This window comes from Lacerta agilis, chromosome 7 (genome assembly GCF_009819535.1).
Source record: "Lacerta agilis isolate rLacAgi1 chromosome 7, rLacAgi1.pri, whole genome shotgun sequence".
NCBI lineage: Eukaryota > Metazoa > Chordata > Lepidosauria > Squamata > Lacertidae > Lacerta > Lacerta agilis.
Window position 1 is genome coordinate 2,526,694 of NC_046318.1, and position 246,116 is coordinate 2,772,809.

General features: G+C 43.9%; 2 protein-coding genes across 4 annotated transcripts; both read right to left on the minus strand.

Annotated features, from left to right (window-relative positions):
• Positions 1 to 14,448: 14,448 nt before the first annotated feature.
• On the minus strand, positions 14,449 to 168,480 carry SLC24A3 (solute carrier family 24 member 3). Of its 3 annotated transcripts, none has more exons than XM_033154133.1 (17): positions 168,416 to 168,480; positions 137,078 to 137,215; positions 67,959 to 68,035; positions 60,356 to 60,430; positions 58,862 to 58,946; positions 56,424 to 56,527; positions 51,449 to 51,523; positions 46,989 to 47,014; positions 43,278 to 43,331; positions 38,857 to 38,990; positions 35,607 to 35,767; positions 33,836 to 34,112; positions 33,215 to 33,381; positions 31,107 to 31,221; positions 30,411 to 30,523; positions 16,960 to 17,025; positions 14,449 to 16,495 (listed from the first exon to the last, which is right to left on the minus strand). In XM_033154133.1, exons 4-17 carry the CDS (start codon positions 60,419 to 60,421, stop codon positions 16,346 to 16,348), a joined length of 1,593 nt encoding a protein of 530 aa, XP_033010024.1. In that variant the 5' UTR covers positions 60,422 to 60,430; positions 67,959 to 68,035; positions 137,078 to 137,215; positions 168,416 to 168,480; the 3' UTR covers positions 14,449 to 16,345. The 3 variants fall into 3 exon arrangements, with proteins under 3 accessions (XP_033010024.1, XP_033010023.1, XP_033010022.1); XM_033154132.1 differs by having other exon boundaries at positions 38,845 to 38,990; XM_033154131.1 differs by lacking the exons at positions 56,424 to 56,527; positions 58,862 to 58,946; positions 60,356 to 60,430; ... (1 more) ...; positions 137,078 to 137,215; positions 168,416 to 168,480 and adding an exon at positions 51,665 to 51,709 and having other exon boundaries at positions 38,845 to 38,990.
• Positions 168,481 to 223,947: 55,467 nt separating this feature from the next.
• Positions 223,948 to 238,288, minus strand: DTD1 (D-aminoacyl-tRNA deacylase 1). Its single transcript, XM_033154134.1, has 5 exons — positions 238,196 to 238,288; positions 235,672 to 235,762; positions 233,956 to 234,191; positions 229,593 to 229,690; positions 223,948 to 224,123 (listed from the first exon to the last, which is right to left on the minus strand). Exons 1-5 carry the CDS (start codon positions 238,236 to 238,238, stop codon positions 223,968 to 223,970), a joined length of 624 nt encoding a protein of 207 aa, XP_033010025.1. The 5' UTR covers positions 238,239 to 238,288; the 3' UTR covers positions 223,948 to 223,967.
• Positions 238,289 to 246,116: the final 7,828 nt, after the last annotated feature.

The following is a 246,116-nucleotide window of genomic DNA, read 5'->3' on the forward strand; positions in this document are numbered from 1 at the left end:
CCAGTATTTTTTCAGTACTGGTGGAAATAATCCAGCAAAACATGCTTTCTATTTTGAGAACATAAGAACTGATCTGCTGTATAAGATCAAGGTCCACCTAGTCCAAAATTCCATTCTGAGCATTAACCAGCCAGATGCTCTGTACATGCATTCAGCTCATGGGTCATGTTGATGGATTTATCCTCCACAAATCTGTCTAATCCACTTTTAAAGCCATGTATGCTAATGGCCACCACGCATAGTGTGACGGGAATTCAAATTTTGTGGAATGGAAATGGAAAGTGAAACCATACATAATGCAATCCTAAGCATGTCAGATGTAGGACCCACTGAGCTCAGTGGGACTTATTTCCTAGTAAGTGTGCTCAAGATTCACATGAATAGCTTTGGGAAGCACTAAAAGCAACAATTATTAGCAACGTAATTCTAACTTTGTTGTGAACCACACTGAGAGCTTTGAGTGAAGGGGGGTATAATAATAATAATAATAATAATAATAATAATAATAATAATAATAATAATAATACTTTGCTCATGAAACTCAACCTTGTTAATGGGCCATGCTCATGTGCCAATATCTCTTTATATTGCTCTGTGACTAGACTTCCAAACTAAATGCAACTGCCATTTACAGACTCTTTATGTTGTCTTCCTAGGACAATTATTGTGTCGGTGCAAGCTAGGGCCAAAGAAGCCCTTCATTTTACTGATATATGTGCACACTTTGTAATGTTTGGGATAAAATTATATACTCTCAAAAAGTGAAACAAAAAAATTGGCCACAATCCATGGTGAGGTTCTCCTGTCCGAGTCCCACTCAAAAGAATGAGATCTGTGCAAGAACACACAGTATTGTTCCAGTACAGCTCCCATTAATTTCCATTAAGCTTCTGCAGGAGAACTTACTAGTGGAGTTTACATCTTATTTTTAATAATTCGCCCATCCCATCTCCCGCAATTGAATAAAAACCATAATTTACAACTGATGTGGATTACAAAATACTATAAAGAGCCAATATTACTTCAGAGAAAATCACTACAAAACTACAATTTATAGAACAAATTGCTGACATCCATCACAAACCATCCTTTCAATGAAGATGTTTAAACCATTCTCACTTGCTTTCCGCTTGTGTTGTGCAAAACATACATTTTTCTGTCCCTTTGATACATCAAAACTCACGTTGAAAAGCCCATTTGTATTCCGAAGCACAGGCACAACACAGAAACTTCCCCATCATGCTTGCTTACAGAATGTTCCTGGCTCTGCCCCTTCCATTGAAGTGAATGGAAAGTCATTGTCAGGAATCTGCATACCAGGAACACAAATGGGGGGGGGGGAGGTAAATTCTTAATTTTCTCAATAGTTCAGCACTGCAGCACACAAGTACACATAGTTATGGGATAGTAGCAATAGTCAATGCTGGGGAGGAGCATGGGAAACTTACACCCTTTTCTCTGTTGGTGTCCAGGCTGTTGTATGGAAGAGTTAGAGGGTGGCAAAGAACTGTTCTCAATGCCCTATTACTCTCTCTACTCCTAAATCACATAACAGTTGCAGAAGGTGACAGCAGACATTGTGCACCTGTACATTATAAAGAGCCTTCAACTTTTTTAAAAAATAGCATACTAGCACAAATTTGCAAGTGATGATGAAGTACTGTGGAATGGGTTGAAGGATACTTAAAATGGATGGGTGTCATCTTCTGATTTCTGATATGTACAACCCTCACCTCCTCCACCCAAACTTCCAGAGTCTTCCAACACAGTTAAAATTATCCTAAGGAATATTTCCTCCTACAAATGCTTTACTTTTATTAGAATTAATTTCAGCAAGCATTAGAAAATAATTGGTCCGAAAACACTCTATTGTTTATTGTATTTTCCCACTTTTATTGAAACACTAGAGATCATAAGAAATAGTTATGAAGTTGGAATGGGATAACCCTTTGGTGTCTTCTACAGGGTAAGTCCTTTAAAAGAGGCTCCGTGGACACAGAGTACACATGTTCCACGGGGCTTCTTTTAAAAGACTCACTCTGTATAAACACACACGCACACACAAATGTACTGCAAAACCTGAGCCATTACTACTTATATTTTTTAAAGTGTACTGTATATTCAGTATGCACCTTAGAGAAGCGTGCCAGCTCTAACTGTATATATGTTCATTGTTTAGTACAGTATATAAGAATGACTGCAGCAGCAATATAATAGATGGCCAGCTCAGAGGTTGACACAATTAATGCTAAAGGGCACAATCCAGCAGAAATCCTATGCAATGACCACTGAAATAAGCTCTTGCTTATTCCTTTCAGCGGTGCTCGTGCCAGATAACTTCTAGACAGATTGTGCTCAAAATATTTAAATTGCTCCAATTTTAGGCTTTGGTACAGGAAAGCACAAAAGCAGATGGCTCACTTGGAGTACTATGCTTGAAGAACTAAAATGTGATCAGATTTAAATAACAGATTTACATAACCTTCCAGTATAAGGATTGCTTCCCTGGTACATAACCTACATTCTCAATGAAAAATAAATAAAATAAATATGTGGATAATTTCCCAGGCCACTGCATGCAAATCAAAAACTTTCCCTATATGCAAAGATGGAAACCAGTTCAGCAATAACACTAATGATAAATGCTACAAAAGTTACAAAGATATACCCAGTTACACCTAATACATTATACTGTACACACAACTGAAGTGCTATGTTATTGTTCAGATTTTCATTCATAAATATGCAAAACTAGCAATCATATTTTATGCTTAGAAATATGAGCCTTTTAAACTGCCGACAATAATCAGCTCAGCAGCAAACAACAACTAATTTCTATTCAAATGGCAGCCAGCTACCACAGACTGGGGGATCTTAATATAATATAAAGTATGTTAAGATACAAACCTGAATATAAATCTATGCTCCTTAATTTAAAAAAAGGACAGAAATGTTCATGAAAACTGCATTCATCCTACTGGAACAGCAATAGTCAGTGCACAGGCTACCATCACATCATTAAAAAAAGGCAGGAGACCCTCTTTTCACATAGCAAACAGGTAGGCTAAGAATTATACATAAGAGTAATTTTATCTGTGCCCAGTGCCAACTCCACTTTGAAACTGCTACTTTCTCCGCTGAATAACTTGATAATTATTGACATCTCAGTGGATATGTAATCTATTAGTAGAACGGGAACAAATTGAGTAATTCCGCTTGCCCTGCATTTTTCTGTGCAAACGAAAAGCTGTATCACTGCATGCATTTTTAGTGTGTGTGGAAACATGTTTGTAGATATGTAGGAAGACTCAAATAAAAGGAACAGATTGTGTCAGCAAATGCTTGTGTTTATACTACAGCACCTCCTTCATGGATCACTGCCTTGTCGTAACTAATATAATTTGCATTATATACAAGTTGGGACCGACAAGCATTGGGGGAGAGGTGAAATAAGGCCCCCCTCTCCCTTCGCACTGCAATACTTCATTGCATTCCTCCCAAAGGGTGGCTCAGTAGGAGCCCTCCTCCTCTCTGGCCTTTTCTTTGCATTCTCTACCTCAGCTGACCACCACCACAAAACCAATAGGTAAATTATGCCACATATAATGTTAAACCCATTAATTAAACCCTAGTAGAAAGCAAGCTACAGAGCAGTAGGGATTTGGGCCTCATCTCCATACACGCACAGTGGTAAATGGCCATTGCCACTTCATTGGGCTCCTCCAACATGGCTGCCTCTGACCCCCAGAGAGAGCCACAAAGCTTTCCTAAGTTTGCTTCTTTCCTTTCAAGGTCCCCAAGAGTAGAAATCTAGCACAGCAGTAAGTGGTCAAAACATAGAGCATTTCTCCGCTGGCACGATAGGTTTCTCCCCTGGCACAGTGTTTTGTATGCGAAAGAACATCCACATGCAGTCCCCACCAGCAATATAAAGTGGTCCTACCACTGCAGGGTTCTTCTGCCATATTCTGCTACATGCTCAGACCAGGCCCCAGTTATGTCTACCTTTTTCTGGATTGCACTCCAGTGCAACTATATATAGCTTTTTATATACTGTATTATATATTATTCTGAGGCCTACATGGAGCTCCTGTAAATGTGGTCTTTCCCATTCACTTCTGTGATGGGGGGAGGTGTGCATGCATTCCTGTGCATGTGTGATGTTGCATGGAAATGAGCAAAGAACCCTGTGTAGATCAAGGATAGGAACCCTGTGGACCTCCAGGTATGATGGGGCTGCATTGGCCAAGATGGCGGAGGCTGGTGGGAGCAGGTGTCCAACAACAACACCTGGGTGGTCTCAGATTCCCCATCCCTGTTTAAGAGCTCTCTGTATTCAAGATCTCCAAGAGGATAAAATTATTGCTTTTATATCAAATGGGTTACTATTATTTATCAAATGATAAATAGATAAATCAGAAAATTCTTCCATCTCAGTTGGTGGAAGGAGATGGCTCCCCTGGCAAGAAGTTTGAATTCTGCTTATTTGCTGTAACTCTGACAAAGTTGCTTGAAGTGGCATCATGCCAACCACGTTTTGGCCCTTCTGGCCCTACTGCCACCGTCTTGGGGGGGGGGAAAGGATCAACCCACACACAAAGACTGGAGGGTTTATTCAGGGGCAAAACTAGGCTTCATTTCAACTGGGTCAAAGACCCAGTTTGGCACGTGCGCGCGCGCGCACACACACACACACACACACACACACACACACACACACACAGGATGGGAGCCTCAATGGGGCCCTCTGGAGGCTTCACCTTGGGCAAAAAGCCTCACTAGCCCCCCCCCCCCCCAGCTACAACTCTGGGTTTATCCCCACTGATTCAGGGATGGGGAACCTATGGCTCTCCAGATGTTGCTGGACTACAGCTCCTGTCGTCACTCCTGGTCCCTGGCCATGCTGGCTGGGGCTGATGTCCAACAACATCTGAAAAGGCCACAGATTCCCATTTGCACTCTAGTTCTTGAGACTGGCATAACCAAATGCCTTTGGTGAAAGCTTTCATACTAAGAATTTAGGATTGTACAGTATATTGCATTGCTTCAAAGTACAGGGGAATTCTGGGGAATTGTGCCATGAAGTTGGTGTGCGTAAGTGGAATCTATAATTTAGAATTTTAAATGTATGCTCAAAACACCATAGGTACCCTAAAAACATACTGAGGAGGCCCTAAGAAACAAAGAAAGACTTCATTTTCAGCCTACAGCCTTGCAATGCCAATTAAATCTCTCTATATCATATGTATCTCTCACAGAGAAAGACGGCCTTGCAACATGCTGTAACATTCACTCATATTCATAAGCAATTTGTAAGATGGCATGGTGGCTCCTTCTGGTATCAGGCTGTTGGAAGAAACCGAGCACAGTGCAGCAAGGCAGGACAGAGAGAATGCACTTTTCCCCCTGTAAACATTATCGCTCTATGCATGAATTTGACAGGCAGATGAATAAACAGATGTGGCTTCTTACACCACATCAGAGTTGGTAATGATTGTTAGATTGTTCTCTGCATCTTGTGCAGTATTTGCTTGCCCATTAGGGTGAATGCCCTAACTTGAACTAGACTCCACATGCCTGCCTACATACTAATATCCAGTCCATGAGGTGGTTCTGGCTGTTAGTTTCCTGCTTCTTAGTTTCTGTGTTGCCTTTGTAGCACTTGGCAGAGAGGAGGATGGGGACAAAACTAGAATTAGTTGGCTGTGCCTGTGGCCTCTCTGTCTTCTGTCCAGTCTCAATGGGCACCAGCCACCCCTGGAGACTATTCTGAATCTCTTCTTCCTGCCTACTGTTCAGTCGGGGGACTATGATTTTTTTGCTGCTCTGTTTAAAAACAGAAATAGATCAACCTGATTTTGTGCATGCCCACCTATTCAGCAATTTCCCCAGGAGGCACCTTATTGCTTCCTTCAAGGGGAAGTGCAATTGTCCTTTTTTAAAAAAAAAAAACAATAAACAAACAAACAAAAAACCTTGCACATCTTAACCCTATGCCAACATTCCTAAGTCTGTTCCTTGTTTTCTATTACATAGCAAAATCAGGTGTTGGGGTGGAAAGACATATGTGTGCATAATCAGCATTCATTGAAAGGAGGAGGGTGGAAAAAACTCATAGTCTTAATAGGAGGAATTCTGTTTCCACTGCTCCTTGCAGGAAAAGGCAGGCTACAAATGAACTTAATAAATGATCATGAAAGACAGCATGGATGCATTCTGAGCCTATGTCTCCAGGATTTTTCTTTAATCATCCAAAGAAAATGGCCATTTCATATGCCCCAAATAGAAGGTGCTAATATGCAGACAAGGCTGTATATTGTCTCCCTGCTTATTTAACTTATATGCACAATTCATAATGCGAAAGGCTGGACTGGATGAATCCCAAACCGGAATTAAGATTGCTGGAAAAAATATCAACAACCTCAGATATGCTGATGATACTACCTTGATGGCAGAGAGCGAGGAGGAATTAAAGAACCTTTTAATGAGGGTGAAAGAGGAGAGCGCAAAATATGGTCTGAAGCTCAACATCAAAAAAACTAAGATCATGGCCACTGGTCCCATCACCTCCTGGCAAATAGAAGGGGAAGAAATGGAGGCAGTGAGAGATTTCACTTTCTTGGGTTCCATGATCACTGCAGATGGTGACAGCAGTCCCGAAATTAGAAGACGCCTGCTTCTTGGGAGAAAAGCAATGACAAACCTAGACAGCATCTTAAAAAGCAAAGACATCACCTTGCCGACAAAGGTCCGTATAGTTAAAGCTATGGTTTTCCCAGTAGTAATGTATGGAAGTGAGAGCTGGACCATAAAGAAGGCTGATCGCCGAAGAATTGATGCTTTTGAATTACGGTGCTGGAGGAGACTCTTGAGAGTCCCATGGACTGCAAGAAGATCAAACCTATCCATTCTCAAAGAAATCAGCCCTGAGTGCTCACTAGAAGGACAGATCCTGAAGTTGAGGCTCCAGTACTTTGGCCACCTCATGAGAAGAGAGGACTCCCTAGAAAAGACCCTGATGTTGGGAAAGATGGAGGGCAGAAGGAGAAGGGGACGACAGAGGATGAGATGGTTGGACAGTGTTCTCGAAGTGACTGGCATGAGTTTGGCCAAACTGCGGGAGGCAGTGAAGGATAGGCGTGCCTGGCGTGCTCTGGTCCATGGGGTCACGAAGAGTCGGACACGACTGAACGACTGAACAACAACAAAAATATGCAGCAATTAGCCTAGGACCAGCATGTAGCTTGTCATATTTGGGAAACCAGATATGAAGCCACTAGTTGTCAAGGACTCTGGGGTCCTCACTGGGCCTAGTGTCAGATTGTGGCATTCTAGAGCAGTTGCCAGGACCCAAACTCTCCCTGCCCTTTAAACAGTAGCTGTTGATGGGTAAAAGCATAGCACTGAGACCATGGAGACACAGGTTCAAATTCCTACTCAGGCATGAAGTTCATTGATCTTCACCTAACTTACCACTCATTGGGGTGTTATGAGGATAACATTGGAACAGTCATGTTGACCTCACTGGATTAAAAGTGGGATGTAAATGTACCTGGCCACGTCAGGGACAATTTGCTGTAAATAAAAAAGGCATATCTCAAAACCAACCGGCCAGCACTCCCCATGGCTTAAGGCTGGGATCTCATTTATGAGTTACCTGGGACCTAGGACCCAGTTACTTGAAGGAGCAGCTCCTGCCATATTGCCCTGCCTGGATTTTGAGATCAGCTGGGTGGAAAGACCCTCCTGGTAACACCGCCTTTGAATGATGTCGGAGGAGCTGTGACACAATGGAGGGTTATGTTAGTAATAGTCCTGCAGCTTTGTGAGGCTGTATTGACTGACACAGGTGGTGCTGTGGTCTAAACCACAGAGCCTAGGGCTTGCTGATCAGAAGGTCGGCGGTTCTAATTCCCGTGACGGGGTGAGCTCCCGTTGCTCGGTCCCTGCTCCTGCCAACCTAGCAGTTGGAAAGCACGTCAAAGTGCAAGTAGATAAATAGGTACCGCCCCGGTGGGAAGGTAAACGGTGTTTCCGTGCACTGCTCTGGTTCACCAGAAGCAGCTTAGTCATGCTGGCCACATGACCCAGAAGCTGTCTGCGGACATATACTGGCTCCCTCGGCCTATAGAGCGAGATGAGCTCTGCAACCCCAGAGTCGTCTGTGACTGGACTTAACAGTCAGGGGTCCCTTTACCTTTACCTTTCATTGACTGATTTGTATCTATGGGAGTGATTAAGGGCATACTGGAACTTTAGGTTTGGGCAGTTGAAGTGAATCCAAGGGCTCTGTTTGGACTTTTTTGCAGTTTGGAAACTGATAGGAAAATGCATTGAAAAGTGTGGGGTGAATAGACGACAAATGGAAATATGTAGAAACACCCCACAAGCAGCTCAGGATAGATGTTCAATAAATACTGTAAATCAGGATGAATACTCTGCAAACAGGTCATCTGGAGGGCCCCCCACTCTCATTTGTTAGTGGGTAGAGGCTGGAAGACCCCCTTTCAGGGATGCTGTAATTGGCAATGGCAGGAGAGTTGGGCAAGAGATTGGCCTTTAATGCACCTTCCAACTCTAAAGCTCTGATCAAAACACAGTTTGAACAGCAGTTAACTACAGACCAATCTGCCAAATTTGCAATGGAAACAGAGGATTGGTGGTATAGGCAGAAGCCACATTTTAAGACACAGTGACATCTTGAGACACATACATACCACACACACACACGGACAAACTATATAATTTCAGGCTACAGCTGAAATTTCAGGCTGTCAGTTTTTAACATTTCCACGCATTTAAAAAGACCCTCCTTGAAAGTAGAAAGCTAGAACACCAGGAAGGCAAACATCCTAACCCAGCCCTCCCTGCTGAGTTAGTTTCCTACTTGCAGAGAGGCTTTTTTAACTGAGAGGGAGCAGGGGAGCTCAGTTGGTTAGAGCATGCTGCTGATAATGCCAAGGATTCAGGTTTGATCCCTGCATGGGACACCTTAATATTCTTGCATTTCAGGGGGGTTGGATAGATGATGATGATGATGATCCTCAGGGTCCCTTCCAGCTCTACAATTCTATGGATCTATGAAAATTTTTTATCCTGCACCCTGCAGTTGGAGATGGTCTAGCCCTGAACAACTTGCTTCTTGGGTGAAGACACTGCCTGACCAAAGGGGAGCAAATCCTGCTCGGTAGGGAAAGAGTGCATGAGGGCATCCCAAGGTCATGCTGCATGGAGCCCCCTCATGGCTGAGTGTGCTTTGCTCCTTCCCATCGCACTGCCAACCATGGATTTGACAGTCATGTGAAGGGGCTCTCTGTGCAGGTCCTCCATGTGAAAAAGCACCCTTTGTGTGTGGGGAGCTGTACATGAAAGCATATGGTGGGGTGTGTGGGCAAGGCAGTGCAATCCTGGTGCCAAATCACATTCAGCACATGAGGAGGTCCAAGTGAATCCTCTTACATTCCTACTTCCTTCTCTTGACTGATGCTCTAGAGCACAATCCCTGTGCCTGTTTTGGACCATCCACCTGCTTCTGTCCAATCAGACTGATGGTCAGTTTCTCTCTCCAAGTCACGAAACCTGGCGGTTTGCAGCATACGTGTGTTGAGGCCTGGCAGTTCATTCCTGCCTCCCCAGGATACTTCCTAATTTCTATCTCCATCTGCAGCTGAAGTAATTTGATACAAATCACCAAAAACATTTTCTGTATTATGGTCATCTGTCTATTGAGAACAAAGTAAAAGACACTGTATTCATTAGCATGCTTTTCGGTAAGGAAAATCTGCTGAGTCAAACGTTTCTTTTTCATCTCCAGAGTTATTATTTTCTGTAGCTAAACTGAACAATCAGAACGTTCCGGAGAACCATCTAAAAGCAGTTAGCCTGACTAAATCTACTAGTAACAGTTTGGCTAATCTAGTAATCCTACAAATTGCACTGAATTGCACAGTACTTATTTTGATCATGTACAGGATCAGGCTGCAAGGGATTTGAAACAATACTCTCTACCCAAAACAGAGGGGAGCCTTTTTTTGCGGAGTGAAGGTCTCGAAGGGAAGCATTTTCTCATGGGAATCTGCCAGGAGCTGCATGATGGCTGTAGGTGGGACCCAGGTCAGTAGGTCACCTCTTTTCTTCCTGCCATGCCTCCCCCCCCCAATCTCTCTCATTTCTTCCCCGCCCAGTGGAGACATATTGCACTTTCCTGAGGTCTGAACTGACTGCTTGCACAGGGGTTTGGACTTAGGCTGAAAGCTGTATATCTCTATGGCAAATTGCAACCTACTCCTGCCCTAGAGCATGGCAGCAGCTGGTGTCATTGCCCAGGGCCAGGGAAATGTCTTGTAAGCAACTCTGATTAAGTCCAGAGGATGCCCAGGAAATAAAACATCAACTCTGTATTATTTCTGGATTGGGTTAGGATGTATGTATTCTACGCCGGGGTGGGGGAAACCTCTCCCTGCTGCTCGACTACAATTCCCACCCTCCCTGACAACTGGTTTTGCTGCTTAGGACAGATGGCAATTGCAGTCCAAATGCATCTGAAGGGCCACAGGCTCCCCACTTCTGCCTTATGTCATGCATTGCATTTGATAACGCTTTCTGTGTCTGGCACAGTACTTCTCACCCACATGATTCCTGCAGTGCAATGGTTTGGCCCAGCTCATGATATACACATGTCATATACACAGCCTGTACTTGTGAAGCTTTCTCAATGCCTAGCTCATTCAACTGGTTTTGCAGATAATCTTTAATCCTATTTTTTCTCCTGAGAAGTCTGTATATCTGAAATTGGCATTTCCTGTTTCACACATCAAAGAAAAATGCAAAGCATGTTGACTGACCCAACCAATATGAATCCTTGGCGATACAGTTATAAGGGATACTTTTTAAAGAAACCAACTTCCAACACTAGTGCATTTTCTGTTAGAAAAATCCATGCTTACTTACATACATTTTTCAAGAACCCCACCCCACCCCCATCCCACCACCCCAAACACTACAAGAACAACATTCTCTTTGGTAGTAGCCAACTCACTGAGTTCTTGCAAGTACACTCAAGGCTAACAGAGCTGACCCTGCTGCTCAGTCTACATGAAAATTCCCCAGAACTCTTTGAAACAACAGCCAAGATAAAAACTATGAAAACATTTTTTTATATATTCCTGGGGATTTCTGTTCTGTGTTTGCTTTTATATATGCAGTGATTCCATGACTGTAGCTACTTAAAACACACACACACACATTATTATTATACAAAAAATGTTCACATCTTAGTACAAAAGCTTGTGTTATTTATTTTATATTGGAAACAAAGGAAACTTGCTCACCAAAGGAACGTCTCCAATCCATTTTGAACCTATTATGCTGGGTTTATTTGTGGGGGGTGGGGGTGGGGGGAGGCTATCAAATACATTCTACTCATTTCAGCAGGACTTATGGGTGCTCCAGAATGTACTCTACATGGTACAATCCACTATATGCCAAGTGGTAACTCACTATAAATGTGCATGTGACCTCAGTTAGTAATCTGTACAATCCTACTAAGTAATGAGAATTTTGCCCCAGGTCAGCCCCTAATTATACGTTGAAGCAGAAAGGACAGTAAAATTATCTTCACAACTAGGCAATACACCTGATCAGCTTATTAAATTGTTGCCTACACATCACAGTAAGCTATCACATATTGTTAAGATGCAATAGGCATGGAAGTCTTCCTAAAACCTATCTGTACCAGCAACAGGGGCCAATTCAGACAACTAAATTGATATGTTCAAAATGTGGGTTGAATGGATCGCTCTAGAATGATCCATTTGTCTTGCATTAATACGTCAGCATGCATCTAGCCAGCATTTCAAAGTTACATAGACTTTACTTCTGTAAATGAGCCAAAAGTGAGTGATTCAAGGTGAATCAATCTCTCATTCAGATACAAACACATCACCAAGCACTGAATTATGGCTGGATACACATGGTCATCAGAAGCTGGGGCTAGGACTCAGTCTAGAATGCTATTTAGGGTTGTGTGTGTTCCAGCCTTAAGAGTCCTAGTCATGCAGAACAGAGAACACTGCTATGCAACACCAGACCCTGTAATTAGCACACAATGTGAAGCCTCTGGATTGACCAAGACTGTATGTAAAATACTAGGAGTCTGACCTTCGCCAATTCCAGTTTCAGCAACTGACCTCGGAGAGGCAGGGCTGGGGGGCACACACTTCAGGTCTGAATTTAGGAACAATCAGTGGTCTTACTCTGGACCTGACATGCAAAACAAATCCTCATTCCGCAACTTGAATCAAACTGGCTCAGATTCCTGACCCGCTTTCATAATGTCCATCTGCTGTGCTAGAAAAGCACATTCAATGCTACAGAACTCCTACAATATATGATTCCCTCCCACATGAAAGGTCTCTTTGATGCAGATAATACTATGCTGTATCACAAGATATATAAAGGCTATTTCATAGAAATAAATCCAACTGGCTCCATTGGAGCTGCCCTCCAAATAGTTGAAAGATATTCTGCTTAAAAAGGTCTTCCAAATACAAGCTATGGGCTTATCCACACTTACCTTTTGTCTTGCTCTTTCCAGTTGCATGTTCACACTTAAAAGCTTTGTATCCCAGCATGTTCTTCTTCTTCTCTTTTTCTGCAGAGCTTTCCCCATGAAAACCTGTTCTTTAGTGCTCAGAGCAAGTGTCAAGTCTAAGCAGATTGCTGTTTGCTCCAACTGAACTTTAAAGAATGGCTTTTTGCAGGGAAAGCTCTGGAGCAAGGGGGGGGGGGAAGGTGCTCAGAAACAGAGCTTTAAAGTGTGGACCATGCCTGGAAAGAGTGGAGGTAACGTAAGTGTTGCTAAGCCCTATTGTACAATCAAGTAAGCAGTAAGCAACAAACTTTACAAAATCCTGATGTATTTCTGGGTACTAAAATTTTGATTAAAGGAAGTATGGTCACTATTACTGTTTCCTATAAAGGAAGAATGGTAACTATTACTGATTTAATAAAAAAATAAAAAACACCACTAAGAAGGAATGGCACAAATGTCCAAAGCAAACGTTTTCAAACTGTGTTCTGGGAATCCTGGAGTTCCTCTGATGCTTATCAAGAGGTCAAGTTCCATCTCCATTACTTAACTTTCCCTGCAATCAACAGCTGTAGAAAAGTGTTGGGTCTGTTCTAGACTGCACTGCCATTTGAAGGCTAGACTAGTTCCTTCTTTGAAGAGTGTTTGTAATTTAGAATATGTCCCAGAATCCTCTGCAGCACACATGTGTCCCATGAGAGATGCTTGGGGTTTCTCCACAGACAAGCTGATGTGGAATCACCCTTCCCTTAAAGAAAGAAATCAGAAAACCACTGGTCTAGAGAAATGGGATTATCTCATGACAGACATTAGAACATGGGTCGGCAAACTAAGGCCTGCGGGCCGGATCAGGCCCAATTGCCTTCTGGATCCGGCCTGCAGACGGTCTGGGAATTGCCGCATGGATCGCCAGCATGCACATTCTTTCCCTCTCCCTCTCTCTCCCTCCCACGTCGGCAGTGGCGCCTCTTCCCTCCCTCCCTCCGCCTGGCTTCTCCCCACCCTGCCTAGAGGAGGAAGGGGGCTGGGCTTTGTTGCTGCCAGCAGCAGCAGTGCTCAAGTGGCCACCATTTTAAGCAGCCCCTCTCCGGAGCCCTTTTGTGTGCCGCTCATCGTCCCGCCACCAGCTCCTGCCGCTCGCAAGACACAGATAAGCAGCCACTGGGGCTCGTGGTACTCTTGCATCATCATTATTTTTTCCAAAATATAGTCCGGCCCCCCACAAGGTCTGAGGGACACTGGACCGGCTGCCTGCTGAAAAAGTTTGCTGACCCCTGCATTAGAACATTATTCATAAACTAGTAGAAAACTGTACAATAAACCCATAATTTGCATGCATTTAGTTTGTGCGCATTCACCTTTACGCACGTGAATTTTTTTTAAGGGAGTGGAAGGTGGGCAGGGTTCCAGGAAAAATGACTTTGGCAACCCCACCCACAACTGAACCCAACAGGTTTTTGACTCTATCTAATTATGGCTTTATATGGGCTCCCTGGAACCTAACCCCCACGTAAGTTGTGGACCTACTGTACAACTTGAACAAATGTTACTGAAGTTGTTTGACACAGAAATGCAAACATCAAAAAGTATTCCTTCCAGTAGCACCTTAGAGACCAACTAAGTTTGTTATTGGTATGAGCTTTCGTGTGCATGCACACTTCTTCATGTGTGTGTTTGTGAGAGTGGTGGGGATGGAGGGGAAATGAACCACCTCCTCCATTCTCCATTGAACTATGGGACTCACTCTCCCAGGCTGGCCATTGATCAGCTGTGTGTGTGGCTACAAGAAACAAGGAAAACTCCAACAACTACTAGGTGCTCACTGTGGATATTGTAAGAGAAAGCAAGGTGCTAGGATGAAGGGAGTTTGCAGATTAGAAAATTTTATTTCACACCATTTGTCCCAAGGAAATTCATTTTAAAATAATCAAGTGTAAAAGTGCAAACCGGTGGGTAGATAGGTTTCTTACTCTGGAGCATGCTTTTAACCCCAAACACTTCAGGCTTGCTGCTTCTTTGTTAATAATGACCTTTGTTTGTACCATAGACAAAATATACCTCAAACATTTGCCTAGCAGGACAACTATGAAGCTGTGACAGTGATGGGTGGCTCTACCAAGGTGTAATGCCTTTGTCATGTGGACAAATGCAGTACTGCACCAAAGACAGCAGGGCCAATGTAATGCTGAATGGCAAATCTTTCCCAACCACATCAGCTACTAAATACTCAGTTTTCAAAGTGTCATCGTCATTCCCCCCTGTTCCTGTCCCCTGCCCTACCTCCAAGAGGACACAGGATGAATTCTAAGCAGTTTTGTATTAGACAGATGACACAATTCACTTGGAAGTGCTCCAGAAATGGAGCTCACACAGGACAAATTCCCAGTGTGTTGTGCCAGATGCATCTGTAAGAGAGAGAAAAAACCCTACCCAGGTCCAGTGTATCCTTTGCAGAGTGGCAAATGATAACATCAGCAATAATATATGTGCAAAATATGCCTTTCAGAAACCAGTGTCTATAACTAACTTTTTAAAAAAATGTGTGCCATGTGCTTATGTTCTCCTCTCAGTTAAAAAGATAGCTTTACATGCCTTCCCCCCACTTCCCAGTCTCCAATACATTGAGAGCTAGTCTGATAATCCAGTAGCCTGAGGTCTGAGTTGAACCCAGACTACTTTGGTTCAAGCCTTAGCTTAGCCCTAAATGGACTCATCGGCTTTTGGCACATCGTTCTCTCTCAGCCTCAGCTCCACCATTCGAAAAAAAAAAAATCCCTGTGGGAATATGAGTGACTTACCTTGCAGGACTGTTGTCAGGACAAAGAAGGTAAGGATTGCAAAGCACTTTTCAATCTAAAAGTGCTACAGAAACTAGAAATATTGAGAAATCACAAAAAGGTCAGTCCAGGCTTTGCTTCTGACCTTGCATTTCAGATTACTGACAGTTAAAAACCAGAACTCCACCTTGTTAGCCTTCCAGAGTTGGTAGGCCTAAAACTATTGCTTGGAAATATAACAAACAATTTAGCAATCAAATTCTGATGATAAGAATAAAATGGTAGCAACATTCAGTTCTATAGTCTGCATTCAGTTAGGGTTCCTCTCAAATAGCTTTGAGCAATACAGGACTTCCTGTGAGGAAACCATATTGTACTACCTCCAATGCTTTCTTTCAAAAAGTATGAAGTCCATTCCTACTAACAAGTACCTGGAACTCAGCTCCCTGAGTGCCATTTGTGACTTTTGGATCTTCCAAATGAAACTGAAAACTCAGAAACGTAAGGAAGTTGCAAGAGAGCTTTTCTTGGAGGGGAGGGAGGAAATAAAATAGGTCCCTTCTATTTTCCTCAGAAAGGACCCAACACAATGTACCTCTTCTTTGTATCCTAGCTATAGTCGCAATTCATAAATTAGATTAGTCTTCAAATAAGTTAAAAAGAAGAAACTGTGGCAGTTCAGTTTCTCTGGCTCAGTGCCAGGTAGAAGATAGTTCATATAGACTGCAAGTCACTGTTTAGAGTATCTGAGTTTGTAAATCTTCACATCGATTCAGGAGGTTTCCAGGTGTGTGTGTCTATATGCGTGAAGGAGTGGCTTAGAAAGAGGCTAAGCCCAAACAGGAAGAGGACCCAATGAACACTGAGGAGGTGTACTTCATGGCCTTCATGAGACACCCCCACTGCTTGGAGATGCCAACCATGTTTCATATTGCACAGGTACAGAAGAAAATTGCCTCTCAGCAGTCCATCCACATGATCAGTGATCTCTGCACATTGGCAAATTCACAAAAGTGAAGACATTAAATTCTGTCAGGATGGAGAAACACAAGAAGATGCCGTAGAGGAGAAGGCACACGCACCCCAACTTCTTGTCCAGCTTCCATTTGTTCAAGTGAACACCAAACACCTACAAATAGACAATAAGAAATGTTTTCCTTGAGGCACATAAAACAATTTCACACAGACATAGCGCTGACCTAGATCAGAGGTAGATTTAAGACAGCGTGACCGGTTTGGTTGCACTGGGCATGGAGCCTCAAGGGCATCACAACTAGGATGCAGAATCAAAGGAGAGAGGCAGGGGGCATCAAATTTTGGCGTCACTGAAATTTGAGACCCAAAGTCCACCACAACGTAGATCTACCAACCTGCTCCTAGAAATCTCTCATCACTTCCATAGCTACCATTTGGTTCAAGCAGACCCTCTGGGCACTAGAAGTCTTTGGAAGATGCTGCTCATGAATCACCCATTACATTTATCATAACACACATTCCACAACTGCACCACATTTCATACATGCCTCATCAAAATGGGGTTAAGCTTTTATTTCACTATCTTAAAAGTTCAGAATAAAATTGTGGTCTACTTACAGTAACAAAAACTGATGCCAGCAGCAAGCCCACAGAATAGATAAGTCCTCGGCTGTTTAAATGAATCTGAAAAGTTAATGCAACTGTTTAAGAATTCTGTCTCCACTTTGATTATAATGAACCAGTTATGATCGCTACACAGCAGAAAACTGTAATCTCATAGATATAAATGAGATAAGACCATTATGTCACATTCTTTTACACCAAAGGGAATATGTTATTCAAAGCAACACTGCTGCTGCCCTTTGATCCACGGAATTGGGCAGGGATGGCTGTTTTTGATTTCTGAATGTGTATTTATTTATTTATTCTTCGCATTTTAACCTCACCTTTCCATAAAAATAATCATCGCACCTCACATTCCTTAAAATAATAGGATAATAATCAGACCAAGAGCAAATTACAGCAGATATTCTAAAGGCAGCCACAGCCGCCACCAAAACCTTATTAAGGGCAGTATTTGGCAAAAGCCCACAGGAATAAAGTAGTCTTTGTTTCGCAATAAAAGTGAGCAGCAATGAGGCCAGGTATCCCTCTCTTAGGAGGCCATTCCAGATTATGGGTGTTACAACCAAAAAGGTTCTGTCTCTAATGCCCACCAGCCAATGACTAGGCCGACACTGAAGAGGCTGGAAGGAATGACTTGAGTAGGGGGAGGTTGAATTGAGCCTAGAAATAAACCATAACCAGTGAAGTTGCCAAAAGATTGGTGTAATGTGATTTGATCTATTGGCACAATGTTGTTGTTGTTGTTGTTGTTGTTGTTGTTGTTGTTGTTGTTTGTTTAGTCGTGTCTGACACCAGTGTGGTATAGTGGTTAAGAGCGGTAGTCCCGTAATCTGGGGAACTGGGTTCGTGTCTCCGCTCCTCCACATGCAGCTGCTGGGTGACCTTGGGCTAGTCACACTTCTCTGAAGTCTTTCAGCCCCACTCACCTCACAGAGTGTTTGTTGTGGGGGAGGAAGGGAAAGGAGAATGTGAGCCGCTTTGAGACTCCTTCGGGTAGTGATAAAGCGGGGTATCAAATCCAAACTCTTCTTCTTCTTCTTCATGACCCCATGGACCAGAGCACGCCAGGCACTCCTGTCTTCCACTGCCTCCCGCAGTTTGGTCAAACTCATGTTGGTAGCTTGGCACAATTTAGAACCCTGCAAACTATTTTCTGAATCAAAAGAAGCTTCCAGACTATCTTGAAGGTGATACCCACAAAAACGTATACAACCTATCCAACCTACTGGTGACTACAGGCCTTAGTCATTGAGGTCAGTCCTATTTTTGCGGGAAAGGGTGCAACTGGATCAATAAATAAACCAGTCACTCATCCCTGGACACGACCTCCATGTGGACATTCAGGAACAATCGCAACACTCAGCAGTAGTCTAACCTGTAAACCTGCTGCTTCAGTTTTATCCTGCTGGGTCCCACCAAAGGCCCTTATCTAATTTGTCTAGTTTATTACAGCAGCACCCAAATGCCTCTTGGAAAGTTCAGAAGCAGGACATGAAGGCAAAAGCCTGTCTCCCACTCTCTTTTAGCCTAGGAAAACCATGCTTGCCACCTCCCACTCCTTGGAGGAAGCTTGGGGCCACATATATAGTAGTACTACCTCTGTATTATTGTCTCCATAATGCAGATGGGAGGCTTTGACTTGAAAAAAGAGACACTTAGGAATACCCTACGGTCACGGCAGGGACACACATAGTAGAACAGTCTCATACCAAGCAGTCCTAAGGAAGGGGACCCCATCCAAAGTCCTGCCACCTCACACCAGCCAGGACAAGCTTTTTCCCTTTCTCATTGTACCAGCTTCAGCTTGGGTCCCTTGGAGGATCCACAGGGCTTTGGATCCAGGAGGTTCAAGGAATGACACTCCACCCTGAAACACCCCACTTCAGGGCCTGCTATTACTGCCTGGACAACCGCCAGCTTTCTGTCCCCTAGGGTGCAGCTAGGGCATCCATCACAGCAGCAGCAGCAGCAGCAGCAGCAGCAGCAGCAGCAGCAGCAGCGCTCCTCTCCACCAGTGCAGCTCATCCGAGAGACTTCTGTGCACCCATCCTAGCCCCATCCCCAGCCATCAACATCATTGTTGTACTCTTCGTAAAGGGGTTTCTCCTTCATGGAGAGCACGTGTTGCTGTGGGGGCAGCCAGGACACCCCCGTTACTGGGCGAGTTAGTTTGGATGCTCACAAAGCTCATTGGGCACCTCTTGGTTGTTGGGGAGAATTTGATGTTGCAATTATGACTGACAGGCCAAGGGGCTATTATTCCCTGCGTGCAGCGTTGAGCTTCCTTTTTTCGCTGTGCGCATCGGATCACCCTCCCTATATTTAGGTTTGTTTGCTTGACCTTGCTATGCCTGTCATGGGGTCGTCTGCTTTGGGGCAGGGGCCTGGTAGGAATTTTACCATTTGGCTGATTGGCTGGTGCCATTTGGTTTTGCTTACTACGTAGCAAATCGTCACAACTTGTAAGTTTGCGGATAGGCATTGGTTAAATTTGGTTGGTGGAGGGGTATGGATTGGCTGTGCCTGCCCCTCCAATGATGCTGCTGCAAGGGTATTCCGTTAAAGGAATCCAGGAGCTCGCCATGCTCTTGTCCGAACCCCTGGCAAGGGGCTAGGGCCACGCAAGAGCCCCTGGGAGCATTTGTGGAGAGGTGACTTACTGACTTTCGCAGGCTTGTGGGTGTCAGATCTGTTCCTACCTCAAAGTGGGAACAGATAGTTGCTAACCAATGCCTAAGCAACCACTCACATGCTGTAATCAATAAAGTTGTGGCCAAAATTATGCCAAAAACCAAAACTAAATTTTTTTGTGGACTGTGTCTTTATTTGGGGGTGTTTTGGGGGTCCTCGACACGCAACTATGCTACACCAGCTAGTATCTGCTAGACACATCATGATTATGGTACAATATTCAAAACAAAATAAAATAAAATAATTCATTCCAGTAGCACCTTAGAGACCAACTAAGTTTGTTCTTGGTATGAGCTTTCGTGTGTATGCACACTTCTTCAGAAAACGAAAGCTCATACCAAGAACAAACTTAGTTGGTCTCTAAGGTGCTACTGGAATGAATTTTTTATTTTATTTTGTTTTGACTATGGCAGACCAACACGGCTACCTACCTGTAAATGGTACAATATTGTCTACTTTTGTGGCTGCAGGATCCCTGTAATTTTTGAAAGTACGGAATCTGGAAAGGCAGCTAGCTGTGCTAGTCTGGACAGTCATTAAAGGTTACAGGAGCCCCATTCACCTTGGCATTTAGTCACCGCAGAAGCACCGTATTTTTGCACTGGGTATCTACATAGACATATTGTCTAAAGCTATTAGTAACTGGGGATGAAGTGAGTTCAAAATGTGCAGTTAGAATAAAGGCAGTTGCAAAGGCACATTGAGGCTAGAGATATGTAAGTTTTTCGAACAACTGAAGGTAGCTTGAAAGGGATCCAAAATTGGCCTACTTTTGCCTCAGGTTCGTAAAGTTGTTTAAAAAACAAAACAAAAACAAAACTTGCCAAACTGATCAGAGGTGACAGGGCAACCAAATAAATCTGTGTGTGGTATGCTAAATGGCAAGCAAAGACTTCCTTGAACTGGTTTCAATCCTCTGAGAAATTATTGCCTGTCTCCAGACCTTACATTGCATTGTTCTGTTGGCTGGATTCCTATCAGAGTTGTGTATTTATTTAGTAACTCAGTTTATATTAAACATGAGTGGGGGTTTTCCCCCCAGAGTCATTTTGATAAAATACATTATCTAATATTGGTTTGCTTGTTTCTGTTTTGGTTAGAGTACAAGAATATTTTTAATGGCAAACTGCCATTTGAGGGCTCAGGGCAGAACTAGTGTTCTTCCTCTAAAGGTGATGGGATGAGTTCCAGATCTCTGTTACTCAGCTGGGCTGACACATGTACAGAAAGAGGGGAGAAAAAGCATCCGTCTGTCACCACAAAATAACTTGGAGGATAAAAGCTCATGTACCACTAACAATGTGTCTCTTGTTTGTTCAACAGCTGGGCTTTCCCCCTGTTTCGTAAAGTTGTTTTCAACCTAATGAGCAATTCAAATCAATTTTTTTCGGCATTAAAGTAATTTACTGTGTTGCCAGTTGAATAAATAATTTTCCACACTGCATGAGCAGCAGTTTTTTACCCATTTCTTAGTTAGCAAGTGTTATAATAAGCACACAAAAGATTCTAAAATTATCAAGCACCATAACATGGATCTTCAGCTAGTAGGCTTCCCACCAGCATCACTATTTAAAAACAAAACAAAACAAAACTTAAGAGAAGGCCACAGCTATGTAAATGTCTCAGGGAGGTAATTTTCCAGGAGGTGCTCAGAGACAACTTAGCACCTTGTCACTCACAGTCCAGGAAACATGATAAAGAGCCTTCTGATTTCTAGACACCTTTGTAAAATAGAGGAAGTAAAGAAAGACTTGTAGCTCAGTCCTTTTTTGCAGCACATCTATTGCATGCAGAAGATCCCAGGTTCAGCCTCTTATACCTCTAGTTAAAAGAATATCGTGGAAGGGAAAGGGGAAAAGGCCTCTGTCTCAGCCCTTGGAGAGCCACGGCCAGACTGAGTAGGCCTGCTATTACTGAGACAGATGGACAAATAATCTGACCTGGTAGGAGGCAAGTTCCTAAGGGACAAAGCATTAAATTATATCCTGATCTCTTCCTTGTCGTTTAATGTGCTGATGTTATGGTGCTTATAAGAGATGAAATCGGGTTGGGGCAGCATTTTAATTTGTAGTAAAATCTGAATCACTGCGTTTCTCTGTGCTCTCCATTTGATGTCAGATCTAAAAGTATTTCAAGTAAATAAAAGAGGCTAATTTTCCTAGGGAAGATTGATTGGCGTGTGTGTGGAAATTCCCAGGGACAGTTGGCAAGATGGCTTTATGGCTCTGGAATGCACTTTGTCAGGAAGTTCAGCTGCCCACACTAGACATCACAGCTGCATTTCCTGGAACAAAGGCTAGATTTCACTGTTGATGTTGTTGTTGTTTTTTTGCTGGCACATAAAGCGTAAATTCCCCTTGGGTTCAGGTGTCAGTAAGGTGAACTTGACATGCCACGTTGCAGGTAGAGGCAGAAGAATTAAACAGAGCAGCTCAAACTGCAGTTGAAAAACCCACTAGGGACCAGGAATATGCATACGCTGAATGGCAAAACAGGACTAAAACAACACAGTAGTAACTCCCCCTGCTGGATGTAACATTACTGCCTAGTCAAAACAAAATAAAAAATAAAAAATCCTTCCAGTAGCACCTTAGAGACCAACTAAGTTTTTTCTTGGTATGAGCTTTCTCAACTGCCAGTAGGCATCACTTAATTTCTTCCTATTCTGTATACTACTGAGAGACAATGAGAATTTGACTGGGCTGGAATTGCAGAAAAGCAACCAATTCCACATTTCCTGACTGTGCCTTCTTAGAGTTTGATCAGGAAGTTTCATACCAAGAATGAGGGGGAAGCTCTCTTCTGTTTTGTAGTAGGGAAGGGGAGCTCTTTTAGGTTTCTCTTCCCAGAAGACCACCAGCCTTCTCAGATTACAAAGATTATCATCAGGATGGTGAGCTGTGGCTCAGCTCTATCTACTGAGAACTCAGCACATGGTGGATGAAAGAGCATGCACTCTACACAAGAATGCCTAACTGGACAACATTTCTTCTCTTTTTTGAGTAGGATGTTTGTACTCTCAGCTTACACATGACATTATGTGCATACTGATGGGGAGGAAGAAGGGCGTCGTCACTCGTCTACCAGATAAAGAGTGACATCATCCCAGTGAGCATACGAGCCAGAACTATGATGTATCTTCCATTTATTAAAATAATATTACTCCCAGTGCTTTTCTTCTAGAAAAATAGGTGACGGTACTGCATACCCTTGAGTATCCCCAGAAAAAAGCAGTACACATACCTACACATTTCAGTATTCCTGTGGCTCTCAAGAGTCTCCCCTGGTGTCCTACTTACAGAGAATATCAGTGGAATAACAAGTTTCTGCAATGGAAAAACCAGAAAGTAGGAACAAGGGCACACTCCATTTTTTACTTCTACTCTGGCATTTGGTTCAGGAGAAAGTGAGGTAGTGCTGCTGAAGCCAAAAGCAATTTTGATACAGATTCCATGCAAGTAAAAGCATTCCTTATTGCCACTAATATATTTTTATTTCTGATCATCTCTAGTGGCAAATACCTTGATTCAATGGTTATGACAGTGCACAGTGGGAAACAACAGTCTTGTATGTGAGGAGGGAATATTAGACTGCAAATGTTTGTCATTTCCTCAAGCACAACAGCTTCCTGGATATTCTGTGTCACACTTAACACCAGGCAGATATAAATCTATACTTTGATGCAAATTGCACACATCACCCAGTCCCTCAGTCAACATATGCTGGTGCCAAACCTTGTTCCTGCCAACTCAAGGGGAAAGGCCTCAGGGCCAGGGTGGGGTGGAGCATGGTCGGATTCAATGAGCCAAAGGAGAAGTAGGGCAAAGTTGGTCAAAATATGTCAGTGTTGAATCTGGTTCTTGTGCAATGCTGAAAGGTAACTTGTAGCTCAACAGGTCTCTTACTTGCTTAGGTCAGCAAGACAAACAAACCAGGTCCAGAAACTTTAATGAGAGTCAGGGATTGGCACCAGACCTCCTTGGCTTAATGCTGAAAGGAGGCTTCCTTGGCTGGTATAACTAGTCTTCCTGGAACTTCCTCCATTAGACAGAATCAGGTGGTGGTGCTGACATCTCCCAGCTTAGGTCATCAGTTCAGGAGCCACTCTGGGCTCAGGTTCCAGCCTGACTGATATGGGGCAGAGTTGAAAGAGAAGGCAGGTCTGTGACAAGGACCATATGGGCTCACAGACCACAGCCATTATTCCAGTGTTTCCCAAATTAATGATCTAATGACACCTGATGGAGAAATGCATCAGAACTGAGAACCCTCAGAACCGTGACAGAATCCTTTAATTTTTGTGGTGGAATGGTGTGTTCCATTTTGGAGTTACCGAGAATAGAGTTGTTGGGACATATCCCTACCACACTGAGGCTCCGAGATAAAGGAATAACACTGGATTAAGGGCGGTGCGGGCGGTTCCCTCACAGAGGGCATGAGACTCAGAAGATCCATAATGGAGAAGATCCATTTGGGGGGTGCAAAATTTTGGCCGCACACAAAGAGACAGAAACTATGCCGCTAAGAAAAAAACCTATGCCAATGCTAAGGTTCAAAGAAGAACCAGAGAACTAAAGAACACCTGGTGGATAAAAAAGCTCAAGAGATCCAGCACTGAGCCAACACTCATGATGCACAGAGCTTCTTTAATGCTCAATGGACGGTACCACGCTTCTAAAAGATACAGAAGCTATTGCATTGCGCTGGAAAGAACATTAGTTGCCGAGGTCCTCTCACAAATCCCACAAAAACAACTTAGATATGAGCCTGCAGTATCTCCAAATCTGGGAGAGTTGTGTACAGCTATTAACCAAATGGAAAAGAACAAAATCAGCAGACCTGATGGGATACCTGCCGAAGTCCTCAAAGCGGGCGGAATTGAACTTACACAACAACTTCACAAGCTCATCGAAAAAATCTGGGAGAGAGAGCGAGATTCCAGCAGACTTCAGGGATGCCAAAATTAGCAGTCTTTTTTTTTTTAAAGGTGATAGAACAGATTGTAGAAATTATCAAGTCATTTCTTTATTAGCTGCAACTGGCAAAATACTTGCAAGGATCTTAGCAAACCGTCTCCTAACTATATTTGAGGATACCCTTCCTGAATCCCAAAATGGTTTTCAACCTTCTAGGGCAGGGGTCTGCAACCTTTAAGACAAAAAGAGCCACTTGGACCCATTTCCAAAGGGGGAAAAAAACCTGGGAGCCGCAAAACCATTGCGACATTTAAAACAAATATAACACTGCATATATTGTTTCTTATCTTAATGCTATATATACAGGATCGTGCAGTCAGCTGCTATAGCTGCTATATCAATGAAAAATATGAGCATGTCTGATCTGTGACTTTTGATGGCTAGTCCCAGTTATTATTCTCTAATGAGGGGAGAGAGATGCACCCCATATGGTCCCAAATGCATGTATGCTTTGCTGCTTTTGATGCCCCAAATACAAAACCCTCTCGTATTCTGAGCAAGCTTGGGCTTGCTCTCCTGGGTGTTGAATGAAGTCAAGGTGTGCATGTAGGGGTGTGTGTGTGTGTTTGTTTTGAATCAAATAAAGGGGGTGTTGAATAAACTCAGGGGGTGTGTATGTGTGTTGAATCAAGTCAAGGTGTGTGCGTGTGTGTACGGGGGTGTTGAATCAAAGGGGCGGGGGTGTTGAATAAACTCAAGAGCTGTGCTGTGTGTGTATGTTCAATCAAGTCAAGGGCTGTGTGTGTGTGTGTGTGTGTTGAATCAAGCCAGAGGCTGTTTTTTGTGTGTGTGTGGGCCAGTAAAGGGATGTTGAAGAGAAGCTCAAGGGCTCTGCCTGCGTATTGGGGTTGGGGCAGCCCTCTGCCCCTCGCCGACGCCCTGTTCTGCTCTTTGCTCTCCCCCCCCCCACGGAAAAGCAGAGCGCTCTGGCTGCAGCTTCAGAGGAGAAAGAGCAGCCCGGGCTGCTCTTTCCTCTTCCTCCCTCCCCCGATGGAAAAGCGGAGCGCTCTGGCTGCAGCTTCGGAGGAGAAGCCATGCACCCCTTCAGAACAGCTCATCCCCGCTTGCTGTGAAGGGAGCTGGGGGCAAGGGGTGAACGCTCACCCCTTCTCCCAGGCTCCCTTTAAAAAAACGGGGATAAGCCGCTCTGAAGGGGCACCATGCACCCCTTCACAACGGCTCATCCCCGCTTGCTTTGAATGGAGCTGGGGAGGAGGGGTGAGCTTTCACCCCTGTCCCCAGCTCCCTTCAAAGCAAGCGGGATGAGCACAGGGCGTGGGGTGGTGGAGAAAGCAGCATCCCGGCTGCTTTCTCCACCACCCCGCGCCCAGCCGCCGATCCCAAAAGCCTGCTTTTGAGATCGGCGGGAGGGCGCGGGGTGGAGAAAGCAGCCGGGATGCAGGCTGCTCTCTCCACCCTGTGCCCATTTTGGGATTGGCACACAGGGCGAGGGGTGGAGAAAGGTGCATCCCCACTGCTTTCTCCACCCTGCGCCCTGCTGCCGATCCCAAAAGCCTGCTTTTGAGATCGGCGGGAGGGCGCAGAGTGGAGAAAGCAGCCGGGATGCAGCTCTCTCCACCCTGCGCCCAGCCGCGGATCCCATTTTGGGATCGGCACACAGGGCGAGTCGTGGAGAAAACAGCATCCCGGCTGCTTTCTCCACCCCGCGCCCTGCTGCCGATCCCAAAAGCCTGCTTTTGAGATCGGCGGCTGGGCGCAGGGTGGAGAGAGTTGCATCCCGGCTGCTTTCTCCACTCTGCGCCCTCCCGCCGATCTCAAAAGCAGGCTTTTGGGATCGGCAGCAGGGCGCGGGGTGGAGAAAGCAGCCGGGATGCTGCTTTCTCCACCACTCCGCGCCCTGCTGCCGATCCCAAAAGCCAGGCAGGGGGGCGCAGGCGGGCCACAGGCGCAGCGCCCCCCACCATTTCCCCGCCCCGGAGCCGCGGCAAAGCTCTAAAAGAGCCACATGCGGCTCCGGAGCCGCGGGTTCCCGACCCCCGTTCTAGGGAGACAGTGGATATGATTTTCACTGCCCGACAGCTTCAAGAAAAATGCAGGGAAAGAAACCAACCCCTGTATGTGGCCTTTATTGACCTGACTAAGGCCTTCGGCAGTATAAATTGCACTGCCTTGTGGACTGTCCTTCTGAAAGTTAGCTGCTTTGTGAACATATTTCAGCTCCTCCACAATAACATGACAGCAACAATCATGGATTACAATGGTTCTCAAAGTGGGACTAGGCATTAAATAGGGATGCGTTATCACCCCAACTCTATTTATTATCTTACTTGCCATGATCCTACACATTGTCCAAGGGAAACTCCCCACTGCGGTAGAAATCATATATCGAACAGATGGAAAGCTCTTTAATCTGAGTAGGCCAAAAGCAAAGAGTAAGGTTACCATAACTTACGACATAGAGCTTCAGTATGCTGATGAAAATGTAGTGTGTGCACACTCAGAGGATGACCTCAAAACCAACCTAAATATCTTAACAGAAGTTTACAGAAAACTTTTGCTCAATATCCAAAAAAAGCCAAAGTGCTGCACCAACAAGCACAAAACAACCCCTCTGCAGCACCACAAATCCAACCTGATGGTGCAATCCTGGAATGTGTTGCTCACTTCTCCTACCTGGGCAGTTATCTTTCCACAAGGGCTTACATTGATGCTGAAATCCAGCATCGCCTGAGCTCTGCAAGTGCAGCCTTCTCCCGATTGAAGCGCAGAGTGTTTGAGGACTGGGACATTTGCAGGGAAACCAAAATGCTTGTTTACAAAGCTATTGTACTACCAACTTTACTGTATGCTTGTGAAACATGGAACACTTATAAACGCCATCTCCAACACCTCAAAAGATTCCATCAACGGTGTCTCTGAAAATTTTTACATATCACTTGGGAAGACAGGCAAACCAATGCCAGTGTACTGGAAGAAGCAAAGATCACCAGTGTCAAAGCAATGATTCTTCAACATCAACTTTGTTGGTCTGGTCATGGTGTTTGGATGCCTGATTATGGTCTTCCAAAGCAACTACTGTATTCCCATCTTAATAATGGAAAGGGAAATACTGGTGGACAACAAAAGAGGTTTAAAGACAGTCTCAAGGCAAATCTTAATTTTATTTTATTTTGTATATGCACTGATAACTGGGAAGCACTGGCCTGCGAGCGCTTCAATTGGAGAACAGCCTTTACCAAAGCTGTCATGGACTTTGAAGAAGCATGAACTCAAGGTGAACTCAGGACGAAAGGGAGAAACGTGCTAGGAGGAAGACACGTTTGGCAAACCCTCACCGTGATCAATTCCCACCCGGAAACCTATGTCCCCACTGTTGAAGAATGTGTGGATCCAGAATTGGCCTCCACAATCTCTTACGGACTCACTGTTAGCACCGTGTTCATGGAAGACAATCTTACTCGGCTACAAGTGATCACCAAAGAAGAAGAAGAAGCCATATTACAAAAGATTACAGTACGAACGGGATCTGTTCCGGAGCCCCGTTCAAAACATGAGCAGAACACATGAAGTGCCGCATCTGCGCATGTGCACGGCGCGATTCGGCGTTTCTGTGCATGTGCAAAACGTGATTTGGTGCTTCTGCACATGCACGAAGCACCGAACCCATAAGTAACCTGTTCCGGTACTTCCGGGTTTGGTGCGTTCGTATCCTGTGATGAACGCAACCCGCAGCTAACGTATCCAGAGGTATGACTGTACTGGAGTTCAGCCCTGCATAGGAATGGGGTCCATGCAAGGCAAATAATCACAGAGGGAGCAACAGGTGCTGTCTGTGGAAGTGGTGAGGGGCTGTGTCCTCTCAGCAGCCAATTTGGGAGGAGAGATGCGCAATGGAATGTGACCTGAAACACTCCTTCAGTCAGGAGCAGAAGCCACAGTCTGCTCAGAAACAAGGCCTACTGGCACAGATGACAATTGGGACAGAAAATTTATGCAACTTAGAGAGCTGCCCATAAGAGGGAGAAGAGTGGTAAGTAGCAGCAGCAGCAGCCAATCCACCGGCTTCCCTTTCCCAGAGGCTGCTAGTTGGGGTGGTCAGAAGGAGAGTCTCAGCCAGGATCCTTACAGTGGGTGGAGGTCAGCACAGACTACATTACTGCTAACAATCTTTCCTGTCATTTTAAACTTTCTGTGGTCATGTGGTTTCATGAAATTACCACGGAACACTAACAGTCACTCCGAGCTTCTAAGTCGTGAGCATGTTCACCATGTTGTGGTTTTAATAACACTGTATAAATTTCTAGGAATTATATATATAAAGGCTTCACTATTAATTATTTTGTCTTTGTTGAATAAGTTACATTAGATGTGGAATGAATTAACAATTCAGGGAGATTCTGAGTCATAGGAGTCATTGGAGACACCCCCCCTTATTTCTAAAATGTATATCCTGTCCATCTTAAAATGATCTCTGGGTGGGTAACAACTGTCATACCCTGACTTCTAAGCCTAAGATGTTTAATCAGAAAGTCTGGTGAAGAGAAATGTTTTCAACTGGCCCTAATAACTAGCCAATGTCAGTGCCAGTCTAAGCTCAGGTGAGAGCGTTCCGAAGCCTCAGTGCCACCACCAAAAATACCCTAATGCAAGTCCCAGAAGTCCAGACCTTGATAGGTGATGGTACAACCCAGCCTTTCTCAACCTTGGGTCCCCAGATATTGTTGGACTACAGCTCCCATCATCCCTCACCACTGGTCCTGCTAGCTAGGGATGATGGGAGTTGTAATCCAACAACACCTGGGGACCAAAGGTTGAGAAAGTCTGGTCTAACCTGTAGTATAGATTGATGCCCAACGACACCTAATTATCTCTATATTTGGTGCTGTCTGGAAATCTTTTCAAGATAGGAGATTTCTTCCCCTCCTAAAGCAAGTTTTATGGCTGAACAACACTTGTAGTTGCTTATTTACTTACTGGCCACTTGCTTTCTATGAAACTAAGTACTCATAGCAATTTATAGGTTAAAATATTGCTTACAATCTAAGACAAGATGCAGAAGCAAAAAAAAAAAGAGGGCGAAGGAAAGGAAATTTAGGTACCAGCTACTTTCACAATGAAGTTACATAATAACCAGGTGGAATAGCCATTGCAGGAGATAATTTGGAGAGAGGAGAAACCAAATGGCAGTTGGTCCCAGGAGGGCCAACAGAGGAGATGTCATCATCTCATCTCATCTCTTCTGTTGCTACTAAAACATCTCAATGCCTTAAATCAGGATGTTACATTGCTACTGCCTAAGGACATTGTGGTGTACAGCTAATGAGTTGGATGCAGAACCAAGCTGGGTGCGACATTGTTCACAGTGTTTGGTCTGGTGCGGGTTTTGTATAGACAGTATATACTCTAGAAACAACAGCAACAGCAAGTAGCTGACACAGGGAAGACGAGCTAGACTGCTGACCATGATGTGTAAAGGAAAGGACTTTGCACCTGCCCTAACCCTGAACTGAATGGGATATTTCCATCCCATCAATGGGATATTTCACCCTAGACCAAACAGCAGGGGCAAGGATGTTCAATTCCAACTGGGTCTGTGGCCAGGAAAAAGAGTTGAAGTCAACCTCTCACCACACCACAGACCCCTGATCATGTTTGAGTCCAGCACTCCCCCTGTTTGTTGGCTATTTGTTAAACAGGAAATAAGCCACAATATCCTGGGAATCTCCATGTATGCATCACACAAAAGCAGATGTAGCAATTTGTAAACATAAAAAGTGACTTAAAGGAAAAAGCGACTAAAAACATAGTACTTACATAGGAACCATAGTTTACTGCTAGAGTCTGTAGAGACCATGGAAGCCCCAAGCCAATCAGAATGTCAAAAACATTGCTTCCAATGGAGTTGGACACAGCCATGTCACCCATTCCTGAGGAAACAAGAGTGGTTTTTGCTTTTTTAGAAAATAAGAATTATTATAGACCTATTTTATGCAAGTATGTTTATGTCTGAGTTGCCAGTATTATTTCCTTTGCAAAGTTCTCTCTTATTCTGCTTGCCCCATTTCCCCTGCTTTAGTAGTTCTCCATACAATAGTTGCAGAAATTTCAACAGTTATCCACATAATAATGACGAGAATTTTGGTTCTTCATTCACACTAGCTGTTTCGGACGAGCCACCACTAAACATTCCACACTGCCTCAGATTTACTCAGTGGAATAAATGGTGTAGACACCCTCAATTTCAGTAGAAGTATATGAAAGGCTTGTGCTGAGGTTGGTGCATCACTTTCATTTACTTATACTGAAACTAATCTGAAACTTTTTTGTCAATTCACTCAGTTAAGTTAGTTTTCTACCAAGTAGCATCTGAATAGCCTCCCATCTCCAAGTGCCTGTTTTATGTTTCAGTATTTGTTGTGTATTTACCTTTAAGCACAGGCAATGGTTCTGTTTTAAAAACCTTCAACAGCTTCTTCGATAGCCATGTTTTAACAAACTACACAAACCTACCTTGTCTTGCTACAATTAAGCTTGCCATACAATCCGGTACGCTGGTTCCAGCTGCCAGAAATGTGATCCCCATGATCACATCTGGAATACCCAAAGTATAACCAATAATTGTTACCTAGAGAAATTAAATGGACTGTTAGGATGCTTAAGCTCATTCAGAGCATATACAGATGTACCAATCTATAGGAGGGTTTTTCTGTTCCAGGAAGAACTCAGTTTCCCCTGCTCTCAACATACCAAGCTCATTATACTGTGTCAGACCACTGGGCCATCTAATACAGTACTGTCTACTCTGACTGGCAGCAGCTCTCTGCAGTCCCAGGCAGGAATCTTTCCCAGCCTTGCCTGGTAATGTTGTGGATTTAATCTGAGCTGTGCCCCTTCCAAATTCACCAATTCAGCTCCAGATCCAGTGCTGATTCCCTCCCTTTTTTAAAAGGAAAGGAAAGGAAAGGAAAAAGAAATTTAGATATCTGGCATGTTCATCCCATTAAATTTATCTAATGGTGTGAAGCCAGTATTTTGTTTAAAGAAACAATGCAGGAGGTTGGGTAGGGCTTTGTGATTGTCATAAGAGCTAGCCAATCAGTACTTTGCACAGCCAGTCTTTGCTTATTTTCATGATTGTAAGTTGTTTTAAACCGTTTTTAAAGTTGTTTTAATACTGTAACCTGCTAACCTAACCTTAGGGTGAAGGGCAGATAAATATGAGTCTAGAACAGATATTTAAATGGTTGGTCACTGAGGACTTGTGATTACTAAGACCCAGAGTAGTTTCTCAAAAACAAGTTATGGAAAATGAATCTAATTTCTTTCTTTCTTTTTTTTGATAGAGTTACAAGCTTGGTGGATCAGGGGAATGAGATGGATGTACTGTATCTTGAGGTATACCCAGCCAGATGGGCGGGGTATAAATAATAACTTATTATTATTATTATTATTATTATTATTATTATTATTATTACTTCAGTAAGGCTTTTGACAAAATGCCCCATGATATTCTTGCGGAGAGGCTGGTAAAATTTGGGCTGAATTAGGTACCGGTAAGTGTTAGGTGGATTTGTAGCTGTTTGACTGACCAAACCTAAAGTGTGCTCACTAATGGTTTCTCATCATCCTGGATGTTAAGTCATGCTACAGGGTTCTGTCCTGGGCCCATCAATGTTCAATGTCTTTATAAACAACTTGGATGAAGGAACTGAGGAGATGCTCATCAAATGTGAAGTTGACACCAAAATGGGAGGGGTAGAAGACAGAATCAGGATTCAAGATGACTTTAACATATTGGAGAACTGGGTCCAAACAAACAAAATGAATTTCAATAGGGACAAATGTAAGGTTTTACAGTACTCTCAAAACAGGACCACAAATTTAACATGACACAACAGTGTGACACAGCAGCAGAAAAGGACAATGCTATTCTAGGCTGCATCAACAGAAATATAGTGTCCAGATTAAGGGAAGTAATAGTACCACTCTATTCTGCCTTGGTCAGACCACACCTGGAATACTGCGTCCATTCTGAATGCCACAATTTAAGGAGGATATTGACCAGCTGCAATATGCACAGAGGATGACCAAGATGATCAAGGATCTAGAAACCAAGCCTTATGAAGAATAGTTGAGGGAGTTGGGTATGCTTAGCCTGGGAAAGAGGAGACTGAGAGGAGATATAATAGTCATCTTCAAATATCTTAAGGGCTGTCAGTCACATGGAAGGTGCAGCAAGCTTGTTTTCTTGTGCTCTAGAGGGTAGGACCCGAACCCATGGCTTCAAGTTACAGGAAAAGATACTCCAACTAAACATCAGAAGAACTTTCTGACAGTAAGAACTGTTTGACAATGGAACAGATTCTCTCGGAAGCTAGTGGACTCTCCTTCCTTGCAGGGGGTTGGACTAGATGGCCCCAAGGTCCCTTCCAACTCTGCCTTTATGATACCAAAATTGTACTTAGCAAGCTGGCTGCACCTGGCTTGCCACTTTTGGAAACAGGATGCCAGATCAGATGACTCTTTGATCTGACCCACCATGTGCTCAGGCACTGTCAGGTGAAGGGGATACTTCCAGCAATCAAAGCACTCCAGCATTCCTCAGGCCCAATACGTACCATCCATACCATCACGTAGGAAAAAGCTGCAATCCAGAGGGTGGAAGAAGCAAAAGTGACCAAGAACCACTTCTCCCAGCGGGGTTTATTACAGTTGGGCACCGTGAAGTACAAGAGCAAGGACAGAGGCCAGGTGAACAACCATTTGGCAATTTCTATTACGCCAGCTGCAAAAAAACCAAACCCCAACATTAGAAGGTGATTCCATCTTGTATGCCTTATGACCTCCTTTTTTTAAAATGACAAAAATTCTACTTAAGTACAGAGCTAAGATAAATGCATACGAAAAAGAATATAGCCTATCAAAATGAAGAACTGAGCAATTGAGGCCAGCACAAGCACCTCATTTCGCCTACAAACCACAGCGGATGTTTCAACTGAGGTCTAAATTTTCTGCCATTTAGGTTGGATGATCATTTGTGCTCCAAAGTCTCCATGCAGCATCTAATGGCAAGGATGATTTTTTGCTCAGTATCTTGCCTTACACTGAAGTAGATCTCTCCCAATTGTCTAGATGTCTAAATATTTTTTTTTAAAAGCAGACTTTGAAATATTAAAGTTAAATGAGTATGTTTAATATTAAACAAGCAAACAGATTTGTGAAACCTAGGAATTTCTTACATGGTAGATCAAAGGGAGTGTAAGGGTCTCCACTCCCATCCTCTTCCTCCTCCTCCTCCTCCTCTTCATCATTCTCATTGTTTTCATTGTCGTCGTTTTCATTCTCTGTTTCATTCCCAGCCTCTGCAGCTTCCTCGTCTCTTCTCGCTCCACTTGCACCTCTCTCTGCAGAATTGCTGGGTCCTGACCCATTCTCTACTGTACGCTTGGCAGGGACTTTGATGGCCACCTCTGATTCTCCGTTGGTGTATACTCTGCTGTTGATTAGTCTTTGTCTCTGTTGGAAGAAGTGGTGGTAAATGCATTAGTAGCTTTTAAAAAGCAAAGAGCCTAAAATAGGGAGGAGGGAGAAGAGATTTGTATGATCAAATCTCAATATCAACTGCTGAAAACAAATGGTAATATAGTAGTATCAACTCAGGTTATTTCAGAGCTCTTACAAGTTGTGCTGATGTACAAAACCGCTGCATACCTCAATTAATGAGAATCTCAATATACACTGATAAAAGCTGAATTTGCTAGCTTTTAAAGATGGCAAGGAATATATGCCGTATTTTCCCGTGTATAAGACGCCCCCATGTATTTTTGGGGACTCCAATTTTAGAAAATGGGGGGAGATGACCCAGAGTTGTTGAGCTTTTATGGGGGGAAGGGGTGCGCAGAGTTACACGTATTGAGCTTTTTTGGGAGGGGGAATGCTGAAAATCACTCAACAGACTGACAAACGCTGACAATCGCATGTGTAACAAAAGCCACAAAGCGTCTGCCCGATCACCAACAGCAGCCGGCAAGCGCACACACAACTGCCGCTTACAACCTCCTGCTCCCCACTCTGCACTATCCATGTATAAGACAAGCCCACATTTAGAACATTACTTTAGAGTTAAATACCCTCGTCTTGTACACTGAAAAGTACGGTATATATTTAAATTATCAAAAAACCATTATTGTTTTGTAATAGAATTTAGACAAATTTCTCACTCCATGTTAGACAGAACGGCCATCTTAAATAGTCACTTGTGTCGTATTATAAAACTACAACAGCATCAAGAAATGAACAATTTCATCCTTAGTTCCAAGCCCCACTGATTATAATTGAACATACTGATTAATCAGCTAAAGCTTTAGTTGATTAACCTGCTAAGTAAACTTATTAAAGACTGCAACCTTACTTTTAAAGGCTCTTAAGTAGCAGTACAAATAACAATGTATTCATGTACTTTATTTTGAAAAATCATATATAATTTCATCAATACAATGCTTTATTACATGAATACTTAGGACCCTTTAAGGAGGTGTATTTTTTGTTCAGTCCTATGCAGAAATGGCCTGAACTAAGGGCAGAGATTTGTGTTTGAGAAACACATGAGGAGCAAAAAGGACCAATCTCATACATTGTCTTGAAAACAAAGCAGCATTATATTTTTGGACTGTGTTTCCAAGTTCTTGCCATGACTGGGCTGTGTTCCATTCTTGGGGACCTGCTTCCCTCCTCTTTTCTCCTCAGACAACAGAGGTCTTCCTTGACCCTGCCAGTGCAGCTCATGTTCCTCTACTCTCATGCTCCAGACCCCAATATGGCTCATTCTACCATGTTGGGGAAACATGCAGAGCAGCCCTGCTGTGATAAAGATTCTGGCCATCCAGTATGAGGTGAGAGGAATCACTCATAGCAGCCCACCAAGATGCCCCATAAAAAGAGTCCAGATTAGCTTCCATTTTACAGATGACTGCTGAAGTAAGCACTGTTTACACAAAACATAAAATATACCTCATTGATCAACATGCGGCTGGCCATGGAGAGCCGGGTTCTGGGGGGGAAGTGACTGGTTATCATAATCCGCAGCCCAGCCTCTGAAAAGGAAAGTTGGTGTGGATATGCACACAACAGTTCATCCACCATGATCACAGAGGCTTTGCGATGGAAGTTTCCTAGAGACAATTAAGGGCAATTAACAGGAGAGAAAAAGTCTTTTGCATCATCAGATATTTATCCAATTTGAAGTCACCATATGACAGTCAGCTGTTCCTTAACATTGATTCTCTTTAATAAGCAGCGCTAAGAATCTCTCCTTAAATTTTTTAGAAACACTAAAAGAATGCCTAGTTCGGAAAAACCTGACACTTCAGCAGCAGATGTAATTAGTCCATCTGCTGTTACTCTTTCTGTTCACATTGACTGGCACTGGTTCTTCAGGGTTTCAGGCAGAGGGTATCTCCCACCCCTACCTGGAGATGCTGGGGAAAGATGTGGAGATGTGGTGACCTGCTGGTGCTCTACCACTGAAGCTGAAGACCTTCAGACCACATCATGGGGAAAGTTCTTATTTCTGTAGTTGAGCCAATATGGTGTTTCCTGCTTGGCAGGGGGTTGGACTGGATGGCCCTTGTGGTCTCTTCCAACTCTATGATTCTATGATTCTATGTATCCCTCCCACTTTACTTTCCCATTTTGCAAGTGGCAAAAATGAGGGGAGGGCATTTTGACTGCCTTCCAGAAGAGTGAAAGTAGAGTGCACAAAATTCACTGGCATCAGCAGCAGCAGTGTTCTGCTGGTGTGGTCATCATCTGGGTTTTGTTTCCCCCCATGATCCTCCCTCCTACCAGACCGATGTCAATGATGCAGATCGGTTCCATGGGGGAATCTGGGGGTGGGGGTTACAGCTCCCAGGCTTAGTTCTTAATTATCACTGCCTTTATACTCGGGGGAACTTTGACCACATCCTCCCCTCTTACTTCAATGCACTAGGTCTGTTGGTGGCTCCACATTGTCATAGCCACATCTACTCTGCTATTCCCTGTGGCAAACATGTAAACAAGACAACCTACTCATGTACTCTCATCAGGGAACCATGACCGGCCCAGTTTTATTTGTTTTTTTTTAAATAAAGACATTTCTATCCTACCCTTCAGATAAAACCTCTCGAGCAGCTAACATAACAATGACTAAATCAAGAAATACATACAAAGAGCATAAAATCATAGCAACAGAAAAACTGGCCTGTTGGATTAAAACATTACTGTATATAAGAACACCTCATCTCTGAGATGTGGAAGGTGGTGGTCCATTAAGTACCCAGGTCTCGAGATATTTAGGGCTTCAAAGGTTAAAACTATCTCCACGAAAGGCTTGCATTGAACAAGGACCCAGTGCAGTCCAAAGTGAATGCATGTTGTATACACTTCCAGTTGCACCCAAATATGAGACATGTAAAATACATTATAAAGGGCAATTTATCTTGGTCAGCTTGAATAAGACTTTTATATAGTTTGTAGAAGAAATTATAGACCAGGTTCTCAGACAGCAAAAGTAAAGTCCTGACAACTAAATAGATTTTTAAAGTTTAAATCTGCTGAAAAAGGTAGACTCTGCACTCACATTAATGAACACTAATTAAACAATTCAGTCTAGCAGAGAGCATGGTTGGGTTTACCTGACATCACCCTTACAGGCAGCTGGAATCATCTTCTTGCTATTTTGCTTCTGCATAAGCTCACTGATTGCCTGTAATCATGGAATTTTCTGCCTGCATACTCACTGTCTTCTTGCTGAATGTCAGTATCCAGGCTGTCCTAATAGATGGTTCAGATTACAATCCTATTCCATTTACCAGGGAGTAAATGTCATTGAAATCAATGGGAACCATCTCTGAGTTGGATGCATTGGATGTTGGGTACAGCTTTTGAACAGCATGCTGGAAAACTTAGGCCAGAGACAGAAAATACTACATTTCCGAGCACAATTCAAAGTGTTGGTGCTGACCTTTAAAGCCCTAAACGGCCTCGGTCCTGTATACCTGAAGGAGCGTCTCCACCCCCATCATTCAGCCGGGACACTGAGATCCAGCGCCGAGGGCCTTCTGTCGGTTCCCTCACTGCGAGAAGCAAAGCTACCGGGAACTAGGTAGAGGGCCTTCTCGGTAGTGGCGCCTGCCCTGTGGAACACCCTCCCATCAGAAGTCAAGGGAATAAACAACTACCTGACATTTAATATTTGATGGAAGCCGCCCAGAGTGGCTAGGGAGACCCAGCCAGATGGGCGGGATACAAATTATTATTATTATTATTATTATTATTATTATTATTATTATTATTAGAACTGACAATGACTCAAAAGAGGTTTTGCATCCCATGGTGTACACACACAATTCTTTTACCACCACCACCACCCCGTTTCCTTCTGCCATTCAAGTTTGGCAGATTATTTTTAACAATCCCCAAACCTACAGACTTTGATTGTTGGAGGCAAAAGTGGGATGGATGTACATACAAGCAGCAATTCCTCCTTCAAGCTGTCAACAACTCTCTAAAAATGATATAATTTCTTGTGAGCCAAAGCTCTCACCTCCCCAGCTGAAACACATAACTGTGTTTGGTCATGCCCAGTTCACCTTACCTCTCCTCTTCCATTAGCTCCTCCACTGTTTAAATTTAGATTTTAAGCTCTTTGGGTCAGGTGGTCTTTCTTTGACCCCCTGTTCTTTAAATGTGACTCCGTAAAGTGCCATGTATATTATAAAGTTTTATAAACAATGGGCGATAAAGCAAAATGATCATGAAAATCTGTTATAATGCTGTAATATGCTCCTACACTGAGGTCTCTTTTGCAAAGATGGCATTTCACCATTTCACTCTTTAACTTCTCCAGTTGTTGACATGTCTCACAAAGATCGGGGCCAAACTAAATGCTACTTCACATCTTTGAATCCCATGCTTGGAATTGCTGTTATTGTTTTCAAAAGCAGCTACAGGAAGCTGTGAACAATGGATCAGGACTACGGCCATGGTTTAACCCTTTCCCCTGTGCTTCTACCCCCCTGGCTGCATATTGCCCCAGGAAGCAAATAGCAGCTTTATAAGGGAGAAAACAACATTTAGACTGGGACTCCACTACTGCTTTGGTTAAAAGATGACATGGGAATTCCCAAGTATGGGATTCAAAGTGGCATCTAGCCTGGCGCACCAGAACATCAAGAAGGATTCTGCAAACAAGCAGTGTGTGACTTACTGGAACAGTTACCTTTCTTTAATAATACTACTGTAGCATCACAATTGCTGTTGTCATCCATCTCTGTGTTATTTGCCAGTCCATTCACCATATTTGTTGCATTCTTTGTCCTCCTTTCAAAGATATGTTGTAGATTGGAATTAAACCTATACAAAGAACAAAGAGATGTCTTCTCAATGGCTTTCTCGTGGGTTTTCCTGACAGACCTGTGTGTCAATTTGTAGGTTTTGGCAATCACTATATTTTAGTGTCTAAGAAGCCTTTTAATAAATAAATGTTACATTTTTAAAATAGAAGAAATAAGGACTGAAATATGGCTATATGTGAAGTGACCACACTTTCTACCAGCAATTCTTCCATTACAGAAGATCTAAAAGAGAAACTTCAGAATGTGAGTCCACAGAAAATAAGACTAGGAGCGATGCCTACAAAGCTATGGTGTGTGGAGCAGCAGAGCAAAGGCTTTTGGTTGGGTGAACGAAGGTGCCAGCCTTCAGTACCTTATCTTTTGCAATGGAAGACCCCATTACCGACTTGACAGCTAATCAGGAAACCAAGGAAGCCGCATTGGTTCACCTGACTGGTCATATAAAGCTTCGGGAGCCACCCTTCTTTCTAACCAATTTTCTCATAATGAGAAAGATTGATGTTACTTCTATCAAATGCACAAGTGATTGTAAAGAAAAAGACTACGTCTATATTTGTCTGCTTGTCTATACTACTTATTTTGGAGCACTTGTCCTTGGTGATATATTTTTCTGTGACTTTGTATTATGCTAATAACTTCCCTGGTTTGTTAGCAAACTCAAATTGTTTTTGTTTTAGGGATTTTATATTCTGTTCAGTTTCATGTTGCATTAACAAGGAGAATTGTACTTGTTGTGTTTTCAACTTTTTAAAATGGCTTTGTCTCCTGGCTTTTCACCAAGGTTTTTCCAAAACACATTATGCACCAACACTGTATGCCAACATATCAGAGACACCGAAGGCTGGGTGATTTTAACGCAAGAGTTGGGCGAGATTTCTATCTGTGGCCCCGGACTATTGGAAAAGAAGGTACTGGCAACAGCAACCAGAACAGAATATTATTTTTGACTGCATGTGCAGCACACAACCTTGTTATTACCAATATACTCTTTTGAAAAATAATCAAACAAACAAATAAATAAAAACTTCATGGAAGCACTCTTGGTCGAACCACGGACACCTCTTAGACTATGTACCGTATATACCCGAATATAAGCCGACCCGAATATAAACCGAGGCACCTAATTTTCCCACAAAAACATGGGAAAGCTTATTGACTCGAGTATAAGCCGGTTCACCTTTGCCGCTGTGGAGGAGGAGGAGGAACGAGCAGCCCGAAAGCAGCCCTTTGGGCTGCTCCTTCCTCTTCCTCCTTTGGCAAGTTTGCATTTATGCGAGCAGTTCAGGAATGGAACAAGCTGCCTGGGGAGAGTAAAGAACCGCTGTTCTTGTATGCTTCTTAAGGAATGGTTGACTGGGGAGAGCGGGTGGCAGCACGAGCGGAGAGAAAGGGCTTCTTTCTCGCCGCCCCCACCGCCCGCCTCACTCAAGTATAAGCCGAGGGCAGCTTTTTCAGCACAAAAAATGTGCTGAAAAACTAGGCTTATACTCAAGTATATATGGTAATTGTCCAAGCTAAAGATCGCTATGATGTACTCCTTACCAGAACTATAACGAGTGTTGATGACTGTTGGACAGATCAAAATTAATATGTTCCATGATGGCTATTAAGATTATACCTCAACACAGGCTTCAACAAAGGAAACCAAGGCATAAAATGAACACTCAAGCCCTTCAAGGTCCATTTCATCGGATTGCTTCCAAACAACTCTTAAGGACCACCTGCTCTCAGAGTTTCCTTATAACATTGAGGAACACTTCAGCAAGCTAAAACTATCCATTACTGCAGCCTGTGAACAAACTATTGGATACCAAACCAAGAAACATCAGGACTGGTTTGATGAGAATGAAAGTGAGGTGGAACACATCATTGGCAAGAAAAGGAAGGCCTTTCAGATCTGGCAAAGAGTTAGAAACTGTGTCACTAAGATAAATACCTATGCCAACGCTAAGGCTGAGGTTCAAAGAAGAACCAGAGAACTAAAGAACACCTGGTAGATTATTATTTTTTTTTAAAAAAAGCTCAAGAGATCAAGCACTTAGCCAATACTCATGGTGCACAGGGCCTCTTTAATAAACAAAGACCATCTATGGGCCATTAAATTATGGTATAAGCCTCCTACGCTCAACAGACGGTACCACGCTTCTAAAAGATACAGAAGCTATTGCATTGCGCTGGAAAGAACATTACCAACATCTCCTTAACCGCAACTCCCCCATAGCTGCCGAGGTCCTCTCACAAATCCCGCAAAAACAATTTAGAGATGAGCTTGCAGTATCTCCAAATCTGGGAGAGTTGTGTACAGCTATTAACCAAATGAAAAACAACAAAACCAGTGGACCCGATGGGATACCTGCCAAAGTTTTCAAAGAGTGTGGAATTGAACTTACACAACAACTTCACAAGCTCATCAAAAAAATCTGGGAGAGAGTGAAGATCACAGCAAACTTTAGGGATGCCAAAATTATCAATCTTTTTTTTAAGGCGATAGAACAGATTATGGAAACTATCAAGGCATCTTCTTATTAGCTGTGGCAGACAAAATTCTTGTAAAGATCTTAGCAAACTGTCTCCTAACTATTGCTCCTATCGCTCAATATCCAAAAAACCAAAATGCTGCACCAACAAACACAAAACAATCCCCCCCATGCTACAAATCCAACTTAATGATGCAACTCTGGAAAGTGTCAATCACTTTTCCTACTTAAGCAGTTATCCTTCCACAAGGGCTGACATTGATGCCGAAATCCAGCATCGCCTGAGCTCTGCAAGTGCAGCTTTCTCCCAACTGAAGCGCAGTGTTTGAGGACTGGGACATTCACAGGGAAATCAAAATGCTTGTTTACAAAGTTATTGTACTACCAAATTTATTGCATGCTTGTGAAATATGGACCACTTATAAACGCCATCTCCAACTCCTCGAAAGATTCCATCAACGGTGTCTCTGAAAATTTTTACACATCACTTGGGAAGACAGGGAAACTAATGCCAGTGTACAGGAAGAAGCAAAGATCATCAGTGTCAAAGCAATGATTCTTCAAGATCAGCTTCGTGGGACTGGTCATGTTTTTCAGATGCCTGATTATTGTCTTCCAAAGCAACCGCTCTATTCCCATCTTAATAATGGAAAGCGAAATGCCGGTGGACAACAAAAGAGCTTTAAAGACTCTCTCAAGGCATATCTAAAAAAATTCAGTATAAGCACAGATAACTGCGAAACACTGGTTCTGAGCGCTCCAATTGGAGAATAGCCTCTACCAAAAGCATCATGGACTTTGAAGAAGCCAGAACACAGGACAAATTGGAGAAACGAACTAAGAGGAAGGCATGTTTGACAAATCCTGACCATGACCAACTCCCACCCGGAAATCAATGTCCCCAGAATTGGCCTCCACAGTCAACTATGGACACACCGTTAAGACCATATTCATGGAATACAATCTTACACGGCTACAAGTTATTGACAAAAAAAAAGATTTATATATCACTTCACATATTCAGTGTCCCAAAGATATTTCCAATAACAAAATAATAAAATACAAAATATTTTTTAAAAATCAGTAAATATAACAAATATAACATACGAAAAGTGTTCATCCAAAGAAAGACCTGTCTAAAGCAGCACAAAATATCCACTCTGTTAACAAAGGGTGGACACAAGTAGCCACCAAAAGCCTGATCCAAAGTGCTGTCCAAATGCCTAGAAGCAGGGCACCTACTTGTAATTAAAATAACGCAGTCAGGTTTTCATGATTAACCGAGTCCTGAGGCTACTCTTATTCTGATTTAACAGAATAGAAAATTGGTGGCTTTTTTTTAACAGCATCTCTACCTGTAGGTAGTGCTCCTATGCTCCTTGAAAGACAACCATTTAGGTAAGGTAAAGGTAAAGGCCCCCTGGACGGTTAAGTCCAGTCAGATTCGACTATGGAGTGCAGCACTCATCTCCGCTTTCAGACCGAGGGAACCAGCATTTGTTCACAGGCAGCTTTTCCAGGTCATGGTTAAACCACTTCTTGCGCACTGAACACCATGGTGAAGGCCAGAGAACACGGAAACACCATTTACCTTCCCGCCACAGTGGTACCTATTTATCTACTCATGCTGGTATGCTTTCGAACTGCTGGGTTGGCAGGAGTTGGGACAAAGCAATGGGAGCTCACCCCATCACACGGATTCGAACTGCCAACCTTATGATTAGCAAGCCCAAGAGGCTCAATGGTTTAGACCCACATCCATTTAAGATAACCTTAGCAATGTGCAGACAAGAATACATGATACTTACTTCATGATGAGAATATAGACAGCATACATTAGCACTAGAATTAAAGATTCCCACCTGCAACCAAAAGAGGAAGAAAATGAAGAGAAATAAGGAATAGGGTTCCACGTAGCTGAAATGGATCTCTTTCTAGACCATTGATGCCTAGAGTTACCGAGTCTTCTGAAGTTTAGAGCCCATGACTCAGGAAGGTGCAGGCAGTGTCTTAAGTGGTTCAAAGATGGAGCCTACCTAATCTTATCATAAAAGCTGGTCCTTACTCTAACTTCCTATATTATTACTCTTTCTATATGGATCTTTGCCTGGCAACTTCATCAGCCATCATCATCTTCACATTTATACACCACTCTACCTCTCTAAAGGGACCCCAGGGCAGCTTATAATAAATGAAATTACATAGAACAATTTAAAACATTTTAATATATTTCAGACAGCAGTTGAAACTAGCATGGTGAGCCCAGAGCCGTCTCATCCATTGGGGCTGGTGGCGCGCCGCGCCAGGGCGCAATGGCCTGGAGGGCGCCTCCGTCCTCCAGCCCCGCTGGCAGCGTCTGCCGGCAGCGCCCTCTGACTCCCGGCAAGGGAGCTGGCCGGCCACGCCACGCCCTCTGGCTGCCCAGCAGAGCACAGGAGCACAGCTCTGCGCGCCCTTCCAGCGCTTCCGGGACGGGAGGCGAGGGCGGCCGGCTCGCGCTCCCGCGCGCAGCCTGGTGGCGCGGCGCAGCCGGCCAGCTCGCGCTCCGCGCGCAGCCGGCCACCCACCCGATGGAGCACAAGCTGCCAAGCCGCGCCGCCCGGCTGCGCCGCGCCATCCGGATGCGCGCGGGAGCGCGAGCCGGCCGCCCTCGCCTCCCGTCCCGGAAATGCTGGAAGGGCGCGCAGAGCCCCGCGCCGCTCCAGCGCCACGCCCCTCATCCCCCGCTCGCCCACCCCCCTCCCAAGGGGCGGCAAGCGCGGGAGGGAGGCGGCGGAGAGGCGGCATGGCGGGGGCGCCGGAGGGATAGCCGCGCCAGGGCGGCAGATCCCCTTAAGACGGCTCTGGGTGAGCCCATATGCCTAACATGGTATCAGTGAAGAAGGAATCTCAAAAGCTACTGTGAGACTAAACAGGAGTTCCTATGATCAAGTGGCTAAAGCTTGTGTTGTCTTGGTAGACCACCAGATTTTCTTCTTTCAATTGGAACCAGGTCTTCTTATCTGTTACTTCTTTTAATAGTTGTCTGAGCTTTAGTTAGTCAACACAGGGACTTTATGAAACTGCCAGGGACCAATTGTCTGAAACTATATATCTAGCTCAGCCTCTTCTGGAGAGCTATTGCCAGCCAGAGTCTTAGGCACAGGCCCTTTGTAGCTCCAGTAGCTCAGCAACCATCTTGTCCCACCACAGCCTCAACCACCACTGCTCATCTTGTTCATAATGCCTCCCTCACACTGATACCTCCATTTCAGGCTCAGCAGCAGAGATCAAGAAGGAAGGAAGTGGTGGAGGGGGGCAGTGGAGGAGCAGGGGAGCTTCCTGGCCCTCTGCAGTTCACATCCACTGATAAACTGCCCATTTGGTACTGTGAGGCCTTCTCTCCATCTGGCCAGCTTGGGAAAAATAAGTCTCATACATGCTCTACTTCAGAGTGTCAGCTTGCATTTCTTAGTGCAGAAAGTATTGATCTGATGTGTAGAGATCTTTCCTATTCTGCTTAGTTCAAGAGGGTTCTGGGAGCTTCTCTGTGTGAAAGAAGGTTCATGCTGTTTGGGTTATTCCTTCAGAGAAGCTGAGTACAGCTGGTTTAAACTGGTTCTGCTATCTCTTTCAGTCAAGGTCATGCTGACTATAATAATAGGCCAGAAGGAGCCTGGGTTTCACTTACTTTTTTTTCTATCTCTTTTCTGTCTGTCTGTCTGTCTGTCTTTCTATCTCTTTTCTGTCTGGCGTGGTGTTCTGCATGCTTAGTGTTAAGTTTTAGTCTTATTATAAATTACTGTAAGTTTAAGTTAAGTCTGCTGCAACTGGATTTCTTATGGACTGTGCCAATCCTGGATGTATTGGATTTGTGATCATTATGCTCATTTAATAATATTTGCCTTCAGTAGCAGTAAAGCTACTGCTGGATGAAATATAATTGCCTCTGGTCTATTTTTGGGAATCCTGCAATGTGTTCAAGTTTCTACTCTGCTAACTATACATTGGAATCTACTCTGGATCAATATTGAGTAGACTTTAAATGACACTGAGAAGATTCAGAAAGGAGATAACAATCCACTTAAAAAAAACCCACCAGCCCCTAGTTTCTCAGGCTTAGTACAACAACCCTGTGGGAAACCTCATCTACTGTAGTTTGGCAAAATTAGTTCTGGCATCTTGGATTCTGCTGGACAACTTCCCTGCTAGTACAGGACTCCTGCCCAAGACCCTGCTCCTGTTACTTCAATCCTGCTTGACAACTCCAGCCTGGTCTCCTAACTTAGTACTTGCTGTTGCTGATTGTGACCTCAGGGTTTATGGAACTGCCATTTCCTTGTGGCCTTGCCCAAATTGCCTAGTTTATTGTTGTACTGAAAGCTGATGGGGAATAACAGAGCCAACTCCTCCTCCCTATAGGAAGTCAAATAAACCTTCACTCACAGTAGCTGAATGAATCTCACTAGGTGGACAGGGAATAATCCCCCCTCCCTCCCTCCCTTCCAGTTTTCCATATTTCCATATCATAAAATATCAGAATAATTTGCTAAATAACTTTAGCAACAATTATCATGCTCATTTTCAGTTCTCTGTTGTTCTCTTATGGAGTCACTGCCTCCTAGCTCCAGCTGCCACCCAATTCTCTTTCTTCATGCTGCTAACCTCTTTGCTGACATCTCTTTTGTTTCTTTTGCAGTCTCCATGAGTTACACAGGACTTTCTTCTTAATGGTACTATCCCAATAGGCTGTGGTATGCAGGTGTGTGCGCATGTATAGAAGCACTACACCTAGCTGAGTGAGACCCAAAGAAAGGCCTTTCCCAAATAATCAGCATTTCACTGGAAGAAGCAGCACCAATGCATCTAGGGGAGCATACAAATGAGTCTTCGCCTCCTTTCATTCCCCAGCTGCCAATTCTCCCTTTCTGTCCTAGAAACCACTCTCTGCTTCACTTCTTTGTCTTTGCAATATAATAGTCTTATCATTGCCTGCGCATACCCACATTCACTTTGTCACACCCTATTTTCATCTCAGATAGGTTTGCAGGTTGTTGCAGTGCTTGAAAACCCACACACAAGAGAACCCCAGCAGTCACAGGGAGCTCATGGAGCTTCACAATGTGATCGTGACTGTAGATGGCTGGCAGGCAAGGAATAGCTCCCCAAAATGAGGCCATTTCTACAGACATCCCCATGGTACCGGTAGCTATTGCCATGTTGCCAGCCTCTCAGATCAATAGTACTTGCAATACAACTACAGCTTTCTACTTTTGTGACTGTCACCCTGAAAGGAAATTGTTTGGACAGTGTATCCAGCCTGCTTATACAAGCCCTGCATCTTCAGTGGAGATCTGTGTGGGTGGCCCAGAAAGTGCTGGGAAAGAGATGTTTCCTCTTTTAACTCTAAAAAGATTTCCATGAATCACTTTCATATTTAGAACCTCTATAGGAATGGAAATAGGGTCCCCCAGGTTGCTCAGCAGAACTTTTGCCTCCCTTGCTACCATTAGTCAGAAAATGACAGTTGCACTACTTACCAAGCAACTTTTTCATCATAAATAATCTGTGGAAAAATGTTTAAAAAATGTATTACCATGTGAGACTGTCTTTAAGGTATGCCACACTTCTTAAAAGACTTTTAATATCTCTTGACACAAACTTTCTTCTAGTATCCCAAATAATTTCCCAAATTATCCCAAATAATTTCATACAGTTCATTCCTTCCAACATCCACTTTTTATCATCTGTGATGTACAGCTCTACATGTTATAGATGCAGAATTGATTTTATCAAGAAACACAAAATGTAAAATGAAAAGGAGATTTTTCACTTTTCAATCCAATCTCTATGCATTATGTATCTGTTAACTTTTAGATAAAGGTTTCTATATAATCCTCTTCCAATGTACTAAATCAGTATATGAATAAGCAAACAGATGAATATGGCACAGGTTTAACAGAACATTTCCCAGCCCTGCTATCTGAGATCCAGAGACTGAAATTGGGTTATATTGTAAGCAAGGCATACAAGATTTGTGCAGAGGGCTCCACTGCACAACCAGGCCTGGAAATGACATGTTAGTTTTCATGGCACTGACCATGGTACTGTCCTATTTACCAAAGGGTTCCCAGTTTTCTGCAACCAAGCTGTATGCTGTCATGATTTTGAGGCCTAAGGTCAGCAGTCCATATTCCAGAGCCTAAGGTGCTACAGAAAGTAGATGCATGCAGGGCCAAAGTACATGAAACGAAGGCTATCTACAATCAGAACTCAATACATTTTGATTTTTAGCAGCTGTGAAGAAGAAGAGAAACTGTATGGGAGCAGAAGCACTGGGGGAGAAAATTCTGATGAGAGAAAAAAATGGCATGAAGGGAAAATGCTGAACACCCCTGCTCAGACCTAATTTGCATCCTCTTTCTTACACAGCTGCTTTTAAACAAAAAAACAAGATGCCAGGAGAGCCCACCAGGAGCTAATGTGTAGTTTGGCTTCAATATGTTTAGCTGACAAGCATATTATCCACAGCTACAATAAATCTGCATAGGTTTCAGAATTCTGCTCTGTGCAGCCAAAAGGTATCATATGTTTGAATCACCCTTATACAGAGAGGGTGGTACAGGCGATACTCAGATCAGACCCAATGAAATCCTTGGGCTTAAGTTACCATTACTTACCGGTATTTAAGACAATTGATTCAATGGTCCCACCCAGATTATGATTTAGTCAGATACCTTTTTAGGCAAGGCAGAATTCAAGAATGCAAATCCCTCACTTGCAGTCCGAAGAGATAATCCATACTTCTAGCACTTCATTCTACATAAAGTGTAGATCAGTTCAAGCATGGCTACCCTTCAGAAATTCTGATAAAAGAAGAGATTCTCTTCCTCAGTCACCACTAGGTTGCACTCAAATTCTATGTTTCAGCTTGTCTTTCCTTTTCTCCCTCAGCTTTGCCTGGAACGATGGCGGCAAATGAAGTGCCCTGATAAATGTGGGAAGAAATATTCGCAACCCGCCCCCTTCTGCTGCTTTTACCGTCAGTGTGTGTGTGTGTGTGTGAGGGGGAGGAATCCACCGCTTCTTTGCTGTCGGCTCATAGCTGTCACCCACAACCACAGGCCTTATTGTGAGTCAGCTTATAGTCAAGGACACATGTTCATGCTTCAGTAAGGTGTCTGGGCAAAATGTGACAATGCAGAGAGGATGCAGCTCTTCCTCGGGTTTTTGCCCTGCTTCCTGCCATTCCAAATTGACTAAATATTCCCAGAACATGACATTGTAAATTATACGAAACTGGGAAGAGGGGTGACATTTCTGCATTGTCCTCAGCCTGAGAGGGGGCTACTATTATTTGCTGTAAAAATAACTCTGCCCAAAACAGCTAATGTCCAATTCTCTATCTTCTACTTATTTATTTTTTACATTACTCTCCTTCCCCCCCCCATACTCCAGGACATAGATGCAATAAAAGGCTGAAAGATACTTGCACTTTCACACATATTAAGATTTCTCATATGAGGTGTGGAATCAAGAAGCAAAAGGATGGATGCAAAGGAGAGGACACAGAGCTGCTGGTGAGACCAGCAGGGAAGAGAAAGGCTCCTGCTAATTGATCTGCTTATCACGAGGAATCACAAAAACAGCCTCTTCAACTTTTCTTTTCCATGGTGGGTTCTGTATTGACCCTACTCTCCTATGACTGCTCATGGGAAGGGATTAGGGTTGCCACCTTTGGTTTCGGCAAAATAAGGAATGTGTCAGGAGAGAGGAATTGTGGGGGCTAAAAATTACTTTGCCTGCTGCAGTAATGACTTCAAAGCCATCCATTACAATGAGTTGTTTCCAATGCTGGTCCTACTGTACTCATAGGGTAGACCCAAAGAAATTTACGGATCTTAGTTAGTGATGCACATAAATTTAAATGGACTCACATCCTCCCCAGCTGCTGGATTTCTGCCTGTCAGAAGAATAGTAAATGTAGAAACCCAGCCCAAAAAAGAAGGGGGGTGAAGATAGCAACAATTCTGTTTCTCTTCCTCACAGAGCTTTGCCTCCAACATCCCTTTCCATGTAGCTGCTAATGCCACGCACATTCAAGCACATAGTCAGACAAGGTCATCTAACCACTAGGGTTACATATGTGCTTCATTTTTGGCCCAGTCCTTTATACAATATTTTCCATCAATTTATTTAAACAAGTAAAGACAGCAACCATTTTAAGGCTTCAATACTCTGCATACTTAACTGAAAGTAAATTCAACTGAACTAATTGGGACTTATTTCTGTTTTCAAAGGATCAGGTTGAACGTGAATTTAGGATTGTGACCGTTTCCTGCAAGGGAGTTTGAGTCCTCATCAGCAGAACACATTTAAAACACTTTAAAAAGTCATGGGGTTTTTTTTTGGGGGGGGGGGTTCTTTGGTACCCAAAGAATGTGTTTGCAATATCCACCCTACCCCTCTATAAAGGAACAGGGTCAGGGGAGCATGTAAAAGCAACAAGGACCCATGACTACTACCCCCCTTCCCTGGTCAGTAGGAAAAGAACTGCCAGCTTTGATGTGTGTGTGTGTGTGTTACACACACCTTCCTTCCTTCCTTCCTTCCCTCCTCTCCTCCCTCCCTCCCACTTATCCAAAGTCACTCCATTCTTTTTCAGCCTCGCCCCTATGTTCCGTTCCCATCCATTGGGCCGCAGCTGCGTCACTCGTGGATTTAGTGCCGGGGTCAGCAAACTTTTTCAGCAGGGGGCCGGTTCACTGCCCCTCAGACCTTGGGGGGGGGGGGCGGACTATATTTTGGAAAATAAATAAATGAACGAATTCCTGTGCCCCACATATAACCCAGAGATGCATTTTAAATATAAGCACACATTCTACTCATGTAAAAACACGCTGATTCCCGGGCCGGATTGAGAAGGCGATTGGGGCACATCCGGCCCCCGGGCCTTAGTTTGGGGACCCCTGATTTAGTGTAACAGGGCGGGGTGGGATAGGGAAAGAGAGAGGGAGAGACAGATAGAAAGAGAACACAGGCAGAGATGGAAGGGAGGGAGGAACTGAGCTCAGCGCTTGCCTCAGCAGAGGAGAAGGAGCGGGGAGAAGAAAGCGGGGCAGAAATAAGGGGCATCCTTAAGGGATGCAGCATTTTCCCTTGAAATAAGGGACAATCCCTTATTATAAGGGACATGTGGCAAACCTAGAGGGGGTCCCAGCAGTCTCACAACCCAGCTGGCTCTATAAACTGGTGCCTTTCTATGGTTCTGGACATGTGCCTGCCACAATTTTCTCAGTGTTTTGAGCTGCCATGATTCGGCCCCTCATCCCCAGCATGTGTAAAACACAGCTCCACAAATTGAACAGCAGCCCACAGAAAATCACTTGATTGGACTCCAGCAGTAACTGAATCAGACTCTTCATCATGGTCTCAGGTATCACCAGAAAATATACCAGAGACCACTGGTGGTCTTCAGAACTCAATTTAAGAGGCATTGTTACAGAAAATTCTTCATAAATTCCAACAGATGCCCGGAAATGCGCTGTTTCTGATCATAAATAGTAGGAATCATAATGGATTGGGGAGTGAAAGCAAGGGATAACAATGTTTTTGCCAGAAGTGTGAAATAACAATTGCTTATTGTAGAGAAAAATTCTGGTCTCACTATTCAGCTAGTGTCTTGTTGCACATTTTCTAAATGAAACCACCTAGAATGAAATCTCCCCCCTGACTTCACTGGACCAACCCAAAGCTGGTTTTGCCATTTGAAGTTGCAAAACATTATTTCTCAAATCACTGTGGATGAATCTGGTAAAGATGTAGATTGCAATGTAGATTGCAATGAGCAAGGTCCTATATTCATTTAAATGAAACACTCAACAAAAGCAAATTTCTTGTAAAAATAAATCAGCTTAATAAATCCCTATGAAATGGGAGAAATGGCACTTTGGATTGCCAAAGAAAGAATTATTCAGGAAAGCGATCTCTGAGCACTTACCAAGATAAGTGCAACAACAGAGCAGGTATAATACATGGAATCCCTCAGGAGACACCAAGATGACAGTGCAACAATCTGAGAAAACAGACAGGAAGAAAATGAACTGGCCATAAATGATCCCAAGATTCACATTAGTAGCAAGATGCATGGAAGAACTGTTGGTTTTCCCCCCCAAAGACCAGAGAATTCTACAGTCATTGTAACAAGTGTACTAACCTAGTCAGAAGAATCACATTTTTTCCAGGCATAAAATATTTATACCTCAAAAGGTCACATTCCTGCAACAAAAGTGTTACTTTGAAAGTTATCTGTGAAAGAAGATTCCATACAACAAATATGCAATTAACATTTATTGAGAAGGAGAAAAAACACTGTGTGGAAAGTCCATTATCTCCAAGTGTTGGCCAAATTCTCCAACAGAAGTGCTGAGCCTGTTATACTGAAGATACATCATGAGGAGTTCAGACTCCTCATTCTGAGGGGAAGAAGCAATGGTTGCCAGCCATTATCTCTGGTTACCAGCCAGTCCTCCCCCAAATCTTCTGGCATGGACAGAAAACTCAGGACAGGGTCAGTCTCACTTTACGTCAGCCCCTGGAGACAATCTCTCAGTGCTTCCAAGTGCAAAGGGAGATTGTCTCCCATCAGGCATGAAGTGAGATACCCCTTCTTCCTTCCAGCTTCTTTATTGGGTCTCTTAATGAAGACAGCCAAAAAACCAGAAAGAGATATACCACTGTCAGAAACAAATGTGTGGTCGTAGCTGGCAACCTGATGGTCACATTTTGACTTTAATGAAGATTGACTAACTAGAGAATTGATTGCTATACTGTGGTAAGCATGTGTCTTCAACTCTTTAATGGGGGCGTGGTGGTCACTTTTTTTCTCGCAGAAAACTCTTGAGGTCTAATTTGCATCATAAGGTAACAAAATCCTGAGGTGGTAGAGTAAGTTGACAGCATCTCTTCAACGTTCATCTGGGACAAAAAAACACACACAACCTAACACATCACAGAGAAAGTGTCTATGCTACTCATTCCGTCTTATGTGAATTTTCTACTTATGGGGAGAAAATATGGGAGCATTCAAAAATATGAATCCTTGCCTGCAGTCTCAAGTGGTATAGTCCATCCCTTTACTTAATTTCTCCCCTCCTTCTGCTACATGTAGACCAGACCTCAAATTGTAGCTGGTACCAAACAAATTTATTGCCACAGTGTGTATGCTCTCTCTCTCTCTCTCTCTCTCTCTCTCTCTCACACACACACACACACACACACACACACACACACACACGTGCCCATTTATATTTGTATGGTGCCAGGATATTTCAAGTCAGACTCACAGTATTTCATTTTAGCAGAAATCCTGCATTTGGCAAAAATAAGACTTCTAACAGGCTTCATTCAGTGACCTCACTAACTCCAGTGCAATGGAGGTTGTAGCAGATAACCTCTGGAAAGGTGGCGTAATGATACAAGACTACATTTATGTCCCCTTTTTCTGGAGAAAAACAACAACACCCTGCCCCACTAACAGCATCAAGTACATTAAGTGCACCATAGGCTACAAGCTTTTTCAGGGAGTGCCATGTACCAAAATGAACACACCCAAAACCATTTACAGGGGAGGAAGTTCATATAAACAATTATGTTAACAGAGATCAAAGGCTGGGCCAATGTGAATTACTTTTAGTCAGCAAAGTGAATTACTTTGTTGGTAGTAAAATTAAAGCTTAAAACATTAAGATACATGCAAACCAACTGGGCAGGAAAACCATAATGAAGAATATATAACCTCTTCTATGAAAAATAATATTCTATATGTTGTTGCTGCTTTTGCAAGGCCAGCTGGTGGCCATGGGCAGCTCCTCGCTCCAGATGGCTGGCTGAGCCACAGCGGCGGAGGAGGGTGGATCTTGGCAACAGAATTTTCTTTTTGGGTGGTGGCTGCTCCTGTTGCTGCAGCTCCTTCCCTCCACCAGCTAGCCTTAGAACCTTAGAACAGAGCACTTATTTGTCAAACAAGTGAGAATCTGCAAGGGACATTTCCTTCCTACGCAAAAGAAGAAAGATTACTAGGCTTCACTTCTTACTGACTTTGTCCACTGTCAACTTTAGGAGTAATTATGAACAACTGATGGTTAAAGGTAAAGGTAAAGGGACCCCTGACCATTAGGTCCAGTCGTGTCCGACTCTGGGGTTGCGCCGCTCATCTCGCATTACTGGCCGAGGGAGCCGGCGTACAGCATGTGGCCAGCATGACAAAGCTGCTTCTGGCGAACCAGAGCAGCTCACAGAAACGCCGCTTACCTTCCCGCCGGAGCGGTACTTATTTATCTACTTGCACTTTGACGTGCTTTGGAACTGCTAGGTGGGCAGGAGCTGGGACCGAGCAACGGGAGCTCACCCCGTCGCAGGGATTCGAACCTCCGACCTTCCAATCTGCAAGCCCTAGGCTCTGTGGTTTAACCCACAGCGCCACCTGGGTCCCCTGATGGTTACTGATGGTTACTTGGGTGTAATTAACACAATACACTTACCAACTGGTACTTTTGCAACAAGACTGGAGGGTGCCTTCTTATAACAGGCACCACCACAGATACTGTTACTTCATTTTTGGTCTACTAATATTTATTTTAAGAGTGGGAGTATTTCTCTCTCTTAAACCTCATAGCTCTTTCTGATAAAGAAAGTTAAGGTAATGTAATTAACATCCTATTTCTGTGCATATTGGAGATTACTCCTCCATGAGATTATACCACCACAATTGCAAAATTGCTATTGTGTAATTGCTATGATTAACCCTGTTTGGCTGTAGCAACCTTCCTTGAGCTTTCCTTACCCTTTGGCCTGATTGACATTGTTATGAGTTTTATGTAAGCCTTACATTGTAAGGATCCCACTGCTAGTTAAAACTGCTCTATTAGCTGGTTCTGTGATTTTTTTACCTCCCCGCCCCCCACATCAAAACCAAAACATCATTCAGATAGAGCTCTAACCAGAGAGAACTTCACTGGAAGGAAAAACAGTAAATAAGGGTGGAGATAAACATAATATTTGCAGAGACGTTACAATGGTACATCACCTACAGTGTGATCTGAGCTTCCTCCTAACTTTGCCCTTTGCCTCACAGATGTTTGTTCTATTAAGTATTGCCCCTTTCCTGCCAGTGATCTCTCAGCCAGGAGGAAAGTGCTATTGTATACCGGTCTACCCAAAAGTAAGACCCTTTAAGATCAATGAGGTTTACTCCCAGGTAAGTGGGTGTAGGATTATAGCCTAAATCCTGTAGCACTGCCTCTGGAACCTCTCACTGCTATGGGAGGTGGAAAAGCACATGACAATGTTCAAATGCTACTAAATTCCAAGCAGTCATCAAAGCAAATGAAATGTCTAAGCAGTCCAAGTTGATCTCAGAAGCAGATAGACCCCTTTTGCAAACAAACATTCGGCACAGTTCCATAAGACATTAGGTGAGATCCCAGGCTCCAATCTCATGCCAGACCCAAGTGAGATTTCTACCTGTCCCTGATCTGCTCATTATTTGTGAACTTGTAAAATTAAACGATTCTATTTTCTTAATGGTAATCAGAATGTACCTGTAGTGGTTAGGGCCTATAGGAAGAAAACAGTTTCACACTTCCTTTATGGGACCCCTCTACAGATAACAGATTTTAACAGCAAAGTTCAGGCATCCTTTTTTCGACAGATCCTAGGAGTTCCAAAGTGTGGCTCCGATTTGGCTATATGTGCTGAGCTAGGTCAACATCTCTTAGAATCCAGGGGTTGGATCATGACTTTTAAATACTGGTTAAAAATTCATTTTAGTACATACTCAGAAAGCTTATTAACTTATTTATTGAGAGATTCACATATTTTTCATGGCTTTCTGCAATTACCTTTAAACTCAAACAGGGATTGCAATAAACTCTTTCCTCTTACTGAATGAGTCACATACTTTCTCTCTCATTAAGCAAAGGCTGTTAGACCACGGATTTAATTTTTTTTTACCTCACTCAGCCCTCTGTATGCCTATCTGCTTACTTGGGTTTGCAGCCTTGTCATGGAATGATGCCCAAAGATTTTTTTGCGTCACAGAGTTTTTATGTTAGCCAGTTTAAATGTACCCCTCATCTGTACTATCTAGAAGGTTCCAAAAAATACCCTTCCAAAATAGACTTGCCCCTGTGCTATTAACACACCAGATACAATATATCATATAATTTTGGACCGCTCTCTCTTCGTTCAACACTCTTCAGAGAGACTTAACTGGTGACTCTTTTGAAGTTACAAATATCTACTTGCAAAGAATCTGTAATCCAATATCTGACAAAGGATGATATTCCTGAAACTACTGAGGTTGTTTCAGGATACGAAATGGAGAGTCTTAAAGTCAAATTTGAAACTTCTTAATCTTACCTAATGATGACTACTGAGTCTTTTATATGTTTTGTGTGTTTAATATGTCTGGACTATTAATGTTTTATTGGACTATTTTTAATTGTCTAAATTATGCCAATAAAGGCTGAATGAATGATTGAATGAAAAGTATTTGTTGAAATGTATAAAAATGAATTTGTAAGCAGGAAGCTTTTATTAATACTGGGGAAGGGGACTGACTTCTAAAGAAACACAGAAAGGGTCCTGAGATAAAACATAAAGGTATATTAACTACTTTGTGGGACCTACAGTTTAATTTTCCTTCGAACCGATTATGAAAAAGCAATGCTGCAAGCAATGTTTAAGGCCTCTAGGGTGGAAGCAACATTAATGAGTTCATTGTGCTACAGAGATAAATAAAACTGAGCTATCTTACATGTTTGTTACATCAACGGTATAAGAAATGCATTGAACTCTTGTGGAATGTATATAAATAGAGGCAAGCAAGAGATTTCCATACTGATTGTGCACCAGTTTGTAAAATGGTGGCTACTACTCAAGGGGGAGGGGGAGATTTGGTCATATTCTCTTACCTGCCCTGCAAAGAGGCCACAAACCCCAATTATACAGAGTATGTTGAATACAGCAGAGCCCACGATGGTCCCAACACCCACGTCTCCTTTCGTGATAAACACACCTGAGGAAAGAAAAGAATTCCTGTGTCGCTCAGAATGAACAGGCAGTGCCAAGGGCAGGCAAGATTTCCCACTGCAAACCAGAACGAGTGGCACTATTTAAGAAGACTGCTGGGATTAAGGAGAAAACACCAGAGCATATTTTCTAATACTGAGAAAATGTGTGTAATAAAAAGATTACTTAAAGGTGTTTTCAGCACGATCAACCAGCTGAACAGTCAAATTCATTATAGTATGGAAAAGGAAATAAGTGCAAAGGTTCCTCATCATCTGGTTAGCAGTACATGCAGGTCTGATCAACGCATGTTAGAATGAGATGGTAGAATGAGCTGCTCCACTTCAGGTGGAGGAGACACCATTTTTGAATGCTTCACTAAGCAAGTAAGAAGGGGAGAGGGAGAGAGAGATAGACAGAAATACTGCCTGTTTGCAGCTGTGCTGGTTTTCTACTTGCAGGGATATCTCTCTCTCCACCACGGCAGTCTTAAATGGTACAGGCATTCTACCACTTTAGGACTTGCATCACTGTGTAGCACCTCATACAAGACCCATTCTACTTCATGTGAAGACCAAGTCTTACTTGAATGCCCTGAGCTCTTATAATGACCGCTCCCCACATCAAATGGGGGGCGCCTTTTGCGTGATCGCATGCAGCCCCCCCCATCCCAATGTGACTCCTGGTAGTTTGGGCTGGCTTCATCCTCCCCAGGCTGCATACCTGGAGCTTTCCACCTACCTCAGCCAATCGGCCAATCCCGCCTGGAGAGGCGTTGCCAGGGAATTGGCCAGGTAAGGGGAGGGACCGTCATGCCCACACAACAGAAGGTGAATCTTACCTGCAGGCAGTCGGCTCCAGAGCTTCTCCCACCCTCCCCTCCCTCAGTTAAGTCTTCTTTTGCAGGTTAACCTCTTATCCACAGGTACGCGGGCGCTGCTATGTCATGGTCCATTGGGTAGGGTTGATCTCATATCCCATGTCATCCTCCCATTGTTTTTTGATTGCGTCTAGGGGGTTCGTGGGAATTTGGAGTAGTATTTTGGAGTAGTATTATGTATATTGCGGATACCGTCCCTCTGCCGTGTCCCTTTGTTGTTAGGATGAGGTTTTTGAAGGTTGTCAGGGGCCTAGTTGCTGTTGATTTTACTGCTGGATTGTTTAAGAAGGCATGTAGTTTGTGATGTGTTAACCAGGGTATTTGAGTATCTTCTAGTTTGTCTTGTATTTCTTGTGTTGACAAAGGTTTGTTATTTTTATAGAAGTCTATTAGGCAATATACCAGTAAGCCTCTGGTTTGCCAGGTTTTAATCTGGAGGTTTTGTGCTGCGTGGTGGAATAATGGGCGATATGCCAGGGGGATTACCTTGCAGTGTGTTATACAGTGCATACTCTGAGGGGAACTACTGAAAATGACTGTGCTGCTCCCCACTCTCTCCACTTAACCTTTACTACCTCAGATGCAACAAAAGAAAACACTACCATTTGATCTAGTTACAGGTAGGTAGCCGTGTTGGTCTGCCTTAGTCGAAACAAAATAAAAAAAATTCCTTCCAGTAGCACCTTAGAGGCCAACTAAATTTGTTATTGGTATGAACTTTCATTTTCTGAAGAAGTGTGCATGCACACGAATGCTCATACCAATAACAAACTTAGTTGGTCTCTAAGGTGCTACTGGAAGGATTTTTGTTGTTGTTGTTGTTTCGACTACCATTTGAGACTGCCTTACACTAAATCAGCTTCCATCCATCCCAATATTAACTACTGTACTTAAACTGGTAGCGGTTCTCCACCATCTCAGGCTGGGGTCCTTCCTACCTTGCTACCTGAGATCCTTTACGGAAGTGCTAGGATCTTTATGTTTACAAGGCATGTGCACCTGACTGAGTTATGGTCCAATCCATTTTCATTATTTGTGCAGCTTCACATTAAATGTATCATGGTCACATCTAGTTGTAGACCGAGCCATTCTTCACATCCCTTTCTGCATGGCACATGGCAGCAGAGATGCCATTCAGAAGCATATTGTTTTGTACTTACTAAGAACACACAGGTGGGAAAATTCTCAACAAACGTAATATTTTCCTAGGTAGTCATCCCAGGAAGATCATCCTGGGATGTTGTTGTTGGCACTGGGGCAATCTTCCAGCAACATCCATTCCATCCTTCTGCCAATGTTTATTGAACTAAGGTTAACCTTATGGATTTGGTCTTCCACCCAAAACCTGGGTGTGCATATCTATCCCCCATCATCTTTGTGGGAAAGGTAAGGCACAAAACAATTAAAAATCTGCATTTACTTTCACAGTTACAGCAAGAAAGAAGTGGATGATTTAGTTACCTATGACAGATGTAAACAGTTCTGGAGCAGAGCTGCCGGCTGCCATGAATGTTGCCCCTGCCACATCTTCACTGAGGTGCAGGCGCTGTGGAAGAAGAGAAAAGTCTCTTATCAGAAGCAAAATATAACACGTCCCCAGTCTGTTAGTGCTTCAGGACTCAGGATTCATGGTCGTCTCCAACATCCTCCCCAGGCAGAATAGTATCAAAGGATATGCAATGCAGGAGTAGCTGCAGCAAAATCCTTTCCCCAAAGTATTGCCTCCAATGTCATTCTAGCACAGGAGGATGTTGGAGGTGCGCAAGGGGCATGCAGCAGAACTCTTTAGGGGTGCCATTTATCTTTCTGATAGTTTGGGAGCACTGTCACGGCTACTCTGCATGGTTTCATCCTATGCTGCTCTAGAGGCACACAGTTTTTTACGGCTATACTCTTGTCTGTGTTTTTCAAATGGGACATTAGCACATTGTTTCTCTAGCAGCTTTCTACTGATGTTCAAAATAATTAGCTGTCAGCTGCTGCCTGAACTTGAGAAATCATTTATATTATTGTTAAATTCTCACTATCAATTACTTGACTGCTGGTAAGAGGAATTATCAGCCTGTCCCATTTGATTTTCCATGTATAAATGTCACATTATTTTATACAGTGGTAGCTCTGGTTACAAACGGGATCTGTTCCAGAGCCCCGTTTGCAACCTGAAAGGTCTGCCTCCTGAAGTGCCACACCTGCGCATGTGTGTGACGCAATTTGGCATTACTGCGCATGCGCGTGATGTCATTTTTGCATGTCTGCGCATGCGCAAACCGCCAAACCTGGAAGTAACCCGTTCCGGTACTTCCGGATTCGTAACCTGTGATGAACGCAACACGCGGCATTCGTAACACGAGATACGACTGTACTTACAATGTTATAAATGATTTCAGATGTCAAAACTTTACGCACTTAAGTTAATGTTTCTCAGGCTTGGGATTTTAATAACAAGCTTTCCATGTTTCAGTTTTATTTTGTATGATTTTTGCCTTAAATTTGTGATAGCTCAAGCTCAATGAAAACATAAAATAAGAGTAGATTTTTATTTTTATCTCTAACAGGTAAGATCAAGTAGTCCTCCTGCTGAACCACACCATACACTTAAAGCTCATTCAACACCGTTTTAAAGCACATGACTTAGTAGTTGATTCATATGCTACAGGGTTGGCAGTGACCTTAAATCAAGTTGCTACAGTTGTTCATGAAAGCTATACGAATCACAGTGATATTTTTTCTATAAAAAGAGGTGCCACAGCTCACCATGAACTTCTCCCTTGTTCTCTTAGCATGGCAATGGAGCCCACCTAAGAGGTGCTGTAAATGAGCTCCAGCTGAAAAAAAGACCTGGCCATGCCCATAGAAATGCAGTGTGTAAAACTGATGGTATGTAAACAAAGGTTACAATTCTGGTTTGGTAATTTCATTAATAAATATGAGTAAGTAGCATCAGCATAGACTTACTTCGCAAATCTTTTCCAACGAAGGGACAAAGAAATCATCACAGACAATAGCCAAAGCATAGAACATGTAGACAGCCTGCAAGAACAGAAAGCACTGTGTTTACAAGGCACCAGTTAAAACAGGATACTGTCATAATTTAATTATTTTAAAAGAATTAAGAACACATTATGTATACTGGTTTGAAATGACATCAAAGATATACCACAGAATTAAATTGGTGTAATAGTCATTCCTGCTCTCTAGGGAACCCTGGAAACTGCAGTGTGTGTGTGTGGGGGGGGTCTTTAGCAGATAAATCTCAGTACTCAACCTACCCCCTACTCATCCCTAAGACACATCCCTACCCAGAGGTGTAATTTTTATCATATAATATTATTATGCGTATTTGTTTAAAAGTGCTGGTTTTTCTTTTCTTTCTATCAATTTTATGCCAATTTGTTTTTAATGTTTGCTTTTTATCTGTATTTTTAAATGAAAATTTCATCATGTTTAATAAAAACTGCTTAGAGGTTTTTGTTGATTAAGAGGTACAGTATATAAATCTTGTCCAATAAAGAAAATAGACTTATTTGTGGAAATGTGTGATATATGCCCCTGTTCTGTGGAGTTAGCATCCCTGATGAGATTGTACTTTATGCAAACAAATGAATAAATTTCTGTTTCAACAAGCTTTTCCTGCTGTCTCAAAAGGTCTTTGTCGTAGAAGTTTATTCTGTTCCACCCCCCACCTCTCTTTAGTTGTGGGTTTTTGTATTGTTTTTAAAGCTGTTTTAGTTGCTCATGTTTTGAAGCTAATAGTAATACAGTTGTACCTTGGTTTACGAACTTAATCTGTTCCGGAAGTCCGTTCTTAAACGAAACCATTCTTAAACCGAGACACGCTTTCCCTAACGAGGCCTCCCGCCGGCAGTGTGAAATGAATGAATTTGAGATTTTTAAGTCTTAAGATTGGGAAAATATTACTTAGCAGAAGGAGGAACAATTGGATGTCATCCTGGAGTGAATATTTTGAATAATCTTTTTATACAGGTAACTAACAGATGAAGAATCCTAAGTCCTTTTTATTTCCCTTCCTTCCTTCCTTCCTTCCTTCCTTCCTTCCTTCCTTGTATTATTTTTATCTTCTTTTTCTTTTTTCCTTTATTCGCTTTTGTTTGTTTGTTTGTTTGTTTTGGTTTCCTCTACTCTGGGTCAGTATTGGGATTATACACAAGGGTGATGGATGGTTGAAGGAACCTGTGCAAAAGGAAGGGAAAGGAAGATCTCCCAGAATGGGAGGCAGAGAGAAGAAAGGGAAATTCCCAGGTAAGACCTGGCAGGGTCCACCCCTTCCTGTGTGAGACAAGGGTTAAGATCTGCCTTTGAGAGCAGACTATACATTTTATTTTCTCTTTCATTTTATGAAAAAAGGAAAGGAAAGTGTTAAGAATTATAAGGTCCCAAATATAAAATAAGCGTTCATAAATGTACTGTACTAGGCAAACACATACATAAGTATATAAACCACATGTCTGAAATCGTACAGGAGAGCAATCCTGCAAGGAGGAAGGAAATGGGGAAGCCTCTCCACTGTCTATTGCTTACCTGTCTTAAGGGCGTATGTGTGTATGAATAGGGTGAGCCTGTGACCTGGATACAGGAATTAAAGTATTTACCATCACAAAAGAATGGCCAGGCTGCCCAGGTAAAGCAATCAGTGACCATTATCAAGTATCCTGGCAAACAGGATTTCTGCTGGAGACCGCCTCTTTCTGTGATGTATGTATGATGTTTTGGGGGTGGTCTTGAGCTACAGGGTGGGCAATTTCAAAAGTCTATATAAGAGCTTGCACACCAATGTTCTGGGTTCCCCTCCTCCCTCCCTGCGTGGGGTGAGCAGGGGACCCTGTTGCAACAGTTTATTAAAGATCAGGCTTATTAGCTGCTTTGCTTCTCAATATTCTCTGGTTGGCCTCTGTTATTTTCTCCTACTGATAGGGCATCTACTTAAGGACTCTATACGGGCTCTTGGATACCCCATAAGAGAAAAGGAGCAGTTTTTTCTTATAACAAAAGAAAAAAATGGCATTAATCCATGGAAAACGAGCCACAACTCCCTTTCATTTCAATGGTGCTTGTATAGAACTTCCTGGTGGATTATGAGTCACATATTTCTGTTTCTTTGCCTGCTGCCCTTCTTCTTCTTCTTCTGTGGCGATCACTTGTAGCTGAGTAAGATTGTGTTCCATAAACACAGTTTTAACAATGAGTCCGTAAGTGACTGTGGAGGCCAATTCTGGATCCACACGTCCTTCCACAGTGGGGACATAGGTTTCCGGGTGGGAGTTGATCATGGTGTGGATTTGCCAAGCGTGCCTTCCTCTTAGCACGTTTCTCCCTTGCGTTCTGAGTTTGAGTGTCTTCAAAGCCCATGACACCTTTGGTAAAGGCTGTTCTCCAATTGGAGCGCTCGCAGGCCAGTGTCTCCCAGTTGTCAGTGTTTATACTACATTTTTTAAGATTTGCCTTGAGACAGTCTTTAAACCTCTTTTGTTGACCACCAGCATTACGCTTTCCATTTTTAAGTTCGGAATAGAGTAGTTGCTTTGGAAGACGATCATCAGGCATCCGCACAACATGACCAGTCCAAAGAAGTTGATGTTGAAGAATCATTGCTTCAACACTGGTGATCTTTGCTTCTTCCAGTACACTGATATAGCATAAGACTCTTAATCCCAGGGTTGTGGGTTTGAGCCCCATGTTGGACAAAATATTCCTACATTGCAGGAGGTTGGACTTGATGGCCCTCATGGTCTCTTCAAACTCTACATTTCTATGGTTCTTTTTCACTGAACATATGTAGGTTCTAGAAAACTGGAGCCAGTCAAATGTTGCAGTTATTCCTAAACAAATACAGTTTTCATGTGGGAGGTTTGCAAATTTTGGAGCTTGATTTTGATTTTCAGGGGAGGTTTCTATGAAGGTGAATGATCTAGAGTTCCCATGTCTCCTGGCATGGTAGCTTAAGGGTAGTGCCAGGCAGATCAGAAGGTGGCCTGGTGGGATGCAGATGCGTTCTATGATACCACCTGCCAGTTAGGGGAAGAGCCTGATTGCGCCTGCAGGATGGAGCCAGGCAAGCATGTAATAGCAAAAGCTTCCATCAAGTCAGGCAGAAAATAAGTATCTTGAACACTGCCCTCACCCTGGGATTTCACTTACCGGTATTTGTCCTAGACACCTGAGGCTAAAACCCTGAAACTCCAGGTTAAACATGGGAGACCTGGCAACCCCTCCCCCCTTTTTGTTATGTTCAGTCAAGAATCCAGAAGATGTGGTGTCTAAGTAAAACAAACTCTTCATTCAGTTATTTCCTCTTTTACAGGCCAGTAATAGTGCCTGGTTAAAATGTTCCATTACAAAATCTAGCACCTAATAACCAGTGAATTTGATCATGTTCGCAGCCACATTGTGATGACTTTCCAGTTCTCTCGCACCACTAAAAGTCCTGTGATTGGCAGAGGTCCCCACCTAGTCTATTGTCATTGAAATGGTTTGTTACTACAAAAAGATGCTGATCACTAAATACATACAAATAAAGAGCCAAATCAAATAGGCAGAAACATCATACAGTAGAGTCCTTTCTGGGCTGGAACACTTTAAATGGGAGAGCACATATTTCAAAAATGCAACGCTGCACATGGAAAGCTAAACTGCAACTTTTCCATGTGACAAATGGTTATAGCAAGTGACATTGCAGAGTTTTGTCTGCATTTGGTAGATTGCCTCATGCAAGCTGGATATCACAACTGGATTAGAAACGCATGTGGGGAGCCACTGCTAAAAATAAGCAGCAAGGATTAAAATTTCCACGAAAAGGTTAATCACTTCCAGTTAAACAAGGAATTACTGGCTGAAATATTCTTAGTCAAATAACTCTTGCGAGGCCATGCCTGGTTCCCAAGGGGATTGTGGAGGGTATGGCAGATGACAAAAATATCATGTATTGGGCAATGGGGTTGGGGGCCTTAGGCCCCTCCTCGCTTTTCAAGGCAGGCATCCCCACACATAAAAACCCACGAGTTGTGGATTACAGGAAAAATTATGTAATCTTGTACTATGATAGGTTTCTAGTGTTGTTTTGAGTACTTAACAAGTATATCTAGCTAAAAAAAGTACCACACACAAGATCTAGTTAGAAATCCAAGTGCACCACAACCTAGGCTTGGGAGGTCTGAGTGGAAAGCAGGAAGCTGAAATGCAACAATGAGAAAATGTTGATCTGCTGATTGGACAAAGGAAGAATATCAGGCTCTGGAGCAGGGGTGGGAAACTGGTGGTCCGCCCTCCACATGTTGTTGGACCCCATGCCTGACCATTGGTTATCTGGCTGGCTGGGTCTGATAGGAGCTGAAATCATCAACATCTAGAGAACCACAGGTTCCCACCCCTCCTCTGTGTCTGAGAAGGGTGTTGAGGTGGGCCTGAGCCGCTTACAGATCATACTAACTCACCAGGCTCTCCCAACTTAAAGCCACCAAGTTTCCAGTTTAAGCTGTGGAGTGCCTGATAACAAACTCAACATCTGATGTCCTCAAAGTACGTAAAAACAGTGTGCTGTGCTATTAAAGGGCCATGCATGTTGCTTCCAAGCCAATGTGAAGCAGTGCTAGTCCTGACACATAGCTTTCGTATGGAGACACAAATAATGTTAAGAGTAGGTGTTTTAATACAGCACTTCACTGTCACAGAAATACTAGTGTAAGCATCCAAGCACGAAAATGGCAAGCAAGAATACTCTGCAAACAAAACCTTTTACTGTATTCCAGAAAATAAAACATCTCAACACAACACAACCCTATAAAGACACTAGAGATAAGCAAGGAATTAATTAATGATCTATTCGTTAGAACTGAATTCTCATAATTTCAACAGCATAACAGTAGAGAAAACATTCAAATTAGCTGAATAACTCATCCCATAAAAACTCATATCAGTTTCTCTCAGTGACACAAAAGAAAGACTAATGGCAAGAAAACTCATTACTTCTTTCGGCATTTTAAAACTGATTTTAATTTAGATAGAAGGTCAGAACGCATCTTGCACACAAGTCTATTAAGCTCTCTGCCACATGTATAATTCCCCCAATGTTTCACCCAAGGTGAAAGAGGCATTCATATGGTTCTTCATACATTGTGACCACATCAGCTATGTTAAAGGTGGGAAGGGACCACAGTTTATTTAGTTGCAGACAACATGTTTTGTACCCAGTTATATAAACTAAAAAATGATTAATTTAATTAAAGAGAGTTATTCAATTCAAATAATGTATGTTCTGTTTCTGACAACGAGAACATAAATGAATGAATAGCGTTATCAGTTTATATCAGGGGTCAGCAAACTTTTTCAGCAGGGGGTGAGTCCCCTGTCCCTCAGACCATGTGGGGGGCCGGACTATATTTTGGAGGGGGGGAGAACTAATTCCCATGCCCCACAAATAACCCAGATATGCATTTTAAATAAAGGGACATATTCTACTCACGTAAAAACATGATGATTCCCGGACCGTCCGCAGGCCAGATTTAGAAGGCGACTGGGCCGGATCTGGTCCCCGGGCCTTAGTTTGCCTACCCATGGTTTACTTTATAGTGTTATCTGAGATGTCTCTTTAAAGGACGTATGGCAACTGAAGTGTACATCCATATGATCAGAGTTGTGTTGCTTATTGGTATGGTAATTATTTTCTGTAACTACATTAGTTTTAGAAGTTGTTTATAACATCTTAAGTATTGGTAGCCACATCTATGTTAATTATTTGGCTGATTATATGGGGGCTTTGCTTGCCTGGTCTGAAGATAAGCAGCTGTGCTCTCAAGGAGCCGGCTGCTTACCAGAAAGGAAGCTGCTCCTCATGAACAGAAGAGAAATATGCAGAAGAGAAAAAAGACCCATGATATGAGTTGCACCTACACTGAGGAAACAGTGGCCTGCCATTTCAGTGACCAGGCTGTTAATGAGAAGTAGGAGGTTTCATCCTGGCCCAACTGCATTGGCTGCCAGTTAGTTTCTGGGCTCAATGAAAAGTGCAGGTTTTGACCTATAAAGCCTTATGTGACTCATGACCACAAAACCTTAAGCGATAGTGTCTCCCCACGTGAATCTACCCAAATTCACCATCTGGGGCCCTTCTTTGTGAGGGAGGTGTAGAAGATGGTGACACAAGATCAGGCCTTCTCTATCGTGACTCCCTGGCTGGAATGCTCTCCCCAGAGAGATGTGTCTGGTGCCATCACTATCAACTTTCAGATGACAAGTGCAGACCCTCCAAGCGTCCCTATTTTCCAGGGACAGTCCCAATTTGACAGAAGCCCCTGGTTTCTGATTTGATCCCGGAATGTCATGCTTCTCCTTATGACGTCCGTATTTTTATTAGGGAAATATTGGAGGGTATTCAAGTGAAGACGTTTTTACTCAGGCATTTCACTTTACTGATATATTGATTGATTGATTGATTGATTGATTGATTGATTGATTGATTATTTAGCACTCTTCATCTGTAGATCTCAGGATGGTTCACAACATAATCAAGGTAGGGTGTCCCATGTTATTGTCAGTGGAGAACTTTTACTTAATAATGGTTTTTAACCCTTCAATGGTACTTTATGCTTTTTTAAAGAGGCGGAGAGGGGGTTGCAGTCAGTGACAAATAAATATAAGAAATAAAAATAAATAAATAGTGCCTGGATGCACTATTTATTATTTCCTTAGGCTGGTGCCAACATGGTCATGAAAAAGACCACAGGCGCAAAGTGGCTATGAGCTCCTCTCTTGGGAGCCTGTGCATTTGTGCATTTCTGCTAGGCCAAGGTTTGGCTTAGCTTACCATGACATGAAAACTGACTCACTGATTCAGTCAAGTTCTCTTGGGGTCCATTCAAAAAGGATTCAAAGAGAGACAATGATTCTGTAAACTACAAACCCAGAATACATCGGCATAAATGACAAGTGAATCAGTGCAGTGGAAGACAAGAACACCTTCCTACAAGTAATTTCTGGTGAGAAATGACTAAATGGCTATATATATATATTTTTTTTAAAAACCCGTTGTGGTAGCAGGCATGCCAAGGTGGATCCAACATGGAGGGGGGGGGTTGTCAAGTGCGCATGACATCACATGGGCGACACCTCGCCCCCATCAGGCCACGCTTGCAGGGTCACTCTGGCGATCCCAGCGCGTGGCGTGGAGGGCAAAAATCATCCTCCAAGCCTCCCGCCCATCCCATCCTGGCGCTCAGGCAATTGTGGAGGGCGCCGGAGCTTGCCCAGGTGCAGTGGGGGATGGCAGCCACTACAATATTGAGGGGGGCATTGGCCCCTGCTAAAAATGCCCCATATACCCAGCGCCACTGTGTGGTAGCCATAGATCATCACTTGCTGCTGAACATTTAAAGTATTTTAAATATTTATAAGGCCGGTGGTGACAACAGATTGGCATTATTAATAATTGTTCCTGCTGACGTTATCTCTCAATTATAATTTGTATGTTGTAATGTGATTTTTAATGTTGTAAGATTTTTTTAAAAAGATATAAACATAATATGCATATAGGCAAATGGTGACTCACACAGAAGGCGTGCAAAACGACTGCTCCATGCCGCCGGTTCTCATTTGTGAAGATGTCACTAGGGAATTCATTGAGAGCTAGGAAGGAAAAAGCAAAGAATCATGCAAATGGAAACATTCATTTAGTTCATAGTAAAGATACTTTAATTAAACAAGCCAAGTGCTTCTGTAGGCTGACAATGCTTGCATTTTCCTGCCATGGAAACTATCACACTGTGCATGCTACTTTTAAATTACTCCATTGTCCCCTGGCCATTTTAAGCCTTTTTGGGTAAACATTTATTGGGAAATTTGATGCTACATTTATTGTAACAGTGTGTGTCATCAAGTTGCCTTGGGCACAGCCAACCAATTCTAAACACAGTGTTCTGTTCTGTAATCTTCGGAGTTGTACTACTGGACATAATTATAAGAGCACTTTTTCACGCTTATGATTCCTCACATGATTTGAACAATGACTAGACTACACTGTGTTGTTGCTTTAAGTCTGCCCCAATGAGCACAGATACGAGAGCTTGTTTCTAGGAACTCCCAAATAGTGAACATAAGGAGAGAAGGGTTGAATGCACTACTTGGTCATCACTGCCGAGTGGGAACTGAGGATGTGCCTCATGCTTTCACCAAAGGCCGTCGCTTGGTGCCTGTGTGATCAGCACCTAGGGCTAGTTTGGCAATAATGCTTGGACATGATTAGCAGCTCCCAGCCACAACATACTGTAAGCCACTGGTGTTATTAGCTGGCACTTGGCACTGCTGGCCACTATTCAGGAGCAGGACCTGCAATGTACATCTCTGCCTCCTCGCTTATTTTGCCAAATGATGCCTAATCAAGGTGATGCCTACCTACTTTTTAAAATAACTTTTTTATTGGGTTTTATAAACAAGGATCATAGGAATAATAAATGATACAAATAAACAGACCAAGTATTCTCATGTCATTTGTCAATCACAAAAATAGCACAATAAATCTGCAGTAATATGTACAACACATAGTTCAGTATTAGTGCTCAGTGTATAAGTTACTGGTTTGTGAATTGGTTTAAACAAAAAGAAGGGGAAAAGAGGATAGAAAAGAATTAACTAGGGTTGCCACCCGTCTCTAAAAAAAAAAAAAAAGATCATCCTTTTAATTTGGAGGAAAATGCCTCCTGTCATGTACTCAAGCTCCTCCTGCTCCTCCAAACTGTAGAGGCAGATGGTGGGTCTGGTGGGAGGAGGAAATCAAGAGCCTGAGTGGATGGGGTGGGGCCGGGAGGAGGAGGAGTTTGAGAGAGAGAGTTTTGCGCAGTCAGAGGGTGGGTCATGATTTGTAGGGGTGTGGCTTGGTGCAGATTAAATAGTTTTTGCATGGGCAGGGGGGGTGGGAGTGGGTTGGACTCAAAGAGCAAGAGGGGGGGTGTTGAATGGCACTGGTGGAGAGCGAGGGGAAATAAACATTTTGCATGGGCAGAGGCGGGTGGGTCAGAGATGGAGACTGGGAGTCAGAGAGCAAAAGAGAGTAATGGATTGCTTTGAAGTCATTTATGTACCAGATAACGTAATTTTAGCCCCCCGATCCCCCCCGACCTGTTCCGATTTTGCCTGACCTGTCCTTTATTTTGCCAGACCAAAGGTGGCAACCCTAGAGTTAACAGATACCGGTAACATTCAACATCACATAGCTAAATGCCTTATCAGGAGCCCTTGGGGGTGTGCTTAGATTAAGTCTGAGTAATAGTCAGTTAAGAATGAAACAACATAAAGTGTTGGTATATTTGAATGTGGAGTGTGAAGATAATAATAACATATGTTTAAATTTAAATTTTTATCAACCAGACTGAGTCAACTGCTGATGTGGAAGGGGGCGGGTTGTGTTCCTTTTTGTGGAATATTGGCATATGTTAATAAATCAAACCACACCAGGGTACAGCCATACAGGTGAAACTCGAAAAATTAGAATATCGTGGAAAGGTTCATTTCTTTCAGTAATTCAACTTAAAAGGTGAAACTAATATATGAGATAGACTCATGACATACAAAGCGAGATATGTCAAGCCTTTATTTGTTATATTTGTGATGATAATGGCGTACAGCTGATGAGAACCCCAAATTAACAATTTCAACTTTGGGGTTCTCATCAGCTGTATGCCATAATCATCACAATTATAACAAACAAAGGCTTGACATATCTCGTTTTGCATGTCATGAGTCTATCTCATATATTAAACTCCAGTAGCTAATGAAAACAATTGCTTACATAAATGGACTTTTCCACAATATTCTAATTTTTCGAGTTTCACCTGTATTTCTTGATCTGTCCGTGTGTCAGCTATAATTACCGTAATTTGTTAATCTCTCAAGGAGGACTGTTTTCCAAACTATTTTGTACCAATTGTCCATCATTGTGCCAGAAAAGTCTTTCCCATATATGGTTACGTTGCATCCCGCTGCTTGTAATAAATAGCTTATTAATGATTTATTATGCAAAATCAGATTGTTGTCTTGAAATATATTTAATACAGCGGTACCTCCGGTTATGAACTTTATTCATTCCGGAGGTCCGTTCGTAACCGGAAACCGTTCTTAACATGAGGCGCACTTTCGCTAACGGCGCCTCCCGCTGCCGCCACACGACTTCTGCTCACATCCCGGGGCAAAGTTCACAAACAGGAGCAACTACTTCCGGGTTAGCAGAGCTCGTTACCCGAAGCATTCGTAAGGGGGAGGGTACGTAACACGAGGTTCACTGTAAAGTTAATTCTGGCTTGACTTCCAATTGTTGTTTTGTTATTTTATTAATTTTTTGGAATATCAAATTCTTTTCATGCATTTTTCAAAATTTCTCATATACCTCTGACAGTTCTTTTTCAATCATCTCATGTCGTATCTCAATACTTCCCAGTCTATCCCTCCTTGGCATCCTAGCTGATCTTTATTAAGCTCCATATCCTTTTGATCCACCCAATTACATTCTACTTGGATTCCTAGTTGTTGTTTACTGCTGCACATAAGTCAGTCCCTTCTTGGAAGTTTGACTTTTATACCTCTTTATATACTTTCAAAAGTATTCCCACTCCTCCCTTATCAGTGTCTCATCTTGATTTATCTTTGCTGTCATGGTAGCTAACTCCACATACTCTATCAACTTATTTTGCCATTGCTCTTTTGTTGGGATTTCTTTTTCCTTCCATCTCTGCACACAGACTATTCTGGCTGACGTATAGGAAGAGACAGAGCATCTTCTTGAAGATGCCACGATTTATTATACCTAATAAGAAGGCTTCTCTTTTTGGGTGAAATGTAAACCTAAACATCTTTTTTAGTTCTACCATAAATCATTTCCCAAAATTGTAGCCTGTATCAATTGCCCATTGAGTCACTGGTGCCTTTATCATTTCATCTTTTGTCTGCCATTCCAGCAGAAATTTATAAATTTCAGAGATTAATTTTTCATTATTTCCAAATACCACTCTTTTGTATTCTGAACCTCCTTACATAAATCTTTTTTTCCTTGTCTTTTTGGAATATCTCATTTAGTTGATAATATTTAAACAAATCGGTGATCCATTCTTGTATCTCTTCTCTTTTTCATCTTGCTTTCCCTTCTTCAAATTCAATAATTTCTTTATACGTGCCCCAATTCTTTCCCATATTTATCTTTTTAATTGATACAGCTCCAATGGGCGATAACCAGTGTGGACTTTTCCTTTCAAGAAGGTCATATCTCATCCAAACACTATACACACTCCTTCTTATAAAATGATTTTAAAATCCTTTCTGTGCCTTAACTTTATCATAACATAAATAGGCATGCCACCCAGAAAGGCTGGATTTTTGTACATTCCCATCACATTGAGATAGGTTCTGGGTGTGGGGCAGTCCCTCCAGCAACATGGTGAGGCACCAGGATAGATCCTTGCCAGCTTCCTAGGAGCTGGTGCCACAATTATCTTATTCTACCAATATATGAGTTTTAGGGTCAATTCTCTATTTCTTGCTGAAATAGTCTTATAGGGCTTTTTTTCACTGACCTAGTTCAAGTTCATAGCTGAAATCACATTTTCACTGATGTTTAGTTGGGTCAAGTTAACTCACCAATGCACTGAGTAAATTTTATAGATTGCAGGTGTTATACCTGGGCCTCGATCTTCTGTCGCTATTGCAAGTTTTTCTAATGGCTAGAGGTCTTGTGGCTGTAGAGTTTGCTTCTTGCCAGCTGTGTGCAAAAATCCACACTGTTTCTGCTTTGTCAGTTACATTCCAAACTGCAAAACTATTTCTTATATCTGGCAAGTGAGTCTTGCTTTCCCAGCTCCAGGAATATCAACAGACCATCGGTTAGGGTTGCCATATTTTGAAGAGCAAAAAAGAGGACGCAGAGCCCCCTCACCTGCGTACGTGCACACCATACCCTCCAACATTCGATGAAAATAGGAACATCCTATTCCATTAGTAGCAGTACCCAGCCCATCTGACCAGCCACTCTGGGTGGCTTCCAACATACAGAAAAACATAATAAAACGTTAAACATTAAAAAGCTTCCCTATACAGAACTACCTTCAGATATCTTCTAAAAGGTGTATGCTTACTTATCTCCTTCCCCAACACCACTTGATTGGCAGAAGCCCCTGGTTTCTGTTTTGATCCCGGAATGTCACGTTTCTCCGTTGAAAATAGAGATGTCCTAAGGAAAAACGTGACATTCCGGGATCAAAACAGAAACCAGGGGCTTCTGTCAATCAAGTGGTGTTGGGGGAAGAGACAGTGTTTATCTGCTCACTGTGCATCATTCATAATTTTATAAACCACTATCACACCATTTTCCGTCCCCCACCCCACACCAAAATTATAAAAGCCAAAAAAAGCTTTAGCCGTGCTTCAGCTACTGATTTGCTTACATGATTAAAGGATAAATCAGAGGCTTAAGAGAATTGAAACTAAGGGATGTAATCCACTTATTAACTAGGGGCTCCTGGTACGCCTCTATTTCTTCAGCAATAAGAACAGCAGCATCCATTACAAATTGCACCAATTGTCATAGGGATATTTCCCATAGCACACATGTAAAGTGTAAACATAATACATGTGTGAACACACTAGTGATGGTTGAGGATTGGTCTGCAGCTTTACTTGATATAATCTGTTTTGATCTTCCTGAACTAATATGCAGGTCAGAAAACAGTCATTCTTTGATTTGTGTAGTGGTACTTCTCTCAATTCTCAACTTTAAAAACACACCAAGATGCTTATAAGATGTGTATTTTAGGTTGCGCGTGTACAAAAATGCATATTTTAAGATAACATATGTAAAAAACAACAACCTGTAATTTAGTGTACAAAAATCATGTTCAGTGAATCATACATATTTGGTAGAAAAATAATGTGGATTATCATGCGGTTTATTGATTACAGATTGTTGTAGACACAGGACAGGATGGACTTAAGAATGAATGACGTGGACTAGCAACAGACTGAACTCTTCACCCCTGGTATATGTATCTGGGAAATCTGGGTGACCTACTCATATCCAGTCAGCAGCTTCCATTATGATTTGCACCAAACTTGGGATTTTTGAGGACCAGCTGGGTGCAGGCCAGAGAGAGCGGACAGTCACAAGCAACACTTCTGCATGTTAACTTTAGGTGAACGGAAGCAGCAAGCTGCTGCGATGATGCAGATTCCAGTGCAACATCCCGGCTTGCACCCACTAAGATTGTCAACTGAAGCTCCCCCCCTCCCCCAATATGGCAGCAGGTTCCTTTCCCAGTACCTAGGGGACAGATATAGGTCTCAGGCTTAGGGCTTTAACTTTCATCTCAGGGTTTCCACTTCCAGGTGAAAGAGTATAATTTCAGGGTAAGGGGCCAGGATCAGGGAGTTGCTCTGTGCCACATCTGTAGGTACCAGGCACACTCAGGCTCATATATGAGGCATCATCCTTTAACTCCATGGCTCTTCTCCCTACATTCCACGATCTATGATGCTGAAGACTGGGCCGTTCTAGACAGATATATCAGGTACTATAGCAGGATGAGGGAGAAAACCTGACGCAAACAATAAAATTATTGACATGCTCTAAAATAGGATTCCCCTTCAAGGATCACTGCGAAGGGGCTTGAATAACTCCAAGAAGCTATGAGCTATGCCATGCAGGGCCACCCAAGACGGGCAGGTCATAGCCGAGAGATTAGACTAAATGTGATCCACCTGCAGAAGGAACTGGCAAACCACTCCAGTATTTTGCCAAGAAAACTCCATGGACATAAAAAAGGAGAAGCTTTGAGAAGAAAGTGAGAGTTTCCAAGGCATGCTCTGGTTCGTGGGGTCACGGAGAGTCGAACACGACTAAGACGACTAAACAACAACAACAACAACAACAACATAGGATTGCCACACTTTGAAAAGCAAAAAAGAGGACACATAGAATTGTAAAGCTGGAATGGTCTCTGAGGGTCATCTAGTCCAATCCCCTTCAATGCAGGAGTCTCAACTAAAGCATCCCAAATGCCGCTGGTTGCGGTGGGCCTTACTTCTGAGAGAAGTTCTGAGTTGCACAGCAGGGTCAGAGCTCCACCCTGTCCGCCTCCTAAGTCTGCGATTTCTAAGACGTTTTCAGCGTAGGTGTGCAGAATGACAGGAGGTTGTGAAAGGGAGGTGGGGAAGCAGAGAGTGAGCAGCACACAACGCAGGGAAGAGGGAAAGCCAAGTGCTTGGATCTAGCGGGGGGGGGGGTGTGTGGCCAAAGCAAGCCCTATGCACAAGCCAGGACACTTGGATGGGAGGGAGGGAGGGAGAGAGAGGGAGAGAGAGAGAGAGAGAGAGAGAGAGAGAGAGAGAGAGAGAGATTGGTGGCAGGGCTTTGTGTGTCAGCAGGCCACTCACTTGCCTTCTCCAGCCAAAGCGGAATACCCAAGCCCTGTGGCCCTGGGCATGTTTGCTTGGAAGTTAAGCACCACGTAAACACGCCAACCCATATGCCACAGAGCAGGCTGCATGACTGCAAGTCCTGCCTCGAACTTCCTTGTGAGAAAGCACACTCGCCGCCCTCTCCCAAGCGCAATGGGGGGACAACTCCAGACCTCCTTGCTTCAGCGTGGGGCTCGCACTGCTGCCAACCTTCCTAATACTATCGGACATTTTGTCATATTTTTAAAATCCCCCCAGAAATTTTCACCATGGAAAAGAGGGCGGGTCCAGGAAAATCCGGACGTATGGCAACCTTATCTCAAAGGACATGAGCATTTAAAATAATATGACACACATACAACTTGTTAGGAAGCATGGTTTTCCACTTTGAATTCTTGTGAATTCACTTGTTGGCTTTCAATCTGGTGAAATATAATGTCTTGTGTGTTTTCTTGGTCAGAATTCCAGATGATAAATACATAACAGAAATGGATAATGTGGGGACTAGCATGAAATAGTTTTTTATTATATTTTTTTTTAAAAAAATCTATATTATATTTATTATAAAAAATCTAATGACACATTTAATCAAGCACTGTTACTCTGATGTGTTAAGTGGGGTAGAAAGCACATCAAGGTTGACAGCTGTTTATGTTGTGAACATAGCTTGCAGGCATCCCCTGCAAATTGACTGCAAAAATGGCACTTGGGAAGTTGATTCTCCCCAAATAACACCAAGTCTAATCCTACTAAGTTTAGAAACGTGCTATTTTTGATTAGCAAGCACCAGCCCTGCCTATGGATCTCAGCTGCAATATTATTTTATTCTTCTCCTGGCATATTAACTTCATTAATGTCTTCATAAATGATTACAATTTAAATAACAATTCTGAAAAAATAATAATTCTACAACAGGGCTGTATACATCTTAACTCTCTATGTGAACTGGTGAAATGTTATTGTGCCATTATACTAATATGTACGTCACAGTGGCAGGAGGAAATATGAAGGGAGAGCAATATATTTAAGGGATCTCTGTCAGAAGGATGCTTTCTCTGTGGAGTTCAGGCCATCTAGTGTCAAGGATGGTGTCATCAATAAGTGACAAAATGAGCTGTTTTTTTTTTTTAAGGGCCCGCGAAACTTTTTTAGGAGTGACGTGGTGGTTTAGGTGCTTGCAGGTTCCGCGCTGCCTGAAACAGTGGCGTGGGACTTACGTCTGCCTCTCCCTCAGCCGCCCTACAGCTGAGGGGAAGGCGGTGGAGAGGCTCCAAGCATCAGAGAGGCTCGCCCCACACCCATGGGTGACTCACCCCGCCCCTGGCTGCAGGACACGCCCCCGCACCAGGCACCCGAGCAGCTAGCTACGCCGCTGGCAGTCATGCTGTGTATCCATAGCAGTGACCAGAAGAGGAATGACCACTGGGAGGAGTGCAGAGAGAAGAAATGCCATAGTGTATCTCCAGCAGTGGCAGTGGAGTATAAGGGTGCCTGGCGTGCTCTGGTCCATGGGGTCCACGAAGAGTTGGACACGACTGAATGACTGAACAACAACAACAAATCTGCAGCAGTACAACCAGACACCTTCATCTGCCTCAGCTGCAACAAAACATGTCTCTCCCATATTGGTCTCAGCCACAGCAGACACTGTAACCTTCCAGCAGTTTTGCCTTCAACCTCAAAGGTGCACTCCTCCATTGTCTCCTGAGATAGACAGGTGCCAACATTTAAACTGGCAAAAACTGCATTGGCTTCCTATAGTTTGGATGGCTCTGTCATTTGTACACCAGAAGAGATGGTTGCAGTACATGAATTTAGAAAGTACCAGAAGGAAGACACCCTCCTGACCTATTTTGATAGTCACCTTAGCTCTGTTTTTAATTGAATTTAATTAAATTAAGAATGCAATCAGATACTGTACATTATTACCTAAGATTAAGTCACACTGGACGAAGCGTGGCTTACTTCTGAGTATACACATAAAACTGAAGGCTAGACACGTATGCATTTGAGCACTGGATTGCTACAGAGGGCCATGAATCTGACTCATTTCCCAGTCTATTCACCACTCTCAAAAATAACCACAAACTGCAATGGCACTTATTGCTGTAGATTGTTCTACTGAATAGTTATTTTAGTCAGATTTGCTATTACTCCACATGCAACCCTTCAAAATGTAGTCCTTTAATTACAAGGAAACAGGATGGGATTTAAGAAACAATGTATTCATATATATATCACCCTTGAGGTTCTTACCTCACAGGGTGCATTTGGTCTTGTTTTGCAATAAAAGCAACTGCAAGCTCATTCGGCTATTTTAATACATCTGATATCCGGTCAAAATTGACAAAGTCATAGGCATGACGCACTCTAGCTGTATGTAGCTCTCATCAAGTAAATAAAATTCAAGTTGATTGTTTCTATTCCCTTGGCTGGCGACACGTACTGTATTCCGGGGCTTCTTTTTTTTTCATCCAGAGCGCACTCAGGAGGCAGGTGCCATTATGGGCTGGCTTCCTGACACTGCCCCAATCCTTCTTGACAGCCATCTGTCAGGAATGCTTTGATGGTGTTTCCTGCTTGGCAGGGGGTTGGACTGGATGGCCCTTGTGGTCTCTTCCAACTCTAGGATTCTATGATTCTATTCTATGATTCTGCCTCCACTACCACCAGTTGCCAGGGCAGGAAAGCAGATGGGGATGGGATGGGAGGCTGAGGGGGGAGGGAGGTCAGTGCAAGTCCAAGCCTCCAGTACACCAACCCCTGAGTCCAACCGCAGCTCTGCTTCTGCCCAGTTGTGTGTGCATTGCCTTTGACCAGAAACACACCTCTGGGTTGGGCTCAAGCAGCGGCAGTGACGTGTGGGTGGGTGTGCACCATTCTACTTGCTCCCCCCTTCCATCTCCTTTCCCTCATGGAAGGAGATTTGGGGGCTGGTGGGGGACGAAGAGGGATTGAGAGGTCAGCATGGGCAGACGGATGGGCTTGACGTGGGCACCCCTAGGGAGACACCTTTGCCGGGAAAGATTGAGGCTACTAGCCATGGCGGCTCAGTGAAACCTCTAGGTAAGAGGGAGTGAATAAGAGGCACAGCTTCCTATAAGATGGTGTAGCCCAGCATTTTGTGATTATGGTTTCAAGATGGCGGCGGCAGTGTGTGGGTTGGTGACTGGGGACTAATCTACACTGGTGAGTTATGATGTTATAAATGCGTTATAAAAATGTGACACCAGGGGGCACTGTAAAGCAGTCAGTGAAAAGTTACACTGAGAGTTATATAACATTTTTTTTTCTTAGCACTGGATCAGTGTAGATCCAGCCTGAGGATCTGACACTTTTCCAGAAAAAAGTACTGCTGTATTCGCATCTTCAACAGCAGAACACCGCAGCACAGTACTCTCCATTGCTGAGATTTCCATGTAGTGACATGTCCCCAATTCAAAGAGCACAAGGAGAAGTGGCTAAAACAAGGCTGTAATTCTGAGGAGAAATTCTGCCCATGTGGTTGCAGGCACTTAAAAGTAACACGAATGCCAGGAGAACCACCTCACAGAAAGCTACCTCCTATGGTGTAAGTGTAATGTTTAAAGGGCACTTTATTTTATTGTTCAGAAATAGTGAATGACTTCACTCTACTTTCTAGAGACTTATCGGCCATTAATAAAGGCAAGCGAGACCTGTGACAAAATATGGCAACGTACTTTTACCTCCTTATGGGAAAGTGGTGGCCCATCAACGGTGCCCTCCTCCAGCAGGTCTTTCCACCTGTTTCCATTTTTAATCCACCCTCCCCCAACCAATATTCAATATTCCTCTGAACATGCTCAGTTCTAGAGCACCAAGCGTGCATCACTCATCTAACAGTGGCTGGTGGGGTGAATCTGAAGTGGCTGTAAGGAAAGAAAGTTATATGAGGAGAGGAGACTGGCACAGGGATTGCTTCCAGGTGAGAGCTTGGGGGAGAGGCCTGGTGTCAGTGGAAGACCAGCGTCTGAGGCACTGGGGAAGATCACTGTAACCACTAACGCAAGAAACTGTGGAAATGGCAGTGATTCAGTTATTATGTCCCATACACGTCGCTTTATGTTTGTGTTTGTGTATATATACTGTATATGGAAACTACTGCAGCTGCTATGGGAGTGGAGAGAAGAGGGTAATGTACAACGTTGTTTATTTTTGCTTTCTATTATTAGTTGATTATTTTGTTGTATTTGTTTTATTTTTACTACTCTGCTATTAGCTGATAGTTTTGCTACACTTGTTTTATTCTTATTGCCCTGCCATTAAATTGCCGTAGCATTTATTAAGTGTTGCACTTTGAAGTCTCACCTTCACTTGAGACAATATGTGCCTGGACAGTGGAAAGTGGAGGGGAGGGGATATGGGATGCTGTTTTTACAAGGAGACTGTAGATATTTTTATACTGGCCAGGTATTTGTATAATGAGATAAACTATTTTTAGGTGCAGTTTTCTGATATTACTCGTAGCTGAATGTTTGCTGTGATGACTTTGTGGTTTAAATGATGTGTTGCTTTGGTTGCAGCCACACCATACATTTAAAGCACATTTAAAACACACGGCTTTGCCACAGAGTATCCTGGGAACTGCAGTTTACTTTCCTTCAGCTGTGACTTGCTCTTCCATCTTGCGACTGGGTTCATCCCACAGCTCACCTCAGAATGCTGCCCACAGCCCACAGCTCATCCCTAGCTACACTAATAGAAAACACCAAGGCAAAGGGCATTTTGAAAAGTTGGCTGTCCTTCAGTATTAGGAAAAAGCAGAAATCACTTTCCTAAAACCATTCAAGAACCCATTGTAGACTTAAGTTTTCATTGCTAAAAGGTGATGACAATGAGACATGGAGGTTCGTGATAGTTACTTAAGCACTAACAGGCCCTACCTGTTCTCTTCTCACAAATTTGATCTTGCACATACCGAACACATTGGGGCGGGGGGGTCGTGCCTGCTAGCTCACTCCCACCTTCTGTGTTTTCTGCCACAGAGTTGTGAAGGGCCTATGTCTCTACATGCATAGAAGTCCCCTTCAGACCTTTGGCCAAACACACAGAGGTCAGTGGTGGGACCAGCAGGTGCACTGATAATGAATGCCTGATGAAAACAGCAGGCAAGATCTTATATGTGTGGTTTGGAGGCATGAAAAGGTTCATTTTACTATTAGATCAGAGTAAAATGTAACGGCAAAATGATGCTTATCACACCCGACAAGCACAGAAACCCTCTCAGTATTTCTCTGAGCATGATTATCAAAATTATGGCTCACCTGCTCCTATTGTGCTTGGCCGTAAACACATTCAAACAGCAGAATGTTATCATGAATTGTGGTGGTGACCGACCATGGCACCAAACATTCCATGAAGGAAGAGAGACAGATGAGACAAAATTAAAGGAAAGGAACATTCTACCAGGGCTCAGAAAAACTCAATTTCTTCATACTTCTTTTGAACCACTGCTCACTCTCATAATAAACAGTGAAGGATAGTTTACTGCATTTCTATTCAAGGATTACAAGAAGCTCAGTCAGGTAATCAACTGAAGAAACTACCGGTAATGACAATTGTTCCTGGAAGGAGCACTGTTAATCCATGTTCTCTGCAAACACATAGTCACAAAAAGCTGGGACAGGATCATCATGTTATTTCACATAAACTCAATTCTTCCCCAGATACCAATGTACCTGCCCTGTTTATTATCCAAATCCGTAGTTTGGGCACTGCTCTCGAGAGCCTTGAAGCATGTGACAAAAGTTACATATTCCAAACAATCAAGCACGACAAGTCTACGACCACAAAAGACAGCACTTGTTACCTCATGCTCCGAGATCCTGTTCTCTGGAGGCCTTGGGTATCACAACACCCTACAGAACCTGTGCCATATATCTAAAGAACCTACTACTCCCTTCTCATCAGAGCCTTTATGCTCACAAGATTAAATGCCTTTCTCTGTGCAGTGACTAAAGACAGATTCTCACATACTCCGTATCAAGCCCATCTGTGTGCCTACAACCAGGTAAAGAGGCCCCTGACCATTAGGTCCAGTTGTGTCCGACTCTAGGGTTGCGGCGCTCATCTCGCTCTATAGGCCGAGGGAGCCGGCGTTTGTCCGCAGACAACATCCGGGTCATGTGGCCAGCATGACAAAGCCACTTCTGGCGAACCAGAGCAGCGCACGGAAACGCCGTTTACCTTCCCGCCAGAGTGGTCCCTATTTATCTACTTGCACTTTGATGTGCTTTCAAACTGCTAGGTGGGCAGGAGCTGGGACCGAGCAACGGGAGCTCACCCCATCGCAAGGATTCGAACTGCCGACCTTTTGATCAGCAAGCCCTAGACTCTGTGGTTTAACCCACAGAACCAAGGAGTACCTGATTAATTGGACCACATTCTCTTATATTGCTCTTTACACAGCAGACCTCGCCAACTGATGCTGAGCAAAATGTTGGACCTCTGGCCTATAACTCCAAGAAGAAGTAAAACAAGGTTTCTCCTGGCAGATCAGGACAAAGATACCACTGCTCAAGTAGCTTCCTTTTTAGCCACAATTTTACCCGAAAGGGTTCCTAACAAACCATTCTGCTTCACCAACCAAGGGTGAAGCAGAATATCTAAGTGCACACGATCACAGTATGACCTTATGACGTTTGACAGCTTCACCCTTGTCATAGCTGTCAACTTTTCCCTTTTCTTGCGAGGAATCCTATTCGGAATAAGGGAATTTCCCTTTTTAAAAAAAGGGAAAAGTTGACAGCTATGACCCTTGTCCTTTTAATTATCCCAGTGATTTTTAAATGTTTTCTACTGTGATGCCAATAAAGGTATTTGATTTGATTTGATCCAACTATTTCCAACTATGCCTTAAACAATTTATGGTAGTAGGAAAAAGGAAGAGAAAAGCAAAGACTACATATTTGCCTAAGTCACAGAGACAGAAATAAGTGTATGCTTGGATATACAAATCAAAGATCCACTCAAGGGTACAGGATGGTACTGGTTCCTAACTGCATTTTTAATTATACTATTTCCATAGTTAATTTTACACTATATGTAAAACTGACAAGCTCAGGTTGAACAACTTATTCCGCCTACATTAGGCTTGTTATTATCCATAGTTCAAAGAACTCAGAATATTATTATCCAGCTAATTCAGTCTACCCACAACTTCATTTGCCTGCTCATCATGAGCTATTTGTGGAATCAAATGCTTTGCTTGTCTTGGTAACATGCATCAATTCATGTGTAGCAGAAGCAATCCTGATGTTAATATCAACTCACGTAGCAGAAGCAATCCTGATATTATATATCTGTATTTTTGTTTGAATAAAGATTATTTTTTAAAAAAATATGTTAATAAAGTGCAATTGCTGGAAAGGTTGCAAAACCATGAGCTGCAGCTGCAAATAGAATAACATCCCATGCACTGAACTGAACTGTATGGGTGTTCAGATTTTGAGCAAAGCAATACTGTATACAATCAGCTAGTCCAACGGAGACCAGTAGTGACACAGATTAGTTAACTTAGCATATGTTTCAACAAAGTTGTGGAAATATTGTCAAATAACAGATCAATATATTGTCCTACATTTTTCATGTATGATTTTGCACTTGAATTATTATGGTTTTGTTTAGAATATTTTCAAGTAATAACTTGTTTTGTATACAGTATTAAGAATATCCCATAATAACATATTTCACAGAATCATATAATCATAGAGCTGCATACACACACACCCTGCAATCTCAATTTAAGTCTGGCTTCTTTTATAATGAAGGTTACTGTTGATTTTAGACATTGTGCACTTTTGGCATCAAACAGAGGTGTGCTACTGTTCTATTATATGAATGTATGTGTGGACACAATACTGGACACTGAACATGAATAGAGCAGCATGTGGAAAAACAATCACAAGGAACTTCCTAAAGTCATCCCACTGCTTCGTCATTCGAAAGAGTACTTTGAATTTTGACAAATATGCCTTGTGGTATCTGCACCTCAGGCAGAAGTATCACAAGAACAAATGGATATTTGCTAAAACTGCCTCTAAAAGTAAAAGACAGGTGAACTGCACCTACACATACCTACAAGACTGGCCATAAAACAACACATCAGATCAGGCGCGCCGACTGCCCCCCACGGTGGGCCGTAATGATGTCGCAACGTGACGTGATGATGTCATGTCACGTCATCACAGATTGGCTCTGGCGCCGCAACAGCGACTGGACCGGGGCCTCTTCCTCCACGCACCACAGCCACCAAGTGCTGCTTGCTGCCTTACCTCTGGTGCTCAGGTCCTGGTTCAGTAGCTGCTGCAGCAGGCAATGCTTGGCTGGCACAGTGGATGGCACACAAGAGGCGGTGGGTGGCTGCGCGCAAACACGGGGGTGTGCAGAGGCAGTGGGCACAGCAGTGGAGGGCAGCATCCAGCCACACCCACGAGCACCCACAGCAAAAATTCTGTGGGTGCCCAGGCTCCCAGGGCACCCTGGAGTTGGCGCCAGTGCATCAGAGCCTTGGCCAGCACCTTCATCCCACAGACGAACATCCCCCACAGCAAACACTAATATTTTTTTTAAATGATCTTAAAGAGTACTGAGGACTGTTACTTTGGGAGCTCATGGACAACAAAGATGGTCTGTGCTACAGGGGTTAGTGGCATTTGAATATTTTGTTCCATATTGCATTGTTAAAAGTAACCCAATCATTAAGAAGGCTCCAATGAAACAGGATTGGCATCCCACTTACCCGGTATTCCGTTTCTGGCCCACTGGCTGGTAGAAAATATTCTGAAACCAAATGGGAAGCACCCAGAAATGGATTCTTGAGGGGAACATCAGTGGTTGCATGCTGCTGGCCCTTGTGTCAATCTCAGACTCCCCTCCCCTTTTAAGAATAAATAGATTGGCTATACAAGCACCGTGTATCTTAAACACAGAGTGCGTGTGCGCAGTAACACAGGGAGCATGACTTGGTTAGGAATTCTACACCTGATAATTATGAAATAGGATCACAAAGTTCTTTTTTTTTTAATAACCCTGCTATGCTGCCATTCTGGAGAGACTTATACTGAAGAGAACCTATTTTGATACCCTGAGAACGCATAGATAGCCATGAATACTTCAACATACAGTCGCAGCAGGAATCGGGTGGCCACCCGGACTCTGATAATGGCTCTCGGCAGTCCGGCAGGGTTTCCAAGTGCCCATCTTATTTAAAAGACTATGTTCACCGGGCAAACTGCACATGTAATGTTGCATTGTAAATAGAACTCATGTAAATATGTGATGGTGAGTCTTACGGACAAATATTGTTGATAGTGAAACTGTTATGCTTGCGAACTTGTAAAATTGAAACTGATATGCTTATGTGCCTTACGGAAACCAGTAAGAGTATTGCTATATGTAATGGAACCACTATGATTGTAACTAATACCTTATCTCGGTGCCTGCCCCCTCCCCCAATTATTTTTTAGATATATTTTTGCACATCTTGGGATCCTGGCCCTCTGGTCTGGCCAATTCCTTCCACTTGTGCTTGGATAGTGCAGTTTTGCCTATATAGTGGTGCCTCTGGTTACGAACTTAATTTGTTCTGGAGGTCCATTCGTAACCTGAAACCATTCTTAACCCGAGGTACCACTTTAGCTAATGGGCCACCCACTGCCGCTGCTGCGCAATTTATGTTCTCATCCTGAGGTAAAGTTCTTAACCCAAGGTACTACTTCCGGGTTAGCAGAGTCTGTAACGCGAAGTGTTTGTAACCCAAGGTACCATGTTATATGGATCACCATTTAAAGACTGAGTTTGCTATTACCTCATAGGGTTTAAATTGGCCTTTATATGCTATGTACAAAAGTTCCAAAGGCAGGAGAGCAGATGCAAGAATTGAGCTGGGATAATATTTACAATTCAAACAGCACATCACAGGCTTGAAAACACGTCATCAACAATATATTGTGGTGCTGCTTACAACAAGGCACACACGGGCAAGCAGTGGGCCACATGCGGCCCTCGCAGCCAACTCCTGTGCAGCCCACTGGCCCCTTGCCTGCCCCCAAGCTGATTCCCCCTCCAAGCTGTCCAAATGATTAGTGCCCGGAAAAGCTAAGGAGTAGGCCAACACTCCTCGGTTGTTCCCAGCACCAAACATTAGGGAGAGGGGAGGGGTAAGGTTTAGATCTTCCCATCCCTCTATGTTGAGATGAAAGGGAAGAAAGTGTGGGTTCAAGAGATAAAGAGAGAGGGAAATAAACTCAGCGAGGGGAGAAGGCGTGAGGGAGAGAGACTGCGGAATGAGCATATGTGGCTAAAAAAGCCAAGAGAGCCCCACCAACACCCACCAGCAGCTCTGGCAACTGACCCATTGCCCACTGTTCCATTCAGTTCCTGGGAGCAAAAAATGTGCCCAACTTGGATGTGAGTTACTATCCCCATGTGAGGCTGAAAGAGTGGCTTGGTAGAGGCGAGTTTGAAACTGGACTTTCTCTGTTTTTCAGCCATAACAGAAAATACACAAAGCAGGGGAACAGTGTAGTCCTGTCCATGTCTGCTCGAAAGTAACTCTCGTTATGTTCAATGGGACTTACTCCCAAGTAACTGTGAACAGGAATGCAGCCCTGGCAATTAAGAGAGTACCGGTAATGAAAAGAGTTTAGCAAAGGAAAAATGGTTTGCAAGAATTACAGGTCAAGCTTCATAGATAATGTTATTGTTCGTCTGTCAGGTTACAATTTCCTTTCAAGGCTGGAATACTGTGCACATTTACTTGGGAACAAGCCTCACTGAACTTTATAGGACTTACATCTGAGTAAACATGCATAGGATTGTACCACACGTAACTTAAACCCAATACATTTCAACTAAAAGAATGAATTGTCAGAGTAAATACTGCAATTCGTTCCAACATGCCTACAGTATATATCCACTTGCATTTATGTTGGCTAGATACAAGCCTAGAATTGGAACGCTGGCTCTGGGACAAGGAAGAGAATCCAGAAACATGATCCAAGGTTTCCATGTGCCCTGCCAACCAATCAGAATTTAGGGTATGAAACAGACATGTCTGAACAGAAAGAGCTGAATAAATATTACCTCTCCACCATTGCAACTGATCAAAGTGTGACATTCTTCTTTGCTGCTAAGGAGGTCATATAGGACACAATGTATAGCATAAATCTGGAATCACTTTATGCCTTTGAAACAGATTACTTCATAATAAAGAAACATCTGTTATAGTTCACAACTACAATTGGAGCTGATAGGATTCTGAAAATAAAAGGCACCCTTTCACACAAGTTATACAATGAAAACAAGTACATTTAAAAACATTGTATGGATCATCACAGTGCCTATAAAGTTCAATTAGACACATGGGTGAAAGGTTACTCTTTCTCATCAGAAAGCTACACACCTCCACGTGCTGCCAGGTGAGATGTTCCCAATCAGGCAGGCTAACCGCCCCCCCCAATCATTGCCAACAAAGGGGTATAACAGGGTTGCGTCTTAGTCCCGTATTTATTCAACCTTTTCTTAAATGACCTTGCACCGTTTACATGGGGTGGGTGGCCATTGTCCAAAGCTCAGCTCCATCCACGTTCCCATCTTACTATATGTCGACGACACAGTCATCTTGTGTCGCACAAGGGTTGGCTTGAAGTGGCTTTTGTGCTGCTGCCAGGAATATTGTGTAGCCAACAGACTGGAACTGAACTTCACAAAATCTTAAGTGCTTGTTTTCTCAAGATCTTGGAAGCCTCATAGGTGGGAGATCAGTGGAAACCCGTTGGAACAGGTTAATTTTTTTAAATACCTAGGCATCCACTTCCAATATAATGCCTTCTGGCAACACCTTTGTAAACTCACACTTAATGGGAAAGATACTCCAGCTCTGGCTATCACCCATTTCTGCTTTAACAGAGGGAATCAGTTTGTCCCAGGTGCACTAAAGGTCTTTAATGTCAAAGTAGGCAAAAAACTCCATTAAGGGTTGGTGCAGTTAACCAATCCGTCCTCTTTAGCTTTCCATATGCTGGTGGAATCCCACCACTCCAAACAGTTGGCTCACAATGAGAGCAAATTCAGAACCTGTGGTCTGTCACTCAAGTCACTGCTCATGCTCCCACAATTGGAAGCATTCCAGACAATCAAGTGCAGAATCCTAGAGACTGAATTCCAAACCCTTAGTAGCACAGCCAATAAAACCTGTTCCCCCTTGGGGTTGGGAATTCCAACCTTGTTAGGCCAGGACACTCCATATTTACATCACTTTTATGATCCCCAACTACACAGAGCTCTTTCTCTCACAGAATTTAATGTCTTGCTGTCTGCAGTTTTGCAAGTAGATTCTCGAAAACTCCATATTCTGTAAGATACTGTCCTTGTGGCACAAAGCAGGTCAAATTCATCACACATGTCTTATTTTATTGCCTATTTTATGCAAAAGTATATGATAAGTATTTGGCCTCCTTATTGAAAGAGGGGATTTATCACACTGACTCTTCTAGGGTGTCTTATCTGCTGAGCAATTGTAGTAAAAATGTTGTGGAGAATGTGGAAAGGTTTTTGAGTGACGCAAAGAATCAGTCCTAAGAGCCATTTTCATACCTCACAATGTCTGGACAGTGGTGCAGTGGAGGGGGCAAGGGAGACCATGGCCCCAGGCGCAGAATTTTGAGGGGGCACAACCCGGTACCCCCACCACAGGCTCCCTTGGTGAGGCTGCGTGGCTGCCACCTTCTGAAACCATGGGGAGGGGAGTCGCGCCTGAGCCGGGCCTTCAGGGCTGCAGCAGTGCCTCCTCCTCCTCAGAGCTGGCGAAGGGAAGCCTGCCCCTGGGCAGAACTCCCACCGGCCTGAGCCTGGACTTTCCTCTGCCCATGCTGGTCCTTTCTTGGGGCCTCCCTCCTGGCATGTGTCCTTGGGCGAGGCGCATGACCAATGGCAGGAGCACATTGCTCGCCCGGGACTGGTCAGTGCCCACCCTCATGCTGCACAGCCAAAGAGAGGAAGCCAAGGAAGGGCTGCACTTGGCACATCTGTTGTAGCATGGGGATAGTGATTCAGCAAGTGATTTCAGCTCTGACAGAGCAGGCAGTAGACAGCTTCTTCATGTAACACTCTTTATTCAGACAAACAAGACTGGGGAACTGAGGAGAGGGACGCTACATTTATAGGAACAGAAGACTGGCTAGAAAGGATACATTTTGGAGGGAACAATCTCAAGCAATCACAAAGCTGCCTTTTGGTGGGAACCAATAAGACTGAGGATCCAAATACAGCAACTTGAATGAACCAATAGTAGCTGTTCCTTCTGGAACAGGAAGGCAGTTACTTTCCCCTAATGTGAATACAGACAATAGTAATACAGATATGATAACCCTTGAATCAATACACAACAGCATCAGCCTGCTCTCTGCTGCCATCCTCCTAGACCTGTTGCAGCTATGGCTCCGGTGCTGCTGGGACGGAGCCAAGCCTGCCAAGGAGCACCAGCCGCTGCTCCCATAGGTAGCTCAACAAGCTGAGAGGGGAAACACAAACTAGTAGGCGGCCTCTATGAGGAACAGCCGCTACAGGGGTGCAGCAAGTGAAGTCCACCTGTTGCCTCCCACACAACACTCAGAATGAGGTTAGGGGGCACAATCCTTGCCTTGCCCCAGGCGCTGGCAGCGCACACTACGCCACAAGGGGCACTCTGTGGGCCTGCTGCCCTGTAGGGCCTGTGGGTGTGGTCCTGCTCCCCCTGTGTTCACTGAAGCACAGAGAGGAAGAAGTCAAAGGGTATAGCAAATTGTGCATTTACACTGGCAGTTTACACATGGTTTAGTGTTGGCTCCCTTTCTACCAACCACTGTATGACTGGTATGGTTAACTGCAGTTCAGTGTTAAATTTGCCAGCTGTTTGCTAACCATGGTTTCCTAACTATGGTGCAGCATAATGTTTGAACTGAGCCAGTAAGAAGGGTTCAGGAATAGAGGGAAACTTCTGTCGTCGCTGCGCAAACATGTCCTTTTAAAAATCAGAATTCTCTATACTCTCTTACATATTTCAAGGAACTATATTTATTTCAAGATAGCTATTGTTTTTTCTTCTTAGCTTGGAGATAAATTAGGGAAGAACAGCAGTAGTTTAATCTCCACAGTGCAAATTGTACAGAAGTGGTGCACTTTACTGCTGAAGTTACTAGTGAAGTAAATTATGGTTCTTTGAAAATGCACTCTAGGAAACAGAATGCAGGTCATAAAAAGGGACTGACTCAGTTCTCGGTTTCTCCCACTTAGTTATATGGCACTAAGCACACTGGCTGGAATCTATTGAACAGCAGGCGGAGGGCCAAACCTGACCCAGACTCCTGCCACTTAAGACCACAAGAGAAGCCCCAACCCTGTTATGTCCCTGCAACGTAACTCCCACCCCCTATTTACAAATGAATGGCTGCCATAAATTACAATTGTTCATGTTTCCAGTTTGAATAGTTAAGAAGTAAAGAAAACCCTTTAAGAGTTTAAAGGACTACACAGGGGTTCTATCATCTGCTCCATATAGTTTCTCCCTCCCTCTCTCTCTCTCTCTCTCTCTCTCTCTCTCTCTCTCTCCAAATGAAGTCATAGCAAGCACAAATCCAATACACAAGAGCACAGGCTGCTTTGTGGTCAGTACACCTCTAGGTAATATTTATACAATGCAAAGCTTTGAGCATCATTTTTAAATATTCCATTTATTTTCTCAAAGTCACCACACTAAAGTGGGGTGGGAAATTAAGGGCTAGGTAGAGTTGGCAAATAGCTAAACTTGAGTTCATTAACAGTTCTGACACAATTTCATAAAGTCTTGGTTATCATTATCACATTACAAACTATGGGCGAAGTCATGGGGGGATGGGGAGGGGATGGGGAGGCAGCTGCCTCTCCTAGATCAAGTAAAACATTAGAAATATTTAACTAACTGACCAATCACTTCGGTTCTGCTCCCCTGAACAAAAGTCCTGCCCCCACCCCCAATCCTGGCTCCGTCCATGCTGCAAACTGTAATGCTCTCATACAGTACATGGCATCATTGAAATTGTCCCTCAGCCTGCAGTAAAATCATTGTTTGTATCTATTTAGCAGCATATGGACTATTTATTATTATGAGTTAATCCTGTTTATTTCAGCAGAGTAATTCATGTCTTGTAGGGGTGTGCATCAGCTCTGTGCATACCCCAAATACCAAAGCAACTAGTGGTGATTCAAGTCATGCTCTCACATTCCCAAGGTGGACTGAACTGCTAACAAGGCATATTGGGGTGGAGGAGGACCCCTCTATATTTCTGAGTCACTATGTAAACTCAGTTTTTCTTTATGAAATAAAATAAATAATAATGTGTGATCTCTCTCCCCACCCCACTCACATTTTATTTTTTGAGAAATGAAAGCAATCTGAGGGGAGAAATGCTCAGAGCTTGAGAGGGGAGGAGGTGATCTTTTGTTTTGACACGACAGGTCTAGATTTTATTCACAACAAATAAAATCCAATCCATTGAATCCAAACACAGTGATTTTGGGGAGGACTGTTGAAGTCAATAGAGTGGGTTGTCATTTTTATTTTTATTTTAGTTTTGACTATGAGACCAGAATGCAAGTGACTGTTATAAAAATTTTAATCTAAAAATGGTTTTGAATGAAATTATATATAAAGATCAGGTGGGTTTCCTACCAGGTAGATACGTGCACAACAACATGAGAAATATAATAGATATTTTAGAGTATTTTGAAGAAAGATCTGATAAAAAGGCCATTCTGATGCTGATAGATGCAGAGAAGGCCTTCGATAACGTTTTGTGGAACGTCTTGAAAAAAACTATAGAAAGAACAGGACTTGGAGAAAATTTTAGTAGGGGTATTGAGGCAATATATCGAAATCAGAGAGCCAAACTGATCCTTAACAAGATAACTGAAGAATTTAAGATAGGCAAGGGGAGCAGGCAAGGTTGTCCTCTCTCACCCTTATTATTTATTATGGTACTAGAACTCTTAGTGACTGCAATAAGGAAAGATCCAGATATAAAAGGTATAACAGTGGAAAAGAAATCACATAAGATAAAGGACTTCGCAGATGACTTGATTTTAACCACCGATAATCCAGAAGAGAGTGTTCCAAAAATATTAGAAAGAATTCTTGAATTTGGAAAAGTGGCAGGATTTAATTTAAACAAAAATAAGACCAATATGTTAGCAAAAAATATGACTGTAGAAAAAAGAATTACAGAAGATATCAGGATTGGCAGTAGTAAACAAAACTAAGTACCTGGGAATCTGGCTGACGAACAAAAATAGCAACTTACCAGTATTCAAGGATAATTACATAAAAATTTGGAAAGAAATCAAAATAGATTTGGAGATTTGGAAAAAAAAGTTAAGATTATCAGTTTATGGCAGGATATCAGTAGTAAAAATGAATGTTGCCTAGAATGATGTTTTTATTTCAAATGATACCAATTATTGCAGGGGTGGGATATTTCAAATTATTGCAAAAAGATCCATCAAAATTTATTTGGCCATATAAAAAACCAAGAATTAAACATAAACTTTTAATAGATAAAAAAGAGGGGGGTTGGCATTGCCTGATTTAAATTTGTATTACGATTCAGTTTGCCTAAATTGGTTAAAAGAGTGGATAATATTACAAGATGGAGACTTACTGGACCTGGAAGGGTTTAATAACCATTATGGGTGACATGCTTATTTAGGATATGAAAAGGTGAAAATCCACAGTGGATTTCTTAATCAAATCATAAGAAAATCGATATATAGAGTATGTGTAAAATATAGAGAATTACTGGAACCTAAGACACCCTGGTGGATTTCACCCTTAGAAGCGATAACGGTAAAAAAGAAAAACATGGAACTAAATTGGGCTACATATAAGGATTTATTAAAAGAAAAAGACAATAAGTTGATATTAAAAGACTACAAGGAAATAAGACAACACTTAACAAGGTGGATTCAGTATCCCCAACTAAACGAAGTGTTCAAGGCAGACAAGAAAAAAAGGCTTTACAAATGAAATCTCATTACTTGATAAAGGGTTATTACAAAATAAGACAAAGGTAATTTCTAAAATGTATGAAACACTACTGGAATGGGAGGTTAAGGATGAACAAGTAAAAGAGGTAATGATTAGAAGGACTATGGACATAGGTAAGCCAATTGATTTATCATCATGGGAAAAATTATGGATGGAGAGTTGGATATTTACGGCTTACAAAGTGATAAAGGAAAATTTTATAAATATGTTTTACAGATGATATTTAACACCAACCAAAATATGTAAAATGTATAAAACACAATCAAATCTGTGTTGGAGGTGTAATCAAGTAGAGGGGACGCTTCTGCATATGTGGTGGAACTGTGATAAAATCAAAGGCTTCTGGAGTACAGTATATGGAGAGCTAAAGAAAATTTTGTTAAGAAAACAGAACCTTTTTTATTGGGGATACTAGATACAGATATAGCCAGAGAAAATAAGAAAATATTCCTTCACGCTACAGGGGCTGCGAGAACACTAATTGCCAAAAATTGGGGGAAAGAAATAATACCGACAAAAAAAGAATGGCAGGACAAATTATTTGACTCTATTGAATTGGTTAGACTGACAGAGGCTATTAGGGGTCAGCCCAAGCAAAAAATTCAAAAAAATGGGGAAAATATAGAGAATACCTTAAAAAGCAGTGCCCTCAAATTAATACTTGGGCTTGTTTTGATTAACTTCTGCAAAACAGATTATGGTGTGAAAGCTAAAAATAAAAAGGAAAGTGGGTAAAAACAAAATAAGAAGGAAACAGTTTACCAAAAACAAAAATAGAACTGTGCTGAGGATGAAGCAAGTCAATTGGAAGAAAAGAAGAACTGAAATATGGTACATATATATTGTTTATTATTTGTTTTGTATAAGCTTCTGTATATTACTTTGACATTGTTTTTTCTTTTTCTGTTTTTCTTTTTTCTTTTTCGCTGCTTGTTTATTATTACTTTTATGTTTAGTCTTATGAGCGTGTGTGTTTGTGTTGTAAAATAAACTAAATAAATAAAAAAGCAAGTGGCAGCGTTAGATCATTGGGTTGGCCTGCTTCTTTCCTAGCCATTTCCTTATAGAATATTAAAAGAATTTAGCTTTGTCAGACCTGTATCAAATCATGTATGTTCCAAAGCTGAGGCAAGATTCCAAACTCTCCAAGTGTCCCTCTTTTCCAGGGATAGTCCTGGAATTATGAAAGCCACCCCGGCTTCTGCTTTGATCCCAGAATGATGTCCCTATTTCCCCTTCCAGCTGCCAAGCTCAAGGAAGATGAGGATCCTGAACAGCAGTGGCAATGGCAGCTGCGAGGAAGCATCCTGTTGCCTCTCCATGGCCACCGCTGCCAGCCTCCTCCTCTGAGCAGCTCATGGTGCCTGATGAAGAGTGGGAAGAAGCTGCCACCACCAAGGCCCAGCCTTGTGTGACACACCAGCTCTGAGGTGGATGAGGAGAGGAGCGCAAGAAGTCTCGTTTAAAAAAACAATAACACTTTGTGTGTCCACGTCAAATCTTGCCCCTTTCTAAAATGTATTTATTGGGGTCTTTCTTTGTGTAAATCTACCAAAGGAAGGAACAGAATAGAACCGGAAAGGGATTAAAATGTTTTCTCAGGACGGTGGAGGGTGTGTGTGCTGGTGTTGACACTCACCTTCCTTCTGATAGGAAATGCTCTGTGGTGGGAAGGAGATGGCAGAAAATGGGGGGTCGAGGAGGGTCAGTTGAGGGGAAAGTGAGAAATGTCCCTATTTTCATCTGAGGATACTATGCCAGTGTTTTTCAACCACTGTTCCGCGGCACACTAGTGTGCCGCGAGATGTTGCCTGGTGTGCCGTGGGAAAAACTGAAAAATTACTTTATATATAGTCAATATAGGCACAGAGTTAAAAATTTTAACATTTTCTAATGGTGGTGTGCCTCGAGATTTTTTTCATGAAACAAGTGTGCCTTTGCCCAAAAAAGGTTGAAAAACACTGTACTATGCCCTTGGCACACCAACATTTTCAATAAACTTTTTAAGTTGTTTATAGCGTTTCAAGGAATGATTGAATGAAGGAATGAAAGGGATTTCTGCTGAAATTGTGAGAAATGTCCTGGTGAATCAAATGAAAGATTTATCTTGTCTTATCCTCCATGAATCCAAAACCATGTTGTTCAAAGAATCTCAAGAAATAAGTTGGAAGGGACCCCGAGAATCATCTAGTCCAACCCCCTGTAATGCAGGAATCTCAACACGAGGCCCCAAATCCTATTTGAAATCATACTGGACCCTGCTTAGCTTTGCAAATGTGCTAGCAGTTTTATTGCTAACTCTTTTGACATGAGAAGAAATTTAGGGGCAAGGCAGTTATGTTACAGGGTGAATATTTACCCTAATGGGGGTTGGGGGAAGCTTGGGGATGCTTTAAAAAAACCCAGGATTGGAAAACTGGCTTAGATACCATAAACCTGCCTCTTTGACCATATGTTCTTGAAGGAATAAAAAAAGCTCTTGTGTAATCAATCTTATCCTGGAGAAGCCTATTTTTCATGAGGCTCTAATTGAACTTTCCTTCTCTCTTTTAAGAAGCTATTACTGACGTCAAGGTCCCACAGACTTGCAGGGAGGGCGTACTTAATTGAAAGAAAGACATGTAGGCAGCATTACAAAACTGCCAGCTCACTTCCCTGCACTTTGCAACAAAGCCTATATGCTGCTATGAATAAAAGAGAAAATGTGACTGAATAAAGCAGATCAGAATTATTAGTGGTATACTGCCATTTGTTTGTTCTAAAAGAAAGGCAAGTCCGGATCTTATACTTCCATATCTACACTTCAAACTCGTTGTTATCCATGGTTTTCTTCAGCCCACAAACATCTTTACCTCTATGACTCAAGTGTAGTTGGAAGGGATCTCGGGGGTTATCTAGTCCAACCCCCTGCATTGCAGGAATCCTGCCCACAGCCATTCCTGGGTGGGCTCAAACCACCAGCCTTCTTGTTAACAGCCAGATACATTGACCCATCACCCAAAAGAAGCAACAGCAACTTTCTATAGCCCTTTCCTGCTTGATCACCTGGGGATTTTCAGGGTTGCGGTTGTCTCCCCTTTTCCCAATTAGATTTATGATAGGCACTAAGCCACTTTTGACAGAACACAGTGCAAATATATTTGGACTGGGGTGGGTGATATCTGGTTTTCAACATCACAATATATCACCAGCTAAACATTGTGATATTTTGATATATCACGATATCTGAAATAAGGCTGGAGCTATGTGGAAGTGAACGTGGTAATATCCTTGGCAACTGCTACTACTTATGGGTCTAATTCAAATACTAAAATTTTACTTACCTTTAACATATTGTTACAACTGCTATGTTATAGTACTACTGTAGCAATAATGTTTAAATTAGCACATTTTCTCTAAAATTAAAGTAATCAGTAGCATATATATCAAAGTTAAGGTGAGAGAATGTTCCCTAAAAAATTAATTACATTACTAAACAAGAAAAAAAGCCAATTCATTGTCACACTTTTAGATATTCAAATATAATATAAATGTGACTGTAAATGTGGGATGGCATTCAATTTTGTTTTACTACGTACAATGACAATAAAGTATCTATCAAAAATAATTCACCACCGAGTCATACATCCGACAACACCAGTTATTTGATTGATTGACAGTGCACCCAAAATTTCACATTTAACACCAATATATTCAGCTCTCTATATTGGACAAACAGGCCAAACCCTACGCCAAAGGATAAATGGACATAAATCTGATATCAGGAATCACAAGACAGAGAAACCAGTAGGAGAACACTTCAATCTCCCAGGACATTCTATACAAGATCTTAAAGTAGCTGTCGTAATACAAAGGAATTTCAGAAATAGACTGGAAAGAGAAGTTGCTGAATTGCAACTCATTACCAAACTTAAAACCATGGAGAGACCTGGTCTGAACAAAGACATTGGATTCTTATCTCATTATACATGACAAAGCTATCTTTAGCCATCTCACCCCTTGCTTTTTCCTTTAAGACTAATTGCAGTCGTTAACAGTTGTCAGGTCTTCCACACCCACCAGCCAGTCACCCATTCCCACCACCCTTCTGAGTAATACCCCTCCTCACTCTCTCACTATATATAAGGGTCTGGTGACTTCCGTTTCAGTGTATCTGAAGAAGTGTGCATGCACACGAAAGCTCATACCAAGAACAAACTTAGTTGGTCTCTAAGGTGCTACTGGAAGGATTTTTTTATTTTTTATTTTGTTTTGACTATGGCAGACCAACACGGCTACCTAACTGTAATCAATATATTGATTTGTTATTAATAATAACAAATGTGTGAGAAACCAAAGGGGAGAATTGAGAAGAGTTCTAGGGTAGGGAGTGGGACTGGAGAAAATGGGGGGCATAATGAGGGGGGAGACACAGGTGCAGATGGAGGGAAAGGGAGGAGGCTCAAAAGGCAGAGCGGGGGCCCTTTTTTCTTTTACCCGGAAGCAACTTGCAAGCCAACAAGCACCTGGAGAGCATATTTCAAGCTGTATTTCCCTCCTGCTTGAACTGGGGAGGGGAGTGCAGGAGGTATGGGGCTGGCTGCGTAGGCTGGGTTAATAGGAAACCTCTGGGCTGCTTCTGCCTCAAAAGAAAGGCACACACAACAAACACAGGGGGGTCCCCCATTTTATTCTGAAGCAAGTCCCAAGCCAAGCATGGGGGGGGGAGTTCCACAGACAACTAACAAAGGGCTCCAAGCATCAGCTGGCTTTACAAATCTGAGCACACCAACAAATGGGGTGGGGTGGGGGGGACAGACAATCACACAGAGAGAGAGGAGGGGGGAGAGAGAAGGTGGAGCAAGGAAGGAAGCAATTTGCAGAGCAAGGGCAAAAGGGGGGGGGGAGAGAGGAAGCACCATCACACAGTTCCATCTGCTGGCTGCAGACAATCAGGAGGCAGGGGGGACTGTGTAGCTAAGGCAGGGGAAAGCTGTTTCTGAAAGATCTGTTTCTCAAAAGAGGCGACGATTTTTGCTCAGCCTGTAACCAGTTTTTGTAGCTATTTGTAGTGATGGTGGCAAGGGAGAGCTAACCGAAAGAGCAATTTTTGCAGCAGCCTGCTATAGCTATGTGTAGCAAACACACCTATTGCACAATGAATATTAGAAAACAGAAGGAGGTGGAGCAGAAAGTGAGGCATAGCACACTGGAGGATGGGGCACCCACCACTCACCCCTAATTATTAACATACCTGCACAGGTATTAATGTTCACATAGAACCCAATTTGTGACAATTTTCCTAGTTTGATATACTAATTAGTTTTTGCCCCATTTTATTCCCTTTTTACCGATAGGATACCTTGCACCCTGCAAACAGAGCCTGAGGAGTATAATCCCCATATATAGCAATTGCAGCTTAATCCGGAGCATAAAAATCAATCATAAGTCTCTGCAAGAGTCATGTTTGAGGTATGCATTGGTTTAAACAGGGAGCAGCACAGCAGTGCAAGAACAGACGACTCTTCAAAGTCTTATCTCCAATTTAGTTTTGTACTTCCCTCCTATTCCAAAAGGTTCCTTAATGTAGGTCTTAGATTAACCTGTCATGGTTTCAGCCACTATAACACTTAAGAACAAATATATTCAGCACTCTCGGTCAATACATTTCTAAAAAGTATAATTTGTATGCTATTAACTGTGCAATCTTATACATGGATGATATGCGTTTATCTATGCGGGTTTCTGATGAGATGTTTCTGTTTGGATTTAACATATTTCATAAGGCTAGTTGCCTGGGAAAAACAGGGGATAAGTAAATGTGCACACAGTTAAGGGTGAAATAGATCTGGGCAGCCTTGGCAAACACTGTGAAGGGAATTATTGGGGAAAGGACTGTTCAGGGACATTAGGCAGTGTGGGAGAAGGAATGGAGGGTTAGTGAGAAAGAATAAAGTATTTAACATTTGTGAAGGACATCTGGCGACAGTGTGGTGACAGGGGCAGAACAAAACAACTGAGAGGGGACAGAGTGGCTGCAAGGTGATGGGAGATGCTGCAATGCTAAGGAACCCCCAGGCAACACCACAGCGTTGTAAGGGACACGACTGGAGGAAAGGACTGCAGGGTTGGCTCCTTTACTAGAAAGCATACAGCATTCAAAGGTTATCACATGCAGGAGAAAATTTATTCCTTCGCTCCCTTATAATGAAAATGGTTTTCACCATGGTGGTTGTGCAGCTTTCCAAACACATACGCTCCAACATTCTGTTGATAAAAAATCAGAACGGGGCATGGGCGTACCCAGGGGGGGGGGCAACTGCCCCCCCAGAAGCAAAAAAATTAAAAATTAAATGGTTATCAGCAGCCTAAAAGGAAAAAAAAGATCTCCTAAAAAAGCTCAACTACTAGTCTTTCTCCCCCTCCCAAAATCTCAATAACAATTGAGCTCTTGGCCGACACTGTGTCTGTGTGTGTGTGTGTGTGTGTGTCTGTTGCGCCGGCTGATCGTTGCAAGGGAGCTTTGGAAACGGAGTTCCCTTGCATGGTGAGTAGTTCCTTTGCGAGGGCTGAGGATCCTGTGAAACTGAGTTTTTCAGCCATTTGGGGCTTTCTGTTCCGGGGGGGGGGGGTTCTGTTTTTTAAGCTGTTTTTGTTTGCTGTTTACATAATGTGGTCAGTAATCTAAAAACGAACCGAACCCCTAAAAAACAGGGCATTCCTCATCCCCAAAAAAGGTCAACAACTTTGAGCTGAACCCCAAAAAGTGGGGGCAGATCACTGCTGAAAGTAGATCACAGTCTCTTGGGAGTTGGCCACCCCTTGTATAAGACATGTAACTAGAATAAAAATTTAAAAACATTTCAAGCAAATAATTGTAATAACTACTGTAATAAAGCACTGCTATAATTATATATAATTTTCCTGAACGACCATGGCTTGCCCCCCCCCCCCCCGTTTTGATCCTGGGTACGCCCCTGGAACGGGGGCCTCACACCACTTTCCTAAAGCCCAGGAAGCTTCTGCCCAGCTTAGGGACCGGGTGCAAAAGCCCTCCTGCCAGCTTCCCAAAGCCAGGCAAGTGCTTGCCTGCTTTGGGAAGGTGGCAAGGGGACTCCAGGAGCCTTGCACCTCCTTCCCAAAGGCTGGGAAGTGCTCCTTCACAATGCCACTGCCACTGTAGGAGCTGCTTCCATGAGCCCCATCCACAGGCAGCGCAAAATCGGGGTGCCCTGGGAGGAAGGCCGAGCTGGAGTTGGAATCTCCTTTCTTGTAACTTGAAGCCACTGGTTTATGTCCTACCCTCCAGAGCAGGAGAAAACAAGCTTGCTCCATCTTCCATGTGACAGCCCTTGAGATATCTGAAGAAGTGTGCATGCACATGAAAGCTCATACCCATAACAAACTTAGTTGGTCTCTAAGGTGCTACTGGAAGAATTTTTTTTATTTTGTTTCCACTACAGCAGACCAACACGGCTACCTACCTGTATCTAGAAATATAAAAACAGTGGCTTCTTATTTCTATATGCAGACATAATTGAGATTTATTTAAAACAAACTTTCACACCATTTGGGAAGCTCAAATATTTGGCTGCCTGATGGGAAAGGAGGAAAACAGGATCATACTCTGACTTCTCCCTTACCGCCCACCCTGGCAAACATATTGGACTACATTTGTGAAAAGGAAACCTAGAAAAGTGTTAGAGAAGGAGCATTTTATAAATGCTCACATCTCTGAAAAGGAAGGAGGCCTGTGCCTGTCTCATGCTCTGGAAACTCTGGGAACAAAGGAACAGTGATGAAAAGATTCTGCCATTAACTACTGCTCTGGGGATGTTCGTCTCTTTTGTGGCTTGCTTCGTTTAAGGGCGATGCTCTTGATGGGAGGTTAGTGGACAGCTTTGTTGTTGTTATTATTCTCTCTGTGTAATTGCCACCCTCCTCATCCACAGGGCACCAAGCTGTGTGCTGGACCACAACCAACATTAGCCAGGAGTCAGTGGCTGAAACATCAGGCCTTGTTAACCATGTTTCCTCCTCCTTCCTCTTCTCGGGTGCTTTAATGGTTGCCAAGGAGACCTGTCAGTGCTGTCAACTGGACAGTCTTGATTCAAGAATCCTTGAATGTAAATCTCAGCTCAGTTGGGAATTCACCTGCTCCATGAGCAAAAGTGGAGCTTCAGTAGATTAAGTGCCTCAGCCCAATGACAAAAGATCATGGTAACAGCTGAGTAACAATTGGGTATGCACCACCTATTTATTTATTTGTTTGTTTAATTAAAGTGTCAGTTTAGATTGTAATAAGGGCACAGTAAGGGCACTGGGCGCTAGGAACGAAATCCTGTAAATAAAAAAGAGTTCAGGAGCTAAATCCTAGGAGTGATGAACCAGCAGAAGCCTAGTTTTCATCTCTACTCAAACAGCAGTGGGGTCTTGAAGGGCCCCCACTATGATATATGCATAGTCTCCAATTGCCACAAAAATGCCAAGACCTTCATGAAAACCCTTAAGCCATCATGGCTTCTCACTTTGCCATGCAGAGTCCCAAATGCAAGCCTGTTCTCCCCTCCCCCTCAAAAAATCACAAATCTTTCTCCACCTTTTGATTCATTGCTCCTTCCACCTCCTGGCCAGGGAAAGAGAGAAGCAGCAATTCTTAATTGCATGCTCTTATGAGCTGCTCAGTAACATTATGCACAACAGGGAGGGTCTGCTCTGCGTTCAAACCTCTTAGGTCCCTGCCCAGTTTCTTTGCATTGCTGCCTCACCTTTCATTGCCAGTTTCGTTTGGAAACCTGAAGTATCTCTGAGCCACCGCCACCTGTGTGTGTAGCGGGCATTTCGTCTTTGACTCCTGCTTCAAGAGAGATGTAGGCTAGAGAGATCTGATCCTGCAGCTTGGCTCTCTCTACAGCTTAAATCAGACTAGATTCCTAGAGAGAAAGGAGAGTGCAGAGGTGGGGAGAGGTCATCCAAACCAACCCCCCAAAGCCCCTTCTTGTCTGGCATCTCATGTAGAAGGGGGAAAGGCACTGATCTGTCCTATGAGCTGAACTGGTGGGACCTTCTGAAATCTGATGAGTCTCCCCATTTTGTACATTTGGGTGAAGGGGAGTCCCAGGACAGCTGGCGGAGGGGATACCTGGGAGGGGGGGAGGCTGTATGAGCAGCTGATCTATCCAGGATTCACCACAGCACCAGGTTGTTGCAGTCGCTAACACATTCCTAATTTTCTCAGAAGTTTAAAACACTAAAAAAAAGAAACTTTATGTATCCTCAAACTCAAAGGTTTGCATGTCCTTGGTCCCCAAAATAAACATTGGGATACCTCATATCATACAACTGCACAATCACAACAATAACGGTTACTCAAAGTTGTCATGCTTCCAAATTACTTATAAATGCATGATGACATTGCATAGTCCACACAGAGAGAGAGAGAGAGGGAGAGGGAGAGAGAGAGAGGGAGGGAGGGGGAGAGAGAGAGAGAGAGAGGGAGGGAGGGAGGGAGTTAGTTTTGTGTTTATTGATTTGGGGTTTTCTTTCCCCCCTCAGGCTTCCCTGAAAGCAATACATGAATTCAAAGATTTTTGTGCTTAAAATACTACAGCATTGTGTGTTTCTTCTAATAACTTTTGTTCTTGACTAGGAGGAAATGCTCAAGCAGTGATAATGATGTAGAACAGATGTCCCTATTTACATCTGAGGAATGTTGGAGGGTATGCAGAAGGCATCATCTTAATATAGGCACCCACTCATATGTATGAGAGATGGCAAGATGGCTTCTCTATGATGGCTGCTACCATCAGGGTTTAAAATACTTGGGTGTAAAAATGGTTAATTTCCTCCAATATTGTTGTCTGATTAATCAGGGCACCTTGTTAACCAAAAGTTTTTAATTGATTAACTAATTAATTGTCTAAACACTGCAGCCCTGTCATTAAGGAGGCTGGATCAAGATGCACTAAAGTACTTTCATTAGGATAGCTCCAAATAAATCAATGGAACTAGACTAGCTGGCACCATTTAAGAAGAGTCTGGTCCATGCTGTGAGATTCAACAACCGTTAACTGAAATAAACAGTCATGAAAGGCACAAGTAGGCAGAGAGCAAGCAAGATATAAGGCTGTCAAGGCAGACAAAAAACAAACACATTGCCATGGCTTCGAGTTTCACAGTCTCTATATGCACTGTGTCCTCATGAGCTTAGCTCCAGGATTCAAGGCATTTTCACTGAGATCTCCTGACAGCCTGCTTGTTTCATGAGCCATTTGACTTTTTGTTGCATGGCCAATGCTTCACACACAATCTACATACCCAGCTTTTCTGTATTCCACATTTTTGCAGACATGAGACATGTCAAAAGAAGAAGAAGCAGAACTTCCTTCATATACATAAACACAAAGCAACTGAGGCAGGGTGTTGTGATTAGGGAAAAGAAAACTTGGCTGCACTTAAGAAGAAGAGTCCAATTAAGACTGTATTCACTCTCCCATTTCCTGTGAGTTTCCAGTGCTATCCAAATGATTATATATTCTGTACCTTGTTAAAAATTACTACTGTTTGATGTGTTGTTTCTTAAACCAGCTTCACACCAACTGGAGTCCTTAATCCCTTCCTTATTAATGTCTATCCAAGACATGAAACCTTTGCATAGGGTCAAGGACATCCCCACCCATCAATGCCCCCTGGTGTGAACACAAACAGAAACAAATATAACAGCTGGGGGAAAACAGCTGTGAAATACACGGAAGAAACAACAACTTCACTGTGCTCTAAGGCAGTAATGTGAACACACCCTTTAATTTCATTGAGGCTTTGTTCTCATGGCCATCACAGCATACCCATATACCACACCTTGCAACTGTCCTGGGAAAACCAAGACATCCCATTTTTTCACATGAGAGCACAGCAGCCATTTTGGGTGCTGTGATCTCACACAAACTCCCCCTGGAAAAAGTGCTTTTTTCAGGGCCACCCTCTCACATAGGTCACGTGACTCACCCAGGAGCATGACCCGGAAAATGTGCATCCCGGTTTCTGGCCTGGATATGTTGGAGGGTAGGATATACAGAATGTTGTGGATGCTAAGGGTTTAGCCCTTGATAGAGTGCTCACTAGAAGGACAGATCCTGAAGTTGAGGCTCCAGTACTTTGGCCACCTCATGAGAAGAGAAGACTCCCTGGAAAAGACCTTGATGTTGGGAAAGATGGAGGGCACAAGGAGAAGGGGACGACAGAGGATGAGATGGTTGGACAGTGTTCTCGAAGCGACTGGCATGAGTTTGGCCAAACTGCGGGAGGCAGTGGAGGATAGGGGTGCCTGGCGTGCTCTGGTCCATGGGGTCACAAAGAGTCGGACACGACTGAACGACTGAACAACAACAACAACAACAACAGAGTTGTTAGTGCCAGGGGTCAGCTGTATCCTGTATGTCCACAATGCCTTTTTCTCAACAGGCTTAAACCACAATATCTACTCTGCAGTACTAGCAGGTTTCAGAACAGCGGTGGGGAACCTGTGACCCTCCAGATGTTGATGGACTCCATCAGCCAGAGTCAGCATGGCCAGTGGTCAGGAATAATGGGAAGTGGAGTTCAACAACATCCAGGAAGTCAAAGGCTGTGCACCCCTGCTCTAAGAGAATAAGCCACCATTATTAACCCATGGGACTTTGGAAATATGAAGTTTTGTGCAGTAATACTAGGGCTGCAAGTTTAAATCAATTAACTGAAACAATTACGGAAATAGAGCAAAGAGAGCCACGTTAGGTCCTATAAATACAGTTGGCATCACCTTCTGAGGTATGGCACACATCAGATGAAATAAAGTGTTCCTGAAAGATCCTGTCAAGAGGCAGACCTTTTGCAGTGGTCCTTTACCTTTCCAAGATGTGCATGAAATTGTAATGCAATAAAAAAGCTCTCCAGAGGCTAGATAAAGTTGCTTCAATGCCACAAGCTCTGAGTTGGCCTTCAGCGAGCTAAGCCTCCATTACAAATTACAATTTGCCCTGGATTATTTGGGTGGAGGCCAAAACATTTGAACTTGAGATTCTTGAACAATCTGCTGCCATACATGCACACCTCCCCCCCTACAAAGATGCACTGGCGCATCACACTCACTAGGTGGACAGTAGCCAGGTGTATTGCCTGCCAACACGTCTGAACACTCCATTTGTATAGGCAGATAATGTTAGAGGTTTTATTACTATCAAGAGGTCTACAAATTTTGTTAAATCATTTTTGTTGCATAAATGATAGAGAGGGGTTACAGGCAAACGGGAGTCACTGGACTTCCTTAAACATTGTTCAAATGTATTGTGTACATTTCAGCTTTTTTTTTCCTAATCCAAAACTTATCTCCTTATTTGTCCCCCCCCCCCCCCCAAAAAAAAGCTGAGTTGAAGGAAATGATTCTTGGCAGCAGGTACTTTCTTTTACCTGTCCTGAATCTTCCAACATTCAGCTTTACTGGATTCCCGTAAGTTCTAGTGCAATGAGAAAGGGAGAAAAACTTTTCTGCTTCCACCTTCTCTGTGCCATGCATAATTTTATAAACTTCTATAATGTCACCTCTTATTTGCCTGTTCTCCAAACTAAAAATGCTGCAACCTTTCTTCATAATGGAGTTGCTTCTTCATAATTTTGATTGCCCATTACTAAAACTTTTCTAACTCTACAATATACATTTTGAGGTGAGGAAAACAGAACTGTACATAGCTTTCAGTCCCATGTTGGGCCATCACCATTTCTCTTGGACAGTGTGTCATTTAACCTCCACTTCTCTGGTCGTAAAATAATTGTCTATGTCTCTTTCTTTGCACTGAGATGTGTTGGGAGGCATTCCTTGTGACTAGTGCCAATGTTATAACCAGTGCTTTTTCTGGAGTGTGCAGAACTGGCACCCACCCCACCCCCACCCCCAAATGTTATGTTAAAACCAGGAACAGTTAAACAACTTCCCCAAAATCCCAAGTCCCCACCACAGCCTCTAAGGCCAGGATAATGACCATTGACCATTGACACAGGCACCATACATACACAACAACAAAGAAGCTCAGAAAAGTAATCTATAAAAACCTGTAGCAATAAGTGGATACCATGTACCAGTATTGTTTCCTCCAACTATCCAATATAGAATCATTTCCTTGGTTCCAATGGCAAATAATTCCTCTGGAAGAGGGGAATTCAGGGCTTCCCCTGTCTCCATAATCTCTGAGGCACAGAGCCACGTACACCTCCCCCCAGGTAACAATGGACCAGACAGATATCCATTGGTGGAGTTTGCTGAAGCCAGGTATTCACAAAGCCCACCTTCAGGAAGCCCAGAGGGCAAGGTTGGGTGTAAATAGTTTTACTGTATTGTTCTTTAGGTGGTGGGTACTTAAGAGGTGTTGGGAATTGTATCTGATAACAGGATTGGGGGTTGAGCTCATGTAACCTCACGAGATCCCCTCCCACTTTATGACATATTGGTGATGTATTGATGATGTATCGATGATGCTTCTTGAACTGTATTATGGGAAGGGAGAGAAGGTCTTAGAAGTCCATGCAAGCCCATGCTTAGGGTTCCTACTCTTTGTGTGTTTGAACCTTGTTGCAACAATAAATATCAGGTCTACTGACTGCTGTTTGCTTCTTTAACTTTACTGGAGATTCCTTTTTTTGCACCCAAAATTTTCCGTAACAGTTAAAAGTGTGGCACTTACTGTAACAACTTCAAGGCACCCTTTTCTTATCTTTTTTTAAGTGCTAGTTATAATCAATGGGATTTGGGGGAATTAATATCAATCAATCTCCAGGAAAAATGTGGGGTTAGTCTGTCATCCTTAGTGGTATTGGCACCACCTCCTAGGTCAGAGAATTTAGGTGGGAGAGGGGTATTTGCTTCACCTATTCCCAGTCATTGCTGTGCCTTTGCCTTTCCACATGCCTCTTTTACTGTCTGATTTTTACTACCTGGTGAGCCACAGGTAGACAGCACCACAAAAGGGTGAGTCAACTTCCTTTAGTTGGTCCCGGGAAGTTCATTGACTGCATTCAATTTATGCACTCAATTCTGTACAGTAGTACTAGGTCCCATTTCAAAGGTTCAGATGTTAATGAGATGTTCCCATATACTTGGACTGAAGCTGGAACACACTATTAAAAGTAGTTGCAGAAAGCTGGCCTGGAGCTGTAATGTCCCACAGGAAGTTCCAGAAGCTCCAATGGCGTTGGGGCAAGCAGAGCCCTAAGCACTTCCCTCTTCTACTTTCTTCCTCACAAGCAGCTGGATTATCTAAAGAACCAATGTGCTCTTCAGATTCAGGTGCCTTCAGCCAGGGACACCCTTTGCAACTCAGAAGCTGCAATACGGAATTCTGCCAATTCAGTGGAAGCAACATAAATTAGGTACTGGTAAATTACACAAATTATGGCACTGGCCCTGTTGATCCTTTCCAATATGTCTGCAGAATATGTCACTGCTTGGCAGTGTCTGAGAGAGAAAAACAAGATTGTATGAGGAGATAAATGCTGTTTGAATACAATTCATATGGGTTTATGCCTGAATCTGTGGACGGTACAAGGTGGATGTGTGGTGTCATGAAGTAGTGATCCTGTGAGCAGGTGTTGCTGGGTGGCAGGTGGTACCACCTCAGGCAGGTGGTAACAATTAGTCCCCAAAGTGGGAGCATGTGATGGGTTTGGCTGGTTGCCAGTATTCCCCATCCTCTATAAATCTTTGAGTTAACCTGCTGGGGGAGGGAGAGAACACGCCATGTTTTAGACTTGCTGTTTGATGTTCTGTAGCTGGTGCCAGAGAAGAAGCCAATAAAGCCTGCTAACCCGTTTGGTGCCTGCGTGTGATTGATTAGTAGCTTGGAGGGAGGACTCAGGAAAGTGACCCCCTCCTTGATGTGGGAAATCATAGACCTGGAAGCAGCTCAATGTGGTGTGCATGGTTCTTCTCCTCCTCATTTAATCCCCACAACAAGTCTGTGAAACAGGTAAGGCTGCGAGGCAATGACTGGCCCAAGGCCACCTGGTGAGCTTCAGTCCTTGTCTCCTAGGTCCTAGTCCAATACTCTAACCACTGCACTACACTGGATTCCACACTGTTTGTGGCTGCAGGGGAGAGAACTGTATATACTGTTCTAGCCCTGAGATCTTGGACTCCTGCATATACAGACATTGCTTTTTGTTGCTTAATGTTGATCACTAATTTCAAATCATGGTTATGAAGGGATCCTGGTTAGCCTTATTTGCAGTTAAATATTTCAGCCTAACAAGGTAAGGGCAGGAGGCATTTGCAGTCAAAAGGGAGAGGCAGTAAGACATATAAAACCCACAAATCAGCTCCCAATCATTTAACTAAGCCATTGGGAGTTTTACATAGCAGGGTTCAAAATTAGCAGGTCACCCGGCACATTTTGAGCGTAAAGATTACCGGTATCCATTTGTGAGCACCTAAAAAAGTCTGGGTGCCATTTTTTGTGCCTGGCTGACACTCAAGGATTACTGAAATGTACAGGTATGTGCTTTGAAGCCTTGAAGTATGTTAAGGATAGACAATATGTTAAGGGGTTTAACAATAAAGAGTAGTGTTTTGAAAAGTAGGGTTGCCATATTTGAAACAGTAAAAATCCAGACAGAAAAGTTGTTGAGCTTTCTTTGGCCAAAGATTTTTGGCAAAATTGCAAAAAGGTTGTTTTTGAGCTATTTTTATGGGGGGGGGGATTGGAATTCCCTGGACATTCGGCAGATTTCCCACCGGACACTGCTGCCGACTGCAGTATTTCATATATGCATGGGAAATTCCTGGCATATGGCAACCCTATGAAAACTGAAGCATGGTACCAATATTTTTATTATAAACACAAAATTAAACATGCATTAACAATTTCTGCTTAAATTGTGTCGCTTGCATATTAATTCATGCTTATCAAAATAATACATTAAAAGTGTTGCCGACCCCCCCCCTCTCCCAGTGGCAACTAGACATTCTGTTTTGGTGCCCACAACCCAGGTCTCAGAAGCCATCTGGCTCCTAGCTTTTCTACCCCAGTTTCTAACACTGCTACATACACACAGACCCTGTAGTATTTTTCCTATAATGGAAAACAGGATGCAACAGTCACTGGCATAAAATCAATCACTTAGGTTGTAGAACAATGTTGAGGACAATCACTAATTTCTGTTGTCTAACGGAGTTTTTCAAATTCCCATAAACTGCAGTCCTGTAAACAGATATGACTGTGCAAGGAGTGAGCAAAGGACACAGCATCATCAGTGGTGGAGCTTCATGCTCTGGCACCGGGGGCGGAGAGCAGGCGTGGGTGGGGCTGGTGCGCGTCCCGGGGCGGGATCACATTCTGGGGGCGTGGCATGCTGCCCACAGGGGCGTGGGGCGCGTTGCCTGCTGGGGTGGGGTGCCCAGCGCAGGCAGGGGGCAGCCGTGATGGAACCCCACCAGGATCGCGCTGCCGGGGGCGATGCGCTCCCCCCGCCCCCCTCTTCCTCCACCAGTGAGTATCATCAGCTTCAAGGCCCTGCTGGGTGTGACAGCAACAAGTACACTTTTTTTAAACACAGAGCTGCCCCATTTACATGGGGGAGAGAAGTGGGCTCTGGTTTTAAAAGCAAAAAAAGGTGAGTGTCGAGTACACCCTTCCCCCCGCTCCAGTTTAACGCCTGACAACTTCTCCCAAATGCTATTCTCCATAATCCAGCTCCAATACCGGCTGGGCAAAAGCACTTGGGAAGAGGTACCATGAGAGGGAAGCCATGAAAGGGAGAAGGTTCCTGCATTGCTCAGGGCCTCTCCAGACTGATCTTTTATTGCGGGTGTATTATGTGACACATTCTTGATGACAGCACATTAGTGGTGAAATTATTCTGCTTTAGTTTGTTCTGTGAGACTCTCCTGATGAAGCCAAATTAATGCTGTCAGGGAGGCTGCTGTGCAGCAACGGCTGGACAAAAATAAACCAGAACATTTATGGTATCAAAAGTTATAGGATTTCATCATGACTTTATGGGATATACACTGGCTGGAAATGAAACAGTGGACCACTGCAAAAGGTTTTGGAGGCAAACAACCAGTACTGAATGCTGGGTGGTGTGTGTGACTGCTCCAAAAGCACCATGAGCACAAAACGGATGCCCGGAGGAGCCCTAATGCCAGGGGCGTCGCAAGGGGGGGCGGGCCGCCCCTAGTTCTAGGGGAGGGGGGGTGACACTTTGGCCGGCCCCTCCCACCCCGCCCCGCCGGGCGGGCCCCGAACAGGGGCATGTCGCATTTCCCCTTTCCGCCGCTTTTTTTCGGCGGGGGGGCAGGCCAGCAGGGGGGGTGTCACACTTGTCACTGGCATGACACCCCCTCTTCGCTGGCCCACCCCCCGCCGAAAAAAACCGCTGGGAGGGGGGAAAGGAAGCTTCTCTTTTTCCCCTTTCCGTGGCTTTTTTTCAGCGGGGGGGGGCGGGCCAGCGAGGGGGGTGTCACGCTTGTCACCCCCTCCTCGCTGGCCACCCCCCCGCCGAAAAAAGCCACGGAAAGGGGGAAATTCACCCTTTCTGCATCCACGTGTGTCGTGACGTCATCATGACGCCACGACGCACGCGTCATGCCCCTCCCCCAGGGGGTGCCTCTGCGCTGCCGCTGCCCCCAGCAGCGCAGAGTCTTGCTACGCCACTGCCTAATGCACCCCGTTTTTGTTTGAAATCATATCCCTCACCCCACTTTCTGCATCACTAAGGCTGTTCCAGATTTAAGGTTACAGATCTACCATAATCACATTTAGCTTATCTCTCACGTTCTTCCCCCAAAACATTCTCTAAGAGAAATGTTACCAACTTTCAAAACTCTTCGAAATTCACTTCAGACCCAATTATCCAACATTTTTCCAGCACTTAATATATGTTTGTTCAAAAACAGACATGGATAAGTAAAACATTCATGAGATGCACATGTGATTTCATCACCGCCACAAGAATTCTTCTAGCATCTGTCATCTACTTAAAGTGCATCTCAAAAGTAAAATCATGAGGAGTAATTTTGGAATGCATCAGGCGGCATTTTAAGGAGGATGAACGTGAAAATCAAGCTTGATTGTGTGCAGTGGCGTAGTGTGAAGTGCTGGGGGGGGGGGCCGTCACCCTGGGCACATTGTCGGGAGGGGGTGCAATCAGGCGCCCCCATAACAGGCTCCCATCGGAGCCTGGCTCTGGCATGCAAGGAAGCAGCTTCCTTGCGCCCAGAAAGATGGCAGGCATTCCAATGGGAGCCTGTTGTGGGGACACCTGATTGCACCCCCTCCCGACAATGTGCCCAGGGCGACGGCCACCTGCTATAAAAGATCAGTCTGGAGAGGCCTGAGCAATGCAGGAACCATCTCCCTTTCATGATTTCCCTCTCATAGTACAGTGGTACCCTGGGTTACGTACTTAATCCGTTCCGGGTTACAGTATGTAACCCGAAAAGGAGGTAACCCGAACAATTCATTCTGAGCATGCGCAGACTGAAAACCCCCGGAAAACCGTGAAAAATGCTCTGCGCATGCGCAAATCGCACGCGCGTCGGGTTGCGCTTCCGGGTTAGCGGAGTTCGTAACCCGAAAAGTACGCAACCTGGAGCGTACGTAACCCGAGGTACGACTGTACCTCTTTCCAAGTGCTTTTTGCCCAGCCGGTATTGGAGCTGGGCAACAGGCAGGGGGAGCCAGATGTTTACATTGCACAGAGTGCTCCTCCCCTCTCCCAAATGGCTGCTGCGCCGGGAAGCACCCAGTTACCCGTCCACGGGGTCTGCTCCCCTCTGACATCTGCCCAGAAGAAAGAGCTGCCGCCGACCCCTAAAGGAAAGGTGATGCAACGCAGGCTGAGGCGGAGATGCTCCTTCTGAGGGGGCAGAGTGTCGTGATGCCGGCTGGCTGGGAGTGGACGAAGAGAGAGCTGTCTCAGAGCACAGCCCGGGGGCAGCATTGTGTAATACAGTGGTACCTTGGTTTACAACCATAATCCGTTCCGGAGGTCCAGTTGTAAACCAAAACAGGTTGTAACCCAAGGCGCACTTTCGCCAATGGGGCCTCCCCCCCAAAATGGGTTGTAATCCAAAAACTGGGACACACACTTCTGGGTTTGACGTGGTTGTAATCCAAAACAGTTGCAATCCAAAGCAGTTGCAAACCAAGGTACTACTGTAGAGCCCACTACACTCTTTGACTCACTGCTATATGTCAGGGATGTCCTACAGGTCGATAGTGATCTACTGCTTGACCCCTGCAAGGTTTTGGTCGACCACGGTTGATCGCTGGCCCCCTTCCAGCCCCGCCCCGCCCCCATTGTTAGAAAACGGAAGACGGAGTTTACAAACTGAGGCTGTTTTCCCCCAGCGATCCACCTACAGAAAACTGGCAGTCTCATACCCAGGGCTGCTTGGGAATTCAAAGACACAAAAATATTAATGCAGTTTTGAAAGGCTCAGTCCACAATGATGATTCAAAATGGCACCCAACTGTATCCAAACATAGGTGAAAACCTGCTCCTTGATCTCAAGCACCATCAGGCAAAATTTGGTTAAAATCAGTGCAATTTTAAAAGGTTTGATCTGCCATCTTGATTCAAAATGGTACTCAATTGTCTCCATCTACAAAAAACCCTGCTGCTTTATATCAGAAACCACCGTGCAAAATTTGGTTATGGTATCTTAAGATGTGCACAGATGCATAGCAAACAAAAAACTTTCCAAAACATACAGTAGAAGCCAGAAGTGGTCCCACAAAAGGAGCATGTCCTTTAACTGATTGTCTGTGGCCAAGACAGAAAACATGCGAGATCATTAGAGGAGATTGGATTACCGGTATGTTAATATACAAATCAGCAACCGTGCAGGAAAGCTAGAACACAAAGATTTCCTCTCTGATAAAAGTCCTGAGAAGACTTGCTTACAATTCAAGTTCCACAGATATTAATGGGACTTCAGTCTTAAGTATGTGTGGTCAAGATCATACTAAAAGTCTGGTGGGAGAATTTCTCAGTCACATGAGATTCATCACAAATGATCAAAGAGACACATGGAGAAAAGAAACAAGAAACAAGATTCCATTGCAGGCTGAAATAGACCCTCCCATCTGTAAATACAGTGGTTCCTCTGGTTAAGTACTTAATTCGTTCCGGAGCTCCGTTCTTAACCTGAAACTGTTCTTAACCTGAAGCACCACTTTAGCTAATGGGGCCTCCCGCTGCTGCTGCGCCGCCAGAGCACAATTTCTGTTCTTATCCTGAAGCAAAGTTCTTAACCTGAAGCGTTATTTCTGGGTTAGCGGAGTCTGTAACCTGAAGCGTCTGTAACCTGACGTACCACTGTACTAGGCTTGGGCTCACTTTTATTCAGAAAGGTCATTTCCCACGTTGCCAATTAACAATACATGAAACCACAACAAATCCAGAAATGAGATGTGAAAATGAATGAGCGCACATAATGAGGTTAGAAGACACAGATGGCGAGGACATCTTTTCAGACTTGGGATCAGTCTTTAACCGACTATAAAGGAATTATTTTATTTCACAGTAGTCTAAATCTCCCGCCCGCCCCTCCACCAAAATGTTCACTAATTTTATTTCAAATCCTAAAATAAAGAAGGAAGTAGTTATGGTATCAATTTGTGTGACCCTTTGTAAATCCAGGCATATGTGCAGCCTAAACCTTGGTCATAGGACTCAACTATACAACTGCAAATATAAAGTTTTAAGTGCATTTTAAGTGCATTATACAAATGTGACACCAGATTGTGCTGATAAATTCCATATATACTTTACAACGTTTTCTTTAAAAGCATTTTCACAACGTTTTTTATATCAATGCAGATTCAGCCATAGTGGTCTAATCTAGTGTGCACCTGAAACAGCTGCACAGGTGAGGGTGGATTATTTCTTAGTAGCTTCCACTGAATTCTATGGAACAAGACAAACTGGCTGAACTTAGAGACAGAAAATATGTCCAGTGCCCTAGACACGAGGGTCACTAGCCTTGGTCGTGCTGGTCAATGATCTCTGGCGGACTAGGGACAAAGGTGAAAGCTATTTCCTAGTTCTGCTGGATCTCTCAACTGCCTTCGATACCATCGACCATGACATCCTTCTGGACCGTCTAGAGGGGCTGGGAGCTGGGGGCACTGTTATGCAGTGGTTCTGTTTCTTCCTCCTGGGCTGTGTTCAGAAAGTGGTGTTGGGGGATGAGTGTTCAGACCCCTGGGTTCTCACTTGTGGGGTGCCTCAGAGGTCCGTCATCTCCCCCATGCTTTTTAACATCTATATGCAGCTGCTGGGAGAGATCATCAGGGGGTTTGGGCTAGTTGTCATCAGTATGTGGATGATACCCAGCTCTACCTCTCTTTTAAATCAGAAACAGTGAAGGCGGTGAATGTTCTGCATGAGTGTCTGGAGGCGGTTGGAGGATGGATGGCGGCTAACAGATTGAGGTTGAATCCTGCCAAGACAGAAATACTGTTTTTGAGGGACAGGGGGTGGGCAGGTGGGAGGGGGACCAGTATACCTGAAGAAGCATCTCCATCCACATCATTCAGCCCAGACACTGAGGTCCAGCTCCAAGGGCCTTCTGCCGGTTCCCTCACTGCGAGAAATGAGGTTACAGGGAACCAGGCAGAGGGCCTTCTTGGTAGTGGCACCTGCCCTGTGGAATGCCCCCCCATCAGATGTTAAGGAAATAAACAACTATCTGACTTTTAGAAAGCAGCCGTGTTTAGGGAAGTTTTTGATGTTTGATCTTTTATCGTGTTTTTAGTATTCTGTTGGAAGCCGCCCAGAGTGGCTGGGGGAAAAGCAAGGCGTAATTCACTAAAATTATTGTCCCAGTGGCATCTCTCTTACTTTTTTCAAAGAATCAGCACGTCTTTGAAGATGAGAAAAATCTGTCCTCTTCCCTAGACACTGGGAGTATTGTTTCAGCTACTGCAACTGTGCTATTCATCCACACTCTTACTCTTTCACCTTTTCCAGTATGAATAAATGGCTGCCTTTCCATCCCAGGGAAAACGTGAAACTGCCATGTGTGTCCCTGCCTTCACTGAAATTGCTATTTTTGACAAAGCATGCATATTAACTGCAGATGCGCACACACCCAAGGTCCTTGCAGTATACACACCCTCCTTCTGTCCCCTGCCTGGCTTGTCATGTCAGGAATTTCGGTAGTTCTTAATAAATATTATTCTTTATTTCAGTCTCGAATAGCTAGATAATATTCCCATTACCCTGCCAGCATTGTCTCTCAGTCCCCCTTCCACCCACCCCCACCAAGCTCAGCTGAATCCTTTCTTAATCAATTTAATCTGTATTCCCTTACTCTACTCTTTGTAGGGAGCCTGTTACATCATGGAATTAATTCATTGGGACTAACATCAATCAACAAACAGAAATGTCTTCTTTCAGATCTCAGCCTTTTATCTCTATTTTCAGTTTCACATGCTATTTTCTGAGAAGGCCATTTTGGGGATTGGAAGAAGAGTAATCCCTAGCAGCATCTGAATATTTGCTTTGGCAGAGCAGGGCAAGAAGAGTGCAAAACTACCAGGTCAACAATACCACCCCCTGCTGGGGACCAATTTGCAAATGAATCTCAGTACACGAAATGGATTCCACAAAATAAATCATGCAGCAATCCAGAGTTGCTTTCACCGGATGGCAAAAGGGGGAAAGCATTACTTCTGTATACAGTCATACCTTGTGTTGCGTTCGCTGCGGGTTGCGAACGATGTGGGTTACGAACGCGCCGAACCCGGAAGTACCGGAACGGGTTACTTCCGGGTTCGGCGATTCACGTATGTGCAGACGCGTCAAATGACGTCACGCGCATGCGCAGAAGCGCCAAATTGCGACCCACGCATATGCAGAAGTGGCACTGCAGGTTGCAGACTGCTCATGATGCGAACGGGGCTCCAGAATGGATCCCATTCGCATCCAGAATTACCACTGTACAATAGATTTAGATCATACTATCTCAAACACTAAGGGCAAACAAAACAAGGTGATAGAGATCCATGACATAAGACCATAAGAAGAGCGGTGCTGGATCAGACCCAAAGCCCATCTAGTCCAGCATTCTGTTCTCACTGTTCTACAGATTCGTGTGGAAAATCTGCAAGTGGGACCTGAGCAGAACAGCACTCTCCCTACATGTACTCCCCAGCAACTGGTATTCAGAACACACCACCCCTAGTGGCCACTCATAACTCCATCTTCCATGAATGCATCTATTCCCCTTCTGGATATCCAGGTGCTGGCCGCTACATCTTATGTTGGTGAATACCATAGCTTACAACAATGCTCTATGTGAAGAAGTACCTATGTTCTTATAGCTCTGTTCCTTGGAGATAGAGACAGATAGAGATAGATATTGTTTGCTTGCACTTCTTTTGCCACAATTTGTTTTCCTCTTTGCTTTCCTCACTGGGACGAGGCTTCCATTTTCTGAAGGAAGCCTTCTTGCCTCTAATAACTTCCTTGCTTCTGCTTATAACAACAATAACATCTTCATGGCCTTGGTAGTACCTTTAAAGGTAAAGGGACCCCTGACCATTAGGTCCAGTCACAGACGACTCTGGGGTTGCGGCGCTCATCTCACTTTATTGGCTGAGGGAGCCGGCGCACAGCTTCCAGGTCATGTGGCCAGCATGACTGAGCCACTTCTGGCGAACCAGAGCAGTGATCGGAAATGCCGTTTACCTTCCCACCGGAACGGTACCTATTTATCTACTTGCACTTTGATGTGCTTTCGAACTGCTAGGTTGGCAGGCGCTGGGACCGAGCAATGGGAGCTCACCCCATCGCATGGATTTGAACCGCCGACCTTCTGATCGGCAAGCCCAAGGCTCTGTGGTTTAACCCACAGCACCACCCGCGCCCGGTAGTACCTTTATTGATCTGTAAAAGCTTCTAACATTGTCGTTTAACCGCCAATCATTCCGGATACTTCCCCCCTCTTTTCCCTTTTAACTTCCTCCAGTGCCATTGTCACAATGAAAATCTTTCCCCGCTCTCCCACCAGAGGTAGCCTGAGGCCCTTTCTAGACCCCCTGCCCAGCAGCGGCGCTTTGCACCAGCTCCCCCATTCAGGAGAAACCAGTGCAAAGCTCTGCAAAGTGAGTGGGACCTCTCCCTCCCCCACCGCCCAGTGGCAGAGCTGGGAGGCATTGCGCAGAACTTTGCCAGTGGCAGAACTGGGCAGCGGAACAGGCATTCCTCCCCTTGGGAGGTGCCGCCTGAGGCGTCTGCATCACCTAGCCTCTGTGTCCCATTGTGGGAAACTTAAATGCTTCAACCACTGGGTAAAAACAGCTGCTTGGGGACAAATATTTTCATCACAGGTAGAGAAGAGTTTTGCCACTTCCCCAACATCTTGGTCCCAACACAGATTAGTCTCCACCTTCACCACAGCTGCTATTTGCTAACATTTAAATGGACAGCAAGAGGATATCCAATGATAGCTATATGTTTTCTTGTCCAGTTTGGCCCTAAGACACTGAAAGACAGGAGACTATTCTGAGCAATTCCACATGCTTGTTGTTCTCAGAACCCTTTTGGGTTGACATTTTAAAGCAAGACTAGCTCAGCCAGTTTTCATCCTGATTCAGAAATTAATAGCTGGGAGAGAAACAGGTAGTTCACCATATTGCTTGACTGAGGAACACCCTGTGATTCAGTGAATACAGAGTTGGACTACACAGAATCTGGAAGGCCTGGGTTTAGGTTTATATTAATTCTCTTCCACCAATTCACTGTATGGCCTTAGCCAATATGCTCTCTCTTAGCTTCAGTATATAAATGAGAACAACAGTGACCTGCATCAGTTAGCTGTGGTTGAAGAAAAAATAAAAATGGGACAGTACTCTGAGGCTCCAGTACTTTGGCCACCTCATGAGAAGAGAAGACTCCCTGGAAAAGACCCTGATGTTGGGAAAGATGGAGGGCACAAGGAGAAGGGGACGACAGAGGACGAGATGGTTGGATAGTGTTCATGAAGTGACTGGCATGAGTTTGGCCAAACTGCAGGAGGCAGTGAAATATAGGTATGCCTGGTGTGCTCTGGTCCATGGGGTCACGAAGAGTCGGACACGACTGAACAACAACAACAACAACAACAAATTGGGGGAGGGGTGATTAATTGATTAATGAGTCCCACAAATGAAGATTTAGCTGGATGTTTCAAAACAGTTGTGCAAACTTCATCACCTCTGTAGCTCCTGGACAAATCTACCACTTCTCTCTTTCCAATGTTTCTACTCATTTTCATTTACCCACCTCTTTCCTTCTGCAGCTCTTCCTACTCAGGTTCCCTAAGCCTCTGCATTTTCAACCCCCTCTGTCATTACCCTTTGATTGTCCGGGATTGGAACAGCTACAGTGATTTAGCCAGTGCTAATAATCCTTCTGAAAGGCAGTAAGCCAATCACTGCCCTAGGCTTCATTACAATGACCAAATTCCACAGCACACAACCATATAGCATTTGGGTTCTGGACATGAGGTTACCAACAGCAGCTCCCTTTTTCTATTTAACACAAGGTTTATAAAGTTCTAATCACCACTGCTAACATTAAACTGCTTATCTTTTTGCCTTGTGTGCTGGTATGTTTAAGTCAGGATGTGCATATTTGTTACATTTCAGGAGGATAGGTATTACAGTATTATTAATCTAAGATAAGAAACAAACATTCTTACAGCAGTTTTATGATGTGTAAATTCCAAGGGAAAATGAATAAGAAGCAACATCAAATGAAATACAGATATCTTCCATGACCACCTCCCTTTGTGATAGTCTTGAGTGACCTTCTCTGCCCTGCTAAAGGGGATGAATTAATTTGTTATGAGTTAAGTCTGAAGAAATTGGTGGTTTCTCATATTTCTGTTAATACTTCAAGTCACTGCACTTATAAAAAAATTGAGGGCTGTAAGCAGCTAAGTTTCACTCAGAGTAGAATCACTGAAATTAAGTTAGCCATGCTCATTAAGGCTACCCTAAGCAGGAAAAGAAGTAAAATGAGAAAGTAACTGGGTCATCATGAGACTTCTCACCAAATACATTAAAGCGCACTATAAATGTAGATAGGATTACTGGATCTCCCCTGTCCAGTGTGGGATAGTTTTAAGATTAAATTGGGGGTGGGGGAAGTACAAATGTTCAGCTCTGTATTGTTCAGCGGGTTTGGTATGCAGTATATCCACATAATTCAGGACAGAGGTGCAGTAAGGTGAATTTTTTATGAAATGTGCATTATGCATACATAGAAGAAGACTCATGAAATGCTTTAACAGTAGCAAATAATCTATGCATAACTGACATTTCCTGCATCTAAAGTAAACAAAAGAATTCTCTTAAAAAACAAACTAAACCCAGAGTAGAAAATAAAAATTTTCAGAATGTTTAACAGTTCAGGGGTCAGCAAACTGTCCCTCAGGCCTTGTGGGGGGCCGGACTATATTTTGAAAGAAAAAAATGAACCAATTCCTATGCCCCACAAATAACCCAGAGATGCATTTTAAATAAAATGACACATTCTACTAATGTAAAAGCATGCTGACTGTCCGCGGGCCAGATTGAGAAGACGATTGGGCAGATCCAGACCCCTGGCCTTAGTTTGCCTACCCATGGTTTAACTGTTTACCCAATAAACTCTCACCAGGACATGGGCATAGCCAGGATTTTTGTTGGGGGGGCAGACTTTTTGTTGGGGGGGGCAGAACATATGTGATTGGTCAGAAAGTTATGTATTTTTATTGTTTTCCTTGATCTAGGGGGGTAGATCATGGTTCTCCTGACTCAAACTCAGTCCTCCAGTTAACTCCTGTCTGAATACTCTCCCAAACACCATCTTCCTATCTAAGCTCAGAGACTCCTTTTTCATAGGGGAAAATATCAGGACCAGTTCTCTACCTGTCTGATGCGCTGTCTCAGACCATCTCCCTATCTAGGCCTATGTATCTGAACACTGGCATAGAAAGAAGAGAAGAAGAAGAAGAGTTTGGATTTGATACCCCGCTTTATCACTACCTGAAGGAGTCTCAAAGCGGCTCACATTCTCCTTTCCCTTCCTCCCCCACAACAAACTCTCTGTGAGGTGAGTGGGGCTGAGAGACTTCAGAGAAGTGTGACTAGCCCAAGGTCACCCAGCAGCTGCATGTGGAGGAGCGGAGACGCGAACCCGGTTCCCCAGATTACAAGTCTACCGCTCTTAACCACTACACCACACTGGCTCTGTTTTATTTTCCCTCCCCAAGTGCTGGCTCCACCCCCTCTGGTTGCTGGTGGCCAATCAGAGAGAGACTCCAGCCCTCTGCTGGAATTCTGAGGCAGTGTGTCACCAGACTCTGACGTCTGTCACACCAACCTTTAATCTAGTGAATTGTAGCTTCTCCAGCCATTTACTAACTGAGAACTTCAAGTTGGTGACATATGCCTTACTATGTCCACAACAGACCAATCGTTATCAGGTCACTTGCCTTCAGTTATTGCTATTACTAAATGCAGAGGAAACCTTATCTAACTGGCAACATTGCATCAAAGCCCGGTGGCAATCTGGAATGCTCTGTAGTGACAAACCCCCCTTGGTTCAGTTTGGAACTGAAGGTGGGCTTTTTCAGTGGTGGCCCCAGTGCCCTCCCTAATGAAATATCAGAGGCCCTATCAGTATTGCCCTTCTGCCAGCTGCTGAAGATACACCTGTTTTAGGCAAGCATTCACCTGAACTGAACTTCCGATTTATGTTTTAACTGTTTTCTAAATTGTTTTAGTTGCTAAGCTTTTTAATTTTTTTGTCTCATTGCATGTTTTAATTAAGGATGCTTTACAGCTCCAAGAGATTTGCTATTGTGTATTTTAATTATATATTGATTTTTATAGCTGTAAACTACTTAGAAGCCTTTTTGGTATATAAGCAGTATATTATTTAATTAGCTTTTCAGTTATACTAACTAATTAGGTCAGAGAATGTGGTGAAGTTTAAAACAGCTACTTTTCTATCAGCTTGTAACTTTATGTAAAGAGGCACTTCCTTTACACTCAGGTACAGGATGCACATACAGGACAGCTCTGGATGACAGGAGAAGGCCATGTGTTGCTGATGTTTCCTTTCCTTCCACATAAATCCTGGAAGGAGGCTAATGAGAGCTCATTGGATGGCAAAAGGCGAGCACTGCACTCCAAGGACAGGATTATTAAAGTCACCAGAGTGTCAAAACAACTCAATTTTCTGCAAGTTTTCTACAGTATCATTTGTCTTGGGTCATATGTACTTGCATGCCTTGGTTGGCATAGCAATGTCAACATGACTTTTTGGAACTTCAAAATGGATTTGTTTATTCATGAGATGTTTGTTTTCTTCCGAAGAGTTGGGCTCATGAATTTCTTTTTAAAAGTCACATTTGTATTCTGCATGCCCTTTCAACATACCTGCTGTTTTCAAACTTTGAAATCCCTGCAACAGTTGATTGCTCAGAAGGCAATGCACTGTTACACAAAATGCATTCCCGTTTTTTTAAAAAAATATTCTATACAGCAAGGGCAGGTGTAATAGATGAAAGAGGTGTACAATGGGCACATGGGCTTGCAATGGTCTCTTGTGCAGAATGCCGCCTGGCTATGAGCTCCTTTCTCATTAAAAACTCCCATTTTATTGTCAGATGCCTTATTTGCCCCTTTCATCTGCGCTGCTTTAATTTTTTTACCAAATGCTTCAATCATCTACTATGCACACAGTCCTTTAAAAAAAATAATCCAGTATGGAAAAGTTATTTAAAGTCTTACAAAATGATGAACAAAACCAAGGTTTCCTGAACTATAACAGCACACATGGTAATCTGGCATAACTCTGACATTATGGTCATACTTAGATGTATTTGCCTTAAGGATACCCTTGCTCACTGTTCAGAAAAGTGTCTCAAAAATGGAGCCCATTTATGGCTCCTTCCTAGAAGGCTTAAATTAACCCAAGCAGCCAGAATTAGAACTCCTCAGTGGCCCAGAACCCTTTTCAGACAGAGGTTTCCCCTTTCTATACTATATCCCCAATTCAGAAAAAAGTGCAATAATAAGAAAAATGGAATGGAATGTTAAGTTCTGGAGTAAGAACAAGCATACCTCAGAGATACTGTCAGTTCAGTTCTAGACGACTGCAATAAAATGAATATTGCAATAAAACAAGTCATACATTATCATTTTTTGGTTTCCTGTTGGATATAAAAGTTGTGTTTACACGATACTGTTGTCTATTAAATGTATGTAAAAAAATAAAAACACCCCCAATGTGCATGCCTTAATTAATGTGAGACAGAAACCCAAAGGGAGCACACGCTGTTGGAAAAATGGCGTTGAGAGACTTGCTCGACACGGGGTTGCCACAAACCTTCGATTTGTAAAAAAAACACAATATCTGCAAAGCGCAATAAAACAAGGTGTGCCTGTACACAGGTACACTGCTTGGTTGCATCATCAGTATACAATGAGTTATAAACCTGTGTTTTGCCAGCATGAATCTTTCCTAGTACTGTGCAGTATAGCTAAAAGACTAACAGCGTGTGAAGCAGGAAGATATACTTTCAAGTCTTGCCCTGATAAAAGTTACAATGTTTGTGAGTCCATAATGAGAGAATGAAAATTGGCCCCAACACACAACTTTAATCTGCAGTTTCTTCAGCTCTTTCAAGTTTTCCTCTGCTCTAAAATACCCACCTGGAGATAGATAGATAGATAGATAGATAGATAGATAGATAGATAGATATGATTTTATTGACAACAACAACAAAACAGAAGAAAAAACAAATATATATACAGCAATAAAAAGATATTAGAAATTAAATAATGACAATAAAAGTTACAACCAACGAAACCTAAATATTTACACCACATAAATATAAATAACATTAAATTTTGACTTCCTTCACCCTGATATCGGCTTTTTAATTTATTTCTTTTCAACTGTTTCATTTGCAAATTATTATTATGACTGTCTCACATACATAACCTAAGAATCATAAATCATCTTGCAGAACTTAATCAAAACAAGTCCAGGTTTTCACTTGGGGACACTGTTTTATAAAGTAATCTTTACACTTTCCCCACTCCATTCTGAACTTTTGTTTAGGTTGGTCTCTGATTACCTCTGTAATCCAGTAATTTATTTTGCCATTCTTTTTTTGTTGGTGTATAATCCTTTCCCCAGTTCTTAGCAATTAAATTCCTTGTGGCACCTGTGGCATAGAGGATTTTTTTTTTGTATTTTTCCTTTCCTATGTCTGTATCTGTTATTCCTAGAAGAAAGGCCTCTGTTTTTTTATAGCAAAGTTATGTTTAAACATTTTCTTTAATTCATCATATACTATGTTCCAGAAGCCTTTGATCTCATCACAGGTCCACCATATATGCATAAATGTCCCTTCTGTTTTTCTACATCTCCAACACAGATTATTTTTTGTTTTATACATTCTAGCTATTTTTGAAGGTGTTAGATACCACCTGTAGAACATCTTGATTTGATTTCCCCTTAATGCCTCGCAAGCTGTAAACCTCCAGTTGTTTTTCCATAAGTTTTCCCATGCTGATAAATCTATGGGTTTCCCTATATCTATGGCCCACTTTATCATTACCTCCTTAATCTGCTCATCATTGACCTCCCATTCCAGTAGTAAGTCATATGTTTTAGAGATTATTTTGGTTTGGTTTGGTAATAGCGTTTTTTTCTAGTAAGGACAGATCTTTGACAAAATCTTTTTTCTTTATCTCTTCTAAACACTGCATGCAGTTCATGAAATTGTCCACCTGGCTTTAAATATTTGACTAAAAGCAGGTGGCAACATGAACTTCCTCAAAGCAAGTAAAAAAATATTTATTAAGAAGCTTATGAAGAACCACATTCACTTATTCAACAACTAGTTGTGGTAGGTAAGTCAGGTCTGAAAACTTCACTGGATCAGTGGGATATCCTGAGTGCACAGCGGGGCCAGTCTACTCATGAGGAACCACACAGGCAGCAGGAATGCATCCCTTGTAGCTGTGGCGTGCTCCTTGAAGACTGGATCTGCTGCCTCTTGGCAGCCCCCCCCCCCGCCCCCCGCCATGTCACCTCTATAGCGGCCTCTTGGCAAATAGGAGGCACTGCTGGTCTCCTCACACCCTTGTCCCTGATAAAGATATTCACTCATCCCTTCTTTTCTCTGGTGGTGGCCAGCCCCAGTACAGAGTAAAGCCATGCGGACAGATAAAAGCCAGACAAATTTTTATAAGTGCAGTTTCTAATATGCTACCTATAACCTTTTGAGGATAGCAGGGTATAAGAGGACAAAGTAGTCCGTTATTTGCATGCTCTGCAGCATCTCTAATCCCATTTTATTAAAAAAGCTGAATTGGATGAGGTCATTGCATCCAGGATAACTAAATTTAGATGACATTGTGGCTTGCTCTCACACTGCCTTAGCATTTTACAAATCCAAAGTTTAAAATCTGACAGGGAATCCAGTAACAGAACTATTTTACATGCTACACTTCAGTTTGGTATACAGTGCAAGGTGTACAATATATGTGTTGGCTGCCCCATTCGCATCGGTGTGGGAAGACTTCAGTTGATATAAGGTGCACTTCAGAGAGGCGATTTTTATCAGATTTGCGGCAGAGAGAAACAGTTATACTTACTGTCCTCGCCACCATAGTCCTGAAGCTGCTTAGGTTTCTCTGCAGCTGCTATTTAAATAACAAAATGTGTGCATTAACTTTGGGTTTGGGTCTCTGTGAAGCGGCAATACTGCTGTATAGAGAGAGACATTTGAGTGTCTGCCTGAACAAGACTCTCTTGGAGGCAAAGGGATGTGACTCACTTTTACATAACATCCTCAATCCAGAGAAGCATGAAGGTCTAGCTCAGTAACATAACCAGAGCGATGCAACACAACACACCAACACCAGGCACAAGGGGTTGTAGTGATTGAGAGACAGTGTGGTGTAGTGGCTAGAGTGTAGGACTAGGATCTGGGTAGACCAGGGTTCAAATCCCCACCTAGCCTGGCATAGGTTGGGAGGATAAAATGGAGAAGGGAAGAAGTGCCCCTCAGCTCCTTCAAATAACGGTGGGATATAAATGTAATAATAAATAGACAAACAAAAATAAGATCTGGGGTGCACAAGACTGATCACTGACTGACATTGACATTATAACAACAGTTATTATTTTCATTGCGTAACATATGTTTTTAAGAGTTTGCGAAAAATAAGGCTGTCCTAGAAATTTCATTTTTTGCTTGTTTATGCAAAAAGCAAGGGGTGATGTACAATGTATGGTTTACACTAGGAGCCGTTAAACCTTAAAAAAAAATTAGAGCCATTCCTACTCGGTATAACAGGCTTAGATATTTCAAGAAAGGCAAGGAATTTTTTTCTATACGTTACTGTCACGGCGAGAATACTTATAGCATTTCCAATAATCTTTATAGATTGTACATAATTTTATTTGATGTCAAACATAATGATGGTGATTTCAGGATTCTTCTAAATTCTCAGTGTTCCTTCTTTGTTTTCACTTTATGATTCAAAATCCTTAACTCTCCAGATCTTAAACTTGGTGCCCTTTGAGGTTTCCTTTGGGGAAACCTAGCCGGATGGGCAGGGTAAAATTATTATTATTATTATTATTATTATTATTATTATTATTATTATTATTAGAAAATATCAAAGAGGCTACAGAAGTGTCCATGTTTCTTCAAGTAGAATCACGATTTGTTTCCAAGGGGACAGAAATCCAGGTTGATCGTAACCAATAGTCCCACTGACTTTACATATTCTGACATCTTGCTTAGCACACGGTCAGTGACTTTTATTCAGTCATTACTGAGGCAACTGCAACAATTGTGCGTGGTTGCACAATGTGTCTTTTTTTTTTACAAAGATTTTATTGGTTTTCCACAAAGACAAAAAACAATACAATAAAACAAATACAACATCAACAAATACAACAGCTAAAACAAAAATAAACAATGATACAAACCTAAACTGGAATACCAACATTCCTTTTACTAATAAAAAAAATCTTATTTCGAATCTACTTGGGGACTTCCCCCGTTTTCTCTCCTTTGCTTCCAATTCTAATTTACTTTAATAACTTCACATCTCTGAAATTTAAATCTATCACCATCAAAATATCCAAATATAACTTCTTAATATTTATTTTTACTTCATAATGCAACATATTACTTCTTAAATCAAATCCTACATCTTATTTTACTTAGACTGCTGCTAATGAATCAATTCATATATCTCTTCATTAGTTCAACATCATACATTCTTAACACACTGACTTCAGGGTACCATGATGAGCCGTCCTAATTATATTTTAAGTATTTTCACCCTATCCCCCTCTAACCATTTTCCTTCGCCATCTCGGGATCACCCACCAGACATCTCTCCACCTCCCTCCAACATCATTGTCCAGAATGTCCTCTTCTTCTTTATAGCCAAAAGTCAGACCGCAATCCATAAACATCCTTGCAGAGAACTCCAGGGCACACAAAGCGTCACCTTCCAGCATCTCCATTCCAAAGTTCCAGTCATCTTCAAATTGCAATTTCAAAAGTCGTTTTCCCTTCATTTCTAGGCTCTCACCCCAGAAATCGGATATAAATTGTCTTTCAACCCTGGGTCTCTCACACCAACAGGATTTTCCATCTTCTTGGAGTTGCATAGTCACTATATTTTGTTCCTCAAATATTTCCTTAAGTTCCCTAGCAAGGTTTTCTTTCAGTTTAGCAACTCAAGAGTCTTTCCTGTTGCATAAAACTTTCCCTCAACATTCTGCTTCAACAAAATTAGTTTCTGGTTTAGCAGTTCTAACTTCAAAAGAATTATCCTTTGTTCATGGGTCAAGCCCAGATCTAAAGCCAGTTTAAAAATGAAACCAAGCATGGTAGAAGTAGGCAGAGGGTATCAAGTTTCAGTATTTTTCCATCTTTAGCCACAAGTTTCAGCCGCCATTTCCCCCTGAATCAGGGTGAGAAGATTATAATCCAACAACTTCAAAGAAGAAATATTTCCAACATTTTAGTTCCCCTAACAGGGATTCAGCTGATCTCACTTGTCAAAAAGCTCCGTAGAGACATTGTATCCGCTAATGCAGCAGCAGCTAGAAACATTGTTATTTTCTTCATTCAGCAAAGAGAGGAACGGGCTTCCTTTTTACGTTCCTCCCGGAGTGCCAATTGCAAAATTTTTAGATCCAATTAACTCCGTACTTACGGCTTACGGGGTTCTTCTTCTTTTCCTTCAAATCAGGTAAGAACGACACGCTCATTGCAGGCGGCAGCCGCCACTTCGCCTGCCCGGTTGGGGCATAGCCTCCACAGCCCGGCACCGTTGTCCCTTCACTCCCATGCCCCTTTTACAAGGGGAACGGGAGAAGGGTTCAGCGCCATAGTGGGCCCGCTGGAGAGCTCGTGCCGTGGGACGCTCGACTCGCGGTTCGGCGGAGCCCGCTGTGCAGTAGCGGAGCTCCTACCCCCGGGACAGGCCAGGGTCGTCTCGCTGCCGAAACAACCCTCGACCGCCCGCAATGGCGTCCTCGTCGGAAGTCCACAATGTGTCTTTTTCACAAGACAAGCACATAACCATGATTTCAAGACTCCGGGGACAAAGGCTCCGCTGCTTCCTTTGGCACATCTTGCCATCTATTAACCTCATTCACTGCTAAAAGTGTGTTTCTTGCTTGCAGTTTGAATTTCTCCAGCTTTTATTTCCAGATGCTTTCCTTTGTTATCCAAAAATACTTCTATCCCATCTGGGTACATGTACGCACATCTTAAAAATAACCCTAACAAAAACATTAAAATTCATTCATACAGGAAAAAAGTACCCAAAAAATGAAAGTTAAGGCATCTGGGCTTAACCTTGGTACCATATAAACAGTATATTTATGCGAAATTCCCTCAACACACACACACAGAGAGAGAGGGGGGAACCCAACAGTATATTTATGCATCAGTAAATGATCAGTGTTGGGGAAGTGGCACCTCAAGACTCACGAACAAAATAGACTCTAGTCCTGTCCCTAATATTAAAAACTTCTGAGTAGATAATACAAACAAAATCAGCAAGATTACTGGTTACCTTCAGCCGCAATAGTGATGTTGTTTTGCTATGTTAAATCTTTAGTTATCCCAGAAGACATGGAAATGATAGTTCATCTACTCACTGCTACATGAATGGTTATAAATTACAGATATGGGGAGGACGGAACAATAACCCTCCATTTATTGACGAATGGCTTGGGAGAACCTGGGAAATGGAGGGGGGAACGTAGCTAAGCTGGCAAGAGAGGAAGATAGGAACAAAATGCATTTATAGAAAAACTGAGTGATTTCATTTGATGCAACCCTATCCATTGCTCGGAGAAATTTGTTTTTTCTTTCCTTTTTATACATGTTTTTGATTACCAAGAAGGCAAATTCAAAATGAGGTTTTAAAGGGAGGAATTTGTCTTGTTGATCACTATTTATAGATATGGAAGATGACTGATTATTGCTTATTCCAGTGCTTAATAATAATTTGTTGTTGTTCAGTCGTTCAGTCGTGTCCGACTCTTCGTGACCCCATGGACCAGAGCACGCCAGGCACGCCTATCCTTCACTGCCTCTCGCAGTTTGGCCAAACTCATGTTAGTAGCTTCGAGAACACTGTCCAACCATCTCATCCTCTGTCGTCCCCTTCTCCTTGTGCCCTCCATCTTTCCCAACATTAGGGTCTTTTCTAGGGAGTCTTCTCTTCTCATGAGGTGGCCAAAGTACTGGAGCCTCAACTTCAGGATCTGTCCTTCTAGTGAGCACTCAGGGCTGATTTCTTTGAGAATGGATAGGTTTGGTCTTCTTGCAGTCCATGGGACTCTCAAGAGTCTCCTCCAGCACCATAATTCAAAAGCATCAATTCTACGGCGATCAGCCTTCTTGATGGTCCAGCTCTCACTTCCATACATTACTACTGGGAAAACCATAGCTTTAACTATACGGACCTTTGTCGGCAAGGTGATGTCTTTGCTTTTTAAGATGCTGTATAGGTTTGTCATTGCTTTCCTCCCAAGAAGCAGGCGTCTTCTAATTTCGTGACTGCTGTCACCATCTGCAGTGATCGTGGAACCCAAAAAAGTGAAATCTCTCACTGCCTCCATTTCTTCCCCTTCTATTTGCCAGGAGGTGATGGGACCAGTGGCCATGATCTGAGTTTTTTTGATGTTGAGCTTCAGACCATATTTTTGCACTCTCCTCTTTCACCCTCATTAAAAGGTTCTTTAATTCTTCTTCACTTTCTGCCATCAAGGTAGTATCATCAGCATATCTGAGGTTGTTGATATTTTTTTCCGGCAATCTTAATTCCGTATTATTAATAATAATAATACTGACTGGTTTTTACAAATCAGACAAAATGAGCCCAAGAAGCCAAGAATGAAGCACAAGCCTCATTATATAGCTGCATACGTCATTAAACATTTTTCCCCATCACTTGAAACAGAAATATTGAGGAACATTGCTTAGCTGTTACTAGTTTTAAAATGTTTCTTCATTTAATTTAATTTTAAAATGTTGTGTACTAGATGGCTCGAGCACAATTTTAAGGTGATGGACACCTGTCGCGAATGCTTTAGTTGAGATTTCTGCATTGCAAGGGATTGGACCACATGACCCTCAGTGTCCCTTCCAACTCCACAATTCTATGATTCTATAACAATTTAAAATAAATATTTGTATGTAGATTTATTTCAGGAGCAGAGGAGAAACTATCCAGCAACAGTTAGCAATGCCATCCCTCCTTTGCCGTGCCTCAGCTTCAGAATATCTAACGGAGAATAACTCACACTGAAAGCTTTTTGTTGGTTGCCAAGTTCCTGCCTGCCTGAGGATAATCTTTGCGACGTTACAGCGAATGAGCATAATGTGTGTGCTGTGCACATGCCTGACTCAGGGAGAAGAGGGAGCCCAGCTTCACCATTCCCGACAAGCTAGCATCCATATTTCAGACACCATTATCAGACTACTTAGGGCTGACAGCCATCGCCACACCAATCCTGCTGCTGTAATTTCCTCACTCTGTTACTAGCTGAAGGATCTGCACACTTCCTCGCTCCAGCTAAAAAGCGCTCTTTGGCGGTTCTAACACACCAAAGATTCCCTGAGCAGAAGGACATCCAGATTTTTTAGCAATGTTGTGCAACCAATTCCTCTGTCTTTGCCAGTGGCCCTGCAACTTGTTTACAAAGTCAGCCGAGGACAGCAGATCCTGGGGGTTGGTGGCAGATTTCGGGAAAGATGATGGGAAGGAGACTACTGTTGACATTAGGTAGCAGAAGAACAAGGGTCTGACTGCTCCTTTGGTAGCTCCACCTTCCAACCTTCTGCCATAGACCTTCCCCTCATCTGCGACACATGCACTTGCTGCCTTGATACCAAATGGCTGCAGCTTCAGGGCAAATAGCAACTCAGGGAATTGATATCCGGTGAGGAAATGGCATGAGGGGAAGGGTTTAATCATACTTCCCACTCCATGCCACAGTCCTAAATCTGATTTGAACTCTCATCTGTGGCTACTGTTAGCTAGGGTTGCCATATTTCAAAAAGTGAAAATGCGGACACAAAAGCTGTTGAGCTATGTTGCTCTGCGCTTGCTCTGTCACTTTGTTATTGGTTTGTTTTGTGGGTTTCTTATCATTCATATATACAGGGAGAGAAATCTCTCGTGTTTTTGCAATCCACCCTGGGGCCATTTGGTGAAGGGTTGGATAGGTTTTAATGGGTGAGGGAGGATATATTAATTGTAATTTATCCTTCCAGGTGCCCATGTGCATGTGTTAAACAGAGTTTTAAAATCCCATCCTTGGCAGCAAAAATTTAAAGCATAGGAATTAGGCTGCAGAGCCTCCTTTTGAGCAAATTCAGCTATGAACTAAGCTGGCTTTCCCCTTCTTCCCTTGCTTAACAAAGAATCAGGCAACAACTTGTAAAGTAAGTTTTAAAATGAAATGTACTTACTTTACAGAGTAGCGTAGCAATGGGGGGGCGGTGCGCTCCCGGTGCCACGTCTCTGGGGGTGACAAGGCATGTGGTTTGCCGGTGCCACCGCTCCAACGCCGTACAGACAGTGCCGGGATCCTCTGCTTGTGGCTGCAGCCGCATGTAGAGGATCCTCCATTCGCGGCTGCAGCCGCGAGCAGAGGATCCTGGCACCGTCTGTACGGCGTTGGAGCGCCGCCGCCGGCAACCCACTACATAGCGCGCATGTGCGGCGTCGCTGCGCATGCACACTATGTAGCGGCGACCCGCCCCCAGGTGCACGTCATGTTTGCCGCTCCGGGTGCCCAAGCGGCTTCCTATGCCACTGACTTTACAATCATGCTTTGGTTCACAGCAACAGTAGAAGTAAAAACTACGCAGGCTTACATCATAGTATAAGCACTTTCAGGCATGTGCCTAAAGCTGCAAAAAGCATAGGCATGTCTGCATTCAACACTGGTCAAGGCAAAGGGGAACAGGAAGTACTATATACTCCTCCCACTCCAGGAGAGGAGGGGAAATGACACGACACAGAGCCCTCTCTACCAATTGTATTTCTATGATCTGAGTGGGGTTTTCATTTTTGCATGTTCAGACCTTTTAACCTCACCCCCAAATAAATTCAGACATTACTCAAATTTTGGTTTGGTTTTTGGCAGAATTTAGGCCACGACTTTATTGATTACAGCAAGTGATTAGCTGCATAGGCTCTGGTTCGACTAGCTCCCTGCTCCACAGGTAGCACTGACCCAGGGTTCCAGCATAGGTCAGCCAAGGGTGAACACCTGGAAAGCGGAAAGCCGGGGACCTGCTCTATCCACCATCCAAATGTCGCCCTGGACTCAGGCACGGGCACAGCCCCCTCTCAGGGGTTGACCAAACCATTGAGTCCCTGGATTCCTTTAACGGAATACCGTTCATATAGGGATGGCCGGAGCGTTCTGCCACCCCTATCACCTGAACCAGAGCCTATCCGCAACCTTACAAGTTGTGACGATTTGCTACACGGCAGGCGAAACCCAAATGGCAACAGCCAATCAGCCAAGTGGGGGAAATTCCTGCCGTGCCCCTGTCCCAACAACAGACGACACACGACGGCATAGCAAGGTCAAGCGCACAAGCCCTAAAAGTAGAGAGAGGTGGGCGGGTGTTCCGATGCACGTGCCGAAAAGAGGAAGCTCAGGGTCACGTGCATGGGTATTTGTAGGTCCCTCGATCCATTTAGCTTGCATCCCATTGGTCGGATTGAACCCTCCATCGAGGGACCTACTGATTGGGTGTTGTGGCTGTCAATCACTCCCACCCACAACACAGGGGTTTGGTTGCCAGGTCTCACCGCAATACGTGCCCTCTTTGAGGGAGGACCCGATTTAGAAACAAACTTCACCATGAAGTTGCTACAGTAAATGTCACACTTACATTTGTTAGGTTTGGCTGCCAATCTCCCACAAAAGAAAAAGTAAATAAAGGATAATCCTAAACACAGGATGCAGAGACCTCGCATCATGCCTAGTTTGACCCTATGTGCTGTAAGATTAATTTGCCTTTGTTAAGAATTATAGGGGTTAAGACAGATGTAGCAAATACCAAGTGTGGTAGAGGCATTTCTGTAACACCCTCAAAATCTCCCCCCAAACAATGGCAAGTTCTCTGTCCTAGAGTGAGATTTTGAGAGGATGTGTGTGGAATTTGTAGGTTGGCAGCATAGACTTGTGGCTGAATTGGGGCAAAGGCAGCAGTCATATTTTGGTATGTCTGTTGCAAGGCTGGATTCAAGCCACTGAACCCTACTGTGGCTGCTACATCTATCTTCACCTTTAGAACTGTGGGAATTCTCTGTCTAATATTCCTACTGCATTATATGTTCTTCATCATCATCTCTGGTCTTGCTGTGCTTGTGGCACAAAGAGTGACCCTCCCACTGCTCCTTACACAGGAGTCTCATAACTGTCTAAGAGCAATTCAGGATGTGGGATCCAAGATGAACCCCAATATACTCTATTCATAGCTGGCCTACTTACAGGTGACGCTGATTGTGGCTCCAAACATACAGGTGAAACTCGAAAAATTAGAATATCGTGGAAAGGTTCATTTCTTTCAGTAATTCAACTTAAAAGGTGAAACTAATATATGAGATAGACTCGTGACATGCAAAGCGAGATATGTCAAGCCTTTATTTGTTATAATTGTGATGATTATGGCGTACAGCTGATGAGAACCCCAAATTAACAATTTCAACTTTGGGGTTTTCATCAGCTGTATGCCATAATCATCACAATTATAACAAACAAAGGCTTGACTTATCTCGCTTTGCATGTCATGAGTCTATCTCATATATTAAACTCCAGTAGGTAATGAAAACAATTGCTTACATAAATGAACTTTTCCACGATATTCTAATTTTTCGAGTTTCACCTGTACATGAAAACTGACAAGTGATTGAAGCTTAACATAATTACTGGTGAGGAAGCTGAATGAACTGGCTGTTTTCAGATCAGTGCTGCAGCTCCACTTAAGCAAGGCTGCAGCTGCTGTGGAGGAGGAGAACTGCCAAAAAGCAAAATCATTTCCAGCAATCTGCAACAAATCACATAGGGAAGGATCACACAGAAGTCCCACTCTAGCTTTTTGCCATTTATAAATCAAACAGTGTCAAAATCCAATGTCTTCAATAAAACTGGAGGACAGATGTGGCATGGGCTTAATTATTCCAGCAAAAAGTCTCCGTTTTCCTCTTCTAGCCTAAAGAGATTTCACAGCCCTTTGAATTGGAAACTTGGGACTGTGCTGAAACTACTCATCCATTTTCACCAATTACAAAAGTTTGGCCCAGTTTCTGTCTTGGGAAGAGGGAAGTTTATCCTCTTTGCCCATTTCCACTTTGCCCATGTGGCTCTGCTGACCCTACATCAATGAAATAACTGTGGCATTTGTTAGCACATAATGTCACCATGTTCCCAACATGGATCCTTATTATGGCCTGTCCAATATCAAATGGCATTATCTGTGGAAAACATGACCACCCATGGAGACCTCAGAAGTGACATTAACTGCTCTGCCCTGCCAAACCCAGTCTGCCCTCAGTCTGCCCTCACTTGCCTTCCCTTATAACTGGCCCAGGAAGTGGCCACGGCTGCCACTATCTTCCTCCTCTTTAGTGCTGCTGCTGTAGAACCTTCTGGGCTTCTCAGGTAGAGTGCAGGCCCTTCAAAAGAGGGCATGTTGTACTGCAGGCATGTCCAACAGGTAGATCGTGATCTACCAGTAGATCACTGGACGTCTGCAGTAGATCACTGGTAGATCATTGGCTCCCTCCCAAGAAGCTGAACAACTGTGGCTCCCCTAAAAAAAGCTCAACATTTTACCTCCTCCCTGAAGAAAACTCAACAACTTTGACCCGAACCCTGCCAAAATGGGCCTTCCTCCTCCTTAAAAAAAACCTCAGCAACTTGAACTTGAACCCCCAGAAAGGGGGTAGATCACTGCCAGTTTTTAACTCTGTGAGTAGATCGCAGTCTCTTGGGAGTTGGCCACCCCTTTTGTACTGGAAGTGTAAACCTAAATTCAGCATAAACCCATTGTTCTCATGGAGATTAAACACCATTAGGTATGGGGAATTCTGTCAGTTTTGATTAGTCTTGATTTCTCATTTTTCCTTTCTTAAGTTCCGTTTTTTACATCGGTTTGTGATTTCCCCCCTTAAGTCTTCATGAAAATTCATCAGCATTCTTAGTGCAAATTCCTCCAAATATATACATGCATATCCACTACACAAATCTGAAGTGGAGTCCCTAAGACAGTTAGATGGTGCCTTATATGCCTCCTTACAGCAACTACTGCAAACAAGCTGGTCTTGTTGTCTGGGCAGTCCAGGAGCTCCATACACACTGCCCTGGCTTTTGCCCTGGAGAAGTCACTTCAGTGCTGCTAACATGGCAAAAACAACATGGAAGGCTCCAGTTATAAGTTACTGGTCTCTGCAGCACAGCAGGTGCTATGATTCTCCAGAGGCACACTCCATTGTCTCTTGAGACACACGGATGCCAGAAATATACATTCTTGTATGCAATTTTCCATAATATAATGCATTTTTGTATGCTATTTTCATTAGTACAGTACATGCATTTTAATGTATACTTCACCCTGGTCCGGTTTCCGGATCCCAGTCCTGGGCTACACTGCGGTCTGTTTTGACAGACAGAAGGGACTGATCTGACATTTCTGCTGCCATTTTGTCAGTGAGCCTCCACTGTTGCATTTCCTCTCTTTTCAGTCTCAGGAAGCTTCGATAGTTCCTAAAGGATGTGTGGTGAGGTATCCGTGTGGTGGCATATTCTGCCCTGAATATGTCAGTGCCCAGCTGGGTCAGTCAGCCCATGGAACCCCCAGAGCAGCACAGATTCCACCAAACTAACAGACAACACAATCTAAACAGGGTCGCTACTCCCGAACCTTCTTAATCTGAAGTATGGAAAATCAGTTATGGTATATGTTGTACGTCAAGCAATTTTCATCAATCAACTCCCTCAGAAAGACATTAGGGCTCCACTTTACGCAGTCAATGTGCCACAGATTCTAGCTGAAAAAGAAATTGCATTGCTGGACCAGGGATGGAGGTGTTCCTCATGCACCTCAGCCCAGGAGAGTGGGCAGCAACGCTGCCGCCCACTCTCCTCTCTCTGCCCCGGGTCAGGCTTGATCCATGGATGGAGCTGCAGCTGGCAGCATTTGGCCATGCGAGGAAGCTGTCTTTGCAGCTCCCTCATGCACTAGAGCCAGGCTCTGATGAGGGAGCCTGTCGTGGAGGCGACTGGTCACACCCCCCTCCCCTCAAAAAAATGTACCCAGGACCACGGCCCCCCAGGCCCCCTATGCTACGCCACTGCAAAAAATGAAACATTAATTTAAAGTTGAGCTTTTTTAAGGAAGAACACATCATCAGAGCAGTCACTCCTTTGAAAAAAATAATCCTGCCTCGACAAAGAGAACAGCGAGAGAGAGAGACTGTAAATGTTAATTATAGGGATGAGTTGACAAACAAAACTCCCACTGCCTTATGGGGGGATTGTTGTTGGCAAAACTATGCTTCCACTTAAATAATTCAGCAAATATTTACACACATTATTTTGGGGTTAAAGAAAAGGAACAAGATCTATTCCTGATTCACAGAGTCAGAAGAATGTACGGCTATTTCAGCTTTCAATCTCATGGTTTTCTACACTAGTTTTGTGATCATTCGTTATCTTATAATAATAATAATAATTTTTTCTTTATACCCCGCCCTCCCTGGCCAGAACCGGTCTCAGGGCGGCTAACACCAATAAAATTACAATAAAACGTAAACGAAAAAGAAAAAACAGTTAATTAAAATACGTGTTAAAATACGAGTTAAAATACTGTACGATTTAAAATGCAGCTTCATTTTAGTCCATAAATCGAATCAAATCAAAATGCAGAGGAGGAGCCTTAATTAGTGTTTTAGAAGATCTCACAAATTATGATGGCAAGAAGGCTGACAGTTGGATGCCATTAATAACTGCATAGTAAAGGTTTCTTCTTTTCCCATCATGTTTTGTTTCCAGACCAGTTACCCTTTCTCACTCCCTTTCCACAATTAGTGAGAGGCAGAATTAAAAAAGAGGTTCGACACCGCACTTAATCTAGCAATGCACCTGCCCTTGACCAAGATCCTTCGGTTATGTTTACTCATTAGTCCCATCCATCCAAGGTCCCTTCAGCATTAATCAAATGCTCCCGGGCTGCAGGTTCATCCTGTTTTATTGTTTCCTGTTGAGCTCTGCTGGGGATTTACTGACTATTAGCTTGTTAATTGCTCCTTGAATAGATTCTCTTAAATTAGGGTTGTCGGATTTTGAAAAGCAAAAAAGAGGACATGTTTGCTAACTTCTACAATGTTCTTAACTTTCAACATAAAATAATAATAATAATAATAATCTGAGCCAACTCAATGTTAACTCCACCTCCAGAAATTTCTTCCAATATCTCAGCTCCCTTAAATTTCAAGGCCTTAGTTCTGCAGCCTTTTCAAGCGGAAACAGCATTTATAAAAACAATATCCACTATCATCCTTTAACCATATTCCTCCTAGCAATGTCATAAACATACACTTATGATTACCCCATTTATCCTTTGTGACTCTGCACTGGTGCTGTGTTTCATAACTTAACTCTAAAGCTCCCACCCCTTGATCACATTCCTTTTAGCCAGAAAATAAGGTGCTGGTTTTATGCACAAGGAGGACTTCAACAATTCTCTGCAGCAAAGATAAAGGGGTTTCAGTTTTCATTAAGGTGAAAGAGAAATAAATCCATTTTAAAAAGTAGCTTTGAAAAACAAGAATAGCAATTACTATCAACCATGCCCTCTCCTCAAAATCTATTTAAATTGCATCTTCAAATTGCAGTGCCCATATCACATTTTCAGATCATAATAAGAGAACAGCACCTGTGCAATAATATTAACGTATTTCCAGGGACGTGGGTGGCACTGTGGATTAAACCACTGAGCCTAGGGCTTGCTAATCAGAAGGTCGGCGGTTCGAATCCCCGTGACGGGGTGAGCTCCCGTTGCTCGGTCCCAGCTCCTGCCCACCTAGCAGTTCGAAAGCACGTCAAAGTGCAAGTAGATAAATAGGTACCACTCTGGCAGGAAAGTAAACGGTGTTTCTGTGCGCTGCTCTGGTTCGCCAGAAGCGGCTTTGTCATGCTGGCCACATGACCCGGAAGCTGTATGCCGGCTCCCTCGGCCAGTAACGCGAGATGAGCGCCGCAACCCCAGAGTCGGACACAACTGGACCTAATGCTCAGGGGTCCCTTTCCCTTTACTATTTCCAGTTTTAAAACTGTTGCACTCCACATTCATATATATCAACTATGATACAGCCTGCAGCACCTGAAATTCTACTAGTCATATCCTCTTGAGCTCAAATTGAGAGGGATTTATTCATGCTCCAAATAAACCCAAGACCTATGTGATTATAAAGCTAAAAAGGAACAGAAGTGCAAAAGAGCCATGTGTCTGCAATTCTAGAGCTCTGCTGCTTGACAAACCAGCTGTAAGCATGTGAGGGGCAGGAGAAAGTTGATCCTACCTGGTTCAGTGCAGTTTTTGTGATGTGGACGCTCTGTCTCTTCAGGGTGATCTGTAACATTCTCCTCCACTTCCAGCAGTAGCCTTCGCCCAATCCACTTGTCACTGGTTTCCAAAGCAGTGTTCAGAACATCATAACCTAGAGAGGAAAAAGTACCACGGTAAATGTAAGAGTGAGGAACACAGTTGAACAGAGTATCACGTTTATTCAATGAAGCGGGCAATAAGTTGCACCAATGTGCTATGTGCTTTTACTTACATAGTGCAAGGATAAAAGTAGGTAGAGGGTGGCATGAAGGTGGCATGAAGGAGTGATTAGTGTAGATCTATGGCATCATTCCTACAGTGACCTCACAAGTTATCACACTTCTTAATCTAGATTCTATATGCTTCTGTTACAAAAGTTAGCTTTTTCAGCACTGTGGGATCTCCTATGCATAGTAACTGTACATTGTGCTGGCAGTCAGGACTGGAGGCAGGTGTTAGAACTGAGAAGGCGCCATGGGGCTTTCTATATCCAAAACATGAGCCAGCCCCAGCGCAGGCATGGTGCTGCATTGCTGGTGGGATTGCCATTTTGGCATTTGGACAGAGGTTGAACTCTGGTAACATTCAGTTCCTCTTTAAACATGTACATTCTCTCCCAGGAAAGCTGCTGGTGCAATAATGCCAATATGGTTCCTAGTTAAGAATATTGGGATAGGACATGCAGAGGTGTAAAAAATTGGTGGTGAGGGAGGTCCATATGTTGATATTTGTGATAGGGTTGGCATTACGTGGCAAGTTTCCATATTGCCCAAGTAGGCTGGCAGACTCGGAGGTGGACTCAAAAAGAGATGCGAGTCACAGAAACAGCACAGGGTGCGATGGAGGACTAAGCAAAACAACCGAGCCTGCCCCTAAAAGAGACAAAATAATTGCACAAATTGCCATGGCTGAAATCTACAAGGGGAAACTAACAAAAATTGACGGCGAATCATACCTAATTTGAAACAAGCCATACCACTCATCTGGCCTAGCACTGCCTTCGAACCCCACCCTCTGGAATCCCATCATAGAATCATATAATTATACAGGAGTCAAGAGACTGCGATCTACTCATAGAGTTAAAAACTGGCAGTTCAGGTCAAAGTTGTTGAGCTTTTTTTAGGAAGGAAAGCCCTATTTTTGGTGGTTCAGGTCATTTTAGGGATGCAGGGCAAAGATCAAAGATGTTGAGCTTTTTTAGGGAAGCCAAGTTTTTTAGCTTCTTTGGGGGAGCCATTGATCTACCACAGACATCCAGTGATCTACCGGTAGATCACGATCTACCTGTTGGACTTGCCTGAATTATAGCATTGGAAAAGACCTCAAGGGTAATCTAGTCCAAACCTCTGCCTGCAATGCAGAAATCTCAGCCATAGCATCCATGACAGATGGCCATCCAACCTCTGCTTAAAAATTTCCAGTGAGGGAGAGGCCACAACCTCCCAAGGGAGTCTCTCCACTGTTCATTCAGCTAGATCTAGATATCAGGGATTGAACTGCAGTGGGTGCTTATGTACCTGAGGCAGGTGTTCTGTTATTCAGGTATATGGTCCTTCCTTACACAAGCAACAGGACCATGAGGGTTTGACTTTTTCCTAAGTATTGACTGAGTCTGCAGTTGTAAATAAAACTGAAACAAAATAGCTAGAGGCTTCCTAAAGCATACAGTGGTACCTTGGGTTACATACGCTACAGGTTACATACGCTTCAGGTAACATACTCCGCTAACCCAGAAATAACACTTCAGGTTAAGAACTTTGCTTCAGGATAAGAACAGAAATCATGCTCTGGCGGCGCAGCGGCAGTGGGAAGCCCCATTAGCTAAAGTGGTGCTTCAGGTTAAGAACAGTTTCAGGTTTAGACTGGACCTCCAGAACGAATTAAGTACTTAACCTGAGGTACCACTGTACTGTAGTAACAACTAGCTGTTTGTTGGAAGCAAAATGATGGACAAAATGGAACTTGGAAAAACCCTGTTATGCTCATCTAACAAATTTGCCTATATAATGTTTTCAGGATTGCAGGAAGACTGTTTCTCAGGTTTTTGAGGCTATGAGGCACAAGTAAGTAGACGTGTGGTGATCATCTGTAGTGGACCATTCCACTTCTGCACTGCCTTCATTCTCTGCCTTGCTTTAGAAGGGATGCTGGTGAGCAAAAACTCTGTGTTGGCAGCATCAATGCAAACACATGGCACCTCTCCAAGGGTTTTTGTTTTTGCTAGAGCCTGCTCATCCTGGAAACTTGCATGCTGCTCCGATTAAGCAGAAAGTGCATGCTCATGTGCCAGTAACATCTGGCAGAGCTGAAAATGCTGGGGGGGGGGAACAGTAGGGTGCCCCACTGTGTGCAGCACAGCCCATTTGGCAAAGTGTTAGAGGAGCTTTACGCCAAGTTTCCATTTCAAAAAATAGAGTTTTGCTCTTTCTCCCTTCAGTTAAAACACAGCAGCTCTTCCTTCCCCACACATCCGTTTCCCATGGGGCTTTTTACCCTGTCAGCCTCTGGGGAAAACGCATGACTCAGCAGCAGAGCAGTTGGACAGGTCTGGCCACACAAGCTCGGAGCAGACACATAAAGCAACTGTTTGCATCTACTTTTTAACACACCCTGCCCCTGCACACCGAGCAGCAACCTGTGCTCAGAAATGCAGCAGAACTGTTTTCTTCCCAACACCTGACTCCACACCAAGAACAACATCAACTACTAAATCTGTGTGTGTCAGGTTGCAGTTAAAAGGCACAGAAGTGGAATCAATAAACAAAAAGGGGTGCAACCACTCCGGCTCATTTATTCATGCCTTCGTGCCCACCTTTTCTCTAAATGTGGACGAGTGGGTTCAGGTCCTAACTCCACTCCAGACATTATACGCAGGCTGGAACACTGTGTGTCACAATTCAGTACAGTTACCAGCATTGTCTCTCTCTCTCTCTCTCTCTCTCTCATACACACACACCCCACCACCACCACCAAACTGAGGCACATTAAGTTACTTCTGAGAAGACATGTACAGGAACGCACTGCACAAATCAGAGATCAGCTGACTCAGATGCTTAGTGAGAGGAGCAAGCCCAACAAAGCAGTGCCTCTGTAGCTGGTTTTGCACTTAATACATAAATGTCACTGTGAGGAGAAAACGAGAGACATGGGACTCTGGTCAGCCATTCCTCATTGGGCAGCAGCAGTTGGAGCTTTTATTGAGCTGCAGCAGGCATGTCCAACTCCCAAGAGACTGTGATCTACTCCCACTGGGAAAAAACAACAACAAAAAACCTGGCAGTGATCTACCCATTGGATTGACCAAAGTTGTTGAGCTTCTGGGGTGGGCCATAGATCAGGATCACGCCCCATGATTGACTGGTAGATCACAATCGACCTGTTGGACATGCCTGCACTACAGCTTCTGAGCCATGACACCATCAAACAACAGGAGTGTCGGCAACTTGACCAGGGCCACAGCCTTCTAAACGCATTCCAGATTTCACCAACAGTGATCAGTCCACCAAGAACTCTAATGGTACACTTTTTAACTTTGCTATCTTTCGTGTAATTGTTGTAACATGGGGATCATGATTCAGCAAGTGATTTCAGCTCTGACAGAGCAGGCAGGAGACAGCTTCTTCATGTAACACTCTTTATTCAGACAAACAAGACCAGGGAACTGAGGAGAGGGAGATACATTTATAGGGACAGAAAGACTGGCTAGAAAGGATACATTTTGGAGGGAACAATCTCAAGCAATCACAAAGCTGCCTTTTGGTGAGAACCAATAAGACTGAGGATCCAAATGCAGCAACTTGAATGAACCAATAGTAGCTGTTCCTTCTGGAACAGGAAGGCAGTTACTTTCCCCTAATGTGAATACAGACAATAGCAATACAGATATGATAACCCTAGAATCAGTACACAACAGTAATCTCCCATAATATTTTTTTAAATGTATGCATGTGGCCCTAAGCCTATGGCTTTGGCTGTCCTATCCTTTGGGGACCACAAATACTGCCAGGCATATAAACGACTAGCTATCAAGAGTCAATAATAATAATAATAATAATAATAATAATAATAATAATAATAATAGCTATCAGGACTGCAATATCTCAAGGACCACCTCTCCCCATATGAATTGACCCAGACCCTGCAATCATCGCCTGAGGCCCTCCACCAGAGGGCTAGAGGGTGGCAACATGAGAGCAGGCCTTTTGTGTGGTGACTCCCTGCTTGTGGAACGCTCTCCCTAGGGAGGGTCACCTGGCGTCTTCATTACATATCTTTAGGGGCCAGGCAAAAACATCGCTCTACTCCTAGGACTTTGGATAACTGCACAATATATGGCCTTTTAATGGGGGGTATAGTTTTTGTTTGTTATTATGGTATGTATTTTTGTGTTTTTATTTTGTAAACCACCCTGTGATATTCAGATGAAGGGCAGTGCAGAAATTTAAATAAGAATAAGAATCATGGTCATACCAAACAAGAAAATAAGAAGCCCTCAGAGTTGTTGTTGTTGTTGTTGTTGTTGTTTAACGGCCTGAGCATACTGCACTTCAGTTTGTGTTCCTACTGGGCAGTACAGTCGCCTGGAACCCAGCAGGAAGGCAACAGAGCAGAGCTGTTACCTCTTACGGAAGAAGACATTAAGCAGCAGAACTCAGATCAACTTGTGCCTCTTTTCTGCAGGTTTGCACCTGCCATTCAGATGAGAGTCAGTGATTACTCAGGAGATTCCTTTTTTAAAGTGTCCTCAGGGAATCCACACGTGACGCAAAGGAATTCTGAAGTGGCAGGTCATAACAAAATGCATACAGTTGGGACTTGCCAGAGAACGATTCTGAATGTCAGGGACACGAGGAGCAAAAGGACAAGGGTACCTTTGAGAATATTAGAGTATTCTTTAACTTCTGAATAATTACAGATTATGCCACACACATCTTGGAGAAGAATGGAGCAAAGCTGACTGTAAGGTCCTCGGTTAGTTGCTCATGAGTAACCAGGCAAAACTCTGACTTTTCCTTTACTAGTTTTATTGTGCATACTATGTACAGTGCAGAGCTAATAAGTTCATGTCTGTATCTAACGTCGGCAGAATCCGGGAATGGCCCCTTCCTGTTCTGACCCCAACAAAAGAGTTTCGGTATATGAAACCCCGCCTTCCATCCTTTTGTTTCACCCCTCTACACCTTTGGGGCGATGGAAATTTCATGCCTCCTTCCTCGCCCCTTGGGCTAGGGGAGTGCAGGGTCTCTCCAGCATCCTCGGAGCCTCGACCCTCCATCCCCTGAGTCCCATGCCCCTCCCCGCTCGAAGCCTCGCTGCTCCCTTGGGTGCCAGAGGAGGTGTTGCTGGTCAGGTGGGGCCGGGGCTCTCTGTAGCATCCCGAGAGCCCTTCCACCACCTTGCGCTGTGCCGGGGACAGTTCCCTGACACTGACTTTCAAAAGAATGTCCCTTCCAAACAAGCTTCAGTTGCAGCAAGCCTTGTTTAGCAAATGACAACTGGGACCTGCAACATGACCATACCACAATGCCCTGAAAAGAAATTAAAGGGTTAAAAAAGTTTCAAAACCCTTCCTACAGGCACAGTCCTAATTCCAATAGAACTCCTCTTTTGCCTTGACACAGCACAATAGCATGTCACATAGCGGATGGTGTTATGCAGTGCTTTTTCTGGGGGGGACGCAGGGGTATGAGTACCCCTAAACATGTGGAGTAGTAGCAGTGGGGATTTGGATAGCTTAGGGGCCCTGCAGAAAGAGCGCGAGGCGTCCTCTTTGTGGATGGGTTCCTTTTCCCCCTTAGCGCATCATATTTAGTTGGGGATTCTGGCTGGGCTTTGGGAGAGGCAATGGGGGTGCACTGACACTGAGCGGAACAGACACGCCTTCCCCACCTCCCTCTCAGTAGCTCTGGGTGGAGTGACTGAGGGGCAGCAGTGGAGGAAGGGGGCGGTGGGGGCAGGCCACCCTATGTGTCACCACTGAGGGGGGTGACAACATGCCAGGCGGCATTCACCGCACGGCCTGCAGCGCACGCACAGGCTCCGCGCTGCCCAAACGGCCTGCCAGCTGCCTCCCCCCCCCCAGCTGTAGGGCGGCTGAGTGGGAAGAGGCAGGCAAACTCTTTGGAGGCCCCACGGAGTGTCCTGCCCCGGCTTGCCCTGCCCCAGGCGCCCAATCGGCTTCCTCCGCCGCTGCTAAGGGGACAATGCCATCTGCATCCTCTCTCTTTCCGCACCCCCCCTGCACCATTTTTCCCTAAGTGGGCAGGCACCTAAGGCTGAATGGAAGCAGCCTGGAGGCTTGGCGGCCTCTCAGCGACTCATGACTGGCATCCCCGAGGTGGGAGATGTTGAGCAGAGGCTCTATGAGATGGCGCAAGGGATGCGTGGCGGTGCCTGTGCACACAACTTAAGAAGGCGACCTGCTGTCTCTCCTCTCTCCCCCCATCGCCCCTCATGGACACGGAGTCCCCGGCACAGCTTGGCGCTACTACAGCTACTCAGCAGCTGCTGTTGGATGAAGGTGGCTTCTTCTTAACACCGAGCTGCTGAGGGACCACAGTCTCCCGCCCTCTTTTTTGGGGTGGGGGTGGGATGCTGAGCTAAAGGCAGTGTTTTTTCCCATTTCCTGTATTTATTTTTCCCGATTTGAACTATAAAATGGTGATTTTCTTGAGTCAAGATGACAGGACCCCTAAAAAAAATTTAAGGAGAAAAGGCCACTGGTGTTATGTATACAGTCGTACCTCGGGTTACATACGCTCTGGGTTGCGCACTTTTCGGGTTACGAACTCCGCTAACCCAGAAGTGCAACCCAGCGTGTGTGTGATTTGCGCATGCGCAGAGCGTTTTCCGGGGGTTTTTTTTGTTTTCTCGGTCTGCGCATGCACAGAACGATTTGTTTGGGTTACGTCCTTTTCGGGTTACGTACTATAACCCGGAACGGATTAAGTACGTAACCCGGGGTACCACTGTACACTAATCGTGAATTAATTATTCAACTGTGGATCCTTATGTAGCCAAAATGTCACCATCGACACACAAGAGGGAGGTCTCAGCACATTTAGAGGAACTGCAAGGTTTGAAGAAGTATACAAAATAATGGGGGGGGGCTTAAAAGGGGAGGGGAGGACTCACGCATCAGTCAGCATTTCACGCACATTGAGCATGCTTTGTTTTCATTCACTTGTGTTGTGAATGAGGACGGAGCATATTCAATTTGCATGAGATGCTGACTGATGGGGGGAGCAGGGAGAAAAATGGAAAACCAGGGGAAGGTGGAATGGATAAAAAGACATAGCTGCTTGGCTGGAATCCTGAACCCTTTCCCTATTAGCCTAATGAAAACCCCCTCATCCAAATTGCTATTTGGTATAGGAGGTATCCCTCGGCCTATAGAGCGAGATCAGCGCCGCAACCCCAGAGTCGGACACGACTGGACCTAATGGTCAGGGGTCCCTTTACCTTTATGGGAGGGAAAACTCACTATAGGGTGGGATCTGAAGCCATTTGCACTGTGAAATTATCAGTTGCCTCAACATTTATGATGTTGTTGAGAATAATCTAGTATTAGGGTTGCCATGTTTTGAAGAGCAAAAAAGAGGACACATTTGCCAACTTCTACTTTTAACTATGGATCGCTATGGTGACTCTACCCATGAAAAAAAGGACGTGTCCTGGGAAAAGAGGACATATGGCAACCCTAGTGTTTTTTCTAGCTTACTATGTTTATTTTACTTGTATTTAGTAAACATAGTTGTTTTTTTTAAGTACCCCACCCTATGTTAGTTTTTTGGTCCCAATAGACTTCAAGTATTTGACCTGAAATAGTTGAGGCCTACTTAATATGGTTTAAATGTTATATTATGTAGGAAAAAAATTATTAAAATACTTGTAAACATTTAAAGGCAATAGCATGAACTTCTCTTGCAATGTTTAAATTTAAGTGGAGGGAAACCCCAGAAGTACTGAAGGCTGTTGGCACGCTTAATAAATTTTAGCATCCTGGAGAACTGTGCGTGGTAGGCTGACTCACGTGTCTGTCAGGGATAATCACCTGAAAAACATTAATTACAACTTTGAAACTGCCAAGCTTGCCCAATATTGCCTTTGGCACTTGGCATCCATTCGTTGCTACTAATGAACTTAGGAAATGGAAAACGTTCTGTGGAAAAATAAAGCATTGGAAAAATTTCCACCCCACTCCCTCATCCCTGCCACCAAGATGTTCTTCCTCATGTCTGCTCTAAATTCCTCTGCATGTAATTTGAACCAACTGGCTTGAGTCCTGCCCTTTGGAACAACAGCAAACAAATTTATTCTGCCTTCCGTGTAATATTTGTAATAAAAATGGGATCGTAATGCCTCTTAGGCTGCCACGCAAATATCCCCCTGGGACTGAGCAGGGTGGGGGGCCACCGCTTCTGCAGCCCCACCACACAAACAGTAGGCAGGATGGGCAGGAACAATGCTGTGCCAGCCGTGAGCTACGCAGCAAGAGGGCCTGGATTGCTCCTGGCCCCATACCATCACACAATAGCAGTGGAACCAATTCGGGATCTAATTGATCCCAGGCCAGCTCAGCCCCTCTGTGCCCTCAGAATGTCCTGATTCATGGCTACAAATCCAACAGTAGCTTCATCTCACCCAAATTTTACCAGCTTTACAAATAATAATACTGTGGCTTACGCAGCTGAAGTGGATCTAGAGCTCTTGTGCAAAAAAATCCTATTTTTAAAGAATGCCCAGAATTTTTGCAGTAAGGAAAGATATGGGAAAGTGCACTGGACTTCACCCTGACCAGTAAGTAGTTGCCTAGATCCTGTCTCCCCCCTCTTTTTGAAGATGGATTTTGAAGATGGATTCATTTGCCTCTTGCCATCCTTTTTGAAGATGGATTCATTTGCCTCTGTCCAGTCTCACAGCACTTCACCTGTTCTCCAAGAATTTTCAAAAATCATAAACAGTCTCTGAGATTACATCTGCAACTTCCATACAACTTATCTGGCCCTTAAAACCTGGATTCATTGAGAGTAATAAGGTGTTCCCATACTAACTTATTATCTATATTTGGCTGCAACTCTGTTCAACTTGGAAATGCACAATTTGAGTCTCCAGCACTCTCCCGTCATGAGGAAACTGTTTCCTTAAAAGGCTACCCAAGGACGCACGTGAGAGTAGGAAGCATGAAACAACTGTCTTCATTTGGTGGAAAAACCATTTAGCCCAAACAATATTGTGCAGTGACATTAACTTGTGCTATTTCAGAGTCTGCCCAAACAAACTTATTGCACACATTGAAAAGGACAGACAGGAAAGAAGTAGCCCATGCTAGCACAGAACAGTTGAAGGAGACACACTGAACACTGGCCAGTCAAATGGTACAAAAGGAGGAGGTGTAGCATTGCAGAATCACTGCAAGTTTCAACGAAGGATTGTCGAGTGTTGGCAGGATCCCTGGCTCTCCTTTGCAGCCACCGAGTTTCTATGAAAACTGTGAAACTAGTCAGACAAGACACAGACATACCTTTTCAGGAGTCATGCACAGTTTAACAGCTATTTTCGTCTGCACTTTTCTTCCTTTGAGGGTAGCAGCCAAGGGAAGCATTTTCACAAAACTTAGGGCAACAACAACCAATAGTAATGGAGGAATCTCTCCATTTTTGTTCTCTCAGTTCCAACCCGAAATTCAGTTCTCCACAGTGCTGCAACAATTTGTTATCTTAAAAAAATATTATCATGAAAATTCTTCAAAATTTTGGTGTAAATTTCACCTAATGAATACATCTGTGTGCAGTTTTGACCAATATACACATTTTTCAGGTAATTTTCCCTAATATAATCCAGTTTTGTATGTTATTTTCACCAAAATATTAATTTTTATGCACACTTTCCCTCAACCTATGCATTTTTATTCAAGTTGGAGAACTGCAGTGCAAATTCCAGATAAGTGTGAATTTTGAAGGCTGGTTCTGTGTTTCACTTCTCATATTGTTTGCAAAAGTAAGAATTTGATAGATTAACTTTTAAATGCAGACTGAATCTAATGTCTCCCTAACAACCAAGGAAGAGGCATTTACTACTTCGGGCAAAATATGGGGGTGCTGCAGGTTTGAATGAACAAAACTAGCATGCCAAGGATAAGGGTTTAGCCCAGTTTTCTCCTTGTCATACTACTATTATATGTGCAGAAAGGAGGATTCTGTGCCATCATTTACACTCCCTCATTTTCACTCCCTCACATCTATGGAATTTGGAACATTCTTATGGAAAAGGTAAGAAATTGCGAAAGACAGGAACTTCCTGTTGTGTTCCATGGTACATAGTTTCAGAGGGTCATCCAAGGTCAGAATTGCACAACAATTTCACTTTATCTTTCATTATTATTATTAAAAAAATTATTTAAAACAAATATAAAACTACATACAATCAGAGAATCACCTCTGAAAATTCCACAGAGCTTTGACAAAGTGTATATGCTAAAATCATCACATATATCTTTAATTATATCCTGGCATGGAGAATGGCTTCTTCCGGAGCTGTTAGAGATATGCACCACATATACTGGGGTGGGGTGTTTGTTTCTTTAAAAACTGTCTCACAATGAATACAAGATTTCAAAAACAGGTTGTTTCATATGCGTGCATCATGGAGAAATGCAAGTAACGGGGTGGGGGAGAGAGAGATTAGGAATGGAAGGAAATCAGGAGAAACCTCAGAAAGCATCTAGGCCAAAGTTTACAGCAAGGTGAATTTCTAGCTCAATAGGCAAATGCAAACATGAATTTCCTTTCAAATGCTGAGATGGCTTTTTTGTAGTGTCTAGGTATCGGCCATGGTTTTCCCAGTAGTAATGTACGGAAGTGAGAGCTGGACCATCAAGAAGGCTGATCGCCGAAGAATTGATGCTTTTGAATTATGGTGCTGGAGGAGACTCTTGAGAGTCCCATGGACTGCAAGAAGATCAAACCTATCCATTCTCAAAGAAATCAGCCCTGAGTGCTCACTAGAAGGACAGATCCTGAAGTTGAGGCTCCAGTACTTTGGCCACCTCATGAGAAGGGAAGACTCCCTGGAAAAGACCCTGATGTTGGGAAAGATGGAGGGCACAAGGAGAAGGGGACGACAGAGGATGAGATGGTTGGACAGTGTTCTCGAAGCTACTAACGTGAGTTTGGCCAAACTGCGGGAGGCAGTGGAGGATAGGCATGCCTGGCGTGTTCTGGTCCATGGGGTCACGAAGAGTCGGACACGACTGAACGACTGAACAACAACAACAAGGTATCGGCCTTAACTATCAGGTGTTTCTTTAAATGTGTGGGGACTGGAAGATGGGGGTGATACTGCTCTCAGTTGGGAGAGTTGGAGGGTAAGCATTCTGCTATGTCAATGCTTTCCCAAATTCTCTTCAAAGGCTACCCCGTGTTGAATGAATTGCTGGAGTCTAATCATTGCTCCCAAAAATAAAAAATAAGAATCGACAGCCTTAAATGTATGCAAATACTTCACAGACACAGAAATGTGAAATGCGCAGCTCCTTCAATTAGATTAATTGAAGTTAGTGGGAGGAGAGAAAATCAGGAATAGAACAGGCTGCACAACTTTAGAGTGTTTACAACAACAAAATAAGAGTTGTGGCAGATTTTTCTCCTCTGATGTTTCCTCCCACATTTGCAATATAAACGACAGATGCTCACTCCAGCAAATCAAACACTGGTTCAGACATCAATCTTCCTCGTGCCTCAGGAAGGCGGTCTGCCTTTCAAAAACAGTTTTAAAGCACCACATAAACATTTTTGCATCCATCCACTGCATTTTAAAGGCACAATAAAATTGGAGTTGCAAAACTGCAGTAAGGACGCTGGGAGTGGATTCGTGAAGTCACAAGGGCCCGTCTATCAGCACTATACCCTTCCAGTGTCTTATGAGAACTGCCAAATGGTGTTTCCCAAGTTCACCCCTTGGAGATAATAGTCACATACTTTGGGTATTATGCACTTTTCCTGCTTTTTCTTATCTTTAGCAACCAGGGGCCCCACACAGTAGCTCTGAAGACTGGAGAAATGGCACAAGGGAAGGGAAGGAGAGCCAGTGTGGTGTTGTAATTATTATTATAATTATTATTATTATAATTATTATTATAATTATAATAGGGTGCCATATGGTCAGATTTCCCCAGACACGCCCAGGCAGATTTTTTATATTTTGAAAAATGTCTATGGTTTTTTCTTTTGGGTGCAGTGAGGGACTGGGCAATCAATCCATCCAACAGCCTGGAGGGCAGCTGGCTGGCCAGCTGAGCAGGTCCCACTCCTCCCTCTCGCCAAGTTAAGAGCCACATCAGGCCTCCCTCTTCTTCTTCCTCCTCCTCCCTTCAGACACCTCCAGGCCCAGGCCTGGCCAGATCCACCACAGGCCATGCCACCACCATGGAGCCATTCATCGGAGGAGGCAGCTGCGGGATGAGGAGCCTCCCTCTTCCTCTTTCCCTCAGTGGCCTCTGGGTCCAGGCCTGGCCAGAGCCCCCACAGGTCCTGCCACTGCCATGGAGCCACTCACCGGAAGAGGAGGCGCCCAGGCAGGCATGCAAAGCTGAGGCCTGAGTGAACGGGCAAGGAGTCTGGGTGGAAAATGGCAACCTCCAGGGGAGAATCCTAACCCAACCCCACTCCCCAAGATTACAGCTACCCCGCTGACTGCTCGTCGCCCCCACTACCACTGATCACCCACTGGCCCTGCCGCCGCCGCTCACCTACACACTTAGCCGCCACTACCACCGATCGCCCAATCACTCACCCGCTGCTGATCGCCCACTCGCCCTGCCAACAGCCATAGATCGCCTGATCACCCACTGCCACCAACTGTCCAATCACCCAGCCCCCACAATCACCTGATCACCCCAATTGCCACCTATCCCCACCACTGCCAGTCACCCTGCTGCCGCCGTCGCCAAACACCCGACCGCTGCCAATCGCCTGCTCCCCCCCCCGCTGCCTGCTGCCTGTCCTCTTTTTTGATCTTCCAAAATATGGTAACCCTTAATAATAATAATAATAATAATAATAATAGTTAGAGTGTGTTGACCAGTGTTCAAATCCCCACTCAGTCATGAAGCTCTCTGGGCAACCTTCGGCCAGTCACCATCTCTTAGCCTAACCCACCTCTCAAAACCATGTGTACACCTTGAGTTCCTAGGAAGAAAAAAGTGGTATATAAATGTAATAAATAAATGAAATGCTCATGTGTGTGCCCCACTCTGAATTAATAGCAGCTGTGTGGGAGAGTTAAATCAGAAGAACAGTATGGAAAAAAGAAGTTATTACCCAATGGTACCAAGTTGTGACTCCTCTCCCCCCCCCCATTTAGGAGTACAGTCATTTTCTTTTGCTATTTTCTTCTGGGAGCACATAGGATCTCAACTAAGTGAAGCTGAGTGATGTTTTGATGGAGAGAGAGAGGGAGAAAGAGAGCATTTAATATTTTTAAAATGGCAAGGCAATGTAGAGTCTAAAAAACCCCACAAAAAATCTTTAAAACTTTAAAACAAAAACACAACCCAAAACCAATAAAACAGCAGTATAAAAATGTCATAAAAGTGTATAAAAGCTAACAGAACAGAACTCCAGAGAACTCCAAACATGTAAAGTGGGGACCTATCTTATGTGTTAAGGAAAGCCTGGCCAAAAAGAGAATTCTTCCCAAGACATCTGAAGCAATTGATGGTTGCTGCGTCATGTATATCAGAGGAAAGGGCATTCCACAGCACAAGAAAAAATGACTGTTTGGGGGTCAACACCCTTTAGTATCCTGTAGGGTGAGGTGACATGAGTAGAAGCTCCTCAGATGACCTAAACCTTGCAAGTCTGTATTAAAGGTAAAGGGACCCCTGACCATTAGGTCCAGTCGCGGACGACTCTGGGGTTGCGGCACTCATCTCGTTCTATGGGCCAAGGGAGCCGGCGTTTGTCCGCAGACAGCTTCCAGGTCATGTGGCCAGCATGCCTAAGCTGCATCTGGTGAACCAGAGCAGCGCACAGAAACACTGTTTACCTTCCAGCCAGAGCAGTACCTATTTATCTACTTGCACTTTGACATGCTTTCGAACTGCTAGGTTGCCAGGAGCTGGGACCGAGCAACAGGAGCTCACCCCGTCGCAGGGATTCGAACCGCCGACCTTCTGATCGGCAAGCCCTAGGCTCTGTGGTTTAGACCACAGCGCCACCCACAAGTCTATATTACAAATATGTATATTAGCTTTCTTTCAGCTGTCCCACTAGGAACAAACATGGCATTTTCACCTCTGCTATAACAGTCACCACTGTCCATGTACTGCACCATTTAATTCTCTTTTACTCAAGTTATTCATTTTCATAGCAGTTTTCTGCTGTCATCTGAAACAAGGGGACTAAACTCCTCCTCCTCCTAGAGGCAAGGGGAGATTAGTGATTTAAATATCAGTGTCTTGAGTATTTTTAGCTTTTATTGTTTCGCCATTTCATCACTGGCTGGGGGCGGGGGGGGGGAATCGTAACTCTTCCATCAGAACATTCACTTCCTTAACAATTTACCTCTTACAAATGCAAAATCTAAACTGTTGTTGATATTCCTGGGTTTTGGCAGCTTCCAAGAGTCAAGCTGACTTTTTGCCTTTGTCTCTCACAAGTCCCTGCTGCAATTACAAGAGGGATGCTTTGCCTTGTGCTTGAAGGTGCCCTCTGACTGAAGGGCTTAAATTCAGTCTAAAGATAAAAGAACCAAAAGAAAGGGAAGCAGAGTGTCCCTCAAACACGGGACACACGGAGCAGGTTCATACATAATCTGGTCACACTCTTCCTCGCTATGCTGAGATACATTGTATTTCTACTTAAGTGATCACTATTTCTAAATTTGCATCTATACATCTACTTTAGCATATACAAATTTCATGCAAATCTGTGTCCTCTTTTGTCCCCTACCCCTTTGGTGATGCATGCATATTTATAGCAATGTATAAACCAAGGGAGGGGGGAAAGGTAGACTGAACTGGCCAGGAAAATCTATTCATTGTGCAGAACATCTGCCTGCCTGCCTGCCTATTATTGGTAACAGAGACTCCTGCACTGCAAAAAGCCTACAATCTGAAACAGACGGTGGAGAAATAAAGGGAGGGAGGAGGGTGAAATTTGGGAAATGTCATGTTTCGAAAGCTTGGTTACACTTGGTAATGAGTACTAAGAGGATTAATGAAAGGCCATACAGAAAAAGGTACCGGTAAGTTTTAAAGAATCTGAAGGGAGAGAGAGAGAGAGCCGGCATCACATACATGTTCAGAGAGGCAGTTTGACATATAGGGGAAATGGGTGGAGTTGCATAAAGGAGCTGGAGACTTTCAGTCAGCTGAGAATGGCAGCGTTGGGGTGGCAGAGGTCACAAGCAGCTATGGAAGAGAAGGGGCTGAGCTTAGTGGCAGAGCACACCCTGTGAATGGAGAAGGCCCTGGGTTCCATTCCTGGTTTCGTCAGTTAAAAATGGGGGGAAATCAGGCAGTAGATGATGGCAAAGACTGCTCTGTGCCTGACATCTTGGAGAGCTGAAGCCGCTCAGAGCAGACGGCCCTGGGCTTGATGGACAAAACAACTAATGTTTCTACTACACAACATAAAACAGGAGCCGAAAGATGGGAGTGAGTTGGGGTGGGGAGACGTGAAAGATGTGGATAGTTTTAGCAGGAAGGAGAAGAAGATTTCGTTGGTTCTGGCAGGGGATGGGGAGCCAGTGAAGGAACCTAAAAGAGGTCACATGGCCAGAGGAATGGGAGAGAGGGGTGCTTTGGGAAAACCGAGGCAGGAAAGAAAAGAGTCAGGCAGATTAAGGTTGCAGCCATCGAGGTGCAGATGACCACCAGAGGACGAACCAATTTTAGCCAAGGCACAAGAAGGAATGGGTGGGAGTTTTGCAAGGTTGTAGAGGGAGAAGCAGCATGACTTGGCAGCAGATTGAACGCGGGAGGCAAACAAGAGAGAAGAGTCAAGGGACAGCAGCTAAGCCAGCGTGCTTGACAAACAGATGTGAAGGACGATACTACTGACAATACTGAAAGGAGTTGGAAAGCCATTTTAGGAGGCAAGATAAATAGTTTCCTCTTCAACATGTTGAGATGGCAATGAGATGTCCAAGTGGATATATCTAACAGACGACACAAAATTTGAATCCTACACTGCCTCAAGCTTATGCCCTCCAGCAACTCTTGTGACCTGGATATAAGGGCATGGATTAAATTAACAAAGGACCCATATTACAGCTACAAGCTCTTTAACTTCTCCCTTGATACCTGATGGTATGGCATGTTGCAGATTTTAAAAACCTATTTATATAGCCCACAAATCCCAAACATATGTTTTTACATTTTTGCTACCCTAATTTTATGGTCTTCTAGCATTGCACTCCTACTCAAATAACACATTTAAATGTTAGGAAGTCACTAGCAAGCTGTGAGCCACAGTTCCCAATGAAAGCATGCAGATTCCTTGCGTGCCATGTTCACCTCTGGCCCTACAATGCTCCTCGTCAACAGAAAACACAAGCTCTTCTCTGGTGCTACTTTTGAAAAAGAATTCAGAACAATACATTGCCACTTCTATGTTACTACAATTCCTCCAGTTGCTTTAGAGGACTCTCAGTTACCTACCACATAGTTGGAGGAAACACCATTACTGATATTATTATGGCTGTGGTTTTATGTTTGTGAACTGCAGAACTGTTTTGTCAGATAATGCTACATCCATTTTGAATCAAATACTTGTCAGTGGTGACCTGGGAATCAATGGTCACCATACAGCTTTTAGCATCCTGGCTGTGCACATTCCTAGCAGGATGCCCATGCTTTGGTGGCGGGGAAAGGAGCAGTTACTCCACCTAGTGCAGCAGGAAAGTTTTTTCTGTCACATGGGAACATTTTGCACTTCACAACCTAAAAGCATTGTAATACGAAGCTGTGACTGGCAGACAAAGGTGGGAGTCACATCTAAGGACAGACACCTAACTGGGGACCACTTCAAGCTAGCCCCAAAAGATAAAGGTGTAGCTGCTTGACTTAGTGTTTGCCAAGAGGCCTGCTACAAAGAGACAATTCAGCTCTAACAGGGAGCTTCATCTGTGAGTGCACTGGGAAAGCCGTGTTTGACAGCTGGCATCTGGACATGCATAGGCACACGCATGATCAGGCGCCCCAGTCGTACACGGGTCCCTACTGCACGGAAGGGTATGTGCACATTCAGAGTGTGTGCCAAATTGCAGTCCTGCTGAGATCAAGAAGGAAAAAGAACCGCCGGTTCTTCATTTTAGGTCAAGCAAGCCAGAGCTCATCCCACCCTTGTGTCGATCAAGGTTTATATCTGCCACTCACAAGGCTCATTCCTGTGTGCATCATCATGACTAAAAAATCCATGAGTACATAATGTGTGACTGTGTTATACATATGATTTGCTTCCCAGACATAAACACTAGAATTCAAAAGTACGTTACTTGATATGGAAGCAGGCTATGTGAATAAAACTCACCCACACGCTGCATTTCCTTATGCTCCGTATGGCCTATTAACGAGGGACAGTCCCTGTCCATGTCCCTATTTTGCCTTCTGCGGAGATGCTGGGATTAGATGCATTAGAGTCTCTCCAACTTCAGCCTCCTTCTAAATCTCTGAATTCGTGGCACCTTGACTAACAACAAGTACAGAACCCCCTTCCCACATTATGAATGTTGCTGAATGTATTAGAGTGGATGGTATTCTATGAGCCTAAACAGGTCCACTGTGCAACCATGAATGAGAAGGGGTTGGGATGTTGTAACTCGCTGTACTGAAATTGCCAGTGCCTTTCTTTGGATAGAACGCAAGCTTGTCCTTTCTTGTTCCTCTTGCTCCCTGGAAAGCACAACTGTGGCTGGCAGCCACTCCAGCCCCCCTCTTTCACATCATCATCTCTGCGGATACACCTACACTACAAGCCCCCTTCCAGTCTCTTTGGTGCAGCTTTGCAGTGTTCATGCTTAGATTGTAAGAATCTGTGCATCTGCTCCTTGGGATTTGGGATTCACAGTGACCATCATGTCCTTTCCAGTGTGCTTGCTTGATTGGCATAATCTTTATTGTGTCTCTTTCAGCTGCTCTGCAAGTGTGTGTTTCCTTTCAAGGATATCCATTGCACTTTGGGGGCAGATTTTTTTGGGCAGATTCCAATATAACACAAATTATTTTTCTCCCTCTGAGGGTGAGACACACACTGTCTACTTGCAGAGAAAATCACTCCAGCTGGCTGAAGTAAAAACATTTACTATATAATAAAACCCACGTAAACTATATTTAAATAGATCTTTAATTTAAAAAAATCCTGCTAATCTGCAGCCACTAACTGCTTGCTGAGTAAGATGGTTCTGCAGGAACTACTTAACTGGGTCTTTATCAAATTTCAGAAGGAAGGAAGTTACAATTGAGGAGTATTGTTAGTAGCCCATCTTCACCTCACGAAGAAGAAGAAGAAGAAGAAGAAGAAGAAGAAGAAGAAGCAGAAGAAGAGTTTGGATTTGATATCCTGCTTTATCACTACCCGAAGGAATCTCAAAGCGGCTAACATTCTCCTTTCCCTTCCCCCCCCCCTCCACTCTGTGAGGTGAGTGGGGCTGAGAGACTTCAGAGAAGTGTGACTAGCCCAAGGTCACCCAGCAGCTGCATGTGGAGGAGCGGAGACGCGAACCCGGTTCACCACATTACGAGTCCACCGCTCTTAACCACTACACCACACTGGCTCAGAAGGTCTGCAGTTTAAGTCCCCCATGGCTGAAGTCACTCACGCATGCAACACACCCCTTTCAAATTCGGCTGGAGCATTTTTGCTCCAAGTTGCATAAACAAAAGATGAAGAATGATGAGGTTGTTATAGGGTACTCTCCAAATTACATTCTCAGGTCCTATCCATTTATGATCCACTTCCTAGGTTTCAAAAAAGTCTACAAGACATTTAAAGAGATTGCTGCATCAGTTGCTATTGACTTTTGTTTGTTCCCTTCCACTTGGTTTGCTGTCTTCACCATCTTTACTCTTTAGATAATGACTGTAAATGTTAGGGTTGTGTCAGCTTAACAAAAGTAAAAGGTTGGGATTCAATAGTTGGTCTAGGAGCATCTCAATTTGTCAAGCTACATAAGTTGCAGGTGCCGGGAATCAACAGTTGCAGGACAATGCAAGATTTCTGCTTGAGAGACTGGGAGGATCACTACCAGTCAGAGAGTCCAGCTTTTAAATTCTAATGTATGAAGAAATCAGTATTCCTTTATGCAGGATTTGTGTCGTCTTGGTGCAGAAATATTGTTAATACTTTATTGTAGCGTACAGATAACGCTTAGTGATGCTAGGAAGTAATATATACTTTATGAAGACATCATTTTCCATTGCAAATTCCTTTAAAATCTTGATGTGTGTGTGCTTTTTTAGCGAACACATGTCACAGAACAGATACTAACAGCTGTGAGTGAAAATTCCTCCCAACTGAACCCAATTTGCTTGCTCTGTGCCCTAATATGGAAATCTGTGCAATATCTCTCAGTTGCATCCCTGGTAATTAAAATTCACAACCTTACTGCATAAAAGGAATGTTATTCAATATGCTGACTAGAAGCACACAATCCCTGTTCTGGAGTTATGCTGGTTTAGGGGCTTTAGGATTGGTGAGAGCCCCTCTGTGCCAGCAGGACACTAGGTATGCCACCCCCATGATAGATATGCTGATAGCGTAGCCAGATATGCCAACACAGCCGGACCACTGGTGAAAAAAATGTTGAAGGAATGGCCAGGATGGGAGTGGAGTTGTGGTCAGATTGGGGGGAAAGTACACTTATGCCATATCCTATACTCTGGGTGTGGGGAGCCTGTGGCCTGCCAGATGGTGGATTCGAACTCCGATCAGCTGCATCAGGGATGATTTACACAGTAGAAACAACAACAGACAGTCACGGTATCTGTACCTCAGATAAAATACAAATCCGTGTATATCACTGGATAGAAATGTATCAATATGGAACTAAACTGACAATATCATCATACAAAAAGCATTCATAGATATTTCCTCAGAGGCAAAGCCTATATATGCTTTAAAATATCAATGTGCTGATACAAAGTGCAATATAATGTTAAATATAATGTTAAAGATGGTCTATAAGACGCATGGGTCCATCCTCCCAATGTTGGAGAAGGTTATACAAAGTCACTCAAACATGTGGGTATGTCCTCCCGACAGGTGGCCAGCTTCAAAACTTCCCGTTTCACCAGCAGTTTCTTCAAGGTCTGGACTTTATCTTTGATAACAACAATACAAACCATCAACTTTACTAGAGATATAAGTTCAATTATACAATAAAAAGGCTTAATAGAAATTCATGTACTCACCATCAAATCAGAACTAGGATATTAAACATAGCTAAGCTATTCAAAGTGCCTCAGACTCCCATCATTCCAATATAGCTAATGCGGACTCAAACTTTCTCCAGGTTAAATACTTGCAGGCAGGCTAACATTTAAAGGAACAGGTTACTATTGTTACTATGCTTGATGTAGATATTTTATCTGAGCATCAGGGATGATGGCAGCTGTAGTCTAACAACACCTGGAGGGCCACAGGTCCCTGCACCTGCTATACTCCTTCAACCCATGCCACATTCCAGCCAAGAGCAGACCTTGACTCCAGACCCACACGTGGTGCAATCAATTTTCTTCCCACTGACTTCCGTTTGTTGCTGGCATCCATCTGTCACGAAACACTAAGGAGTGCACGTCCCAGGGTGAAATCAAATTACTGTGTTAGCAGCACTGAAGAGACCTCTCCGGGACACAAGCCCAGGCAGTGTGTACGCAGGTCTTGGGCGGCCCATATGACAAGACTCCCCTGTCTCAGCCTGGCTGATGTGGTCCAAAGGAAAGCAGATCAAGACATTTGGCAGCAGCTGGGCTGCAGAAGTTGCCAGAAGGCACCCAACCATCTCAGGGACTCCACCCCGGATTTGTGCAGGGTTCACTCCTCAGCCTTTCCTTCTGCTGAAGATACAATGCAGCAGAGGTTAAGGATCAGAGTTTTCCTTCTCCTAGATTGGTTTGGCCAGCCAGTCAAAGCCATGTATGGGGTGTTAAGGGAAGGGTAGTATCTCTGGTGGGGGGGGACACATTGTGCTCCTTCTGGGGTAACTTGTCCACCTTTGGTATCCACCCTGCACTCTGCTCTCACCTGCACACAACAGCGGCTGACATCAATAGGAGCTTTTAAAAGGCCACTCTTGTGCTGAAGATCTGCCACGGCAAGATGATTAACTTGGGAAGACTCAACAGCAGTATCTTTGTAAGACTCAGGAAGTAAGAGGAGCAGTCCCTACAGAACTAGAAAGGGTCATAGGACACTTTACAAAGCCAACCGATGGGACCAGGTAAAGTTTAGCCTAGAAAAAAGTATACCAACAGGCGGATAGGTGTCAGAACTTGGACCACAGAACATAAAAGGGAAATTCCCACCATTGGGGCCAATTCCCTTGTTACAAACGTAAAGTTCGGCTTTGGGTAAAAACTTGGTAACAATCAGGGGATATGAGGATGAAATATTTGAAGAGTTTAAAAATAAGCCAAACACATTTTAGTAAGACATCCTTCGTTTAGACAATTCTACTCATTAGAAAGTTGTTAGTCTCCCTCCCTCATTGCTGCCTGTTGTTCACATGGAGCTCTAGTTGCCAGTCTTCCTTACTAGTGACCTCTCTCACTTTCCATTTTTGGGCTAACAAAATCTGAGCAACGGTTGTTGCATACGTGAATAAGTTCTTCTGATTCCTGGGAAATGCTTCTGGTTTTTTTTATTGGGGGGGGAGTTGTTTTAAATGTTATTGTTCATCTCATTGTATATCATTTCCCAATATACTTTCACTTTTCGCATGTCCACCATTTATGAGTTTCTTGCCTTACTGCTGAACTTCTTCTGCCTCCGTCTTGCTGCCCAAACCCCACCAGTACCAACCGTTTGTTTTGTTTGAGAACTGCTTAAGTGGACACCTTATGAATTTTCCTTACATTATCTTGGCTTTAGATGCAGGAGGCAGCTAGGCCAACTCTCCTATCTTAAAATCCCATTGCAAGACCTCGTCCTTGGAAGCTAAGATTGAGCAAAGTACAGCCACAAGGGTTCCTCCAAAACTACCAAAACCTATACAGCACAGAGAATCAAAAGACAAAACCAACACGAGCTAAGGTCAGAATCCTCACCTTCCTCTGCTTCATTCCTAAAACATCTTTTGACATCAAAATGGGGGAAAACTACAGGGAGCCAGTACATGGAAAACCCACCTGGAGATCAGAGAGAACGTTGCCCTACATAGTTGGCGAAAGATCAATGAATTTCTTCCTTATCTAGAAATGGCTTTGTAGTGTTGATGCACTCCGTTCCATGGCTTTCCCCAGAGATAGCTGCAATTCAGGAGTAGTAAAGTAAGTAACTAACAAAAACAGAAAGTACTCCGCACATCTTTCATAAGGGAAGTCCTTTGCACGGATACAAGTGATCTATGTGTATTCATAACCATGATTTTATCCCTGACTTTTCTAACCCTAGATTCTTCTCTTAGACTGAAAGGCTTGTACAATAACTTTGAGAGAGGGGAAAAACAATGTAGCAAAGAACATCAAAGAAGCCCAGCCAAAGATAAGCATTTTTCTTTTATTTGTTTAAATGGGAAAAATTAAACAAGTGCTTACATTTCTCCAACTAAATTCAATGGAATATGGATGAATTTAGCTCTGGTTGGATCATTGCCTCCGTTTTCAAAGAAAGATAGGACGCATACAGGAAGACTAGTCTTTAACACATTTTTTTTACACAAAAATCCAAAAGTGAAGAGACATGAAATTTGTAAATGTGTTTTTCACATCTACATTCACATAAACAACTTACATGCAATATTAATATGCTCACACTACTGAAATATACAGACACAACTGACCAACACTGTGATTGTGTTCCCTACAAACAGCTTTTGACTGTGTCGACCACAGCAAACTATGGCAATTTCTTAAAGAAATGGGAGTGCCTGATCACCTCATCCGTCTCCTGAGAAATCTCTATGTGGGACAAGAAGCTACAGTTAGAACTGGATATGGAATAACTGATTGGTTCAAAATTGGGAAAGGAGTATAACAAGTTTGTATATTGTCTCCCTGCTTATTTAATTTCATGCAGAATTCTTCATGCGAAAGGCTGGACTGGATGAATCCTAAACAGGAATTAAGATTGCCGGAAGAAATATCAACAACCTCAGATATGCTGATGACACAACCTTGATGGCAGAAAGTGAGGAGGAATTAAATAACCTTTTAATGAGGGTGAAAGAGGAGAGTACAAAATATGGTCTGAAGCTCAACATCAAAAAAACTTAGATCATGGCCACTGGTCCCATCACCTCCTAGCAAATAGAAGGGGAAGAAATGGAGCAGTGAGAAATTTTACTTTCTTGGGTTCCATGATCACTGCAGGTGGTGACAGCAGTCACGAAATTAGAAGATGCCTGCTTCTTGGGAGAAAAGCAATGACAAACCCAGACAGCATCTTAAAAAGCAGGGACATCACCTTGCCGACAAAGGTCTGTATAGTTAAAGCTATGGTTTTCCCAGTAGTGATGTATGGAAGTGAGAGCTGGACCATAAAGAAGACTGATCGCCGAAGAATTGATGCCTTTGAATTATGGTGCTGGAAGAGACTCTTGAGAGTCCCATGGACTGCAAGAAGATCAAACCTATCCATTCTGAAGGAAATCAGGCCTGAGTGCTCACTGGAAGGACTGATCCTGAAGCTGAGGCTCCAATACTTTGGCCACCTCATGAGAAGAGAAGACTACCTGTAAAAGACCCTGATGTTGGGAAAGATGGAGGGCACAAGGAGAAGGGGACGACAGAGGACGAGATGGTTGGACAGTGTTCTCGAAGCTACCAACATGAGTCTGACCAAACTGCGGGAGGCAGTGGAAGACAGGCGTGCCTGGCGTGCTCTTGTCCACAGGGTCACGAAGAGTCGGACACGACTAAACGACTAAACAACAACAACTCATTTCTCTGCTGCATTCTTTTCTACCAACAGCACACTGCCTTATCCCTTGGCCTTGGGAACTACTGTTGAGTTTTAAAATCTTTTGAGCAACTGGAATGTACATAAACATTCCACAATACCTTATGATCTGATAGGCATGGGCACCGACTCCAACTCAGCACTTTGTAAAGCAACCCAATTGAGCTGACAAGTTTGGAGGTTGCCAGATTCAGCTCATAATCCCAAGTCTATTTTGTTCCCCACACCCGAAGAGGGCGAAATTTGAAAGCATAGTAGAATCCTTCAGAGACAAAGCCTGCCAAATTACAGGCAAACAGATTCAAGGGCATTTGTGCTGGACATCTGTAAAATGTGGGTTTTCTTCTAAGAAGGAATTATCTATACTTTTTTCATAATTGGATTAAATTTGCTAGCAAGGTTACCAATTTTCAGAAGGATAGCTGCAGTTTCTTGCAAGCACCCCGTTGGAGGTGGGTGCAAAAGAAATTGCTTTAAAATACATAAGTTTTATGAACCAGGTTATCAGGAGAAATTTGTACAGAGTCTTGGAGAAACACAAACATTTGTTGAAAAGAAAAACACCCCATGTTCATCACCAAATGAAACAATTACAATCAAAAGAATAAACATGGATAGACAGTGAGCGATCTATAAAGATTTGTTGGAGTGAAACCAGATTGAAACCACTGGAAGAAGTAAGGAGCCAAGTTACTGATTGGCTACAGTATCACTAATTACATGGTATGTTAAAATTAGATAAGAAAAATGGCTTTTTGGACCAAAGCTCACAATTTGAAAAAGAGTTATTGCCGAACAAGGAAAAAGTATTGTCCAGAATGTACAGTATAAACTATTATTGGAACAGGGGGGAAAAGATGATTTGGTTAAAGCATCAATGACCCACTGGGCAATGGATATAGGATATAATATAGACTTAAACCTCTGGGAGAAACTTTGGAAGAATGATCTGAAATTTACTGCATGCTACACACTGAAAGAGAATTATATGAAAATGATCCATAGATGGTATTTAACTCTGATTAGATTGGTTAAGATGTATAATGTGGAATTGGACTTAGGTTGGAAATGCAAAGAAATAGAAGGAACTTTTTCCATATATGGTGGACATGCAAAAAGGGAAAGTATATTGGGAAATGATATATAATGAGATGAACAAAAATATTTAAAATAACTCCCCCCCCCCAAAAAAAAAAAAAAACCAGAAGCATTTCTGTAAGGAATTGTTCGGATTAAGGTTCCCAGGAGTCAGAAGGACTTAATCACGTATGCAACAATAGTTGCTTAGATTTTGTTAGCCCAAAAATGGAAAGTGAGAGAGGTCACTAGTAAGGAAGACTGGCAACTTCAGATAAAAGAATATGCAGAATTAGCAGGTCTAACAAGTAGAATAACAGAACAAGAAGAACAGATATTTAAAGAAGAATGGAATTTTTTTTGTCGAGTATATTGGAAAAATGTGCACAGTTAAAAATGCTAGCAGTATTAAAGTAATTCAACAGTATATTTTGAACTGATGTAAGACAGGGAAACTAAATTAGATGGGTATATTAAAATATGCAGGAATGGTGGATAAGTCAAATGAACCTTGGAAGGGGTTCCAAGGTACAATAAAAGATGTCTAATTTGAAATGTAAAATTTGAAAAAGTTAATAAAAATGTTATCTTTAAAAAGCAAAAAATAAATAAAAAATGCTTGATCTCCCCATGGGTTTTGTGGGCAGTTGGTCAGAAAACATCACAGTTGTATCTTTGGGTAAGAAACCTGCCACACTGCAGAAAAATAAATCCAGGGGCTTTTGTGTTAGGCACCTTTAAAGTTGATTTTGAGGTGAGAAGAACTAGAAGGGGTTCATTTTCTAGGTAAAAAATAATTCCCACTGATCACAATCACAAAGGAGCTCTCTCGCCATCTCCCCAACCTGGCATCTTCCAGAAGCTTAGAGATAAAATTTTCATTCTCACAAATCTGCTGAGATTGGAGAGCAATGGCCCAATCATTCCCTCTGATTACAAGACACACCTGTGAGCTACAGCAGAGCTTCTCCTTCATGTCCTAACTCCACTTTGGTGTTTGCTCTCCTTTCCACTATCATTGCACCCTGGTGTTATGGCATTAGGGTAAAGCTTAAAGATAAATCACTTTCAGCAGATGCTTCTCTGTAGCATTATTTTGATGCCTGGATCTCTGAAGTGCCTCTAAGCTCTTTGGGGTTCCTTCTTTGTCTCACACCAACTTTGTAGAGATGTTGCATCACCTCTGACAAACTCAAAATATCTCTAAGGCCTCCTGCTTCGTCTTGAGATCTGGGGTTCGTCTGAATCTAACACACCGCATAGTAACTGAGACACCCATTAGGGAAGACTCATTTCAATGAAATAAAGCTGGAGCTGTTATAATCAATAGCTATGGAGGTTTTGAAGACTGAATATAGTTGAGTTTGATTTGGGATAAAAAGGTAAAGGCAAAGGGACCCCTGACCATTAGGTCCAGTCGCAGATGACTCTGGGGTTGCAGCGCTGATCTCGCTTTACTGGCCGAGGGAGCCGGCGTACATGACTAAGCTGCTTCTGGCGAACCAGAGCAGTGCACGGAAACACTATTTACTTTCCTGCCGGAGCGGTACCTATTTATCTACTTGCACTTTGACGTGCTTTCAAACTGCTAGGTTGGCAGGAGCAGGGACCGAGCAACGGGAGCTCACCTCGTTGCAGGGATTCAAACCGCCAACCTTCTGATCGGCACAGTGCCACCTGGGTCCTTTTTTGATTTGGGATAGAATGGGCCAAATAAAATCTGCAAATGTGCATGTTCTTTGGTGTAAGTTGATACCTCATTCAAGTCTCAATGGCATTATAGTTAGTGTCTTAAAAAATTACATAAACTTCATTCTAAGTATATACTTCAGAATAAGTATATAGATATTACATCAATTCTCAACTATCCTTTCAGTTTTTACCTTGCAAATCTTCAGAACAATCCTGCAAAGTACATCAATTTATTCCTTATTTTGAACCTATTACATTCTATGTGAACATTTACCATATGGTGGTCCTCTTGTTGTCTTACTTCTATGCAACTGGTAATGCTCTTTATTTTGGTCATTCAAGTCTGAGAAATGTTTTTGATTATGTTGTCTATTGATTTTGTTTGTTAATTATTGCTTGTAAAGCTGATACAGTATGAAAAGTAATCTTTTCGTTATTTTATGCCTAATCTTCTATTTTGAAGAGAAGTTTATTTTGTACATTTGATACAGGAAGGAAAAGGTTATTTAATGCCTAATGCTTCTATTATTGAAGAAATATTTATTTTAGATATCTGAAGAAAAGGTTTATTTTGGATATTGAAGAATTATGATTTAATACCAGGCAATATATTGGTTTTTTAGGCACAGATTATGTTGTATATTACAAATGCAGAATATATTTGTTTAATTATGCTAAACGTTTTTTGGTTTGTTGGTTCCACTTGGATACCACTCTAGTCATTACCTTTAATGGTCCTTTGGATGTTTATGATGTCAAATTGTGAAAGAATATTTATTTTCATTATTGTGCTATTTATTTTATATAAAACAAAACAAAAAAACAATTTGAAAAAGAAAGTGGAAATGTGGGAATACGTTTTCAGGTGCTCCTGCACCTTGCCGCAGTAAGGTAACCTTCCGCGCATTGCACAGAAGGCAAAAGGATCCAGCAGAGATTTGCTGCCTGGATCCCTCCGCGCTTAAGGCAAAGCGCGCCAAAAACAGCCTCAGTAACAGTCAGTAAGGAGTTTCCCGCCCAGAAACTCACCCAGATACAGTGTTGTGATTGGTTATTGATAATGTTATGACGTTGTTCAGTTTACTAATAAAAAGCCCCTGCTCTCTGTAGCGGGTGTAGAGTGTGCGAGACAAGCCAAGAGAGAGATAAAGCGAAAGGAAAACTAAGACGCACAGAGCAGTAGCTGGGAACTTGCAACTCCACCATTGACTGCAGTCTCTTATTTCATTTTATTTCAAAGTTTTGTTTGGCCGCCTTCTTAGTTTTGGCCACCGCTTCTATTCTTTACTTTTTGGAACTTCAAGCCTTCATAACTCCAGAGGAGCCTTCGTGAATCCAAGGAAACCTTCAGAAACCTTCGGAAACCTTCAGAACTCCCAACAACAATCTCACGACCTTCAGATTCATAACCAGTGGACCCTTTCACGGCCAGTGGGAGCAGGCACTCCGGAATTACTGGCTGTCCCAGATGCTGGTTATCCCCACAGTTTGGCTCCTAGCTTTTCTATCCCAGTTTCTAACACTGGGTAGGCAGTGGAAAGGACTCCTTCAGAAGGTGGTGGACTCTCCTTCCTTGCAGGTTTTTAAGCAGAGGTTGGATGGCCACCTGTCATGGATGCTTCAGTTGAGATTCCTGCATTGCAGGGAATTGGCCTAGATGACTTCAGGATCCTTTCCAACTTTGCAAGTCTATGTATGTAGCTGTTGCAGGCTTGAATTTGGGGGAAGTGGGGTGGGTGGGTGGTTGTAGATAGAAACATCATCTGTGCTTGCAGAATGCAAGCTTCATTTCCTGGTAATGTCAAGGGTTTTCAGATGGCACATGTACCTGCTACATTCAAGGAACAAACAAAAGGGGTTGGAGCTCTGTGGGCTAGCCCTACCTCCACCACACATGGCAGCTATACCCCCACATCTGCCAATCTGATGAATGTGAGAAGGGGCTGTATGGGTATGTGGCCACCAGGCATGTCAGCATCAGAAGGAAGGGCTAACTCACATGCCCCCCCTTGCATGTTTCTTGCATGCACAGGGGTATATGAACCTTCCTTGTACAAATAACCCTTTTATAAATCAATATGGAGTGTATACAGTACTCTATTATATCACTGCAGCTATTATTTGTGCAGTTGTAGATTAGCCTTACACATCCTAATTTGCAATGCAAGTATGGATTGCATGCCAGGATTTGGCAGATAGTCAGTTCATGTTCAATACATTTTGTGGTTGTGACTGGAAAGAAGAATCAAAAGGTGTCTGAAATTAAGCATGGGTCCCTCAGCCATCAAAGTGATTGTATATCTTCTTTTTTAAAATAAAAAATCCTCTTAACATATGCCCAGCATTGTTTGATAGTATCCTAATGCAACAGTTCACTTTCCCAAAGTCAAACATTTCATTATCTTCCTACAAAAATCCAGAAGTGTGCACTGAGTCAGTGACTCTCATTGTATTGAAGAAATATACAATAGCTGAACCCAGAGGGATTTTCCTTTGTACAAAAATAGGTGTTACATTGCAAAAAGCCTTTCCCTTCACAAAATCCAGCAGAGGAGATTACAAAAGAAATCTAACGAATAGCCTTTCCACTAGAGTTATGCAACCGCAGCTAAACAGTAACATTTGCAACTCCAGAAAATGTCCAGCTGCTGCCACAACACAGAACTGTAAGCCACATTCACCAATGGAGACCAGCTCTGAAAAGTGGCCCCCTGAAACTGACAGGTTGCCAGTTATAGAGGAGAAAAGTTTGCTTCCATTAACTGCAGACTGTGGGGTAGACTCTCTTTCACCTTTTGCAGGGAGGCTGTGGCACTATTGAAGAGACAGGTGTCTGGAGGCGGGTTTGGGATGGATGAGGGTGAATGTGCTGAAGCCTAATCTAGGCAGAGGTGCTATGGGTAGGGAAACTGGCTGATCTGGATGAAGAGGAGTCACTGGCTCTGGAGGGGAATGCACTCCACCTGAAGGTCCACATTTGCAGTTTGCGGAGGGAGGGGGTTGCAGGCAGCATTCAGGAGTGACTTTTGCCATCTTAGGCTGGAGAGTGGGCACAGCTATAGCCATGCATCCAGGCTAGCTGTGGGTGGAATGCACTTTACAACGGTCCAGCTTTAAAGACGTTTCAGAAATCTCAGCTGGTGCAAATGCATCCCTTCTTGTGCTTGTTGGGACCAATGATTAGAACACATTATGCCTATTCTATGCCAGCGGCACTTCTCACCAGTGCATTTCTGGCCCCAGTTCAAAGTGCTAGTTTTAAGGCCTTGAATCGTTTGGGGCCACCAGTGCCCACATGAAATTGCTTGCGCTTTAAGATCGGCATTGGAGGCCCTTTTAATTTGCCCACCTTTAAACTCTGTTAGACTGGCAAGCATTAGGTGCCCCCCAGGTAGGAATGGGAAAGATCCCTGCCTGGAAAGCCACCTCGGTCAGTGCCAACAATGCTCAGCTAGAAGGACTGTTTGGCTGACTCGGTACAAGGCAGCTTTGCTTCCCCATGTATATTTGTATCCCCCTTAAAAACATGCATCAAATCACATGCCTGGGCCCTTGTTTGAATGGAGGTATATGCAGGCTGGCCGCAGTCCAACACAGCCTTAGGTGTGCTTAATAAGGCCACTGAAACTACTGTGATCCCAGCCAAATCCTGCCTTTTCTGTACACTACTTTTCACAATTAGCTAGTGAGAAGAAAGGTAGACTTGGCAGGACCAGCTCAAGGTATTTCAGTTCAGGAGGTGGAAACCCCAATGGACACTCTCCTCCCACCGAGTATCATCCACATGGGGCACAGGCCACGGGGGCAAGGAATGGGGGCTATTGCACTACTGCCACCCACTGCAATGGGGCTTCCGCAGGAAAAAACTTCTGGGGAGGGGAGGCTTTTGCCCTACATGGTTCCGATCTGCCCAAAATCTGTCCCCCTGAGATTGCCACCTTGCCTCTTGGACGGCGGGGTGCGGGGGTCGTGTTTCCCTCTAGCCTGTCCAGCCCCACGGAGAAGGCTGTCCCTCCACGGCCCCCCTTCATGGCCGGCAAAGGAAGGAGCCCCCCTTCTGCCGAGCCGTGTGAGACAGCCGTGGGGCAAAGGACTCCGCTCCGAGCACTCTGGGAATGGAGGCGCAGGGAAACTTAAGGCGCAGCCGGAAGGGGACCGCCGCTCTCTCTCGGGCGGAAGGACAAATCCGAGCAGAAGCCCCGAGCCCAGGGAGGGCAAGCGAAGGGCTCCCCGAAGGAGCGCGTCGTGCCAAAGGCAAGGCGACATCGGGGGCGTTTCTCGAGGGGAAGCCTCTCGCTGGGAGGACTCGCCATCACCGCCGCGCGCGCCGGTCCCTGGCGGGCGAAGATCCCGCTCTTGGCCGCCCGCCGCGCTCCCCGGCCCGGCCCTCCGCGGAGCCCCCGAGCCCCCGAGCGCCCACTCACCGGCCGCGACGTCCGGGCGCGCCGCCCGCTGGCCTGCCAGGGCGCCCGCCAACAGCAGCAGCAGCAGCAGCAACAGCAGCGAGGCCACGAGCCCCAGTTGGCCCGCCAGCCGCTCCTTCCTCCGCCGGCGAGCGGGGCTCTTGCTCGGCAGCAGCATCTCGGCCCGACACGGAGCGCCGGCGAGGAGCGCGAGCCCACAAGCGCCGCTGGCTGCCCGGCTCGAGCAGTGCCTCGCCTCGCCCGCCCGCGTCTCCTCCGCTCGCCGCTCACTCTGCGCCGCCTCCCAGCGCCGCTGCCGGGAGAGCGCGAGGCGGCGCGGCGGGGGCGAGGCGCTGCGCCATGGGCAGGGCTCCTCGGCGGCGGCGGCGGCGGTGGCGAGCGCTCGGCCAGCCCGGCAGCCCCAACCGAGAGCCGGAGGTCGTGGGTGGGGGGTGGTGGTGGGGCGCTCGCCGGCCGGCTCCGCCTCCTCCGCCAGACGGGGGGTGGGTGGGCGTCTTGCAAGGGCGGCCTCCGCTGCAGCCTCTCGCGGAGAGGTTAGCAGATGGTCTCCTTCACTCCCTGGAAGGATGGACCCCAAGTCCCTGCAGCCAACATCTATCCTCCGCGCACCCTGGCAGAGCTTAGCCCCGGCCCCTGCTGGATTTCGGACTGAGACACGAGGCGTCCCTGTGCGCCCCTTTCCCCTCGGCAACCCCTGCTGCTACACGCCTTGGTTGCTCCCCATTTGGTGGCGGGGGGGGGGCGCGACTGAACGTGTGAACGCTCAGCCGACCAGTGTTCCGTTCGGGAATGGGGAAGTGGGCAGTGGAGATCCAAGAATTCTGTCCGTGGTGTTAGATCAGGGTTGGCTCGTTCACGCACCGCTTGATGTTGCTGTCATCAGCTGCACGTGTGAACCAGTCCGGAGAGAGCCCTGATGACCCCCTCCCCGCTAAACAGGTGTGGTAAATGTGGCAAAGCCGAGCCCTTAAAACGTTTCGTTTTATGAATTCTGCATTGGCCATTGGGGGGAAAAACCCGAGAGCGAGCGATTTTTTTTTCCAATGGAAGGTTTCCTTCACTCCTGATCAGGTCTGGTACAACTGGCACAAGCAGATCCAAGAGATGTGTCTGCTCTTTGAGGAATATTAAATGAAACAGCAGGGGATGTTGGTGGGGATGTAAATGAGGGGGAGCACGGGCTCATGGCACAGATTTGCATACAATTTGCATCAACATAAGAAAATCTGGGAAATTGAGGTGGTAAGTGGCTGGAGGGTGTGGGGGGGGGTCTCACTAGCATGGCACCCAGGCAGTATTTATAAATACGTATAAATATTATTATTAGAATTTATATACCACCCTATCCCTGGGGGTCTCAGGGCAGTTCACAGAATAAAATCGAGATATAAAAATATTTTTAAAGATCTTTTAAAACAGAGCAGGAAAGGTCAAGAGCAAAAGACCCAGGACCTGGGCAGTCCCTAACATTACCCATGATGCAGGCAAGGGATTTCAGTGGTATGGCTGGATTGCCTTGCAATGGCAAAGAGGATGTGGGGTGTCAACTCTCACAGAGCTGGCCTTTGCTTCTTAGCATCCTCCATGGGATCCTGCAGCTGCAGTCACATGGTGCGGGTTCATGGAGCAACCAAATGGCTCAGACCAGCCATGGGTTTTCCTCTTGGAAAAATTGGATGTATAAGGAAGCCTCAGACACAAAGATGGAATACTGAAACCTTGAAACTGGATTTTGAAATGAAGAAAACATCAAAAATTATCAATATGGATTTATTGACATCAGCAACTTGAGTAGAGGATGAAGATGATGATGATGATTCCCCACCCATCTGGCTGGGTTTCCCTAGCCACTCTGGGCAGCTTACAGAATATATAAAACATAATAAAGCATCAAACGTTTAAAAACCTCCCTAAACAGGGCTGCTTTCAGATGTCTTCTAAAAGTCAGATAGTTGTTTATTTCCTTGACATCTGATGGGAGGGCATTCCACAGGGCGGGTGCCACCACCGAGAAGGCCCTCTGCCTGGTTCCCTGTAACCTCACTTCTCACAGTGAGGGAACTGCCAGAAGACCCTCAGAGGAGGACCTTAGTGTCTGGGCTGAGTGATGGGGGTGGAGACGCTCCTTCAAGTATAGTGGGTCGAGACTGTTTGGGGCTTTAAAGGTCAGCACCAACGGTCAGGCCAAACTGCGGGAGGCAGTGAAGGATAGGCGTGCCTGGCGTGCTCTGGTCCATGGGGTCACGAGTCGGACACGACTGAACGACTGAACAACAACCAACACTTTGAATTGTGCTCAGAAACACACTGAGAAGGCAGTAAATCAAAGTTGTTGCTTGTTATAGTTTCCTTTTTCTTCAAAGTTTTTCTAAACACATTCCCCCAATGTGTTTCAAGCAGCATTTCTTCCTCAGGGATCCACCCACAATTATAAAAGACACCATAGTAAGCAGTTCTTGCCAACAGATGGTTAAAGCCTGTCTTTAAAATATTCAGCATAACATCTATATTCATAGAAGCTTTTTATAGCCCTCTTGCTATTTAAATATTAAAAATCCAAGAGATTATATTCAGAACCCACTGTCAGTGGTACAAAATCATCATCTAAGGAGTTGTTGTAAATAGCCACATGTTCGGAAAGATCTGATACACACAAACACTGCCATTCAAAATGGAAGAGCAATCATGTCCTCAAATGACATGGGGGGTAGGGGAGAAGGCCTGGGGGGGGACACACATGCAGCGGGGGGGGGATGAATAACTGCGGCAGAATCTGTGATCTCTCTTTTTTATAATGGTTTTTATTAAATTTTCCAAATTGTTACACAACTCCAATCATATACCGGTATATTGTTTTTTTGTTAAACATCTTCTTGACTTCCTGTCCCTCCTTCCTTGGTTTTTTTAAATTCCCCCTTAATAGCTGCATTAAAACACATCTACATTTATTTTCTAAGCCCCCAAAATCCACTCTCTACATTCTTCCATTGCTCATATCTCAAATCCTGCACGTGATTTCATATAAGAATGATAATTCAATATGTTTCCATTCTTCTTTGAAAATTTCATTTTGTCCTCTTATTTCAGCAGTCGGTTTCACCACTTCTGCATAGTCCATCAGTTTTATAAGCCATTCTTCCATAGTTGGGAGTCTCTTCGACTTCATCTTTCCATTTTTGTGCATATAAAGTTCTAGCTGCAGTTGTTGCATACATAAAATGGTTTTCAGCTTTTGGGATTTACTGTCCCTATTATCCCCAACAAAAAGTCTTCAGATTATTGAGAATGGTCAATTAAAACATCTTTTTCAATTCATTGTATAGGTAAAGGGACTCCTGACCATTAGGTCCAGTCGTGTCCGACTCTGGGGTTGCGGTGCTCATCTCGCTTTACTGGCCGAGGGAGCCGGCGTACACCTTCCGGGTCATGTGGCCAGCATGACTAAGCCGCTTCTGGCGAACCAGAGCAGTGCACGGAAACGCCGTTTACCTTCCCGCCAGAGCGGTCCCTATTTATCTACTTGCACTTTTGACGTGCTTTCGAACTGCTAGGTGGGCAGGAGCTGGGACCGAGCAACGGGAGCTCACCCCGTCGCAGGGATTCGAACCACCGACCTTCCGATCGGCAAGCCCTAGGCTCTGTGGTTTAGACCACAGCGCCACCTGCATCCCTTAATTCATTGTATATCATGTCCCAAAAACCTTTAACCATGTCACAAGTCCATCATACTGTATATATGACCCCTCAGATCACTTATGCTTCCAAAAGTACTTGATGCTGTTTTATACATTTTAGCCAGTTTATATGGTGTTAAATACTACCTATACATCATTTTCATATCATTTTCTTTCAAAGTGTAGCACATGGTGAATTTCAAATCCACTCTCCATAGTTTCTCCCATGCATTCATAATATTATATCCTAAATCTTTAGGCCAATGTGTCATCACTGACTTTACCAGTTCATCTTTTGTTTTCCATTCTAATAACAATTCATACATTTTAGAAATGAATTTCTCTTTACCCTCCAACAATCTCCTTTCAAAATCCAACCTTTGTTCATTAAAAACCAATCAACACATCTTTTTAATATAGCTCATGTATCTGATGATATTGGAACTAACCGGTCACCTGTCATTGTATTTTTCCTGCTTTTTAAGTTTCCACCCACTTCGAGTTCTACTTAGTTAATCTCTATAGGTACCCCAAACCACCATCATAATAAGTTCTTTCTGAGCACAGTCCTCTGAGGGTGATAACCATAGTGGAGTTTTCCTCTCCAAAAGATTTTTGTACCTGGCCCATCCTGTGAAGCAGGATGTGGGAGTTTGAGTCGGGTGGGTCGGTGTAAATTAGATGGCGTTCCTGCGGACTCGACCCTAGATGGTAAACTCCACTGAACAGTCTGTATCTCTTTATAAAATCTAATAAAATTTAATCCAAAAAAAAATGAACAGTTCCCATTCAACTCAACTCCAAGACACAGTCATTGATACAGCAGTTAGAAGGTCTGTATGTAGATCTATAGCAAAGTGGAACATCTCCCATGGTGCATGCAGCATGTGCAGATTCAGAATGCAGCCCCACACCAGGAAAGGCGACCCCCACCCCATACTGCTGAGTCCATCAGGATCAATGGCTTGGCTACTGCAGGGGAAATCCACCCTGGATGACACCCTCCTTCCACTGGCAACCCATGTGACCAGCCTTCCCTCCCATCTCCGCCCAGCCTTGCCAGTGAGTGTCCCAGCACACCTGACAGCCCATCCCTTTCCTCAGTCTCATACACCCTTGCAGCAGCACCATCCCGCTTGTGTGCTGTGAGAGGCCTGTCCCCCTACAGTTCAGAGAATCTGAGCAAGCCAGCCACAGAAGGACTGCTGCTCTTGCAGCCATCAAGCTCCTTGCTCCTTGCACACACACCCCTCAGCAATAATAATAATAATAATAATAATAATAATAATAATAATAATAATAATAATAATAATAAATGCCCTGTCCATCTGGCTGGGTTTCTGTCAGGCTTCAGGGAATCCGATCCCGCTCCCTCATGGCAGGCTGCCAGTAATAGACAATAAGTTCTTACCAATGTATTTTATTCCATGTTCACAGACAGCAGCTTAGAAACATTGCCTCCCAGGTTAATGTTGTTGCTCAGAGTAATCTCCCTTCTTCCCTTCACAGTTGTCAACAGCACTACCCCCTTTACAGTGGCTGCTTAAGGCCATTTGGCTCTTAGCTCTCTGCTCTCCCACTTTCACTGCTCGCCGGGTTCTGGGAGAAGGAGGGTCTGGAATGCTTTCTAGTGATAAGGTGTCAGCCAGCTGCTCTGGCTCTGCTCCTTCCCCCTCCTCTTCTCCCATTATCTTCTAGCTTTTTATCTCTTCTGTCTCAGAGTCCTGAACTAGTGCAAACCACTGTTGCAAATCTATACTGTCTCCCTCTTCTCTGGAAGTTTCAGGAGGAGGGAGGGCAGTCTCCGTCATTCCTCCTCAGTCCAGTCCCTGACAGTTCCCCATGCAGCATTGCATCATGAAGCCAACTGAAGCCAGACTGTATTATGATGGGGGCAAAAGATCCCATCTCCCAACCTCCAGCAACATAGAAACAACCCATGTGGCAATGGGAGCTTCCAGGATGGAGGAGATTCTGAAACATATGTGGGGGTGCCAGCTGGTCAGCCCAGCAGGGCTTCTGCGCCTTTGTGTGGAGTTGCTTGACAGCAGCATCCCAGGTGTCTCACCTGCCCAATAATCATCTTCCATGGAGCATGCAAGCGTGCAGAAGCCTGTGTAGGGAAGGCATTTATTTGTTTTATTGTTCCTTATCTAGGCAATATATGGCCTGCTCTTCATTAAAACTACCCCACAGAGGGGTGCAATGTGCAAAAATAATGCATAATACATCTATCAGCCACATAAAAGAAGCAGTTTAAATCAACAGATCCTGTAAGAGCAGCTACTCACCTCAAGAGCCACCTTAATCAAAAGCTTGGACAAACGTTTTTAACTGATGTTTGAAAACTATCAGGGTTTGTGCCAGTTGAATCTTCTGAGAATGTCACATTTCCCATATCAAACCCTCCATTAAGAGGGTGTCCTTACTGGACCTTAATGTTTGGGCAGGCATTCTAGGGAGCCAGCAATCCCTCGGGGATCTGGGCCCTTAGAAGTGGTGTAGCGTGGGGGGCCATGACCCTGGATACAAATTTATGAGGGGGCGCAACCAGGCGCATTCACGACAGGCTCCCACACCAAGGCCATAGCCACAGGGAGGCAAGACTTGCCCAGCCTGGGCCTTTGGGGCTGAGGTGGTGGTGCCTTCTTCTCGTGGCCAGTGAAGGGAGGCAGGCTGAGGGGGAGGGGAGGGGAGGGGGTTGCCGCCACCACCCACCAAGGAGGGAGGGAGGGAGGACGAGGAAGGTGGGAAAGCTGCCCAGTCCACCAGGAGGGAGCAACACTTGCCAAGCACCAGCATGTGTCCTATAGCTTCCTGCTGAAATCCTGCAGCTTTTCATTCTGCAGGTGTCCTTTGGGGTGAGGACTCCGCTTTTGTTGTGTGAAACGGCAACTGTGCAGCTCCATGTGGCAATAATGCAATACCATAAAGAAGTGTAACGGTGCGTGGTCCAGTATAAAACCTCTGTGGCGTGGAGGGTGTGCGAGGGCACGGGGTGCTGAGTTACACCATATTTTACGTTCTGTTGTGATGGTGTGGGCAGGGCAGGGCAGCTATCGATGCAGGGCTGGCCGTTTACATTTCCCCCTCCCATTTAAGTCTACAGGTGGGGATTTTCTTGCACCAGATCTAGGGCTGATGTAAAGTTGCACCATTTGATGGAGTCATGTCTGCAGTTTGGAGGAATGTAGGTTAGGGCATAAGTGTGCTCCTTTTTTTGTTCCAACCCCATCCTGCCCTTGACCCTGCCTGGTTTTAGCCTTTGTGCTGGTGTATCTTTGCAGGCAGAACAGCCCTGCTGGAGAGCTCTTCCACAGCGGCAGCTTGCCGGGTGTTCCACTGGTATTGTGCAGCTTCTGCTAAACCCTTCACCTGGCAGCTCCTGAGTATAGGATATTGCTGTTTGTTTCATTAACTAATCTTCTTGATCTATCCTCCACTTTCATTGTTTCTGATCGTTTTCATGAGTGTGAACTTGGTTTTCACAGTTTGGTTCTGTCTTGGCTTTTTCCTCTTATCTTTCTAAGTATACATCATGTTTCTGTTAATAGTTCTTTAATCGGTTTGTCAGGGTTCCACAAGGCTCAGTTTCATATTTTGTGCTTTTTATCCTTTATCTTTGTCCTTTCAAACCTCTTACAGTATGCATTTTTTTGGCATTAATTGTCTTCTCTCTGCCAGCAATATTCAGTTCTTTTCTACTTTTTTTGAGCAGGCTGCAATCCTATACTAACCACCTGGGAGTAAACCTCATTGCACACAGTACAGCTCCCTCCAGACAACCTATTTATAAAGCATTCACCTGATTTGCTTTCCCAAAGTATTTATTGAGCAGTCATTCATCCAAAAAAATTGCTTTTCAATATATGACAATGAGCATTCATCCTGCATTCATTCCTTTTTATTGTTCACATGCCTTTCCCATTAATCATTTGTTCTTCCTACACTTTTCAGTGCATTTCTCCATCACCTTCTAAACTGCAAAAAGCCTGGTTATTTTTGAAAGTGCATTTATTGTGCTAGAGCATCAGAGCCCTTTAATACACTTTAACTTGTCAACCACCTGCAAAAGGGATTGAGGGGTATGGGTCGATTGGTACAACCTGCCCTAATGCTATTCAAGGCTGCAACAACAGAAGTATGAAGTCCTGATCAAGGACACTCATAGCCCCTTGTTCGGACCACACCTGGGGTGCATAGTCCAGTTCTGGGTGCCACCATTTAAGAACGATATTGTCAACCTGGAACGTGGATAGAGGAGGGCAACCAAGATGGTCAAGGACCTGGAAACCAAGCCTTGCGAGGAACAGTTGAAAGAGCTGGGTGTGTTTAGTCTGGGAAAGAGGAGACTGAGAGGAGATATATGGCCACCTTCAAATATCCAAAAGGCTGTCACATGGAGGATGGAGCAAGCTTGCTTTCTCCTGCTCCAGAGGGCAGGACCCAAATCAATGGCTTCAAGTTAAAAGAAAGGAGATTCCAACTAAACACCAGGAAGAACTTTCTGGCCGTAAGAGCTGCTTGACAATGGGATGGACTCCCTTGGGAGGTGGTGGACTCTCCTTCCTTGGAGGTTTTCAAGCAGAGGTTGGGTGGCCATCTGTTATGTATGGACTAGTTGAGATTCCTGCATTGCAGGGGGTTGGACTAGATGACCCTAAGGGTTCCTTCCAACTCTGCAATTCTTTGATTCTCTGAAAAATAGTGACAGTCTGGAGGCGTTCCGGGACTTCCACTTCTAGTTAAAACTTATGAATAACTGCTCTGCACTTCTTTCAAAGAGAGGATTTCATTCTTTTATCATTCAGACTCTTCCCTTCCTGTTCCTATTGTGCTTTTGTTTATTTTTCTTGGGGCTAGAGAACTTGGTATCATTTTGGATCATACCAGATTTCACATTTACTTACTTATCATTTCCAGTGATCAAATATTGCTAAAAAATAAAAAATAAAATCCTCTTGCTGTTGATTCTGCTTATATTTTAGTTCCTCCCTAATTTTGTACTGAAAGGATTACTGTAATCTCTCTACAGTATAATCCTATACATGTTAACATAGACGTAAATTCAGTGGGACTTGCTCCCAGGTAAATGTGTATTGGATTACAGTCTTAGTCAGTCTCCCCTATTTCCAGCTTAAGTTTCTTGCTTTTGCTTTGAATTGCACCACTCACCTGATTGTCTTCTGCATGCAGATGTGGTGATGTTTCTGCATGTTTCAAAATAAATTCACTCCACTGGTTACTTTTCCTATGTAAGAATCAGTGACTTCCCTTCAAATGTATTCATTCTCTTTAGCTTTTACTAGTATTTGAGCTCTGACCTCTACATTTCTCCTCCTTGGTTTTTGGTTTTTTTCAGGCTCTTTGTAACTCGACAATTTCATGAAACAAGCAAATCTAAGGGCAGAGCACAGTACAATAACCTGTCAATTTAAAACAACCATGATTCATTTATATTTCTGAGTTGAGGTGCATACAATTGCATCATAAAACATATTGTTCTTGGTCTTCTCCAGTTTTTAGTCTATTTTATATTTGGTTTATTACAATTCTGTCTCCATTAGATTGTGCAGAACTTGTCATTTTATGTGTTGAAAATACTGTCATCTTCTACCCCCCCTTCTTTCTCCAACCTCTCTCTCTCTACATCCTTCTCCTCTCACAGTGCCTATGATAAGTGTCTCACACCAAATTTAACAGACCTGTAGACAGGACTCTATGAACTAAAAACAGAGACTCTATATGTATTGAAAATATTTCAATAAAATCAAATTTTAAAAAGAAAATAATGTCTTCTTTTTAAGCACATAAATAGTAACAATTATAATAGTAATTTAATTCATTCATTTTGAAATGTTATACCGGTATATCCCACTGTTTGATTGAATAATTCTCAAGAAGGCATACAGTAGATTGCAGTAAAAGGAAATAGGTGAATATTGTCTTATTTAAAAGCTTTTTTTTCTTCAAATTTTGTTAGTCTGTCATAGAGGGAGTAGGTCTAAACCTCCGGGCCTCTTGGGCTTGCTGATCAGAAGGTCGGCGGTTTGAATCCCCATAATGGGGTGAGCTCCCATTTCTCTGTCCCAGCTCCTGCCAACCTAGCAGTTTGAAAGCATGCCAGTGGAAATAGATAAATAGGTACTGCTGTGGCAGGAAGGTAAATGGTATTTCCATGCACTCTGGTTTCCACCACGGTGTCCTGTTGACCAGAAGTGGTTTAGTCATGCTGGCCACATGACCCGGAAAGTTGTCTGTGAACAAACGCTGGCTCCCTCAGCCTGAAGCAAGATGAGCACCACACCCCATAGTCAAGTTTGACTGGACTTAACCATCCATGAGTCCTTTACCTTTACCTTAGTCATCAAAATGAAGTGTGAGTCCTATAATCACAGAACAATAAATATGGGGTTTTGTGTTTTGTTTTTAAACCCTTTTGAAAATGAATTCAGCTGTATAATTTTCTAAAGCTGCCAGCGTATCAGATCCTGCTTTCCACAGGATCCCTTGATCAAAACATTTGGGTCATGTGTTGCTTTCATGGAAACCATGGCAACAGCACCATCAGTAATCTGGCTCTTCCTCATAGCCAAGGCTCTGTCTTAGGCACCGGCAGAATTTGTGGCAAGTGCCCCAAGTATATCATAGACTGGTTGAGGGAGTTAGATGCTGGATACATAACAGCTATAAAGTATAAACATAACTGGGATGGGGGTAAAGTCATGGAAGCGATTCTGAATGAGCATTGTAGAGTCAAAAATGTCCAGTGAGTAGGGACTTCCTGTGACATCACATGACATCAGCTGTCAAACTGAGTTTGATGTGAGGTATATACCAATTACAGTGGAACCCCGGGTTACGCACACGATCCGTTCCGGGTCGCTGTGCGTAACACGGGCATGCGTAACTCAAACACACGTTAAAAAAAAAAAACTGAAACCCAGAAGTTGTGCGATTTGAGCGCTTCTGCGCATCCGGCGGTCGCGCACGCTCCTGCGTGCTCCAGAAAACACTTCCGGGGTGCGGGAGTGCATAGCCTGAATGTATGCAACACAGAGCGTACACAACATGAGGTATGACTGTCTTTTTCAGTCCAAAAAAGACAACGTCACATGGTCTTACAGTGGTACCTCAGGTTACAGACGCTTCAGGTTACAGACTCTGCTAACCCAGAAATAACGCTTCATTCAGGTTAAGAACTTTGCTTCAGGATGAGAACAGAAATCGTGCTCTGGCGGCACAGCGGCAGCAGGAGGTCCCATTAGCTTAAAGTGGTGCTTCAGGTTAAGAACAGTTTCAGGTTAAGAACGGACCTCCAGAATGAATTAAGTTCTTAACCCGAGGTACCACTGTACTTAACTAAAACTTTGTTTTACCAGAGAGAACTGAGAAAAAATGAGATAGACAGGAAAATGGCTAGAATGCAAGTGGCAGAAATTGGGCAAAAGCTCATTATGCAGCCTACTCTGTAGGAGTGATTGTAGTATTTTACTAGGTAATTCACAGTGTTAGGCCAACTTGGCCCAAATGATTATGTGAAGCAGCTTTCTAAAGCATCCTATGATGTGTTTGCTAAGCAAAGCCAGAACAAATTTGTGTGTGTTAACCTGGACATCACTAGCCTTGCAGTTCAGTTAAGGGCCATTTAGTTCAGAGCACCATTTAGAGCACTATTCATTCAGGCTTATTTTATTGAATGGATTTTAGTTATTGCAATGTGAGGAAGTGGACACGGTGCTTAGAGCAGTGTTTTTCAACCACTGTTCCGCGGCACACTAGTGTGCCGCGAGATGTTACCTGGTGTGCCGTGGGAAAAATTGTGTTTATTTGATTCCTATTCAAGAGAATTACTTTATATATAGTCAATATAGGCACAGAGTTAATTTTTTTAACATTTTCTAATGGTGGTGTGCCTCGTGATTTTTTTCATACAACAAGTGTGCCCTTGCCCAAAAAAGGTTGAAAAACACTGGCTTAGAGGACTAACGCCTGCTGCATGCTTGATTGACTCTTCCCCCACTTGCAGCTGACTCCAGCAGGTAACTAATGCTTCACATAGGAAGGGACATTCCCAATCACCTTGAGACAGGTAGTTGTGTCAGTGTTCCTGAAGAAATTCTCCTTAGGCCCCAGGCCATCTCCTTCCCAGTTACAGACATCCCTTTCTTGGGCAAAACACTCAAGCAATTAGGTTTTTATAGATTGGGAGCTCCTTAGAGACAGTACTGTTAAAACTTAGGGGAAACTGCTATAAGCCACCCTGAGAGCATGTATCAAAGCAGGAAGGTAAAAACCAACAAATATGCAAATAATTGCAGTGAAACTTCAGTTGTTCTTGGGTGAGACCAATTACCTGGATCCACTTCAGTCTGGTTTCTGTTAAAATTGGGATCAGTAATGGCTTATTCCTTCTCCAATCTTTTCTTACTGTTTTACTTATTTATATTGTTTTTAATACAATTGTGTGTGCTGCCCTGGAAACAATTATGCATCTATGGCTTTAATGTATTTCCCCCCCCCCCCAGATAAATAAGCAAAAGATTGCAAGCCACTAAGTGTGAGGGAAAAAATCACTCATTTTGATTCTCCTTTTCCTGCCCATCCCTGAAGATCAGAATGGTCCCAGCTGGTCTTGAATCACTGTGTTTCAACAATGTATTTTGACTTTACAAAACAAGAGTTGTTTTCCAGGATCTCTTAACAATTTAGGCATAAACTAATCCATGTTCGGTGATCCTAAACATGCTCTCTTGCTTAGGCGATGTTCGATGATCCTAAACATGCTCTCTTGCTTACAAGGAACAAAACCCACCTTGGACATGGTTTTTTTTTTTTAATCCAGCAACCAGCAAGCATCTGGAAATCTCCTGCAAATTGGGCAGTGGCATACTGGTGGACACCTGTATATCTTTGGCCCAATCCTGTTGTACACCATCAGTACAGGATGCTTTACAGAGTAACACAGTGCAACAAAAGACAGGACTCTGACTCAATAAGCTTTTAATCTACATTTCAGTTTTGCTCAGACTCATGTTGGTAGCTTCAAGAACACTGCCCAACCATCTTGTCCTCTGTCGTCCCCTTCTCCTTGTGCCCTCCATCTTTCCCAACATCAGGGTCTTTTCCAGGGAGTCTTCTCTTCTCATGAGGTGGCCATATTGGAGCCTCAGCTTCAGGATCAGTCCTTCCAGAGAGCACTCAGGGCTAATTCCCTTCAGAATGGATAGGTTTGATCTTCCTGCAGTCCATGGGACTCTCAAGAGTCTCCTCCAGCACCAGAATTCAAAAGCATCAATTCTTCGGCGATCAGCCTTCTTGATGGTCCAGCTCTCACTTCCATACATTACTACTGGGAAAACCATAGCTTTAACTATACGGACCTTTGTCAGCAAGGTGATGTCTCTGCTTTTTAAGATGCTGTCTAGGTTTGTCATTGCTTTCCTCCCAAGAAGCAGGCGTCTTTTAATTTCGTGACTGCTGACACCATCTGCAGTGATCATGGAACCCAAGAAAGTGAAATCTCTCACTGCCTCCATTTCTTCCCCTTCTATTTGCCAGGAGGTGATGGGACCAGTGGCCATGATCTTAGTTTTTTTTGATGTTGAGCTTCTGACCATATTTTGCGCTCTCCTCTTTCACCCTCATTAAAAGCTTCTTTAATTCCTCCTCACTTTCTGCCATCAAGGTTGTGTCATCAGCATATCTGAGGTTGTTGATATTTCTTCTGGCAATCTTAATTCCGTCTTGGGATTCATCCAGTCCAGCCTTTCGCATGCCAGGAGATACTGGGGTCAATGCAAGCACTTTTCATTTAAATGAATGCCACTTTTCATTTAAATGAATCCCAAAGTGACTTACAAACAATAAATAACAATAACATGATGCACATACACCACAAGTATAGCATAAATAGTATCTACAATCTATAAAACTCTTAACAAAGCAACAACTAAAAAATAAGCTAAGAATCACATTTAAAGCAAAAGTCATATTATATTATTAACAGATCAATACAGTCATATTATATTATTAACAGATCAATACAAAACAATATTAACAACATCAACGAAACAGAAACCAAAAGATAAACTAAGCACATTCACATGCAGATACTTGTTTTAGTCATGAGGAGCTAACGACTGTGTAGGCTCCTTGGGGCAGTGCCTCTGCCCTAAGGGCTTGGGCTGCGCAGACTAATTTCTAGGTTACTGGTGTAGAGGAACCTGCTTTTTGGCATTGAAAGGTCTTTGTGGCCTCCTGGTCTATAATCCTTTGAGTCACTTAAAGCATCATTATATAGCTTTTAGAGCCTGTAGTGCTTGTCACATTTCCAGGTGTGGCTGCCTAGGATTGTGGAGGTGGCTATGCAGTGCTTTTTTGTAGAGGCAATTGTTACAGAGTTTGAGGTCCTGCCACTCCTCAGATCATCCATATGAAATGAGTTGTTTAGGGCACCCTCTCCTAATTTGTGCGCGGCCATGAACTTCTGCTGTGGAGATCTGGGTTCAACTTCCATCTTAGCCACAAAGTAAAGATGCAAATGACTAAAGGTGATTAAAGGCAATTCTCTAAGTAAACCACTACAGTATACATGAAAGTGGACAGTATATTTCAGTCATCTGTATTGTCCAGCTAAGCTGTAAAAAGAATTTGACTTCTCTGCGTTCCCAGAATTCTGATCAGGTGTAGAAGCCTCTGCTTGGCAGGATGATACCAACCCATCTACATGACTATACTGTGCCAGGGTGAGCCATCTGTATCATCCTGTAAATGATATTGAGACGCTGGAATGTGCGCAGAGGAGGGTGACCAAGATGATAATGGGTCTGGAAACCAAGTCTTATGAGGGATGGTTGAGGGAGTTGGGTATGTCTATCCTCGTAGAGGAGACTGATCTTCAAATATCTAAAGGGCTGGAGGATGGAGCAAACTTGCTTTCTCCAGCTTTGGAGGCTAGGACCTAAACCAGGGGTCTGCAACCTTTAACACACAAAGAGCCACTTGGACCCGTTTCCAAAGGGAAAAACAACAACTGGGAGCCGCAAAACCATTGCGACATTTAAAACAAATATAACGCTGCATATATTGTTTCTTACCTTAATGCAATAATAATAAATAACGTATAGGAGCCAATGCAAAGTATAATTAGTAAAAACAACAAGAATAAGTTATTACTTTTTTGCATTGACTCAGGGGCGTACCCAGGATCAAAACTAGGGGGGGGGGGCAAGCCATGGTCGTTCAGGTTGTGACATTTCAGCACAGAAAGGCGAATGAAACCAAAATTTTTGGGAAATTATATATAATTATAGCAGTGCTTTATTACAGTAGTTATTACAATTATTTGCTTGGTTTTTTAAATTTTTTATTCTAGTTACATGTCTTATACCAGGGGTGGCCAACTCCCAAGAAACTGTGATCTACTTTCAGCAGTGATCTACCCCCGTTTTTTGGGGTTCAGCTCAAAGTTGTTTTTTGGGGGGTGTGGTGGGTGGGAGAGAGGGCTTCCCCCTCTAAGATAGGTTGGCAAGCGAACTAATAAAGAAAGAAAAAGGGGGGGTGGGAATGGAAAAGTGGGGTGGAAAAATATAAATTGGGGGTGGGGTGGTGTGGGGAGAATATCTATTCAAAATATGTAGTAGTTTAAAAAATAAAAATAAAGGGGGAAAATCTTTTTCTTCTTTTTCCTTTTTTTGAAAACAAAAACAAAAGGGGAAGAGAAAAGAAAAAGGGGGGATAGAGGGAGAAAAGGGTAATAATAAAAATTCAAATAGAGTGGCTGCAGCAGCTGTGGGGGGTGTTTGTTTGTTTTTCGTTTGTTTGTTTGTTTTAAAAATGGGATTAAAAAAGGAGGGGAGGAAGAAAAAGAGAGGGGGGTGGGAGAGCAAGGCAAAAAGCCAAAAAGCAAAAAACAGGTTTTTTTGGGGGGGGAAATCACGCCAGGCACTGCAGCGCGCCGGCCTCGGGGCTCCGGGCCCCCGAGCCGCCCTTGGGGCCGTCTTGAGCATGTACACCGCCCGCAGCGAGCGCTGGCGAAGCACCGGTTGGCGGAGGTTTCAGAAGCAGCCTGGACGTTTTCGCCGCCGCCGCCCCAAAGCAGCTCTACTTCATCCTGTCGGCGACCATCACCGCCCTCCCGTCATGGCGACGCCTGGCCCGCCTGCTCCGCCCTCCGCGCGGCTGCTTTGAAAAGGATTCCGCCCGACAGGGGCCGCTCAGAACAGGGGCCGCTACAATCGCCGCCACCACCTCCCGCCGCCTTTATTATCCCGACTCTTTTCTCTCTCTCTCTCTTGATAACTCGCAAAGCCCAGCTCCTTCTTCTCCCCGCCCTAACGCCACCCTCATTGGCATGTTCCCCTCAAACAGGAACAGGCATCCCGGCGGCTCATTGGCCGGATGAAGCATCGCTCTCCCGTGCCCGCCTCCCGCCTTCATCCTCGCCGGTAAGGCCCCGGCTCCGAGCCTATGCGCCACGGCGGGCGATCTGTCCTGCCAATCGGCACGCCGAGGTGGTAAAAGCTCAGCCCTCCCCACACGCTTATTGGTGTGAAGAAGTCGCTTCCTCTCTCTGGGAGTGGTCAAGGTGGACATCAATCTTGGGTCTGTCCTCGGGAACCCCGAGAGGGCTGAGAAAGACTGCCCAGCTGTTCAACGTTGATACGGATTATTCATGGTTTTTTTGGCCCTTTTTTTGCCGATAACCATTTAATTATTATTGAAAGGGCATTGAAAGCGGGCATGCCGGAGCCGCGGGAGACCTGTCAGAGAGCCACATGCGGCTCCGGAGCCGCAGGTTGCTGACCCCCGACCTAAACCAATGTTTTCAAGTTACAAAAAAGGAGATTCAGATTCCACCAGAAAGAACTTTCTGATGGTAGCAGTTGTTCAACAGTGGAATTGACTCCCTCAGAAGGTTGTGGACTCTCCTTCCTTGGAAGATTTTAAGCAAAAGTTGGATGGTCCTCTGTCATGTATGATCTAGTTGAGATTCCTTCCTTGCAGGGCATTGGACTAGATGATCATTGGAAGTACCTTCAAACTCTACAATTCTATGTGTGTGACATTTACCCCTACCTCCAAAAGTCAACATAAAGTCAACATAGTTCTCAGTCTTCCAAAAGAAATGTTCCTGACTTCTCATTTCTTGCGGAAATGAAACCAAGTTACATTTGCAAAGCTCTGTACATTTAGCCAACTTCATTGCTCCAATGTTTGAAAAAAATGCACAAAAAAACACATTAGAAACCACAACCAAGTGGAAATGTGAGATTATGCCTGTTTGGCAACTTGCAGGAAGGGGATAGGAAATTTGCAGTGTGCTGGTCTACATTTATAATTAGATTGCATAGAATTAACATAGTTTCATCTAATAGGTTATTAGGAAAGTGTGTTTTGGATGGAACCCATGAAAAGGCCTGCCTTCCTAATGGCATGCAGAATGTGTCCATGGATCCTGAGGCTGGGACATCACTAACTGCTCTGCCATTCACATCAGAATTCATGCCCACACTTACGTGAAAGCACATAAGACGTTTAAGAGTCAGCTGCCAGGACAGGGTTAGATAATGGGGAGGGGGAGGGTAAAATTCATGACAATTATGTAAGCATTCAAAGCCAAAGTAGAGATGGCAGAGGCAGCGATGTTGCTTATTCATCTATCAGCATTATTCACGTCCCAAGTGGAGATGAGAAGATCTAAATTTCACATGAAAAGGGAGGTGTGGGTGAGAGGAGCCAAACCCTCACCTCACTGCGATGATGATACAGCAGGCTTGAACTCGTTGCCCCTTAGCCCATGGGGAGTGCAGTCGCACAGCCAATGCAGCACTACTCTACCTGCCCTGCACCTGGTGTGGGGCAGGTGGGCATGGTTTCAGGCAAATGGCCTCACCAGCCAAATTGGGACCCATACTGTACCCACCCCCGCTATAATCCATCCCTCCATCTCCCCAGGTTTCCTCACTTCTGTGTTGGAGTTGGGCTGGGAGAAAGCAGCTTGAGGCAGCAGAGTGGAGGAGGGAAAGTTGAGCACCTAGACAGAGTTTAGCTCCCTTCACTACATCAGAATACAGATTGGGGGTGTCATAATTCTGAATACTGCCACATGGAAAAATTAGCTCTTACATGCAGTTAAGTAGCATGGCAGGGAGAAGGTTATGCTACACCTTTCCCCCCTCCATATGGAAGGGCTGGGAGCCTATGCCTCTCCGAATGCTGTTGGACTCCCAACTCTCATCAGACCCAGTCAGAGATGGAGAGAGTTTCTCATCCTGTCCTTATGTGTCACGGGTGCTTCCCAGCCAAAGAAATGCACACGGCACATAGTTAACTCATAATTGTCAAAAGCAGACACTTACAGTAGTTTCTATGGCTCCAAATACCCACACACAGGAGTCGAGAATCTATGCAGCTATTCCCAGGTCTGCTCTCTATGAAGCAGTTGCAGTAACAGGGGGCCACTCCCCCTCCACCAGTTTATGTACCTTACCCTGATGGGCTGCACACACACAGCCAAAGACTGTGCCTGTGTGGAAGCTATCTCTTCAACACCCTCCTCAGGAGCGAGCCAACAGCAAATCACACCATGCACATTAGAGTTAACTCTTTATTAGCAAGAACACAATCTGCACAGACTTGGCAGAGTGTCAGGCCCAATGAGCACAGCAACTCATTCCCGGTAGGTCTTGTCCCAGGGATCAGTTGCCAAGACTGAAAGTCCCCTCCTACTCAGTCTTAAGTCCCCTCCTCTCCAAGGCCTTTTCCAAGCAATCAGAGACTGCACCTCCATGAAGCCAACCTCTCCTCCACCCTTTTCATGCCTCTTCTGGTTCTGGGAGATACCGGTAAGTGCGGAGTGGAGCTTGTCACAGCAGGAGAGGGAGACACCTGTGACTCTTCACCAACCTGACTCATCTCTGTCTCTTGGTCTTCCTCCTCCCCTGCTTCAGCTTCTGCCTCTGATTCTGGACATCTCTCTGCCATATACTCCCCGGTTCCCTGTTACCTCTTCAGCTTCTGACACCTCCTCTTCCCAGTCTTCTCCCTCTGACCACTCATCATTGTCCCACCACCAGTCCCTGGGCTATGAACCTTCTTCCCTTGGTGATTCCCCAGCTGCTTTCTCTCACAATTCCTCTGCGCCCAACCAGTCCATGACATAGTGGTGCAGGAGAGGGTGGGGGAGCACCCAGCCCTTCATTTGCCTAACCTGCCTCTTCTGCCCCTTCTTGCAACCCACCCTGTCCTCCACCCTCCAGCTCTGAAGCCTCCCCTGCCTCTAACTATTGCCTTCTGGCCAGTACAGGTCCCACAAATCACTGGCCCACTCTCATGAGTCAAGCTCCAGTCCCCCTTTCTGTTCAGTGTCCTGCCAGTCCCTGTCCTTATGGGAAGAAAAGCAGCTTATGCAGGGCAATTTTGAGTGGACAAATTGTTTACAGGGTAATCACACACACACACAGCTTTGATCTAATTGGCAGCTCCCTTCAGCTCCCTTCCATATTAAAAATACACAACAGGCACAGACCCACACAAACAACAACTGTGAGTATTTCCCACAGATTGCCTTGTTTGGCCTAGTGACACGTCATGTTTTCAGTTCTCTATTTTTCTTCTGAAAATCATCTACAACTGCTAGTTCCGTGCCAGACCCCCCCCCCCCAATAGACAGACACATGATTTAGTATTTGGCATGGCATGTAATTTAATTAGCTTACATGCATGAGTTTGTTGACAAAGCACTGGAGAGTCAACCTGGCCAGGCTTTTTGTTAAAGGGACATTTCCTGCTATCGGAGTAATTGGCACAGCAAATATGGAAATGGATCCCAAGGGGTTGCAAATTTCACACATAACGCTAAAGGGCAGAAGAAGAGGAAAGAAATGTGTGTGGGGTGGAATGTCTATCTCTTCTGAGAGAAGAAACAGAAATGGACAGTAGCAACTATCCTGCCAATTAGTTAGGTTTGTCACTCACCTACTTTAAGCCTCCTGGGACCTTGAACTGGTTCACAATGCACAGTTATTGTAATTCCCAGATGGCTCCCTCTCTAGGCCTTGAATTTCACTGGAGAATTTCAGTTTCACTGGAGATAACTGAGGCAGGGACATCACTTCAGGACTGAAGGTTTGGAGGGCACTTTCCAACTGTGAATGGACCCTCAATGATCAAAGCAGAGCATTAATGAGAGCAGTCCACAAGAGGTCAAGGCCATGCTTTCCCGTTGGGTCTGTTCAAACTATCAGCAGTGTGTGAAGAAGAAGTGTGCATGCACACGAAAGCTCATACCAAGAACAAACTTAGTTGGTCTCTAAGGTGCTACTGGAAGGATTTTTTTATTTTTATTTTTTTTTGGACTATGGCAGACCAACACGGCTACCTACCTGTATCAGCAGTGAATCATCTAAGGGGTCACCTGCACAGAGCAAATCAGCCCACTAAGTCAGGAAGACCTTGCAGAAGACTCTGGCAAGAAACGATAGTGGAACGAGGTTCTAACCTAGAATGTGCTAGGAACAGAGTGTGTATAGACACAGAAGAGCTCCAGTCCTGGAAATTTTAAAAGTAAAAAGGACAAGTTTAGGTGAGGAGGGCAGAACCCTCTCCCTGTCTCCTCCACACAGGCCTTCTCTCCAGGTATCTTTTCTTTCAGACAAAGTTGCAATACTGGAAGTGACCCTGGTTGACAGAAAAGCACTCCAGAAGAGGGGCTGTGGGGGATTACGGTAAGTCATAGATGGGAGAAGAGTTCAGGCCCCCTTGCCCATGTGCCCCTGTGGCAAGTTTGCCAATTGTCTCCCTTAATGGGTTTTAGGCCCAAAGAGGAAAGGGTTGCGGCACTCATCTCACGTTAATGGCCGAGGGAGCCAGCGTACAGCTTCCAGGTCATGTGGCCAGCATGACTAAGCCGCTTCTGGTGAACCAGAGCAGCGCACGGAAACGCCATTTACCTTCCCACCGGAGCGGTACCTATTTATCTACTTCTACTTTGATGTGCTTCGAGCTGCTAGGTGGGCAGGAGCTGGGACCGAGCAACAGGAGCTCACCCCATCACGGTGATTCGAACCGCCGACCTTCTGATCAGCAAGCCCTAGGCTGAGTGGTTTAACCAGAGCCGTCTCATCCATAGAAGCCGGTGGCGCGGTGCGCCAGGGCGCTGGGCGCCCCAGGGGCGCCCCCGCGAGCCCGCCGGCATACCGGGCTCCTCCTCCCCAACCCGCCCCCACCCCCACGGGCAGGCGGGCACTCGCGCGCCGGCGGGCGGGCTGTAAGCCGCCCGCCCTCGCCTCCCAGAGCCCCAGCTGGAGCGCTGGAGCGGCGCGGGGCTTTGCGCGACCTTCCAGCACTCCAGCTGGGGCTCTGGGAGGCGAGGGCGGCCGGCTCGCGCTCCCGCGCGCAGCCGGCCGCCCGCCCGATGCAGCGCGAGCTGCCCAGCAGCGCCGCGCCGTCCAGCTGCGCGCGGAGCGCGAGCTGCGCGGGAGCGCGAGCCGGCCGCCCTTGCCTCCCATCCCGGAAGCGCTGGAAGGGCGCGCAGAGCCCCGCGCCGCTACAGCGCCACGCCCCTCACCCCCCGCTCGCCCACCCCCCTCCCAAGGGGCGGCAAGCGCGGGAGGGAGGCGGCGGAGAGGCGGCATGGCGGGGGCGCCGGAGGGATAGCCGCGCCAGGGCGGCAGATCCCCTTAAGACGGCTCTGGGTTTAACCTGCAGTGCCTCCTGCATTTCCATTTACAAACCAGCCTTTTACATATGGAACATCTGAACTGAGAAGGCTGGTGAGCAGCAGAGACATTGAGGGAAACAGGCAGTAGAGTGTGCCAGAGTTGGTATCAAAACAGCCCACCAACAAATAATTTCTTGACGACTGTCCACTTAATTCCAAACCTGCATTGATCGAAGTTCTATTACAAGTTTGTTTTGGAAGAGTTTAGACTGTTTTATTCACCCTACGCTGAACAGTCCGCCACAAGGCTGCCTGGCCTCTTGATACAACTGTGCCTTCTCCACACACTGTCTTCTGCTTCTCAGGCCCCCACAGAGCTGTCTAATTAGGTTTCTTCACAGAGCAAGATGTGACAGTTCCCTTTCCCCTTAAGTTAGATTCCCAGAGAAATGTACCAGTCCACAATACGGCAAGCCTGTCAGAGTGCCACCACAGGAGGGGGACCCCTGTGCGCTGAACCACATCTCAAGAGCCCAGCTGCCCAACAGGGAGCACCAGCCATCCTTGTGTCAATTTCTCTTGTGCCCCTTTGCTTCTGTGTGGGCTGCTGAGAGGAAACAGTGATGAGAAATGACATACAGCAAGAAACCACCATGGCATGTAAGAGACAAGGCGCCGGTATAGACTACTGTCCACAGGAGAGAGTCGGGAAAGTGTTATTGGCTAAGGGACAATTATTCCCACACTACACTTTCATACTTCATTTCTTTCATACTTTCATTTCTTCCTCATCAAGAACTAAATTTGTGGGTTTTCATGACCTCAAAATGTGTGTTTTGACAACCTTCAGCTTCCCAGTGTGTTCCTTCAGAGCAAAAGGAATATGGGAGTGGCCGTTCCTATGGCATTAACGAACATATGGTCTAGTATGAGAATGGATCTAACTGTGCAGGAAATAGATAGCCAAAGTCTGCCCCAGCCTGACAGATGAGGAAGGAAGAGGGACCATTCCATCACTGCTAAGAGAGAGGATTGCAAAAATTGGCTTATTATGGACCCTGTGGAGGCGTTTTTGCACTATTAATTTATTTTGTCCTCCCTTGATTTCTATGCTGCCTTTATTACTGGTATGTTCATATGGCACACGTCATGCTACTGCTTAGTAACTGCTTGGAGCATATGATGCCGGTTTCTTAGGTGAGGGCAATAATCTCATTAATGGCCAAGCCAGTTGTGAAGAAGAAAGGTCAGGTAAATAAAGCCTGCTTGCAGCTTCTGGTCCCTTTTGATCCACAATTACCCTTGCTGTTTTATCAACAAGTTGCCAAATCTTGAGGCGCTGCTGCTAAATGCCAGGCTGATACGAGGGTAAAACAACTCTAATACGGGGTTGTTGTTTGTTTGACTTTTGCAAACCCCACCTGGGATGACAGTCCCTGCCTCAGGCTTATATCTAGAGTGCATGACACAAAGGAAAAATGGATTGGGAGGAAGGGGGGGGGGACAAACAGGCATTGGTTCTTAGCTAAATATGATCAGCTGGAATGGAAACAGTTTGAGGAAAGGAGGATCAAAGAGTTGCTGTTGTCTCCTCAGAACTGGTGGAGTAGCTTTGCCCCCCAACTCTCCCTTTGCTGTAAGCCAATGGAATGGCTGCTGCCAGGTGACAGCTGATGTGGGGAGGAGCCTGATGGAACTTAATCCTTGCCAACCTGGCTTGCATCATCAATAAACAGGTGGGTGAGCTGGGGATGGGGACTCAGTCTGTCCCACTTCTGTAATCCTATATTATTGGTGCAGCACTAATACAGACTTAATGGCTAGGAAGAGCAGTTCAGTTTCCTTCTCCACGTTTCTACCCAGAACAGCCCTGGTCTTGTGTTCTTGTACCTAGCTTTGAGTGCAGGGGACAAGATGCGGACTCTGTAGATGTACCAACTATGCTGCTACCTGCCCAACTATCACCATGCCTGAGCTGATGGAGATGTTAAGGAGCCCCCATGGGCTGTTGGTTCTGAAAGACCAACTCCATGTTGAGGGAAGCTCAGCAGAAGCCACTTAGATCATGGGCACCATGGCAACCACAGGATTATGCCAGCATGTGATCAGCCTAAAATAAAACACACTTTGGACCCGGCATTTTCTGCTGGACAGTTACATGAAGACCTGTGGGTGCTGAGATTTAGAGTTGTAGCAACCTTACCTTCAAGTAGGGGAACCAGTTAAGCTCATACTGAAGACTCATGGATCTAAGTGGTGTTCAGATTTCACTGAAGGAGTTTTCTGCTGGCATGGCTGGCATCTGTCATTGTGTCACATGTTCACCCACTGTCAGGGATGAGGGAGATGATTGGAAAATGACGTTCTGCACCAGATACGGCAGCTTTGAATATCTGGTCATGCCCTTTAGACTTCAATCAGGGACAGCAACGTTTCAAGCCTTCATCAACTATGCCCACATCAACTATGTCCTCAGCGTTCTAGTGGATAGGTTCTTGGTGGTGTACCTCGATGGTGTGCTGATTTATTCAGAGGACCCAGAGCAACACATCTGGCATGTAACAGAGGTGCTGCAGTGACTGAGAGAACACCAGCTTTATGCTAAGTTGGAAAAGTTCCAATTCCACGTCTCAACACAGCTACAGTTGGCTGCAGAATCGGTGGGGGATGGCGCAGACTTCCAATGGCAAACTCTCGATGCCTTTGCCAGAGGCAAGTTAATGATGTTGCAAGGGGACACCAACAGGGGAGAGGGCTTCTTTGAGAAAGAGGGGCTATTGTACAAAGGAGCTCTTTACTTCCAGCGGGTGACCTCAGAGCCAAGATCTTGTGTCAATGTCATGATAACTCTACAGCGGGTCACTTCAGACAGCACAAGACATTATACTAGGTGACACGCCAGTTTTGGTGACCAAGATTATGAGAAGAGGTAAAGGAATATGTGTGAGCCTTCAAGACTTGTCAACAGGCAAAGAGGCCCAAGGAAGCGCCAGCAGGGTTGCTGCAATTGTTAACTACCCCGCAAGGGTCTTGGGAAACCATTGCTATGGACTTCATAATGGATCTACCGAAGTTGCAGCAGCAGACAGTAATCTGGTAGTAGTGGATGTGTTCACCAAAATGGCGCACTTCGCGCTGTGTAAGGGACTCCCAACAGTCCAATAAGCAGCACAGCTCTTCGTGGATCACATGTTCGAGTTGCATGGGCTCCCACTCCGAGTGATTTCAGATCGTGGAACCCAATTCACCTCGCAGTTCTGGAAGAAACTCATGCAGTTACTCAAGGTGGAGTTGTGCCTTTCCTCTGCCAGACATCCCAAGACTAATGGGGAGTCGGAGAGAACTAATGCCACATTGCAGCAATACCTTCGTTGTTACATAAACTACCAGCAAGACCAAGCTCCCTTTAGCAGAGTTTGCATACAATAACACCCTTCATGTTTCAACTCAGCAGACCCCCTTCTTCGCTAGTTATGGATACAATCCTCACTCCTTTCCATCACCAACCGACACCTTGTCAGTCCCAGCCACAGAAGAATTCATAGAAGAGTTGGCAGCCATCTAGGAGTTACTATAGGAGAGTCTGGACTGTGCAAAGGAGGCCTATAAAAAGGCACCAGATGCTCACTGGCAGCCTCGCAGTGAGATCAAGGTGGGGGATCAAGTGTGGTTGTCAACCCACAATTTGCCACAAAAAGTCAGATGCAAGAAATTAGATCATCAGAGAGTGGGTCCGTTTGAAGTGATAGGCCAGATTAATCCTGTGACTTTTAGACTCCAGTTGCCTGTATCCATGAAGATTCACCCTGTGTTCCACAGATCATTGTTGTCACCAGTGGTGCCTACACACCCATACCAGACTCCTAAGGAAGCTCCTCCGCCTCCTGTCATAGTGGAAGGAGAGGAGGAATATGAAGTAGAGCAAATCCTAGACTCTCGATGGTGACGGAAGAAGTTGCAGTACCTAATTGGGTGGAAGGGGTATGGGCAGGCAGAAAGATCGTGGGAGTATGCAGAGCATGTGCATGCGCCATAATTGCAAAGGGCATTTCATGCAACCCATCCCTATAGACCCAAGCCAGCAGGGTGGAAGGAGGAGAGCCTGTGGGGTGATGTCAGGGATTGTGCTGAGGAGGGCTGCACTGAGGAGGAATGGTAGGAGTCTCCCTCTCCACCTGCTCCTGATCAGGATCCTGAATCTTCTCAGGAGCAGTGGGACAGTATAGATTTGGAACAGTGGATTGCAGAGGGACATAGTCCAGAAGTCAGAAGTTGGGAAGAACTGGGTGGTGAACAGCTAGGAAAAGAAGAACTGGGAGAGAGAGAGTTAACAGACTCTCTTGTGCTGGAAAGCATCCATCCGCTCAGACCAAGGTCAAGGAGAGTAGATAAGGTGGCAGCACAGAAAGCAAAGTGGTTGCAAGATCAGGTTGCAAGATATGGAAATGACATGGATGATGAAGGGGGAAGTGGGTGGAATCCTTAATTGGGAGCACCTTCATCCTAGGAATGGATTATTTGTTCTCTCGTTGTGCTCATTAAAATCTCTAAATGGTAAGAGACTCCTTTCGCTTTGTTCTGCTTTTCTGCTGCTAAAGGGAGTGGGGGAGTAAGCCGAGTCCCTCAAGCCTGACACCCACATACTTGATCCCTTTTCAGAAACCCGTTGCACCATGACTACGCAAGGTAGCCCAAAGCATAGAGGGAAAGAGACGGCAAAGACAGATTCCCCAAGGAAAAAGTAGAACAAACAAGTGCAGCAAAAGGACCAACCCTTGGGTAGGTATGTAGCACCCCTTTGATCTCCTTTGATAGCCACCACAGCAAATGAGGCCGGTCTCTTCCTTGGTCTGTCTCCTATCTGAACTCCCAGTCTTCCACCACAGTCCCTTTATCTGCTCCCTACTAATGATAGACTCAAACCCCTGTTTTTCCAGAGCAGGGATGGGGAACCTGTTGCCCTCCAAGGTACAGATGCTCTAGGGCAGGTTGGTCCAAAGTGCAGCTCAAGAGCCGCATGCTGCCCCCTCAATGCCTTCTTTTGGCAACTCTCAGCAACATTTGACCCCCCCCACCCCACCCCTCACACTGCCTTCCCGAAGCTGGGTAAGCAAGCACTGCACTTTAGGGAGGAGGCATAAGGGCTCCAGCATTGTCCTTGAGCCCTCCTTCCTCCTTACCAAAGCTGGGAAAGTGCTAACTAGGCTTTGGGAAGAAGGGAGGACTCTAGGACCCTGTCAGAGCCCTCACACCTTCCCAAAGCCCAGCATGTCACTTAGCCAGGCTTGGGAAGGCAGCACCAAAGCTGGAGGGTGGGGTGTCAAATTTTGGGCTTGCTCCTCACATCCCGTGCAGGGAGGCAGTGTGTGGCCCATAGGTTCTGTGTCAAAGTAGTCACGTGGCCCACTTGGTATGAAAAGTTGGACCATCCTGCTCCAGGGGCTCCAGCAAATGGCAGCTGGAACTAATTGTCCTGCCTGGGAATGACTAGAGCTTCTTCAGCTGTCTCCTCAAGATTTCCTTCCTCTTGTTTCCTTCATTCTTGGGGTTTCTCTCTTTTTGTGTACATGCTGGTATATATATATCAATGCCTTATATTGCAAGAAACAAGTGATTCAGCAACAGCTATCTTTGAGCCACAGGCCCTTTCCCCTTCTGTGTCAGCGAAAATCAACTCCCCAAAAGGGAATCTTATTTTCCCCAAAGGATGCCTGACATGATCCAAGTATTTTGGTGGCTTGTTTTCCTATCACAAGGGTGGGAAGCCTTCTTGGCTCTGTGGTTCAGAGTGTTATCTCCCCCAGCCTTTGCAGGCCAAGTTTGACAGGGGAATCTTTCCAGGCTTCTATCTTAGACATGGGCTAAAGACTCTGGAGTGTGTATACAACTGGCTCATTAGACAGATGCACTGAAAATATCTCAATGTTTTAATGTTAAATATTAATATTAGATAACTGCAACAACAAAATTACTCCTCAGACCGCACTGAATGCTATTTTAAGCAAAACACTGACATTTAACTCTGATGAATGCTTGTGTTTTACAAGACAGCACTGGAAGGTCGCTGGGCAGCAGTAGTTCCAGAAACACAAATGGCTTTAGCCATTGAGGTCCCCAATCCATGCACATTTTACTTGGGAGGAAACCCCATTGAACTGTTGGGATTTATTTCCAAGTAGAAGACAGCCTTCAGATCAGGATTGGAAACAACCCCCCCCCAAAAAAATGGTGCCCCAAACAGAAGCGTAAGAAGGGCAGGTGGTACCAGTTGCGGAAAATTTCTTGTCCCCCCCCCCATTGATATTTTTCCCCCCTGCAAAAATGGTTTTGCGTTATTTAATATTTTCTTACAAAGGAATAATAATAAGTAACAATAAACTTTTATTTATATCCCTCCCTCCCCAGCCAAAGTCGGGCTCAGGGCAGCTAACATCAGATATATAACTGGTATAAAATCAAACAATAATTAAATTACCTCCTAAAAACATGTCAAAATCAAATTAAAGTCTAATTAGATGGCTTTCCGCAGGGTTAGGGTTGGGAACAGTAAGTGCTCCACTGAACTGAAATTTCAGCCTTCACGACATAGGAAAACGACTAAGTGAGCAGCTATTTTCATGAAGGAGGGTCAAGATATTAACTGATATGCATGGAATTTCATATATAGCTATATAATCATATATAGCTATATAATCCCTAGTGTAGTAATCCCTTTGGAGAAGGCATTTTGAAAAAAAGTTTTTTTTTATGAACCGCCCTAGTAGGGCAGTAATTGTTCCTTGATAATTTGTCATCTGTCTCCTGAGAAATCTCTATTTGGGACAAGAAGCTACAGTTAGAACTGGATATGGAATAACTGATTGGTTCAAAATTGGGGAAGGAGTACGACAAGGCTGTATATTGTCTCCCTGCTTATTTAACTTATATGCAGAATTCATCATGCGAAAGGCTGGGCTGGATGAATCCCAAATCGGAATTAAGATTGCCGGAAAAAATATCAACAACCTCAGATATGCTGATGATACAACCTTGATGGCAGAAAGTGAGGAGGAATTGAAGAACCTTTTAATGAGGGTGAAAGAGGAAAGCGCAAAATATGGTCTGAAGCTCAACATCAAAAAAACTAAGATCATGGCCACTGGTCCCATCACCTCCTGGCAAATAGAAGGGGAAGAAATGGAGGCAGTGAGAGATTTCACTTTCTTGGGTTCCATGATCACTGCAGATGGTGACAGCAGTCATGAAATTAGAAGACGCCTGCTTCTTGGGAGAAAAGCAATGACAAACCTAGACAGCATCTTAAAAAGCAAAGACATCACCTTGCCAACAAAGGTCCGTATAGTTAAAGCTATGGTTTTCCCAGTAGTAATGTACGGAAGTGAGAGCTGGACCATCAAGAAGGCTGATCGCCGAAGAATTGATGCTTTTGAATTATGGTGCTGGAGGAGACTCTTGAGAGTCCCATGGACTGCAAGAAGATCAAACCTATCCATTCTCAAGGAAATCGGCCCTGAGTGCTCACTAGAAGGACAGATCCTGAAGTTGAGGCTCCAGTACTTTGGCCACCTCATGAGAAGAGAAGACTCCCTAGAAAAGACCCTGATGTTGGGAAAGATGGAGGGCACAAGGAGAAGGGGACGACAAAGGATGAGATGGTTGGACAGTATTCTCGAAGCTACTAACATGAGTTTGGCCAAACTGCGAGAGGCAGTGAAGGATAGGCGTGCCTGGCGTGCTCTGGTCCATGGGGTCACGAAGAGTCGGACACGACTGAACGACTGAACAACAACAATTTGTCACCCCCTCCATGAGACACCTCTCCCAGGTTCTCCGATGGGCCACAAACCCCTTTTAGCATGAGGCCCTGGCTTGGAAACAAAACTGAGCCTGTACTTTCCTACTGACTTCCAATCTTTCCTTCAATACTCCAAACCATCAAAATCCTACCATTTATTAATCTTTGGGTTTAGGGCTGTCCCCTGCAAATCCACAACACTCTTTTGCCTGCATTGTTTTTACTGCTACTGTTGCTGTGAAAAAATGAATGATAATAAAGTAAGGAAGGCTTATTTTTAAACTTCTCAGCTTGCTGCCTGATTCTTTCTGAAGTGGGCAGCTGACTTCATAGCTGGAATTGCTCAAAACAAGGTTTCGCAGCCTAATTCCTAAGCTTTTAGTTTTCCTGTCAAGGAGGGTGTTATGTTGCAAGTGCAATGTCTATATGATTTCAGCTCTTCGTGTAATCTGCTTTGGGTAGTGATTCAGCATGCTAGCAAGGATATGCTGGGAGTCAAGTCTAACAAGAACAACCTCCTTTATTGCAGACTGACTGGAGGAAAAGGGCGAGCTCCTTTTATACCCTGTTTCTCCTAAAATAAGACATGGCCATAAAATAAGCCATAGCAGGATTTCTATGCATTTGTGAAATATAAGCCGTTCCCCAAAAATAAGCCATACCCTGAAAATAAGCCATAGTGACGTGGTACCTCCCATTAAAACAGCCTGGAGAGGCGTGGCTATGCAGCATACCGATGCGATGCGGTTAAAATAAGACATCCCCTGAAAATAAGCCATACTGTGTTTTGTTGAGCGAAAAAAAATATAAGACGGTGTCTTATTTTAGGAGAAACACGGTACTCTCAGGAACAGGAGTTGGGGAAAGGATACATTTAGATTTTGGTGGGACCCAATCAGAGTAAGGATCCAAATTTTGCCAACAAGTTAACCAATAGCAACTGTCACCGCACCCGTTTGAATCACCCTGGAGCGGGAAAGGTATTTACAGAACTAGCAGTGAAACCTATGTATACATATTTCCTGCTTGGCAGGGGGTTGGACTGGATGGCCCTTGTGGTCTCTTCCAACTCTAGGATTCTATGATTCTATATTAAGCCAATACACAACAGAGGGAATTTTAAAACTCTGTTCATCTCACAGTTGTGGGTATCTCGAGGGATAAATTTCAATTAATGTATACTCTCCTTCCTGTTAAAACCCATCCCACACAGTGGCATGATCCTGAAACTTTGGGAAATTCTCCTTAAAATGATCTACAACATGTTTAGGAATGATGAGTCTAAAGGCTGACATTTAATGGAATTACCCCGTGATGTGCAAGCAGCCTTCGAGTTAAGAGAATAGAGGCATGGAAAGGCCATATGGTTCAACCTTGTAACCAACCAGATATTCACAACAGAAGATATAATCTGGGGACCACGGCTGAGGACCTGCCAAGCTATCAAAAGCTGTAGACAAGTCTAGCCAGGGAGCCAAGCCATATGCATCAGTGACAGGTGACACATTATTATTATTATTATTATTATTATTATTATTATTATTATTATTCCATTCTCTGTTTATGCTCAACTTTTTACACAGAGCGCTTCTGCAGGAGCCACAAAGCTGTTCCTGCAAGAAAGAAGCTATCTATGCTATGGGCTGCTTCGAGGGAAGAATCCCTGAACATGTGAATGGGCTATCACAGACTGAACGCCAGGAACAGAAAGTCACCTCAGACAACCACAGGTGAGGAGTGTGTTCCTGTGACTCCCAGATGTGTTTCACAAGGACCCCTTCCTTCCCTCTGCCCCAGTACCTGAGGGTTGTCATGTCTCTCCCAGGATTTGGCCAGAACAAGTTAAACGCTGGGGAAAGGCTCTGTCCTTGCAAAGAAAATGGAAACACCAGCAGACGCCTGGCTCCCAGTCATGCTAGCACCATGGCGGTGGGTGGGGGGGGGGGGACACACAGGAAGCATTCCTATAATATAGGGCACTCAAGTGGCATTTACACCTACCTGAACTCTGAGCCTTTCCCCAATTTGCCTCTTTCTCAGGAATTAGCTGAGATGTGGTCTTAATCGGAGGAAACTTTGGCTGCTGCTTCTGCGCCAAACAGGGCCGGGAAGGAGCCATACTTGCACGGAGAAGGGGCTGTGGGGAAGAGGCGCATGGGATGGCAGCCAGGAATTGCCAGGATGTCCTCTGGTTCTTCATCCCGGGAGCGGGAGCTGGAGCCTGATTCCTGGAGGCATGACTCTGTGGAGGAAGCAGGATATTGTATTGGCACTCATGTGAATGGGCTCTCGCTGTCTGCAGATTCCCCAGTTATCGCGTTGTCATACCATGATGCTGAGCAAACTTGCAGGGCATAAAATCACTGGCGGCTCCTGAGTTTTGTAATCCTTGCAGTTGTACTCTGCGTCCATCTGGGAACTGTAGCGCCACACACGAGCTGAGACCAGGAATAGCCAGTAGTGGTGGAGGCCCTGTGTTCTCACAGAGGTTAAAGAACCTTCCTGCATGAGAGCAGAAAGGAGGTGCTCTCATTTTGAAGTGGGTTAGCCAAGCTTTCTTTAGGAGCAATGTCAGGGCAGGGGCAATGGGCATTCATTCCCCATGTGTGCCAGGAGGATACCAAGTCCTTCTTCCTTCACAGGGCCACACTTCCTGAGAATGGTTTCCGTCACCACTTCCCAAGCGGATGGACAAGAGCCAAACTCTGTCATCCTTGGCGTTCCAATCTGGGCTTTCTGGATTGTAAAGTCCTTCCAAGTCGTTGAAGGGATCCCTGCTGCTCAGTGCCTGGCATGTCTTCTGGGCTCCCACACTTGCTGTCTGAATGTGCCAGTTCCTGGCAAGAGGAGAATGGCATCCCTGGCATATGTTAAAGCTCAATAAAGAAATTGGAGGAACTGGTTGCCATTGATATGCCAAGAATCAAATAATATTTCTTAATAAACAATGTTAAAAAGAATAAATAACAAGCTGTTTTCTTTCTTTCCTTTTCTGCCTTCTCTGACTGCTGTTGGGAGCTCTGCTTAAGAAGGCTGAAGCCAACTGGTTCTCATCATCCTCGGAGTCCTTGAAGGCTGATCATCTGCAGGTGGAGTCACTCCTCCTTCAGACTGCTGTTCAGCAGGCAAAGTTGACTTCTAGCCCCTTCCCCAAGGTGCGCCTCCACCTGCCAGATGTGTGCCGGCTTTGGGGGAGCATGACGGTGGAAGTGTTGGACCAACTGGAGGGAGGGGGAGCATCGACATGTGAGACATCTTCCCAAGAGTGTTCCATGAAGTCCATGTCCATGAAATTGGCCGTAGACCCCAAATCTATCTTCTTCTTTGGCAATCACTTGTAGCCGAGTAAGATTGTCTTCCATGAACACGGTCTTAACGGTGAGCCCATAAGTGACTGTGGAGGCCAATTCTGGATCCACACAACCTTCCACAGTGGGGACATAGGTTTTCGGGTGGGAATTGATCACGGTGAGGGTTTGTCAAACATGCCTTCCTCTTAGCTATTTCTCCCTTTCATGCTGAGTTCGAGTGTCATCAAAGTCCATGACATCTTCCGTAAAGGCTGTTCACCAACTGGAGTGTTCGCAGGCCAGCGTTTCCTGATTGTTTATACATTTCTTTGCCTTGAGAGAGTCTTTAAACCTCTTTTGTTGACCACCAGCATTACATTTTTATGTTGCTTGGGAAGACGATAATCAGGCATAGTCCAGATCAGGTAATTGGAGGGGTTGGTGTGAGGCATCTGAGCATTAGCAATGCTTGCCATGCCCTGGCTCTGTGGCCCACTTAAATCGAGGGAATTCTGTTTCCTGGGCAGCTGGCAGAGCCCCTCTTCGCTGGGCATGGGACTGACACACTGCCAAGGAGTGTGGTGGAGTCTCCTTCTTTGGAGGTCTTTAAGCAGAGGCTTGACAGCCATCTGTGAAGAATGCTTTGATGGTGTTTCCTGCTTGGCAGGGGGTTGGAGTGGATGGCCCTTTGGGTCTCTCCCAACTCTGTTTCTATGACACATTCCCCAGCCACCATAGGCAGTCTCTCTCTGCATCTCCGATCCTTTTTGGCCACCGTCAAACGAGGGCGAGGGTAACTGTCATACTGATCCTAAGCTGAATAGCTGCCCAGGCCAGCTTCAGGTCCCCCACCGAGTGCCCCCTTCTAGAACCCACCGCTCTCAACCGACTCTCAACTGCCTCCCCCCACAACATTCAAACTCCCTTTCCAAGCCTCTTCCAGTCTTCTCTCTCCACCAGAATTCCACACTCTCTTCCCCCCTCCCTCCATGATTGACATTCCCTTGGGAATTCTAATAGCATCACCTCAATTATCCTATTACACACAATATTTTTATAGGTTATGGGGGGGACCCCACTAAACCCTGGAAATTGATAAATGGCAGGATTTGGGATTATTTGGGTTTTGAAGGGAGAAATACAAGCTGCAAGGGCCATGAAGAAACAATTCAAGGCCCCTGAGAGACTAACTGGAAATGCAAGAGAAGTCCTTCTCCCTTGCCGTGCGGTGTGAACAGAGAAGGGGGCCACGATAACTGGGTGCTTAGTTGGCAGGAAAAGAGAGGCTTTGAGGAAGGGGTGCTGGGAAGAAGAGTGTGGGATGTAAACACAGAGCAGCCAAACACAACACTCCTAGAGAGGACATGAAGGTAACTCAGTCCTCCAGGCTTAACTTCCTGTTTACCTGGACTGAGTTACAGGAACCAGAAGTAGGTGTGGTCTTACCTGGGAGGAAGATCCCAAAGAAGACTCTCCATTTTGCCTCATCCTTTGAAGAAGCAACATGCTCTCTCTCAGCCTGCAGCTGAGAGAAGCAGAGGTGAAGCCTGTTCCCTCATGGAAGCAGCTTCACTGCATGTAAATACATTTATCTAAGTTTGTTTGCCTCCTTGAAGCATGTACTGTAACTCATGGATGTCTGTAAGTAAACTCCTTTTATATCTTATAATCAGTATTGTGTCTTTCTACTTTTAAGAGGGAACAAGGGGAATATACCAGGAATATAGCTGGCTTAAGCAAGCCTATGCAAACGTTTTTCTGCTGTGTTTTAAAAGGGAATGTAAACTCTGCTAAGTTTGGAGCTTGCTCACACAAGCTGGGATTGAGATATATAAATAATATATACTCATCCACACTCCTAAACATTCCCACAAAGAGGAAGGAAGAGAGTGTGGAATCCAAATTGGGAAGGCTGGCTGCCCTGCTGTGGGGGACAAGTCCCTCTTAAAAGGACCCTGCTGTAAGATCTGGATAGGTGAACAAACTGTATTTCTTAAAGCTACGACAGTCTCCGCCATGTCTCAGTTTTCCAAAGGTGAGAGCGTGGAACCCCATGGGCTCTTGCACTGCTCAGCAGAGAGAGGAGAGGCACTCAACTTTTGGAACAATATTTTATAAGCCTGCTCCCTGAACTCACCCTGGTAGAAGCACTTGAGCTTTGCATTCCTGCTTCCTAGGAAATTGGGGAAAGTGAGCTGCAGGTTCTCCCTGCTTTAAAAAGCAGCTGTCTTCCCCCTAAATGATCCTGGGAATTGTAGTTTGTTGGAGGTTCTGGGAATTGTAGGTCTGTGAGAGGGAAGCTGCAATGCCCAGGATCATTTGGGGGACATCATGTGCTTTAAATCCTCACTGGATGCACTTTAAATCATAGGATCATACAATTGTAGAATTGGGAGGGACCCCGGGGGTCATCTAGTCCAACCCCCTCTAATGCAGGAATCCCAGCTAAAGCATCTATGGCAGATGGCCATCCAACCTCTGCTGCAGGGCAATCTTAAGCATATGCTTAAGATCCGCCTGGCGCTTCCCCCCCCCCCAGGTTGCCCAGAGTTGTCGACCTTTTTTTTAGGGAGCTGAATCCACGCTTATCTCGGCTCAGGAGAAGAAAACAGGAAACATAAACAAAAATTACTCATTACTTACCTCCTCAATCAGCCCCAGGTGCGCAGGGCACAGAGGAGCACAAGGCGGTGGCAGCACTAGGCCGGGCGCCTCGTACAGTGGGCAGCGCACTCCGGGCAGGTCGTCAAGGCGCACAGAGCTGGCAGGCTGCACCTCGCTGCCTCACACACACACGAACTTGCGTTACAGAGCTGCCCGCAGCAGAAGAGCCCACCGTGGCGCTCCGACCGATGGGCAAGCTCTTCCCCGGACTCAACTCCTGAGAGTCTGGCCCCCAAGTGCCCCACACCCCTACGGCCTATGGGTAAGACGGCCCTGCTCTGCTGAAAAACCTCCAAGGAAGAAGAATCTACCGCTTTCCTTTCCGAGGGATTCCTTCCCACTGTCAAACAGCGTTTACTGTCAGAAAGTTCTTCCTGAAGTTTAGTCGGAATCTCCTTTCTTGTAACTTGAAGCCATGGGTTCAGGTCCTGAGGGCCTCTGGAACAGGCAAAAACAAGCTTGCTCCATCCTCCCTGTGACGGCCCTTGAGATATTGACAGGGCTGCACGGTGTGGCTCTCATATCCATATCCTGAGGGACAGAGAGCAAAACGTTTCTCTCTCCCCTTTCTCCACCCCATGCAGAATTGCAAGGGGTCAGCATACCTGGCTGGTAAGAAGATGGTCGGAGTTTGGAGCCCAGCCAGGGCTGCCTGAGGACAGGATCCTGGCATTGCTAGGGGTTGGACTAGATGACCCTTGGCATCCCTTCCAACTCTACCATGCTATGATTCTATCAAGCAGCTAAATCAGGGGTGAGCAACCTTTTTCATCCGTGGGCCGGTCCACTGTCCCTCAGACCATGTGGTGGGCCAGACTATATTTTGAAGGGGGGGAAATGTACGAATTCCTATGCCCCACAAATAACCCAGAGATGCATTTGAAATAAAAGGACCATTCTACACACGTAAAAACATGCTGATTCCCTGACCATCCGCAGGCTGGATTGAGAAGGTGATTGGGCCGCATCCAGCCCATGGGCCTTAGGTTGCCTACCCCTGAGCTAAAGGAATGGGTGGGGGAGCAAGATGCAGAACAAGGGGAGGCACAACCACATACCTCAACAGCAGCCTCTGGCTTGACTCATGGTGGCCTCATCCCAGCACACTTTGACCCCCCTGGTTTTATTTTTCTGAATTCAGCTGCCTGGCAACCCAGCAGCTGATGTCACAAAGTACTGCTTTGCAAGCAAGCCCCTGTTTGCCAGCTGATGTCACAAAGAGCTGCTTTGCAAGCAAGCCTTATAGTGGCCTGCAAGATGGAGGCCTGTCAGCTGATGGTGAGAGACTTGCTGAGACAAATGTGCCCAACAGTTATGATGAAAAGGAACTCTGAAGGTAGGATGAGCTGCAAAGCCCAGAGAAGATATGGGGCATGGAATAATAATAATAATTATTATTATTATTATTAGTGCCACCCGTCACTGGTGCATGTGGCTTGGCTCCCTGGCTTGACTTGTCCACATATGTTGAAAGCTTAGCAGGTCCTCAGCTGTGGTCCCCAGATTATATTTCTGTTGCGAATATCTGGTTGGTTACAAGGCTGAACCATATGGCCTTTCCATGCCTCTATTCTCTTAACTCGAAGGCTGCGTAAACATCACACCTTGAAATCACGGGGTCATTCCATTAAAATGTCAACCTACAGACTCATCGTTCCTAAACATGCTGTAGATCATTTTAAAGAGAATTCCCCAAAGTTTTAGGATCATGCCACTGTGTGGGATGGGTTTTAACAGGAAGGAGAGTACAGTGGTAGCTTGGTTTTAGAACAGCTTAGTTTATGAACAACTTGGAAACAGAACGCTGCAAACCTGGAAGCAGGTGTTCCTTATTGTGAGCTTTGCCTTGTTCAGCTTCCTGTCGAATGTATTCATTTGTAAATTAAGTCCCCCGCTGCTATTCAGAGGCTGAGTCCTGAGTCCCGAGCACCCACACAACACAGAGGTGATATTTGGAGCTTCCGTTTTTGCTCTTTTTTTGCGTTTTTGTTTGCGTGGCTTTTTCGTTTTTGTGACTGTGACTTGTGACTTCATTTCTGTGACTTGTTTTTGTGACTGTGTGGAACCCAGTTTAGCTATTGATTGATTGTGTGACTGCAGAAATGGATTTTTAAAAAACCATCCAAACAATGACTATCATCAGTACACATAAGAAAAAAATTGAATATGAACACATATTCAGCCTGCATGTCCAGTCTCTGATATCTACAGATAAGGCTGGGAGGAGTCTGAAACCCTGGGGAAAGCCTGTGTAGGACAGCCAAGACTAAGCTAGGTGCACCAATGAACCGACTCAGTATAATGCAGCTTCCTATCTTGCCCCCAAAATGATACCACACATCCATTTCCATCTTGTATTCTTACTGCAGTTCCATCACAGATGAAACTACACCAGAAGGGTTCCATATTAAACTAAGCACTCCTTCATAATTAGCAATTTCCTACCTGATAAGCATGCTTTGTGTGCAGAAAAATGTGTAGATAGTAACATCCAGATCCAACCTAGCATGTACATATGCGCCCTAGAGCAAAAGGGGGTGCAATCAGATGAACAACAGATAACACTTTTAACTACCTCCAAACAGCCGCAAAGATTGCTATCATTCACCAACAACCACCCACAGGTACACTCAACTTTTAATTTAACAGGCCAAAACTCTGTAGTTTGGACAACAGTGCCTGAAAGGGTACGCTGAGCTGTTCTTTTTGTGACTACGGAAAGTAATAGGAAACATTAGGCCACATTCTCTTTATATAAAATCAGAAGGTGTTTCCTGGTACATAATGAGCACCCAGAGCATCATCAAAATCCATTAGCCACAGCTAATTATCAACAGCATGTATGTACACCAAATGAAACTGACCCCCTGTGTCTCACGTGGTTTGACAAGTGATTACAGCAATGACAACAATAGTGACCAATATGCTGCTACCTGTCTATATGTGAGTTAATACCCTGCTCTTGCATTTCTCCATTTTGGTGGAGCTTCCATGAGAGATTTTTCCACTGGATTGTGGCATCTGCCCAAAGAGAAATAGAATTAAGCCCTCCTTAAATTTATCCTTTAGAGTGAAAAGATTTGCAGTTATTAGCGTACATGAAAACATGCAAAATGTCTCCATAATTTACTGGGTTTTCAGCTGCTCTGACATTGGGACAGCATCTGGACATGCACTGCTCAGGTTTATAGATTTGTACTCATTTCAAGGCAAATGAATGGATAAATGTATTGTGACTGATTAACTGTTCTTTGTACTCTTAGGAGTGTATCATTATGAATGATTGTCCACACAACTCATTACTATGCCATTAAGCCTTGTGAATTATTGCTGCTAACAATGCTCTTCCAAAATGATGGACTGCTGCACTTCCATTGACTTTATGGAGCAGATATCTTATTTACATTATACATATTTATTAAAATGAAAATTGCTGCCGTATTATAATCTGCACTACTTTGCTTTCAGGCTGACTTCTCTAATTACACATTTTTGAAACCACTTTTAAAGCAGCAACAGAGACTTCCCTTTGTATGAATCCGTTTGTAATGGATTTAATATTTATATTGGGTGACTTTTAATATATTTGAGAAAGTGGGGGCCTCAAAACTGCAATTCCCCTCTGCTCAAAGGCACAAACCCTTTTTGAGTTTAGCCCAGCCTTTTACCTTTGAGCTGAGCCACACTGAAAATAGGCTCCCACCCCACCTCATCGGCTCCACAAACCTCACCAGATTGGGAGGAACACATTGAGCACTGAGCAGTTCAGGAGCTCTAAAAGTTCTCATTCCTGCAGCAGAACTAACCCTGGTGTTTGAAAGCATTAAAAAAGTAACATGAAAATAACACAAACTGCCTACATGCTTGGAGAGAGGTTTTTATTCTCCTATCCTAAAACATGCACTCCTAGCTACAAACTTCCAATGGCCCAGTACTAGCAAGATTAATGCCTGGGCCAGTGACAACTTTTGTTTCTGTATTTTAGCAGTGACTGCAACAAAACCTTGCTGTTAACACCTCCATTCCCAGAAGACTCTGTAGCCCTTGTAAATATGCTGTGGTGACTGACCCCCATTGATTTGCTTTTGGTGTTAAGTTCCCCAAGAGTTAAAAGTGTTATGGAGAAAATAAATGAACTTCAGCTAATTTGTTTTTCCATTGCCAGTAGGCATTACTGGAAAAGTCTATGGAGGAGATTAAAGTGATACGGTTTGGAAGGAGAGTGTAAATGTAACAAGCTGCATTCCTCCAACTCAAGAGATTAAGGTTGGGTTACAACACACATTTACTTAGGAGTAAGTCAGCACTGCATTCCATACAATTGGCTCCCAAATAAACATACTGTACATGGGATTCAGCTTCCCCCAAAAAGCAAACTACACAGAACAGTGTCCAACTAAATGTAAGCATTTTAAGTCCCATTGATTTCAATGGGCAAGATTTAAGCATATGTTTAACTCCTGTATTGAAAGAAAGTTAGTTTTAAACTTAATGAACTTCCGTGTGTTAAACTTTTTAAAATGTTTTTGCATGTTTGAATATGAAGATTGCATGTTTCCTCTACAAATAAAAATACTCGATTCTTCCCTCTGGACCTACCAACCAGCCTTAGTTACTGAATATCACAATTATTTGCTCTCACACAATTAAGCTATTGAGTAATACGAATCTTCTCTTATATCATGGTTGATTTTGATTATGTTTTGGGATGGTTTGGTTAGTTTCATCAAAATGCACATTTTGAACAGAAGAAATACATTTTAAGAGGGGACATTATATCTATAAATATGAAAATGTTCCCATTGCGTGCGCGTCCGGCCGCACCTTGCTCCGTAACCGCTGGACCAAATCACATCAAGTTTAGGACAAAGCGCAACATGACCATGGGGGAAGGATATAGCATAATAAAATTTTTAAAAAAACACACCTGTCATGCCTAAAATATAGAATAAAGGCCCCCCCAAAAATGGTGCGCCTATTATACTTCACCAGCAAAAGGAATGAAGACTCCAACAGCATCCAATAGAAAGGCGGATTGCCTGCTGGTGATGTCATCAGACCTGGCCAGAGCAACAATGCCTTTGCCCTCACCTAAAATGGCCGCCACAGCATCGCATGTGCCGAGAAAAAAAACACGGAGCAGGAGGCATGCCTGAGAGGTCGCACTGAGTAAGACCAGCTCTGAGGGGATTGTGTTGCTGGGGTGCGTGATTTTGGGACTGGGTAATTTTGGGACTGGGGTAGGGGAGAATGCTCTTTAAGGCTCCAGTGCCCTAACCTAAAATGGCCGCCGCAGCTTCGTATGTGAAATGCATCTCTGGGTTATTTGTGGGGCATAGGAATTAGTTCACCCCCCCCCCCCCAAAAAAAAATATAGTCCGGCCTACCACATGGTCTGAGGGAAAGTGGACCGGCCCACGGCTGAAAAAGGTTGCTGACTCCTGCTCTAAAGGGACAGGGAAGAATGAAAACAAGAGCTTCCAGAATAGGCCTACTCTTGGGGTCAGGAGAATTTTAAAAAGCAAAAAAAAAAAAAACCCACAGCAATGCAAAAGTGGGGGGGGGGGAGAGAGAGAGAGGTGCCAGGCAAGAGTTCAACGGGAGAAGCTGTGGGGAGGAAGGCTAAAACAGGAAATACGGAGAGGAGGCAGGCGGAAGTTCAACGGGAGAAGCTGTAGGGAGGCATATGCTTTCTCTTTTACATCTTCCTTTGCCATTTCACAAAATGAGCCACAGCAACACGTGGCCGGGTCAGCTAGTGTTTATTATAAATGTGTGAAAATTATGGAGAAGGGAAACAGTGAGAGGTAAGGTGATGTTTTTTGTTGTTGTTTAGTCGTTTAGTCGTGTCCCCAGGCACTCCTGTCTTCCACTGCCTCCCGCAGTTTGGTCAGACTCATGTTAGTAGCTTCGAGGACACTGACTCCAACCATCTCATCCTCTGTCGTCCCCTTCTCCTTGTGCCCTCCATCTTTCCCAACACCAGGGTCTTTTCTAGGGAGTCTTCTCTTCTCATGAGGTGGCCAAAGTACTGGAGCCTCAACTTCAGGATCTGCCCTTCCAGTGAGCACTCAGGGCTGATTTCTTTAAGGATGGATATGTTTGATCTTTTTGCAGTCCATGGGACTCTCAAGAGTCTCCTCCAGCACCAGAATTCAGAAGCATCAATTCTTCAGCGATCAGCCTTCTTTATGGTCCAGCAACACAACGCAGCTATGCTTACTCACACACCATCACACCCCTCATCCCATCAATACAAGTCACTAACAGGCTAAAAGCAAACACAAATACACAACCAACCTAAAGGTGGAACCAGGGGGTGCTACTACAACTATGCCCAAAAGAACCCACAATGTTGCCATTGTCCCTGACATTGTCTCACTGACCTTAAGCGGCGGGGGTGGGGTGGCCTGCTCTTGAGTAAGGCAACCTATGTCAGCCAAGACAAGGACTAATCGGCTGAAAGCCATGTGGTCCAGACTACCCTAAACACTGCTATCTTCCACTATTCATTTTCCACCCTCCAACCCTTCCCTAACTCTAACTCCTCTAATAGGGCGGTTTCCCATAAATTTTGGTATCAGTCGTCTATGTTTACTGCTGATAAGTCAGAGCAACCCAGTCAGGTTGACAAAGAAACCCTCTATAAGAAAGTGCATCACCTCATACATGAGTACCATGAAAAGCCACATTACCCTATTACAAGAAATACCGGTACACAACCCATCCAAGGCCTCAAAATCCTAAACGAACCTTCTTACAGCCAGCAATTGGTGGACCTTGGTTCACCCTAACCCTAACCCTACCCCTAACCTTAACCCTAACGCTAACCCATCCCTTTCCCAAACCTAACCCTAATCCAAACCTATCCCAAACGCTAACCCTAATTCAACCTTAACCCTATCCCTAACCCAACCCTTACCCCAAACCAACCCTTACCCAACCCTAATCCTAACCCAACCCTAACCCTAATTCAACCCGAACCTGAACCCTAACACTAACACTAACCCAACCCTTACCCAACCCAAACCCTAATCCAACCCTATCCCAAACACTAATGCTAACACTAACCCTAAAACCATCCCTAACCCTAACCCTAACCCTAATTCAACCTTAACACTAACCTTAATCCCACCCCTAACCCTAAACCAACCCTTACCCAACCCTAACCTTAACCCTAAATCAGGGGTCCCCAAACTAAGGCCCAGGGGCCGGATGCGGCCCAATCGCTTCCTAAATCTGGCCTGCAGACAGTCTGGGAATCAGCGTGTTTTTACATGAGTAGAATGTATCCTTTTATTTAAAATGCATCTCTGGATTATTTGTGAGACATAGGAATTTGTTCATTTCCCCCAAAAAATATAGTCTGCCCCCCCAAGGTCTGAGGGACAGTTTGCTGACCCCTGCCCTAAATCAACCTTAACCCTAACCCCATCCCTAACCCCATCCCTAACCCTAACTCCAACCCTAATCCTGATCTCATCCCTAACCCTAAACCAAACCTTACCCAACCCCAACCCTAACTCTAATCCCATCCCCAACCCTAACACCAATGCTAACCCTAACCCTAAATCAACCCCAACCCCAACCCCTAGCCCAACCCTAACCCTAATTCTAATCCCATCCCTAACCCTAACCCTAACCCATCCCTAACACTAATGCTAATCCTAACCCTAACTGTAATTCAATGCTTACCCAGCCCTAACCCAAATCTAACACCAATGCTGACGTTAACCCTACCTCAGTATAGTCCATTTTTAATACTGGCTATCAGTGCCTGTCCAATACTGGGGTTCTTTTCAGCCCAACCTGCCAATGCCAAGGACTAAACCTGGGACCTTCTGCCACTGAGCTGTGGTCCATCTCCAATGTGCATACTGTTAGAAGAATCTTCACATCTTCCTATTGTACTTCTTTCCCAGTATATTTTACTTTAGCTGGCCTTAGAATCCGCGGGCACTCACCTCAGTTTTTCTCAGATTCCTGATAACCAAGGCAACCAATATTTTTTCTGAATTAAAATTCAATGCACAGTTGACTGGTACACTCCTGCCCCCAAAATTTTAGAGTATGTAAGAGCAAGAATTACACTTCAGAACAGTTGACTTTTGTGTTTCTGTGCATCATTGTTCTGGGCACAGTGGTCAAGTAGCAGAGGGGTAGGTCTGGATCAGTGAGTGATGAAGCTGAAGTCATGGAGAAGCAATAACCTCTTGGTGGGTGATGCTGTGAGCCCCTCCAGCTCAGTTCATCCGAATGAGTAAATAGATCATTTATCATATTGATACCAGTCTCTGCTGTGCCTCATTTCCCAAAGGAAACATGAAACATGAACCCTGGATAAGCACCTGGAACCTCTGGAATCTCACATGGTTCATAGATTGAGGTGTTTGTAACAATATATAACAGGCACACTCCTCTAAAGGGGGGTTGTAATTCTACAACTTTTCAGTATCAGAATGTGGTGCATTAGCGTGTCCAGACCCACACTTGGGGAATGTCTAACCTCTCTGGATATGTGTGAGAGAGCTATAGGAATCAGGAAAGTAGGGGTTTGAGGAATTAATTCAATTTTTAATATCACCAATAAGAAACCACCCATGCTGAAGCTGTTGAGGCAAATGAGTTCCATGGCAACATCAGGCTTATTTCCCTTCATTCACCATTTCCCTTTGTTTGTGACTGCAGTCGCACACATCCTGCCCGCCAAACTGTTCATCTGCCTGCCTCATATTACTAAGCCTTCTGGTTTTGATGTACCATATGCTCAAGTTCTGTATTTAGAGAAACAAACCCATCAAGTATTTTCCTGAAAATCTCTAGTACTGTGTGAAACCAGGAACATTTAAACCACTGGTGTTTGCCTTTTCTATGAAATATTATTAGCTTTGAATTGCATAAAAAGCCAAGGACACCATCTGGTGCCTTTGAAAACATGACATAGTAGGAAAAAAATACAGACAGCGTACAAAATGTTATTTCACACCGAGTTTGATATTTTTTTTTTGTCCCCCAAGAGTTAGGGGCCATGGTTACATCAGGACCAGAGTCAAGATCAATTCCCCACTTGGTCACCTCAAGCTAGTCACTATCTCCCAGTCTGACTTCCTCACAGGGTTGTTGTGATGATAGAATTGAGGGGGAAGAACCACCTGTTTGTTTTTGTTATCTTTTCCTTTTTCTTCTCCCACCCCCTTATTTTTCTGTTACAAAATTGTACAAACATAACATAAAACATAAAATCATAAAACATGACATGACAGGCAAAATATAGGTCACAGGGTAAAATACTAAACATTATTTTACAAGACATAATAATGAGATGATTACAGGACAGCAGTTCAATAGATTATTCAGTAAATCAACTTGGAAAACAGAACAGGAATTTATTGCAATATTGTATTTATTGTAACATTGCATTATATGTTGTAGGTACTTCTCATCTATGTGTTGTTTCATTCGAATATTTAATAAGATCATAGCATAGAGTGTAATTTTTTCCTCTCTCCCCTTGCCACCTTCAATTTTTGTGAAAACTGTTGGTCAGACTATATTATACAAATACAATTCCCTACTTCTTAATTGGTCTATATCTGAAATATATAAATTAAGTAAGGCTAATTCTTGGGTTATTGGGATTGCCTGAGCTGTAATCTGAAACATCTCTTTAAAGACTTCATTCCAAAACTGTTTTGACTTTAGCAAAAAGGTGTTCCAGTTTTCCCATTTTTTCAGAAAAGTGTTTGGAGGTTAGAAAGAAAATGTGAACCCCACAAACCCCCTAGATGCAATAAAAAAAAGGGAGGATGACATTGTCGCGGGCCCTTCCACCCTGTACAGCCACCCCCGGACGTTTCACGGTCTATGAGTGCTGCACCAACGACAAACGGTCCCCAGCTGCAACCCACCAGACTGCTAGCTGGAACCTGCTTGCTTCATATACCACCGACGAGGATAACGTGAACAAATAAGTTGTTTATTGAGTACAAAAGCTTGTGGTTGCTGATAAATAAAAGGATGTTCAATAAGCTTATAACAGTTGTCCTATACCGGCCTATTACCTCTAAATGATACCGGCCTATTACCTCTAACAGTTAACTAAATACCAATAACAACACGTTTCACAATCTGTTTAACCTCTCTGCTAACTTCCACCTCAGACTCTTAAACTCCCAGCTCTCACTCCTGACTCACTCCTGACTCACGATGTTCTCCACAGACATGTGCTACAAAATTAACCCCACCCAATGGACCAGAATGTGGTCTAAACCTCCCTTAAAATCAATCTCGGCCAAAAGAAAAGCACTCACTCTGAAACTCGCTTACACATGGTATCCACAGAAACTAGAGCTGATATGCCCAGGAACCTCACCACAGAGTATGCCCTTCCACATTTGGTGGGTGTTAGTGTCATATGTTCCTATGACATTTTTGCCAGTGTCCTGTGATTCTAACCCATACTGATCCTGGAACCATTGAAAAGAACTGAGATTGGAGGCAGACGTCAAGGCAATTGAAGAGCAGAATGGCCGAGCTGCAGAGCTAGGGGTGTTTAAATCCACTGAAATCCAAATCTGTGTTGGGCTGCAGTTTCCATGTTCAGGATGTTATAAAGGTGAAGGGACCCCTTTCCATTAGGTCTAGTCATGGACAACTCTGGGGTTGCAGCGCTCATCTCATTTTACTGGCCAAGGGAGCTGGTGTACAGCTTCGGGGTCATGTGGCAGCATGACTAAGCTGCTTCTGGAGAACAAGAGCAGCCCACGGAAACGCCGTTTACCTTCCTGCCAGAATGGTACCTATTTATCTACTTGCACTTTGACGTGCTTTCCATTTAATTTGGCAGTTACTGATTGGGTAGAGCATTTAGAGGGTTAAAAACATTTTAACTAGCCACCATAGCTTTGCCGCTAAGAGCAGAGCTTTATGTAGAGATATTAGCAGGTGATAGTGCTTTTCTCCATGCTTTGAAAAGGTTCACTGGTTGACTTCTGCACATCAGGTTGCTGTCAAAAGACAGAATTTTCCTAATGATGCCAGAAGATTGCTTTGCTCCCTGCATCCCACCCCACCATTACTCTAGGATAAAAATAACAGTCAAGTTCCCAAAGCACCTTGGAAATTCAGGATGGCTTTGCATACATTTTGTTTTGGGATACAAATATAGCTGATATGTATGAGGCACGCCAGTTGTGAAGGGAATGTATTTGCATTATTTTCTGCTTGTCCCAGAAACTGTGTACAGGAAAGCACTAGGGCAGTGTTTTTCAACCACTCTTCCGCAGCACACTAGTGTGCCGCGAGATGTTGCCTGGTGTGCCGAGGGAAAAATTGAAAAAATACTTTATATATAGTCAATATAGGCACAGAGTTAATTTTTTTAACATTTTCTAATGGTGGTGTGCCTCGTGATTTTTTTCATGAAACAAGTATGCCTTTGCCCAAAAAAGGTTGAAAAACACTGCACTAGGGCTTCTACGTGTTTCAAACGAACAACTGTCAAATAATATACAGTGGCACCTCAGGTTACATACGCTTCAGGTTACAAACTCCGCTAACCCAGAAATAACACTTCAGGTTAAGAACTTTGCTTCAGGATAAGATAAGAAATTGTGCTCTGGCGGCGCAGTGGCAGCGGGAGGCCCCATTAGCTAAAGTGGTGCTTCAGGTTAAGAACAGTTTCAGGTTAAGAATGGACCTCCGGAACAAATTAAGTTCTTAACCCGAGGTACCACTGTACATGTATGTCTTCACAATAAATGCAATGCACATATGTTTAGTAACTGGGTAAAGGTAAAGGGTAAAGGGACCCCTGACCATTAGGTCCAGTCGCGGACGACTCTGGGGTTGCGGCACTGATCTCACTTTACTGGCCGAGGGAGCCGGGTCATGTGGCCAGCATGACTAAGCCGCTTCTGGCAAACCAGAGCAGTGCACGGAAACGACATTTACCTTCCCGCTGGAGCGGTACCTATTTATCTACTTGCACTTCGATGTGCTTTCAAACTGCTAGGTGGGCAGGAGCAGGGACCAAACAAAAGGAGCTCACCCCATTGTGGGGATTCGAACCGCCAACCTTCTGATCTGCAAGCCCTAGGCTCTGTGGTTTAGAGCACAGCGCCAGCCGTGTCCCTCTAGTATCTTGCCCAGTGCAAGCTCCATGAAGTCTTGGTCAGAGAGAATGAAGAGTGTTTGCAGGAAGCAACACAGTAGACCTCGCCAGAGTCAGTCTCCAGGTCTAGAGTCCACTGTGCCACCATCTTCCCTCCATTCATGACATCCCACTGAAAGATGGCATTCACCTTTATCACAAGGTACTGTCAATCTCTTTGATGCGGCGGCCAAATTCTTCAAAGACTAGGCCACTTTGAAGCTTGGTGGCTTTTGCCAAAGGATTTTTGGAGGCCGATACCATAGACATGTACACCTCTGAGACAGCAGCTTCCTCAGATGTGATATTCATCTGAAGACTTCCCCCCCTTCCACAACTCTGTGTGTGTGTGTGTGTGTGTGTGTGTGTGTGTGTTAGAATTACCAATTATTACCCAGATATTAGGGTAACAGTAGGGTACCAGGTAGTACGGTACCTTTCAGATTTACCTCAGTGTGGACACAACAGCTGTGTTACAGTGCCTCCTTGTAGGTCTGGCTAAGTAGGGTTTTGGTTTCACAGGCATCATTTGCCTGTTGGGTGATGCTAGTCAGCATCAAGTTTTGGTTAATTTGCATGCTGTTATCTCATTGGTGAATATGCTCGACAGCACTTACTTTTGAACACGATACATCACGGTTTATACCAGCAGTGCAGAGCTTCCAGTCCATAGGTCTAAAGTTGCCCATTAGGCCATTTCCTGCTCACTTGTCAATTTGTCAGTTACTGCAAGCTCCATAGCTTTATTTCCATGTTTTCATTGGGGGCCTCAGCTGTGAATTATTTGCTGCAGCTTCCATTAATCTAGAGGGGCATCTTTAAACATCACCACAGCCATTTTATTTGTATTTTGTAGTTAAAACCAGGCTCAAGGCGGCTCACAACGTGAGAAGATTTACGTAATTACAAAAGTAGTCATAAACGTGAAAAATACATCAAAAAGTACACAAAAACAGTTTCCATAAGATCTAAAAATAAAGATGGAAAAAGTAAGTATTAATGACAGCAGCAAAATTCCTCAAACAATACCCCAGCCCAAGCGTTTGTTCAGCAGCCTCAGCTTTTGTAGCTGGAGTCAGTCAGGGCCCCCGCCCGCCGTATTCAGCAGGAATGGGCCAGTGGTTGCTACTGATGCTCTGCAGCACTACTGCAAACTGCCACCTGCTGCCACAGGTCAGCTGCTGATGCACTGCGTGAACTTTGCAGCTTTTGTGCCTTCCTACTTTTGCTGGTACACTATAGTGCAACCCTGTCCCTCCTTTCTCCTCCTTAAATGCAGGAGCCTGAATGTGGTGCATTTTACTAGCAGCTCAGTGGTTGCTATGTACCCTAACTACTCCTGGATTGCTCTAGAGGTCCTGGCTTACAGTGGAATGTTGCCCACTCCCTTTCAGAGGAAGCTACTCTGACTGCTGCGAGTTAAAAGCGCTTTGCAAACCAGGTTTTGAACTGCTCCTACCATTAGTTTTCACGGGTGCGTTTGAGGACACTTTGCTTTAGTGCCTGGATAACATTGCTGCCACTTTGTTGTTATTTACTTCGTAATCAGTCTTAGTTCATGCATCAAACTGCAAATGAGATGTGTGTGAAAACCACTCTTTTGGGGAGACAGAGGATACTTTGTTTTGGAAGAAAGGTGTTTTGATAACAATTAATGGAGAGAGAGAAGCCGCTTGGGTGGATGTTTTTTATTTGTGTTTCGGTTTATTACACTGGAGGGAAATTTGCATTGTCTTTTGCCCTGGTCAACTCTGATTGACCATATTTGAATCTGGTCCTCAGGACAAGCGGTGAGCCATCACAACTTAGAACGATAGCTTTGTTAGCTTTGTTAGCCTGCAATGGAACAACTGTTACCTCTGCCCAATAAAATTTCAGGTGGGTAGACCCTTCCCCTAAATCTTCTCCAGAAATAATATGGAGCAAATAGATTTGAATGATAATAATAACTTCCATAATAATACTGGAAAAAATACAAGTGGCTGATCCCATGATATTGAAAGAGAGAGTCTACATCAGTGTTGGGAAGCTTGAATTCTTTTTGAACTTTAGGCCATTCCATACACTACTGGCTAGGAAATCTCTATGTGCCACCAACTATACACTCACCAGGTAGCTTCAGACATGTTCACTGACATGTGTATCTGAAATGTAGTTTTCCAGACATGTATCACACGCTACACATGTTTGAACATTCCTTACCAATAAGCCTAAAAACCAAGTTCCAGGGTCTTCAACACTTCAGTATGTTGACTATTCAGATTTGCAGCCTAACACAGCCTGAAAGGTCAAGGCAAGTAACAATTGGAATGAAGATCTAATCTATAGTTATATATAATGAATTCAAACACACATAGAACCCCTAAAAGCACATATATAGCAGAGCTGCTTGACCTGACAAGCTATCTGACTACAACAGAATTTTAAATTGCTGTTCTTTCCTAGAAGTCCTGTGCCACAGACGCTGGTATAAAAACAAAGATACAGAATGGCATATTTGGCAAAGCAGATGGCATCTGCCAAGCTGTGGATTAGAGAGGGCTGAAATTCCCTGACTTACTAGCACAAACAACAGCAATTTGCAATCTGCTGTCTCTGCTCTCTTTGCACAACGCTGCCTGGTAAGACCAGACTGCCTTTCCTGGCTCAGGTAGAAATGCCATCAGACACAGAACACAAACACATATAATCGCAGTTCAACCGCTCTTTTCGAGGAGAAAAAGGCTTCTGGGAGCACAGAAGTAGCAGGTGGTAAGGGAGTGTTCAACCTTTCTCCTGTTCCAAATCCACCCCCACTGCAGCTTTCCTCCCCACTGGGTTTCAAGTGCAGAAATACTGTGGGGTGAAGGAGGTCTAAGAGCTACAGTTATGTACGTTTGCATTCAATGTGTAATTTGGCAGTCAGTGGCCAGCACAATGTGACATACTGAATGTACCTCATGAAAGAAATGTGGCAAAGCTTTTTTGAGAAGGCTGATTGTGACACACTTATGTATAAATACTGATTTAAGAGGTAATTTTGATTCGCCATGCCGCTCGCATGGAGAAGCCTCACTGAATTTCCTAAAAGAACAGACATCCCGCAGAAGAAATAATCAGGAGGCACACTTTATTAAAGTTTTTTCTCTCTGTCAAAAAGTTTAAAACACACACACAGAGACACACACTGTTCACAATAAATAAATAAATAACAGGCAGATCAGTCTCATTTAAATTCAATTATTTCCCACAAATTGTACAGCCAGACACACACAGACAATAGAATAGGCATATACAGGGCTATGGAAAGAGATACTAGTGACAACACACCAACAGAATCAAAATATAAGCTTGCTCTTTAGATTCCAAGTGAAAATGTAAGGAAACCCCCCCCCCCCCCCCCGATTTTATAAAAATGAAGCATATGATCAATAGCTCATACAAGCAGGACTGCTACAACCTGCACGGGGAAAAACCACCATTGCTCATTCAGTAACAGTGGCCCTCTTCTTGCATGATGCTGGTGAAAGAGCTGCTGCAGAGAGTTCCTTCCTCTATCACCAAGGCAGCAGGAAAAAACTTGTGCCACATAGGAGGAGCCTATGCTGCAGGCCCTCTCTGTTTTCTGGACGGGGTTGGGAGGAGTTGCAGTGGAGGCCCCTTCTGCATGGCCTGCATCTTCTCATAATTCCTGGTGGCATGGAAAGGAGTCCACTACCCACAGCACCAGAATAATGTCAGATGGCTCTAACATCATGCTGAGTTTGGAAGGTGTTCCAAGTGCCTCTGGAGCTCAACATGAGGTTACAGACAAGCCCCTGTTCCCTTCCCCAGTTCCAAGTTCAAGAAGTGGCCTGCAGAATGCCACACTAAGTGTGGCTCCAAAAGAGCAGCGCAACACTGAAGAGCCCCAGGCCCCCTCCAATAATTGAGCTTGGGGGCAGGGAAGCTATTTTTCCAATGTGCTAGGAGCCTATCCAGAACACAGGACAGCTGCAGGGTCATCCTCCGCCCCCAATCCTTCAACCCCCCCCTCCCCTACTACAAGTGGGCTTGCCATATTCACTGAGGATCGGAGTGCAAGAAGTAGGTAGAGACACTTGCCATGGGAAAAGCATTTGTAGATGTGTGCCGAGAACCATGTGGAATATCTGATCACTTCCCATTTACATGGGAACCAACCAGACAGATATGGCAGGCACACTACAGTAACAACAACATAAGAACCAGAAAACCAAGAAAATGTCCTTTACTACCCCACTTTTAAGCATTTTAGCAATGGAGACAGGTAACATCCATGTGGTTGTTCCTGAATGCAACATGGTGGAGGTCCATAGCATCTTACTTCTCTGTTCCAAATGCTCTTTCTGTCCCAATTTGTTCGTGTAGGAATTGAGTGCTGTCAGCTAATGAATAGAAAAGGTCGCCAGAAGCTTCTGATGGAGTTTTTCTGTCAAAGCAAGAGGTGGAGTATCACAAGACATGGAGGGAGAGCTGATATTCACCAAACACACAGTATTATTTTATATTGCCATTGCTTTTCCTCACCTTAATAAACAAGGAGACAGCTTTATTTTAAACATCAGTTTGAAAACTGTTAATCTTTTGAAATATTATTTATATGCTACTCATTAGCAGGATTTCCCACACTTATGATACCCGGGGCAGAGTTTTCCTCGGTTAAAACTGTACTTTCTAGCAACTGTGATGCTTCCAGGATTCCTGCATGGCTATCAGTTGTCGCATGGGCAGCAGCAAGAAATACTTGGTGCTTTCTTATTTGTCACAACCCATATATTGGTAGAAAGAGAGGGAACTGAGGATGCACCCAACACAGTGGCTTGATTTGTCAGGATTCCAGTCCCTCTCAAAGCACACTAATGTCTAATGGTCCTCATTTTGAGTATCAGAGCTTCAGAAAGTGTCCAATCCTACCAAGCCAACACACCATCCTTAATCCAAGGCATGAACAGCACACAGCCAAACTATCACTGGCTTCTACTTCTTTCCAATCTGAAATTGGCCCATTTATCACCACCACTCTTACCTTTTACAAAAGGTTAATTTTGCTATACAAAATTAAAAAGAAAAGTATGGGAGACAGAAATGATAAGATTCTCACAGAAGAGTTTGGGATAGAAATAAGAATGATATCTGGAGGGGTAAGCCAAGGAGAATGACCAAGGCATAAACTAGAGATTTAGTCATAACAAGTGAGAGGAATTGGGTGGTTTTTACTGTATGATGATAACAGACCGAATGTGGGAAACACACAACGAGCAGGCAGAGAGAGGGGTGCTAGATAGAGGGGAGGAAATGGTGCTGTCATAGGATACTGAAAATAATTTGCCTTTATGGAGTCCCATCCCCCCAAGAAAAGAGTGGAATAGGAATAGAAGAAAACCAAGAAAAGAACCCTGAGGAATCAATCAGAGAAGGGAAAGGCTAAAGAGGAGCTTTGCCCAGTGGGAACAAATCAGTGATCAGACAGGAAGGGGAAGAAACAGTTAAGAATAGTCATAGATATCTACAACACAGATGAAGTCAAGCTGAGGAGGATTGTCAACTGTATCAAAGGTAGCCCAGGTAAAGGACCCCTGGGTGGTTAGGTAAAGGGACCCCTGACCATTATGTCCAGTCATGTCCGACTCTGGGGTTGTGGCGCTCATCTCGCGTTACTGGCTGAGGGAGCCAGCGTACAGCTTCCGGGTCATGTGGCCAGCATGACAAAGCCACTTCTGGCAAACCAGATCAGCACACGGAAACACCTTCCCGCCGGAGTGGTACCTATTTATCTACTTGCACTTTTTTTTTTAACATGGTTTTGAACTGCTAGGTGGGCAGGAGCTGGGACCAAGCAACGGGAGCTCACCCTGTCGCGGGGATTTGAACCGCCGACCTTCTGATCAGCAAGCCCTAGGCTCTGTAGTTTAACCCACAGTGCCACCCACGTCCCATGGTTAAGTCTGGGTGGATACTTAAGTCCAGTCAAATTTGACCATTGGGTGTAGTGCTCATCTCTGCCTTTCAGGCCACGGGAGCCGGCATTTGTCCGCAGAAGCTTTTCCAGGTCATGTGGCCAGCATGACTAAACCACTTCTGGCGCAAGGAGCACCATGAGGAATGCCAAAGTACCAACCTTTGGATTTGCAAATGAAGTGGTAGAAAAGGATACATGATATATCAACTTCTTTCACAGATGAAACTGGCTGCTGGTTAGCGAACTAAAACCCATTCTCAGTTGTGGGTTGTTGTTTTTTTAGAATAGGAAAGGCGATGGCATGTTTGCATTCAATAAGGAAAGAGGCAGAGAAAAATTGGCTGATGACATAGTGGCTGAAAGGCAATAAAAATGGGGGAGAAGGCAAGTGGGAGTCAGGTGGTCAAGGGACATGTGGAGTGGTCAGAGTAGAGTAGCCATCTCACCAACCTAAGGGGGAAAGGATTGGCATGTGAAAGGGGGTGAAAGAGACTGAGTCAGATAACTTTAATGTTAGTTAAACAGAAACCTGTTCAACATAACAGTGGGGACCCTTCATTTTATTATCTTATCCCACCCCCTATTTTCCAAGTAACTGCTACAACTTTTAAATCTCCTTGAACTTCATTCCTCCCAAGTAATCACTTTAAAAGTGGGGCCAATATCCACTCAAAGTTAATAAAATCCAGCAACAAAAAGCGAGAGGGATTTGTTGGATACTATTTTATGGCATCAAATCTGTGGTTGCTTAGTTTCTGCTCTGAAGAAAAACAAACACAAACTAGGATGCAGATTCTCCAAACAGCTACTACCTTGCTTTGAACGTTGCCTTTTTGGGAAAGGTTTCTGAGTGAGGAGTAGCCTGATCACTTCAGGCACACCTGGATTCTATCAGCTTTCTGGATTCCTGCCAGTCTGGCTTTCAGCCTCTGCATGGCAAAAACAGTGTTACTGTGGCCTTGGTTGACCAACTCCACCTAGAGATGGACTGGGATAATTGCAACCTAAATGTTGCATCCTTTGACACTATTGAGCACACGCTGTTTGTGGTATGGCTGGCCAGTGGGATCACACCCTGATGATCTTAAGGGTGCATTGTTTTCATCTTCTGCACCAATAAATCTTTTGTGCATCGTGATGCATCCCGTTCAAAATAGCCTGTTTCATTTCTGGGTGACATGCTATGTTAATTTCAAATTAGGAATGCCCAAAGGAGTAGCAACAGTCTCCTTTTTATAGCACTTTTGGCATCACTTCTTCCCACATTCCCAAGGAAGCCATAGGTCACATGGAAGTGGTACATGCTGCATATTTCCAAGCCTGTGTTGTCTCCATTTGCAAGAGGGGTGACACTATCAGTGTGAAGAAGCCAGTCTGAGCTACATCCAGATGATCCAGAGATTTTTATTTTTACCTTTCCAGAAAAAGCTGTGCAGCAGTAGATCAAGAAACCCAACGGAAAAGTTAAACAACAGATTTGCCATGTGACTACCTGTAACGCAAACAGAACTGGTCATGTGCTAGGGCTGATTTTTGTTGCCAACCAGCCTTTAGACCTTGTAACAGTTATTATGTGCCAAAAGAGCAAAAGCTAAGCATAAGGAGAGAGGAGGAAGAAATTTTAAGTCATTTGGAAAGAGAGTATTAAAAGGACCCAAAGTTTGAAGCGCATGCAAAGAGTGATGGCAGGAGAGAAATTATCTCAACAGCAGCCCACAAAATTTAGCAGAGACAGAGCAAATTGACTCAGAGGAGATAATGGAAGAACGGGAGGCCAGTATGAATAGAGCTGAGTAGGCAAGGAATGGGCTGCCTTCAGTCTTCCATGGTCTAGTCTTCATAATCTGCCATGATCTGTTAACTTGCTTTAAATTCACAAAACAATATATACTCAAGTTCTCTTAACGTAATTAGTGCTAAGTCATATACAGTTTTGCTTAAAAATGCAAGAAGTTTGCTGGAGAAGTCAATCTAGTCAAGCACCGTTTGCAAGAATCTCAGCAACTAGCAGCTGCTAGTTGGCAAACTAGTAGACCAAGGGTTGGGAACCTGTCACCCTCCAGATATTGCCAGACTCCCATCAACTACAGTGAAAATGGGCAGTGGTCAGGGAGGATGGAAGTTGTAGACCAGCAACATCTGGAGAGCCACAGATCCCACATCCCTGCAGAAGACCAACTTACCCTCTTCGCATCCCTGGATTATATGAGAGTTGATCATGGTGTGGCTCAATGTTTTTAAGCAACAAGGAAATAATTGAAAATATTAGGAACTATGAACTGAAGCGTGCAAAGAGTGAGTTCAAGATATTAGCTGGGAAACAAGAGTCCATACCTGAACCTGCTTTTCATAAGTTATGGTTCCCTTTCTGAAGACACATCTCCCTCAGCCCCACTGCTTGCACTAGGATCATTTTTACTTCTAGGAACATTTCTCTCTCTGCTTGATTCAGAGGGTGCCTTCATCCGGGTCTTCTCTTTCCTCTGCTGCTGTTTCTCAAGTTTTGCCAGCTGTTTGCAAAGAAAAACAAAACAAGACGTTTCATAAATGCACACGAGAGACTGAAGCAGCTCGGCAGCACTGAAAATACTTTGAACAGACCAGTGCATTAAAAAAAACCAAAACTTAAAACTTTGGCATCTCTTAGGAAGGTTATGCACCAAATCTAATTTTCTGCCGAGAATCACCTACTGCTAGGGATTCTTGGGATTTGTGCAAAAGACACATATTTTGTCTTTTAAAAAATGAATAACAGACACAAATTACAATATGATATGATGAAATTACCCTGTGTACAGTATTCCAATAGTATAACCCTTCTTTAGTAACATGGGCATTCATCTTAAGTAACAGGTGTTAACCCTTCCAGCATCTGTTTGAAATATTTGTAAAACTTTATTAGCATTTTTTTTAGCGAACTTGGGTCACATCATACTCTTTGTATTCCTCAACAATTAAGGGGCCAGTTGTCCTGTGATGTTTCCTTCCTCTGTCCCACCTTTTCAATTTTCTAAAAAGTTATGCTTTACTTACTAAGCTACAAGGGTGCAATTTACTTTTGCTGAAATGAACGCTGAAACTGCCAAACATCTGTGCTGAGGTCCATTTTATCCCCAGCGACTATTTAAAAATAGGACAGAGAAAGTAACTTTCCATTTTGCCTGTATCAGGGTACCAGAGTAAAAGGTTTCTGTTTTTGTAATAAATAAATAAATAAATAAATAAATAAATAAATAAATAAATAAATTTAAAAATAAATGCAAAAAGGTGTGTAACAATAGACAAGCAAGGAGCTACAGTCAGGTAAGAAGCAAAGAAGTTTAACAGCAGAGACTGGAAGCTTGAGATGACTGTGAAGGCTGTCAGGATACCAATACAGAGACTTAAGGAAAGTTTAAATTCCTTTCTCTTCTGAGTTTACCTTGTCCTTGAATATATTAAGACATCACCATGCAAAATGATTTCAATTAGTCTCACAAGCAGCTGACATTACCGTGGAGTCATTACACCAAGACATTGTTTGCCTATCTATGTTCTCAGTGGACAAATCCATCCCCAGGTGCCCTGTCAAGAAACTAAAAATGATTTACACTATCTTCAAAATTTACTCCAGACAAGATGTTCCTGTGAACTGATAACATAAACCCCTACTCAAAACACAAATTACCCTAACTGGCAACGAACACACATAATTAAAATGATGTTATTACCACCTATTTAGCTGCACAACAGACTCACTGACAGTTCAGCACCTCCCTGCTTCCTTATCTCAGGCTGCACCTCCAAAATATGGGTCAGAAATAGTAGAGGATTGATTTCCTTATGGACAGTAAGAACAAACAGGATCAGTTTAAGACTTCTATTACAGAATGGGCATTAAAAATTAAAACTAATATTCCTCTTCTAGGAGTATTAAGTGAGTGTGGTACATTTCCAGTACATGCAGTCCTCCTTGAGGTTCCTTTGCCCCCAGGTATCATCATTTAAGTCCTACAACATCACTCATTGCCACAATGAAGCATTTCCAGCTAGATATAAAGTCCTTCAGAAGGACCATGAAGAGTTTTTCCCCCTTTCAAATCTATTTCAATTGGTGTGAACTTCACAGGGAAATAAATTATGCCTTTGAAACACAGGAGAATAGATTAAAAGAATCTCATCAGAATAAGCGAGTTTGGGTTGTTTTGAAAGAGAAAAATTAAAAGAGCCTCCTAAAACTTTTAACAATGTCATGGAGAATCTGAAGAAGTGTGCATGCACACGAAAGCTCATACCAAGAACAAACTTAGTTGGTCTCTAAGGTGCTACTGGAAGGAATTTTTTTATTTTTTATTTTGTTTTGACTATGGCAGACCAACACGGCTACCTACCTGTAAATGGAGAATGACTGTTATTTGTGTACATGGCTCCCATAGCAACAGTTACCAAGGTAAGGCCCAGTCACAGAGAATGTAAATCACATCAGCTTCAATGAGTTCAAAATGTTCATTCATGATGGATCTCTTAAAAGCAGAAGACCAGCCTCTCTCCCCACCCCCCACCCCATCTAATTTCTTTGGGTGGACTTGGAAGAGCAGTTCCCTACCATTGCAGGGGAGAGAATGTGTAGGCGATTCAAGCCCAGGCATATTTGTTTGTTTGTTGCATTTATATCCCACCTTTTTCTCCAAGGAACTCCAGGCGACATACATGGCCCCCCCCTCATTTAATCCCAACAACCCTGTGAGGCAGGTTAGGCTGAGAAGAAGTGACTGGCCCAAGGGCGCCCAGTGAACTTAGTGGCTGAGTGGGGATTCAAACCCTGGCCTCCCAGATCTTAGTCCGACACTCTAACCTCCTAAACCACACCCTTGTGCTCAAATTTATTGTTCAATGGGGCTTCCTCCCAAGTATGAATAAGATCATGGCGCTGGTTAATGTTTTTAAGTCCAGTCAGATGCATTCACTGGATATGAACAATGACTGCCGCTGTGTCCACAATTTCACTCACACTAGCAGCCAACAATGCTGAGGCTATGCCACCTTGTCTATATGCTGTAAAATCAATCGTGTGCTCAGCGCCATCATACTAAGTTGTAAAGTAAAGAAGAAACACTTGGGCTCATTCACACATTGCAATGAACCATGGTTAAGGAAACTTAACTGTGGGATGGTATATTTGAATTGTTAAACCACAGTTTTCAATTAGCCAACAAAGCAGAATCAGAAAGCATGAACTAAATTGAATTTTAGTCATTTATTTTATTTCAAACAATTAATATACCACTTGATTGTAAAACACCTTCAAGTCAAAACACTTAACAAAAAGAACATAAAGTCATTGATGACTTTAGAGCAAATTCAACTGCATGAGGGCTTCTACTTGCACAACAAGGTTTTTGCCCCCTTTCATCCCAGGCGCTCCCCAAAATTGGCTTGTGGGGAGTCAGAAGAACCTCCAGAACAGTGCATGGGGGGGGGAGGGAGGGAGGATCATTCTGTCTGGCAAGCTGCAGTTTTCACACTAATGTGACGTTCACCATAGCACAAAGTTGAATCCCGCCCAATCACTACAATTTAAATAAAAACACAACTCCCACTCTATTCTGCCTTGGTCAGACCACACCTGGAACGCTGTGTCTAGTTCTGGGCACCACAATTTAAGAAGGATGTTGACAAGCTGGAATGTGTGCAGAGGACAACAACCAAGATGATCAAGGGTCTGGAAACCTTATAAGGAACAACTGAGGGACTTGGGTATGTTTAGCCTGGTAAAGAGGAGACTGAGAGGGGGTATGAGAGCCAATTTCAAATATCTAAAGGGCTGTCACATGGAAGATGAAGCAAGCATGTTTTTCCCTGCTCTGGAGGCTAGGAACTGAACCAAAGGCTTCAAGTCACAAGAAATGGGATTCTGACTAAACTTCAGGAAGAGCTTTCTGACAGCAAGAGTTGTTCGACAGTTGAAGAGACACCCTCAGGAGGTGCTGGATTCTCCTTCCTTGGAGGTTTTGCAGCAGAGATCGGATGGCCATCTGTCAAGTATGATCTAGTTGAGATTCCTGCATTGCAGGGGGTTGGACTAGATGACCCTTGGGGTTGCTTCCAACTCTACAATTCTATGACCCCCAACCTCACTGAAAACAGCTACATGCGGCAATTAGCCAGCAGAAGGCTTGTTTGAAGCCAACTTACACCTGAGGAGGATATTTTCAGGTGGAGACAGAGCTAGGAAGTAAATGATTACTCTTTCTTTCCCTAGCTACTACTCCCATCTAGAACTGCCCTTATTGCTGCAACTAAGAGTTGAAAAAAGCCTTTTTATTGGTTCCAATAATTGGATCCAATTAAGGCTTTTTTCCTAGCCTAATTCTGTGATTGTAGGGGGTTGCGCTTTTCCTGGATATTGCCACTGAGGAGGAAGATTAGTGCTACATTCTCCGGGAGAATTCCTCCCCACATTAGGCTTGAAAAATGGTATTTATCCAAGCCTTATTGCTGGTGAAAGAGCAGGGGTGTGAGTGCATACACGACTGTAGTGCCCACTAGTTTTTCCAGGTTGCAAATGTATCCATGGGCTCCTAGCAGCAGAGTATCACACACTTATGCTAGGAGGCTCCTTGTTGCTGTGTCTTTGTACAGGGCACATCAGGCCAGCTGGGAACTTTAGATTCAACACACTCCCTCTTCAACCTCACAAACAATGTCCACTGCCTTTGAAGTAGATCACAAATTACCAGTTCACATCAAACAGCAAGCCATGGTTTCCCCCACACCAGGATAGAAGGAAGATAATTATTGCATGCAATGGAAGAAGGAGGGGAGTAGGAGAGCCTGAATGTTCTCAACTGCTTATTCATGCAGCTTCAAACCACTGTTTGGTGTTATATCTCCTGTATCTGTATCTGTTTTAAGACTGCATAATAAAAGACTTGAGTCAGGAGTCTCTAGTCCTAAGAGAGCCAATTGGTATCCCTATATACCATCATCATCTGCAATTCTGAAAGAGCCCACTTCTGGCCTTAATACTTACACACACTGATACTAAGCATGTTTACTTGGAAGTAAGTGCCAACAAATTCAACAGAACTGTAGATTTACAGTCTTTGTATGTATATAGTGTTCTTAATTGCTTTGCACACATTATGTCAGTAACCTATACCCAAAGCCCCAACCCCTGTAAGGCAGGCCATTATTTTCACTTTCATTTTGCCAAGTAACCTTGGGCAAACTACTCAGTGAAACCACAGCTGAACTGAGATTTCAATTGAACTTCCTGGCACATATTGCCACACTAAGTCAGTTCTCTTTTACAAGGAATGTAGTCGCTTCCCAAAGGATAGGGGACAATATGCCATTTCAAGAAAATCTGAGTAAAAATGCTCAGCTTGCTTGTGAGACCTGTACGTTATTCCCTTATTTGTTCTCTTTTCCTGCAGGAAGAGTGCTGATTTGTGTGCAATGTGTTATAGACATGCAAACAGTATGACAGGAACATAAAGCAGCAATAAGAAAAGAAAATAGAACAAAAAGAAGCACATGGTGACAGAGAGACTTAGGTACAGAGACCACACAGGCATTTCTTTTTACTGCATGTAAAAAAAAATGAGATAAAAGCGGGCGAACTAATGAAATGAAACATAATGACACCTGCTGTCTTTGGATCTACTGGATAAATACTTTAATTTCACAAAATATGATTAACAGCTTTGGGAAAGTTTTATAAAATCTGAAGCCGATGAATTGCATCTCTTTTGAAATATATGGCTACATGTCTAATATTTCTGTTCTCAGATGCCACAAAGGTAGTACTAATAAACATCAATTTCTGGAAACAATCCCAATCCACACTGAGTGGTTGGGAATCTAACTGATGATTTTCTATATCAGCATATAAAACAAAAACTGGAAAATGACAACGGTAAAATATACACAAGATCATAGTCTTGTTTTTAGAACAAGATACACATCAGATGAAGAAAAGCATCAATGTAACTTACCTGCTTTGGGTCAATGGGAGGGGCAGGAGACTCCAGTTCTATAGTCACAGGTCCATCATTCTGAATATGTACCTGCATATATTCACCAAATTTGCCATCTGAAAATTTAAATTAGAGTTGAGTGGGAAGAAGAGGACATTTTTGTAGTGGCAGATAGCAGCCACTGCATGGTGCACCTGCTTCCAATGCTCTTTGCTATATATTTAGCCCCATTACAAGACGTGGCAAAAGACAGGGGTTCTGCCAGGTGGCCTTGATAATGGAGTCAACTGGAGGACAGGTCTGCCTTGACCCAGCCATGGAGCTGGCACCTGGACATAAACTTTGGCTCACTGCTGAGAACACAGAAGGGAGGCACACTGATGTCTAGAGACTGGCATCTCGCTGCCTGGGACTGTATAAAGAAACCAGACTTCAAAGGAAAGGGTCGTTTACCATCCGGATGTGTTGTGGGCATGGGAGCCCAGGCAGCCACCTACCAGCCTAAAGAATCAGAGTGATCTCCAGTGGTTGGAAGAGTGTGCCGAAGGACCCGTTTTGTAACTATCTTTTGGATATCCTTTTAGACTAAGATTATAGCTAGTAGGGCTGGGTGAAATATTGATATATCATCCAAAATCAATATTAAATCCACATCGTGATAACAGTTTCAAATAAATTTAGCAGGCAAGTCACAGCCTTCAAACTCCAGGGGGCGATATAATGGCTGCCTGCCTGCCTTCCCTTTCAGCTTCCCCTCCAATAGCAGAACACTCCCTCCCCTAGCTTCTCTGTAACAGTGGTGTCTGCCTTCACAATAACAGCTTCAAATACTTGCCTCCTTCCCTTTCAGTTTCCACTCCTTCCCCCCCCCTTTTTTGGAAATCGTGTTTAATTGATTTTACAAATATAAATTAATAACAATACCAAATACATATCCATATAGAGATTTCTCTGAATCTTGAGACTTCCCCCGTTATTTTCAAATGCATATTATTTCATAATCTATATTTTATATCTATCCATATTGTTCATAGTATTTGTTACGCTACAAGTGAGATTAAAATCCTGCTAATGTTTTCATCTGCTTACAGTGGTCTCCTAAATAAATTATAACTTCCCCCCATTCTTTCTTGAAGTTTTTGTCTTCTTGGTCCCTGAGCTTTCCTGTAAGTTTTGCCATAGTCTAACAGCTTGGTTTGCCATTCCTCTCTGATAGGGACTCTTTCTTCTTTCCACATCTGGGCTAGTAACATCGCATACATGAAAAAGTCTTTTCTGTTCCCTTGGGATGTTGGTACCTACAATTCCTAATAAAAAGGCTTCTGGGTTTTTTTTTAACCAAAATAAATTTTAAAAATTTATTTCGGTTCATTATATATCATTTCCCAGAAAGCCTTTATTGCCTTACATGACCACCACATATGATAAAAAGTACCTTCTTTTTCTTTACATTACTAGCAGGTATTTGTACTTGTTTTATACATTTTTATAGGTATGGGACGCTGTTCGGAAGAGCGTTTTCCCCATCCGTAGGGGTGGCAAAGAATTACAGGGATATCCATCCTCTTGCCAATTTTTGCCTGAATACATCCACAGCCCTTGAAACCTTGTCTAATGTAACCACTGATAAAACAGAGAAGTTGCAGGCTGAGGTTTCTTTCCAAGGAAATATTTTTTCACTTGGCTTAAGATGCTATGCTGTTGGCCAAGTGACCACTAGGGGGCAGTACAGTTTTCCTTCTGCTAAACTTAGAATATTGCTCCTTCAATTAAAAGCCTATGCACTGTATATATATTTCTCATATACTATTACTCCCCCTTTCTTTTTGACTTTGAGAGCTACAAATCTTTTAACAGTAATAAAAAAGCTGAAGACGCTCGTGACTTGGCAAACGTTTTAGTAAGTAAACTAAGAACACAATTCCTCCACAACCACCTGGTGCTAGGTGTTAAAGACTGGTTCTTGATCATAACAGGAGAAGAAGAGTTCCATTTGCTGCTTGAGTTTTCAGACTTGACAGTTTACAAGAAACTTTTATTTTAACATGTTTATGTCTAAAAGCTTCAACCCACATATTCAGCAGATCATTATCTCCATTATAACTACATTGCATTGAATACAAAGTAGGTGACAAGAAGCTGACATTTTAGAAACTGATTTAAACTATCAGGCACTGTTCCTTTCAAAAGGAATAATGATAAGTGATTATATCTTTGCACTGCCGATCAGGATTTTGAATCATAACACTTTTCCCTATTTACTGTTTTATTTCCTCCCATTCAAGCACAAACGCTTCCTATAAAATATGACAATATTAAACAGATTGAACAGAACGGCATGGTGGTAACCTGCTACTTCTAAAGAAAGGCATAGAGCATTGTCAAGGGATAAGTGATGCCTTTTTTATAAGGTAGAAGTCTCCAAAATGCACAACAGATCTCCAGCTAGGGCCAAGCTACATGTTTCATAGAAATGCAGAGTTGGAAATCACTATGAGGGTCATCTAGTCCAACCCCCTGCAATGCAGGAATCTTTTGCCCAACATGAGGCTTGAACCCAAAACAATGAGATTAAGAGTCTCATGCTTTACTGACTGAACTATCCCCTTTTCCTAACTTTTGAGCAAGGTTTTCTTGTGACTTGAAACTTTCCCAGCCAACCAACTGCCATTCCAAATCTCCAACTGCTTCTTTTCTAATGAGGTGGGGAAGAGATACAGGGATTCTTTCAACATTTGTTCCCTCCCCCCCCCTCAATATCTATAAGCAAATTAATTTGGAAGTTAGCTTTTCAGGAACAGGAATGAACATACAATCAAGTGCCAGAACATTCTGAAGATATATAACCAGTTGTTAGTCCATGAAAAGAAAGTAAACAATATTGGTTAGTGTTGATATGATCTACCTCTGACCCACCTCACATTTTGTCAAAGATAAAGAGTGCAGAAGGGTTGGAAAAAATACTTCCAATATTGCAAAGAATCTAGTACAAAGATACATACATAAATTTCCAGATAACTACATGAACTTATTAATTATGAAACGAATTACAATATTGTACATATACTGTAAAATTCTTTTAATTAATTAATTAACCACATGGATCACTTTTGTTTTTAGTATATCTAAGGTAATATCTTCACTTTGCTGAGTGATAGCCAACTGTTATGTGCCACTTATGCAACAGACTACTGCACACACAAACAGGAATGTCCTTTGCTCTTCTCCATCACAGCAGTCTCCCATGTGCCCCAAGGTTGGGGGAACCTCTGATGCAGATTGGGCGACACAGGAGTGCCCGAGAGGGAGAGCAAGTTTCATTGCAGCCACTGGTGCAAGACTGAATTTAGTCCTGTGTTCCAGTGGGCCTCTGTATAATCTGGGGGCACCATTCTAAGCAACACAAAAGCTTAGAATTTTACCATTTTAAGACCAAAACGACCAAGCTAACACTGGGCTTGGATCTGGAAACATCCTTTTCTCATATTTTAATTTTAAAAAAGAGAGAGAACATGAAGCCTGAAAGTTTTGAGTAACCTGAAACTTATTGCAAACATTGGTGGTTCTCATGAAGACAAGAAGAGGATCAAGGTGGGGGGAGGTCATAGCTAAAGCAAGGAATTGGCTCAGGAAGCGCATTCTCTGGGGCCAAGCTCATACAGACACACCAGTCCTTTACTCTGTGAAGGAGAGGAATGGGGTGCAGATGACATTCGTGAAGCTGATGGAAATCAAGTAACAGTCTACAGTAGCTACTTTCCTTCAGCCTTACTGCTAGCCCTAGTCAGCTAAGAGTTCATGCCTATGTGTTGCTCTCAGACGCCAGGGTTCCAAGGCAGTATTATGGCAGAGCACACACCGAGCTCTCAATTCTAGCAGGCTTTAGAGGGGCAGAAAGGAGAGGCAGGGTTGTCATTTCACAAGTTCAGTTTTTCCTGCACACTATTCTGACCTCTCCCTCTTGCAATCTGCAGTGACTCGCTTCTGTCTTGTCTCTCCACTCATTTTCCCATCCAGCACACCTATATGCAGATACTCCACTTTATTAACAAAGCAATGTTACTCAAGTGTCCCTGTGAATTTTGTTTGAACAGACCAAAAAGGCTACTTGTTTTCTTTTTGTTCTGGAGCCATTGTACTTTTCCTGGTCCTTACCCACATATTTAAGGAAATAAGGATCCCATTAACTGATAGGAAAAGGCAAAATAAAAGTAGCAGCTACCAAAAGGCAAACATGTTTTATTGTATATTTAGATTCTTCACATATTCACCTCGGAGTAAGACTCATTGAACTCCATGGAACTTACTTCTGAATAGATAAGTATAGGATTGTGCTGTAGGAAGCTTTCCCCATTTATCCAACTCTTTAATTTGGCCTTACCTTTAATGAGCTCTGGCTTGTATGATTTGCGAAGGTGTTCTAGGAAACTGTTATAGAAAGACTCTGCTTGATCTGTAGGCATTGCCATATGATAGTCTGGCTTGTTTCCTTTCAGGATACACTGAAGAGTAAACTGGCTGACACAGAGCACTTCATACTGCTTGTCCATTACACTTTTAGACCAGTGTTTGCCACTTTCATCTTCAAACACACGTAGGTTTAAAATCTTTCTAACCCTAAGTTGAAAACCAAAAGACATGAAAGGTCCATTAAACTTTTAGAACAGTGTTTGCCAGTTTCATCTTCAAACACATGTGGGTTCAAAATCTTTCTAACCCTAAGCTGAAAACCAAAAGACATGAAAGGTCCCTGTCGCGAAATAAGATCATTCTTACAATTCCACATAAATATGAAGCGGGGTTGGGGAACCACAGCCTGAAAATATGGAACAAAGAAAAGATTCCTAGACCTTGAAGATTCCATATTTTGTCATCATACCTAGAAGGTTTATCTGGATCCATTTCAACCAGAGTTCAGGCCTGGTTTCAGAAATGAAATCGGCCTTGGTCGCCTGATGGATGACTTTTATCAAGAGAGTGATGTGGGGTGTGTGTGACCCTGCTACTCTTACTGCCTAACAGCATTTGGTACCATTGACCATGGCATCGTCCTAGACCAGCTGTGTATAACAGGTTTTGGAATCACTGTATTACAGTGGCTTTGTTCCTACCAGCATGGTTGGGTCCAGAGAGTAGCATTCAAGGACAGAAGTAGCACTTTTACTATGGAGTTTCACAGACATTCTTTCATTCCCAGTAATATTTAACCCCTACATGAGCCATTGTGAGTGGTCATTAAGCTGGAGCATGATGTAATAAATATGTCAATGATATGCAGTTCTATTTCTCCTTACCAGCTGAACAGGGAATGGCTGTGCCTTAATGCAGGGACTAGCTAATTGCCTGTTCTGCATGGGGTTGCATTCCTGCTGAAGGAGCAGATATATAGCAAGAGGGTATTCCTGTGTAATTAGAAACCCAAGTGAACTCTGTGACCAGTATCTTTTATCAGCTTCATCCGGTTTGCCAGCTAGTCATATTGGGATAGCCTGGCCACTGTAGTCCATGCATTAGTAAGCTGAAGACTAGATTACTGCAATGTGCTCTATGCGAGGTTGCCTTTGGGCCTGGTCCGGAAGCTCCAGGTAATGTAGAATGCAGCAGCTAGACTGATGAGAAACAAATAGCTGACAGCATGCACCTCTACTAAAACATCTGCACTGACTGCACGTTTACCAGGCCAATTTCAAAGTCCTTGTACAAAGCACTGTACAACTTGGGTCCAGGATACCCTAAGGAAGTCTTTCTGAACCTTGGGTCCCCAGATGTTGTCAGACTACAACTCCCATCATCCCTAGCTAGCAGTATTAGTGACCAGGGATGATGGGAGTTGTAGTCCAACAATAGCTAGGGATACAAAGTTGAGAAAGGTTGTCCTAAGGACTGCCTGAGCCCTTATATCCTAGCTCAGTAACTAACATTATCAGGAAGCGTACTGTTAAGTTAATTCAGAAGCCTGACTAGAAGCCAGACTGGATATTTCATATGAGTGAACAAACAAACAAAATTAGCATTTTTATGCAAAATTGTTAACAATTAAGTAAAATTTATATAAGCACAATACAAAGAAAAAGTTGTATACTTCAGATTGACTTACATGTGCTCAAGCTCTTTCTGAGTGTCTTCCACTGAGATACCCAGCAGGACACAAATGCCTTGTCCAATGGAGCTTATTTGCTCCCCACCAACTGTAGGGGAATTTTAAAAAATAGGTTAAACTTGTCACATGCAATTATATACCCTAGCAAACTATAGGAAGTTTTAAAAGTTTCTGATTCTAAGAAACCAACCTACTGCCAGTGGTTTGTTTATAGATGGTATATTGAACAGATATTATTGTTTTATGTGCTTGGCTTTACAGCAATATGTATACACTGATGAAGGATGTATTTGGAAATGGGTGCTTTATGCTAGCTGCTCTGTCTGTTTTTTTGCTTTATTAGCATTTGATGCTGAATATATAATTCACATATATAATTCAATTTATGAATCAGCCTTTTCGTGCACGTTCTTGTGGGGTTTTTTGCTTCATTCATTACAGAAGCAGAGTACTCTTACAGCTAAATAAAGGGAGACATTTTATTAATAAAAGTTATCACAGTGCTTAGAATGGTAAGAAAAAATACATCTATCAAAATTTTCCTTCTGCATGAGGTATTTTATGTGCAGGATTCATACTTAATCAATCTGGAAATACTACACTGCATATTTGTTTATTCTCTTACATTTATACCCTGTCTAAACTAACAGGCTCATAGCATTGTTGTGGGTGAGCCCCACTGTACAACAAATTAATCAATTTCATGATTATAACTCTTGAATTCGTAAGAGGCCTTAGAGACTTTATAGCTTTTTGTTGTTTGCCTGCTGTGTTTTATTTTTTTTAAATTGTCTATAGGCCTAACATTAATATATATGTAGTATGCGGTAAAACATAGCGTGAAAACATAATATAAACAAAACTGCAACTTCTGAGGTCAGTACAGGTTATGGGCAAAATGATAACAGGATCATAGAATTGGAAGGGATTTTTTTTTTTAGTTTGATGCATTTAGTTGTCAATATGCTCAAATGTGTTGTGAGGGCTTGTCCTAAAAAGTGGGGTACACTAGTACCCCCAGGGTGGGAGCTGGGCCAAGAACCCATGGAATCCTAAGCCAGTCCAGCTACTGGGCATTGGCCCAATTCAGGTCATTCTGCTGCAGCAGCCTGTAGCTCACACAGCAAAAAAATTTGGCAGCTTTATTGGCTTTCTCCCAGCTTCAACCATGGCTACTGCGAGCAGGAGTGCTTGGGAAGTGGCAGCAGCTCCACCAGTTCCACCACTCAGTTCACTCCCACCAAGCCTAAGCTGGGATTTAAAGATTGCTTCCTTAAACGTTATGGCATCTTGGGATGCTCTTCACACAACTTCTAGGACATCAAGTCTGCTTAGATGATATGGATGCAACGCTGTGCTTATCAAGTCTCTAACTGCTATCCAGCAGCTTGCCCTATTCACACAAGGGTAAAATTGGGAGTGGGTAGGTTGTTAGTGGTTTGATTTTGTCTTTTTTATATATTGTAATTTTATGTTGTGAACCACTCCGAGATCTACAGAAGGGCGATATACCAATGCAATTAACTAATTAATTAATTAATTAAGTAACTAACCCTTCTATGCCAGCTCCCTGTTGCCAAAGCAATGCAGACACAACCACAGGGATTAAAAGGCACAGCACGTCCTCAAGGAACTTCCTACGCTATTAGGAACACAGATGGGAAGCTGCCTTATACCAAGGTCAGCGGGAAATGAAATGTAGAGAGCACAGTTGCTGACAATTCACTTAGAGATAGAATGAATGCAAAATGAGCACAGTAACCCTTTACAGTGGCAAGTGATCATTACAACAGCTAAACTAAATATTTTAACATCTATGGCGGAATAGGAAACTGTTGTCTCCACTAAGGCCCAAGCAAACAAGATTAAAATTCTTATTACCATGGAAAGCTACATGATACCGAGTCAGAACATTTAGCTTAGTATTGCGTACCTCAGCCTTTCTCAACCTTGGTTGGGGGTGGTGGTTCCCAGATGTTGTGGGACAACAACTCCCATCATCCCTGACCACTGGCCCTGCTAGCTAGGGATGATGGGAGTTGTAGTTCAACCCCCCCCCCGCCAAAGTTTAGAAGCCTTGCCTACACCGACTGCCAGCAGCCCTCGAGGGTTTCAGGCAGGACTCTGTCCCAGCCCTATCTAGAGATGCCCCTGGAGACTGAACCTAGGCTCTTCTTCGGCCCCTATTGGCCAGTCTGATTCAGTCGGCATAATCTCAGGGTCGCAGGTTCGATTCCCACGTTGGGCGAAAGATTCCTGCGCTGCAGCGACTGGACTAGATGACCCTGGGTTCTATGGCCACGATCCCTAAGCGGAGCCTCCAGGTGCAGAGGCAGTGTACCTCTGAGGAGCAGCTGCTTTAAAAGGCAGGCGGACGCGTAAAAAAGAGAAAAGGCAAGCCTGAGGTGGGACAAGCCCCGTCGCGCTTCCCAGAGACCGCGGCAGGCGGGCTCTCCGTGAGCCCAAGGGCCGGGCTCAGCCCGCGGCGGAGGCCGGAGGGGGGGGAAGGAAGCGGGGGCACCTGTCACGCTGGCCTGGGCGACGCGCTGGATGATGGCCTTCATGGCTCCGGGCCCTCAGGAGCGGTCGGCCAGCGGAGAAGGAAGTGGCGTCAGGCAACTTCCGGGAGAGGCAGGAAGCGCCCTTCGCAGAGCCGTGACGGACTTGGTGCTACAACCGACGGCAAAACGCAGGAGGAGGCAGCCTCGCCAACTTCCGGGTCGCCTCAGACGGAAGAAGCTGATCATAAGAGACAATGGCGACATCTCCAGGCTTTGTCCCTCCTGGCTGTCCTTCCGCCGGCTGTAGAAGAGCCTTTTGGGAACGGACTGCTTTTAATGAAAGGGCTGGTGTCGCGCTGTTTTTTTTTTTACTGTACTGTAATTATCTCTATGTTATTAATACATATTGAGTGTGTGTGTTTGAGGGGGCAACCTCAGTGATCTTCCACATATTTAGTGGCGCAGCAATAAAACTGCAAGCACTTTTGCAAAGCTAAGCAGGGTCCGATATGGTTTCAAATTGGATCAGGGTCGAGATTCCTGCATTGCGTGGCGTTGGATTAGATCCTTGGGTCCCCTTACAACTCTGGGATTGTATGACATGCATATAGTTTTAATTCTATCAATATTTAATTGCATTTGTTCGCTCTGTTTTTCTTATTTTTATTTGTAAACTGCACTGAGTCCCCATCAGGGGGGAAAGCAAGGCAGAAATAAATAAATAATCCTAGCAGTCTTATGCCAGCAACTGGTTTGAGATGAATTTCCAGCTTTATTAACAGTAAATTATTTCTAAATATATAAATTTTGCACATATAAAACTTGCCCATTTTGGTGATGCATGAGTAGCCACTTTAGCAGATAAAACTCAAAGCCAGCAACAAGGCCCCCGCTCTCCCTTTCTTACAGTTCCTTATTTTGAACCAATAATTCCCTCAAAACAAAAACAAAATTCCAATTGGAGATATGCCAAATTGATATATCGTCTGCTAGCGCTCCTGCTAGCAGAGATAATTAAGTAGTGGTGAGAGGAGGTAAAGGAGATAAGTCCCCTTTGAACTAAATGGGGTGTTGAAGGGCACAGCCTCAGATGTTCTGAAGAAGACAGTCATCATCATGGGGGTAAAGGTAAAGGGACCACTGACCATTAGTTCCAGTCGTGTCCGACTCTGGGGTTGCAGCGCTCATCTCACTTTACTGGCTGAGGGAGCCGGCGTACAGCTTCCGGGTCATGTGGCCAGCATGACAAAGCTGCTTCTGGCAAACCAGAGCAGTGCACAGAAACGCCGTTTACCTTTCCGCTGAAGTGGTACCTATTTATCTACTTTTGACATGCTTTCGAACTGCTAGGTGGGCAGGAGCAACAGGAGCTCACCCCATCGCAGGGATTCGAACCACTGACCTTCTGATCAGCAAACCCTAGGCTCTGTGGTTTAACCCACAGCGCCACCTGCGTCCCTCATCATGGGGAGGGAGATAAATCTCTGGGGAGGAAAGAACGTCTACAGCAAGGCAAATATGCTGGCTTGAGCACCAATTGGAAATAAATTGGATTTTCTAGTTGCCAATTAAATAACACACAGAAGCGAAAACGCTGCAGGTGGTTAAAAGCAGTATCAGATAACAGGCAGAGCCCTTTCAAGCTTTAAATAATTTATTGCCTGGGAAGATTAAAACAGACTGGAGCCCGGAATTGCATATAACTTATTTTTTACGTCTTTTGTAAATCCTCGTTTCCTTGTGTTCAGCTGATGAAAAACGAAAGTGGGAATGTCTTACTGTGTCACATGATGCAGGGAAGTGAAGACAGCCTTAAATCATGGCTACAAGAAAAACATGCAGTTAATGGACTTAGAAGGAGATGGTTAAGGAGATTGAATTACAGATAAGAAGAATGGGAGATGTAGAATCTGCAGGTGGTGAACAGGAACTAGCTGAGGAAACAGATTTATGGCTGCCGGAAAGGTGAGAGCTGATGATGGAATCTGCTGCAAGAAGAGCAGAAGACAGATCAAAGCATAGTTGTTGTTTTTTTACATTGAATGTGCTTTCAAAGCTGTGTCAGATGAGATTTGTGGAATAATGAATATACAAACAGAAAAAGTTTCCCATCTCCTAGAGACTAAAATGATCAAAGATTGGAAAAAAAGAAAAATGACAATGATTTAATAATGATTTTACAGGCAAACAAATATGGATTACTACGTTTCTGAGCTTGGTTGGAACCCATGAAAACAAACTTGCCACAAGGAACTGGAAAAATATTATTTTGGACATTTGAAGGTAACAGTACTTCAATGAAGAGCTACATTGAGAAAAGATAAATTCTGGGTGCCTGGGAAGAAAATTTGCGATTAACATCTAGCAGAATGGAAAAAAGCTGGATATTTCTAGATTGTATATGTTAAAATATTTTGAATATTTGATATACAAATAATTAGCAGATGGAAAAGTGGAAGCCTATTTTTTCTTTTAATTTCCTCCCTCCCTCTCCTTTACTTTGTTTTATGATTGTTAATTTTTGATAGCACTCCATTAGCTTTGTTTTTATATGTTTTGATTTCTGAAGGTTTATATTTGGGACAAATGAAGATACATACAGAGAGTTGATGGACAGAAAAGAGGGACCTGTGTGAGAGACAGGCCAGAATGAGTTTTCCTCAGGGTGTGAGGCTGAGGAAGGGGGAAGCACTCCCTGCTGAGAGCTGGGAAAACTCATTTCTGTCTGTGGATTGAAGATTAAGCTATAATTATGATAGAGGACTATATACACATACAGTGGTACTTCTGGTTGCGAACGGGATCCGTTCCAAAGGCCCGTTTGCAACATGAAAAGACTGCAACCTGAAGCACCATATCTGTGCATGTGCACAGTGCGATTCAGCACATGTGCAATTTTGCATTTCTACACGTGCACGTGCCGAAACCCAGAAGTAACCCGTTCAGGTACTCCCGGGTTCGGTGCATTTGTATTCCGTAGCGAACACAACCTGCGGTGAACGCAACCTGAGGTATGACTGTAATTCTGTGCTTTATTATGTGTCTTTTCCTGTTCTTCTATCTCATCTTTTTGATTCTATTCTAGATACTATTTTATTGTATTGTGGGAAGAAAAAGAATTCTCTCAAAACAGAGTTTTGTCCTCTGCAAAACAGGATACCTGGCCACCCTAGCTGCTGCCCAGTCACATCCAGTTTTCCCTGGTTTCTATGAGTAGGCCATCCAGGAGGCTGGGGGGGGGGGTCCTCTTTAAAGACGGCTGGCACCTCTCCATGTGATGATGGGTTCACCACTCTGGGTCCAACTTCTCTTCAGTTAGCTTTTACAAGCCAGGAAAGGCAAAGTTCCAGGCAACGTGGTTGAATACATTTGTGCAAGTATCCTGTCCACATCACCAGGCTGCATTAACTGGAAATGGTTCCATAACACTGGACCAGGAACTGCATTGGACACCTTGGCTGGATTTGCTGTAATAGCAGCATCTTAAGTCACTATGAGGTCAAGCAACTGTCCTCAAAATGCCTTGCAAGCTGCTTGCAAATCGTCCACCATGTGTTCCTGGTGCCCATCATTTCCAGACCACTTGCAACAACTCTGCCTAGATAACTCCTTGGTGATGCATACTATGACTCCTTCACTGCCTCCTTAGCTTAATTTGTATACTGCCCTTCATCCGTGGATCTCAGGGCAGTTCACAACATAAAAATACATGATAAAACCAAAAATACATAATGAAAACATCAACAAAACACACTAGTAACTCCCCTCCCCGCACCCCATTCAGGTGCTAAAGATGTGGGATATAGGGGTGGTGAGAACAGACCTTCATTCAGCTTAGGAACACTTCTGTTCCTCTTTTATTGAGATTTTGCTATCTTACATTTTGATTACTGGTATTTTGTACATTTTCTTCTATCAATAGGTGCTTTTGGGGAGATTTGAGCTGAAAAGCAGCACAGTATATAAAAACCCCATAATAATAATAATAATAATGTTCCAATAGAGATCAAATTTTAATAGGTCACAAATTCAGTGAGGCAGTCTAGAAAACCCATTGATTTTTCTAAGCAACTGCTCATATCAGTCTCCATATCTGTTATTTCAGACTGGGTTTCATGTTAGTTTAGAAAATATAAAACATACTGCCATTTTATGTATCTTGAGAGTCTTTGCTCTCATAATCATTTATTTTTCTGATCTAGTAGTATCATCAAAATATGATTGTATGTAATTATGCAGACGAGTTGACAGTGGCACGAAGTTTGGTTTATAAGTTGTCGTCACGTCGAAAGTAAAGCCTTTCTCTGCTGTTCTAAACATAACAACTGACCTCCGTCCATCTTCTGAAATAAATTTGGTCAATCCAGTTGCATTCTCTAAATGCAGAAAAAAGAAAAGAAAAGAAAAGGTAAAAGTCCCACTTCATAAGAATTCCTAACAGAAAAAACTATAAATATATATTTGCTATTTATCATTTTTTGGAGCATACTGATGGATAAGACAATATATTTAAAATATGAATGGATTGTTTTACACATATTTAACTTACACAAGGACTCTTCAAAGTGCATTGCCAAAGCACTAATGATTGCTGCCATCAAGTTCTGCACAAAAACCTTACTTTGAAATATAGGGAGTTATCACTATGTTGGTCCCAGACAATAAACAATTCAAAAATAAATAATTCAAGTGCATTTAATTTGACACCCATTAGCTAGTGTGGCAATGTGCAGAAGTTCTGCACAATTTCAGAGCTTGCAGACTTACCTTCAGACCCCCCCACCCCAGTCAAACAGCTTTGTGGGCAAAGCTGAGTAAATGCATGTACCGGTAATTTCTGATCATAAACCCATTACTTGGAATGTTATAGAAGAAAGCATTAGGACATTTACAACATCAATATCTGGGGAAAGCAAGGCACATCCTGTAAAGCAGGTATGGGTCTCCAGATGTTGCTGGACTACAACTCCCTTCAAGGGTGTTAACTTGAATAAAATATCGGGGGGCCCAAGTAAGCCCTGCCGCACATAACTGACCCCCAACTCTACAATTTTATTATTCTAAGTTTCGAAAACGGGGGGGGGGGTGCAAGGGCTTTTAGAAAGGGTGTGTGCGCGCGCTGCTTTTGGTTGGAAGAGGAAGAAAAGAGAAAAGGAAGAAAAGAAAAGAGGCACTCTACACATGCTCAGAGGCGCTCAGGTAAATAAGGCGCAGGACACGAAGCACTCAACTTAAGGGGCAACCATCCCCTGTCCCCATACAAAGGCGAAGGGCCCTACCGAGCGCCCGCTCCTCCTCAGTCTTCTCCCTCTCCTCCTTCTCCTTCTGCTCCTCCGCCACGCGGGAATATGTGTACATGTAGATGGAACCCAAGATCGTCCACACGCCGAACGTGTACACCATGGCGGGCCGGCTACTCACGGCCTTCCAGGCCTGCCACAAATTCATCCTGCCCGACCTCTTTTCCTTGGAAGGGTTCCTTCCAGAGTGCGTCCGGAACTTATGAGACAGAGATGGGGAGAGGACGGAGGACCAGGCCCGCGCTCCTCCTACGCACTTCCGCTCCCACTTCCTGCCTTTTTATTCGCCAGTCAGGCATCCCTCGCCCGTTGGTCCCTTTGAATTGCCTCCGCCTCTTCGCGTGCCGGGCGAAATGCTTCGTTCCCATTGGCCGCGCCTGGAGCCAATCGCTCGCGTTTCCCTATAAGCCGGGCTCGGCCGAGGTAATATTCTCATGTCCGTTTAGTGATTGCCGGTCATTCTTCTTCTTCTTGTTATTTAATATCGCCTTTTATCCGAAAATTTCAAGGCGGTTCCCAGCATAAAATACAGAATGAAACCGAAAAGTACATAATAAAAACACAAACCAAACAATAACTCCTCCTCCTACAAATACATTTAAAAGGACATAGCGGCGCCTCTGAACGCTCGTTGTTTTAAAAATCTACCTACTGACGGGGTTGAGTGGGGGATTTTTTTGGTTGTAATCCGTTTTGGGTTGCCTTGGGCAAGATAAAAAGCGGCCAACGAATTTAATAGTAGTAATCAACTTCAACGCCGAATGTTTTAATGGCAGCTGCGGTCAAGCAGCACCGCGCCTGGACCCAGATGGTAGAAGCAAAAACAAAAGAAAACAGGAGCCTCTTCTGACAAGGGTCTCATTTCCTGGGGAGTATATAGTTGTCAGGGAATAAAAGTTCTAATAGCATTTCTAAGAAAACCCAAATGTCCGCACCTAACGTAGATTAAAGTACCAAGTCACAGCCACCACCACACCCATGTTGCATGGTAGGCTGCTGTGGTTGGAGGAGGCTCATTTAAAAACAAATAAACAACCCTGTGGTTATGTAGCCTACTGTTTTTATTACAGGCAGTGACAGCCCATCACATTTCAGCACCTGAGGTGAAATAGGAAGTAACTTTCCCCCACCCATCCACACACTGTTGTTCCCGCCCCGCTTAAGCCTCGCTTATTGGGGTCATGCGAAAACATCTGGGTTAGTGGGGGCTCTCACAGGGCTCTTGCAGGAACTTTCCAGAAGCTGCCACATCTTACTTCTCTGGTGCTGCTGCAGGTGCTGTCCCCCCACCCTGCTGCTGGAGAAGTGAGAAGCAGCTGAAGCGGCTTTGGGGTTCCAGCAAGATCTTGCGGGGCTCTACAAGATCTCGCTGGAAGCTACAGCTGATGCTTCTTGCTTCTGTTGAGGTGAGGTGGGAGCAGGTGGGGCACCCATGGGGTGCTCTCCCTGGAATTTTGCCACCCAAGGCAGCTGCCTCAGTCTGCCTCATGGACAGGGTGGCCATATTACAGGTGTGCACAGGGGTCAAGACAGCCCAAACAACAAACTTACAGTGGAGGAAAGTTTTGCAGCAAACTGAGGAGTCAGTGTCAGAGGACTGTGAAAGCTGCTGAGGAGAGAGAGGATTAACAACAGCGCAATCTTAACCAGTGTATTCAGAAATAAGTCAATGGGGCAGCAATCCTAACTCAAGTTGCTTCTTTGTGTAGCGTTTTGGGATTGAAATGCTAACAAGCAGCTACCCCCCAATCAAGTAAATAAATAAAAATACTTAACAGACTTATCAATTGTTGAAGATAACCCGATCCTGCCCCCCTAAAATAAATCCTGGCTACGCCCATGCCCACCCCCTTTTCCCCCCCGCTCCCAAGTAGGAAATCAGTTGGATTGCGCAATAGCAACTTTCAAGGACAGGTCTATTCTCCCCCACTCCCTTAAAATACATACACAGTGATGCAGTTTGAACTTTAGGGTTGTTAAGTAATCACTAATCACTTCCTCACATTGTCATATTCTGGCGGCAGTTCTAGGAGAAAGTGGGGCAGGAGGTTAGAGTCTACTGACACATCTGTTGCCTTAGCAGCCTCTTTTTCCACTGCATCCTGCACACCTTCTTTTCAGAGTCCCTCCTCCCAAGCCCTGGCTCCTGCCTTGTGGGTGGCATGATAACCCATAAATCGCTGGTCCCCTCTCCTGGGTCACTCCCCTGGTCCCCTGCCTTTGCCACACAAACTTCAGAGCCCTGCCAGTCCCTGACCCCTGTCCTGAAAGTTCAGACTCAAGGAGCAATTATTTGGAATACCTGAGCCTAATTCCTCCAAATATTCCCATTAAAGATCAGACATGTGTTATGTGTGTATGCTTGAACAATTATATGAAAACTGATTAAATAGGATACTGAACAAAACTAACATAAAAAACTAACCACATAGGAGTTCAGGAATGACAATTTTGCACTGAGTAGTGACTCTTGACAAAGGGTTGGAACACAGAAGGAAAAGTATCAGTTCCACCCTTCCCATCCATTGAGTAATTTACTGCCTTATGCAGAAAGTCCAACAGCAACGTTTCAGTTTTAGTGTGTGATAACTGTTGACAATTTGCTGCCTTTTAATAGTATCTAAAAATTGTTGACTGTGGA

What these genes read in the sequence shown, in the direction of transcription:
- SLC24A3 (XM_033154132.1), bottom strand. Translation starts at nt 60,421, where the DNA reads ATGTTCTATGCTTTGGCTATTGTCTGTGATGATTTCTTTGTCCCTTCG. An exon ending in CCTACGTGATGGTATGGATG is followed by an intron (nt 31,222 to 33,214) that starts GTACGTATTGGG and finishes TAATTTCTCTAG; the next exon opens with GTAACAATTATTGGTTATAC. An exon ending in CAGTAAACTATGGTTCCTAT is followed by an intron (nt 17,026 to 30,410) that starts GTAAGTACTATG and finishes TTAACTTTTCAG; the next exon opens with ATTCATTTAAACAGCCGAGG.
- DTD1 (XM_033154134.1), bottom strand. Translation starts at nt 238,238, where the DNA reads ATGAAGGCCATCATCCAGCGCGTCGCCCAGGCCAGCGTGACAG. An exon ending in CGCCCAGGCCAGCGTGACAG is followed by an intron (nt 235,763 to 238,195) that starts GTGCCCCCGCTT and finishes ATTCCCCTACAG; the next exon opens with TTGGTGGGGAGCAAATAAGC. An exon ending in CAGAAAGAGCTTGAGCACAT is followed by an intron (nt 234,192 to 235,671) that starts GTAAGTCAATCT and finishes TTTTCAACTTAG; the next exon opens with GGTTAGAAAGATTTTAAACC.